At 32.6% G+C, this 283,811-nt stretch overlaps 33 protein-coding genes, 2 non-coding genes and 3 pseudogenes across 49 annotated transcripts; 10 read left to right on the forward strand and 28 right to left on the reverse strand.

The window, feature by feature from the left end:
• Positions 1-693: 693 nt before the first annotated feature.
• Positions 694-6,549, reverse strand: LOC25501615 (folate transporter 1, chloroplastic). Of its 2 annotated transcripts, XM_039829353.1 has the most exons (9): positions 6,238-6,549; positions 6,075-6,154; positions 4,975-5,051; positions 4,297-4,414; positions 3,543-3,640; positions 2,216-3,268; positions 1,424-1,444; positions 1,243-1,310; positions 694-1,005 (listed from the first exon to the last, which is right to left on the reverse strand). In XM_039829353.1, coding segments are annotated over exons 1-6 (498 nt in total). In that variant the 5' UTR covers positions 6,362-6,549; the 3' UTR covers positions 694-1,005; positions 1,243-1,310; positions 1,424-1,444; positions 2,216-3,267. The 2 variants fall into 2 exon arrangements, with proteins under 2 accessions (XP_039685287.1, XP_039685286.1); XM_039829352.1 differs by having other exon boundaries at positions 2,216-3,640.
• Positions 6,550-6,971: 422 nt separating this feature from the next.
• Positions 6,972-20,892, reverse strand: LOC11408170 (folate transporter 1, chloroplastic). The gene is made up of 11 exons (XM_039829351.1): positions 20,592-20,892; positions 20,419-20,498; positions 16,791-16,867; positions 15,700-15,763; positions 15,220-15,313; positions 14,988-15,061; positions 13,364-13,474; positions 12,433-12,504; positions 12,280-12,300; positions 7,635-7,702; positions 6,972-7,359 (listed from the first exon to the last, which is right to left on the reverse strand). Exons 1-11 carry the CDS (start codon positions 20,692-20,694, stop codon positions 7,227-7,229), a joined length of 897 nt encoding a protein of 298 aa, XP_039685285.1. The 5' UTR covers positions 20,695-20,892; the 3' UTR covers positions 6,972-7,226.
• Positions 20,893-25,996: 5,104 nt separating this feature from the next.
• On the reverse strand, positions 25,997-34,022 carry LOC11418997 (folate transporter 1, chloroplastic). Of its 2 annotated transcripts, none has more exons than XM_024772064.2 (11): positions 33,582-34,022; positions 33,411-33,487; positions 31,667-31,743; positions 31,230-31,323; positions 30,675-30,768; positions 29,896-29,969; positions 27,913-28,026; positions 26,925-26,996; positions 26,775-26,795; positions 26,607-26,674; positions 25,997-26,324 (listed from the first exon to the last, which is right to left on the reverse strand). In XM_024772064.2, the coding sequence occupies exons 1-11, from the start codon at positions 33,697-33,699 to the stop codon at positions 26,192-26,194; spliced, it is 942 nt and encodes a 313-aa protein (XP_024627832.1). In that variant the 5' UTR covers positions 33,700-34,022; the 3' UTR covers positions 25,997-26,191. The 2 variants fall into 2 exon arrangements, with proteins under 2 accessions (XP_024627832.1, XP_003629383.2); XM_003629335.4 differs by having other exon boundaries at positions 27,913-28,023; positions 33,582-34,020.
• A 4,966-nt stretch (positions 34,023-38,988) lies between these two features.
• On the forward strand, positions 38,989-42,949 carry LOC11408264 (protein transport protein Sec61 subunit alpha). Its single transcript, XM_003629336.4, has 7 exons — positions 38,989-39,148; positions 39,533-39,900; positions 40,365-40,592; positions 40,731-41,085; positions 41,168-41,295; positions 41,411-41,546; positions 42,395-42,949. Exons 2-7 carry the CDS (start codon positions 39,557-39,559, stop codon positions 42,632-42,634), a joined length of 1,431 nt encoding a protein of 476 aa, XP_003629384.1. The 5' UTR covers positions 38,989-39,148; positions 39,533-39,556; the 3' UTR covers positions 42,635-42,949.
• Positions 42,950-43,725: 776 nt separating this feature from the next.
• LOC11410295 (50S ribosomal protein L7/L12) lies at positions 43,726-46,449 on the reverse strand. 3 transcript variants are annotated; one of them, XR_003007569.1, is made up of 3 exons: positions 45,729-46,449; positions 44,636-44,705; positions 43,726-44,188 (listed from the first exon to the last, which is right to left on the reverse strand). XR_003007569.1 is itself a non-coding variant. In XM_024771940.2 (2 exons), exon 1 carries the CDS (start codon positions 46,318-46,320, stop codon positions 45,733-45,735), a length of 588 nt encoding a protein of 195 aa, XP_024627708.1. In that variant the 5' UTR covers positions 46,321-46,448; the 3' UTR covers positions 43,726-44,196; positions 45,729-45,732. The 3 variants fall into 3 exon arrangements, 2 of the variants coding, with proteins under 2 accessions (XP_024627708.1, XP_003629385.1); XM_024771940.2 differs by lacking the exon at positions 44,636-44,705 and having other exon boundaries at positions 43,726-44,196; positions 45,729-46,448; XM_003629337.4 differs by lacking the exon at positions 44,636-44,705 and having other exon boundaries at positions 45,729-46,445.
• A 6,577-nt stretch (positions 46,450-53,026) lies between these two features.
• On the reverse strand, positions 53,027-57,303 carry LOC11426556 (uncharacterized). Of its 3 annotated transcripts, none has more exons than XM_039829613.1 (8): positions 57,202-57,303; positions 55,329-55,479; positions 55,041-55,133; positions 54,856-54,944; positions 54,649-54,737; positions 54,282-54,534; positions 54,034-54,190; positions 53,027-53,651 (listed from the first exon to the last, which is right to left on the reverse strand). In XM_039829613.1, the coding sequence occupies exons 2-6, from the start codon at positions 55,353-55,355 to the stop codon at positions 54,419-54,421; spliced, it is 414 nt and encodes a 137-aa protein (XP_039685547.1). In that variant the 5' UTR covers positions 55,356-55,479; positions 57,202-57,303; the 3' UTR covers positions 53,027-53,651; positions 54,034-54,190; positions 54,282-54,418. The 3 variants fall into 3 exon arrangements, with proteins under 3 accessions (XP_039685547.1, XP_039685548.1, XP_039685546.1); XM_039829614.1 differs by having other exon boundaries at positions 54,898-54,944; positions 55,329-56,423; positions 57,202-57,296; XM_039829612.1 differs by having other exon boundaries at positions 55,329-56,423; positions 57,202-57,292.
• On the forward strand, positions 57,179-61,021 carry LOC112417414 (uncharacterized). The gene is made up of 4 exons (XM_024773079.2): positions 57,179-57,268; positions 58,634-58,907; positions 59,506-59,932; positions 60,175-61,021. Exons 1-4 carry the CDS (start codon positions 57,179-57,181, stop codon positions 61,019-61,021), a joined length of 1,638 nt encoding a protein of 545 aa, XP_024628847.2.
• Positions 61,022-62,955: 1,934 nt separating this feature from the next.
• LOC11422576 (peroxidase 72) lies at positions 62,956-64,828 on the reverse strand. Its single transcript, XM_003629341.4, has 4 exons — positions 64,527-64,828; positions 64,118-64,309; positions 63,712-63,877; positions 62,956-63,595 (listed from the first exon to the last, which is right to left on the reverse strand). The coding sequence occupies exons 1-4, from the start codon at positions 64,749-64,751 to the stop codon at positions 63,180-63,182; spliced, it is 999 nt and encodes a 332-aa protein (XP_003629389.1). The 5' UTR covers positions 64,752-64,828; the 3' UTR covers positions 62,956-63,179.
• Positions 64,829-69,006: 4,178 nt separating this feature from the next.
• On the reverse strand, positions 69,007-71,407 carry LOC11408171 (40S ribosomal protein S11). Its single transcript, NM_001408971.1, has 6 exons — positions 71,320-71,407; positions 71,193-71,233; positions 71,002-71,102; positions 69,663-69,807; positions 69,472-69,561; positions 69,007-69,342 (listed from the first exon to the last, which is right to left on the reverse strand). Exons 1-6 carry the CDS (start codon positions 71,329-71,331, stop codon positions 69,249-69,251), a joined length of 483 nt encoding a protein of 160 aa, NP_001395900.1. The 5' UTR covers positions 71,332-71,407; the 3' UTR covers positions 69,007-69,248.
• A 774-nt stretch (positions 71,408-72,181) lies between these two features.
• On the reverse strand, positions 72,182-80,087 carry LOC11411226 (uncharacterized). Of its 2 annotated transcripts, XM_003629343.3 has the most exons (17): positions 79,883-80,087; positions 79,680-79,771; positions 79,243-79,281; positions 78,923-78,979; positions 77,969-78,043; positions 77,409-77,474; positions 77,171-77,213; positions 76,867-76,912; positions 75,228-75,321; positions 74,739-74,791; positions 74,535-74,619; positions 74,199-74,301; positions 74,019-74,111; positions 73,747-73,813; positions 73,522-73,588; positions 73,357-73,410; positions 72,182-72,577 (listed from the first exon to the last, which is right to left on the reverse strand). In XM_003629343.3, exons 1-17 carry the CDS (start codon positions 79,917-79,919, stop codon positions 72,431-72,433), a joined length of 1,218 nt encoding a protein of 405 aa, XP_003629391.1. In that variant the 5' UTR covers positions 79,920-80,087; the 3' UTR covers positions 72,182-72,430. The 2 variants fall into 2 exon arrangements, with proteins under 2 accessions (XP_003629391.1, XP_039685178.1); XM_039829244.1 differs by lacking the exon at positions 73,357-73,410 and having other exon boundaries at positions 72,242-72,577.
• Positions 80,088-90,687: 10,600 nt separating this feature from the next.
• Positions 90,688-94,885, reverse strand: LOC11409698 (uncharacterized). The gene is made up of 5 exons (XM_003629345.4): positions 94,473-94,885; positions 94,306-94,387; positions 92,916-93,716; positions 91,634-91,891; positions 90,688-91,250 (listed from the first exon to the last, which is right to left on the reverse strand). The coding sequence occupies exons 1-5, from the start codon at positions 94,843-94,845 to the stop codon at positions 91,091-91,093; spliced, it is 1,674 nt and encodes a 557-aa protein (XP_003629393.1). The 5' UTR covers positions 94,846-94,885; the 3' UTR covers positions 90,688-91,090.
• Positions 94,886-94,950: 65 nt separating this feature from the next.
• Positions 94,951-95,022, reverse strand: TRNAH-GUG (transfer RNA histidin (anticodon GUG)). The gene has a single exon. It is a non-coding gene; the product is annotated as a tRNA-His (tRNA).
• Positions 95,023-96,472: 1,450 nt separating this feature from the next.
• LOC11413708 (phosphatidylinositol/phosphatidylcholine transfer protein SFH12) lies at positions 96,473-102,065 on the reverse strand. 2 transcript variants are annotated; one of them, XM_024772481.2, is made up of 15 exons: positions 101,978-102,065; positions 101,285-101,413; positions 100,985-101,198; positions 100,133-100,232; positions 99,761-100,027; positions 99,461-99,538; positions 99,232-99,333; positions 99,090-99,139; positions 98,880-98,979; positions 98,550-98,621; positions 98,383-98,445; positions 97,987-98,089; positions 97,461-97,855; positions 96,931-97,008; positions 96,473-96,821 (listed from the first exon to the last, which is right to left on the reverse strand). In XM_024772481.2, exons 2-15 carry the CDS (start codon positions 101,313-101,315, stop codon positions 96,807-96,809), a joined length of 1,668 nt encoding a protein of 555 aa, XP_024628249.1. In that variant the 5' UTR covers positions 101,316-101,413; positions 101,978-102,065; the 3' UTR covers positions 96,473-96,806. The 2 variants fall into 2 exon arrangements, with proteins under 2 accessions (XP_024628249.1, XP_003629395.1); XM_003629347.3 differs by having other exon boundaries at positions 101,937-101,993.
• Positions 102,066-103,924: 1,859 nt separating this feature from the next.
• LOC11405182 (thioredoxin domain-containing protein PLP3B) lies at positions 103,925-108,376 on the reverse strand. The gene is made up of 9 exons (XM_024773218.2): positions 108,208-108,376; positions 108,033-108,122; positions 107,637-107,711; positions 105,310-105,357; positions 105,059-105,201; positions 104,877-104,949; positions 104,672-104,733; positions 104,420-104,517; positions 103,925-104,336 (listed from the first exon to the last, which is right to left on the reverse strand). The coding sequence occupies exons 2-9, from the start codon at positions 108,114-108,116 to the stop codon at positions 104,224-104,226; spliced, it is 696 nt and encodes a 231-aa protein (XP_024628986.1). The 5' UTR covers positions 108,117-108,122; positions 108,208-108,376; the 3' UTR covers positions 103,925-104,223.
• Positions 108,377-109,320: 944 nt separating this feature from the next.
• On the reverse strand, positions 109,321-112,061 carry LOC11411327 (S-adenosyl-L-methionine:benzoic acid/salicylic acid carboxyl methyltransferase 3). Its single transcript, XM_003629349.4, has 4 exons — positions 111,903-112,061; positions 110,538-110,942; positions 110,191-110,445; positions 109,321-109,975 (listed from the first exon to the last, which is right to left on the reverse strand). Exons 1-4 carry the CDS (start codon positions 111,975-111,977, stop codon positions 109,622-109,624), a joined length of 1,089 nt encoding a protein of 362 aa, XP_003629397.2. The 5' UTR covers positions 111,978-112,061; the 3' UTR covers positions 109,321-109,621.
• A 3,182-nt stretch (positions 112,062-115,243) lies between these two features.
• Positions 115,244-119,985, forward strand: LOC11408172 (disease resistance protein RPV1). Of its 2 annotated transcripts, none has more exons than XM_024771973.2 (6): positions 115,244-115,815; positions 115,998-117,096; positions 117,213-117,506; positions 117,662-119,208; positions 119,308-119,416; positions 119,535-119,985. In XM_024771973.2, exons 1-4 carry the CDS (start codon positions 115,331-115,333, stop codon positions 118,433-118,435), a joined length of 2,652 nt encoding a protein of 883 aa, XP_024627741.1. In that variant the 5' UTR covers positions 115,244-115,330; the 3' UTR covers positions 118,436-119,208; positions 119,308-119,416; positions 119,535-119,985. The 2 variants fall into 2 exon arrangements, with proteins under 2 accessions (XP_024627741.1, XP_003629398.2); XM_003629350.4 differs by having other exon boundaries at positions 119,312-119,416.
• A 1,975-nt stretch (positions 119,986-121,960) lies between these two features.
• LOC11422577 (AAA-ATPase At3g50940) lies at positions 121,961-124,924 on the reverse strand. Its single transcript, XM_003629351.4, has 2 exons — positions 123,827-124,924; positions 121,961-122,542 (listed from the first exon to the last, which is right to left on the reverse strand). Exons 1-2 carry the CDS (start codon positions 124,847-124,849, stop codon positions 122,063-122,065), a joined length of 1,503 nt encoding a protein of 500 aa, XP_003629399.1. The 5' UTR covers positions 124,850-124,924; the 3' UTR covers positions 121,961-122,062.
• An 8,218-nt stretch (positions 124,925-133,142) lies between these two features.
• On the forward strand, positions 133,143-137,475 carry LOC11422578 (abscisic acid 8'-hydroxylase 1). 2 transcript variants are annotated; one of them, XM_003629353.4, is made up of 9 exons: positions 133,146-133,605; positions 134,773-135,097; positions 135,506-135,655; positions 135,858-136,109; positions 136,268-136,354; positions 136,481-136,559; positions 136,700-136,806; positions 136,917-137,035; positions 137,119-137,475. In XM_003629353.4, the coding sequence occupies exons 1-9, from the start codon at positions 133,361-133,363 to the stop codon at positions 137,231-137,233; spliced, it is 1,479 nt and encodes a 492-aa protein (XP_003629401.2). In that variant the 5' UTR covers positions 133,146-133,360; the 3' UTR covers positions 137,234-137,475. The 2 variants fall into 2 exon arrangements, 1 of the variants encoding a protein (XP_003629401.2); XR_003007637.2 differs by lacking the exon at positions 136,700-136,806 and having other exon boundaries at positions 133,143-133,605; positions 137,119-137,210.
• A 275-nt stretch (positions 137,476-137,750) lies between these two features.
• On the reverse strand, positions 137,751-143,718 carry LOC11417942 (toMV susceptible protein tm-1(GCR26)). Its single transcript, XM_003629355.4, has 8 exons — positions 142,892-143,718; positions 141,815-142,021; positions 141,318-141,533; positions 140,974-141,190; positions 140,388-140,635; positions 139,390-139,568; positions 139,045-139,298; positions 137,751-138,131 (listed from the first exon to the last, which is right to left on the reverse strand). The coding sequence occupies exons 1-8, from the start codon at positions 143,678-143,680 to the stop codon at positions 137,980-137,982; spliced, it is 2,262 nt and encodes a 753-aa protein (XP_003629403.1). The 5' UTR covers positions 143,681-143,718; the 3' UTR covers positions 137,751-137,979.
• An 8,558-nt stretch (positions 143,719-152,276) lies between these two features.
• On the forward strand, positions 152,277-153,116 carry LOC112417415 (protein HAIKU1-like). Its single transcript, XM_024773080.1, has 2 exons — positions 152,277-152,432; positions 152,526-153,116. Exons 1-2 carry the CDS (start codon positions 152,277-152,279, stop codon positions 153,114-153,116), a joined length of 747 nt encoding a protein of 248 aa, XP_024628848.1.
• Positions 153,117-165,609: 12,493 nt separating this feature from the next.
• LOC11408174 (general transcription factor IIE subunit 1) lies at positions 165,610-175,506 on the reverse strand. Its single transcript, XM_024773547.2, has 10 exons — positions 175,203-175,506; positions 174,927-175,049; positions 173,973-174,093; positions 172,887-173,012; positions 172,597-172,706; positions 172,308-172,491; positions 170,319-170,504; positions 168,895-169,131; positions 168,563-168,755; positions 165,610-166,208 (listed from the first exon to the last, which is right to left on the reverse strand). The coding sequence occupies exons 1-10, from the start codon at positions 175,220-175,222 to the stop codon at positions 166,120-166,122; spliced, it is 1,389 nt and encodes a 462-aa protein (XP_024629315.1). The 5' UTR covers positions 175,223-175,506; the 3' UTR covers positions 165,610-166,119.
• A 3,191-nt stretch (positions 175,507-178,697) lies between these two features.
• On the forward strand, positions 178,698-181,964 carry LOC11408175 (SPX domain-containing protein 4). Its single transcript, NM_001408970.1, has 3 exons — positions 178,698-179,072; positions 180,541-180,706; positions 181,292-181,964. The coding sequence occupies exons 1-3, from the start codon at positions 178,794-178,796 to the stop codon at positions 181,768-181,770; spliced, it is 924 nt and encodes a 307-aa protein (NP_001395899.1). The 5' UTR covers positions 178,698-178,793; the 3' UTR covers positions 181,771-181,964.
• A 1,435-nt stretch (positions 181,965-183,399) lies between these two features.
• Positions 183,400-184,762, reverse strand: LOC112417416 (uncharacterized; annotated as a pseudogene).
• A 1,694-nt stretch (positions 184,763-186,456) lies between these two features.
• On the reverse strand, positions 186,457-188,077 carry LOC11413762 (S-adenosyl-L-methionine:benzoic acid/salicylic acid carboxyl methyltransferase 3-like; annotated as a pseudogene).
• Positions 188,078-191,033: 2,956 nt separating this feature from the next.
• On the reverse strand, positions 191,034-193,133 carry LOC11406635 (S-adenosyl-L-methionine:benzoic acid/salicylic acid carboxyl methyltransferase 3). Its single transcript, XM_003629365.3, has 4 exons — positions 192,949-193,133; positions 192,463-192,867; positions 191,759-192,013; positions 191,034-191,641 (listed from the first exon to the last, which is right to left on the reverse strand). Exons 1-4 carry the CDS (start codon positions 193,021-193,023, stop codon positions 191,264-191,266), a joined length of 1,113 nt encoding a protein of 370 aa, XP_003629413.1. The 5' UTR covers positions 193,024-193,133; the 3' UTR covers positions 191,034-191,263.
• Positions 193,134-197,563: 4,430 nt separating this feature from the next.
• On the reverse strand, positions 197,564-201,105 carry LOC112417209 (uncharacterized). The gene is made up of 4 exons (XM_039829345.1): positions 200,709-201,105; positions 197,934-198,284; positions 197,799-197,839; positions 197,564-197,764 (listed from the first exon to the last, which is right to left on the reverse strand). The coding sequence occupies exons 2-4, from the start codon at positions 198,282-198,284 to the stop codon at positions 197,743-197,745; spliced, it is 414 nt and encodes a 137-aa protein (XP_039685279.1). The 5' UTR covers positions 200,709-201,105; the 3' UTR covers positions 197,564-197,742.
• Positions 198,382-200,354, reverse strand: LOC112417208 (protein ANTAGONIST OF LIKE HETEROCHROMATIN PROTEIN 1-like). The gene is made up of 2 exons (XM_024772463.2): positions 199,026-200,354; positions 198,382-198,944 (listed from the first exon to the last, which is right to left on the reverse strand). The coding sequence occupies exons 1-2, from the start codon at positions 199,807-199,809 to the stop codon at positions 198,493-198,495; spliced, it is 1,236 nt and encodes a 411-aa protein (XP_024628231.1). The 5' UTR covers positions 199,810-200,354; the 3' UTR covers positions 198,382-198,492.
• A 14,141-nt stretch (positions 201,106-215,246) lies between the features above and the next one.
• On the reverse strand, positions 215,247-216,372 carry LOC25501618 (uncharacterized). The gene has a single exon (XM_013590930.3). The coding sequence runs from the start codon at positions 216,172-216,174 to the stop codon at positions 215,452-215,454; it is 723 nt and encodes a 240-aa protein (XP_013446384.1). The 5' UTR covers positions 216,175-216,372; the 3' UTR covers positions 215,247-215,451.
• Positions 216,373-224,297: 7,925 nt separating this feature from the next.
• LOC112417418 (CENP-B homolog protein 2-like) lies at positions 224,298-225,305 on the reverse strand (annotated as a pseudogene).
• A 2,217-nt stretch (positions 225,306-227,522) lies between these two features.
• LOC25501620 (receptor-like protein 13) lies at positions 227,523-231,688 on the reverse strand. Its single transcript, XM_013590932.3, has 2 exons — positions 231,236-231,688; positions 227,523-229,855 (listed from the first exon to the last, which is right to left on the reverse strand). The coding sequence occupies exons 1-2, from the start codon at positions 231,618-231,620 to the stop codon at positions 227,580-227,582; spliced, it is 2,661 nt and encodes an 886-aa protein (XP_013446386.2). The 5' UTR covers positions 231,621-231,688; the 3' UTR covers positions 227,523-227,579.
• A 2,526-nt stretch (positions 231,689-234,214) lies between these two features.
• LOC25501622 (lipid phosphate phosphatase epsilon 1, chloroplastic) lies at positions 234,215-240,886 on the forward strand. 2 transcript variants are annotated; one of them, XM_024771839.2, is made up of 6 exons: positions 234,216-234,385; positions 235,445-235,702; positions 236,457-236,807; positions 238,583-238,805; positions 239,447-239,520; positions 240,516-240,886. In XM_024771839.2, exons 3-6 carry the CDS (start codon positions 236,478-236,480, stop codon positions 240,738-240,740), a joined length of 852 nt encoding a protein of 283 aa, XP_024627607.1. In that variant the 5' UTR covers positions 234,216-234,385; positions 235,445-235,702; positions 236,457-236,477; the 3' UTR covers positions 240,741-240,886. The 2 variants fall into 2 exon arrangements, with proteins under 2 accessions (XP_013446388.1, XP_024627607.1); XM_013590934.3 differs by lacking the exon at positions 235,445-235,702 and having other exon boundaries at positions 234,215-234,385.
• Positions 240,887-244,350: 3,464 nt separating this feature from the next.
• Positions 244,351-246,552, forward strand: LOC25501623 (lipid phosphate phosphatase epsilon 1, chloroplastic). 2 transcript variants are annotated; one of them, XM_024773879.2, is made up of 4 exons: positions 244,356-244,827; positions 245,124-245,346; positions 245,425-245,492; positions 246,224-246,552. In XM_024773879.2, exons 1-4 carry the CDS (start codon positions 244,483-244,485, stop codon positions 246,458-246,460), a joined length of 873 nt encoding a protein of 290 aa, XP_024629647.1. In that variant the 5' UTR covers positions 244,356-244,482; the 3' UTR covers positions 246,461-246,552. The 2 variants fall into 2 exon arrangements, with proteins under 2 accessions (XP_024629646.1, XP_024629647.1); XM_024773878.2 differs by having other exon boundaries at positions 244,351-244,827; positions 245,124-245,492.
• Positions 246,501-251,152, reverse strand: LOC25501624 (GTPase ERA-like, chloroplastic). Its single transcript, XM_024773877.2, has 10 exons — positions 250,742-251,152; positions 249,692-249,837; positions 248,973-249,113; positions 248,791-248,904; positions 248,575-248,700; positions 247,585-247,683; positions 247,344-247,445; positions 247,080-247,160; positions 246,831-246,960; positions 246,501-246,739 (listed from the first exon to the last, which is right to left on the reverse strand). Exons 1-9 carry the CDS (start codon positions 251,094-251,096, stop codon positions 246,874-246,876), a joined length of 1,251 nt encoding a protein of 416 aa, XP_024629645.1. The 5' UTR covers positions 251,097-251,152; the 3' UTR covers positions 246,501-246,739; positions 246,831-246,873.
• Positions 251,153-253,245: 2,093 nt separating this feature from the next.
• LOC25501626 (uncharacterized) lies at positions 253,246-257,267 on the reverse strand. 2 transcript variants are annotated; one of them, XM_024773509.2, is made up of 4 exons: positions 257,113-257,267; positions 255,836-256,567; positions 255,032-255,472; positions 253,246-253,969 (listed from the first exon to the last, which is right to left on the reverse strand). In XM_024773509.2, the coding sequence occupies exons 2-4, from the start codon at positions 256,563-256,565 to the stop codon at positions 253,791-253,793; spliced, it is 1,350 nt and encodes a 449-aa protein (XP_024629277.1). In that variant the 5' UTR covers positions 256,566-256,567; positions 257,113-257,267; the 3' UTR covers positions 253,246-253,790. The 2 variants fall into 2 exon arrangements, with proteins under 2 accessions (XP_024629277.1, XP_013446392.1); XM_013590938.3 differs by having other exon boundaries at positions 257,012-257,265.
• A 6,326-nt stretch (positions 257,268-263,593) lies between these two features.
• LOC25501628 (uncharacterized) lies at positions 263,594-264,279 on the reverse strand. Its single transcript, XM_013590940.3, has one exon. The coding sequence runs from the start codon at positions 264,140-264,142 to the stop codon at positions 263,771-263,773; it is 372 nt and encodes a 123-aa protein (XP_013446394.1). The 5' UTR covers positions 264,143-264,279; the 3' UTR covers positions 263,594-263,770.
• Positions 264,280-266,156: 1,877 nt separating this feature from the next.
• LOC25501629 (auxilin-like protein 1) lies at positions 266,157-272,832 on the reverse strand. 2 transcript variants are annotated; one of them, XM_039828559.1, is made up of 9 exons: positions 272,240-272,832; positions 269,581-271,859; positions 268,445-269,541; positions 268,297-268,369; positions 268,099-268,190; positions 267,946-268,011; positions 267,768-267,857; positions 267,303-267,479; positions 266,157-266,591 (listed from the first exon to the last, which is right to left on the reverse strand). In XM_039828559.1, the coding sequence occupies exons 1-9, from the start codon at positions 272,608-272,610 to the stop codon at positions 266,556-266,558; spliced, it is 4,281 nt and encodes a 1,426-aa protein (XP_039684493.1). In that variant the 5' UTR covers positions 272,611-272,832; the 3' UTR covers positions 266,157-266,555. The 2 variants fall into 2 exon arrangements, with proteins under 2 accessions (XP_039684493.1, XP_024629586.1); XM_024773818.2 differs by having other exon boundaries at positions 268,445-271,859; positions 272,240-272,830.
• A 6,257-nt stretch (positions 272,833-279,089) lies between these two features.
• Positions 279,090-279,161, forward strand: TRNAE-UUC (transfer RNA glutamic acid (anticodon UUC)). The gene has a single exon. It is a non-coding gene; the product is annotated as a tRNA-Glu (tRNA).
• A 1,404-nt stretch (positions 279,162-280,565) lies between these two features.
• On the forward strand, positions 280,566-281,098 carry LOC25501631 (histone H1-like). The gene is given in 3 exon segments (XM_013590943.3): positions 280,566-280,776; positions 280,878-280,946; positions 280,948-281,098. Coding segments are annotated over 3 exon segments (399 nt in total). The 5' UTR covers positions 280,566-280,575; the 3' UTR covers positions 281,077-281,098.
• The last annotated feature ends 2,713 nt before the right edge of the window (positions 281,099-283,811 follow it).

The following is a 283,811-nucleotide window of genomic DNA, read 5'->3' on the forward strand; positions in this document are numbered from 1 at the left end:
ATATCTAAATATTTATGATTTTTTAAAACGGTCAAGGTTTGATGATAGAGTGTAATTCATCTGCTGGCAAATGTTGAACATTGTCATGCTTTTGCCATTTTTCGCAACCTCTAGCAAATTTCAGAGTCTTTAGCCATTGTAGGCCAGAATACGTTTTATCTTTTCAAAACCTAGTTCATTTGAACAACAGCTTGATGTGCACCACAAACCCCTTCATGGATTTCAGTGAAAGCTACATAAGCGTCTTCTTCAGCTAAGCATCTTGCTAAATTTCAATCAAACAGTTGTTTGTACAATTTGTCATCAATTACGGTGTTATACAAAGCTATGTGCTTCAAATTTTTACTATGATTTGAAGTAGGTTTTTTTTAGATATTTGACAATTTCTAGCCCCTAATCCCCTTGTTCCCAACCTTGAAGTGGTTATACTAGATGGCCACCATAATATACATCAAAAGAAAGCTCAACAAGTTTCAGAGGAAATCCTTTCCTTTTTCCCTAAATTATCTTTGGATTAAGGAATCTTCAGCAGTTGACACTTTCAGTTTATAAGTTTTGTCAAGATTTACTTCATTTTTTCATTTATATTATGAATTTAACTTTCAGTTTATAAGTATTATCAATTTCACCTATATAATATAACGTAAATTCAGGTCCTATAAGACAAATGTGAGGAAAATATCAGATTTCAAAAATGTACAGAAATTTCGTTGATCAAATTTTAGAGTATCCAATCTAGGACATGAAAAGGATGGAACATGTGGCAAGAATGCTGTCATGTTCAAAAATTGCGTCCACATGGTTGGATCACATATTTTATAACACCAAAAACGAGAGAAAGAAAGAAACATCATAAAGTAAAAGGAAAATACCCAGTCATTCCTACTAGCTAGCTTAAGTAATTTTAGAACATTTTCATAAACAACAAATGATATTGAAGAAATAGGGATATGTTTCAAGAGGCTTGGAGTGATTCCCTTGTAAAAACCTGGGAGACCTTCAAATCTGCAAGACCAGAATATAACCAACAATGCAAAAAGATTGGTTCAGTTTGAAATTATCAAGAGCGTATCAATATGGATTATGGATACGCACAAAAGTAACAATAGTCTTTATAATGCCAAGATCTAAGAAATGCAATTATCAAACGCACTTGTATCGTTCTCAACCCAGTTTCACCATTCCTTGTTAGTAAATAAAGAGATAGATGCTAAATAGATCTTAACGAGTTTTAATATGTACCGTGCAGTTTCTTTCACAACATGCCAACTGTTCTTATATCTTGGTATTCCATCGCTGTCAGGTCGTTGCTGCAGAGAAAAAGAAGTTTCAGTCCAACTTTGAGATTCAGAAATATACACAACTGAAAGATAAGCACTATGTAGTATCCTTATCCTTGTATGTTGTAACCACACTCTGGTACCTGCAAACGAGTCCGTATAACCTGAAAAAAGAGGGACGGAGAAACAACATGCCACATGAGAAAGCAAGTTCTTCTATGATTGATGTTAAAGGACTCACTAGAATCCAAATTTTTCTCCTTCAAAAGACAAGGGGGGAGAGTTGTACATGAAATGGATGGATTGGTAGTGTTGCAGCAACGGTTGTTATTGCTCCAACATTCAAATGAAAATATTTGTAAGCATAATATAGCAGGATGATAAAGTACAATATAAGACTCAAAATATGTCTTAAAAAACCATGAGTTTGTCACATAAGATTTAAAAGATATGCATTTGTCTTAAAAAACCATAATTCAACATAGCCGTATAAATAACTTAACAAAGTCTTAAAATCCGAAGGAATGATTGGTATAATAATATAATGCATTAATTTGAACTTATGAAAAAAAATTGCAAAATGGTTTGATGCACGGGCGAAAGAGCCAATATGTTCCGCCCAAGTATTATATTTCTCAACAACAAAGCCTTTCCAACAAAACCTTTAAACCTAAATCCTTCTTAATAGTTTAGCTTATAGTTTTTATTGGCCTTCCTTTGCTCTATATTCCTTAATGGTAATTATATAACTCTTCCATACACATGATCAAACCACATAAGTAATAATATCATAACCCCACAATTTGGATTTCATTGAACTAAGTGCCATACAAGTTACCAAAAAGGTCAATCACCAAACAATCATTTATGAGATGTAAATAGTCCAGGACAAGTGAAATTTCAGAGTTAAATAGATCCAAGGTCCAATAACGTACCAAGATTTTATCAGGGTTTTGATGTTTTATTGTACTTCCTTTGGTCTTGGAATTGACAACAGTTCTACGGAGCTTCTCGTATACTGTGATGTGAGCAGCAAAGACCTGCAAAACATTACAAAGTCAAGCAAGCTCTCTATGGACAACAAGTAGACAATAAACTTCATTATTTAATCGATTCTTAATATAGCCCGTGGTTTTAAATTGCATTCTGCATCCACAATTGTGTCCCGCAATATTGCTGATGTGGTAGCCACCGCAACTGATAGGACCCAATTCGAGTAGGGATCACACTCCTAGAATTTAGAGATAAAGAAGAGAATTGACTGAATTTCATTGATGATTGTAATAGAGAAAATACAAGATGCTTCGTAACAAACTAGTGAGTCACCAATCTTCTAGAACCAATGAGTCATTACTAAATGGCAACATAGTCATTCAACTTTTTAAGTGTAGTATGATCCTTTTGAGCCTCCCTAATTCATTGGACTCAATCTCCAATCTCACTTCATTGCAGCCCATATCCTTGCTCGTATCGGCAACTGCATCGCACCACAATTTCAGTGTAATCTTCAGTCACATGTACGGCCACATTGTAACCGCGACAGAAAATTTTGGCCATGTTCGTTCAAATATTCTCACCACAAATCAAAATTTCAGAACCCCAAATTCCAATATGCATTCTAAATAATGAAAAAACATACATTTAAAAGTATATCAATGTGTATTTCAAGCACTTTCCAATCTGTATGACTCTGCTATGGTTGATAAATAGTGTAATAGCATGGTGGTGTCACTTTATATAGTTTGTGAAAATTTAAAATTATTTCACGCCGCAACAACTAGTGTTACTGTGGGTTCATTGTTGTTGAAGATTGGAAAAGAAAGACCCATCTATGCACAATTCCACATATTATATATAATCTTCCGTTATAATTTTCAGTGTTAAGATTGACAGGAAAAATAACAAGAGCCAGCAACATACCAGACCAGGAACAATCCCTCTGTAAAGTGCACTAAATCCTTCTTCCCTCTTTATGGTCCTAAATGCATCTGATATTTTATTTTACAGATAAAAATATGTCATGGCTGGTTAGCAATTGGTATATTGATAAATATAACCACAGTAAGCAAAATATATTGGGACTATCATGTTTTAGCTTTACAGTAGTTGAAACTTGAAAGAGATGGGACGAATGCGTACGCTAATACATTACCAAGTAGTGACTAATGACTGAATATAGACACTTAAACACAGAACATGATGAAAGTTAACCCAAAAGTGAACAGTTCAGAATATATAGTTAATTTAAGATGGAGAGCAGACCATATATCCCAGAGTATGGCCGTGCCTGATGAAGCGGTGTCTGAAGCTGCAATCTTGTCTTCACTACCGTAAAAGGATTCATGCATGCGCAACGAAACCTGACAAGTGACAATAGGTGAAGAAAACCAAAATGACTATAAGTTCAATTTCGACACCATTAAAACTTTGAAAGCTAAGCAATATCCCAAACATATGCACATAGATAAGAAAGTAGTAAAGTATGTTAGTTCCATCCTCAAATAATACTCAAGCAACAATTTTCATAAAAAATTCGGTTAGTACAGTTTTACCAAAAGCATTTCATTGTATCGCTTCTCACCACTCCTTGGGCCCAACAGAAACAAAAGTTAAAAAATGCAAAACCTAGGTGTTGAATATTAGTCCATAATAATAGGAGTTAGTTTCAATCTAGTTAGTTGGTTAAGTTTGTTGCTTAACTAACAAGTAATCCCTAAATATAAGTTGTAACCATTCCTTTCATTCACTAATGAGATCAGTTACAACACATATAATTTCTCTCTAATATTCATCTGCATTTTCTCATCTTTAATCATTCTTCCACAGATTACTTAGAACGCAAGTAATACATAGTTGCGCTAACACTAGGGAGATTATGAAACTTCACTCCAAGTTGCAACAAAAAGTAAATACAAAACTCAAGCAGGATTGAACAACATATAATCTATCCCAAATATCTTACTATGAATTATAAATGTTGATATCCTTTCGTAATATTGTATTTTAGAACACTCACCAAAGCTGCTGATTGAAGAGTTGCGGCAAGACTTGGCCTAAACGGCTCCTCTCTGCTCTTGGCATCACTTTGTTTAGCTTCTTTGCTCCTAGCATATCCTTGTTTATATTTGCTATAACTAGAATTGTAAAAAGGATATCAACATTTAGGAGGGGAGGACTTTGGGTAAAAGAAGGAGGAAAGGGAAATAGAAGGAAGGGTAGTCCCTCATCTTGAAATTTGAATGGGGTAGTTTATTTTTCCTATCTCTAATATGGGGAACTCAAAAAATGTATTGAAAGAGGATTTTAGAAGACTTTGATAAATTCTTCAAATCTTTTCCACGTTGTTATAATCTCTCAAAATTAAAAATATATTATTGGTAGTCATTCTTTTCTCATTATCTTCGAATTTTCGAAGATCACTTTTTCATTCTCTCTTCTCCCAAAGTCCTCTCCTCCAAACTCCCAAACAGACCACTACTAAGTTGGTGGATCTACTAATAGGTCACTCTCGATTATAATGGTGACAACTGACAATGATTGAATAGAAAGAACAGATTCAGAAAAGAGGATATTCATCTCTCAAATTCTTTCTCTATAATGTAAAGATAAAGAGTCTGCCATACTAATATAATATCATTCTCTCCAAGTGAGCATCAAATGTAAAAAATGTAAGGTTAAAATTTTAACTACTTACCAACTGAGATATGCACTCAATGCAATAAATGGCCCAATAGTCTTAGTAAGAAAGCCTGCATATAGCCCTTTCAATCCCTGCAGAGATAAATCACATCATGTAAGTAGCATAATACTTATATTTTATATTAGATATAATATAACAAATTATACGTATATATTATGATATGGTATTAGATATAAGGTTTTATGTGTGTAATTTCTATGGTAATTCTTCCCCGTGCATTGCCCAGGTGTTAAAACAAGTAGTATGACATACACAAAGTATCTAAACAAAAGTTTCTTACCTATATTAATTCACAAAAGATGTCAAGTTACTAACACCAAACCCGTCAATTATAAATGGAAACAAAGAACATGAAGTTTATGATCCTAGCTACAGGCATTTTAATAACTAAAGATCTTTATAAGTGTGAAGGCATTATGTATTTTTTCTTTGGCAAATGCTGCAAGTGTCAAAGCATAGTACTACCTCCGTCCCTAATTATAGGACCCTTTTGAAAAAATAACGGGAATTAAGATAGTGGATATTTGTATTAAATATGTTTGTAATTACTATTGTTTTTACAATTTTATCCTTTAAGAGAGAGTTGGCTTATGTTTTCAACATGTTATTTATTGTTGATTGAAGAAAAAGATGTATAATAAATAGGGGCATGTATGTAAAGAAATAATTAATGTAATTGGAAATAGCAAAGGGGTCTTATAAAAAGGGACAATTTTTTTTTTCAAAAGGGTCTTATAATTAGCGACGGAGGTAGTAGTAAGTTTACCAATAAAAAAAAAAAATGTTTAGCAGTCAAAACTATTCCATTCGTTTCAAAATAATTGTTGTTTTACAACTTTCAAATGAGTATATCTCATTATGCGGTTATGACATTTGTTAATAGCCAATAGGTAATAGAACCGGTTTTGTAAAATTGTTATATTTATTCATTCGTTCATTATTTTTCTTGATATATGACGATTACTTTGGAACGTTAAATTGTAAGGAAAAAATTCACTCAGCTATTCATATTAAATGTTCATGAATTGAATGAAGCACATATATGAATAATAATTTATGATCGTTGAAGTGCAGAAAAAGAAAAGAACACAAACCTCGGTGCGAGCAATGGTGAAAATGGCGTGAACAGTACCGTTGTATTTAGGAAACTGAGAGAAGAGTCGACGGTCATTAACTACAAAAAAAAAAAAAAAAAAAAAAAAATGAATAAATGGTAGACAAAATAATCTGAATGACTTATATGAGAGAGCGAACAACCTTCAAATCTAGTTTGGACAATGTCAAGCGGATACTTGATGGCTAATGTAGTGAGTCCGGCGGCACCTACAGCGACGGTGCTCTCCCATCGCAATCGATTGCGCTTGGGCGGTACGGTTAACATGTGAGAAGATTTGAGAAGAGAAAAATGGAGAATGAGAGATGGTGAAGCTGGAAGCAAGCATGGTTTTTATACTTTGTTTCACAACAACTAACAAGTAGTAATTGCACGTGGTACCTCTCTCTCTCTCTCAACCTTGAGAGATTTAGATGCTTGATCACACACACATCTCTAACTGTCTAACAAATTCTAATCCGCATCATCTCTTTGTTTTATTTCTGTTTATACCGTTTTGGAAGGGTCCAAGTATATATTTTATTTACTATTTTTATTTTATGACAAAAATTATGTGTATTTATGTGTTTTTTTGTACTGTTCTTAAATAGTGTAATGGTAAGAAGTGAGAATTTTCGGGTATGAACCTTGTTTAATGTATCAATTGAGTTGCATTTATAAATTGTATGATTCTCCTTAAAAAAAAGTTGTATGGTTCTTAATTTTAACTATTCATAATTTACTCAAATCTATAAATTTCTCAAAATTTGTATATCTACAAAAAGGGTGTTTTAAATTAAGAAATGCAGCTAAATTTTATCCTTATTTTTATTTTTATTTCTCGTTTACCACAAAACTTGTCTTTACTAGCAAATTCTCTTAGCACTGCACCTTAATCTTCTGTAAAAGGAAATAGCATATTTCTCCTATAAAGGTTAACATGATGTACGATCTTTTGCCCATATAAGGTATATGAGGTGAAGCTCTACATTACAAAAGGTCAAACAGTACAGAAATTTCGTTGATCAAATTATAAGTATCCAACTATGACATGAAAGATATTGAACATGAACTTGTGGCAAGAATGCTTCTGATCTCCAAAAACTGTATCCACATTATTGAGTGGTTATGCAATGCTATAAATATAAAATATTCAGTCCTTCCCTCTAGCCGATTTAAGTAACTTTAGAACTTTTCCATAAACGATATATGCTATTGAAGAAATTGGAACATTTTTCAAGAGATTTGGGGTGATTCCCTTGTAAAAACCTCGGACACCTTCAAACCTGCAAGAAAACAACATAATCAACAATGCAAAAATATATTGGTTCATAATGAAATTTAAAGCATACCAATATGAATTATGGATACACACAAAAGTAACAATAATCTTTATAATTGATCGACAGTGTTATACGAGGAGTCAACCTATTTTGTTGCCAATGTCTAAGAAATGCAATTATCAATAACATATATATCATTTTAAACCCAGTTTCACCTTTCCTTGTTTGTAAATAAAGAGATAGATGCAAAATAGATCTTAACGAGTTTTAATATGTACCGTGCAGTTTCTTTTACAACATGCCAACTGTTCTTATATCTTGGTATTCCATCGCTGTCAGGTCGTTGCTGCAGAGAAAAAGAAGTTTCAGTCAAGCTTTGAGATTCAGAAAGTTACACAATTAAAATTTAAAAGGTAAGAACTAAGTATTAATGTATTATTGTTAAATATCATGCTTAGGACTGCTGATGTGTGTGTTGTCTGTTTTTATTTTAGTAACTGCTGTACAGTTTTTTTATTAATTAATTGTGTTGTATTGTGGTAGTTATTGGAAGTTTTAGTATTGTTAAACTATGTAAAAGAGGTGTGTATGTTCAGTTTGAATTATTAGACCAATTATATGAATGAAAGCAGTTATTTCTCCTTTTTCTTGTTCATTCTCTGCAACTGTTTTCTTGTTCAATTAACAACAATTGGTATCAGAGCCCTATTCTAAGGGATCTGTGTGAGTTTAACGTCATGGAAACCGAAGCAAGTCTCTCCGGCATCGCTCCGACGGTGTTCGACGGAAGCAACTACCAACTTTGGGCAGTGCGTATGGAGGCATATTTGGAAGCTTTGGATTTGTGGGAAGATTATGAAATTCCTGTACTTCCAAACAATCCCACCATGGCACAAATAAAAATGCAAAAGGAAAAAAAGACAAAGAAGGCAAAGGCAAAGGCCTGCTTGTTTGCTGCTGTCTCAACCACTATTTTCACAAGAATCATGTCCTTGAAATCAGCAAAGGAGATATGGGATTATCTCAAGAAAGAATATGAAGGTGATGAAAGAATTAAAGGCATGCAAGTTCTGAACCTGATTCGGGAATTCGAACTTCAAAGAATGAAGGATTCTGAGACGATTCAAGATTACTCTGACAAACTTCTCAATATTGCAAACAGTGTGAGACTTTTGGGATCAAAATTCTCTGACTCAAGAATTGTTGAAAAAATTCTTGTAACTGTACCCGAAAGATATGAAGCAACCATCACTACTTTGGAGAATACCAAAGATTTCTCAAAAATTTCTTTTGCAGAATTGCTTAATGCATTGAAGGCACAAGAACAGAGGAGATTGATGAGAGAGGAAACAACACTTGAAGGAGCATTAGCAGCCAAGCAGCAGAATGTGGGTTCAACATCAGCCAATGCAACAGAAAAGAATGTAATTCGAAGAAAATCTTATCCTCCATGTCAACACTATGGAAAGAAAGGTCATCCACCCTTAAGATGTTGGAGAAGACCTGATGCTAAGTGTACCAAGTGTAATCAAATGGGGCATGAAGCTGCTATTTGTAAAAATAGGAATCAACAACATAATGATGAGGCAAAGGTTGTTGATCAAGAGGAAGAGGAGGATCACTTATTCGTTGCAACATGTTTCTCTAGCATCGAATCAAGTGAGAATTGGCTGATTGATAGTGGTTGTACCAACCACATGACACATAATAAGGATTTATTCAGGGAACTAAGCAATGCAAACTCAACAAAAGTTCGGGTTGGAAATGGCAATTACATTGCTGTGAAAGGAAAAGGAACAATAGCAATCTCAACCTATTCAGGTACAAAGTTAATTTCTGATGTGTTGTACGTCCCTGAAATTGATCAGAATTTGTTAAGTGTTGGGCAATTACTTGAAAGAGGTTATAAAGTGTTGTTCGAAAATGAAAGCTGCTTGATTAAAGATAGTGATGGCAAAGACATTTTCAAAGTAAAAATGAGAGGAAAAAGTTTTGCTCTAAATCCATTGGAGGAGGAGCAAATTGCTTTTCAAATGAAAGAAAATGTTAGAGACTTATGGCACAAAAGGCTCGGGCATTATCATCATCAAGGTTTGCTGCAATTGAAATCCAAGGAGATGGCAAATGACATTCCAGAACTTGATGGCCATATTTCAAATTGCAAGGCTTGTCAGTTTGGAAAGCAAAGCAGGAAGCCATTTCCAAAGACAACTTGGAGAGCAACAATGAAGTTGCAATTAATTCATACTGACATTGCAGGCCCACAAAGAACATCTTCTTTGAATGGTAGTCTTTATTATGCTATATTCATTGATGATTTTACCCGTATGTGTTGGATTTTCTTTCTGAAGCACAAGTCAGAGGTAGCACAAGTATTTTGGAAATTCAAAGCAAGAGTGGAGAATGAAAGTGGTTGTAAAATTCAAGCTCTCAGATCAGACAATGGCAAAGAGTATACTTCTGAAGCATTTGATCGATTCTGTGATGACGCTGGCATTCATCATCAATTGACTGTTCCATACACTCCACAACAAAATGGAGTTAGTGAAAGAAGAAACAGACTTATATTGGAGATGACCCGATGTATGCTGCATGAGAAGAACTTGCCAAAGCAATTTTGGGCGGAATCGGCAAACACTGCTGTTTATTTGCAAAATAGGCTTCCTACAAGAGCAGTAAAGGATAAGACGCCATTTGAGGCTTGGTATGGTTATAAACCCTCCCTGAATTTCCTTAAAATATTTGGATGTTTGTGCTTTACTCATGTTCCACAAATCAAGAGAGATAAACTAGACAGAAGAGCTCTTCCAGGCATTTTTATTGGCTACAGCTCCGTTGCAAAAGCTTATAAAATTTTCCAGCCACAAAATGGTAAAATTATTGTAAGTAGAGATGTGCATTTTATGGAAGATGAAGAGTGGAACTGGGATGACACAAAGGAGATGGAGGTAATTTCCAAAACTCCAAAACTCCAGGTTCCTACCTTAGAAAAAATTGATGAGAACATTGAAGATTGGGAAAATGAAATGGTAGATGATGTTCCTGTCAGGGGCACAAGATTACTTTCTGATGTTTATCAAAGATGCAACATTGCTGTTTGTGAGCCTGCTGGTTTTGAAGAAGCAAAACTTGATAAAAATTGGATGGTTGCAATGAAGGAGGAGTTGCACATGATTGAGAAAAATAATACATGGCAGCTTGTTGACAGACCTCAAGATAGGAAAATCATTGGCGTCAAGTGGGTTTTCAAAACCAAGCTCAATGCCGATGGCTCTATCAACAAGTTCAAGGCAAGGCTAGTTGTTAAAGGTTATGCTCAGATTTTTGGAGTGGACTACTCTAATACATTTGCGCCAGTGGCCAGGCTAGACACCATAAGGATGCTACTTGCTGTTGCAGCCCAAAAGGGTTGGAAAGTATACCAGTTGGATGTTAAATCAGCTTTTTTAAATGGTTTCTTGCAAGAAGAAATTTATGTTGAACAGCCTGAAGGCTTTATGAAGAAAGGGGAAGAAGACAAGGTTTATCTTCTTAAGAAGGCTCTTTATGGATTGAAGCAGGCACCAAGAGCTTGGTACAGCAGAATTGATAATCATATGTTGACTCTGGGCTTTGTGAAAAGCTTGTCTGAGTCTACCCTTTACATCAAACACAATGAGGTTGATATTCTTGTTGTTTCTCTCTATGTTGATGATATTTTGGTGACAGGAAATAATGCTGCATTGATTGATGAATTTAAATTGGAAATGATGAAGGAATTTGAGATGACAGATCTTGGATTAATGACTTACTTTCTTGGAATGGAAATCAAGCAAAGCAAGGATAAAATTTTCATTTGTCAAATGAAATACGCAAAAGAAATTTTGAAAAAGTTTAAACTTGAAGAATGCAGAGAAATGAGCACTCCAATGAATTCAAAGGAGAAACTTTGCAAAGAAGATGGAACTGAAAAGATTGATCAAGCATATTTTAGAAGTCTGATCGGTTGTTTGATGTATCTGACAGCCATGCGGCCTGATATTTTGAATGCGGTAAGCATTTTGTCTCGGTTTATGCATTGTGCAAGTGAATGTCATCTCAAGGCAGCAAAGAGGGTGCTTAGATATGTGAAAGGAACATGTGACTTTGGCATTAAATTTATCAAAAGCAATGAATTCAAGCTGATTGGTTTTTCAGACAGCGATTGGGGAGGTTCTGCTGATGATATGAAAAGCACTTCTGGCTATTGTTTCACACTTGGTTCTAGTGTTTTCTCTTGGAGTTCGAAAAAACAAGAAACAGTGGCTCAATCAACTGCTGAAGCGGAGTTTATTGCTGCAACGGCTGCTGTTAATCAAGCTATGTGGCTGAGAAAGATATTGAGTGACCTTCATCTTGACCACAAAGAAGCCACTAAGATCTTTGTTGATAATCAAGCTGCAATAGCTATTTCTCATAATCCAGTTTTTCACGGAAAAACCAAGCATTTCAACATCAAATTGTTTTTCTTGAGGGAAGTGCAGAAGGATGGTGTTATTACTCTTGTTTATTGCAAAACAGAAGAGCAAAAAGCTGATATCTTAACAAAGCCCTTATCAACTATCAAGTTTGAAGATATGAGATCAAAGCTTGGTGTTTGCAGCTCCTAAAGCAAGGAGGAGTGTTAAATATCATGCTTAGGACTGCTGATGTGTGTGTTGTCTGTTTTTATTTTAGTAACTGCTGTACAGTTTTTATTAATTAATTGTGTTGTATTGTGGTAGTTATTGGAAGTTTTAGTATTGTTAAACTATGTAAAAGAGGTGTGTTATGTTCAGTTTGAATTATTAGACCAATTATATGAATGAAAGCAGTTATTTCTCCTTTTTCTTGTTCATTTTCTGCAACTGTTTTCTTGTTCAATTAACAACAATTATCCTTATCATTTTAACCACACTCTGGTACCTGCAAACGAGTCCGTATAACCTGAAAAAGAAGGATGGAAAAAAAACAGCATGCCACATGAGAAAGCAACTTCTTCTATGATTGATATATTATGTTCAGGGACACTAGAATCCAAATTTTCTCTGTCAAAATACAAGGGGGAGAGAGTTGTACATGAATTGGATGGAGTGAGAGTAATGCAGCAACTTTTGATGTTGCTCCAAGAACAGCATAATCAACAGATTTCTGAGGAAAGAAATAAAATATCAAAACATTACATATGTAAATTATGGAAAGTACCTTGAGAGCTTGAATATAACATGCAAAAGAAAACATTTGTAAGCATAAAATAGCAGGATGCTAAGAATACAATACAAGACTCAGAATGTCTTAAAAAGTCATGAGTTTATCACACATTTCAAATATATGCTTTTGTTTCATTTAAAATGACCCAGAATTCACCATAGCCGTATTAACAACTTAACAAAGCCTTAAAATCTGAAGGAATGATTGGTTTAATATTTCAATGCATTAATCTGAACTTATTAAAAAAATTGCAAAATGGTTTGACGCAAGGGTAGAAGAGCCAATATGTGCCGCACAAGTATTATATTTCACAACAACAAAGCCTTTCCCACAAGGTGAACCTAACTACATAGTTCTAGTGACAAGAATATCCTATCATAAATCATGTCTAATGACAAACTATTTATATCTAAGACCTTCTAACAGTTTGGCATAACCCCACAATTTGGAGTTCATTGACAATTGACCTTTGTATAATGAAACTTTACGCATGAAAATAGTGATTAAGCTAACTGACGCAACTAATATAAGCTTAGATATATCAGGACCAAGACAGATTATGATCTAGTAATTCCAGCCCAGGTATCCATTAGCCACATAAAAGCAGCAACCATAAGGATCATGATTATGGATGTGTCATTTTGCTCTACCAATATGGAGTAATGATGTATAGGAACAAGAACTCAATGTCATTCAAGTAACCAAAAAGGCCAATCACCAAACTATCATTTATGAAATGTAAATAGTCCAGTACGAGTGAAATTTCAGAAGTAAATAGATCCAAGGTCCAATAACATACCAAGATTTGATCAGGTTTTTGATGTTGTATTTTACTTCCTTTGGTCTTCAAATTGACAACAGTTTTACGAAGCTGCTCGTATACTATGAATTGAATAGCAGCTTGAGAGATCTGTTAAACCCCACAGATTCAAGCAAGCACTCAATGAACAACAAGTAGACATTTAAAATCATAATTTTGATAATATTTACTATTTAGTATAGCCAGTAGCCATCAAGATTTAAAAACAAATAATGGTGTCATTAGATATAAAATAATCTATAAAAAGCTTGACAAATAACAAACTAAAACACTTAAACAAAATTATCAGAAGGTAATGTTTTATATAATTAAATTTTCATCCATGAATTCCATGTTATCAAATACAAATAAATATGAAATCCACCCAATGAATGGCATTAGATGACAAGAAGATTGTTCATTTACTCGAAAATTGCACACCATCCCATTCTGAAAGTGCTTTATAGATTGTTAATTACACACGCTAAGGCAAAATGTTCCTAGATTATAAATATTTTGGACAGTGGTCCTTAAAATGTAATTTTCCATGAACTTTTCATGATAAATATATATCATGTTAATATCCTATATCTTGGACACTATCAGTGTCTATGTTTCATTGTGTTTGTGTTTGTATTCGTATTTGTATGTGTTTGTATTTGGGTTCCTAACAATTGGTCCGACCTGCCGGATCTTCAAGGAATGTCAGTGTTCTTAGAGTTGATCATTGTAAACATTTGTGAAAAGAGTAGCGACTCTATTGTGAAGGGGAAATCCTTGGAGGAGAGATTTTTCTCCTATTCCTTTCTATTTTCTTAATCAAATTGTTCTTTCTTTGGAATCAAATTCTTGGGTTCCTATTTAATATCAACTTATTTGAAAGGATCTTAGATTCCTTAGATAGCTGATTCTATTTTGGTATGATCCTAATATTATGGGATTGAATTTATTTCCCCTCTTGTATGTATAGACTTGTAATGCTCTTACGAACACAACGAGAAATATTCAGATTTAAGTGACATGAAGCAACAGACAAAACGAATCCACATTCATTTATTCATCGTTTGTCATTATTTGTCGCAATAATTCTACACACATTGCACTCCAGTAGCTAGACTTCTCATGTTACGATAAAATACAATCATTTTTATTGTAAGAGTCAGAGCAACACAGATCACCAACCACTCTAGTATCAAAGGCTCAAATACCATCTCATGGACCATAAATGATTTTATACCTCTAACTAAGATGTTGATGATAATGATAGAGGTAATGAGCTAGGTCACGTGAATTTTAAATTTTTGACGAACTTGTTACCAAATAGGTCGAGAGATATTTTGTAGAGCTTTTAATCTATTTCTAACATGCAATATGAATGATTGCTGAAGACATTTGACCAATTCATACTATGACATGTGTTTTAGTCATATGACAATAAAATGACAAATAAATTCTGTAACGTTTAGCAGAAATTGAATGAAGGATCCACTGTGTTGTACTGTATTATGTTCATTGAAGAAGGAAGACCTTTAACCATGCACAATTCCACATATTACATGTAATCTTCCATTAATATTTAAGGCGGTAAGATCGACAGGAAAAATACAAAGAGCAAGCAACATACCAGAAAAAAACCAGGAACAATTCCTCTGTAAAATGCACTGAATCCTTCTTCCCTCTTTATGGTTCTAAATGCATCTGATATTCGATTATACAGATAAAATAACATCATGGCAGGTTCGCAATTGGTATAAATGATGAATATAACCACAGCATGATTTGGGTGAGAGGGATAAACGTCCCCGCCAAGTGTAAAGAGTTCAAAATATATAGCTAATGTAAGATGGAGTTCAGACCATATAGCCCAGAATATGGCCGTGCATGATGAAGAGGCGTCTGAAGCTGCAACCTTGTCTTCACTACAAAAGCAGGATTTGCGCACAAGCAAACCTGACAACAGGTGAAGGAAACCAAAATGATTGTAAATTCAGTTCTGCCACATTCATGAATGTGCCACAGTATGATTGGTTGGTTTTGGATCCCTTATGCACACAGATAAGATAGTAGTGATGTATGTTAGTTCCATCCTTACACGATATTCAAGCAACAATTTTCATCAGGGAATTCATCTATACATACCAAAAGCATTTAATCGTATCACTTCTCGCCACTCCTTCGGTTCGAACCAACCGAGATTATGAAAGTTTACTCCATGTTGCAACAACAATAAATACAAAACGCTAGAAAGACTGAAAAACATGTAATTTATTCAAACATCTTACTATGAATTATAAATGTTGATATCCATTCATAAAATTGTATTTTTGAACACTCACCGTCATCAAAGCTCCTGACTTCTCCACTTTGCTCCTAGCATGTCTGTCTTTAACTATTCCATAGCTACAATAGTAAAAAAATAAAAAACAAATGGGGTGATGAGTTTGGTCTTCTAGGAAAGCAATAAGATGGACCAGCAACAATTCAAAAATTATCAAGGGAGCATGTTTCCTCCAACTCATGAAAGCTTTTGCTACACCATAAACGTACTATAACCCCCCATGTAACTAACTAACTGAAGTTAGTTAGATATCTTGGGGTGTGTTTGAGGGTTTATGAGGGGAGCTTCGGAAAAAGGAAAGAAGGAAAAAGAAATAGGAATGGAAGAGTTTATTTTTCTTCATAATACAAAATCTCCCTAATATAGCTCAAAAAAAGTATCGGAGGAGGATTTTGGAGGACTTTGAAAATTGTTCAAATCTTTTCTATGTTGTTATAATACTTTCAAAATTAAAAGTATATTAATCATGAGCATTCTTTTCTCATTCTCTTCAAAACCACTCTCTCAAATAAGGTTGAAGATTTCTCTTCAATTCTCCCTCCTCCTCTTCTCTCAAAGTCCTCCCCTCCAAACTCCCAAACAGACCCTTAGTCAATAGGTGAATCTATAAATAGGCCACTCTCAACTGCAATGGAACAATGATAGAAAAGAAAGAATAAATTCGGAAAAGAGAATAGTCATCTCTCTCAAATTATCTCTCTAGGATAGTTTACAATTTCTAATACGGCATCAGAAGTATTAGTAATGTGGTGAAGTTAACACTATGGGGAGGGAGGGGGGACAATCCTTCCACATGAAAAACAAGCAATGCCCCAAAAAAGTAGTCCTTAGCTACTAATGAATAGTGAGTGTCATGTGTGTGTGTGAGAGAGAGTGTGTGTGTGTTTGTGTGTGAGAGAGAGAGAGAGAGAGAGTGAGAGAATCACACCCACTGAAACAAGTTAAAATTTAACCAGACGGGACGCATACTATACTACATGCACAAACATCAGAATGCAAAGATAAAGAGTCTGCCATCCTAATATAATATCATTCTCTCTAAGTGAGTATCAGATGTAAAAATGAAAGGTTTAAATTTTAACTGCTTACTAAAAGACTAATAAACTCCATGAAATAGTTGCGCCAAGAAGCCCAGCAGGAAAGCCTGCATATAGCCCTTTCAATCCCTGCAAGACAAGTCGCAATATGTAAGTAGCACATTCTTAGTATGACATACACATAGTACCTAAACCAGAAATTTTTCTCCTATACGTCAATTTACTAACACCACGTCCGTCAATTATACGTGGAAACAAAGGACGTAGAAGCCTGTGATCCTAGCTACAGAGATAGTAACAACTAATGCACGAGATGACCCTCACAGAAGTAAGAGCAAGCGCGTGGTGAGAAATGAAGTCTAAAGGCTTGAGTTAACATTCATTAACCAACAGGGACTAGTAACCCTCACAAATAAGGGCATGACTAACAGCCTAGACACTCCAAAACAGCTAGCAAATATTATATTGGATCCTTCTAACCTACACAATTCAATCATGCTTGAATTTCAGTATCAATAGTACTGGGATAGCACAATTGTTTGATAAAAATACTGTAGTATTATATAATGACTAATGCTGACTTAAGAAACAATGATGTCTTTAGTAGTATAATTTAGAATTTGTATTTTTATGTTAGCATTATATTAAGTTTGCACGTTGTATCTTAGCCCATCATGTCTTGTAGAATCTACAATTGGTCATCACATGTCAATGACCTCTTGTTATTCTATACATGTCCTACACATGCTTCCTAGCTTGATACAATTTGTCACCAAAACTCAGTTCGCATTCATATCACTAAATTTCTGGGATGCTATTCAGTTTTCCTTCAATACTCACCAATACTACAAGTCTACAAACCATAGTGCTGACTTTCTCTTCAATCATCACAAATACCAGAAACCATAGTTCTAACTTTGTGTATGTTCTATTAAGTGCAAATTTTTGAATATTTGTTTGTCTCATACTATTTCAGATTCAATTTTCTTTTTGGTTATCATGTTATCAGTACAAAGTTTTCACTCTCGTTTTAATGTTGACTAATCTTCTTCGAGGAACCTATGGGCACACAATGTGGGTTCTCCTTTCCCAACTCGATCTCAAGTCCCCTACCACTTGGACTAATCCATGGTTAATACTTCAGATTTAAGTATAAGCAAAAATAAAAACATGTCTAAATTTGTTGGACTTAAATATAAGGAAAAAAAAAAAGTCTAAAGTTGTTGAACTCAGATATAAGCAAGTGCAGTTAATCTATTCTCATTTAATATTATTATTCAAAAAATATCCTTAAATTAATGGTGGGAGGAGATGAGCATCAGTTAGGAGTAGGTTAGTGAATGAATTTATACTTTTTTACATAGATCCAAAAAAAATTAAATGCACTTAACCAACATCTTTAATGAGTGTGAAAGTACAATTTTTTTTCTTCTTAAAATTGAATCAAGATAAAGTACTATATTATTTGTCACCACGTGAAAGTTTTAATTTAACTACTTTTTTTTTTTTTTTTTGAGCAATTAATTTAACTACTTGAAAGAGGGGGACTTGGGTATTTCAACCGATTTGAATCAGAGGTCCACGGTTCAAGTCTTGACAAGGAGAAAAAGCTAACATAACAATTAACATATTAACATTTGTCATTCAAAAGAAGAAGAAAAAAACTACTTGATTGAGTCTTAATATTTAGTGAAATTGATTTACACATTCCTATTATTATTATAAGAAAAAATAAAAAACACATTTTCGATTTATTGAATGACCGATTAATGCATTGATTATTTAATAAATAAATCTAAAAAATGATTTTTTTACTTATAATAATGATCTGAAGTGTATGTTTTAATTGCAATTAACTGGATTTTATAATCACCGCAAAAGTGAGGTTTTTTCTTGTAAAAAGTCTGCATAGCCTTAAGCTACAATTGATATGAGAGGAGGGAGTACCATTATGGCATTGGTCCTAAGAAATTGGTATACCAGCGGAGCTATTGTAGTCACTACGACCAAATCTATTTTTTTTAGGAAAGAAAATCATTGTTTTTCATTAGCTATCAATTATCTAATACATGATTGTACATCATTATAAATGTGTGTGAGTTAGAGTGAGATGGGGCAGGATTGGATCTTCTCCCAGTGGAATCCTAGCCATTAAATGATAAATACATGTGAGGAATTAAATGTCAAAATGAAGAGAGATAATGTATTTAATGGTTTAGATTTAAACAGTAGAAAACTGGAGAAAGTTTTCACAGGAGGGAATATGCTCCCGGATGGGGCTACCCTAGCTAATTCACGAGCGACCCCATTAACTTGTTTTCAATTGAACTCGACATAAGAGTTCATAAAATTACAAGCAATCAATTGTTTACAAGCCTGAATAATACAACCTAGTTCACTATTATCGTCTAGGTTTGAATGAAAGCGATCTACAATAAACTTGTAATCCAAAGCAAAATCGACATGATCATAATAAAAGAGTAGCTGCAATGTCGTGTAAAGAGTAAAGACCAACAGCCTATCCCACATAAACATATCAAAGAGGAGAGAAACAATCCGACTAAGACCAAATATGTTGTGTTTAGACACACAATGAGATACTTCTTTTAATAATAAAAATAATAATTTGATTGCACAGTTTAGATAAATGTGTCTCTTTATGTGTAGACACTCTAGATCTCGTGTGACCATACAAGACTATTGCATACCGGCAAGTGTCCAATGCAATACTTAGTAGGTTTGTCTTGACATTAGCTAAAAATAAAAATAATAAATTTTTGCTTGTAATAGTAGTCTTGTCTCTTATAATTTGGTTTAGAGGAAGGGTGCCATTTAATTTAGGAAATGAGAGTTCTTTCCCACCATGGGAAAGTTGATCATGTCCATTAGATTAAATGGGGAACATATTCCTATCATACTCTCTCAACCACTAGATTATTTTTTTATACTATCTTTCACACTCTCTCTTTCATGTCCCCACACACCCATACCACCACTAAATCACAAATTCAACAACCACTTTGACCACCACTGCACCACCACACACCACCTTGGTTGCTGCCGGAAAGAACTCTCCTTTTCCAAATTAAATGGCACCATCATTTTAATCAAAACTCAAGGGTACCTGCAAATTTTCCTATAAAGAATCTAAATTAACCTAACGATGCAATATTATCCAATTAATTCGTTTCTCTCCAGGTAAAATGATTGTATTATATAATTTTGAATTATATTATTTTTCTTCTATTTTTTTTTTATAAAAAAATTAATGGGTTCCTGGAAGCATAAAAAAGAAAAGAAAAGAAAAAATGTTAAAAAAATAAGGTTTAAATGTATTTTTGATCTTTCTATTTAAAAAGAAAATGATGTTTTGGTCTTCCTATTTTAAAAATCGTACGCTAACAAGTTTTCCGGCAGCAACCATGGTGGTGTGTGGTGGTGCAGTGGTGGTCAAAGTGGTTGTTGAATTTGTGATTTAGTGGTGGTGGTATGGGTGTGTGGGGACATGAAAGAGAGAGTGCGAAAGATAGTATAAAAAAATAATCTAGTGGTTGAGAGAGTATGATAAGAATATGTTCCTTATTTAATATAATGGACATGATTAACTTTCTCATGGAAAAGAACTCTCATTTCCCAAATTAAATGGTACCTAGAGGAAGCTAGCTAAGAAAAATACAAACCTCTTTACGAGCAATGGTGAAAATAGCGTGAGTAGTGTTGTTGTATCTGGGATATTGAGAGAAGAGTCTACCATCGTGAACTGCAATGCAAGATGATCAAATAATGGTTGAATAGTAAAATGGGTTATATTATATGAAATGAGAAAGATCTCGTGAAAGTAGAGAAAAGGAACCTTGAAGCCTAGTTTGGACAACATCAAGGGGATACTGGAAAGTGATGAAGGCGAATCCGGTGGTTAAGCTGGCGACGGGGTACTCCCATTGCAACTCATTCATGACTATGTCTAATGTCTATGAGGGGAGAGAGTGATTCAGTTGAGTTTCAAAGTTGACAAGAGAAACAAAAATGGAGAACGCGAATCTCTACTTTTTTCATAATCACGTCACGTCGCTATCACTTACCACTTTCATGTAAGAATCAATAACTATACTTCTCTCTTGTCACGTGGGACCTTTCTCTCTCAACCTTAACGAGAGAAGCTTGGAAATTTCGATGCTTTTGGTCTTGTTGGTCACGCATACTCACTCTCTAAAGTGTGTGTTTCGTTTGCTTATGCAATGATCAAAACTGGTTTTGATGAATTTATTTTTTTTTATTTTTTTTTTTTAAATTGTGTTAATCTTTTTGATTTTTACATGCAAGTGATTTTGATAATATACCGTTCGACTGTGAGAGAAAAATAGTCTTATCAAAATGTAAAGATTTTAGATTTTGTATCTAAGTTATTTGTTGGTTACATTTTGATCTCATAAGTTATTAACCTTAACTTATAATCTATTAATCAAATAAATTCTTTCCGTTAAATTGGTGAAAATATGTTAATCTTCATCGTTAAAATCCAGAATTTCAACAAAATTCACCACCTTCATCAACTCTTCATCAGTTCCATCACAAAATTAAAAAACTCCATCGCCTCCCTTCAACACCAAACTCAAAAAAACCAAAAAATAAAATCCCAGCAAACCCAATAATTCAATTAAAACTTCAATGTTCAATTTTCCCCAAATACAAAACCATATTCATCAAGCTTCTAATCAACTTCCTGTGGGTTACCTTTCCCTATGACATCAGTGGTTTATCTAGCAAATATTTAGATTCCCCTTTAGGTAAGATCATTTTAATCTTAGTCAAGATCATTTCAATGATGCACAATCATTTAACTCTTTGATTTTATTATTTCCGTCCCGCTGGTCTTTCTTATCTTTGGAAATTAACAAGTGTATTTGTGATTTTTTTTTCGGTTTAAATGTGTCATTGGTCCCTCCACTTTTTTTTTGTTTGGTATTGGTCTCTGCACTTTGTAAAAATATTGATATTGGTCCCTCTGTTAACTTTATGTTAAAAAAAAAACATAAAACCAACGGAGTGCCACGTGGCCCAATCATTTCACGCCACGTGGCACCAATATCAATATTTTTACAAAGTGCAGGGACCAATACCAATATTTTTACAAAGTACAGGGACCAATACCAATAGTTTTGTGTTTTTTTTTTAACAGAAAGTTAATAGAGGGACCAATACCAATATTTTTACAAAGTGCATGGATCAATTCCAAACAAAAAAAAGTGTTGGAACCAATACCAAAATCTGATGAAAGTGCAAGGACTAAAGACATATTTAAACTTTTTTTTCAGATTATATATAATGTTTTACCATGCCATCGCCACCATTCTTTTTGTTACTGCTTCTCACACTGAGATCGTTAACACAATTAACAAGTGTTACTAAATGAATACTTTGCAAAACAGTGTTCATTTGAAAGCTATGTGCTCAAAACTAGCAATGCAAACACCTTTGTAACCGTTCATAGAAGATTAACAGATTTTCACCAATTTAAGAGATAAGATTTATTTGGCTAACGGATTATAAGTTAAGGGACAAAAATGTAATGTTAATAACTTATGAGATTAAAATGTAACCAACAAATAACTTAAGGGACCAAATCATTAATTAAGCTTAGATTTTATTAAAAACGAGTTGAAAGTAAATTGATTTAGGTTTGAATAATCTAACCGTGAAAGTGATATTTATTAATAAGGATTAATTATTGAAATTGATCTTGTAATATATATGAAATTTGAAAAAAGACCATGTAAAATAAAAAACACATATCATGACCTTATCATTCGAGATTCTTATTATTTATCACCCTGTAAAATACGTGAAGTCCAAAAAAGCAACATAGAGATTGATTTTTTTTTTTTTCATGATTTTTTAGAGGCATGTTAAGAACATAAAAAAAAGGCTTTACAAAAAAAAAAAAAAAATCGACCAACAACAAATTAATTATGAATTTTTAAAGCGACAAAAACACAAAAAACAAAACAACGGAAATCTCGACCTATAAATCGAATTTTGAGTTTATTGTTTGCAGAAACATTTATAAAAATACATAAAAAGGATCTCCAAAGTTTCATAGCATTTCGAAGACGTTTCAATTTATTTTTATTTTTCAACCAAAACATGTAAAATTGAAATTTTGTTCCTAGTAAGCATATACTCATGTGTCAAATTTTGTAGGCATGGTTAGAACATAATAAGAACCTTCAAAATGAAATTTTATAATTTTTAAATGAGAGACGAATTAATTATAAATTTTTTAAGAAATTTATAATTATGGGGAATAAAAATTCATAATTAATTTGTCCCTAGTCAAAAAAATCTATTTTTTTGTGTAAAGTCATATTTTAACGTCCAACATGCCTGGAAAAAAAAAAATCAACATCTAGGTCACTACTTTGAACTACACGTATGTTATAAGGTCAAAAATAAGAATAATATCAAATTACAAGGCTAAAATATATGTTTTTTATTTTACAGGATCATTTTTCAAACAATGTGTATATTAGAGGGTCAATTTGTACAATTAACCCTATTAATAATTTTCATCAAAATTGCTTTTTAGATGTGTAATTACTAATTACCAAAATATACTTTTTAATATATTTTAAAATTAGATTTACATTACAAAAACAACCAAACTATAACTCTAAAAGGGGAATTAGAGGAAATAGATAACATGACAATGTATTATGTGTGGGGTAATCCTTATCTTACAAACTGATTTTGTGGGATTGTGTTAGGCTTAACAAAGATATTTGTGTCGGACAATTACATTCAAAAGCTAGGAGGTAATTCCATTCAGCAGCACCTCATTTACAAACTAGATCTAGAACATGTTCACGAGTGTGTTGCTAATATTGTTACATTGTTTACTCCCTCATAATGAAAAGATTGATAAACTCGATGAGGTAAATTCAGTTGATAGCTCAAACTATTAATTTCAATTATTGCTCCCGAAGAACAAAAGGAAAATGTGAGAGATTGATGTAGCTCATGTCAGAAACTGTTGAACTTATTTAGTCGATATTGACTACTCATTTTTTATTTTTAACTTTGTTCTTGTTTTGACAAATTATTTTTAACTTGGTTGTCATGATTGTTTTGTTTCATCTTTAAAAGATTATTACATGCATTGATGTATTTTCGCATGGCTATCATAAAATTGTGTATTGCGTATATGGAATAACTTGATCAAGCAATGGAAAGGATACGAAGTTACAGTGTATTTTGTGGCAATGTGTAAAAAATACAATTGAACCAGAGTTTATAAAGTTCATATAGGCTCTGTTTGGTTAACCCCAAAAAGTAGCTTTTAGCTTTTAGCTTATAGCTTATAAGCTCGTTTGACAAAAAAAGCTCTGTTTGGTAACACTTTTTCACCATGAGCTTATAGCTTATTTCACGAGCTTATAAGCTATTTTTCAGAAGTTATTCCAAGTAGCGTTTGAGCTTATAGCTTATAGCTTCTCACTTTTTCTTCCAATTTTACCCTTATTATTTCATTTAAATTGTATTTTTATCCATTATAATTTTTATAATAAGTTACGTAATAAAGACTACTATCCCTTTATTTCAATTTTTGTAAATATATCAGCTGACCTTTTTTTTTTTTTTTGAAAAAATATATACCTTCATTTTTTTTACGAAACAAAATACTATTGTTCTATTAGTGTTACTTTTTTTATTTTTTTTGAGGTAAGTGTTATTTTCTTTATTCTCTGTTATTAGTATTACTCTATTAGTGCTACCTTTTTTTTTGTTTTTGAGGTAAATGTTATTTTTTTTATAAAGTGGAAACACTTAAATGATAATAAATATAAGATAAAATTTTAGTGAATAAAATTTAATTTAATTTATAATACATAGGATATATTAAATTAATAAATTTAAAGTATTTTTTTTAAAGAAAAATTAGTTTACAAAATTACAAATACTTAAATTAATGATATAATTTTTATTATGAATTAAGAATACCCTTTATGTCATTTTACATTTATCAGCTAGTTGAACCGCTGTTTTTACCAAACACTTCAGTTAGCTTATCAGCTAAAAGCTATCAGCTAGCTTATCAGCTATCCGCTATTTTTACCAAACAGAGCCATAGGCCATTTAAATACCGTCATTTGGGTATATAAAACCCCTTCCTTTCTTCACGTAGACAACACGCTCTACCACATTTTTGTACGTACGTCATGGATGTTGTCGTATATCTCCAAAAGACTATCGTCTGTGTTAATGCATTATGTTTCCCTCCTTGGTCTTTCCATCTTTCATTCTATTGGATTAAGAGTTATCTCTCAGCTTATTTCTTTCATGCAAGGTTGTGTCTCAACTTGTACAACCAGATCCATGTAAAGAAATAAAAACATGGAGAAGATGTGGATTAAATCGATTGGAGTGTGTTAAAGGAATATGTTCGAGAGAGTCACCCAACATTCATCTGTTTGGCCCTGTAAAATGTTTTGAGTGCTAAAATTCTAATCGTGTCAAATATTGTGGTTTATTAAAAATAAAATAAAAACTAAAATACATGACATTAGTTTTGTTCTATTTGTTACTATTAGGATGTGTTTGATCCGCTAAAAAATAAGGATATAACATCACAACTACAATTATATTGTGTTTTATTATAAAACTGGAGGACAAACGATATGACAAAAACAAAAATTTATGTGACTCACTAAACCACAACATAACATGTTGCCCCAAATACAAGTTGTATAAAATATTAAAATAGTTTTTTGTCCACCAAACAAGACGCTGGTTTTTCAACGGAAGTATTATCTTGGTTTTCTTAACTGGTATTACAAAATAATGTAAGTCGAGACCAGTAAAGGAGTGTTGAGTAGTAGGTAGGAGGTCCGGATTTGATCTCTAGAAACTAACATAACTACTAATTTGCCAATATTTAAAAAAGGCATGCTACTCTGGGGTAAACAATAACTTGTATAACAGTTTCTTCCCAGTCAATTGCATATAAACTATCAAGATTTACTTCATTTTTTTCATTTATATTGTGAATTTAATATTTCCAGAAACAGATCCTGGATGAAAATTGTCCTCTTATTCCATTTATGTTCTCACATAAAATAAATACCGTTACTATGTATTCAAGTTAACGATTCAAAGGAAATGAAATATTTCTCCCATAAGGTTAAACTTAAAATGACGTACAATCTTTTGCCCATGTACGGTAACTTCAGGTACTAAAACATATGTGAGGGCAAGATCAGATTACAAAAAGGTAAAGAAATTTCGTTGATAAAATTACAAGTATTCGCATTATTGGATCACATAGTATGTAGCAACCCATCGTTAAAAAGTGATGGGAAAAATTATTGATTATTCAATGCTATAAATATCAAATCAGAGGAGACTAACACCAAAAAAGAGAAAGAAAAAATAAATCATGAATTAATAGGAAAATGATCAGTCATTCCTTCTAGCCAGTTTAAGTAATTTTAGAACATTTTCATAAACAATAAATGTTATTGACGAAGCAGGAACGTTTTTCAGGAGGTTTGGTGTGATTCCCTTGTAAAAACCTCGGACACCTTCAAATCTGCAAGAACAGAACATAATCAATTATACACAAAAGATTGGCTCAATTTGAAACTATGAAGAGTGTATCAAATATGGAATATGGATATACAAAAATAACATTAGTCTTTATAATTCATTGGTAGTAGCATTACACGAGAGTCAACCTATTGTGTTGCCAAGGTCTAAGAAATGCAGTTATCAATAACATTTATCATAATATCATACTTAACCCAATTTACCTCTCCTTGTTTGTCAATGAAAAGATACAAAATAAATCTAAATGGGTTTTAATAATATGTACCGTGCAGTTTCTTTCACAACATGCCAACTGTCCATATATCTATGTATCCCATCACCACCAGGTCGTTGCTGCAGAGAGAAAGAAGTTTCAGTTCAGCTCTGAGAAAGATAAACGATTAAAAGATAAGCATTAGGTATTATCCCTATCCTTCCAACCACACTCTGGTACCTGCAAACGAGACCGTATAACCTGAAAGAGAGGAAAAAAGGCAGTATGCCGTATGAGAAAGCAACTTCTTTTAGGATTGATGTATTATGTTCAAGGACAGTAGAGTCCAAATCTTTCTCCTTCAAAAGACAAGGGGGCAGAGATTCGTACCTGAAATGGATAGGTTAGGAGTATTGCAGCAACTTTTGATGTTGCTCCAAGAACAGCATAATCAACAGAATTCTGGGGAAACGAATAAAATATCAAAACATTGCAACTGCAAATCTTGGAAAAGACCTTGAATAATTGCATTTGCATATAATATTCAAATGAAATAATAAGCATTAAATAGCCCTATGGCAGGATGCGAAGAGTAAGACTCAAAAAGCCATGAGCTTGTCACAAATGAAATATAAGATATGCATAAAGCTACATTTCTTTCATTTAAAATGTCCCAGAATTCAAAGTAGCCATTTTAACAACATAATAAAGCCATAAAACCTGAAGGAATGGTTGTTGTAATATTTCAATGCATTAATTTGAACTTATTAAGAAATTTCGCAAAATAGTATGGTGGACCGATAAAAGAGCCAATATGTTTCATCACAAGTGTTGTATTTCACAGCAAATTCTTTCCCACAAGGTGAACCCAACTGCATAGTTCCAGTGACAAGAATATCCTATCATAAATCATGTATAATGACAAACTATTTAAATCTAAATCTTTCTTAACAGTTCAGCTTATAGTTTTTATTCGTTTTACTCTATACCTGACAACTGGACTACCCTCCATTTGATCCACATTCCTCATCAAGAATTCTATAACTCTTTCACAAACATGCTTTAATGAACATTCAAGCACCAAAATAGTTATTATTTATTAAGCTAACTAATGCAGCTAATATCTGCTTAAATATATCACGACCAAGACAGCTTATGATCTAGTCAAAGTTCTAGGTATCCACTATCACATTTATACGAGCAACAACCACGGAGGATCATATTCTGGAAATGTGTCACTTTGCTCTACCAATCTGGAGCAATGATGTATGGGAACAAGACTCGGCTATACAGGTAACCAAAAAGGCCAATCACCAAACAATCATTTAAGATATGTAAATTGTCCAGTACATGTGGGTTATCAGGTCCATTAACTTACCAAGAGTTGATCAGGGTTTTGATGTTGTTTGTCACTTCCCTTGCTCTTCAAATCAACAATAGTTTTACGAAGCTCTTCGTATGCTGTGAATTGAATAGCACCATGAGAGACCTGCTGAAGCGCACAAAAATCAAAATAAAGGAAGACCTCTAAAAACAACAGGAAGACAGTAACATACATGATTTTGTCAATACTTAATACAGTCAGTAGCCATCAAGATTTAAAAACTAATAATGGTGTCAGAAGATATAATAACATACACTATAGAAAGCTTGACAATTGACAAATAACAAAACTAAAACACTACTGCGAAAAATCATCATAAGGTATAGATTTTTATTAATTAAATTTTCATCCACAAATTCCATGTTATCAAATATAAATATATGTGAAATCCACCCAATGAATCACATTGAATGACAGGCAGATAATTCACTTACTAGTAAATTTAACACCATCCATTTCTGAATGGGCTTTATAGAATTTCTCTTTGTATATTGTTAATTACACTGCTAAGACTAAATGTTCCTAAATTATAAATGTTTTGGACAGTGATTCTTGAAATGTAATTTTCCACAAACTATCCATGTGATGATAATTGTGTGTGTGTGTGTGTGTGTGTGTGTTTATCATGCCGGTGTCCTGTATTTTGGACATTAGTAGTGTTTGTACTCATGCTTCATAGCTTTTGACGGCTTCAAAGTTCAACCTTCATCATACAAACGTGCATACTCTTAAAGAACACCATATCTCAAGATGACATGAAGCAAAAAGCGAAAAATAATTCGCATTCATTCATCAGTTTTCATTATCTGTCTAAATAATTATCAACACATTACCATGCAAAAAGCAAGAGAAAATTGAATAGAGAAAAGGGTAATGAATACACTTGAGTGGGTAGAAGTTATACTTCCCATCCTATGATACAATACAATCGTTTTTATTAGAAGAGTGAGAGCAGCAGGGATCATCAACCACTTGAATATCAGAGGCTCTAATTCCATGTCACGGACCAACTCTCCTAAAATCTTCAATCGTTAGGTGGGTAGTGGTGGGGAGGTTCATGAATGGTTTTGTATCACTAACAAGATATTTGATAACGATAGAGGTCGCGAGCTTGTTCACATGACTTTTAATTTTTTTGAAAAACTTGTTACCAAATATATCGAGAGATATTGTGTAGAGTGTGTAATCTATTTATAACATGGAATATGAGTGACTGCTGGATACGATATGACCAAGTCATACAATGACATGTGTTGGTGATCACGAGACAATCACATGAAAATAAATTATCCCTCATTTAACAGAAACTGAATGAAGGATCCACTGTGATGTTTCTGGTGTCTATGAATGAAGGATCCACTGTGATGTTTCTTATGTCTCATTTAAATGAAGATTGGAAAAGAAAGACCTTTATCTTTATCTATGCACAATTCCGCATATTATATTTAATCTTTCATTAAAGGAATAACAAAAGCAAGCAACATACCAGAAAGGAAAAAAAAAACCAGGAACAATCCCTCTGTAAAGTGCACTAAATCTTTCTTCCCACATAATGGACCTAAATGCATGACTGTTTAATTTTAAAAAATGAAATTTTGTGAATGGTTAGCAAATTGTATAATGATGAGTGTGTGTACTATAATATAATAATAGTAACCAGCTCAGCACAACAGACAAATTATGCTAACAGGTGTTAGTGACCGTATGAAAATACAAGATAAACTGATTCCAATTGTAAGTTGACGGTAATTCATTGGAAGAATCTATTTTGAGGTTTCTGATAGTTTATGGGCTGAATTGAAGAGTTACGGTAGCTAGTTGCAACTGGCTCAACGTTAGTTGTCCATTGATCTTTTCACTTTTTTTTCCTTTTAAGACCGTTTACTTTTTATTTAAGCTCAACTCCACATGTTAAAATGTTTAATAATTTTAGTGCCAAGATTGAGAGGAAAGATAACAAAAGCCAGCACAACATACCAGAAATAGACCAGGAACAATCCCTCTGTAAAGTGCACTAAATCCTTCTTCCCTCATTATGGTCCTAAATGCATCTGATATTTTATTTTACAGATAAAAAAATGTCATGGCTGGTTAGCAAATCGTATGATAGCGAATATAACCACAATAAGCAAAATATATTGTGACTATCATGGTTTAGCTTTTCTGTGGTTGAAACTTGAAAGGGATGGGATGAATGAGTATGCTTAATACCAGGTAGTAATTAGTGACTAAATATAGATGCTTTAATACATAGTATTGATACAAATATAAAGAATAATGCTAGCAACACACTTTTTAACACACATTTTTCAATACTTTTTCTTTTATTGGTTAAAGTTCATGGGGGTTCCACCAAATTTATGTGTGTCGACATGATTTTGTAGAACCCACATGAATTTTAACCAATAAAAGAGTGTGTTGGAAAGTATATGTGTTCAAGTGTTTTGCTAGCACTCCTCAAATATAAATTCTCCCACGATCTATTTTGGATAAGGGTAAATGTCCCACAAGATACTCTGACTCCAATTGAACCAGTCAGTGAAAATGAGCTATCTTTCAACATACAAATAGTAATTTCTAGCTCAGTTTGGGTAAGGTGATTGAGATTAAGAAAGTCTGCGAGTAAAAGATAACTATTAAGCTATTAAATTATAGCTAACTTCTAGAGCCAGAGTACAAAAGACATGAACATCATGAAAATTAACCCAAAAGTGAACAGTTCATAATATAAAGATAGTGTAAGATGGAGAGCACACCATATAGCCCAGAGTATGGCCGTGTCTGATGAATAGGAGTCTGAAGCTGTAATCTTGTCTTCACTAGCCAAACAGGATTTGTGAACAAGGAAACCTGACAATAGGTGAAGGAAATTAAAATGATTGCAGGTTCATATCTTGACACCATTCAGGAATGTACCACAGTATGTTCGGTTGGTTTTGCATTCCTACACATCCAACTATTAAAGCTAAGCAATATCTTAAATAGATGTGCATAGATAAGAAAGTAGTACAGTTAAGCATGTTAGTTCCATCCACGCATACTATTTAAGCAAGAACATTCATTGGGAAATACATCTAATACAGTTTTGTGAAAACCACTTCATTGTATCATTTCTTGTCACTCTTGAGCCCAACAGATATAAAAAAAAAAAATGCAAAACATAAGGAGATGCTGAGACTTTACTCAAAGCTTCAACAACAAATAACAACAAAATGCTAGCATGATTGAACAACATATTATCTATCCAAATATCTTATTATGAATTATAAGTGTGGATGCCCATTCATAATATTATATTTTTGAACACTCACCAAAGCTCCTGCTTCCGCAGCTGAGGCAAGATGAAGACCTGGGCTCAACTTCTCCTCTCTGCTCCTAGCATATCTTTGTTTAGCTCTCTCATAGCTACAGTTGTAAAAAAAAATGGGATGATGACTTTGAGTGTCTTTGACCTTCTAGGAAATTAACCAATGAAGTGAAAAAAGAGAAGGAGGGACAATCCTTTGACATAATAATAATAAAAAATTGTGATTTTCCCCAAAAAGTTGTGTCAAGTTAAACTACCAGGTTCTATAAAAGGTCACATTGTACAAACAGAGAAGATCTATACTACATTCACAAACATCAGATGCAAAAATAAAGAGTCTGGTATCCTAATATAATATCATTCTCTCAAACCGAGAGAAAAAATGAGAGATTAGAATTTTACTCAATACAATTATCTTTGAGGATTAAAATTGCTACTTACAAAAAGAAATATAAACCCCATGATAAAGTTGACCCAAGAACCCCAGGAAGAAAGCCTGCATATAGCCCTCTTAATCCCTGCAAGACAAATCACGGTACATAAGTAGAACATTCTTCTATGACATACACAAAGTACCTAGAGCAGAAGTTTCTCTCCGATAGAAATGGTTAGTATTTAAATTAAACACACAGAAAAGGCTTCTTAATTATTGGTATAACTTCAGCAATCCTTACAATAGAGGAATAAAATTACACTGAACTGTAAATTACAAAGGAAATGATGAAAATGATAAGAGTCCCCTGGGAATTCAAGAGCCTAGTCTCTCCCTACCAACCAGTCTCCAAAGAAGCAGCCTATAATAAATTAAATAAACAAATTACTACTATTATATAACTTATCCCCCAAGCCAAATTGTATCTCTAGGCTTCTTTCTAACACAGGTCCTTAAGATATGAGTCATATTACTAACAGTCCCCTATTGTAATTTGCAAGAGATATCAAGTTATTAACACGAAACCCGTCAATTATAAAGTGAAAACAGAGGACATCAAAGCTTATGATCCTAGCAACAGACATAACAACTATTGACACACGAGGTGACCCTCACAAAATAAGAACAAGCATGAGGTTAAAAATGAAATCTAAAGACTTGAGTTAACATTCATTAGCCAACAAGGACAAATGAGCGTCACAATAAAGGGCACTACTAACAGCCTAGACACAACACCGGTGATTTCTGAAACACACTGTGTTAGGCACATATCATATTGGATACTTCTAGCCGTTGTAGATTAATTCAGATTTAGTGTTAATAATGGTGTTGGTTTAGTTAATTTTAGTGCTAATATAAGTAGGATTTCCCATTAGTTGATAAAAGATACTCCCTCCGGTCACATTTATACGCAACTTTTGCTTTTTTAGATTCATTAAATAACTGATGTATCTGGAATATAATATAGTCCAGATACATCGTTTATTTAATGAATCTCAAAAAGCAAAAGTTGCTTATAAATGTGACCAGAGGGAGTAGTATTTTAAAATGACTAATGCTGACTCGTGAAACAACGAAGTATTCATTATAACTTAGAATTTGTGGTTATTATGTTACATGTCAACGTGGTGCCTGTATGCATGTCCTACCCATCTTTCCTAGCTTGATACAATTTGTCTCCAAAACTCAGTTTCCATTGGGATCACTATGAGCAACAAGGATGTTATTGAGTTTCTCTTTAATCTTCACTAGTCACTACTACCGGAAACCATTAGGATTAGCTTTTCTCAAAATCTATTTTTTTCAAAAACAAGGAGGTAACACATGAACAAGTTAAAAATCTTTTTTTAATAAAAAAAGTGATTTTTAGAGGTAGTAAACAAAAATAGCATCAAATTTTTTTTTAAAATCTCTAGATTTTTGTAACAAGTCTATTTTTTGTAAACTGAAACAAATGCACCCTTAATCAAATATATACCATTTATAACATTGATCCTGAAAAATGAGCTATGCTAGCAAGCGTCAATTGATACCTAGCAGGTTTAGCATCAAAGGCAATTCTATTTTCTAAAAATTGGAACATTTTTATATCCGTAGACGAAATTGACCTCACAAAACTCACACACACAAAGTTCCCAGTTTGAATATCAGCATTGTCGGAAGAAAAAAAAAATTGTAATATATTGTGATAGTCAAAAACTATGAACCGAAACAAGTGATTTGGTGATTGTTGAAGTGCAGAAAAGCACAAACCTCGATACGAGTAATGGTGAAAATGGCATGAGCAGTGTTCTTATAACTGGGAAGATGAGAGGCTCGACCATCGTTAACTGCGAATCAAGCAATGCTTCAAAAAAAATTGAATAGAAGGTAGGGGAAATATGGAAGAAAAAAATTGATCGATATGAGAAAGAGTGAGAGAACCTTGAAACCTAGTTCGGACAACGTCGAGGGGATGCATGACGGCGACGGTGGCGAATCCAGCGGCGGCGCCGGCAGTGGCGTTCTCCCATTGCCACTGCTTGGAAGGTTCCGTTGACATATGTGAAGATTTGAATTGGTAGAGAACGACGTCGTTCAGTTCAATGGAGAACGCGACTCTCAACTCAGATTAAAGAAGGTAAAGCTTGTCTTTTTTGGGATCACTTCTCTCTGAACTCTCGTGCTGCCTCCTTCACAACAAAAACGTGGTACAAACAGAAATACTACTCTTTGCAAAAAGAGAAATTCTCATACATTAATGTGGTATATATATATTTGGGTTAACAGAAATACATCTCTAGTTTATCTAATGGTCAATATTTACTTTCCTATGATGGGAAAGAATTCCTTCTACCCACCCTAAATGTCATCATTGTTCCAAACCTTTCCACTCATTTTCTCCATATTTAGATACTTCTTTAGGGTTGGGAATAGGTCATGCCGGCCTACAGGGGCCTATGGCCTGGCCTGTTTAAGCCTGACATGTTTATTAAAAAGGCTAGGCTTAGGCTTTTTAAAAAGCCTATTTAAGTAAATAGGCCAGACTTAGGCTATAAAAAAAGTCTGTGAATCCTAATAGGCCGGCCTATTTATGCATGTTAGGCTTCATAGTAGACTTTTTAAATAGGCTTTAAAGCTTTATAGTGAAATATGTTTTTAAGGCCTTATAGTGATAGACAAATCTTACACTGGAATAGGCTTTGAAGCCTATTAAGCCTATTTAAAAGTAGATAAAATGGAATGTTTAGTGACTTTAATAGTAAGTAGGCCTGTAAATAGGCTTTCAGGCCAGGCCAGACCAAAATAATAGGCATATGAAAGGCCATAGGCCAGGCTCAAGCCTGCAAATTTTTTCGTAGGCCAGGCTCAGGCCTATCAAAGCCTGGCCTGGTCTGACCTATTCCCAACCCTATACTTCTTATCTCTTTGCAATTCCTTTTGAATCATCAACTAAATTATTTTTGTAATTAGAGATCATCATTATTTCTTCCTCATTTTATGGTTTCGATGGTCACTCAACTTTATAGATAAAGTTTTTCTCTACCTCTATAATTTATATTCTATTCATAAGTTTGCTCTTCATTTCACTTCTTTCTTCATTTTGTTTTGAATGATCTAGGATAATCAATTATGTTCGATCAAAAGAGGGTAGGAATCAATATTGGTGGAAATAAGCAATGATGCTTGTTGAAACTGAATCCTAGTATAGAAATTGATCAATATTGGTAGGATAATGACATATGTTGGATCAAAACATGGTAGGAAATAGGAATCAACATTGGCGGAAATATTATTTTTTTTATTTTATTTTTTCAAAACATGTTGGTGGGAATCAACATTGATGAAAATAATCAATTTTTTATTTATAATCAAAATAGGCTTGTTAGTCGGACTCCTTTTGTTAATCTATGGATATGTAATATTGTTGTGTGTTTGCTTAAAATGTTGTGTTGGTGAGGAACTTGTTATGTCAAAGATCTATAAATTGACCTTTCCTTGAAAAAAAAAGGCTAAATTAATCTAATGGTCCCTCAACTAATTACGAGTTTTCATTTTGATCCTATAAGTCTTAAAATCGTCATTTTGGTCCCTCAACTTTTGCTCCGTTGTTCAAAAAGGTCCTTCGCTGTTAACTTTAACTTTAAATGTCTAAAGTGGAACACAAAAATGTTGGTCCACCATAAACCTTATTAATTCTTTTAATTTTAACCGTTTGATTTTTTTATAAAAAAGTGACGGTTGGATCATGAAGTACATTATAGCTTATGGTATACCATCAGTAGCTTATTTTTTTGCCAATTTCTTCATAAAAAATATTAAAAAAACCCAAAAAGAAAAAAAAAAAAAACATAAATTTTATCATTTTTCTTTCCTTTTGTTTCCATTTTCCCATTTTCAAAGAAAAAAAAAAGAAACGACGCCTAATCATTTTTCCATTTCTTCATCTTCTTCCCCAACATCTTCATACAATCTTCAAGAACATTCATAAAAAAATAAAAAATAAAAACCCAGAAAATCTAAAATCTAAAATCATTCACATCTTTTTAATTCTTCCACCATTATCACTTCAGATCCAACAACATTGGCACCATTCTCATTCACATCTTTTTAATTCATAGCAACACATTGGCACTAACAGACCCAACAAGCAATAAAACTAGCATCACTATGTTTCCCAAATACTGCATACAAATTAGAAAGCAAAACATAAACTCCACTGTGAATGTGATTATCTAAATGCAACACTTTTTCAGCAGCAAGTTCAGCTAATTGATTTCTCCATGATTACAACATGCACTCAGAATCGAATCGAATAATCTTTTCGCCAATTTCAAATTCCCACATTTAGCGTAAAACTAGTCCTCAAACGAACAGTCAACGTTACTAGCTTTATTCGATTCAAACATCGATGGATCCAAACACCAATATCCAAAGCACCTAGATGAGCACACAAGCAGAAACAAATAACCGACTTTCCAGATTAGTTGAAGAGATGAGACCAAGAAGAAGAGAAGAGAAGTAAATAATTGTGAATCACTTTTCCGGTGCAGTGGTCGCGAACTCCAGTGCGGTGGTCATAAACTAAGCCACTTAGGTCGCAAAATAAATTTACGAGTTTTGTTAAGGATTTCAAGAGGAAGAAGATGATGAATTTAGTTTTTCCGATTGTAGCTCGCAGTGGCCGGAAAACAAGAGAGAAGGTGATGATAGGGGTTTTTGAAATTTCACAGATCTAGAAAATGAATGGGTGATTTTTGAAGAGGAAGAAGAGAGGAATTTAATGGTGGTTTTGGTTTGGTCATACGACCTCGGATGGCAGTTCTAAGACCTCTGGAAGGGGGTAGCATGGTGGCAACAATGGTGGAGAGAAGAAAACTTCTCTCTGGTTTTGTTTTACACGAGAAAGAGAGAGAGGAAGAACTTTGGTGTGGTGTTGTGTTTGTTTTTGAAGAAAATAATAAGCTACTGATGGTATACCATAAGCTATAATGTACTTCATGATCCAACCGTCTCTTTTTTTATAAAAAAAATCGAACGGTTAAATTTAAAAGAATTAATAAGGTTTATGGTGGACCACCATTTTTGTGTTCCACTTTAGACATTTAAAGTTAAAGTTAACAGCGAATGACCTTTTTGAACAACGGAGCAAAAGTTGAGGGACCAAAATGACGATTTTAAGACTTATAGGATCAAAATGAAAACTCGTAATTAGTTGAGGGACCATTTGATTAATTTAGCCATTATATGACTTTTGAATTATATGATTTGAATAAACAATCCAAAATTCAACGAGTCGAACATACTATTCGTGAAATTTAAACGAGACGAATTCAAACTTATAAAAGAGTTCATTTCAAACTCGAGTTGAGTTTCGAATTAAATCAATCCTTATCGAGTCGAGTCGAGCTCAAATACATTTGATCCGACTCAACTTATTTTCAACCCTAATTATTTGTTAATACTTGGTTATCTTATTTTTGTTTCCTTCTCTTTTGTTCTCTCACGTAAAAAAACTCACAAATTAGTTAATGATAAATATTTAAACTATATTAGTAAAAAAATTATTTATTAAAAAAACCTAACTAATTAAAATTCATAATACTTTTATTCGAAAGAGTTCATAATTACTTTTGTTGCTTGACTGTTTCATAATTACATGTAATATATGCTAATATGCATTTTTTCTTCTTTGACTGGATATGTTATGTTATATATGAGGTGTAAGTTAATAAAAAAATATTTCAACTAGTATGATATTTCGACTTCATATATTCGCACTTTTTATTGTTTTAATCTAAGAAAATGTTAACAGGTGTTCTTAAGGTATTAGTTAATAACTTTAAATGGTAGTAACTTTTTATAAAATTTATGTAATAAAATACAATATTATCAATATTATATATGAAGAGGATATAGATTTTGGATTAGATTTTTTATAATTTCAATTATACCCTTAAATACATTTTTCTATATTAATCTCATATTTTGGTGGTATTAAAAAAAATAAGGATTCTTGATAAAAAAATTATATTATATTTGTCAATTTTTTTTGAGGTAATTATATTTGTTAAATTATTGTTGTTATAGAAAAAGATAAACATGATTTTTTTTGGATTTTTTACAATTTGAAAGTCACAAATATTTGTACTTATAATTTTAATCAAAATTTCATATAAACATTGTTCATAATTTACGCACTTTATTACAATAAAAAAAAGCGGAAAGACGGACACAACCATCTTTTGCTAGTGCCCATAAAATACAAAGATTAGTTTTTAGAAATTGTTGTTTACATCTTATCCTTCTTTTATTGAACATTGGTTGATTAATGATAATAGTTAACTTTGTTTTGGTCCAAAAAAAAGAAATTGTTGTTTGCAATTATTTTGGTTTTAATTAAAATTATAGTGTAAATAATATATATTTTGCACTTTCATATTGTAACAAACTATATTTATCTTGTCCTCGTGAGTTTAGCTTAGTTGGTATGGACAATGCATAAAATATGCAAGGTTCAAGGTTCGAACCCCGGTCACCACAAAAAAAAATATATTTATCTTTTTTTAATATATTTTTTTTAAACAAATCGTTTTTAATATTGTAATAAATTATTCATTCATTGTGACTTCTTAGGTAGCTTGTGGCACCTTGTTTTTCAGGGATATGTATTACCTTTACGCCTCCTGAATTTGTTCGATAACATCTTCATCATTTTGGACATTTTGCGGGATTACAACAGTCTACTCATTATTTTCTCCAAGTGATCTGGCACGCCGGCTGCTGGGTTGACTGGAAGGAAAGAAACAACAAATTTTTTCCCCACAATGCTTACGATTTGGCGCATTTATTGGACAACGTTAAGTATTTGTCTTTTGCTTGGTCGAAAACTAAAATGCCTACTTTCGCCTTCAATTATATCGACCGGTGGCGGCACCCTTTACTATGCATGAGTGTTTTGTAGTAGTTTTTTTTTTTTTTGTCTGTAGTGTTTTTTGTTTGTTTTTGGTACCAGACATTAACTTTGTAACTTAATTTGTGCGAGATGAATTACTTTTGTTGATTTAATTTCATTATGATTCAAAAAAATATTGTAACAAATTATACATATATTTTTCAATGATATAAAAAATAAAACAAATATAATATAAATTCTTATATTTTCAAATGACATGAACAAAATAGTAATATATATTCTTATAGTTGAATTTGTTTAAGAGTTTAATTAATTAAAAAGATCCGAGTAAAACTACGTATTGTCTTTGTATATGGTGGTAAGTATAGAAGATATTTTTTTGGTATAGTATAGAAGATACATTTTGGTCGCAATAAAAAATATTTCCTTTTTAATTTTTGTTTTGATATTTAATTTTAATATAATTTCCTATTCAGTTTTGTTTTTGCTTCTATAACAGTTGACTACAAATTAAAAGGAAAAGGAGGGACTATTTCTTATATCTCTCCACTCACCGGGATCTTCGTCGTCTTCCCGTTCTGCTAATTTCTCTCAGGTTTTCATTTTCTCTATTTTTATTTAGTTTTATTAATCTCTCTGCATGTCCAAATTAGGGTTTCAATTTTTTTTTTTTTGCTCTTGAATGTTTGAAACCAGATCTACCTCTGTTGCATGCGATTATATTGTCTAGCTCCATTATTTTGTCTGAATAATCTGATGAATAAATCCATATTAGATTTGTTTGATTACGCTGTGTTAATTTAATTCAGTGCATGTAGCTATTAAGGCTAAATCAGTGTCTTGAAAATTTTTCAGTTCATCTGAGGAACTTTACATCGGAAATTGATATTTTTGAGTTCAATAAAATAAGATTTCCATGAAAAATCTGAAACAGCTGGGTCTTAAATGTATGAATTTTGAATTTTGATGTGTGATGCAGGTTGAATTGACATAGTTTGATAAGATGGGTGGTGGGTTTAGGGTGCTTCACTTAGTAAGACCGTTTCTCTCGTTCCTTCCTGAAGTTCAGACTGCTGACAGGAAAGTGCCATTTAGAGAGAAGGTCATATATACTGTGATCTCTCTTTTCATTTTCTTGGTCTGCAGTCAGCTTCCTCTATATGGGATACACTCGACAACAGGTGCAGATCCGTTCTATTGGATGCGTGTTATCCTTGCTTCAAACCGTGGAACTGTCATGGAGCTTGGAATCACTCCTATTGTCACTTCTGGGCTCGTCATGCAGCTTTTGGCTGGATCAAAGATTATTGAAGTGGACAACAATGTGCGAGAGGATCGGGCCCTTTTGTAAGTGTCTTTCTTTGTACAACTTTTACTCTTTAATCAACATCTTATATTTCCTAACCCACGTCAGTAATTTTAGCTGGTTTTACATTTGTGTTATCAGAGTATATCCTACTCTAGGATCTATCACACGTGTGTATGGTTTATTGCTGTTATATCTAGTTTACCTGTTACAGCGATCACATGATTGCTGAGCATGCTCAATTGAATCTATTCAACAGAATCAGTTATGTGTTTACATTATGTTAAATCAGAAATCGATGTGATTAAATCATACCTAGTTTCTCACACTTCTGCTAGCAGTGGTTGTCTATTTGACATGCATTCCTTCATTTAAAGGGGGTATAATATATGATTTATTTGGTACATGTCATGTTGTATCTGTTGTCTTTATGAGGTTTACACTATTTAGGGTGGCAGGTCGTGTTATAAACTGTATATTGATTTAAATACCTTTTCTATGGCAGAAACGGAGCACAGAAGCTACTTGGTATTTTGATAGCTGTCGGAGAGGCAGTTGCCTATGTTCTTTCAGGGATGTATGGTAGTGTGGGCCAACTTGGAGTTGGAAATGCTATCCTCATCATTGTCCAGCTCTTTTTTGCGGGTATTATTGTGATTTGTTTAGATGAGCTTCTTCAAAAAGGATATGGTCTAGGTTCGGGAATTTCCCTATTCATAGCGACTAATATCTGGTAGGTGTTTAGTCTCTGCTAATAAAATATATCCAGCTTTAGTCTTTGAAATTTTTGCTGTCTTGTAGCAATTATTAACCACCAGGGCATATTACCTTTTATCTAAATCTTGGAAGAATTTCTCTTGTTATTTTACAGTGAAAACATTATATGGAAGGCATTTAGTCCCACCACCATTAACAGTGGACGTGGAGCTGAGTTTGAAGGTGCTGTTATAGCTCTGTTCCATTTGTTGATAACTAGAACAGACAAGGTTCGTGCTCTTCGTGAGGCATTTTACCGGCAGAATCTTCCCAATGTGACAAATCTCCTTGCTACTGTCTTGATCTTCCTAATTGTGATATACTTCCAAGGTTTCCGTGTGGTTTTGCCTGTAAGGTCAAAGAATGCTCGTGGACAGCAGGGTTCGTATCCAATCAAACTGTTCTATACCTCCAACATGCCCATTATTCTACAGTCTGCTCTTGTTTCCAATCTCTACTTTATCTCCCAGGTAATAATAGTTTTATGATAGGTTGGCCTTAGCATTTTTGGTTTTTATGTTGTAACAATCTAATCTTAGTGTAATTGTTCAGCTTCTCCACCGTAAGTACAGTGGAAACTTCATCGTAAATCTGTTGGGGAAATGGAAGGAATCTGAATATGGAGGTGGTCACTCAATTCCCGTTGGTGGTATTGCATACTATATCACTGCACCTTCCAGGTAAGAGACATGTTCCAAATTATACTTATGATAATCCACATGCCTTTTATTGTATACTAATTTAGTATAAAGCTTCCACCATTTATATAATTCTTTTGCTGCAAATATTTTGCAGTTTAGCTGATATGGCAGCCAATCCTTTCCATGCTTTGTTCTATCTTGTGTTTATGCTATCTGCATGTGCCTTGTTCTCTAAAACTTGGATTGAGGTCTCTGGTTCATCTGCTAGGGATGTTGCAAAGCAATTGAAGGTATACTAAGTACTAACTAGCAATTATTTTTTCAACTTGCCTTTATTTTTTCCCAAATCTATAATGTATTTGCAATATAATGTCTAATGAGCCTGTTATCTCCAATATTTGTGCTTTTAATTATTAGAGAAGGTTCACCTGGTGATAAGCAGGGTCATTTATGATGCTTTTAGCCATTGGAATTTCCCTGTTGACGTGATATAATACTTACATATGTAGCAAAATATTAGCTAGACTTGGGTTTTAAGCATTCCTTAGAAACCAACAATACTTTGGGTTAAGAAACTTTCAAACCAGTATAAGTTTATAATTTAACTTTAAAGGCCAGTATACTTGTAGCCGGGCCAGTGCTGGGCCATTTACTGGCCCGCTGGAGGTGCATGTCTAGTTACAGTCTGTCATTGTTGCTGGAGTTAAACATGTTCCTGCAAGTTATCTCATATATGCTTTGTCAGGAGTATTCCAGAACAGGAACCATATGAGTTGGTTAGTTTAGAACAGGCACTAGTTAACGACTTTAGCTTTTACTGATTTGAGTTCTGTTCCAAATTTTTCTTGGGATCGTTAAAGTAAGAAACCAATATGTCTGTTTATTTATCCATAGTGTATGCAACAATGTCTTCTTCCTCTATGCCACTTTTCTGTGTTGTTTTATGAAGTTTTTGATGTTGGTTCAGAGTTAGGTCAATAGTTTGTGTAACTTCGATTTTGATACCGAGTTTGTTGCTGGGAACTCTGTTTTATTAATATGGAAATTTCATCTTTGTATTAAAAAGTTCATCTGAGTGTGTAATATCTGCTATACTGGGTCTTTAAATTTGAACTGATACATGTTCTTGAATTTGCAGGAACAACAAATGGTGATGCCTGGACACCGTGAATCGAACTTGCAGAAAGAGCTAAACCGATACATCCCCACTGCTGCAGCATTCGGAGGCATTTGTATTGGTGCTCTGACAGTGTTGGCAGATTTTATGGGAGCAATAGGTTCAGGGACGGGGATTTTGCTTGCAGTAACGATCATCTATCAGTACTTTGAAACATTTGAGAAGGAAAGAGCCAGTGAGCTTGGCTTCTTTGGTTTCTAAGTTCCGCCAAGCAATCACTTTTGTTTTGGCACTTACCCTTGTACTGTACTTTAGATCGTTGAAGACAAAGAGTAGTTTTTTCTTTTGCATATTTTATCAACTGAGGAATTAAACATATCATAGTATTTTTTTTGTTTGGATTTTCTCAAATCGTTCGTGTGGTTTTCCTTGAACACATGAAGTCTGATCCGATAGGTTAAACGTGAGACAGGTTAGTTATGGAAGGAGCCCAAGTGTGTGGTATAATTATCCATGAGTGCTGCCATGGTGGTAGTTTTCACATGACCTTTGAAAGAGCTTTGTTATCTTTTATAATGCCAGAGCAAAAAAACAGGGTTCTGATGCAGATGAAACTCGACTCACCCAGCAATGCTTAAATCCATAAATTGCCTTTTGACTTGCTACTAAAAAAGTTCGTATTTGATTGTTTTATTTTTAAAACTATGTATAAAATAATTTTGAAAAAGTATAGTTTTATTGAAAGAAAAAAATATTATTGGATCATACTCACGGTAGCTTTTAGGCTATTTGATCTACCATAGATTGGTCTACTTGTGCAACTTCATTTTTGTTTAAGAAAGTTTTTTACAAATAAAAAATTTTGAAATATTTTCCTAGGACTCTCCCATGGATTGAAGATTTTTGACTTCTATAAACAATTTTTGAAATATTCCACACACAACGACATCGTTCCTTTAAAATAAACAATTCACGTGATAGAGCAGACAGGGTAATATTTACCAGTGATAGACAAATTAATGGTTGCATGCTTCAAAGGCGGGGGATTATGGGATGTGGTGATCGTCGATGATAAGGTTCTATTCGTGGGAGTTGACGGGATGGAAACCACAAAGATGGGGACATTAACGTTTTCGAGGAGAAAATATTAAGGTGTATTTTAATGAAATGGTTTAACGGGATGGAAGATGAAGGGGATTGGCAACACAAGACAATGTGGCTGATATTACGAGACGTGCGTATACTTTATATTATCACAATTGCTGCTGTGGCTATTAGTTTTATTTTTCTTTTTTTTTCATACAACGCCAGTGCTTCATTAGCTTGATCAACAATCATGAAAAGGATGGGAATAAACGGAAATGAGGTACAACATGAACAGTGAAAAAGTCTGGTAATATCAGTTTTACAAAATTGAACACAACCAAAAGAAGTTAAAGAAGGGACTGTAATCAGGTTGTAGGTTGCAACTCCTATTCCAGTTGCTCATTCATTACACATGATTGTGTGGTTATTGTAGTTCAGTCGACATCCAATGGGTCTAAAACTCCACCATCATAAATCAATTCTACAACATTGGTTAAAAAACTATCAATAAATTTTAGTGCAAAAAGGGCCTGATACACGGGAAAAATAAAAATGAAAAGGGGGGAGACGGAGTATAATGAGCTGAACAAAGTTTTCAAATACAACAAAATATAACAGCTCTGCACTATGAAAAGACCTTCAGTGACAATGGAAACTTGGGTGAGAGGCACTGGCTGCTACAAAAACGAAACCTCTTCGCCATGTTTTGTTTTTCATCCCGGCTTTTTCCTAGGCAACTCCAAATATTAAAATGCCAGTTAGAAATTGAAATTGCCAAAAATATTTAGCATATGCACATAAACACAGAGAACATGAGATGATTATAAACATATATGATAGCTTTATTCCCTATTATCAGGATTCAAGACATGCATATAAACATAGAGAACATGCAAGGTTAAAAAATAGAGAAGATGAGATGCTTATGTTCCCACATGGCAGACAAATGTTAGTTTGTTTGTAATTGTAAGTTGTAATGCACATAGCAAATTTGAAATTTTACTTTATGCTGTCACAGTTTTCGGTACATAACTATTGCTAGGCAACAATGACTACCAATCATCCAAAACTTAACTCCTTTTGTTTAAAGTAAACGTCACACTATTATGCAGGATCAAGTTAACATTGTAAAAATACAAATACAAAAAAGATAGACATTAGTTAGGATTAGCTCACCCCACTGAACCTAAGAGCTTCAATTTTTGGTTGTTGTTAGAACAATGCTGCATTCTTTTCATTTCTTCCCCTACAAGTAGTCATTGTATAACTAACTACGTCAAAGAGCCACAAACCTTAGTCAAGGAAAAAAGAGTGCAGCTCTTTATGTTGCTTTCAAATTATTTAATTTATATTCAGATGCAAGAGTATCCTAAACTTCAGACAATGTGTGTATCTAACTACAGAACTAGAGTATGATCCACCTTCCCATCCTATGTCTATTCAATTAAACACAACCTCTCCACCTGAGGCTAACAAATGCAGATGACAAATACATACAAGGATATCTCACCTTACATAAGCAACAAGTTCACTCCCTAATGTTGATTTCATTTTCGGCATCTTACATCAAACAGTATCATTAGATAAGCCTCAAGCGATGGTTTTAGTACCTAAAATTCATCTTTAATTTTACAAGCTACCTAGATGCTTGCTAATTCCTTGTTATATATATTGAAACCCCCTTTCCTATAAATCATATCATATATTGAAGCACGGTAACAAGAATTCAGTGACACTAGCTCTTCTATATCAGTTCAGCAAAGAGTTCGGAATATCTTATTTACAGTTTACCATAGCTTATCACATGACATAAATACTTACATTAGTGTTTGGATACCCATGTAATAATAACTTATAACATGCCCAAAACTCTCCAAAATAGCTTATCGAATACACCTTTAATTAAACTGTTTATCAAAGACACATCTTGAACAAATTTCTCAATATACCACAAACAACAATTTGAAGGGCAATTATATAACATGAACACTTCAGAAGTTCAGATTGAATGCTTCTCTAGTATTCAACACGTACCAATGTCTAGCACAAACATACATCATTACATTCAATCACAATCATTTTCTTAAATCATATATGTGCCTACATGTCAGTATGTCAATGCCATGTTTGATTTCCGATGTCAGTGTCATTCAATCAAAACATACTATAACTCCATTCTACACAAAACATAGATTATATATCACACACACACACACACAAGTATATACAAAATTAATCTCTGATTATCCACATAAACACAAATTAATACCTCATTATTCCATAGAAGCTTTTGCACCAACCTCCTTCAACTTAGCAATAATCCCCTCGGCCTCTTCCTTCGTCACACCTTTCTTCAAAAGCGTAGGCGATTTCTCCACCAAATCCTTAGCTTCCTTCAACCCCAAACTAGTAAAACTCCTAACTTCTTTAATAACCTTAATCTTCGACGCAGCATCAAAACCATCAAGCTTCACATCAAACGCCGTTTTCTCCTCAACTTTCTTCACCTCACCTCCCTTTTCACTACCACCACCCCCTTTCCCTCCACCCACACCCCTCGGCATTCCCCTTATTCCCATTCCAGGAACCATCAACATCATAATCGGAAGCTCGTTGATTCCCTTTTTCTCTCGCATCACTTCAACGAGATCCATTGCTTCGATAAGCGTTAATCCTGCGAGTTCCTCGACGATTGCTGATACATTTTCGTGATTCGGTGAATCGGTGTTGTAATTGCGTAAATGGGATTTTGGATTTGGGGGGATGATGTAGGGTTTTGGAATTTGGGGAGAAAGGAAATTAGGGTTTTGAATTAGGGTTTTGCGGAGATGTGAGAATTGTAGGAAACGTGAAAACTTCATTGTTGACGGTGGTGGACAGATGTTAATAGTGGGTTGTTCTGTTTTTCATGGTTTTGAGTGATTTCAAATTCGTGATTGATTTTCGTGCATAAACCCTATATACGAACGAAGACGATGGTGATGTGTTTTTACCTTCTTAGCCCTTCCGGTATTGCTTAAACTTAGCAAATACACAAAGAAGTGCTAAAGTGTCCACTTCCGTTATCACTTTAGTTCTGACGTTTAAATAATCATGTTAAGTGATGATGTGACATACTCTATGTTTTACGATATCATGACATATGTTATGTTATAGAGATTAAAGCGAAAGTAGAAAATGGTCACTTTAATCCTTAAACCAATAATCAATACCCTCAAATTGAATCTCAAATCCCTAAATGCCATCTAATTCTCTCTTTTGTTCAAAATTAATCTTCTATTAAACACTAACTTACTGTTAGATCCATGATTGTGCATACTTAATATCAATTAAATCTCTGTAAACACGTACTCTAGGTCTCTGACGCGTTGTTAGTTTAACATAATGTTACCTACCGACAACAATAAAACATTATCGCAAGAAGCATGAAGGAAGTATTGCAACATCTGACAAAATGATTCCATAATTGAATACCAAAATGTTTCCATAATATAACTCTTAAGTCATTACATAAAGGTCAAACATAAAGTAATTAAATTATTGCACCACATTTGGACACATCACATTTTGGCAAGTGTTATAATAGTTAACTATCAGGGACCTTAGTGAGAGTACGTGTTTATTGTCAGAGACCTAACTGATAGTAAATATTCACAGTCCAAGATCTTACAATAAGTTGGTATTTAATGGAAGAATGATTTTGAACAAAAGAGAGAATTAGATGAAATTGAAGGATTTAGCGATTTGAGATTTAGGGATTTAGGAATTTGAGATTCAATACGGGGATATTCATTTTTGGTCAAGGGACTAAAATGATCATTTTCTACTATCACTTTAGTCCATGTGACACATCATATGGCATGTCATCCTAAAACCTGTGTCACATCATCACTTAACATAAGAATAAACCCTCATTTGGGTCCTTGAAAGTGTCCCTCGCTATCAGACCAGTCCCTCGATCAACATAAATTATTAAAAACTCCCTCAATGTTAGTTCCATCAGTCAATTTAATCCAAAACGTTAACTTGGTGTTAAATCTGATGATGTGTCCATAATTTTTGCCACATCAAATGCTTGCTGGAATGTCCACATAGACGGGGACCAAAATGAACGCTAGAACTCTATATCTTCTGGAAAAAGATGAACAAAGTTCAATCTTCATCTTCTTCCTCTTCCCTCTCTAAAACCTCCATCAAGCATCAACACACCTAACAAAACAACAACAACAAAATCCCAAATTTCACTTTCAAACACTCAAAATCCAAAAACTAAAGCATATAATAATCAAAATTCAAAATTTCTAAATGAAAAGAACTCTACAAAATCAAGAAGCTTAGAGGAGAACAACAACAACAAATTTTTAAATCAATTTTAAATAACCCAAATTTTTTTCTTGGTCTATTAGAAATTGGAGTGAATGAATGCTTTTGAAAATTTATGTGTAATAAAAATTTTGGGGTGAGAATCTACGAAGAAATTGGGATTGATACAAATTATTGATAGATAAAGTTTTATGGATTTAGATGATCATGGTATGGGTGATGAAGGAAGATGAACTGGGAAGGGAAAAGCAAGAAAGAATAGACCAAATTAATCCATAGACCAAATTAATCCCCAAATCATGTTCCTAATCGTCAGTATACTCCAATATTTTTTGTTGTCCATGGTGTTCCTGTACATCTCCCAACCTCCAACAATATTCAAACTCAATTCAATTTTGGTATTAACTTTGAAAATGAGAGAGGAGAATTTGGGATTGAAAATTGGGTTTTAGGGTTTGGAATTGAGGTTGCAGATTGTTTGTTTGATGAGGAGAGAAGAAGAAGAGTGAGAATAAAGGAGGGACTCAAATGCTTGTTGCAATGTCTGTTATCCCATGCAATTACGTCCCTGCCTACGTGGAAGGCGAACAATGTGGTTGAAGTGGCAAGGATAACGGACACATCAGCACCGTTAACATCAAGTTAACGTTTTGGATGCATTTGACTAACATAACGTACATTGGGGGAGTTTTTGATTCATTAAATTGATCGAGGGACTGGTCTGATAGCGAGGGACACTTTCAGGGACCTAAACGAGGGTTTACTCCTTAACATAATTATTTAATATCAATGACTAAAGTGATAACGAAAGTGCAAAATTTGGGACTTCTTTGTCAAGGACTAAAGTGACTATTTGCTCCTTAAATTTTTATTATTTTATTCTGTTTTTATTTTTGAGAAATACACGTTTAATTTGATTTTCACCACAATTATAAGGTGAATTCTAGCGCGATGGTTCAATTAAGCCCCTCACCGGTGAACAAAGACAAAAATACCATTAAATCTAATTAATGATATAGATTTATTAAAAGAAAAAATGAGACCATCAACACATGTTCACACACAACCATGCTCTTATGTCTTCCTCATCTGCATCCCGTCAATTGCAATTGCGTAAATGTTCGCTGAAAATTAAAGAATTGTAACTAATAGGTGTTTGCAAAAATTCTACTCTTCTAAAAGATGTACACGCTTTAATTAATTCTCTTTTCTTATATACGTTTGTTGAGACCAAAAAGAAAGCAAATGGATTTTGTAATGTTCATATGAATAATTTTAAATTTCAATTTATTTGTTTGTGTGTTGAACCTAACATTATTCTTAGTAGCGTCCGTTTTTTATCATCAAATATTAAAGTTTCAAATTTCAGGAGTTTCTCTTCTGACACTATAATTATCAACCTTGACTTTAATTTTTCATTTTGTAACGCTGTGAAAATGTTGACGAAAGAAATGGTGATCTTGTCACTTTCTTGTCTCTGCTTTTTCATTTTTGATGGATGCGGATGTTTTCTGCAAGCATCTTCTTGAATTAGGAGTTGAATAAGATGAGAAATATAATAGGGACAAGATTGTATGTGAAAATGTTTAGATGTTCTCAATTTTTTTCAATAAATCTTGACCATTGAATCAATCTTAATTGAGTCCCCACCTTAGAATTTACCCAATTATAAACTACATTTATAAAAATATTTATCGCTTTCTTTCAAAAAATTTAAAATATTTATTACTTATGTGTTTATATATTTTTACATAAGTTTTTATCATATGAATTCGATCCAACTTATTAAATTAGTCATTTAAGTTTTTTTCGTGCCACTTAAGTCCTTTAAGTTATTTAACCGTAACAATTTAGGAGATTTCAAATCTTAAAATATAAGTTATTCGAGACCTAAAAGTTTCAATTCAATAACGTAAAAGATGTAAGTGTTATGAAAAAATACTTTAAGGACTAGCTTGTTACAATTAATAAACTTAAATGACCTAAATAGTACATAAAACCTAAAGGATCAATTTCTTATAATAAAATAACTTAAAAGACCTCCGATATAATTTAGCTTAAAATTTACAAATTCACCTGAGGTAGGTTTTGTTTAGTTTGCACTATCAAATACATGGGTATAACGTGCACTAGTTGAATGTTAGCCATAAATATAACTAGTGTATACCCGTGTACAACACGTGGAAAATATTATTTGAATGAATTTAAGTATAAAATATTTTATTCTTCATATCTTAAAATAAATTTCAATAATCATCACACAAAATGTGCTAATAATTAGAATTTAGAACAATTTAAAATGAAAAAAAAAAATTAGAAGACAATTACAGATTTGATGACTAAAAATGAAAAGGCAAAAGCAAAATTTTATGGTAAGGGAAGGATACCCACCACCAAGTGAAAATGATTTTCTTTTACAACAAAAATACCGATTGAAATTCAAGGATATACAGTACATTCCAAGAATAAAACTTCCTTACACGGATAACCAACCACAACTCAACAACACAACAATGAATATGCTACCTTTGTTTATCGGATCTTGCTATATTGTGTAACTTTTAGTGCATTATGGCCAATGGTGCCAGCATGGCTAGGAGTGGTGGGAGTCGATTCTCATTCAACCTCAGATCATTTTTTGCAATTTATTAATTATGCAGGTTGTTCAAGAGGGCGTCGGTCTTTCTTCCACTTAATTTGGTTGCTTTGTGTTTGGGTGTTGTGGAATGAAAGGAATGATAGGATTTTTAGAAATAGACAAAGTACTTTGCCACAAATGCTAGATAATGTGAAATCAACTTCTTTGTGGTGGTTAAAGCTAGCAATGTTGTATTTAGTTTTGATACTCATCAGTGGTGGTCGAGCCCGCTTTTATGTCTGGGTATTGACTGATTTGGTTGTAATCTTGTTTGGACCTTGACATTTTTGTGATTGTTTGGCACATCTTGTGCGGTAACAATTACGGTGTCCGAGTTAATATATCTCATTTTTGATTGTAAAAAAAAAAACTTAACATTGAAATATGTGTTAAAAATTGTTTATCGAGTTTCTTCCTTATTTTGCCTTGTAAGTTACTGTAACGAGAAAGTAAAACATTAAAAAGGAATAGGTCAAGAACCAAAAATAAATACATTTTAACTCTTTATGTATAAAATGTAATTCTACACTCCACAATGATCGAACATTAAGCACTAAATTCTCCTGGATTACAAAACAATGTCTAAACTTGTATATAAATTCCACTAATACTCAAGTTTAACAAAACTACTTTCAATTTGGAAGCTTTGAAAGAAAGACTGTCCAAATTAAAACACAAAAAAGATGTTCAAAACATCGAGTAAAAAGGGCTCTCTCCTAACATCTCTGCACAAACATCATGTCTTTGATGTCCAATATAAAGTTAAACAAATGAATAAAAAATGAAGTTGACAAATATTGTTCTTCTGTCTGACACAGCATTGTATTTGCGCATCACAGTAAGCTGATGATGATTAAAAGAAATCCAGCGTTATAAATGTCTCATCAAAAAATCAAAAAAAGATGCAGAGAAAAATCAGAGGGAAAGTGGAAGCCGGCTGTATGAATCCGCTTTTGTAGGATAAAAAAAAACCGGCATTTCAGTGTTTAGTTCACTCATCACCTCAATTTTGTATCCATTTTAAAGTAGGCCTGTTTGCTATCATTTCTGGGAGACTGCCTACGATTGGCCAAGGTTTTGCCACATAATTGAGAATAGAATTCAAGAACGGAAGAATGGGAAAAAGACAGATAAGGAAGATTTGCTTGATATTCTCATATCTCTCAAAGACGCAGACAACAATATAATGCCCTATTGACTGAGCAGGAAATTAAGTCTGTTATTTTGGTATGTATATATCATTGCATAAGAGTGATGAGAATAAGAAGAAAATCATTTTTACAGAAGCCAATGAGGCACAAAGAATGACCATTTTATTATTTATCAAAGCACAAACAACGGACTAATTGCATAGGAATAGGAAGAATGGACTTTGGAAAAATAACAGCTGTTAAATGAAAATATGATTGGGTTGCATAATGAAAAATAAATATAAACATAAATAATTCTATTTGTTGATAATATTTTTAATTTAATTATTTATTAGATGATTATAAGAGGATTGTTGATCTTTAATCAGCGACGGAGCTAGCGAATTTTATACAGCGTGGTCAAATATAAGAAGATTTTTTTTTAAATAAATATATAACTATTTTTTAATTTTTTTTTTTTTAGTTTTCTCTTTGCAATTTTTATTGTTAACAACTCCATTTGTAATTGCTTAAGATACTGAAAATGTCAAAATAAGATAAAATAAATCTATTAAACAAATGGTAATTTTATGCACATTTTATTTCTCTAAACTTTGCGCAAATAAATTTATTGAAGTAGCTAAACATATTTTATTGGGGTAGCTAAACATAAAATACATTTATTAATTTATTGGAGTAGTTAAACATATTTTATTCGGGTAGCTAAACACAAAAGTAATTTTTTTTATTGGGTCATGCTAACAACAAATAACCTATTGTCTCCCTCGTATATAGGAATAGGAAACAAGAAGACAATAAAAATGTTATTTTTACTCAAAACGATAAATATATGTGAAAACAATAGTTTTTAAGGATAAAACTAGTTACAAACCCGTGCTTCGCACGGGTTGAATTACGTATTTTCTAAAATGATTGTTCTAAAGGAAAAATGAGCAAATCAAGAGAGATAGTTGCATTTTTCTAAGAGATTGTTGTTGATTATACAACAACAACAACAACAACCAAGTCTTATCCCACTAAATGGGGTCGGCTACATAAATCAAATGACGTCATAGTGTTCTATCATACACTATGATAGAACATTAGAAATTTGCACCTTTATAAAAATAAATTTATGAAAGCAACATGTTAAATCAGTGGCTCCTATTAGCAGAAACCTCGAAAACTACTGCATGATAAATTACATCAGCAAATTCATTCTTCCAAGATCATTACATAAGCAAATTCATTCATCCAAATGCACTATAAAATTAGAGTTTATTCAAATATATTAAGAGTAAAGCTCAAAAGCTACTGCATGATACATTTTTCAAACTTTTTTGGGAAAAGTTTTATAAAAAAGAAATGCGTGTAGTTGACTATAATACATTTGATTATGCAAAACGTTATATCTGCACACTTGGAATTTTGAAAGGTTGAAATGAAGTAACAAAATTAATTAATAGTAGAAAGGAATAATCCACATTCTTCTAAGTGACCAAATGAAGGAAACAATTTACACCCAAATCATGGATTAACATAAAAAGATTCAGAAGAACGTTCCTTAATGAAAGACGAAACAAAACACAAGATGATTACCAACAAACACAGATAAGAGCCTCAGGTCCTTGTCTTGAAAGGAATGGCTCGGATGACAATCCGGTAGCATCCATGAATTTGAAAAAATTCATTTACCTAGAAGAGTTTGTTAAAGGCTATTATTCTCAAGGTAATTGTAGACTAATATCCTGCTATTTCTTTCAACACAACAACCATACAACTTAACCAAATTTTCATGCTCTACTTCAGAGATCACATTAATCTCTGTCAAGAACTCTTTCACCCCTTGTCTTGACAAACATGTACAGATGGCTAAGTTTTACATCATTGGCATTTCCAACTACTTAATTTTAGTGTTTCATGACAGATAAACATGTCTTGTCTATGAAGCACCAACACGGACATCAAACATGACATTGACAATGAAACATAGACATTGGTAATAATTTGAAAAAATCGTAGTCATTCTGACAAAAACTGGTCCTTTCTTTTGCATGACTATCCCTTGAACATAGTAGGTAAGACCTGATGATATTATACCCTGTGCACAATAGTTTACATCCATTAAAACACTCAATAAATTCATCAACAGACAAAAAATAGGGTTTCGGGAAAAAATATCGACTGCAATTTGGCCGGGACTTCAAGTTTTTTTAATGTCTGTTGCCACCAAAACACCATTCAGGACGAACAAAACATGACATCTCTCTCAAAATTCGTTACTAAATCTTGTGATAAAAAAAATAGCAAGGAATTTCATTGTTTCCGTCACTAATTTTGTTGGCTGGTTTATTATTTTGGCAGTGATTATTGAAGTGGCCTTCGGTCGCATTTGACTATGATTCTTCATATTATAAAGAATTGTGATGCAAACGCGGCCGCCGGCCGCAAGTTAAAACTTTGATAACAGGGGAGAGACTTACAACATAGGCTGCAGCTAATAAGTTCATGTCCCAACCAATGCACCAAGCATTTGGGTTATGCTCCATAACAAAAGTCACATCAATTGATTGAAGTGTGCCCAAGGAACACACTATGGCTGTGAGTGAGAGTTGAGCTGAGTATTTCCTCAATGTGAACCTTCATTAATCACACACAAAAATCAATATTCAAATAATGTATAATTTCAATTTTATTCTCCACTTTCTTAATTTTATAAACAGTTACATACCTGAAGGATGAAGAAGAAGCCCGAGCAAAAGTAGCAATTATGAGAAAAATGGAACCTTTAACCCAATCCTTTTCACCAGAACCAGTAGTGTTTTCAGGTACATTTAGATTAGACTGTAAAAAAACTGATTTATAATTTTAAATTTGTTTGGTTATTATAGTGCAATGACCCTCCTTTCTGTATAAATCTTGCAACTGAAAATGCCATGTCTTCAGCAGGTCGGTGAGGAACTGGACCTCCAAACTCCGTAAACCTGCAAACATAAAAGAGGAAAAAAAGTAATGTATAGTCTGGCTTATATTATATCTAGCTTGCAATTATCTTCTTCTTATGGAAACCTAAGAAATAAGAAGCAAGGCATCAATACCAGCCAGTCCAAGCTTCTGTCCACATCTTTGGTTTGTAATCCTTATTTGGATAGAAATAATCACAATAGAAGCCATTGCAGGTATTAATCTGTAAAATTATTTACGTCGGAATTAGAAGCTGAAATCCTTGGAGGCATAAAAGACTATATCAAGAATAAGAATGTATTTTTAAAAAATGATACAATCAGGAGCATCATCTTGCTTACACATGATCCACGGAACTCCGGTACCGAGTCCTATAGCCATACCTGCTTACACCAATTTCATACTCCGTAGGTCCACATTCATTTTCAATCTACACAAAATTAAAAGTTCTAGTCAATAAATAAAACATAAGATAATTTAAAGCTAAGATAGATTAAGTAGAAAGCTAGCAACATGTTTAGTCTACCTGAGACATAATTATTGGACCACCCTGAGACTCAAATAGCCTTTCTGCTTTCATCATATCAACAATCTTCTCAATAAATTTTTGCATTTGAAACTTCATTATGGCAATATAAAAACAAAAACTAATTAGAAGGTACTAATCAATGAAAAGGGAAATAATGAGAACCTTTAACAATTCTTAAGGTATAATATGACCTTAAATGGACCATTAAATGGACCATTGTCAGTTCCAAAACTGATATAATAAAAAAAACTATCCACTCAACAAATCCGAGATAATTTTCCTAACCTTGGCATCTCCAATGATGAACTCCATATGTTGGTTACCATTACTGGCAGTGACAATCCATGAGTCAAGAACTCTAAACCCAATTTTCCAAACATCTACTTCCTTTTTAAGTCTTTGAAGCAATCAAAATCCCTAGACATTATTGACAGCCCTGTATAAAAACATACCAATTGATCATAAAATAGCTTTGTAATACCTCACTAAGATCTGTATTGAATAATTGTTAACTATTCTTGTTACCAAAAAAGGTTTAATTTACTCTAGTTCATTACAACAAATTTCTAAGCTCCAATGACATATAGGAAAAAGTACATTCCTTTAAGAATGTGAGAGGCTAATAAGCTTTGTTACAACTGATACTAATTCAGGAGACTCTTGAAGATATTTCGTATCTGTTGAGGATTCCATAGAGGAAACCTTATGGAACAATGAAGGGAAATGTTAAAAAAAATTGAATCTAATCATAATTTTTTCTTCTCGTGTATTTATAGTAGTTTAATATCTAAAATCCCATGGTAATGTATTTTAGATGCATTATAAGAACTAATGAAATGAAATATAGAAGATGTAAATCATAGGATTCATGTGCAATATATGAAAAAAAACAACCCTCAAGATCCATGTTACAGAGATGCAAACTTTATGATGGGTCTAATCCACAAGACAAAATAGGAATGAGAATGAAAGCATTAGAAAGAGAATTGGAATAACACTTATTGTATAGTAGATGAAAAATCACTGATTATTAGGTGTTATTTCCTTGCTAAGATTTTACAAACTTGTGAGAGTATGAGTAACTCCAAAATAAGTTAAATGCAGATGCCTCAGTTGCTATCTTTTCAACATTTATCCTCACTAATCTGATCAATGTAGCAAATTATCTATAATCTTTCAACAACATCATAAGAAAATAAGGCAACTAAATCTCAAACTATCAAATATCATTGTCAAATATCAAGATTCTCGGATACATCAAGTGAGAGATCAAACTTATTTTGTGCTACCAACTGTAACCATCCAGAACACCAAGCTAAATGTCTTAAACCAAATTATATCAAAATCCTCTCAGAGTTAAACATGAAAATAAGACTTAATCTGCAAATCCCCAAGAAAATTGATGAGACCAGACAGACTATATTCTAATTAGATGTTAATAGGTAAATTATTCACCAAATATGAACACTTCTATCATATCAACCAAAACAGTTTTAAAAAGCTCATAAAAAAATAGTCTCTTATTTGTTATTTTCAAATAAGTAAAACCAATCTATGATATAGATATTCAATGACACAATGAAAATTATTACTTTCATTTTCACATATTGAAAATCCAAACACATAGCATCAGCAATTTTTTTTTTTGCAATCCCTTCACCACCAAACAAAATTTCCAAAACATGCATACCAGAAAACTATAAATCATGATACTCAAACTGAACAAACCACACCATAATCAAACTAAATATATAATTTCCAATAAAGCAGACACCAAATAAAAAAAACCAACATACATGCATAAAAAAAACCACCAAACATACCCAGAAACATGTCACAACACATGCAAAACACAAACAAAATCATCCAACATCTTACAAACACAAACAACCTCAAAAAAACACATACTCACAACAAAGCTTTCCAACAACAAACAAAATCTAAAAAATCTGAAACACAATCGGCCAAAATGAAACACACATCTCTCAATCAACCAAAACAAACACAAACAACAATCAGAATATCTGAATCGATTAAGCCATTACAACAAAACAAATCAATAAAACAAAGAGGAACAGATCGCAAAAACAAAGAGGGGAAGAACAAATAACCCAAAAGCAATACAAAAAAGGGACATGCAAACAAAAATCAACACAACCTTGAACACCAGCAATCAAGCTAACCAAACCAGACAGAATGCTGAAAACGGCGAACTGAATGGAACCGTACGAACACACGATTAGGAAATCGTGGGAAATAACCTCAATTCATCCCATATATATAGAGAGAAAGGCAGCAATTACTAATTTACCAAAATACCCCTATAAGGGCAAAATGGTAAAAAAAATGGACAAGAATTGTCCTATATAGTTTAGTAGATGGCATTTAATCAATAAATGCTCATTAAAAACTGTACATTTTTGTTGTGATAAAATACAACACAAAAACACTTGGTTTGTTGGGGAAGAGAAGCTATTGGCTTGTTTTGTCTTTGAAAGTTTCATGAAGCTTTTTAGAAAGAACCGTAGACACAGGAATGAAACCGAATATGAGATCGAGAGAAAGAAAGAGTTGGGACAGTAGCAACCTGCACGTGATGAGTCAATGTTGAAAATTAGCTTTACCATGGTGGGAAACAACTTCTCATTCCCATATTAAACGCCACCATAGCTGTGTGTTAGGGAGGGGTAGCTTTGGCTACCCGAACATTATTATTATTTTATATAGAAAAGGCTAATTAGTGTCCTTGATGTTAGGGACACTAGTTAAGGAGACTAATATAGTAAAATAAAAATTGAAATTGTATAGTCAAACTCTTAAAAGTGTAAAACATACTCATTTCGATGCAAATTTTTTAATTTTTAATTTTTTAACTATTGTCCCAGAGGAGTAGTTAGCATGACCCAAAATTCTTTACATATTCGAAGAATTTTTTACTATATTATTCTCCTTAGCTAGTACCTCAGAGACACTAATTAGTATTACCTCCGGTCCTATTTACAAGAAAAAGTTAACTTTTTAGATTCATTCAATAATTGATTGATGTACCTAGCCTAAAAATAGACCAAATACATCAATTATTCAATGAATAAAAAAAGTAAATTGTTTTTTATATATAGGACCGGAGGCAGTATTTTTCATAAAAAAAACCAATTGTTTGGGTAGCCAAAGCTATCCCTTCCTAAGACATAGCTACGCCCCTGTCTTTAATATAAGAGGGTTGTTGAAACTTTTATTGTTCCCAAATATAAGAAAAATGTACGGTTGCTAACGTGCATTTATTGATTAAATATTACTTTTACCCTTATTTGATAATTTTTGAAAATTTATTGTTCTCATATATTTATTGTTTTGAGTAAAAATAATACTATATTTATTGCCTTCTTATTTTATTTCCTATACATGAGGTAGACAATAGGTTATTTGGATCATGAGGAGGAACGATTTTAATTTACTAGTCAAAATGATTTTTGGTTCACTTGCTTTGGAACTCTATTAAAAAAACTAGAGTAATAACGAGACTAGAGTAATAACGAGTGTTCTATGGTATTGTTGTTTTTTGTTATTTTTGTTTTGTTTTTATTTTGCAGGATCTCACACTTGCGGCTGTTGACAATCCGTCAAGTGCGGTCGAGTGGGGACTGGCAGAAATGATCAATCAACCTGAGCTGATTCGAAAAGCCATAGAAGAATTAGATAATGTCGTTGGTACAAGAAGGTTGGTCCAAGAAAGTGATATTCCAAAGCTCGATTATGTCAAGGCATGTGCTAGGGAAGCATTTCGACGCCATCCGATCAATGATTTCAACCTACCACATATGTCAATGGAAAATACAGTTGTTGATAACTACTATATCCCCAAAGGTAGTTATGTGATACTTAGAAGACAAGGACTTGGTACGAATCCGAGAATCTGGACAGAACCACTTAAATTTAAACCTGACAGACATCTTAATAAGACTAATGGTTCTAACTTGGATTTGGAATATCCAACTTTAAATGTGATAACGTTTAGCACATGAAGACGTGGGTGTCCCGAACTCCTCCTTAGAATTTCGATGACTTTAATGTTATTTGCGAGGATGCTTCATGCCTTCATCTGGAGTGTGCCACCAGGTCATTCTAGCATCGACCTTTTTGAATCACATGGTGGTACCACCAAAGCCAAGCCACTTGTGGCATTGGCAGAGTCAAGGTTAACATCAGAGGTTTATCATTTAAACTAATTAAGCAAGCCTCAAAATATTGTGATATATATTCTCCAACATCGTTCAATGTGTTGAGCAATTGACGGATAGAAAAAAGATGGTTTTTAGGGATATCTTCAAGCTCCTCTTGCACTTGTTTGATTCCTAGTTTACAAGACAATATGACACTATTTTGATAAAAACTAGTTTCATTTACACCATTTCAGTAATTTTAATTTTTTAATTTACAAAAATAATTGTCGTAATTGATTTAGGAAGGGAAAAAGCATTGGAGATAAGTGACCATATTGGTAAGCAGGTTTGGAAGTTGGTTTCTTCTCCAGAGTCTCTAATCACTCGTTTACTCAAAGTTAAATATTTTTCTCGTAGTGACTATTTTGGAGCTAGCATTGGCCATAATCCTAGTTATGTTTGGCGTAGTATTTGGAGTGCTAAAGATGTGATTCGGCGTGGTTTTCAGTGGAGTATAGGTACAGGCGAACACATACCAGTTTGGGATCATCCTTGGATCAGTAATGTTGCACGAATTTTACCTTCAACTCATCATCAATTGGAGTGGCCTTCCATCACTGTTTCTGACTTGTTGATTACACCCGAGAAACAGTGGAATGTGGAGCTCATTAATACTTTCTTTGACTCTAGTATTGCCAGAAATATTTTTACACTCCGTTGCTTCCTTCGGTAACTCATGATATGCCTGTTTGGAAATTTGAAAGGGATGGTAATTATTCAGTTAAAAGTGCTTATAAAGATATTCTGAATCATGATATGACAATTGTTCAACACCGAGTACCGAGTAACTGGAACTATATCTGGAGATTAAAATTGCCCCCGAAAGTTAAGAATTTCCTTTGGCGAGCTTGCCGTAATTGCTTGCCCACGAGAATTCGTTTGCAATCTAAAGGAGTTCAGTGTATTGACAGGTGTGCAGTGTGTGATGATTTCGGAGAGGATAGTAACCATTTGTTCTTTATGTGTAGTAAAAGTATGCTTTATTGGCAACGTATTGGCTTATGGAGCCCTTTGATGGCTGTCTTTGATATTAATGTCAGTTTTCCAACCAATGTATTTGCTATCCTACAACACCTGGATCAGCAGCAAAAGCAAATTTTCAGTGTGACCCTTTGGAGTATTTGGAAGCATCGAAACAATAAGGTATGGAACAACATCACTGATACAGCTCAAGATATTTGTGCTCGTGCAGGTTCTCTTCTTACTAGCTGGAGGAATGCTCAGAATATTCGGCATCCTAGCCCTCAAAATCCTTCCACCCCGAATGATTTGAAGTGGGTTAAACCAAGTCCCGGCAGGTTTACTTGTAATGTTGATGCGTCCTTTTCTCAAGCTCGGAATCGGGTTGGTATTGGTGTTTGTATTCGCGATGAAGAAGGTCGTTTTGTTTTAGCCAAGACTGAATGGATGACTCCGCTCCTTGATGTCGAGTTGGGTGAGGCTTTGGGTTTGTTATCAGCAATGCACTGGGTTCGTGATCTGCAACTAGGTATTGTGGACTTTGAGCTTGACTCCAAAAGTGTGGTAGACAGTCTTTATGGTAGTACTAGTGGCGTCTCTAATTTTAGTGCAGTTATTAATGAATGTAGACGTCTGTTAGCTTCTGATTTAGTAACCTCTGATGTTAGGTTCATTCGGAGACAAGCCAACGAAGTTGCTCATAGCTTTGCTAGAGTGGCTTTGCTAGAATGGCTTTGCGTCATGCTAGTTTCCATATTCATATTAGGATTCCATCTTGTATCTCTACTATTATTTTGAATGAAATGCAATAAGTTTATTCTTGTCAAAAAAAAAAAAGTGACCATATTTCATGGGCATATATAAGAGATAAAATTTAAAAGAGAAATGATATCAAGTTATATGATTAAATTATTTTTCTTTTAAATTTTATCATTTATATATATATATATATATATATATATATATATATATATATATATATATATATGTACAAATAAAATTTATTTTGAGTTGTGTCTATGCAAAAATTGGTCGTTATATGTTAAGGGTATGTCTCGTTTGCACTTTGTAGTCCGAAACTTACAATTAGATTCAAATGTATATTTGCAATTTTTCTAGAGCAAGCCAAAAATGTTTATTGAAGTGTGTTTAAAAATATGTTCCTAATATTTTTCTATATAGGAATGGTCTTAACTAGTATAAAAGAGTGAACAAATCCTTACCCAATTCTTTGTATAGTATTCCACTCTAACCGCGAGAGATATTACAAACCGGTTTAGTTACTAAGAATTTTTAAACTAAAGCAACTGAAAAATTCAAATTAGCAGTACATCTTTTGCACATTTCTATCACTTCAAAGGACAAATAAATAACACTATGAAGCCCATGTACTCTAAACATGCAATCCTATCCATATCGGATACATACCCGATATCATATACTCGCAGATATGTATTCACAATATATTTGAATATATATGTTTTTAATTTTAAAATAATTATTTTATCAAATATTTATAAGATGATCCACATATACTTATAAGATATATATGTATCTTAGAATAGATAAATGGTAAACAGTGAAACAATGTTGTGAGAATTCAATAAAGATGTTTACGAACCAATTTAAAACGTGAATTTAGTAGAATTGTCTCTCGCTAAACCAAACTCAAAAGTTATGTTTTTCTTTTAGTGAGAGGATAGAGGGCAAACTCAATCTGTCAACTTGTTTTGAATTTTTTTTAGTGTTTTTTTGTTTTTTTATTTTTTATATCAGAACATATGAAAGAAAATAGAATATGATTTATAAAAAAATTATAAACTTTTTATTTCACAAGTATTATTTTTTGTAAATTGTGATCTTTATAGTTATATATTAATGAAGAGTAATCCTTGCATACTTTTTTAGAGTATTTTACATGAATTTAAGTTTTATCATAAAAAATTTGTTAAAGTATCTTAGTCGCATTGTATCGTAAATTTTTTTTTTTTTTGCGTATCCGCGCATGCGTATTTTAATGTACTCGTACTACGTATTTGGACTTCATTTGAACCTATATTTTTATAATTTACTCATGATCAATAAATGATTTTGATATATAATAGTTCGTAGATTTTTTATAAAAAAAAAAAAAAGAAGTTGTTGTGTTTATCATTCTAAAAATCCTCTACTATGATAAAAAAAAAAAAAAGGGTATGTTAACGAATTAATATATAGCTTTTTATTTTATTTTAAATAATAATCTTAAAACTTTTAACAATTAAATGCAATATTTTAAAAGAGGATATTTCTTTTCGATTTCTTTAACAAGTTTGCAATATTGAAGCATCACAACCCTGCAACATGATCAACTTCTTATAATTATGCATTTGAAAAAGCTTAATTACTTATTATATGAATAGTTGACAAACAAAAAGACCCGAACATCGGACACAACTGACATATAGACACTCGTTAATACAAAAAATAGACATGATTGAATGTATTTGACACCGACATATTCAATTTGAAGTGTTGAAGCTATATACATATAATGCATTTTTAATCACCGCAACATCAAAGTTTTTGGTATTTATCGACATCAACCCGATAAGGTCCGCCTTTGTACCAGGTCCATATTAGGCACCTCAATAAACATGTTGAAAACAAGTAGTTTTCAACATCTTGTTACGGTAAAAGAAAAGAAAAAAAGACATGGAATTCTGAACAGAATCCTGAATTCCCTCAAGATGTGGATTAAGGAAGAACAATCACTTCTTTATAAAAGATATGGAATTAAGTACAATAATTTCATGAGACACACAAGAATACTATCCAAAGCCAAAATGCCCAAAGTGGACACACTAGCAATGGATTCAAGATAATCAACTCACCAAGGGAAAAAAGTAAACATAAAAATATAATTCATATGCAATTTTCATGTATGATTTGTATAAAGCAATGATATATTGCTTGATCACCAAGTATTAATCACCCTGCAATTTGTTCTAATGTTTCCTCTTGAACCTGTCAAAGGAGATATATTTCCCATCTTGATCATAGACTTAGCAAATTGCTCAAAGAAAAGATCATTTCTCTCAGCATACAATTTCACCAACTCAGCTGATTCTTGATTCTTTGTCAACAGAATTTCATCAGAGCTCAATAGTCCCTTGTAAGCCAATAGGTTCTTGAAGTAATTGTTATCAAATTTTGTCGGTGTGACATAGTCTAGGAAGAACAGATTTTGGTCACCACCAGATCTTGGACATTGAGTGCGCAATTCAGCAGCATAGTATTGATCAAGAGTGAAATCTTGCTTGCCATTTCCAGTTTGGTTGTAGAGTCTTTGCCTAAAGCTTGTGCACCTTGACTTTCCTATAGTGTGACTCCCTACCAATTGCATAAGATTTGTTTCAGCATGTTGTTATGTATAGTGTGATATAAACATATGAACTATATTCAAAATAAAATAATTTAAATTTATGTCACAAGTTCAAGGAGTGAACCAGAAAGAGCAACAAGATCAACAATGTCAAGTCCTTGAAGTTTGAATTTAGTTAGGATTGTCTGGAATGTGTTGTTTGGGGCTGGAATGTTGTTGTTGGAACCACTTAAACTTGCACCTAGTGAGTCTCTTCTGCCTAGAGGCACTTCCCAGTTTGGTCCACCAGCCTACACATAAAAGGGAATAGTAATGTAAGAATGTAACTATATAAGTCTTCAACTAAATTAAAATGTTTATAGCATAAACGCTTATCATACAAGTACTTATGTATAAGCTGCATCTATAACAAAAGATAAAATAGCGCTTATGAAAATATACGAAACACAATTTATGGACATGTCATATTTTGTTTCTATAGTGAAATTTTTTTACTAGAAAAAGCAATAGCAAATTAAATAAATACTTACAAGAACAGTTGAATCTCTAGCAGCTATAGCCAAAATGTCAGCACAAGAAACTGTATGAGGACATTCTTTCTCTAGTGCATATTTAATTTCATCAATGACCTCGAATCCTCTAGCTGAATTACGGTTCGGATTTGAACCCTTCTCACTAATAATGCTTCCACTGTTATCTAACAATATTGAAGCATCACAACCCTGCAACATGATCAACTTCTTAGTATAAAAAATAGACATGATTGAATGTAATCATATATGTTGGTATCTGACACCGACACATGTTGGATGCGTCTTCAATTTGAAGTGTCGAGGCTACATACATATAATGCATTTTTAATCACCGCAACATCAAAGTTTTTGGCACGGCCACGACTTAATATCACATGGTCATGACAATAATGATAATATCACATACCTTGACAAAACAGTCATGGAAATGAAGTCTCAAAAGTGAAGCAGCTATACGGGGTTCCTTTGCAACAGCATTGGCAAGGATGGACTTAACAATATTCTGAGCTTGTGGACATGAATAGTCATAAAATTGTGGATAAAGGTAAGACCCCATTTTCTTATGACAGAGGCAAAAAGGAGCAAATGCTAGTAAAGAAAGAAGCATGAGAAAGCTCAAAGAATTTGCCATTGTTCTTTTTTCAATATCACTCAGAGAAAGATATGAGAGTAGTTGAAGAAGAGAAGTTCTCAAAATTGATTGTATGAGTGATGTGTTGGAAAATGGTATTTATAGAGAAGAGCTCGGGTCCCTAAAAAAAAAAAAAAAAAAGAGAAGAGCTTGGGAGAAAATTATTGCATGACAAAAAAAGAATGAAAAAAGATGGAGTTGGTAACTATCTAATTTAAAAATCCATGTTAAAGTGGAAGAGAAGAATGGAGTTAGTAGTATTTTTATTAAAAAAAATCACCTAGTCTGAATGGTTCAGTATAATCAAAATTTATTATATGATATTATGAATGAAATCAAAATGGTATACATTCATGTTCTATGGTTGAAAATAATAGGTTGGTAACATTTTGAGTTTATTAATTAATTTATTTAGTTTATATATAAATGTTAGTGGTTAGTTTGTCGAGAAGATGGAGAAATTATATGGACTTCCTTCTTAACAAGTTTTCAACGTTTCAATCCATATTGTTGGATTACACTTTCATAGACACGTCTCTAAGTTATTGTCTCTAAGTTATTCATTTATGCAGGCATGGATGCACCTTATGTGCATTGGGGTCAATTGACCCCACTTTTTATATTTTATTTCAACCAGCAGTAAGATGATTTTATATCTTGATCCTATTTTAAATTGTACGTTGATCTCGTATAACAAAACTAATACTCTTTTCAATCACATTTATAAGCAAAAAACTATCTTTTAGATTTATTGAATGCCTAATGTAATTGGTATATATTCAATGAACCTTAAAAAAAAATTCTTATAAATATGACCGGAGGGAGTACACTAGAGGAAAAACAAAGTCATATTATAAACTAATTTTATATGATATTTGTTAAAGAAGTTTTTCTATCATGTGCAATTGCACATGTTAAGATGTTCAAAATAGTAAGTTTATTCTGAAACTTGCGCATTTTACATTAAATATATGACTTTTTAAATAGAACAGTAGTATTACTTTCATATTTTATATCGTAATTTTACGTATATGCATTGACCCCGTTTATTGAAATTTCTGGATCCGTCTCTATAAATATGGTGTATATAATCTTAATAATACTAACATTCATCATTGAAAATAAATTAAACAACTAGATGTCCTGGGTTTGATTTCTAGAGTCGCTAATTTAAGAGGTAGTCTAGGATGGTAAAAAAACCCAAATATTTTGTTATCGACTCAATAATTATTCATGTAGTAGATTCAAATGACCTAAATCGTGAGGATACTTTGAAACGTCTACCAACAGTAAAAAATTCTGAATACCGGTTAGAAAGAAGAAAAAAAAAACATCGTAATAATAAATTACAGTAACATGTAAGATTGTAAGGTGTTTGAAGCTTAAGTCCAAGCCAAGTAATTTTAACTGTAGCTTAAAGCAAACATGCATTGGTGACTCATTCAGCAGGTTGGGATATCCTGGTCTTTGTTATTTCTTAATGCTTTTGTATTTGATTTATAACTAAAGATTGAGATTAAAAGAGACACACTTCATGCAAAGTTAGCAAAAACCACATATTTCAACGAGAGTCTACAATAAAATTTGCATATAATCTACCAACAGAGATTCAAACTCAAGTCACACAATTAAGGCGAGCATAAGGTCCAATCGTTTTGTGCCAAATTGTGGTTGCCTTTTTTTTTTCCTTTCACGAGTCAAAATAAGATCAAACGGTACATTTTCTACATACACATTCTTTTATTACACCCCAAGTATTGATCAATTAGCACATACAACCTTAAGACTCAAGGCTAATTGCTTGTTGATTAATTAGGTGGGTCTTGCATCTAAAGTGCTTCTAGATAATTATATGACAATATCAAATGACAACTCAGTCAATCTCCAGGTTAATTATGCTCTCTGTCTTGTTGGAGGGGTTGCTCACAAAAGTTAGTGTGGACTCACCTGCTCAGTTGACTTCTAATAATAATAATTTACTAAAATGGATTCTAAAATGTAACAAGTAACAATGGTACATAAGCCAGATAAAGTTTATTTTATTCCTTTGGTTTATGTTGTATTGTATCTGTCGAAAGCAATTAGAGAATTGCTGTTCCCACTTTTACTTTAGCTGTGCCACACGAGTAAATTACTCAAATACCCCTCGGTAGTTAACTGTCGAAGTTTTAGAAATACGGCTGCAGTTAACTGCCGAGGAAAACTTCGGCAGTAAACTACCGAGGAAAACTGAAACTTCGGCAGTTAACTGCCGAGGAAACCTCAAACTTGTTTTTTTTTTTTTTTTTTTTTTGACAAAATCCATAAATTGTCATTAATAACAAACCTTTTTTTTTTTTTGACAAAAACCATAAATTGTCTTTAATAATATTTATTGATTTTGAATGTTTCAATCATTATTTTGGTACGTTTTAAACAATTGCAGTATTATACTTATGTGTATATATCTTAATAAGAATAACATTTAAATCAGTGTAAAAATTAAGCATTTGAATATTGTTTTGCACATTACTTAAATACAAATAACAATAAAAAAAATCGTTAAAATAATTGTGCACAACGATTTTTTTTAAGGTATAATATGTTGTTATATTTTCTACATTAAAATAATTGTGTATAAAGATTTTTTTTTTATTTAAGTAATTTGCAAAACAATATTCAAATACTTAATTTTTACACTTATTGAAATGTTTTTTGATGACTTAAATGTTAAGCCTAAAACAAAGAAAAAGGAAATAAAAGAAGAAAATTTCGTGAAAGTTCTTTGGAAATAAAATAGGCAAAAAAAAAAAAGATCAAATGAGTAATACAATTAAAATAATTGTGAATATTTCCGTAAAAAGGAAATAAAAGAAGAAAATTCCGTGAAAGTTCTTTGGAAATAAAATATTCACTATTGTTGAAGATCAAAGCAGTTATAACAAAAAAAAAGATTTAAAGGAGTAATACAATTAAAATAAATAAGGAAGGCAAATCAATAAAATTAAAAACGAATTATTAAGAAAAATCAATCAAAAATGATAAAGACCGCGGAATATTCTCAAAGAATAAAAAAAAAAAAAAAAAACAGATTTGAGGTTTCCTCGGCAGTTAACTGCCGAAGTTTTCAGTTTTCCTCGGCAGTTAACTGCAGCCGGTTTCATAATTCGGCAGTTAACTACCGAGGGACATTTGAGTAATTTACTCGTGTGGCATAGCCAAACCAAATGTGGGAATAGCAATTCTCAAGCAATTATTCCATATTTTCCCTTTGCTTGATATGCACTTGTTTATTAAAAAGACATAATCACTTTTTGACTTCAAAGCCTTTCAACTTAAATGAGAATGTGTCTGATTTTCTATATGTTTTAATGTGTTAGAGTATGTGAACAGTTCAACAAAATAGTAAAGGAAATTGAATATTAGAAAATTTTGTGATGCAATATGGTGAAGGATTAGGTATATTCAGTGACCTACTTACTTGTTTCAAGGATAATAGTAGACTCTTCAACAAAAGTTGTCTTGTTTTGGTTCAGCATTTTATATTTCTGGTAGTCTTTGACTGTTGTAAATAATAATGCCTTGATTGAATTAAAAGCCGCAAAAGAATGCTTAAACTGTGTCCAAGTTAACTTCACTTTTGTATCACCCGCATTGACAATCACATCTTAATAGTCCGATATTAATTGGATTCGCAAAACAAATCAAAGGACAGTTTTTTTTTTTTTTTTGAAACAAAGGACAGTTAAAATATTAATCTTTCGATTAAAAAATGGACAGTTCAAATTCACAACATGATTTGCTACACTCTGCAACCTCAAGGTTCTCTAATTCTGTAAAATGTAAAGCTTCCATCAAACTCTCTTTTATATAGTAAACATGTCTTATTCTCTAATTACCCACTAATTAATTAACTTAGCCAACATGTAAGTAACAGGGATGAAGTAAAACAAACAGAAAGTGAGATTTTACAGCCGCAGAATAGAGAAGGCGGGCAAATCAACATTGCACAACAAAAGTGTATAACGTAGCAAAAACAAATTGGTGAAATTCTGCATGACTTTTATCTTTTCTTTTTCTGCCATTGTAGTTTTGAGAATTGAATAAATCACTCAAAAAAAAAAAAAAAAAAAAGAAACCGACGAGCAGATATATTTGTAGGCTTCCATCGATTCAACTTTCAAGTTTGTAAACTGATGTCCTATTTCTATATTAGATAACATCTGCTTGTCTCAAAATACTACACATTTTCATAATGAAGAATTGAGATGTTGTATTATACCCTCTATAAATCAGAAAATTCCTTTCAGAAGCCAAAATTCAAAATAATTGAAACTAGTATTTAGTAACCATCATAACATTGTGTCCAAAGAAAAAACATAATAACGAAGATCTTATCCAATCACAGTACATAACTTCAAAAGCAAACCAAAATTGATCAGAATTTCACCATACAGAAATCAGAATTACTTTCAACATAGATGATAAGATCTCTATACTACGAAAGTCATTCAAATCTCACATTCCAGTAAAAGCCTTCTTTCCTGCACCACTAGATGACCCAGCTGGGATCACTTTCAACACGTTGAACCTCACTGTCTTGGAGAGTGGCCTAAAGAAGTTGCACAAATAAAGGTAATTTAGAAAGACATAGTTACCAACATCGATATAATAATAATATAATGAAATAACAGTATCTTCTACAGAAAAAAAAAGAAAGAATTCTCCTGTAAAGTCTCACCTGCATTGTCCGATAATAACATGGTCTCCTTCCTTGACACGGAAGCAAGGTGATACATGAGCTGGAATGTTTGAATGCCTCTTCTCATACCTAAACAGAGGAGTAAGGAAAAAAAAAAAAAGGAATTATAAATTATGTTTCTAAGTGTGCAAATAAAAAATGGGGACCATAGTATGAAAGGAAATCAATACCTCTGATACTTCTTAATAAAGTGAAGATAATTCCTCCTGACAATAATAGTCCTATTCATTTTAGCACTATGGCAAGTTCCGGCTAAGATACGACCTCGGATAGAAACATTGCCGGTGAATGGACACTTCTTGTCAATGTAGGTACCTGTATTTAAAAAAAAAACACCATTTCTGTATTAGAAGTAGAAATAAAATAACTGTAACCATACCCAGCTATTGACAATGCTCTACTTCTAGCTAATAAAAATTTCACTTTCAAAGTAACGGGACTTGAGAACATTATACTGTTTGCAATTTACAAGTATTTCCTTCCCAACAACACTTGCATGGCACAATATAGGAGCATTTACATTTGTACATTGTATAGATCAATTCTTTCAAATGAATATCAGAACATAACCATAACCAATAACTACATGCCTCAAAATATTGATATTGATTAGAAAAGTTTATCTAGGAACACAATAGGCAATTCCATTTATTTATCATAACAGCCACTAGAATAAGTATTGGGAATCTCTAAACACAACATAGCCACTATTATTTACAAACACAATAGGCACTTCAATTTATCATATAAATATCCAGTATCCAAACTAAGTAGAATAAGTATTGTGAATCTCAGACAAACACATACAAGCGGAATCTCAGACAAACAAACACCAACACAAAGCTAGCCATTAAGCTAGTATCAAAACATAAATAAATATAGAAGAGGAGCTATGAACACTCTCTAACACTCACTCTCTTATTGGGTGAAACCCATGTAGGTCTCGCATTTTGGAAAGGATCCCACATAAAGTGGTGCATCAACTATGCAAAAAAATAATATTCTTCACCCAAATAAAAGAGGAGTGTCAAGAGAGTGTTTCAAGCATTTTCCAATATATAATTGTAATGAAGCATCAACTATACACAAAATAATATTCTTCTCCAATGTTTCCATCCTTCTCTACTTGTGCTTTGCATAGTGCCATTAAACTTTTGCTTCTTCATTTTTTTTATATATCTGCAAAAAGTGCATCTGTCACCACATTCCAACGACTACATTGTTAGTTAAAAAGCCGTTTCACTCTCCCGAATGTGAGGCTCTATCACTTTTAGTCCATGGTTAAATCAAAATTACAAGCGCATCCCCAAGTGTCACTTTTGTTACTAAGTTTTATGAACTAAATTGACCAATAAAAAATACATTCGAGGACTAAAGACACATTCGAGAATCAAAATGCTGCTTACCCCTACATTCTTAGGTATACCTTTAGAAATTCATTTGCAAAACATCCTAAAATTAAACATTGTTACTATTATGATTGAGATGAGAAAAGCCATATAACAGTACCTTCAGTGGCTTCTCTGGGAGTCTTGAATCCAAGACCAACTGATTTCCAGAAGCGGTTTCCACCTTTTCCAGGCCTCTTCCCCTTACCAGATTTCTTCGAACTGTAACAACATTGAACAAAATATGCATCAACAATCATTCATCAAAATCACAATAAAATAAAAAACAGAAATTGGGAGCATTGAATATACCATAGAAACACTTTGGGTTGCTTGAGAAAAGCCTTCTCAGTCTGTAACAAAGAAATTGAAAAAGAAAATCAATGGAAGATCCAAAAAAAACAGAGATACAACGAAGGAGTGTGAAGAAGTGACTTACTTGTTCAGCCATGGTGGTGGTGAAGTTGCAGAGGAGAGTGTAGCCGCACGCACTCAAGACCTACCTTCTCTCGCTTGCTCAAATAATGGAGAACGAAACCCTGTGAGCCTGCTTCTTATTTCATACCCGATTCGATGGGCTTACGTACCTGGGCTTTTAGGTTTAGCCCAAAACTAAATAAAACAAAAATGATTTTTTTTTTTATGTAATAATCAGAAGAAGAATTAGAGGTATTTTAAAATGATGATGTAGTACTCTTCAAATTTGGTTAGGTATGTACCCTCTCCTTTCAAGTTTTGTTTGAATGAGTATATTGAGAGGTGAAATGCATTCATTAGACCACAAGAAAACTCAAAAAAAAAAAAATTAAAAAAAAATAATTACGTCCCTTTAAGGAGGATTGGTGAAGCTCAAATCTGAAACTTTTAAATCCAATTGTTAAGAGATACTACGTTCACAAAGACAACGGTAAATAAACCAAACAATTGAGAAACATTGAGCCCTTTTCTATGACACATTTTATGGTAGATTTTATTTTTTGAAAGAGAGAAAGACATTTTATGGTAGATAGTAGTGCATAAACCCCCTTTTCTATATTTTTAGATAAAAAGAATTAATCAATATTTGTTTTAATTGAAGCAACTAAAGTACCTCATACCTTCAATATTTGTTTTTACGTAGGTATTATTTGTGACCTATTATTAATCATTGAGTCATTATTTTTCTTTTGAGGGGAGTGATTATTTTTTTTATTACCCCATAAGTAGTATGGCACTTTGTATTTCATTTTAAAACAAAATTCACAAATGAAATATGATTAGCAGTGATGGAGTTAGCCGAAATTCTACGAGGTAGCCAAATATAAAGAAAAATAAAGTATATTTTTATGAATCTATTCATTAAATGCAATTCAGCTGCTAGATTCACACTGTAACTAACTATCTCTTCTTAACTTTTTACCTGTGAATTTTGTTTACAAAGAAATACATCAGACTGAGGTTTCAAAATCACATTGTATGAGTCAATCCAGATAACATTTGGCAGAACAAATTCCCACAACATTGGATACAATGATGGTACAAAGCAAAAACAAATGAGTGGCTTGACGCGTTCAAATGGCACCGTATTTTCTCTCGGCTGGTCTCCATGAAGCTTGAGATTGTGAAGGACCGGGAGGGCGCTCCCAAGAGGCAGAGGTAGAGGTTTCACCGGTGTACGGGTCTTCTGGCCGTGAGTAACCTTGACCGGGGCCACTAACCTATTTTCATGATACATACAACATATGTTAGTTTAGTAAGCAAAATGAGGTAACTGCCAGTCCTACAAAAGTTTCAAATTGCAACTTTTGAAAGGAAAAAAAAAAAAACTACAATTTTTTGGAACTAACCCATGATGCATCTGAAGTTATATCAGTACAGTTCAAGCTATGTACATAAAATGCCATAGGTAAATATATGCGGCACTGCATATTTGTTTAATGCAAACAATTTCACTTCTATTTTTATTCTCATAAACAAACAATTTCACTTCTAATTAGAATTAGAACCTAACTCAGATATTAATGAAGAGAATGGGGAGAGTATTTTTCACATTAACATTTTGTCCCATATGAAGAAAAACTGAATTTGTATTAACACATGCCCAAATAGACCAATAAATATTTATGATGATAATGTAAATCTAAAAATAAAACATTCAAATATCAAAATCAATTTTCTCTCACAACTTGCTTTTCTTATTTCTCTAGACTAGTTTTGTCTCACCCAATTTCTCTCTACCATTTTGGATTAAGTGTAAAAACTACAATTGTGACACATTTTCTCATACTTCACATGTGCGTACGATTTCTCAAATATCGCAATAAGTTTAGCACTGTTATGTCCAGTGTATAGTTTGACCAAAGCTCCGACCAAATAAGACTAATTTCTTGATAATTAACATTGACAACATTCGTCAAAAAGTTTAAAAATTAACCCAATATTGAGTAATTTCTATGTCATCAGTTCCAATAAATATTAATAGGAGCTCTAAACTCACCGTCTCTAAGCAGGCAGATAGGTATGTCATGCCAGGCAATGCATCAATTCCACGCTGCAAAAGGATAACAGATACTTAAAATGTGTTTTCAAGATATAATAAAACTGATACTTAGTAACCATCTTATTATGATTTTAACATGGATGTGAAAGAGACAACCCTCACCTGGCGCTCCACCTTCGTCTTGTAAATAAACCCTCCGCAACAAAAAAGTGTCGATGAGACAAAGAATCTGCCCAATAACAATGACGTAAAATTAACTATTTATGACAAGATAATGAGAAGTCGCAATTTTATGAACACAAAGTATTGAGCCTGCAGTTCTAGATTTTAGTTCTTTTACTAAGCATAACTAAAACACAAACAAAATATAAGAGAAAGTTTCTCTACATGCAAGAGACTACTCCAAATATTGCCCATCCTCTCGTGGCACCACCTCCTTGACCTTGTTTATAGTCTGCAACAATGAATAAACAGAGCGACTCATTCATTCAACTAAAATATAAAGAAGATTTTTAATATAAAAATAATAATAATAATAATAATAATATCATTGACATAACTTCAAAAGCCCTATAATTGCTTTGTCTTCCGATTAATTTCTTGCAGAGAAAGGACGAGGAATGAGTTTACAGTTTTCAGATTAAGATAGTAGCACTCACCGCATATTTTTGTAAGCACAAACTGAATTGGCTCGTATCCTTCAACTGGGATTGTGATGTTAACTACATACGGGGCGTCACGGGCTACCTCACCTGGAAAAGAGTTGAAAAAATGAAAGTTCTACAAAGACAACTCAGAAATGCATGACATTAACGCTTCTTAAATAAGTGGTACCCTACATCTCCAATCAACAATCAACATTGCGGGTGACAAAGTTGTCGGAGGCATCCCACTAGCAGCGGATCCGGACAATTTAACTCCCAAGCCTTTGTTTGGATGAACCTAATTAACAGCAATCAACAATGATCACGTTCCAACTACCTAGAATTTGAGAAATGCCAATAACAGTAACCCCGAGGGTTTGTTTGGGAGGGGTTTTAGGACGGAAGGGGAAGAGTTATGACATTGTTTAGGATGATTTTCAAACAATGGGAAGGGTTTCAGGAATTTTCTTAAGCACTTCCTTCCCTTTCCTTCCCAATCAAAGCTTGAGACTAAACCAATTATAAAAGTACCTTCAAAATAGGTTTTTGAACCAAGGATGAGAGTGAAGCAACTGCACTAGTAAACAGGACTACTTGAGTTTGTGCTGTCTGAAAGCTGTAAAAGCAAACACAAGCACGCATTAACTATATTTGAAGCACACATACATACTACAACAAATAAAATAAAAATGTCGGCGATTAATAACATGCTGCTTTGACAGCAGCAACCCTGACCTAAAATCACGATGAGGTTTATCAAAACCGAATTGTGTCATGCCATTGTAAACCTGCAATTTCATAAAAAAAAATAAACAAATAAATAAATTAGTATGATAATACTATTGAAAAAGAACTCAATTTTCGTCCTTGAAAGAAATAAAAAATAACTTGGTCCACAAAAGAATATATACATCAAATTGGATCATGAACATCAAAATAGTCAAGAAGTTCTTGCAAAAAATATAGTCTAGAAGTTTATTTCCTGGGGCTAAATTGAAAATATCCAATAACCAAAGAAGTATCATTTTACGACCAATTAGACCGACGTCGATATGTCAGGAGCAGGTCCCCAATTAAGAAAGCTTACATCAGACGACTCTAAGGAATAAAGTAGGCCGCCCCCTCTTAGTTAGGCATTTTCAGTTAAGAGCATGCCTCGGATTATCTATACTCTAATCAAGCAAAAAAATAAATGAAAAAAGTGAGAATGCTAGAGCTGCTCACAAGTTCCCATGATCGCGGATGAAAACCAACAGTGGAGCCTGTGAAGATTTTTGGGCCCGGTTCATCACATGAAATGGCAAGTTCAATTAAGACCCTGAAAGACAGCAAGATTGACATGACTTTACATATTCAAAGGTCACACACTCCCACTTCAACTGCTAACATGGTAAATCAAGAACAACAAAAAGCACCAGACATGTCTGAAGGTAGCAGGAGAATAAACATACAAGCGCCAGGAAACCACCATGATATCGACTATAATCTCTTCCGAAACAATTTATATGTTCTTTCCCTTGTTCATATTAAAAACTGAAGGAGTGTCTATTACACACTTGTAATCTGGTATTTAATATTATATACAGTAACACCACATATAGAGTAGTTAAAAAACATGGTTATCTATGCTAGTTCATAACAATGGGCTACAGTCAATTAGATTACAGCTGTGTGGTCACTAAATATGCACATCAACATCTGACTAGTTTTAAAGCTGCCCCTCAAAATGAAATACATTTGTCATAAGCACCAAGATTGCAACAAATAAAATTAACCCAAGGCCCTATAGACTTGATAAATATATCGGCTGAAATGGTTGTAGGATTTGACAAAACTAGTTGAAATTTTGATTGAAAGCTTTTCTTGGACAAAACGGCCATCAATATCAATAGGTTTGATCCTTTCATGAAACCTTGGAATAGAGCATGCAATATATAATGCAACTTGGTTCTACAACTATTTGTTTAACTGCATAGCAAGATGTTTCATCAATATGAGTAGTTTAAGACAGTAGCAGAAAAATATTAAAACTATACCATTGTTCTTTTTATATTTCGCAATAAAAACATGTTTAAATATTAATAGTGTTTGGGACCCTAATTCCCAATGGTTCATATTAGTGGTGTCTTTTTCTTCACATCGACAATCAATCCGGCGGTGACTTTCCCACATATGGATCATATTAGTGGTGCATTTTCTTCACATTGACGATCAATCCGGTGGTGACTCGGTGACTAATTCCCCACATTTGATTATTAATGGTGCCTTCTCTTCCCATTGATGATCACTTGATGGTGACTTGTGTTTTCTTGTAACAAGCTTGGTGCACATGTCATGCATGTTCCAGCTTGAGGAGAGGTGTTAAAATTAAGAATCTATAGATATTCCTTTAATTGTACAACTTCCTAGATTGATTGTTCCTACTCCTAGAGTATACAACTTCCTAGGCTAGTGCTTACTAATTAAGCATTCAATGTATTTATTATAAAACCATTATAAATACAAGGTGTGTGATCTCATCGTAGCCACACATAATTTACACATAGTTTTACAGGTCCTATATGTCTCTCTGTGTGTACTATTTTGCTTTAAGTCACTTGGATTTTAGTCAAACAAAGGAGTAATATCTTAATAACTGAACTGTATGAATCAGTACTTCATAAGGGAGGGTGGGAGCCTTCAAATTGAGAGCAGAGTAAAGTATTATTTCCCCCAAATTTTAAACTTGAAGCAGAGAGCAATCTTGGGTTTGACTCACAAATTAACATCCCAAAATGTTAAAGTAATAACGACCAAATGAGTTTATACATTTGCATTTTACAATTAAAAAAGACAGCTGAGAGCAGAGTAAAGTATAAAAGACCTGCAGTTCGACTCATATGCGACATGACATATGCATCCAGGATGACCTGCAAGTCGAAAAAATTCAAAAGCATGTGATATGCTACTTTGAAACAGTATTAATGTAGCAAAAGCCATTTCAATGTGGCCTTAAGACAACTAATGAGAAACGCCATAGATAAATTTTGCTTTACAAACATCATTCAGTGATTTACTATAGGCCCCACAGAAGTTTTTCCCTCTATTTTCAGCATCTTTTTTATTCAATACATTCCAATAAACTGTGCTTATAAACAACGGAATGTCTCAAAGATAGATAGTCATACCTTTACATTGTCCATTAGGACAACTCCCACATATGATATTTACCTGAAAGACATGAATGTAACATGAAAAAGGTACATCACTATCACTCATGATTATATAGAAAACTGCACTTCTTGCAGATAAACCTAGTAATGCCTCTTCATCAGATTTACCCTATTCCCATTCCTCCCATCCATCTGTCTTCGGGACTCTCGAAAACTATTAATAAAATAATGGAAGTTTCAGAGTAGCACCAACCTGGGCTGTACGTCCCATTTTGTCATAGCTTTGTTCACAACCCATTAGATCACCATTATAAAACTCCTACACATTGAGAAAATGGCATGGAAAATAGGAGAAAAGGTGTTAAGAGAGATAACGAGAATCGAAAGAAATATGTATAAACTATAATCAAGTTTGAAACAGTGTTTCTTTTTTTAGTTCAAGTGTCATGAGACTCTACATGAACTTACGTAATACCTGTTACTCTCTCCAGAGGCCAATGCAGTCTCACATTGACAAAGGAGATTGCAACATCTTTGAAGTACAGAACTTTTTTTTCTTAAAATTAATATACTGCTTAGGTGACTATTAAAATGAGTAAGCTGCTTTCACAGTTTCTGTGTTCAGTCTCTGGTTACAAATTTCAAATACTAACATTTTTTTGTTTGACACTGTTAGGTTTTCTAACTAGCAACATCTTCGATAAGAAGTTTTAATAAAATGAACAAAACAAATTTCCTTCTGAAATTTTTTACACCTAAGCAGTATCCTTACTCATCATTTTTACTTCTAAAAATATGGAATAGAGAACTTACTTGTACAAAATCAGATTTGCCAGAACCAGCAACAAAGTAGTTGAACTTATCAAATCGACCAAAATCAACATATCCCTATATAGGTTTGGGCATCAGCTGATGAAGTGAAGAATGTATTACATCAAATGAATATGGACACACCTTCATAGAAAAACTACAAAAAAGTTGACATATATGTATGTCCACAATTTCTGCAACTTAACCTAATATAAGTTTCTGCCACATACACTTGACATATATGTATGTCCACAATTTCTGCAACTTAACCTAATATAAGTTTCTGCCACATACACTTGACATATATGTATGTCCACAATTTCTGCAACTTAACCTAATATAAGTTTCTAAAAGTTGCTATATATTCAAGTAGTTGCAAAACAACTCAGTACTTTGGGGCATTAACTTTGTAGCGAACATTGAAAGACAAATAACAAAACAACTCAGGAGAGTACTTCGGGGCATTAACCTTGTAGCGAACATTGAAAGACAAAAAAATAACCAATAATCTTCTTAAAATCTTCTTTTTAAATAGGGGGTAGAAGCGAGGCACAAGAAACAGAAATAAATAAGCTCAAAAGTATCCTTATCTCTTTGCAAATCTACTAAAAAATCTCCCTCAAATAACCAAAAGCAGAAACCTAAATAGAAGTAACAAAAATTAAGCTATTCAGTAGTACATATTTGCAACTTGTGAGTTGTCCATTTAGCATATGAATGAATTGTTCAACAAATATATGTAGCAATCATTTCAATATTTACACTGTTGCTCCCCAGGGCAAGTGATGTGCCTACGAGCTTGAAGTGGAATATACTCATAGGGTCAAAAAATGCAAAACCGAGAAAGTTCTTCATCAGATTACACAAAGACTACTCAAATTACAAGCCTAAAAGGATGATGAATGGAACCATAGCATGTTATAAATAAATGCTTAGAAGAATGGTAACATATATTACCGTTTGCGATCTACTCTCCACATCTTTGCAAAATCGTATTACCAAATCAGAACCTTGCTGCATCAATACAAAGTGAACAACTTAGCAGTATTCCTAGCAACTCAGACCAAAATTGAACACATAAACAAAATCATTCATATATTACAACTACAAACGAAGATATAAATAAATTAGCGCTAGTGAGCATAGCTCAGTTGGTAGGGACATTGCAATGCCATATGCAGGAGCGGGGCTCAAACCCGGGATTCCCGACTTGATCAAAAATAAATAAATAAGTTAAAAAACATAACGATAATGAATAATGTGAATGAGGGCATTACCTTCTCATCATACTCAAAAGGGTAACCACTCCAGCCACTCTATTTAATTGGTCAAGTAAAAACAAGCTCGAGAAAAGAAATAAAAAAGAATAACTAACAAAAGCAATATACTAACCATATCAATGATATCATCAACTAGTTACCAGTGTTGCCAATTGCAAATCGCGGAAAATGGTAATTTGTTTCTGCTATGCAACAGTGCTATAGCGCCAATATAGTCATGATTTCACAATATTTGTACTAAATAATGTACCACGGAGCAATAGCAATTTGATCAAATTTCGCGCTTCGTTTAACAACACTACTAGTTACCATTAAAAAAACATCCATAATATACTAAAATTAGAATCCAATAATGACCCATTTGCAATTAGTAACGTTAAAATGCAATGCCTAATAAAAGTTGAAAACTTGAAGCATGTGGAAATGAAGGATACGAAATCAACAATTCGACTTGAATTATTGAAAGCGTAACAATTTGAACTCGGCATCGAAATTGAAGTAACCCATGATGTCTGCAAGAGAAAACCTGAAGAAAAATCGAAAATTAAATAAAAAAATCGAAAATTAAATAAAATTTTAGATCAAGCTTTTTGGTAACTAAAACGAAAGAGAAGAACATGACAAAACGACAACATACCTAGGAGTAAAACAGTTAACGTTGTGGAGTGACACATTTTGTAGGGAGAGAGGTTAGATTCAGAAAACGATTACAGTGAAATTCATTGCATTGCAGAGGGACGAACAAAACGGCACTTCCAGCTTCGTTGTAGTATTGTCGTTTATTATGGTTAGTCGTCGTTTTAGCTTTTCAGGGATATGTTTGGCTTAGTAAAACCCCATTTTTTTTTCCTACTTCATTTTTTCTCTTAAGTAAAATATTTAGCGTGATCTAATAAGCATGTCATGTCATAAATAAGTAAGTTATTCGTTAATCAAGATTTAAAAAAGTGAAATTAGGACTCAAAAATTCAGTTTTTGAAATTTGGGGACTGAAATTTCTTTTTTTTTTTTTTTAGAGCAAAAAATTATTTAATTTTTTTTTTCTCTATCAAGTTAGTAATTTGTTGTGCTAAGTTGGTTTTTTTATGCTTGCATATGTTTGGATTAATGTTTATTATTTATAAGAAACATTTGACTTTTTTGATTCATTGCGTAAACGATGTATTTTGTCTATATTTTATACCACGTACATTAATTACTCAATGAATTTTAAAAGTTAACTTTTTCTTATAAATAAGACCGGATTTTATGTTAAATGATATAGTATAGGTATCTTCGACAAGTTTGGGAATCAATTTAGAATAAGAAAATCCCATTTTCCCAAATTTTGGCTATCTCGCTTTGCGAGCTAGTTAATTTGAAATCAAATATTTAGTTTTAAATTTCATAAAGTGAGAAAACCTTCTCTCATTGAGACGTGTACTCGCAAAATCACATTTGGAGGCTCCCATAACATCTCACTACGCGTGTGTTTGGTTATGCGGTGGCAAAAATTGAGTTTGAGAAAATTGATTTTGATAGAATTGATTTCGGTCAAAAGTGAGTTGTGTAACACCTCGTTTTCCCAATATGAAAATTTCTTAAACATTTAACATAATCTAATAATAGTTAAATAACAATTTAACTAAATAACTTAAACGTTGCAGCGGAAAATTGTTTCATAAACCATAAATCGTTTTTGGCACGTAGGCCCCATTAAAATATTTCAACAATTAATCAACATTATCCAAATAACATAAATATTTCACGTAAAAGAATGAAACATGCATATCAAACACCCTATTCCGTTACGTATCAGAGCGACCTAGACGACACAGTGAGGCAAGGCCACTCACAAACAGCAACTGCACACTAAGCACGATCACCTGCAAGTTACTCATACGAAGAGCAACATTTTCAAGCATAATGGGTGAGATTTCATAATACAATAACATCAATCATTATAATTCAAAAATCATAACTAACATCATAATTAGCCTTAATCAACTTTGCATCTTTGATAAACATTTATCACATAATCACAACTTCAATCTTCATCAATAACATAAACACCTTTGAACCTTGACAATGCGACAATGCAACTTAGACACTTATATGCATGTGGTACCAATCGTCATCATAAGTATTAATATACTTTAATCGTGCGGAGGACAAAGCTCCTAAAACGTGTGGAGGACAAAGCTCCTATCATGGTGAGGACAAAGCTCAATGAATGCTAACGCATGGATTCTAACAACAAAACACCTTAATCGACTTATCACTTATACTTCCAATAATTTGGAGTTCATCATCAACTTATTCATAATCATGCAACTTAGTTAAATAACAATTGCAGCACAATCAAATCACATCAAGTTAAATAACAAATCATTCTCAATAGTTTCTTGATCATTCAACAACAATTCAAGTAAGTATAATTCAATCCATAATTCACTTCATAATCATTTAACAATTCATAAAGCTTCACAGTTCATGATCATTATCTTTAATAGGTCACACTAAGTACCTAAAGCTCCTTTCTAACCAATCCAAACAACTCAGGTCTCACAATGCACTAAAACTCTCAATTCTGGAAGTGCTCGCAAGGCGAGAGCATCTGCTCGCCATGGCGAGTACAAGCCAACTTTCCAACTAAGGTTGTTCCAGGTTCAATCTCATTCCCATTCGTTCCCTAATCATTAGTAGGTACCTAAAGGTACTCAAAGGCATCTAAGGTTCAACTCAAAAGTCAAAAACTCGAAAATCAACATGCTCTCTAGTCATACTCGCTATGGCTAGTAAGGTTGTTCGCCGTGGCAAGCTGTACCAAAAAGACTCGCGAGGCGAAGGGGAAAGGCTCGTGTGGCGAGCGATGAATTTTGGCTCGGACACGATGCACTTTCTACACGAAAATCATCATCTAACAAGGTTCTAAGCCTAATTTCAATCCCAGAATTCATCCTAAACATATTCTAAGGTTATAGGACGGTCTCTACATCAATCTAACACAGTTTTACCGTTTGATCATCAATTTTTAGGGTTTTGACCTAATTCCAAAACTTTTCTAAATCAATCATAACTTTGTCAATTAATCCTCAGAATTACAACAACTAACATTACTGAATTATTAGTCTCACCCTTACCTTGTATGAAGAAAATCGCAGCCCTTCTCTTGGTTCTCTCTTCTCTTAGCTTTTTCTCCCTTTTCTCCAAAAACAGTCGTACGTACTAACTTTTCTAAAACTAGGTCTATCTCTTATATACATCTTCCTAATATCTTATCTTATCTCACTTTCTCCCCTAAAACTATCTAAAATCTCAAAACAGCCCTCAACTAAATATTTTTATTTTCTTATCAAATCTTATTTTATTTAACAATAAAATAAGTCCCATAGTCTCATCAAATCATCAAAACACATCAAATCATCCAAATCAACCTAAATCATCTTAATTCAACAAAACTCACACATATATTATAAAAATATAATATAATCGCTTAAACTCGATTAAATAAATAATTAAACGAAAGTGGGCGTTACAACTCTCCCCCACTTAAAAGATTTTCGTCCTCGAAAATTTACCTCAAGCAAATAACTCTGGATAAGACTCCAGCATCTTACTCTCAAGCTCCCACGTTAAGCTTTCACCAGTCGCTCCAGCCCAAACGAATCTAACAAGGGATATCTACTTGCCTCTCAACGTCTTTACTTTACGATCATCAATCCTCACCGGTAAAGTCTCTACCGTAAGGTTGTCTCTGACTTGCACATCATCACTTTGGATCACATGAGATAGATCCGGAACATACTTCCGAAGTTGCGACACATGGAACACGTCGTGCAAATTCGAAAGACGTGGTGGTAATCCCACTCGATACGCCACCGTTCCAACTCTTTCCGATATCTGATACGGACCAATAAATCTCGGGGTCAACTTCTTTGACTTCAAGGCACGTCCAACACCAGTCACAGGAGTGACTCTCAAAAACACGTGGTCTCCTTCCTGAAACTCAAGATCCTTCCTGCGCTTATCATGATAACTCTTCTGTCGACTCTGCGACGCTTTCATTTTCTCTTGAATCATCTTAACCTTCTCAGTAGTCTACTGAACAATCTCTGGTCCTAAGACCACTCTTTCACCTGACCGAAACCAACACAACGGAGTTCTGCATCTCCGACCATACAAAGCCTCAAAAGGTGCCATTCCAATACTAGAATGATAACTATTATTGTATGTGAACTCGATCAACGGAAGATGACTATCCCAAGTTCCTCCTTGCTCAAGAACACAAACTCTCAACAAATCCTATAACGATTGAATTGTCCTCTCCGACTGACCATCTGTCTGTGGATGATAAGCCGAACTCAATCTCAACTTCGAACCCAAAGCCTCTTGCAAACTTTTCCAAAACCTAGAAGTAAATCTTGGATCTCTATCTGATACAATGCTCGAAGGAACACCATGTAACCTCACAATCTCCTTGATATAAATCTCTGCCAACTGGGCAACAGGAAAACTAATATTAATCGGTAGAAAATGAGCCGACTTCGTCAATCTATCAACGATTACCCAAATTGCATCGTTCCCTCTCGGAGTATTCGGCAAACTCGTCACAAAATCCATGGATATACTATCTCATTTCCATTCTGGCACATCTAAAGATACCATCATACCAGCAGGTTTCTGATGCTCAATCTTTGACTTCTGACAAACTAAGCAGGAATACACAAACTTTGCCACATCTCGTTTCAAACCAGACCACCAGAAAATCTTATTTATATCGTGATACATCTTCGTAGCTCCCGGATGGATACTCAAGCTACTTCTATGACTCTCTTCAAGAATCATTTCCTTCATCTCTGCATCGTCGGGAATACAAATCCGACCTCGGAATCTCAACACACCGTGATCATCGACTTTAAAGTCACCGTCTTCAGTCTGATTACTAGCAACCAACAAATCTACATACTTGACATCAACTTTTTGTGCCTCTTTAATACTTTTTAGAAATTCACTATCAATCTTCAGCATTCCCAGTTTCACTTTCTGAGGTGACCATTCACAAACCAAACTCAAATCTCTGAATTGTTCAAGTAACTCGAACTCTATAACCATCAAAGCGGACATATGCAATGTCTTCCTGCTCAAGGCATCTGCAACAACATTAGCTTTACCTGGATGATGATTCAAACCAAAGTCGTAATCCTTCAACAATTCTAGCCATCTACGCTGCCTCATATTCAATTCCTTCTGATCAAATAAATACTTCAAACTCTTGTGATCGCTAAACACCTCAAACCTTGAACCATACAAGTAATGTCTCCATATCTTCAATACAAAGACCACAGCCGCCAACTCTAAATCATGCGCCGGGTAATTTTTCTCATGAATTCTCAACTGTCTTGAGGCATAAGCTACCACTTTACCATCTTGCATAAGTACACCGCCTAGACCCAACTTGGACGCATCACAATACACCACAAAAAGCTCATCGGACTTCGGCAAAATCAAAACTGGAGCAGTCGTCAAACGTTTCTTCAATTCACTGAAATTGTTCTCACAATGAACATCCCACACAAAAGTTTTACCTTTACAAGTCAACTGCGTTAACGGAAGTGCTAACTTGGAAAATCCTTCGATAAATCTTCTGTAGTAACCAGCCAAATCCAAGAAGCTTCTAATTTCTGTAACTGACTTAGGAGTCTCCCATTGCGATACCGCTTCAACTTTAGACGGATCCACTGCAATACCATTACCAGAAATAACATGGCCAAAAAAACTTACTTCTTTCAACCAGAATTCACACTTTGACAATTTAGCATAAAGTTTCTTCTCTTTCAACACTTGCAAGACAATCTTCAGATGCTCAGCATGTTCTTCTTCAGTCTTGGAGTAAATCAAAATATCATCGATAAACACAACAACGAACCGATCCAAAAAGGCATGGAAGATGCGATTCATATACTCCATAAACACTCCAGGTGCATTGGTCACACCGAAAGGCATAACTTTATATTCATAGTGACCATAACGCATTCTGAAAGCTGTCTTCTGCATATCTTCATCTTTCACCTTAATCTGGTGATACCCTGATCTCAAATCAATCTTGCTGAAAACTTTTGCACCCTCTAACTGATCCATCAAATCATCAATTCTCGGTAGTGGATACCTATTCTTGATAGTTACTTTGTTCAACTGACGATAGTCAATACACAACCTCATGCTACTATCTTTCTTCTTTACTAGCAAAACTGGCGCTCCCCAAGGTGAAACACTTGGTCTAACAAATTTCTTTTCAAGCAAATCATCTAACTGTTTCTTCAACTCAGCTAACTCGGAAGCAGACATACGATAAGGTGCCATCGACACCGGCTTCGTTCCAGGAACAAGATCAATAGAAAATTCGACTTCCCTTTCTGGAGGCACATCAGGAATTTCATTTGGAAAAACTTCAGGAAAGTCGCATACCACTTGAAGATTATCAATCACAGCTTGATTCTCAATAGATAAAGAAGCCATCAACGAAAACATCAAAATACCATCGCGTTCCATTTGCTTCAGCTGTTTAGTAGATAAGAACTCTGCACCACCTTCCTCTTCAGCGGAAGAGAAATACACTGACTTGCTAAAACAATTGATATGAACATGGTTGTACTCTAACCAATTCATACCCAGAATCACATCCATACCGCTCAAAGGTAGACAAACTAAATCCATTTCAAAATCACAACCAAACATAGACAAAGGACATCGCAAACATACGAGAGAAGTAGTCACCGAACCCTTAGCTGGAGTTTCGACAACCATCTCTCCATTCATATCAGACAAATCAAGACCCAAAGCAGAAACACAATCGAAAGCAATAAAACAATGCGTAGCACCAGTATCAATAATAGCAACTAAAGGAGTATTATTAATATAGCAAGTACCTCTGATCAAACGATCCTCAGTCTCTGTCTGAGTACCAGCCAGAGCAAAAACTCGACCCGTAGTAGGCGTCCTCTTCGGCTGCTTGCACTGGGAACCTATATGACCCTCTTCATTACAATTGAAGCACAGAATATCATTTCTCTTGCAATCAGCTACAATATGACCCTTCTTGCCACACCGGACACATTTCTTGATCTCTTCAAGACAAACATTACTCTTGTGGCCTTTCCCACCACAGTTGAAACAAACAATTTCCGAAGGAGCATCCTTCTTCTTAGGTCGCCTATCATCGACCATTCTCTGCTTGCCCTTATCAGCAGGGGCACTATAAGGCTTAGGGCGACTCTGCTGGCCCTTAGTCTTCCTCTCATTAACAACCTTGTAATGAGCTCTGGTATCCTCTTCGTAGATCCTACAGCTGTTCACCAAATCAGGGAAAACTCGGAGTTGTTGATATCCGATCGCCCTCTTGATGTCAGGCCTCAAACCATTCTCGAACTTGATGCATTTCGAGAACTCAACATTCTCAGCAGTATAGTGTGGGTAGAACTTTGCCAACTCCACGAACTTGGCAGCATACTCTGTCACAGACATGTTTCCTTGCTTCAGCTCAAGAAATTCGATCTCCTTCTTCCCGCGAACATCTTCCGGAAAGTATCTTCTCATGAACTCTCTCCTGAACACAGCCCAAGTCACCACAGCTCCTTATTGCTCAAGAGTAGGTTGAAGACTAACCCACCAATCATCAGCTTCCTCAGCTAGCTGATGAGTACCAAATCGTACCTTCTGGACCTCAGTGCACTGCATCACACGGAATATCCTCTCAATCTCCTTAAGCCACGTCTGGCCTCCATTAGGGTCATATCTTCCTTTGAAAGTTGGAGGATGATTTCTCATGAAGGTCTCCAACATCCTAGTCTCAGCAGTCACACCAACATTTGCATTAGGTTGTTGTCCCACAGCTTGGGCAACAGCTTGTAGAGCAGCAGCTAACACAGCATCGTTTCTTCCCGCCATTTCTGATATTCTACAACAAGTAGCAACAACAACATAAGATAGTAATACAAATATTACTAAGACTCGACAAGACTGTTTTAATTGACCGGACGAACCGACCTGCTCTGATACCAATTGTAACACCCCGTTTTCCCAATATGAAAATTTCTTAAACATTTATCAGAGTAAACAACATAAACAAACGAGATATCACATTTAACATAATCCAATAATAGTTAAATAACAATTTAACTAAATAACTTAAACGTTGCAGCGGAAAATTGTTTCATAAACCATAAATCGTTTTTGGCACGTAGGCCCCATTAAAATATTTCAACAGTTAATCAACATTATCCAAATAACATAATAGTCACGTAAGAGAATGAAGCATGCATATCAAACACCCCATCCCGTTACGTATCAGAGCGACCTAGACGACACAGTGAGGCAAGGCCACTCACAAACAGCAACTGCACACTAAGCACGATCACCTGCAAGTTACTCATACGAAGAGCAACATTTTCAAGCAGAATGGGTGAGATTTCATAATACAATAACATCAATCATTATAATTCAAAAATCATAACTAACATCATAATCAGTCTTAATCAACTTTGCATCTTTGATAAACATTTATCACATAATCACAACTTCAATCTTCATCAATAACATAAACACCTTTGAACCTTGACAATGCGACAATGCAACTTAGACACTTATATGCATGTGGTACCAATCGTCATCATAAGTATTAATATACTTTAATCGTGCGGAGGACAAAGCTCCTAAAACGTGTGGAGGACAAAGCTCCTATCATGGTGAGGACAAAGCTCAATGAATGCTAACGCATGGATTCTAACAACAAAACACCTTAATCGACTTATCACTTATACTTCCAATAATTTGGAGTTCATCATCAACTTATTCATAATCATGCAACTTAGTTAAATAACAATTGCAGCACAATCAAATCACATCAAGTTAAATAACAAATCATTCTCAATAGTTTCTTGATCATTCAACAACAATTCAAGTAAGTATAATTCAATCCATAATTCACTTCATAATCATTTAACAATTCATAAAGCTTCACAGTTCATGATCATTATCTTTAATAGGTCACACTAAGTACCTAAAGCTCCTTTCTAACCAATCCAAACAACTCAGGTCTCACAATGCACTAAAACTCTCAATTCTGGAAGTGCTCGCGAGGCGAGAGCATCTGCTCGCCATGGCGAGTACAAGCCAACTTTCCAACTAAGGTTGTTCCAGGTTCAATCTCATTCCCATTCGTTCCCTAATCATTAGTAGGTACCTAAAGGTACTCAAAGGCATCTAAGGTTCAACTCAAAAGTCAAAAACTCGAAAATCAACATGCTCTCTGGTCATACTCGCTATGGCTAGTAAGGTTGTTCGCCGTGGCGAGCTGTACCAAAAAGACTCGCGAGGCGAAGGGGAAAGGCTCGCGTGGCGAGCGATGAAGCTCATCACTCGCGAGGCGAGATTCATGGCGAGCGATGAATTTTGGCTCGGACACGATGCACTTTCTACATGAAAATCATCATCTAACAAGGTTCTAAGCCTAATTTCAATCCCATAATTCATCCTAAACATATTCTAAGGTTATAGGACGGTCTCTACATCAATCTAACACAGTTTTACCGTTTGATCATCAATTTTTAGGGTTTTGACCTAATTCCAAAACTTTTCTAAATCAATCATAACTTTGTCAATTAATCCTCAGAATTACAACAACTAACATTACTGAATTATTAGTCTCACCCTTACCTTGTATGAAGAAAATCGCAGCCCTTCTCTTGGTTCTCTCTTCTCTTAGCTTTTTCTCCATTTTCTCCAAAAACAGTCGTACGTACTAACTTTTCTAAAACTAGGTCTATCTCTTATATACATCTTCCTAATATCTTATCTTATCTCACTTTCTCCCCCAAAACTATCTAAAATCTCAAAACAACCCTCAACTAAATATTTTTATTTTCTTATCAAATCTTATTTTATTTAACAATAAAATAAGTCCCATAATCTCATCAAATCATCAAAACACATCAAATCATCCAAATCAACCTAAATCATCTTAATTCAACAAAACTCACACATATATTATAAAAATATAATATAATCGCTTAAACTCGATTAAATAAATAATTAAACGAAAGTGGGCGTTACAAGTTGAGTGTAAATTAATTTACGTTTGGTTACATTGATGTGAAAGTGATTCCAAAAAGTCGTGTTGTTTGGATAGTTTGGATGAAAATTGCTTTTGCATATCTAATTACCAAAATGGGTTTTAGTTGTATTTAGAATATATATTTTATTTATATTATTGCATTATTGAATTTGATAAAACTGTATAAAACTTGGTAAAAAAAATTATTCAATAAAAATGTGCATGTTATATTATAAATATATAAAGAATTATAAATTAACATAAAGTATGTAAAAATTATAAATACGAAGTAGAACTGTATAGTATATAAAAGCATGGTTGTTTGTTTTTTCCTTAAAAAAAAAATAAGCATGTTTTCTTAATTATTTCAAATATTATTTTAATTATTGATGATTACAGCAAAGGTCAAATGCCTAGTACAATGTTCAATCAATGTGCCAATAACTATGATTTACGTTTTCTTTTTTACGGACAATGTTTCCAACAAAACCATAATAATCATATAAATATAATATAAGGGGTAATTGGGGAACTTTACAATCTTTGGTAACATTGAGTATGTAAAATCTATTTCACCAATTGAAAAAGCTACTATTTCTTACTTCTAGTGAACATGAGTCTGGAGCATAAGAATCAATTTTATTGTTAAAAGCCAAACAACATCGCAACATTACCAAATCAAGTTTGAGCTGCTTAACGTGAGTTTGCCCCTCTCCACCGCTCAACCAAACATTGACTACGAGTGAGTAGCTTGCAATGCGATGATGTTTAAATTTGTGCCAGTATTGAAGGCTCTAATCAGAATTCTGAGCATCATATTTCTAACCCTTACATGAGTTTAGCAAGAAAAACCTATCCTCCTAGGCATCTTTTCCTAAATCATTTTTTTTCCTAAATCAATGAAACTCTTAATATTTCCTTCCATTGCTTAGCAATTTTATCATCTACAAGCTTAAATAAGCATCTGTCAAAAAATAAAAAGCTTAAATAAGCAATTTCAATAGAAAAAAAAAAAATATATTTTTGTGAAATTTCCACCAATTGATTTATCCCTTCATCCTACATTTCGTTTTCATTAGGATGCTGTTCATATCTTAAAGTTTTTTACTGTGTTGATTTATTCTTATGATTTCATCCATTACAAGGAGGTGAATAAAATTTAGAAGATAATCTAAATAATATTATTTGTTGTCATATTTCATTTCATTACCATCTACAAAATCTATAACTACAATGTATATGAAAATACAAAAAGAAGAAATTCAAATTATTAGGTGCCAACACAATACAATAAGTCGTGGAATTTCCTAGCAGAAACTTATGGGCACATTGCTCAAATACATCCACATTGGAGACGGTTGAAATGACCTTTCAGAAATTGATTAAGAATACACTTCGGTTTAAGAGGAAACTAAGTACATGCATTTAGGATACCAATCTTAATATAATTTTTTAAAATCTTATTACAATGTAATGTTTTTAATCATACTAAGATCGACAACTACAAAAAAGTGTGATGTTATATAATGCTCGAAGAAGAAAAATTAAGACCAGTCGCTCTATCCAATCTTCAATATCATCAAATTGATTTTGGCTCCTATTCTGTCAAGTTCATTTTGGCTCCTATTCTGCCAAGTTAACCTATCTAACTTTTTTCTTTTAAAAAATACAGAAAATTAATAGGAGCCAAGTTAAGCTTGATTGGTTGGTCACTTTTGGTTTTGGTTACCAAATGAGTTGTTGAGTCGTATCTTACTAACGTTGCAACGATGACAAAATTAAACCATGAAGGGAAGCACATGAAGGTGGATATGAATCTTTTGCTGACATCAATGAATCCACCAGGTCTTGTATTTGATAAGTTAGCATGAAAATGTCTTCAGCTGAATTCTTAGCTGCCCATTCCTCTATCATCCTGCACGAATGATTTCAATTTTTATGGCAGAAAAGAATAAGATGTAAACCTATTGATTCATCGTGTATTAATCATCATGTCATAGTCCCTACCTACCCTTTCCTATTCAAAAAAGGAAACATAATTGTTTTTTTCCCGATTTTTTAAGGTTATCTTAAAATTCTCAAGGTAGGAGATAAACTCCATTCAAGTTTCAAGAGGGTAAAATAAACAAAATAAAGGAGTCAGACATTTGGTAAGTTTTTTGGTCTGTCATCAATGAGAATAGATTGTCCAAATTCTAAAGCTCAGACAAAAAACGAAAAGTAAAGAAACTTTACCTATTATATAGATTTTTTCAATTAATAGAGTATGTATAATAAATAGATAACTTGATAACTCACCTTAATTGAGATTCTGTTGCAGCTTTGGAGTCAGAAAAAAGGACCTTGATGACCGGTCGTAGCTGTAATTTAAGAGCTGGGTCTTTGTCCTCTGCTCTAGTGCAATCACCAGAACAAGACCAAGTATCTGGATTTAAAAGAATGATTTGCAGGACAGGATATTTGGTTGTCAGATCTCTAATAACAAACCGAAATGTTGACTCATCGTTTGCACACTCTGTCAATCGATTTGCAAACATTTTCTCCACTGTGTACTTGCTGATGACAAACATAATGCATTAAATTTATTCAGTGTATCTGTGAATCCGTATTTAGCAATCAAACATAAAATATTTTAAAAAAAAATCACTGTAAATGACTTAATCAGGATGTTGTCATGCCTGTACTGAGTACATGCTCAGGGTAAAGAACAAAGTGTGCCGCATATAAATTACTTAATCATCAGTATTTTCCTATATACATTTGATAATTAACCAACCACAAAATATAAAGAATGTTAGAACCATGTCTTCTAAGTCTAATTACTCTTCCGTATAAAACTGCCTAGAATTGGTTGGTAAAACCTTTGCACACACTAAAGTATAGAAGAACAGAAGATATTGTTACTGGGAGTAGAGACATAACTGTGGCCCATATTTATTTAAGCCATATTTATTTTGCTTCCCTAAAAGCATTCAGAGCGCGCACACAAAAAGAGACCTTAAGGATCTGTTTGGGAGATGGTTTTTGTAGGGGAGGGCTTTGGAGGGATAATATATATTTGATAAAAAGAACATTATAATATATGCTCATGTATGATGATGTTGTTCTTTTAATTTTTTTTAAAATATCAAATATATATCAAAATATAGTCATGGCCCTCCAAAGCCCTCCCCTCCAAAACCCTCTAAAAGTAAAAATCAACTCGCAACAAACCCAGCTATTATTTACCACAAAGTTGACAACTCACAGTCAGTGCCGCTTCTTTCCCATAAAGTTTTGTAAGAAACATAGAATTAATATTTATTTATTTTGCCCATATGTTACATTTCTACGACCCAATTATTATTTACCGTAATCCTTATTATTCCCAAATATAGCCAACAAGCTGACTCAAATTATCCACCGAGACATTAATTCACTTATTTGGGTCCTAGAAACATATACATATTTTACTGCATCCATGTCTTTACAGTCAGCTGCAATCGAGTCATAAGGGTATAAAACAAACCAAGTCGCCATTTCTCTTTGATAAAGAATTTAAAACAGGAAATAAAAGTGAATTTAGTCATTCTTTGCTGACCTGAAAATGTCTCCTGATTCTAAAACTGGCACACAGGTTGAAATGTAACATTTGAACAATCGTACTCCTCCATCTACAGGCGCACAACCCTCACAACATGGGTAGGCTCCAAGGACAGTAGTGCATTGCGGGCATGTAAATTCATGCCAATAAATATCCTTTGAAAGATTTGATGATCTAGCCATGAAAACATCTTCAAGAAAACCATTAAGGAAAGTCTTCTGATTCCCCACCATTTCCACAGTTTCAATCTTCCTAGCGTTTGTAGATAAATGATGTTCACCATCTTCCTCTACCAGAGTGCTTGTCGTATGAGCACAACAACTATGAATGTTGGTCACATCTTTATTGTCATTCAAATCTAGACGTATACGAGCGAAGTCACTGCAATCAAGTTCATTGTTAGCAACTTCATTGGAATTCACAGAAAGCTGTCCATTCACATGATGGGCAACCGTAGCATTTTCATCGAAAGCACCGTTCGCTTCACCAGCATCACTGCAGGTTGAAGTTCTTTCCTCATTCAGCCCAAAATTTCCAGTGTCTTCGCTAACAGCATCGGCTACATAACTACACTCATGCACCTGTCCACACCGTTCAGGAAATTCACTTTCCACAAGATCATCCTTGCAAAAAGTGACAGATGTAGAACTCAATAGGCACATTCCTTGTGCACACGTGTAAGAATTCACATACCTCGTCACCAGCTTCTCACTTATACCTCCAAATGAACAGCAACAAGTCCCAAACCAATTGTCAGCGATCTCCCTCCAATTTGCCGATGGCATTTCAACAAAATTCCTAAGAAATTGGCGTAAACCAAATAATAAAAATGAGAACTTTTATGATATACTGTATATGCTGTCACACTGTAGTGTTGGAAAACAAAAAACTCTGAACAATAAAAAAAAAAAAAAACTTTCAGTAACTAATTTAAAAAATAACCATTTCCCATACAAAATTGAAATTAATTCTAGCATCAAAAATTCTTTTTGATAGCTCTCTCAACTTCCACCGGAACATCTAAATAAGAAGATTTTTCTAAAGTGAAGCAACATAAATTTATTTCAATTACTAAAAGTTATCATGAGACATGCACTCCCTAATGTACACAAATTTTACATCGACATCTAATGAGAATTCAGTATTTTGCAGTCATTTTTAAAATACAGCTACAAGATTGTCTTAGATGTCGGTGTCTGTGTGAAAGTAATTTTTACTAAAGCACATCTCCATTAAACTCAAGTTATATTATTAATCTATAACCTATGTAGCTTCGACACTTCTGATCGAATGTGTCTGATACATGCAAGTATCCGCCATACACTTGTAATTACATTCAATAATGTCATTTTTTTCAAATAATATGCAAATATTGAGATAGCATTACCTGATAGGTTTTTTGGTCAAACCGTAGTGGCAACTTCTACAAACAAATTCAACTTCTCCAGCAGAAGATAATTTATCCACATCTAAACCAAACATAAAAGCAAAAATATAAAAAACAAATTATAAAAAAAATCAAAAGCAGGCATAAAAATTAAAATCAACAGTTACCATAATCCATTGAGAAAGGTTGAGGAAGCGGCGAGGTTTGATGAAGTGCGGAGAGAACAGGGTGGTCGACGGGAAGTAAGAGAAGCAATTTGACTTCGATGTGATCGGTGAATGATCGAACGGTGGGAGGGAAGTCGGCGTCGAGTAGTACATTGGGAATCGGAACCCTAAAGAAGAGGTCGGTGGTGGTGGTGGTGGAGGTGAGGTTGAGGAAAGTGGGTGGAGAATGAAGATGAACGGTAAGATTGTGAGAAGGGATTAGGGTTTTGGAGATTGGGAATGGGAAAAGGAGTAAACGGAGGTTTGGTGTGTGTGATTGTGCTTCCCATGTGTAACGCCATTTTTTGTTTTCTACTTCACCTTCACTCCCCATTCTTCTCGCACTCGATGTGATAAAAATGGAGTTGTGTTTTCAAATTAAAATAAGTGATTATTACCACGTTGAAGTTAAAAATGTGGTGGGAAAAAAAAAGATGTGTGTGGCTGCTGGGATTCGAGCCCAGGTCTCCACGGCCACAACGTGGAATTCTTACCACTAAACTACAGCCACATTGGTGTTCGCTTTGGTGTATTGTTAATTGTTAATTGTTACTGGGTACGACATAAGATTTGCCCTTTACATTTCTTTATGAAGATTAAAGTATACATCTTTCATCGTGTGAGCTTAACTCAGTTGATAAAGACATCAACAATATAATTCGAGGTTAAGATTTGAATCTCGGACACCTCACTTATTCATCTTGCCCATCAATCCATGATCCGACGGTCCCAAATTCACATCACGAATTTCAATAATTTTACATAATATTAGATCTTGACCGTTCACTTCAGATCGAATGGTGCAAAACAACTACTACATGCACACAGTAACTGCGTTATATCCAAATTCATGATCCCTTTGTTAATATGACAGAGGTTGAAAATCGAGTCTTGTTAACGAGTGCTCCCGGACACTCTTTAAACATTATAAATTTAGTATTATTTTTTAAAATTATTAAACTTTTCAATTTTCAATGCACTAATTAAGTTAAACTTTTCAATTTCCAATGCTCTTGGACACTTGTTAACATTTTGCTTGAAAATTTCATAGATCAAGTTGATGCGAAGAAAGGGCACTATCAAGGTTGTGGTTCATATATTTCTAGGTCTAAATTGAATCTAAAATAGACACTTTATAAGTGTGTTGAGATAGTAAAACACAAAAATTAAAAACTTTTTTCATAGGTTCCTCCAATCGAAACTCATTATATTCTGTGTTTCAAACACTAAATATGGGTACATCTCAAGGCTGTATTTGAACATTGATTCATCACGTTAACTATCCGTTTTTCAGGGAGGTTTAGTCCCATTATGCAAGAAAGTTTAGTTTTTGGTAGAGGCCTCATTTTTTTTTTTTTAAGAATGATTTTATGAGCTTTTTAAGTCCTTGTACATAATTTTTAAAACATTTTAAAGGAGTTCAAAAGTTACAAGTTTCATAGAAGATTAAAAGACTTAAAATTGACAAAACCATAAACCATTATACATGTGAGACTTGTAACTTTTAAAATGTTTCAAAAACACAACAGAGAAGAGCACTGGGCTTGTGTCTTGTGCCTCTTTCTTACGCATCATTATTCATAGTTGTGCTAAGAGATCAGCACCCTTTACATTTTGTTAGCAGTATATGCTTTAGCTAACCAGAAATTAAGTCAGAAAAACTTTTTGATCTGCAGATCTTCAGATGATGAGTCAAAATGGAAAGATTTTTTTGTTTTACCATTTTTACCAACTATATGTTGAAACATTTCAACTTATTTTCTTCCCTATAAGCAAATACAGTAGTAAAATAATTGTGGCATGAGACCTGAATTAGTTACACTCAATTTCCAGTAACGTTGCATTTTTGTTAAATAAGTTAAGGTCGAAACGAGACCTTTGAATCATGATTTAACCAGTTCAATCACATTTATTATGAATCAAACGATTAATAAATAAATTAATAAATAATGCATAAAATCTTAAAGAATAAACACATTAGAATAAATTTTAACAATCCATAAAATAAAAAAAATGCTATCTATCTACTTTGATGCTATAGAATATTCATTCGTGTACCGTATGTCCAAAATAGAACTGGCTTTTGCATACAATGTGCATCAAGCTTTTTATATACAAAGAGAGCAAGTCCTACCCTAGACTATAGTACTTCACGATGAAATTCAATTTCTGGTACATCTATTATTAATGAATGAGTTCGAATATTTCGAACATTATAATACATATGAGGGAGGGTATTTTGGGATGTCTTTGGAAAGGTGAAAGTATAATTTAATCCCCAATGTTATTCAGAGCTCATGCCCATTGAAACTGCATTATAAAAAAAACAAAATATATCAAACAAAAACAAATAAACAATATAATTAAGCTAAGTCAAAATTTATGGAGTAATTAATATGAGTATGCATAGTATACGTACCAACTTCTTCTTCTTTTTCTTTTTCTCATTAATGTAAGCCGAAAGCTCCTCTTGCTTGGCAAGTGAATCCTCCAAAGCCTATCAAAGGCCAAACATTATTATATATACTAACAAACAGATACTTCATATTTGAACATTATTTTCATGATATCGTAAAAAGATCTGTATAGTTTAGTGAATCATAGTTTTAAATTTGGATTTGGTGTATTTACTACGCCAAAAATTTAATATGACTATCTGATCTCAAATTAATGATTGAGATCGTTTAAAGTTGATTTTGTTATTGTGTAATTTGATTTGTCCGATGTCAAATTAATGGCCGATATAGTTTACCAAGTGTAAACAAGTGCTTTTAAAGAATTTTGAAGTCTTTGCAACTGTATCGCGACTAATATTGAGATCACATTAACCACATTTTTGCAATATCTAAGATTCAATATTAGAGCGACCGTAACATCAACTTAAACCAATGAGCAATAAGAGATAAAGGATCTTAAAAATCATATTAGAATTAATGGTTGGTTAATTACCTTCTTGGTTGCCATAAGTTCTTGCTCAAGAGCATCAGCGCGACTTATAGCAGCATTAAGCATTTCTTCCTTCTCAGGTGGCATGCAAGTGGTTGTGTTCATGTTGCCCATTTTATCTTCCAACTCAGCCATGCGCTTCATAACAGTCATAAACTCTTGAGCCGAAATGGTAGGGTTGGTCAATTGGTCATTAGAGTCTTCAGTTTTAAAGTCACCACCAGAGTAAACAGAATTTGAGTAGAAGTTGGCATCAGTGAGCCTCTTCGGCATGTTTCGTGTCATTCTCACCATGGTTATGAGTCCCATCACAAAGGCCATCATGCCGGTGAAAATCTGTGAGTTCACTTTTTCGTGAATCTTGCATGAATCAGGCACCGTCAAAGCTTCTACTTCAGCTGTCAAACGGATCGCAAAAACACATACAGTTCAGTTCACAAAACGAAGTAATGTTCAAAATATTAGATACGAGTATATTGTAAAATAGAGTTAACTAACAAAGAAAGACATGCATATTACATATATGTACCTTTTGGTACTGCAAATGACTTAGTTTTTTCCACCATCTGCCAAGCAGTTTTATCAGCCATAGGGACCAAATCCTCATAGTTGCATGCTTTTGAAGAAGGGGCCTGTTATGTTTATCCACAATTTTGTACTAGTAAGCTAAGAAATACATACAAGGGAAGGGTATATAAAAATGAAACATCCAAAATGCGTTGTCTTCTTTATGATTCAACGGCCACATTAAACAAAACTATCAAAAGAAATTCCACACAATATCATACTTGATGGTAACATATTATAGTTTTTATTGGAATAATATTTGACTCATTACAACAAGTACATGTATTTGTCTAAATTTAGACCAAATACATTTATTACTTTTTTCTTATGTTTTGTTACGGAGTATATACTAATATACCTTGGCATAGACAGTAGACAATTGTGCAGTGAAAACTGCCTCCATTTTGGAAGCCTGGCTTTCCTACACATACAGAAAATAAGAAATTGATTTTGAGAAGTGAAAAGTATTAAAAAAACAGATAAAAGGCCAAATGTTTGAACAGAGCTCAAAATAAGATGTCACACCTCAGGAGTTTTCTCTTCAACGATAGGAGCCTCAATTTTCCTTGAGGTTTTGTGTTCGCCATTCTGAACCATCTGCAAGTTCATATATAACACACGGGAAATGTTAACAAGTGCCCTTAGGGCACTTGATAAGAAGTTTAAAGTAGAAATTTTATCTTGGAATTCGTGTATTCAACACATTGAAACATTAAAAAACAACTTTATTTACATGAAAGTTATCAATTGTTTCTATTTTTGGATCTTTAACAAGTACCCTAAGGGCACTTGTTAACAAGACCCATAACACAATTATCAACCATCGCAAAATAAAAAGATGGTTTGCAAGCTCACCCTAATTATTTCTGGATCCTTCCATGGACCCTTATCAGAACGCATGCAGCCTCCTTGATCAGCGCAGGTACAAGTACCTCCTAAAAACTCTGGCAATTCACTGGCAAAGCAAAACAAATGAACATGAAAGTTGTGTGCAATAGGAAAATAATTGAAAATAGTTATGAAATGAAGGAAATCAAGTACTTTGATGTTATAAATTATATTCACCTTGCATCAATTATTTCAAGCAACTTGCTTTGGTACTTGTTGCCAAGAACCTGATGAATTATAAGTTCAATTAGATAAACAAAATTTCATTTCTTGAAATACAAGCAAAACTTATTAAGATATGATCTATGTATCTTCTCACATGGATTTTTGCGGTGGTCTTTGGGTCAAGGAAAGATTTAACAGTGTTCCACAACATTCTGAATCCAGAACCTGCATTGATGATGAACATGCGATTCAAGGTCTGCAGTGAATCAACCAATTTGATGATATTACAACTCAGTAGTAATCCACAATATTTATTTGCATAAAAAAAATTCAACAAAAAAAATTCTCGAAATCTGAATTAACGAATTAGATCAAATACATACTTCAGGATAATTGTCACCATCAATCTTCTGAAGGCGTGTGATAAGATCTCTGGCTTGTTTGTTGAAGTTCTTAAGCCCCTGTAAAATTAGAACAATATTTTAAGGAGTTTGTTCAAATTCCACTACATGAAATTGCTATAGCACCGCTATAGTAACTATTTGACAATACTTTGTACTAAATAGCATAACGCAGAACTGTAGCAATTTGTTCAAATCCTGCTATGCTATAGCGCTGCTATAGCCGCTATTTAACAACACTGCTGCTTGGCTTATAGAAATAATCAATTTCATATCGCGTACCACTCCTTGCACATCCAAAATGGTGGTGCTTTGATCTATGTGTTTCTTTGCAGCAATGGTACAGGCTGGAAACTTGAGATCAAATGTTCTCTCAAATTCCTTGACATGGTATTTGACATATCGATCCATTGTTGTGACTTGCAGCAACTTTGTGGCATCAACTTGTCCCAACCTCTCAATGTAGATTGGTCTTCCTTCTTTATCTACTCCATGATTTCCATGAGGATAATATTGCACCACTTCCTCAAGTTCCTCGAATTCAAAATCCTAGAATAAAAGGCGCAAAAATAAGTAAAGATATATGTAAAAAAAAATCTGGTGATTGAATCCCCTAAAGTCTTGTGGAAAACATTATTTGTGAAATATATATACCTCAACAACGGTATCAGTTCCAAACTCTTTCCTCCACTGAAGCATGTCTGACCACATTTGCTTTGATTTCTCAATTTCAAATTTCCTTGCCCTAAGGAATCTGTTCAGAAAAAAGCATAGACATATCCGAATATTCTTATAGATTTTCTTTTGAACAAGGAGGTTTACTTAGTTATCCTTATTACTCATGCACAAAATGCTTCCCTTTCTTAACATTCTCTGTATTATTGAGCAATATCTACATAGGTTTCTTTAAAATATGTGGCCTTACTCCTTATTAAGGAAGGTTGAAAGAACATATTTAGTCTCATTTCCTTACACAAATATCTATTTTAATTTGTTGTCACGAGAAAATGCCAGCGGTTAGTTTGTTAGGGGGAGGGAGAATCTGTTAACCGCGGTGATCGAACCCTTGGTTCTCCTCAATTCGCTTTCAGCGTCCCATTTCATACGGTTAGACTACATCTTTGAGGATTAAACCAAACATCTACATCAGTGTTTATGTATACTTAATAAAAATAACTCATGATATCACATGTTTTGAGCCTATTTCAATATCCTTTAAGTTAGCTTATAGATAAGCCCTTACATAATCTCCCTAGGACAACTTACTAACAAATGCTTAATTAATAAGCTGTTTAACCAAACACATCTTAAATAGCGTCTGACCTTATTTGATGAGACACTCAAACACATGCGGTACAAAAAATGTTAGGGAAAATATTTAGCTGGCATTTCTTACAGATGAATAATCTCTACCATTTTCAACTTATTAACAAATATTCAGTAGCACATTGGTATGATTAACAGTTAACCAGTTTCAAGAGAGCAAGAAAAAAAAAGTGAAATGACCTGAGCAGCATATGATAGTCATCATGCTTCTCAGGAAGCAATTCATCCAATATAAGAGCCTGACGGAATTCATCAACGGCTTTCAAATCATCAGCGTCGCGAATATCCTCGATTTCAACTGACATAACCTTACTACTGCTACGCCTACTCCTCCTTGTGAGGGAATCCCTCAGTATCTTTTTCAAAGATCCAACACGGTCAATCTTGTCAACAGCTGCAATATATTCAAACAATGAATACAATATAAAGATTTTGTAAGAGGCATGTTTTTTGAGAAAGAGATATGGATTGAGATGAAACCTTTGGGAGATTGAATATCAGACATAGACATTGTGTTTAGTCTTTTTAGTTGTCGCTTCTGCTTCGTATTCAGGAGAATTAACGTCTCATCCTACAACTGCAGAGAGAAACAATGCTCTCCCAAATGCCCTGCATGCAATGCAACCCCAACAATTCACATTCAGTCAAACACCATGCAACATCAATAATAACAACAATCAATCCATATTAAAACCATACAAACACATATGAGAATTATAAACAAGGTTTTAAATAAAGATTCGCCACCGCAATCTTTGTCTTGACATTAGACTTATCAGCCGCATTTGACTGCAATACTCTACAATATCAAATATCGCAACTCAATTGCGATATTTGACTGCAATTCTTCACAATATCAATGATCACAACATTGATTTAAAACCTTCGTTTCATAACAAGGTTTTAAATTACAATTGTGACTATAGGATCCATTTTAAAAGAATTGATATATTGATAACGTTAACATTGATTTAAGAATATTAAAGAACAAATACTTATCTAAGAGAATGATATATTAAAAAAAAAAATGATGTTTTGTAATATAAACAAACAATTGTGAAATTAAAATAAGAAATAGGGACATAACATAACATGAATCAAAAGGTGAAAATAAGATGAAACTGGGAATTACAATGTAAGTGCAAAAAGGAAGGAAGAAAGAAGAGATGGCACCTCTAGAAAAGAGAAGAGGACGGTGGAAAGAGAAAAAGAGACAAGTTATAAGAAGAGAATGCAATTCTGAAAATAGTGTCATTTGTTTTGAAGACAGTGAGGCTTCCACGACATCAATGACCAAGTCATAACATAGATGTTATGTTAATTCATTCATTCAGACATTTTTTGCTAATTCTAGAAGATTTAGTCACAATGACAGACATGCATGTTAGTTACGAAGTTTAAGGTTATTCCATTCATATTATGATGTCTTACCAGTTTCCACGCACCTTTCAAAATATTTGTTTCATATAAATTCTATTCTAGAAGTTTTAACTAAATGTCTAGACTTACACAACAAATTCTTTTCAGCTTAACTAGAGAATCTAGCTAGCAATGTTGAATGTTGAAGAGAGCTTTTGCATCCTATCAAGGTCCTAATAGTTTCTACCTAAGACTCAATTATAAACATTGTTCCAAAAATACTCATAAATTGATTTGAAATTATTTTGTGTGAAGGAGATTTTTTTTTAAGGGTAGGTTAATAAATGTATTTTCTTTTTAACATGATATCAAGAAAAAAATCATATTTCATTCTTAACAAACGTGAAATCGGATATTTTTCCTTATACAAAGAAATCACTTTATCCTTATTGTATTCTTTTTATAGAGAAACTTCTTTGTCCAAGTCTTAGAGAGATTTCTTGAAAAACTATAAAGAGAATGCAATCAGACCAAATAGATTTCTTTGGGTCATTTTTAATTAAAACTATAAAGAGCTTTCTTGAAAATATTGTCCTTATACAAAAGAAATATCTTTATCATTTTAATAGTCTTGATTTTGTAAAAAAGCTAAGTTTTAATTACTAAATTATTTATTTACTAGTTCAATGATCACCACATTACATTTAGGTTGGGACTATGAATTCATCTTAGAAATAAATAGGAGAGTTAATGAGGATAATTTTAGAACAAGGACATTTAATAATGTTAGATTTGATGACTTTTTCTGATACTTGAGACTACTGAATTACTATAGTTATTTTTTGTTTATAAATAAGATCAGAGAGAATAAGACTCTGTTCTATCGGATTATATTTATATTTGTTTATAAATAAGATTGAAGAGAATAGAAGACTTGGATAAAAAACAGTGCATAACTAATAACAACTTAATTATACATGAGATTAAAAAATATTTTATTCCTATTATTTTTACTTTTACATATATGGTTTAGTGACTACTACACGTGCACATGGGTTGGGGAATGATAAAAATTTGGGGTTGAACTCAAACAAAACCAACCAGTAGGCTGCAATGAGGACATTTATTTTTAGTCCTAATATATTTCCATTGAAAGTTTGATATAAATAATCATTTTCATAAAGCATATGCATTATCTTTAAAGACATTTAATAAGAGATGGAGAGTATAAGAACAATATTTCAATATCCTACAACAGTTGACACATTTGAATTGAAAAAAATTGTTTTAAAACGAATGTGACTTTTAATTTTCAATGTAATATAATTTTTTTCTAATTATTCTTACTCATATTTCTCTTAATTCAATATATCTCAGTTTGTAGTTATGATAATGGTAAATAGTAAATACTTCAATATTTTATATAATTAATTTGATTGTATTCTCTTTATAGTTTTCCCTTCATGTGCAAAATAATGAACAATTGTGGAATGAATTGAGTAAGTAAGAATCACTTTGTTTTGAATTTGCATTTTTATCTGCTGCATACTTATCCATATTTGTTTGTCATTGTAAATTGGCTAAAATATACGTACACTCAATTATAAGTTTTCAAAACTTACTGAGCTCATTGCATGAACTTACTCATGACTTCTCCAGTTTTTAACAGACTTGAAAGACTGAATTTTCCACATCTTACTAGATTTGATAAATTTAAAAAATTGAGTTGCAAAATTTACTTATAGTTGAATAGATCATCAATTTTTGAAAGGAAGAAAAAAAAAAGCCTCCTTCGTTACAAATGAAGCTCCAACATTTGACAACCTTTTGGGTGGGAGTTGGTGCATAAACAGGTTCATACAGAAGTGGTGTTACACTCTACCTAGGAAATGCAATACATTTTTATAGTAAACCTAGGAATGTAATACATTAAAAAGCCCTTATAAGTTATAAGCAAACAAGAAAATGTAACAGCGATTATACAAGCCAGAAATCCAAGAGGATATTGGACAAAACAAACTCCACTCTATTTCTTTCATGATGCCGCCGGATGATTCATTTTAATCAGAATCAGAATCAGAATCAGCAGCCGCCGAAGATCTAACGGATCTACGTTTACTTTCATCGTATTCTTGATCTTCTTCATCCACGTCTTTTTTCTCAGCAATAATACCTGTCAAATGACAGTTCAAAAAACTTTCCAGAAGCTAACAATCTAACAAATGAAAAGGAATTGAGGACACACAGAAACAGTACCTTTCTTTATCAGCAGAACCTCCAATGCTCTTGTGGAAAAATCATCTTTTGCTCCAAGATCTTGAAACCCTACCAATCTATCTACTGCAACTCCTTGTCTGAAAAGTTATCATTTTTATTTAGAAGGGGTGCAGTATGAAGATTAAATATTGTCCTTAGGATTCTAAAATGCACTCACCTGTTTTCTAGACTTAACAGAGAAAGCACTTAATCAACTGAAAAGTTCAAGAAGTAAAAGATTTTAGTCCTCACCTGAACAGTATGACACAAGGCAAAGTCTTGATTGCCAATTTTGCAACAAAGAACGGGGCATTCTGCATTTCATTTTCAATAGTCAACATTTTTACTGAATTACCAAGACAAGTATTTGCATTAAAATAATATGGAAATGATACAGTTGCATTGACTCAACTCGGAGAAAACACTAAATAATAATATATCTGTTGTTCATGCTGACCTCTGCATCAAGCCTGATGAACTTCGTATCAATATGCTTTGTTGAAAGGGACTTTAAGTGCTTATCCATTATCCTGAAAGCATTTGTTGATACAACAAAAAGGTGCACATGAAATTGTTACCTCAGATATCAAGAGATGGAGTCAGATGTTAGATTCAATGAACAATAGTAAAAAGGCATACTTGCATCGGTAGAATTCCTTATGATAGAAATGGCAGATCACTTTTTCACTTCCAGTGACTTCACCCAAGAAATCCCCTTCAGTTACCTCCCTAAATTCACCATGACCTTTCTTCTTCCACGCCTCCCGTTTCTCTGCTTCTTTCTATAAAAAATAATATAATCATGAATAACGAGGTATTCTATAAATAAAAGGGGTAAAAAAGAAAAGGTGAATATCATGATGCATCCTTGTATGTATGGAGGTCACTACCTTAAAAGCCGCAATCCTGTCCGCATGCAATTTTTCCAATTCGGGATCCTGAAATCACAATTGTACATAAACCTTAATCAGAATAATAGGCATCTATATTCATATTTATACCTATAATAATTCTATATGTGTCTATATCTATATCTATAATAAATACAATATATAAGGGATTCTTGGGTTAACGGTTACAAGTGTCAAGCTCCCTCTCACTAGCTTTCACAACACACTTCTACAACTGCCAAACCTTTTCCATAAAATAACACACACACAACAGGCTTTGGCGCTATCTGGGCCTTTACAAAAGGTGAGTAGCTGGCATTTTAAGAGCCGTAAGTTTTTTTTTTTTTTATCAAAAGAAGGCCCAGTTGAAAATAAAACAAAATAGATATCCATGTTGCTATGTATAAGCTCTTCTCCCCACGATTACCAGAACGGTGAAATAACATTTTTAAAACCACACACAATGGACAATAATTCAAAGCCACATACACCTCTGTCTACAAGCACACCGGCTATCCAGACTAGCCCCTTCTCCCAAATCTTTCTGCAATGGTGAATTCAAAACCTACATCTATGTAGAAATACACATTGACATATGGATCCTTCCAATTTTCAGCAATTTGCTGCATTTCTTCAGGCCTGTTTTGTCTACAGAAAGGCAATACACAGATCTCTTGCAGAAAGGCCAAGCTTGCTACGAAAGTCTCACACAGGACTATAGTCAAATAGACAATAATCCAATCCTTCACATTTATTTTTGTTTATTCTCACTTCATCTTTTTGGCACTTTGTTATATAAAACCATGCCCTTTTGTATGGAGTTGAAGCTCATAGATAATGAGGTTGTTCTCTAATATTTCAGTGCTCCATTATTGGGACGTTTCTGTTCATTAGATTATTATTGAGATTGAGAAGTGTTTGACAGGGACGTGGGATCCATGCTTCCATGAAAAAGACACTCATTCACAAGTTTTAAACACATTTACGTGAAGGGTGTGTTTGATACCTTTCAATTTTTGTCTGTTTCTGCTAATGGGTGTAGTTACAGGTTTACCCACCACATTTGCAAGTTAAACTTTCTGTTTGCAATTAAGGTGATTCTAATGGATTATGGTTCTGTGCTTGGATTTGTCTACAAATTTGTCCCTCTGTCAAACATTATGTGGTGATTTTGACACTGAATTTTAGTGAATTTCCTTGGTCTTTTATACCCTTTACTATGGTTGTTCCTTGATCTGATGTACAATTTTGGGAAAATGTTATGGGAGTCCTAACTAGTGTTGGAGCTGAGAGAATATGAAAGGGTAATAGGTCACAAAAAGAGACATATGTATCGACAGAAACTAGTGCAACTCATCGACTAGAGTGGCTGGTGATGAAATGAGTTTCTATCTCTCATTTAATTATTGCTATGCATCTATTAAACCATTCACAAATCTTCGTATTTTTATCTATATCAGATTTAACATTTTTTCTACCATTAATCAACTAGACATGGGACCTTATGAAAAAAATGAAGCATTCATCTCTTTCAGTGAGTGACCCATCTACCCTTACATGCTGACCCATCTAATATTTGTTTCTATCCATAAGTTAAGATAAGAATAAACAAATAAATAAGAATTTCCCAACAAGAAACAAGGAGGACCAGTGCAATTGAAGTTATCAAATCCATATTATTACTATATGCATCGCTAACTTGAACAAAATGCCACTGCTGCTAGCCTACTGCTCCCCGAAGGATGAACATAAGTTTGCAACCATGGAAGTGTACATGCTGCAAACTACAAATGTAGCAAAACAAAATAAAGCAAATGGGCTATTGACAGAATATGACACAATTAATGTGGAAATAAGTTTGCAACCATGACCTATATAAGTTATAGGTGGAAGCATTAGTTTGTGGCCTAATTGGAATTAAATTTTAAATTCAGCAGTTAATAGGTGGCAGCAAACAAATTCTAAGAAACGTGGTCTTCTGAAGAAGGACTTATGAAAAACCAAAAGTATTTGAATTTCCTTGCAAAGAAAACATATCAAACTTCATTCATACCAATCAGACCTTCTAGAATTTTCAGTCAACCAATAGACACTTGCATATATAAAGGTCCTAAGTACCTTCCTCTATCATAGTCTGTATTTAGACGTCTCTTGATTTCTTCGTGCACATATACATTACACGATAAATAAAAGACATCAGAAATGATTAAATCACAAAATTTTCACCTTTTTGTTAACAATCATATCTGTAGCTCATGAAAATACATAGGTCCAAAATACTAGCACACATACACATATGATGAGATTGAGAAGTTTACGAAACATACATCCATCAAATCATCAAGGTCAACCTCCTCGTTTATAGAACTCGATTGTGCTGCCTTCTCTTCACTAAGCAATTCCTACATAGATCATATAACAGGTGTTAATCATATCATAAACAGTACCAAAATTCATGAGTTAGTTAAACATACAGTGCTAATGACTTCCAATCAATGTTGTCAATCACGGATCACTATTGGTTTGTTCAAATTTCACTAGTGCTTTTCGTGGAACAATAGCATTGATGATAATAAATATAATATTTAGTAAATGAATATGATACAAAGTGAATAAAAAATCATGTAAAGACAATATTTTTGCTACATAAAATAATAAACAAGGAAAATTTGACCCAATTATGAAAAGGTATGAATTTGTGAAGCTCGGAATGAAAAATTTACTTTTTGATAATTACGAGCAGCTGCTGCAATTACGTTACCAAATGCTAGATTGGTGAGAGTGGACTTTACAGCGTCTGGATTCATCTTTATCTGCAGAAAATGAATCAAAATCAAAATCAAAATCAAAATCGGGGCTTTGAAATAATTAAGATGAAAAATTAGATTTTGTTGGCACCGTTTTATGAGATCTGGATGAAGAAGGTGAAAATGAAATTTGAATGCGAGTGCTAAGCTCAGGAGGCAAAAATTTGTTCAAAGATTGAAGCTTTATTGTTGTTGGTGATGGATGGAATTTGAAGTTGCAGAGATTTGTGAAGGAGGGAGGAATGGAATGGAAATGGGCTGGGCCGTTTAGAGCTCAATTTTCGTGTGTGTATATCTTAGATTGTTGCTATTTTCACCCCTCATATGCTCTTAATTGTGAAAAACAATGTTTTGAAGTTATCTTTTGAACCGAAGTCTTTAAAAACATTGAAAATGTGTTATTCGAAAGTTATATCATGGACGGTTTGCGCATTTGTCGGGAGAAAAAGAGCAAACATCTATATTAGAATGTAATTTTCGATGGTACAAATTGATCGGAACGTATTCTTTTTCACTCAAAATTCATTTTTCTAGAGTTGAGTAATCTGAGAGCGCGTAGAATAATTATCCTATCTCTACATGTTTTTAGAGGAATTAAAATTAAAAGTTGACATATTTATAGGGATTAAAAACATATTTAACCCTAAATTAAAATTTGTGTGAGGAATGAAACTATATAGCATAGCACTAGTGGATGGTACATTTGAAATGCAAAGTTCTAATTTTGAACTACCTTTAGAGTGTGTTTGGATGAATATAATGTTTTGAGGGAATTCAACTACTTTAAGGTGAATTCAACTCAAAACATTACATTCCCTCAAAAGATTCCCCCATCCAAGCACACTCTTAGAGAAATTTTGTGTTGGAAATCATCGCAGAAATGAAACTATAGAGCTATGTAAACCCTCTTGGATGGATTGCCAAAGCAGAAAAGTATCATATAAATATGTTTTACTTTGTTTCATATTTATTATATAATGTAGATCTTTTTCTTAGGCGTGAACTTTATCTTTGAATCACAACAAGATAAGGTGATTGATGTTGATGAATAAAAGTAGTTGCGGAGAATATTGATGGAGAAGAAGATGACTGATGTTGAATATAAGCAATAAAAGAGATTTGAAATCACAAAAATCCGTGTGTATCCATGTGACACAAAATGATATGTTTAAAATGAATATTTAATCTCAACTGGATTCAAACATTTAATCTGAAGATGATTTTTAAATTGTCATAAACCGTATACTAAGACAAAACGTCTTTAAGTTAGTTCAAAACCGACTTAAAAGGGATTTAAAAACTAACTTAAAATTCAATTTCTACACTAGGGATACATAATTTTATCTTACAATCAAGAGCATATATCACAACTAGTGAGTAGTGACATCTACGTTTTTATTCCTATATTTTTTTTCATCATAACATTTTCTAACTAAATACTAGCTAGGAAGATAATGCTAACTAGCCTTATAACTTTGAATATTTTGAACCAAAAATGTTCTTGCTCATGATCTTTTAGCCAATAATATGGTGATATTGATGAACTTAGTTCTCCCTTTAGAGTTTCGATCGGTTAAATATTTTTTATAGCGGTTAAAAATCTCTTTAACAACACCTTCACCAAAATGACTGACTAGCAAAGGTTCAGCCAAAGCTCTCATGCATTGTGCCACATTGTATCCATCATCTCCGAATGATTCAGATTCAAAATCATCACGAGCATTCCAATTCACTTCAGATATCTCGAGTTGATTCATGACAAATGATCCTTCAGTAATAACTTCCAATTTCACTTCAGATGGAGATGGATAATATATAGGAATGTTGAAAGTATTGAGTTTCTCTTCTTTTATGATTCCCTACAGTATACATTGCATAATTCATATTAATATCATCAAATTAACTCATTTTGGCATGTTCAAAAAAATATCATCAAATTAACATTTGAAATATTTACAAACGAGCAAAGATCAATACTAATGTTTGAAATGCTCCACATCAGGTTTAGGTTGACCTAATGTAGTAGGAATGGGTCGTGACCCATCAATAAAAGAAAATATGCATCATACTTTACCTCCAAGACCATGTCATTAAGAGCCATAGCCAAAAGTTCCCAAATGTAACAACACTCCTTGCTTGTTGGATTGTCGCTTTTTCTTCCTACAAATGTTATAATCATGCAACCCCCTTCAACTATTTCTTCGGCACGACACTTGAGAAAAAGAGAGAAATCTATTTGGAATTGCTTGTAGTAAGCCTTGACGACATTCAAGGGGCTTGTGCTGGATATATAAATGTTGCCCTTGTTGTTGTCTGCACCCTCAGGAACCTAATTAATCACCAATCAACAAAAAATATCTATATATACTCCTATGATTAAATACACATAATATGCGAAGAAACAAGGAAATGAGTTCAAACCTTAGATAACCAATGAAGGCTATAAGAGGAATGAACAAAATGCAAACTTTGAAGAGGAAAAATTCTACCATGAAAGGAACCAGGAACTCCTGAGAAGAAGCATGGACCCATTTCAGTCCCCATTTCATCAAGTAGTTTTTCTTTGAAAATGTCAAGGGACTTAAATATGGTGTTGAAGTCATTTCCCGGTAGATCGTTCAAATATATCATATATTCGGGAGATTTATGATTAAGTTTTCGACAAAGCTTTTCCACAACTTTGATAATATCTAAGATCACCAACAAAGTGTTTGATCCAGAAGAGCAACCTAAGTCTGCAATTGTCAAGCTTTTGGAGAGTGTGTTGTTGTACATGCTGGTTATGGCTTCATCTCTCAAAGGTTTTGTCAAATATATTACCTTTCGCTGTATACATGAAATCGGCACATAAAATTAGAAGAAAACAAGTACATTTTTCTAATTACAACTATGAGCTTCTTTGATCTCATATTAACTTAGTTTAGTTGAATTTGAATTCAGCTTTGAGCATGCAACAACGCTAAAACTTTTGGGGAGAGTTTTCCCACTTATTCAATTTTAAAATATGAATTTCTAACCACTAAATTAGTGGACAAAAAAAAAAATCTCACTTGAAAATATTTGTTTTTGTCAAATTATTATCACTTAAAAAAAAAGTGTCAATTATATATGTAAATGTTTCCAAAACAAAAATTAAAAAAATTGAGGTGTTACGTTTGAGTTATTGAATACTTATTAAAAATATTATTGTTAAAATATTATAAATAAGTGACGTATTCATAGAACTCACTTAAAAACTTAAAAATGAATTTCTCCATCAGCTTAGACATAAAAACTTTGTAAGTTGGAGAAGCAATTATATTCCACCGTTTGGTTGCATTTACAGAGTATATTTTCCATTGAATACGAGGTGTCATTTACCAATTTAGAAACAATTATGTTGTAAAATAATAATAAAATTGGGTATGGAACATATTGGGAGTCGGAAGATAAAAATTCAGATCTCACAACTCTCTCAACGTCATGCTTCCTTTCTCTTTCCAAGTAACATAAAAGAAAATTCTTATTAATCCATCAATAAAAGGTAGATAAAGTTATCTATGCTAAATCAAAATAATTTATTTGTCTTATATTATTTAACAACATAAACATAAACAATGTAAGACAAATTAATCATTTCAAGGTTAATGTCAACTCATCATGAATAATTCTACTATCTTTTATTGATGAATATGTAGTTGTCATGTCAAATTCTTATTTACCTCAACCAAGAAACGATGTGTCATCAATATATTAATATATGTGATCCAAACATTTCTCTTACAAAGTTATGTATGTATAAAATACCTGAACTAAGGAGTTGTTTGCATAGCTGGTTTCTCCAACGCCTCCATTCATGTGTAGTACCTTAGCTACTTCCATATATACCTGTTTCTTCTATCTTTCTTTCAGAATACTTTTGATGTAGAGCTCATACAGATCACACACACACACACACACACACACACATATATATATATATAGAAGCATCGCACGTACATGTGATGATCATGTGAAAGCTTACTAAAAAATATTAGCCGTTACTTATTTTAAAATATGTTCACACGCCTAAGAAAACTTTGCATTCAACATTTTCAACGTAAAACTTGCCATAAGTGATCCATCTGAAGTGGGTCTTTCGAGAAGGTTGATAGTTGGTATATAATATAATAAAGATCTAGATCTAAATCGATCCTAAAATAGATTTTTTAAATCAATCTAAAACAATTTAAAATTGTTTGATGTACACTTAAATGTTTGTAGTGTTAGTTACAAGTCTCACACCTTAATCAATAAAAATTGTAAGTTGAATATTTTATAAGTAAGAGAATCCATAAAGCTACTCCCTCCGTTCCAAATTGTATGATGTTTTGGACATTTCACACATATTAAGAAATGTAATTAATATTGTGTGGGAAAGAGATATTATGAGTTGTTTTACAAAATTATCCTTAATAAATGATATGAGAAAGATAAATGAAAGAATTGAAAAAAAGAAAGAGTAATAAATAGTTAAGGATATAATAGAAAAAATAACATTAATGTTTTATTGGTATTCTAAAGTGACATACAATTTAGAACAAATATTTTTTTTAAAGTAACATACAATTTGGGACGGAGAGAGTATTATCTTAATATTTTGAATTAAAGTGTGATGTCTAACTCTTTTATGTGATTACTCTAAATTCAATGTAGATTATCTTTGGGACTCCCATCATGACCCAACAATATGTGGTATAAAAGAGAGATAGAGAAATAAAAATGTTGAGTTAATGTTTGAAATTTATGGTATTCAAATACTCCGATGAATTAGTCAGATTAATTGAGGGTCTAAATGTCTAATAATACCGGCTGAAGTGTCATGGATTGAAAATCCCGTAGGTCTCAATTTTTTTATATTGAAAGTTGCAAACAAAATAATTAAATAGTGTCATGGATTGAAAATCGCATTGAAAAATTGTAACAAAATAATTAAATAGAAATGACCAATTTGTCCCCGCAAGTTTGACTCAGTTGGTAGGAGTATTGTATAATATATGTAGGGGTCGGAGTTCGAGCTTCGAACTTTCCACTTCTCCATATTTATAATGTGTGAGTTCCAACCACTAGATTACTTGATAAAAACAAATGACCAATTTAAAAGAGAGGCGGCCAAATCAATCTGTGAAGTATGTTATTGGTCGTTTTAAAAAGTGTAAAGCATATGTAGATTAACTAAAAAAAACATGAAAAATGCTAATCAGTGACCTAATAAAAAATGTTTAATCGGACTCTAAAATGAAACATGATGGAAGAGAAAACCAAAAGACGCTAGTTTATTGTTTTTCTTTGTAAAATAGCAAAAAGTAAACGGTTTGACTTGGGGAAATGTGAACCGCTGATTTTGTTGGTTTTTCGGTTTTAAAACATAGCAGTTCAAATCGAACCGGTCACATGTCGAGTTTCTGATTAAACCGGTTGAATTAGCCAGTCTTATCCGACATCAATTACCTTGGAAACATTTATGTGCACGATTCTAAATTGTTTACATTAACTTTTGAAATGCTATCTAATTTGATTTTCACAATTTTCTTGCAGCTTAATTTAGTCTCTAACAACAAAATTTTGGGATTCATCCGGTCTCTAACAAAATATCAAAATTAGTTCTTGTTATTTTGATAAGAGGACAAATTAGTCCCTCTCTCATCATAACAAAGACCACACTAAATTGTCTCCCTATGGAAATGTCAATGACTAATAATTTGATATTATTTTATGTTAATCACGAACCAAAAACAAATTATAAAAGACCAATTTGATTCTTGTGAATGAACTTTCAAACCAATCTAGAGAGAGGGACATATTGTCATTTCATTAGATAGCGATGATTATATGAAAATCCTGAAATATTTAATTTTTGTGATCGGATTTGAACTCATGACTACAACTCTTTTATCTCTTAATTTAAACTAGTAAAATGAATAAGTCATTTTATCTACTCACACAATCAAAGAAAATGAAGATAAGGAATATATTCTGAAATCTATTGAATAAAGAAAAGTTTGAAAAGAAATACTCCCTTTTATCTCAAAATATTTGTCTCTAGCATTTTTCCTATGTCTCAAAATAAATGCCACTTAAAAATATCAATGCAATATCTATTATTTTTTCTACTATTACACACTTATTCATTAAATTTCACACAACTTAATTACTCCACTAACAACAATTAATAAGATTTTGTCAAAAAAAAAAAACAATTAATAAGATTATTTTAGTAAATGATATTCATTAAAACTCGTGCACAAACTTTAAACGACTGTTATTTCCAGACAGAGAGAGTAATAAAGATCCACGTAGATCTTAATCGATCCCAAAATATAGAGCAAATTTATTATTTAAAGTTTGTCGGGAAGAGGAATGCTAGCAACTGGAATTACAAATTTATTACTTAATTGAGAATTTGTGCATAAAGAAAATTATATAGCAAACGTTTAAAAATAGTTTGAGGTTTACAAATCTAATTTGGTATGCACTCTAGATTGTGATGTCACTTGATGTGAATAAACATTGTGTACTCAAGAAAATGATGAACAACTTGAATTGCTCCTGAAGTACTATATCTTCATGGTATTTTAATTTTGTCAATTAGCAAACACATATATTGAAATTAATATGTTCTACGTTTTTTTTTTTCATTCATCAAAGTTTTCTCTTATAAATTTTTTAACGAGACGGTTCACACAAAAGATATTGTATTCATTTTACTTTACTAGAATTTTATCTCACCAAATTTTCCTCTATTAAATTTGTAATGAGTCATATTCTCGATGGACATCTAAAGAAAGTGTTGTGAATATTGTGAGTGGATCGACTTGTGTTAATTATTAGATCATGCCATTAACTAACACCACTTGCCCATCCCATTGTATTCCCATAAGGTTCACTTTATAATAGAAATGAAATCTCAAAAATAAATATTAGATTAGTCTTACTTTCTCTCCTTCATCTCTACTATTGTGTTTTATCGAGGAGTCTCATAACAGATAGGAGAAAATAGTCAAATTACTTTTTATATTTAAGAAACTATAGTGTTACGTTATTTCAAAAATTTAGGGAACTAAATTAACCACCTTATCTATTAGAGACTAAAATGCCAACAATCGTATATTATATCCAAAAACAAACAAAAAGTAAACGCCTAATCGTGGTTACTAAAGGAGAAAAAACCATTGAAGAAAAAAAAAAACAAAATAATGGCTCCTTCTTCTTTTTCCTCTCACGCTGTAGCTCTGAAAAAATATGATGTTTTCATCAGCTTTAGAGGCGAAGACACTCGCGCTGGATTCACAAGCCATCTTTACGAAACTTTCTTACAAAGCAAGTTTCATACATACATAGACTACAGGATCCAAAAAGGAGACCATGTTTGGGCAGAACTTACGAAAGCAATCAAACAATCCACTATCTTTTTGGTAGTGTTCTCGAAGAACTATGCGTCTTCAACATGGTGTTTGAACGAACTCGTTGAAATAATGGAGTGTAGTAACAAAGACAACGTTGCTGTTATTCCTGTGTTTTACCATATTGACCCCTCCCGCGTGCGGAAACAGACTGGAAGTTACGGCACTGCGTTGGCAAAACACAAGAAGCAAGGCTGTGATCATAAGATGATGCAAAATTGGAAGAATGCTCTTTTTCAAGCAGCCAATTTATCCGGTTTTCATTCTACCACATACAGGTATTTATGTAACAATGTGTTTTACCTTTTTAATCATTAGTGTTACGTTTGTTATAATTTTGGTGTGATAAAAAAAAAATAACTAATTGTTTGTATAAGCTATCTTTAAACTAATTGTTGGGTTTGTATAAACTCACCTGATATATGTATTAACCATTTAATAATTTTTTTACATATGTTAGGACTGAATCTGACTTGATTGAAGACATTACCAGAGTTGTATTGAGAAAATTGAATCACAAGTACACAAATGAGCTTACGTGTAATTTCATACTCGATGAAAACTATCGCACCATTCAGTCTTTAATAAAAAAAATTGATTCAATAGAAGTTCAAATCATTGGACTTTGGGGCATGGGGGGCATAGGTAAGACAACCCTTGCTGCTGCTTTGTTTCAAAGGGTCTCTTTCAAGTATGAAGGCAGTTGCTTCTTAGAAAATGTGACAGAAGTATCAAAAAGGCATGGAATCAATTTCATATGCAACAAACTTCTTTCTAAGTTACTAAGGGAAGATCTTGATATTGAATCTGCCAAAGTAATACCATCCATGATCATGAGAAGACTCAAACGCATGAAATCTTTCATTGTACTAGATGATGTTCATACTTTGGAACTTCTGCAAAACTTGATTGGAGTCGGGAATGGTTGGCTAGGAGATGGTAGCATAGTCATTGTAACGACAAGGGATAAGCATGTGCTGGTTAGTGGAGGAATTGACAAAATTCATCAAGTTAAAGAAATGAACTCTCGAAACTCCCTCCAGCTTTTCAGCTTCAATGCTTTTGACAAAGTCTTACCTAAGGAGGGATATGTGGAGCTCTCAGAAAGAGTGATTGATTACGCCAAAGGCAACCCTTTAGCTCTAAAAGTTTTGGGATCATTTCTTTGTAGCAAAAGTGAAATAGAATGGAACTGTGCATTAGCTAAACTGAAGGAAATTCCCAATGCAGAAATCGATAAGATAATGAGATGGAGTTATAATGAATTAGATGATAAAGAGAAAAACATATTTCTGGACATTGCATGCTTTTTCAAAGGACATGAAAGGGATAGGATGACAACAATATTAAATCAGTGCGGTTTCTTTGCAGATATAGGGATAAGAACTCTTTTAGACAAGGCTCTTATAAGAGTTGACTTTGAAAATTGCATACAAATGCATGACTTGATACAAGAAATGGGCAAACAAGTCGTTCGTGAAGAATCTCTTAAGAATCCAGAACAAAGCAGTAGATTGTGGGATCCTAAGGAAGTTTATGATGTATTGAAAAATAATAGAGTAAGAAAATAATACCCTGACTTTCCTTCCTATACACATGTTTTCTATACAGATTATGCGGCTTACTACAGCAATACTAAGTACTAACATTCATATTTTATTTTTTTATTTTTCAGGAAACAAAGATCGTGGAAGCTATATTTTTAGATGCCACAGAATCTAGACATATAAATTTAAGCCCCAAAACATTTGAAAAGATGCCAAACCTAAGGTTACTTGCTTTTCGAGATCACAAGGGAATTAAATCTGTAAGCCTTCCCAGTGGCCTTGACTCGTTGCCAAAAAATTTGAGATATTTTTTGTGGGATGGATATCCATCGAAGTCTCTGCCTCCAACCTTTTGTCCTGAAATGCTTGTGGAGTTTTCCCTACAAGACAGCCATGTGGAAAACCTTTGGAATGGAGAATTGGTATGCACCGTCCATGTATTTATTATTTTTTTTTTTCTGTTTTGATAAAAGTTTTTAAGTATTTTATCATCGAAAATGAAACCAAAAACTGAACGTGAAATCTTATGATTTAAGAAAACGTACTAATGTGTTTGAACAATTGTATATTGTTACAGAATTTGCCAAATTTGGAGATACTTGACCTAAGCAACTCGAAAAAGCTGATAGAGTGTCCAAATGTATCTGGTTCCCTGAATCTAAAATATGTAAGACTTAATGGTTGTTTAAGCTTGCCTGAAGTTGATTCGTCAATTTTCTTTCTCCAAAAGCTTGAAAGTTTAATCATAGATGGATGCATATCGCTTAAGAGCATTTCCAGTAACACTTGTTCACCAGCCCTCCGTGAATTGAATGCCATGAATTGCATCAATCTCCAAGAGTTCTCCGTCACATTTTCTTCAGTTGATAATTTGTTTTTGAGTTTGCCTGAGTTCGGTGCAAATAAATTTCCATCATCAATATTGCATACAAAAAATCTTGAATATTTTTTATCTCCTATCAGTGATAGTCTTGTGGATCTTCCTGAAAACTTTGCCAATTGTATCTGGCTTGCGAATTCACTGAAAGGTGAACGTGACTCTTCCATCATCTTACATAAAATACTTCCTAGTCCTGCTTTCCTGAGTGTAAAACACTTAATATTATTTGGTAATGATGTTCCTTTCTTGTCTGAAATCCCAGACAACATTTCCTTACTATCGTCATTAAAGTCTTTAAGACTATTTAATATAGCCATTAGAAGCTTGCCTGAAACCATTATGTATCTTCCCCAACTCGAAAGTCTTAGTGTTTTCAATTGTAAAATGCTGCTATTCCGGCTCTTCCAAAGTTCATTCCATTTTTCATTGTCAGGAATTGTGAATCTCTTGAGAAAGTGTTGCGTCCAATGAGTGAACCATTTAACAAACCCAGTCGTGGTTTTCTGCTTCTTAACTGCATAAAATTAGATCCAGTTTCATACCGAACAGTTTCGGAATATGCTATTTTTTGGATTAAATTTGGAGCAAGAATAAATTCAGAAAATGAAGACATGTCTTTATATTATGACAATGGTATTATTTGGTACTTCTTACCTGCTATGCCTGGCATAGAATATTGGTTTCATCACCCTTCTACACAAGTTTCTGTTACTCTTGAGCTTCCTCCTAATTTGTTGGGTTTTGCCTACTACTTGGTTCTTTCTCCAGGCCATATGGGATATGGTGTAGATTTTGGATGTGAGTGCTACTTGGACAATAGTTCAGGTGAAAGGATCTATATAACAAGTTTCACAAGATCCAACTTCTACCACAAGTCCTGTGATTTTATTAATGCTTCAATCCACATGATGTCACATCATGTGGTTTTGTGGTATGATCCACGAAGTTGCAAACAGATAATGGAAGCAGTTGAAGAAACAAAATTCATTAATGATGTGATCATCAATTACAATCCAAAGCTTACTTTTAGATTCTTTATTGAAGAAACCCAACGTAATGAAGAAATGATAGTAGAGTGTGGTTTTCACTGGATATATCCCTTTGAAGCCAGTGCAATTCAAAATAGAACTGAGGATATCAAATCCAATGATCAAGAATATACAGTTCCTCCAACAAACAAGTGAGAGCAGTGTGTCGTTGAAACTTTGTCCAGGTTATGAAGTAAATGAAACAGAAGACTTGAGGTAATGTTCCTAGCACTCGTTGCAGTAATGTAACTTGGAAACTAAATTTAGTTTACACACTCTTCCATTTTCTGCTACTGCAAATAACCCTGCCTACAGACAGGTATTCACTCGAACGACTTTTGCATATTGGATTTGATGGAGACCTGTGGCTTCCAGAAGAATCAAGGAAGTCCTAGACGTGTGGCTTCTTCTTGAAGCAAGATAAGTAAGGAGTTATGTTTGTTTCCAATTCTTGGATTTAGCTCATTTGATGTTCTAACTAAATTCGTTATTTCAATATAATGAGTTATACACAATTCATTGGAATTTTGCTTATGATGCAGGGGTCTCCAAGCATTGCAAGACGGAGTTAGCCAAGTTCTAATGTTTAAATAAGTTGAATAACGTACCAAAAGAAGATTTTGTATTACATCCATATTTTGAACAGTCATCAAAAGAGCACCTTAGATAATCTTCAATTTGTGGTTGAGTACCTGCTTGGTTATCAAAGCCTTATACATGCTAACATTACCAATCAATTACCAGGGTTATGATTGACTACTTTAGGAGAAATAGACTAATCTGTCATGATGGTTACATAAAGAGTTAGAGAAGGAAATTGCGTGGAATGGATATCAATCTTTCCCTGCCATATACTATTTTGTGGTTCAGTAAAAACTTGAAGGGTTTCAATTATAAAAAGAAAATGAAGTGAAAACAATGTACTAACTGTTTAACCATGTGAAAACAGAGAGAATTGATATAAATTTCATATTGTATTCATCTAACTATGTATATATGAAGGCTTAAGATGAATTATCTAACTATGAACTCATATATTATTAACCACTATCATAAAGTAAAATGTCCTAATAGATTCTAGATGGGCTCCTAAATCTGTAATGCTAACTTGTTTTGTCTGTTATACTTTGTTACATACTAAAAATTATTGGCTTAAATATAATTTTCGTCCCTGTAAAAAAAAAAGTTTGAAAAACATCTCTGTAAAAAAAATTTTGTTTGAAAAAGGTCCCTGACCCCACATTTTTGATGATATGGCATGGGTTTTGCCACGTGGCAGTCCACGTAATTAAAATTATTTTTAAAGTTTTGAAAATTATTTTTTAAAATTAAAAAAATATGAAAATAAATTCAAAAATCATTTAAAAAAATCGAAAAAAAACTGTTAAAATTAAATTTTCGACCATTAATTTTTTTAATTTGAAAAATATATTTTTTTCTTCATATTTTAAAAAAAATTAAAAAAATCATTTCATTTTTTTTCAGAAATTTCAGATTTTATAATTAAAAAAAAAATTGTGAAAATTATATGATAAAAATAATTTCAGAAAATTATTATTATTTTTTTTATATTTTAAAAACAATTTTTAGAATTGAAAATTTTAATATTATGTGGCATGTCACGTCAGCGCCACGTGGCATAAGTTGCACGGTCAGCAACTGCCACATGGCAAAAACCATGCCACTTCAACGTTTTAGTGAGGCCAGGGACCTTTTTCAAACAATTTTTTTTTTATAGGGATGTAATTCAAAGTTTTTTTTACAGGGACGAAATTCAAAACCGACCCAAACCCAAATTACAGGGACTAATATCATATTTAAGCCAAAATTATTTCATGCTGCAACAGCGGTAATGCGTGTTGCAGAAACTGTCACGATAATTTTGTCATTGATTCGAGTATGTATTCTCTTCAAGTTGACAAAAGATAAAACAAAAAGTGGATAAAAATCCTATGAAGATTCAAAGTGGAAGATCAAAGCTCAAAACAAAAGGCACAAAGGGATATCAAATCCCTCCAAATCTGAAAGTCAGGTTTCAGCTCTGAAGCCCGGATACGAGATAAGATACGAATATGATACAACACCGATACACCGATACGGAAAAATTTCAAAAATCAAGATACGATACGGTTGAGATACGTTAATAAAAAAAATTATATAATTAAATGTACAATATAATTATAATCATTCTTTTAATATGAAAATATATTAACAAACACAAGAAACCAGACTTGTAGCATGTTAACATAAATATAAATAATATTGACGATTAAGAGAGTGGTCATTAGTCAATTACATACGCAATATATACCAAAAAGAGCACCATCAGTGCTATACATCGATGCTACACTATATTCAAAAGGAACTTGTTAGTGCTATACAATATCGATCCAAAAAAGAAGCACTATATCCAAAAAAGAACACATGAGTACTAAGAGTTAACACTAACAAGTAAGTAACGTTTACATCTCCTCTCCTCCAAGTAACGTTTACATCTCCTCTCCTCCATTCCCATCTTCAAGATACAAAGTGGCCAAAGTGGACGGCGACCACTTTGGAAGAAAATGTTGAAACCCTAATTTCTTAGAAAGGGAAAGATGCAATTGTTTGTGTGGTGTGGTGTGGGTCGTACTGGCACCAAAGAAACAGAAATAAAATAATATAAAAAAACACAAGTATTTGTGCGTATCGGAAAGTATCAGATAATTATTTTTTTAAAAAATAAAATTTAATATTTGGATACTCTCCGGATACGTATCGGGCAGGTATCGGTGCAGGATACGCAGGGGATACGGTACGTCATCCATTTTGAAGTATCAGAGCTTCATAGGGTTTCAGTTGATACACTTTTCTTAAATTTATGAAAATAGCAATTTAGTCCTTTAAATTGATCAACATCAATCAATCTAGTCCATTTGTCACGATGCAGCAAAAGACTATTCATGTCGATATGTAAGTCTTATATTAGTTTTGATGCATGTTCACTAAAAAGATATTTTGATAGAGTGGCTAAATTGATGGAAGTTCTTTAGTTTAACGGACTAATTTACTATTTCGTAAATTTGAGAAACTAAATTGCTCGACCATTACAATTCTGAGGACCGAAATGCCGAACATTCTCTCCTTCAAAATCACTGTCATCTACCAGCTGATCCCTATGCTGCTCTTCTTGTTCTCTCTTTTTAGCCTCAAGTTCCCGAGTTACTCTCTTCTTTGTAAGAAAATCTGACAGACCTTTAAGAGTAGTTTCAGTTTCACTCCCCTTGAGAAGCTGCTCTGCCACTTCAGCAGGAGTTACCGGTGTTTGCTGAATTGTTTCCTCAATCTCTCCGAACAGGGTGTGTTCTTTAATTCCAAGGTAACGGAAAGCTAACTGTCTAAAACCAAAGGGAGTACAATAGGACATGTGGATATGAACATCCATGCGACCAGGGCGCAACAAAGCTGGATCAAGCTTTTCCTTGTGGTTTGTTGTGAACACTATAATCCTCTCATCTCCACAACTTGACCAAAGCCCGTCAATAAAATTCAGCAGCCCTGATAGTGTAACCTGTGGATCAATGGGATGGGGCTCAAATGATTATTAGCGTGAAAATAATGTACTCTAAATAGTGAAACAAATATTATAAATGAACATTACTGAGAAATTTATTTGTGTAACCACTCCACCCTTCATAATAATTAGTACAACTCCAAGAGTAGTTTTGAGTAGAGTTATTCTCCTCAACTTAACCGTTGATAATGTCATGTTTTATTAATGATCAAATACACAGAATTTCATATAATTTGAACAATTTGTAGCTATGTAATTTTAGAATTTTATAAAAATTAAACAAGTTTATCTACTTAACAATAACTTCTTTCTCTGTTAAGATATAAGGGATAATCATAACTCTGTTTCTTTGTTTGCTGCTATTCACATGAGTATGTGTGATCCTGTTTTAAGGTGCCTGTGTGTTTCTCTCAGTCAAGTTCCCTCTAAATTTTCAGTTTTTCACAAGATAACGACATAGTAGCAGTCTTGACTTCACTCACCAACATTCCTCTTTACCCTCCCATACCAATTGAGCTCTACTACAAGGACATGTTTAGCTATAATAAGAGTACACTTCACTTTAGAAATCTGTCTCTAATTCCCCTGGTCAAGTTTAAATGTGAACAAAATTATCATATCTGTTATTATGTGTCACTACTTTTCCTGGTCTTTTATTTCCCTCCCTATCCCATACCTTCATCTAATATGTATAATATACGAGCCAGCAGAAATAAACATGCTCAAGATTGTAAATTAATTACATTAACTTTTGAATAAATATTCAATGCAGTCTGTCACAATTTTCTTGCGGCTCAGTTCAGTCTCTGTTTGGTCATGAGGGGAGCTCTGGCGGACCGCTCACATCGAGGCTAGAACAATCACAAAAGCAAGAGAGACGCAACACTCTTACCCAAAACCTTAAGGCAATGGGTTTATCGGTCCTCTTACCTATGTTCAACCTTTACTCTTTTATCCGATGTGAGACAGATAACTCACACTTCCACGCAACAACTAGTCTCTAACAAAAATTTCTTGCGGTCCAATTCAATCTGGAACAAAATATCCAAATTAGTACCTGTCATTTCATAGGAGGACAGCTTAGTCCTTCACTCATCATAACAACTAGTACACTAATTTGTCTACCTGTGAAAATCTCAATGACTAATTTGGTATCATTGTCTGTCAACAATGAATTGGGCCGCAAACAAATTATGAAAGACAAAATCGGTTCTTTAGTTATGAATTGTTAACAAACTATCAAACATCAAAGAGATCAAGAGACATGATATAGCGGAAAACCTGTTTGTCGTTGCATCTACCAGATTTAGACTGTGAACTACGATCTTGAAACTCAACAGTACAATCAATATCCTCAACAACAACAATAGACCTATTCGGCATAGCAATCAACAACCTTCTCAACTCCGCATTACTACTCAATTCACCAAGTTCCAAATCATATATATCAAAATGCAAATAATTCGCCATAGCAGCAACCAAACTACTCTTCCCAGTTCCAGGTGGACCATACAACAAGTAACCTCTCTTCCAAGCTTTCCCAACTTGCCTATAATACTCCTTCCTCTTAACAAACCTCTCCAAATCCTCCATAACAAACTCCTTTAAATCACGATCAAGTGCAAGTGTATCAAACGTCGTTGGATGATCCAACGTAGTCCCCAGCCACGCGTCGTTAAGATTCCCATATAGATTCTGTATATCAATGGTGAATATCTTCAATGCTTTCACTTCTTGTTTCTTCGATCTTGCTTTTTCGAGAATAAAAGGAATGTAGCTTTTTAGAACCATCTCCTTGTATTTTCTGTTGAAAGTTAACTCCAATGAACGTACTTCTGACTTCATCGGAACGGTTAAATCACGGTTGTTGCGAAGATTTTCAACGCGGCGAGAAAAGAGAATCCACTTCAGTTTAACGCCGTTGAAATAATCAGTTACCAATTGATCACGCTCCATTGTAAGAGTAAAAGTTTGTTGATGATCGGATTTGCTTATACGGAAGCGTTTTGTTGAAGGTGAAACTATGGTGCCGAGATAAGTTTCTGCAGCGGAGTAGATTTGGTTATTGTCAAGGCCTTCGAATTCTTCTATCACCATTGTTACGTTGGTGGAGAAACGACAGTAAGCGGATTTGATTCCGGTGAAGACGATGTCACGGATGTCCATTGGGAGAAACTCGTTGGCGACAGAACGGATTAACATGGCGGTGCCGGCTATGGAGGCGGCGGTGGTGAGGATGGTTTTTGCGGTTGCTAGGTTTGTCTCCGATAAGGAGGAGGTAAAGGAAGAAAAAAACGACGACATTTTTATTTTATTAATTGATTTGGAATTTGGGGTTTAGGTGAGGTTTTAGGGTGATGTGAATTTTATGTCGGTTCGAGAAAGATCCGAATCACCAAAAAACCAATTGGACTTTACTGCGTTATCTAAAAAAAAAAAAGGACTCTACTAACTTGTCTAACAAGTCAATGTTTTTTTTTTTACTAAGTCAATATGCATCTTTGTCGAGCACGTCTCTCTCTACATGTAAAACACTTCATTTTGATGTTTTAATTTGTTATCATATGATTGGTATGCGGTTTTCACCACGGTTAACAATGACTAATTTATGTCATAAAACTGTGAGGCACACAAGAAGATTTATTTTTAAGTTTGGAATCCAACTCATTCCACATACTTAAGAGAATCAAGTTCCTTCCTCCCTCCGTCCCAAATTGTATGATGTTTTGGGTATTTCATACGTATTAAGAAATGTAATTAATATTGTGTGGAAAAGAGATATTATGAGTTATTTTAAAAATTGTCCTTAATAAATAGTATGGATAAGATAAATGAAAGAATTGAAAAAACATATTTTAATAAATAGTAAAGGATATAATGGAAAAGTAACATAAATGTTTTATTGGTATTGGAAAATGATATATAATTTGGGACAAATTTTTTTCTCTAAAGCGACATACAATTGGGACGGAGGGAGTATCACTTAACTAATTTATTGTTGGTATTTTGAACCCTGATCATGGTGTTCAGCCTAACAATTTTGGTATTTTGTCGGTTAAGCTATAACTTATGGACTTTTTTTTATTTTTTTTTATTAGAAGGAAGAATAAAGGACAACAAAAAGTACTTAAATACATTTTTGATCGTCCTTTTTTTTTTTTTGAAAGTTTGATGCTCTATTTTAAAAATAAACTTTTTGGTTTCTCAATTTTAGTTTTTCTTGAATTTTGGACCCTTACCTTATTTTGAAGTCAATTTTGCTCATGCGACTTTAACATCAATAAAAATAAAAAATTATCGTTGATAGAAATTAAATTAAAGAAATTAGTAATGACATGTATAATAAATGTGTCCACCCAACTGTTGTCACATCATTAGTGGCAAAGCCACATCAACAAAATTGACTTTAAAATTGGGTTGGGGACTAAAATTCAAAAAAATTATAATCAGGTGATCAAAAGGATGGTTTTTAAAACGGGGGACCAATCCCTAAAAATTATAGCAGGACTAAAACATTATTTTAAATTTAAATAGGGGACCAAAAATAGATTTAAGCAACAAAAAAAAAATACTAAGAATTCTTCTATCTAAAGACCTCTGAGGTACCAACGAGCAATATGATATTTAATTGAGGAGAAAGAGGAGGAGGAGGAAAATTCACATCTTCAAAAAGTAGCATCAAACTTAACCAACCAATCAGCATGTGTTACCTTCTCCCAAGGTATGAGTAAATATGACCATCTAATGAAGATAAGAGACCTTCCTTAAAAATAAAAAAAAATAAAAAGCTTCCAAATGAGTGAAAGGCAAGTTGCATAGAATTGAATCTTTTCCAAACTATGACTCAAATTCTATGATAATAGACATATAAACAAGATCCCAAACAAACTAAATGTCTTTTCAAATAACTAAAAGTTGAACAAATAAATTTAAAGCTTTGCCATGAGATCTAGAAAAGTTGTATTTCTATGTTATTGTCGGTGGAAAAAGTTTACACTATCAACCCATCAAAACCAATTATGTTTGTAACTTTAGAAGTGGCTAAGGTAAAAGTATTGATTTGAAGATGATGATTAACAAACAGTGAAATTGTAACTGCATGTGAGTTAAATCCACGTTTAAAATTATGTCATTTAAACTGTAATATGTAAGAGAAATCATTGTGTGAAAGCGCATATAACACATCATTTTTAGGGACAACGAATAACATAATGAAACTTCACAAAGTGTAAATAAATCTTATATTTACCCCCAAACAGTTAGTGATAGACGAGACTTCTAATACGGTTACAACGTTCATCTCATGATATATCAGATTTTCCGTGTTGGGATCTCACTGCACGGCGCGGTTATGGTGCATAAGGAATCCTTATGCACCCTGCATAAATCCAGAAATGGTTTATGTAAGTTGTACTTTAAAACTATTAGATGTATTTAATTGTTTCCAGCACCCTGCATAAGGATTTCCAGCACCCTGTATAAAATTATGTCAAAACTATTTTGCTGTGGAAATGATTTCTGTGAGTTGTACTCCAAAACCATTTCTGGATTTATGCAGGGTGCATACATAACCGCACCTCCAAATTTTGATACAAAACATTATGTTAAAAAATTCATTTCTTAGAAAAATGTGACTATTTTTTAAAAAAAAGATTTGCAATGTAATGACTCAACTCACGCTAAAAAATATTATTAATTTAATAGTTATTTTATTTATAAAGTAAAAGCACCTAAATTTCTATTTAAAATATTAGTTTAACACTATTTATTTAATGTGTCATTTAATATGTGACGCAGGAAATAAAATAGTTAAAAAATATCCATTTAGGTGAAAATAAACTAAAACCTCTTTAAATGAAAATCATGAAAAATAAAATTAATAAAATCCACCTCTGCATTTCTAATTTAAAATTAACAAAAAAATCTATGGAATGACTTATTTAATACATAGTCTTTTTTATCTCATACGTGGATGCATGTTGTCTAGCAGGGTGCGCATACATAGAGACATCTCAACATTGATTCTTATCTTGTGATTTTTACAGTTTGTTATGGCATGCGGTGCGGTTTTGACTTAGTGTGTCGGGACCATATCATTTCAGTATCTCAGACCACTTGTATCAGTTTACTCACTCCGCGGGTGGTTCTCGTGTACGGCGTTCTTTCATGCAGCTAGTTTGGTAACCTTGTGCCTGGACTATATGAAATGATCGTAACAATAGATTGTTTACTAATGTCGAAAATTCCATAGATAAGTTGTTAGATAAAGTAAAACACTATTCTTTATGGTGGCTGAAAGTTAGTAACACAAACTTTGTCTTTTGCTTTACTTCGTGGTGGTCAAACCCTTTGTTATGTTTGGGCATTAGCTAATTATTGTGTATTATTGTTTAGATGTTTCTTTAGGAGTTTCTCAGGTACACCTTGTGTTTCGGAGATTTCTTAATTTTGTTTATATATACCATTTTTGCCTATTAAAAAAAATTTACCGTCTTTTTATTAACTCATTTATGCCGCGTTCCTGGATCAAGCAATATCGTCAATTATGCATCTTCTCATCAATACCTTAAATATTGGTTTAAGAGGTCAAATTTTTTCATTCATGACAAATAAAACTAAACACAAGGAAAACGAACATGAAATAAATAGCATGAAAATCTTTTTGCAATTAAAGTGTTTAAAAATTATTAAATTACAAAAGTATACTGAATAAATTTAAATAAAATAATATGAAAGATGCATGTTGCTAAGTATTACATGATTCGTATATAACACTTGTCACAAATAAACCTCCCTAAAGAAAAACACTCATACCAATAGGAATTAAAAAGTAATGATATATGTAGAATTATTTATTGACAACTTTTGTGACAATCTTCTTTTTCGTTCTTCTTATTAATCAAAAATAAAAGAGAAAAAAGAAAAGAGAGAGCAATATCATAATGTAGATATGAAAGAGCAAATTGTCCAAAATTTATCATAAAATAATTGAACCAACATCATTTCTCGCAATTAAAATTTGCATTGAAGTCACTCTCCAACGAGCTGCAAATGTCATGACATGATGATGTTCGTTCAAACATATCCCACACAACCCACAAAAATCTATTTGAAAGTATTTTACATCCATCATGCTCATTTTAGGTCTTGGGACCCTAGTTTTTTGGGACTCAGCCTAAAAAATTTACACTAACTGAGATATTTGTTATAGATTAAATAAAAAATAACTTTATATTTTAAAAAAATGATTTTATAAGAACTTAATGAAAATTAGTAAACATTATTTCAAACTTGTTTGTTATGAATTAAAATAGCAATTTTGACGATAAATAAAATTTCATTAACAAAAGTCTGACAATAAATCAAAAGTCAAAACTACGAAAATATAAGGTGGGGTCTCTTCAATCCATATACAGTCGGGATTGAGTTAGATAATGAGCAGCTTGATTAGCCTCACGTCTAACATGCAAGAATCTTAAACTACAAAAAAGACATTAAAATTAATGTAATCTCCAATAATAGATCCAACATAGTTGGATATTCATGTTAGAGGTTTTAACATAATAAAAAAATTACATATTTTGAATAGTTTAGGGATTCTTTAAATTACATAAAATGACAAAAAAAATTATATAGAAAGCTATTTAAATTGATCGTTTTTACAAAATTTATAGCAAAAGGATAAAACACCATAAAAGTTATTTTTTTAAAAAAACTGAAACAAATTGGCCTTTAATCCTAAGTGATTTTGGTAGTAATATAACAACAACAAAAGCCCCTCTAGTAAATACAGGATCGGCGCTAAGATTTTTTTATGTCCCGAATAAATTAGTAAAGATGTGTCATTTTAATTATTAAAATGTTTTTTTTTTTTTGCATGTTTTATTGCAAGAGATTCATTTATAATTAAGATTCTTTAAAAATATATTTTTAATAAAATTAATTAAAAGTAATTAAAAAAATACATCTACATAATACTCACTACTGAATAAAAATAATAATTTTAGTGTCTTTAAAAAAATGGTGTCATAGACGACTGCTCCTTCCGTCCTTGTTCAAGACCTTCCCTATGTAAATAAATAAAACAAGGGTCTTGTTAACGAATGCTCCGGACATTTTTTAAACATTTTAAAATAAACAATTATTCTTTTAAAAAGTCAAATATTTTAATTTTTAATGCATTGATTACATATATTTCATAAATACTTACTACTTATGATCATTAAAGAGTGTTCCAAGGATACTCATTAATATTTCCCATAAAATAAAAATAACAACAAAAATATAAAAGCTTTTTCGTGGGAAAAAGTTGAGCTATAAATAAAGTGATAAATTCCACGCCCAGGGACTGAACCATACAGTGGCGGTCTGACGGAAGTGTAGGGGCCAACTTTGCATAGAAGAATATTTCATCACAAATGTTTATTAGAATTCCTTAAAAAAAAAATTGTTTATTAGAAAAACTCTTAAAACAATTATATAGAGAAAATATTTGAGTAGTAAGAGTGTTGTGAAAACTCTTTTTTCAAAGTTCATTAGGTAAAATTAATTTGAGGCTCACCATTTTATATGAAATTTTAAAGTGTGAATTTACATTAATTTCACTCAATAAAAAAATAGGTATTAAAAAAAGTGTTCTTAGCACTTTTCATCACTTGACTCATCAAATCAAATGTGTTTTTTTTTATTTGTTGGTATATGTGGTTCAAATCCCAGACTTTATATATATATTATACATTGTTCTTATCAACTAGACTAACTCATTAGAACAAATCAAATGTGTTATAAAATAGTCATGTATTATACACAAATGTGTTTTTCACAATTTAATTAATAAGGTCCATCATATCTATTTGATTCAATTGTGAGATTTATTGTTCAATAGTGTAAACTAGTTAAAATCCTCTATAGAAAAAAGTCATTCACAAATGTGAAGTGTACATGTGAATTGACTTAAAACTAAAGATAAAAAAATTTGAAAGACAGAACTTGATGAATTTTTTAGAGACACTAAAATCAAAATTTGAAATATTTATTGGAATAAAAAACTTAGCAATCATTTATATCTATACTATATTTTTGCTTGATTACCACCAGCTTATTTGTGATACTCTTGTCAAGTAGTATTATTGATTCTCATTATTTGTTTTGTTTATTATTTTAACATTCTTATTCTATGAATCCATTTGCGTTGAGTTGGTGATTTTAACTTACAACTTTAGAAGATGTTTCTCCTTAAAGTTTCATATTTTATTTGATTCTTTTTGGAGTCAATTTGGATAAACTAATTGAACTTCTTAAAAAAATTGTATTCTATACTGTCTTAATTTGTTTACCCAAAATTATTTTCAATTATTTTATAGTTTTGTTTAATTCTATGGTGTAAAAAAAAAAATATATAAGTATTCTGTTCAAAGCAAAAAAAAAAAATTGTATTGTGCACAACTTAGTTTTATCCATTGAATCAATAAATTTTATACATAAATCAAATAGATAAGATGAAATTTATTGGTTTAACAGTGAAAAATACACAATTGTATATTTCATTATCGTTTTTTTTTTTTGTCAGATAACCAATTGACTAGAAATTTATCTTCTACGTAAATAATCTATTCGAACCCCGATCTCTACATATATTATACAACGTCTCAAACAATTGAGTTAAACTCACATAGACCTTTCGAGACTATTTTTTATTTTTTTTTTAAGAACATTTCAAGATTATTCTAATATGGCACATTACACAAATCCTGTAATATTATCTATATACTCTATAGTATTGTTGTTTTATGAGTTTTTCTAACAAACCATTGTGAATAAATATTCTTCTATCACTTCTGTGTAAAGTTGGCCCCTACACTTCTCAAACTCTTGGGTCCGCCCCTTTAAGCATCCATGTAAGTGAAAGTGAAAGCCATGGAAACGTCGTTATCATCATCATTATCATTTTTGGATAAAAAGTGGATGTGACAAGTTGTACAACGTTTGTGGAACTGATCATAACACCTCCATCCTAGAAACTCGGAGTACACTACAAATAAACAAATAATTGAAGTGGGGGATAAAAGTAACCCCTCGATCCCTCATAAGAAAAAAACTATGAAAAAAAAGTTATTCAGTTAAATTTTTCTTGTAGATATTTGTTGAGATGTTTTAGAAAGTTACATAATATAGTGGGTTTTATTTGAGATCTAACTATATGATTATGTAGTTTTTTTAGGGGATTATGTAGTTTTTTTTATATGTAATTAGTAAATAGTCATGAAATTCTGATATTATTTTTTTTTTATAGAAAATAAATTATGGCATTTCATTTAAAATAATGTCATCAACAAAGGGTGTCATATAACAGGCAGTCCCTCACAAGGATTATGCATCTATGTCCAACAAAACTTACCTCCAAATTATTAAAACTGGGCATAAGAATTATGCATCTATATCCCTGAAGTTTAACTCAGTTGAGGGAAATATTATATTATGGAAGGAACGAGATTTGAACCTCAAACACCCTATTTTTTTTTTTTTTGAAGAAAACCTCAAACACCCTATTTATTTCTCTTAAAATGTGAATTTCTAACCACTATATCACTTGACAAAAAAAACAATACATCTATAAAGATCTTACTCCCCAATTAATAGTGTAAACAAGAATTTTATGAATAGATGATATTGTCTGATTAGGACCATCAAGCAATACCAATTGAATTATCCAAATTAAGCGTGCAAATTGTCACTTAAGGTTCATCACATCTAAGGGAAACACGTGGTTTTTGTATGTGGGAGCAGATCGCCTAATATTCTCATGCTTAATGGGGGATTTTGGAACATAGAAAATGCATAATTATGGGTTATGGACCCCTCGTCTATAATATCCAACCATTTTATGTTGATATTCTTGGAATTAAGTGAGACATTCTGGCATATATCAATTCAATTTATTCTCTCTTTAAGGGAAAGAAATCAAATCTCCTTTTTCTTTTAAAATCGCTATATACCATAATTTGAAGAAAAAAAATTGTGAAACTTGATTAAGTGAGTCACATCATAATGTAGTTGCATATGTTTAGATTTAGAATCTAAGCCGAAATGTACTCAGTCCACTATGACCGACCAATCGCGTGCCATCTAAATATCACTGAAAAATGTGTGGTTTAATCTCTTTTAGCACATGAGCTAATGTCACAACCTCATATAACTATAGAGAAATGATGTTTTGATGTGAAATATGATCTCCATTGATATTTATGTGTATTTTTTAAAAGCTTGTAAGTTATAAAAGATAAAAAGTAAGAAATGCATAAAAAAAAAAATATATATTATGTGATACACATTATTTGCATTTTCATGTTCAAATAACATAACTTCTAACGAAATAACAAGTGTAACTTGTATTATTTCATGCAGTGTAATGTTGCTTTCAAACACAAGAATAGTGGAAGGTCCCAAGTTTAGTCCACTATTTTTTTTAGTGTGAAAAATTATTGAATCCAAATATTTAGCCGCTTTTATGATCAATCTTGATGTGAAGTTCTTTTGAATAATAAAAAAAATCGTTTTCTCACTTGGCAATATATAGTGTCTTCTAGTAATACGAATCTTTCAGGTTTTATATTAGCAATATTAACAAAGATGCTCCTAGTTCTAATATTTTATAAAAACAAAGCATCTTGATTCTATAACATTGTCTTCGTACTCTTTTATATAGCATTATTATAAGTGCTTGTTATATATCTAGGTGAACCATAGCTCAAGAACTTGTTATATGGTTTTTCTTCATCGCCATTGTTAAGAGAAAGGGAAACAATTAAACAAGAGATGTGGAATCTATCAAGGGAAGAACTAGTATTTGTAGTACAAAACTATTATGACATAATCTTGGTCTTGTTTCTCTCTATAGGATTAACATATTTAGCTTCAAGAGCTTGGAAACGAGCTACAAACAATAGAGAAGATATCCCTGGCCGGCTTGGATTACCATTTATTGGGGAAACTTTTTCTTTGCTTTCAGCCACTAATAGTACAAGAGGATGCTATGATTTTGTCAGACTAAGACGGTTGTGGTAAGTGACTTCCATCTTAATATGTACAAATTCAAGAATCCTCTCAAGCATATTGTGACTGGTTATTGTTTTATCATCCAAGGCTAAACTTTGATCTTACCTAGCATAATAGTGTACTACATGTGCAAGTTAACTCTGAATTTTATTACTAATATATAATGAATTCAATTAGAAAATAATCATTGATAGGTGTGTTCTCGTCTGAAAACTCAAGTCTAGATCACACCTCTATTAAGGGTGAGTAACGTCATGATTTAAGAGATAACCTAGTATTTTGAGAATTGCGTGAATATCTCTATCCTTTTTCTCCTCTTATTACCATGTATATGAGTGACCACCTCCTCTAGGATCTGGGACCTCCTCCCTTCGTTGAGACCAACCCTCTTTGGGGTGTGTGGTTTGCATACGATATTTTCTCGCGATTAGCAATCATTAGGTAAGGTAGAACAGGCTGACACATATCATACAATATTCGAAAGGAGTCTAAAGTGTCTACCCTCACTGAGTGATTTCGTTAAGAAAATATTTGAAAGTGTGGAAGTTCCCTGCTCGGTCATTCAAGCCCCTAACTTATCATATTTGAGCCGCATGTATGTAAGTCAAGGCAATCCTCCTTGTATATGCTCACTTGATTCTTCCTCAGGAAGAACTTCTATTTATGGTTCGACTAGTCTTCTATATGTGATGGACTCGACTCGACTCGATCATTTGGACCAATTGTTTGGTAACAAAAGGGAGCAGACACTCTAATTGACGGAGTATCCCAACCATTTGGTACCGAACATAACCCATAAGTGTTATGCCCCAAAGGGCAAAGACACCTTAGTTGATCGAATGATCAAACCGTTTGGTATCGAGTATAGCGCCCGAGCTTTAAGCCCGTAAGGGTGAAGACACTTTAGTTAACTGAGTGGCCAAACCGTTTGGTGCCGAAGAGGGTGAATTTTTCTTTTCATTTAAATATGCAACTATACAATAACTTTTGATTTCCTTAAAAAAAAAAAAACTTTTTATTATTATCTGTAGAGTTTTAAACCTGAATAATCCTAAGTATCTTTTAGACCACTATTATATTTATTATATTATAAAGTTTAATAAGAATAGTAATAATAAATTGAAAACATGAGCCAATGGAACACGAGTGATTTGTTGATTTAATGTGAGTAGGCATGGAAGATGGTTCAAGACACGACTATTTGGCAAGGTTCACATATATATTCCTACTCCTGAAGGTGCAAGGACAATATTTGCTAATGACTTTGATCTATTCAACAAGGGTTATGTAAAATCAATGGCAGATGCCGTGGGTAAGAAAAGCTTATTATGTGTACCAGTTGAGAGCCACAAAAGAATAAGGCGTCTTCTATCTGAACCATTCTCCATGACCTCTCTCTATGCATTTATCACAAAATTTGATAAATTGTTGTGTGGAAGGCTGCAAAAGCTAGAAGAAAGTGGGAAAAGTTTCAAAACGTTGGACTTCTGCATGGAGGTAAAAACAGTTTTTTCCCAGCTTTGATTATGTTGCCTTCTTAGTCAAGTATGATAAGTGGTACATAAAAGGTATACTTAGATTATATTATGTTTTTCTTCTGAAAGCACTCAATTTAACAGCATTTAGATGGCAACTCAATTAATCTACAACTGTAGCAACATTTTAATGGTAACTCAATCTACAAACAACATATTGTGACAACTGTAGCAGCATTTATATTTTCATGTTTGCATTGCAACCCCAATTGCAGCTGCATGTATCATAATTAACTGCAATGTTTTTTGCAATATCCATGGATCATGACGGAACTGTGACTGTTATTTAAAACCTTAAAAATACCAATTTCAAGTTAAGTATAATCATAGTGGTGTGACCCCTAACTCCTGTGAAATGTTTGACATATAGATGACATTTGATGCAATGTGTGGTATGCTGATGAGCATCACAGAGGATTCATTACTGCGACAGATCGAAAAAGACTGCACTGCAGTCTCTAATGCCATGTTGTCCTTTCCGGTCATGATTCCAGGCACCAGATACTATAAAGGCATCACGGTTAGTGATATTTACATAAATGTGATTTATTAGTTCTTCAATGAGAAAGGCCTACTAGTACCAGACTTAAATTTAAGTGATTGACTCGGTTATACGCTTCCTATGAAGTACTGATTAATTTAAGGAAAAAATCAGACATAGTTTTTCTTCTTTTCTTCGCTGAACTTTCATAAGGTTGAACTAAAGAAGATACATGAAGCAGGCTCGTAACAGGCTCATGGAAACCTTCAGAGAGATCATTGCCAGACGTAGGAGGGGAGAAGAGTCTCCAGGGGACTTCCTGCAGTCCATGTTGCAGAGAGACTCATTTCCAGCCAGTGAAAAGCTTGATGACTCGGAGATTATGGATAATCTTCTGACATTGATAATTGCTGGACAGACTACTACAGCAGCAGCAATGATGTGGAGTGTAAAATTTCTAAATGACAACAGGGACGCACAGGATATACTCAGGGTGAGATGCTGCATAGTTGTAGACTTGTAGTTGTGATCTACAATTATTACTAGTCATATGTATCAACGTTATACTAAACAACATGATGTAATTTAGTAAAACTTTCCTTCTTTATGTTCACCCTTGCACGTTAGGATAATGTTTATCTTGACTTACAGGAAGAACAATTGTCTTTAACCAAAATGAAGCCAGAAGGAGCTTCACTTAATCATGAAGATATCAACAACATGCGTTATGGTTTGAAGGTTGGAATTTAGACTTAGACCCAAAGAAACATTACATAACCTATAAAATGATTACCTGTTGTCTCCAAATTGGAAGCAACTATTACATAATAACTTAAATGTCAAGAATCTGTGTTCTTTCTCCAGGTAGTTAAGGAAACGCTGAGAATGTCCAATGTCCTATTATGGTTTCCTCGTGTTGCACTTAAAGACTGTACAATTGAAGGTAAAATACTCAACTCTTTTTGAAGATAATAATATCAAGTTTTCATTAAATCTAGCTAGACTCAACCATTGGAGGGCTGTTATCATCGGTCTTTCTGGTGTTCATGATTATGCTATTAACTATACAAGTGGCAACAACAGGGTATGAAATAAAGAAAGGTTGGCACGTTAACATCGATGCAACTTGTATACATTATGACTCGGATCTTTTCATGGATCCATTGAAATTTAACCCACAAAGATTTGATGTAACTAGCTCTCACTCTCCCTCTCTTATTTTGCCTTGAGTTTTTTTTTTCTCACTGTTTTCTGTCATGTCCTTCTATCATGAAATTATTTTACGTATTCATACCTGCAGGAAATGCAAAAGCCATACAGTTTCCTACCTTTTGGATCAGGACCTAGGACTTGCCTTGGGATGAATATGGCAAAAGTGACAATGTTGGTCTTTTTACACAGACTAACTAGTGGTTACACGTGAGTTTTTTCTGCCATGCGAAAATATATATCCTTCTTTTTCTTGAACAAATGGATGGAAATTAAAATATACTGCTGCGTAGGTGGACCCTTGATGATTTAGATGCTTGCTTAGAAAAGAAGGCACACATACCTAGACTAAGGAGTGGCTGTCCAATTACATTGAAGTCCATAAGCAAGAGTATGCCAGAGACATAAACGGCCTAAGAATGATGCAGCAGACAACTGTGTATATGAATATCTGCAGGTCTGTGGGATTTGAGGCGAAGAGCATAACAGGAAATAAATCTGCTCAAGAATTATTATTAATGCATTAATCAAACTTCTCCACTACTTCCAAGAACTGATATTCCTAATCTATAAAGATTGTATACTATATATTAAATATACTTCATATATAATATTAATTGAGCACAACTTAAGTTGCAACTTGCAAGTTAATCTGGTGATGGAGGATCATGAGATCGTTACTAAGGTGATGATTGACGATGGACTGACCAGGCTAAAAAATCCCTGGAGTTTTCTTACTAAGCATTATTGCTTCTGAGCATTTTAGGTTGTCCTTATCCAGAGCAAGGGTCTAATAAATAAAATTGTTTCTTTCTTCCGTTTTTGCCAATTATATAAACACGGTATCTATCAAACATGATCAATCCACACTCCCTCTGAGGGATTAGGAACGCTTTGAAATTTAACAGACACTATCAACAGTAAAAAAAAAGTGTTGATAACTGGGTTAGGCATAGATGACAAACTAAAATTTGTTACATAACCGATCACTTGCACTTTAGTCTTTAAACTGCACCCTTACATTTTCTTCATTATTTCCAAAATTTGTATCATTTAATCCTAGATATCAAACAGTGACAACAAGCCATTATTAGCAACGTAGCGTACAAAACACTGACATGATTAAAGTACATACAATACATACATATAGAACCTCAATGAATAGAAATTGACTTGTATTGTTTGACTGTACTTGTGATTGCCTGTTCCACCGGTAGTCTTTCCATGCTTGAAGCCCCATAAAAACCATGGACTCCTTTGGTTCTCTTCAGTATAAATTCTGCCTCTTCTGGACCAGAAATTGGGCCTGCATATTCCAGTACATTATTCTCAACTGGGATTAAAAGTTGACAAACACAGACCATTACTTTAGACATTAAGAACAATGAGCAGTAAGGTTCAATAACTATCTCATGACTCGGCCTTTCAAGTGGCCAAATGTAATTATGAAAAATTCCCCAACAAACTAGAAATTAAGCACACGAAGAAAGAACAAACAATAACTTAACGAGGTTCATACGATTTGGCTCACATCACATCCTTGGCAAGAATATAATTTACCATTAACAATTAAAATTACCACACTCAATGGATCTCTCACCCAAAACACACTCAAGTAATAATTATCACTGAAAAATCATCCACGACAATTCCATAAAAATTCCCCACTAGGTTTAGCATTTTTCACTGACATCTTCCTGTGCACTATCCTCACACTCTGAACACACATTACGACTTCCTAGCCTAATATCTCCCATCACTTATTGGCTCAAAGCCTTCTCATTCCTTGTTACCGATACCCTTCTATTATCGCTCTATTTTAGAGCCAACATTTCGAATGATACATCATGTGTTCGTTCTCATTTCCTCACCTAAGGCCAACTTCAAGTCCTATAATTGAGCCTTCTTTTTCTTTTACCCCCCTTTTTCATCTTTCTCACTTTATAATGAGGGCACATCTACAATTTTAGGCAATAATTTAAGCCAAAAAAGCTCAATAGAAGTATTTCAGCATGGATGAAATTATGATGATTCAGTACACGCCCACAGCTCAAAATTAAGGCCTAGGATAATGGTTTTTTTAAGACCGTCAGTTATTGGATGCAAACATTCTAAACTATCGCTAAACCTACAATTTAACAACTGACAGGAGAACTCTAAATTTACCCATCAAAATGCATTAACATACAAATAAAAAGGTTTCCAGGATATGTGCATACCTCCATGGCACAACACAATAGCATTAGGATTGATCCTATGTGCTGCATCTGCAATAGCTTGTACAAGAACTACACTTTCCTCAAGTGAAACAGCTGTTTTTGCACCTATTGAGCCTGTTGTGGTTAGACCCATATGAGCTACAATAATATCGGCACCAACTTTAGCCATTTCAATAGCTTCATGTTGATTGAATGCATAAGGAGTTGTCAGGAGACCCATTTTATGGGCTTTTTGGATCATCTCCACTTCCAAGCTGTCAATTTAATATGAAAATGAATCATATTATAAGCGGTCTAACGGTCCAACTTATGCGCAGTATTGAGAAATCTTCCCATAACACCTACCTGTATCCCATTCCTGTTTCTTCAAGATTTTGCCTAAAATTACCATCATACAACCCAACAGTTGGAAAATTTTGTACCCCAGAGAACCCAGTAGACTCCACCTGTTTAAGGAAGTGATCCATTCGTCGGAAGGGATCAGTTGCACATACACCAGCAAGAACTGGTACCTTCTTTACCACCTGAAAACCAAAGATTGGTATGTTAGACAGAATGGGAGATAAGAGATTCAAACCTGCCTTGACAAGGGAATTTACTATCACAAAATTTCCAATTTATCACCCAAGATAACTATTGATGGTTGATAATTTATTATATCTAGCTGCGCCTGACCTCAGGAATTAAAATTGAACACTTCCTTAATTGTCATGAACCTACTCTCCCAAAAGCTTAGACTACTACATAAATAGCCTTTTACAGCAGATTTCTTACCATAACTTTCAGGTCAATTAATGAAAATTTTAGCACTAATAATGTTTGAAGTTCATAGGAGAACTAAATAAATCAAACAAAATCACCAATTCAGTTACTTATGTGGGTTCTTGTAATGGTTATTCTCAAGGATCCTACCATTAGAGTGAAAATTTGTTCTTAAATTCTATTTGCCATTGTATAACCCACTAAAAGTATGTTAGAAATCCGTTTAAATGGGTTTCAAAGAACTTACTATTGCCAGTAGTATATTGTTTGTGATTACCTAGACGTAGAGTGCTTTCTGCTTTACCAACCTTTATGCCCAACAGCCTACTGTCCCCCCTAACATCTTTCTTCAACACCCTCTCCCAGAGTGATTCCACAATTATAATTGAATTTGGCAACATTTAATTTTTTAGTTTATCCAACTTATCACCTTTATTTAACAAGAATCTTGAAAATGTTCAAAATTCAAATCAAGAAACATCTGAAAAATCAGCCACTCGAAGTGAACAGAATTTAGCAGTTGGACAATATTTTCCTCTAAGAACAAAAGTATAGAAAGAAAAAGAAAAAAAAAGGCATACCGGCAAAACTTCATTGGCCATGTCAAGCACAACAGCATTAGCATCAGCAAATGGCAACAACCCTGCTAATGAACCTCTCCCAGCCATCCGGAAGCGCCCTGAGTTGTACAAAACTATTAAATCAACTCCTCCAGCTTCTTCAAACTTGGCAGATATCCCGGTCCCAGCACCAGCTCCTATTATAGGAATTCCTTTATCTATTTGATCTTTAAATTGCTGCAATATTAGCTGTGTTTTCTCCAAAGTTTCTGCCAATAGAAATGAAAACAGTACTTACAAAGTAAGACATATAGCCAATTATTTATTCCAAATTCAACAGAAGTTTAACACAAAAAGATGCTATTGGAGTAAATGTTTTTTTAGGTCAACATCCCAGCACTAACTAAATTTCATGGAAAAATTAACACGGATAATGCGGAAAAAACAATTTTTCAATGCAAACGGTAGCCATTGTTGTAAAAGAATATGCATATTATTTGGAAGGCTGGACCACTAGAAAGTCTGAATTTATTCACATCTATAACTGTCATTAACAAATTACTTGTGAACAAGAAAAACATAATGCAAATCTAAATGAAATGAGAACCTGGTTTTGCATCTGGGAATTCGCTAGGTGCATAGACAATGGTCCCAAAGCTTGATTTTTCCGAAACAGAACCCTCATGAACATTTTGGACAGTTTCAGGAATGGCTGCTGGTGGATGAGTAGAATCTTTAACAGTTTTCGGATTAACCTCTAAAAATGCATCAACTAGTGCGTTCGCAAATTCAAGGTCATTAATATGATGGGGATACACCTTGACCTGCACAATACACAACTTTAGACCTTAAGAAGTTCTTCCTAGAACCAACCAAGTAAACTAAAATCTTAGAAAATTGAAACTTTACAGTTCACAGTTATGTTAAATAACACTTGATAAATTATAGTACCTGTCGAATATCATCAGTCTGAATAAGCCTTTGTAATTCATGAAGAAGTGTACCAGTTGCCTCTGGATCATAAAACGGTTTACCTGGAGCATCTAAAGCAGATATACCCTTTTCTGGAAGGCAAACACAAATCTTAGATGATGACCTGTTCAGTTTATTTGCTATAAAATCAGCAAATTTTCTGTTCTCATCCACTGTTGTTCGCATGAGTGAAACCTGGAAAGAATCAACTGATTTATTATATTAGCATGATGACAAAATCAGCCATTTCAGCACATTAAACATCTTTAATCCCAGTGAATTATAAAATGCATTTTGAGAAGTCCAATATAAGATCACTGATATATCTTGCTTTGGTCAAAGTCGTGGGATAGTGGGAATATGACCAATATCTTATATGCATAACGAAAGTGAAATAGTAATCATGGTGTGTATGAGTAGTTTCAAGCAAAAATGAAATGTAACCAAGTCATATAGAGTAGTCGTCACCTAGTCACCTGCTTATTGTGTTCATATATGTTTCTCTGCTGAAAACTCTGTGGTATGGTATCTTTTGCTCCAAAGTTCACCATGTCCAATGCTCCCACACTAAGGACCAGGGGGATTTTCTTCTCTATTATGACATCAAAGCGGGAACTGTCGCAAGCCATTACACCTCCAACTATGTAGTCTGCTATCTCTGTTGTTGTGATGTCCAAAACACCCTAAGAGAAAGATATGTGTATAAAAAATACAAATAGAGGAAGGAATACATAAAGAAGAATCTGAAGCGAAACAAACAGAATACAAGCGACTCCACCAAAATCATTACATTTCATCTTGTTGTGTACCATACAGTTCAATAAAAGTTTAGTTAAGTGTCTGCTTTTCCAAAACAGAATATGTAAACACACAAATCTAAAATAAACTGAATAAATGTTGGCAACCATGAGAGTAAAAAAGGAACTTGCAATCTCTATAATTTAATATCATAATAAGCAAGCCGTTCAAGCAAGCATATCCATGTATGTATAATATAATAGGTTTTGACCATGCAACTTAAATATGTAAAAAGTTTCTAAGAAGTGAGTTTCTAAATTCAGAAAAGACAATCAACTTCTTATGCTAATCTTCCAAACCAGATACAAACTTTGAATGCTTTAATTTTAAACAAAATAAAACAAAACAAGCTAACTAAAGAGTGAACCACCAAACTAATCCCTGACTTCGTAGAGTGCTCTCAAATAGGTCTCAAAGATTATAGATAATACAAAAAGGTCTCTTACTCTATTAAACTGTCAAGATGGTCCCTATATTTAACTACTTACTATAAATTAGTTCTTATATTTTAACAACTTACTATCAACTTGGTCTCTATGTTTAACCCCTCACTATCAATTTAGTTCCTAACATAATCTCAGAAGAACTAATATGCCTCAAATTTGACAGAGTCAATGACCTTTGTAAAATATTCATAATCCTAGAGACCTATTTGAGAGCGTCATACAAAGTCATGGAAAAATGGTGGTTTACTCAGTAACTAAAACTACATTGTTAAATGCATATAAAGTTAGCTATGCATTGATCTATAATACCTGTATAAACCCCTCTCTAATCAAATTCTCCATAGCCCTACCACCAACCCCAGTAGCATGAAAAACCAAACTCTCAAAACCCTCTTTATGCAACCTATCTCTAACAACATCAACACAAGGAGTAGTAACTCCAAACATAGTTATACCAACAGTAAACTTATCATCAACTAGCGACGAATCCCCTAAACTCCGAATCCTTCCAACGACCATCCCCGCGAAAGCAGCAGCAGCATTGTTAAAAACAACTCTGCTAACACTATTAACACCGGCAACATCAACAATCGCCGGAAACAACACCAAATCAGAAGTTCCAACGTAAGGTTCCGTTTGGCCACTAGCTACGGTTGATACAATGAGCTTGGGGATCCCCAGTGGAAGAGAAGTAAACGGAGATGATAACAGTGATGTACCTCCACTACCGCCGACACCGATAACACCGGCGATGTTTTGATTGGAATTGGATTTTTGTAAGAAATGGTGGAGTGCTTGGCTCATTACGGAAACGGCTTTGCCTCTGTCTTGTGGAAGAAGCGTGGCCGTGTCCACGGCGTCGTAGCATGAGAGAACTTCGTTTCTGGAGATGAATGTGAAATCTGGTGAAGGTTTTGGTTCGGTTGGAGCGGTGGAAACATCGACGAGGACGATGTCGAGTTTGGGGGAAGTGTGATCGGAGAAACGGTGGAGATTGGAGCGAAGTGAATCGGAGAGGAAACGGAGTTCGTTGAGCTTGGTGTCTAAGGTTCCGACGCAGAAAACACGAAGAGTGGTGGTGGTTGTCTGATTTGCCATATTGAAATCTTGTTGAATAGTGAAAGTGGGTGAGGAGTGATCAAAGCTTTATTACTTTGAGTTAAGTAATAATGAAGACTTATGTAAGAATGATTAAGGGTGTGTTTGTTTCAAGTTATAATTGTTGATTCCTGGGAATAAAATGATAGGAATGTATATGCCTATGTTTGTTACAAGTTTATTAAATTTTATTCCCGGGTATAAAATGTTCCTGGGAATAGAAAAAATTTCCCAAGGAAAAGGGTGGGAATAAAGTTCCCATGGAGATGGGAATAAATTCATAAATAGTTTACCTATTATAATCCCTATTTTTATGGTTCTTAGGAATATTATAAAGCTAACCAAACATATTTTTCATAAATTCCTTGGAATAAAATTCCCATCTTTATATTCCAAGGAATGTTATTCCTAGGAATAAATTTAGTAAACTTGAAACAAACACACCCTAAGACAAAAAAAAAAAATTGTTTCGAAAAATGAATGTTACTCTACATTTTCAATACAACTTTAATTTTTTTCTCCCAACTTTACCCTCAATAAATACTCTAACTTTTCTCTCACACAATTTTCAATACAACTTTAAGTTTGTCTTTTCCGTGTGCAGTTTAGTAGAAGTGATATGTCTAATGATTATTTTATTTCATTCCTTAATTTGTGTGCAATTGACTAAAATCACATTCATTTTGAAACAGAGGGGATACTCCACGATGAATAAAATTATCCTTTGTTAAGATCTTTTTATGTAAAAATTCTCCAACCAAATAACTACGTTTTTAGGGGCAACGTTTTATTCAAGACTAGTGTTAGGCTGCTGAGTTTGAGTAAGAATTTGATAAGCATTTTTGACTGACTAAACCATTAACAGAGTCATGTAACCATATCATATGTCCGCAACATTTTTCTGCATAAAAATGTTATCTAACAAAGAAACACATTGTTCCAATTAATCCTTCTCCCATAACAATAAAACACCTTCTCCAACGTCGTCGTACCCCCCGAGATCTAACGAAAGGAGTAATATTTGTGGGAGTCTTGAACAAAAAAAGAAAATAATTTAGTTATTTTCTAAAATTACCATCTCTATCAATGTTGTGTTTGGTGTTCGTATAAGTGGTTAATAATGGTGTTTGGTAAGAAATTAACCAACCTCGGTGTGATTATGGTAAACAACAGAGTTGGGGTTGGTAGTTGAGGTTTAAAGAAGTTTGAGGACCCAAGTTTAAATTTAGGTGACAGAGAAAAACACTTACCTAATAACTAATAATAAAAAAAAAGTCATCAGGGTTTCAAGTAAAGGAGATATGATATTACATATGTTATCTTATACCTCTGTTGTGCTAAAAAAAAAAGATTTTCTATAAAATCACTAATTTTGCTTTTGGAAGAGCGCCATCAAAATTGTCCTTGAAGATTTACACGAATATGGTGGTAAGTCGATATATGTCATCCACGTGCATTGAAACATAATAATGATATTCTTATCGTAATAAATTGAGAGTTATATGATTATTTTAAAAGACTGTTTTGATATCAAATGACTATTGTTAAAGATTGTTTTAAAAATATTTAGGAAGATGAAATAGGTGGAATATGTGTGTTCTAGACCGAGCAAACGCTCTCAGGGCCACTACGCACAACACACCCCCATCCTCGCGAGGCGGGTGCTCATAGCAAGACGGAGACTCATTCAAACCTAAATGGTAACATCTCCCCCATCCTCCTGTGAATCTCGCTTGACGGTTACGATTCCCACGAATCTGCAACCGTCGATGTCGTATGTGTGTCTTACAACGGCTTCTGCGCCTCCACACTATATAAAGTGGAATCTCAACAGTTCCCAATGTTAGATTTTCTCTACTCTCCTAACCCCCTTCTAAAAATCAGTACTAACTTGAGTAATAGAGTGTCTGCATGTACACAACCTCATCCTTTCAGTCAAAGCAACTGCTTACAACCACCACAAAGCACCACCTCAGCAGTTATATTCTGATCATGTACGATCAATAAGTATGAAAGAATAAATAGAATAAGGAAAAGAGAGGGAGAGATATAGTAACAAGAGAAATAAAGGAAAGAGGGTGCTAAGCTAAGGGCTATTTATGGTCTCTAAAAAGTCAACCAAAAATCAAAACACAAATAAATGTTCGATCGGTGCGACTAAGGATGTTCAAATAAGTTACCCATAGACTCGCGTATTTGGTGGCTGGTTTTAAAAATGTATCTTAATTGGATTTGGGTTTTAAGGTCGAAATTGACTAGTAAAAGGCTTAAGTTAAAAATTTGCTATGAAATTAAATAGCTTGAATTGAAAGTAAAATGGCTATATTGTAAAAGATAGGAAAGATAAATGGCTTAAAAGTTAAATTATTGAAATGACATGAAATTAAACTTGCGAGAAAGTGAATGAATGAAAGACATTACTTTGAATTGAAAATTGACTGAAAAGTTAAACTACTTCGAATAAGTTTACAAGAATGTTAGAGGAATCAAAAAGACTGTACAATGTTACTTAAAATTATGGAAAACTTTAGTTAGCTTCTAGTTAGGAGTATGCTTGATAATTTAAATATTTGTTCTTTTTGTGGGAACTCTTATTTATAGAGTAGGGGAACTAAGTAATTTTTACGATCGTGGCATCTAGCTTGTTGAACTATTCTCAATAAATCATGTGTTAAAAGTCGACACACACTTCGTTAAAATAGTCATGTTCTCCATTATTCGTACTTATATTAGGAGCATGTTGTGACCCGACATTCCACGTAGTTATGTTTTGTGAATCTTCTTCTTCTATGTCGATCCTGCATTTGTTTTTGAATCCTTGTGTTTCTTCAAAATGTTGACTCGTGATCCTCTTCTTCTATCAAGTTTATTTTTCTCTAGTAATAGATGTCCAACAAGTTTTAATTGTTTGGTAAATGAGCAAAAGTTGTGTTGGTTGACAGCTTGACACATTTTAAGGTTACATGTTGTATAAAAATTATCATGTTTTTCCTTGAATGTCTCGCACGTTACGAGCCAATAAAGAGTCACATCTTTTGAATTTTTGCGCGAAGCAGGGTGATGAGTACCTGCACTCTTTGGAAATCTCGGAACTAGTTGTTTCATCATTGCACTTTTTCAAGTACTATCTCAATCTCAATCTCAATATACATGTATTCTAAACTACACTTTGCTTATGTGTCACCTCACCAATTTTTCCCTTTCTAACTAATTTTCTAAGCATTCATCATGTGGCTCTCTCTTTTCCAAGCACTCAATTTTGTTAAAGCTAATCAGTTACAATTTGTTGGATTGATACATATTCCTACCAGCTCCACCGTTCTAATTATTATCTAAAGTTTTAACACTATAAATTTGGATTCATATTCTCTCACTATATCCTACTATTCATCTATCTATCTATCTATACTCTATTGTAATCTTTCTTTTTCTTTTCTATTTTCTAATGTAAGCTTTGGTTTTTCTTCAGCAAGCATTGTGATAACATGACACCGCTAAAAAAAACTTGATTTGTTTACTAAGCTTGAGTCATCCTTAAGCTATAATTGTGTTGTTGTGGCGTCTCTTTTCTTGATTCGTACACTCTTAGTTTCTATCTAATCCAATAAAGTTGTACAAAAAATTTCCAACCTTCCCTATTCAATTGCTTCATTTTTCAGCTTCCATACATTTGTGAGATAACAAATGTCAATGTTATCATGTAGCAACTGCTTCACATTTGTTGAAATAAAATCCGTTCATACCAAACATTAATATTTACAGTACTTATGTATCAAAAATGTATTTGCTTCCGTTTTTTTTTTTTGGGTAGCCGAAAATATGCATATCGCGTGCATCAATCACTTCCAAATATAAGTCTCATTTGTATTGCAACTTGATGCTGTAATTTTTTAAGTTTCTGTTTCTTTTAGGATTCAGCTACTATATATGATGAAGAAAAATTCCATTAATTTAAACTCTCTACCATTTCAAAGGAATGAGTAAGTTTGGTACAATTTTAAAACCCATATGTTGCTAATAGTGTTCATTCAAATTATTTATAGCATAATTTATTTATTTCTAATTCAAGTATTATGTTTGGTCTTCATATATTTATATACACTATGTAGAGGAATAAAATAAAAAAACGATCAATTGTCTCATAAAAACGATCTTGGCATATCTAAAAAAAACCTCCAACTTTCATTCTCTATCTCTATTGTATTAAAACCTTCCCACTCTTTCTGTCAAAACAAAAAAAAAAACCTTGCCACTTTCTATTGAAATAGTGATACAAATTAATTCTAAAATAAAAACAAAAACCGATACATTAATATACTTCAACTTTAGGAAGTTTGAAAACTTTTTTTCTGAACATTTTTTTAATGATTGAAACCGATGCAAATTAGAGAAGATATATTGATTATAGAAGTTCCCTTTGTATTCATGATTGAAACCTTACGTTTGCAAACAATGTTTTAACTACATGCCACTTTCTATGATTTAGAGCACCTTTTCAATTCACACATTTATTTAACCAGATGAAAAATGTATCAACTTGAGGTTTTTGAACAACTATGCGCATTGCTAGACTATGGGACAATTTCCATATCAATAAGAAAATGAACTGCTTAGTATAGATATGGTCTTGATTGATGAAGAGGTATCAATGCGTGTGTTATATTCATACAAAATCTAATACTGAATAAAATGGTCCATGCTCTCAATTTCGTAGTTTTATTCTTTTGTGTTTTTTTCTATGTAGCAGGGTTTAACAAATCATGTCTATTCTCAATAAGTACCCACTATCTTATCTTTTCAAATATAAATTTGTTCTATTTTAAATATCCATTTTTCTTACATGTTTCTGATCAAACAATGTTCATTTATGTTTGTGACTATGAAAAAATGATTCACTAATAAAACAAAATTTAAAAAATGGCTTAAAACTAATTTCATCATCCATATTGTCAATCCGAATATTTAAACGGTCAAGTAAAGGAAGATACTAACTTATTCCAATCGAGTAAAGTTTTGGACCAACTTAAAACTCTTAAAACATAAGGGTCCAATTTAAAACTTTTAAATGTAAAGGTCCAACTTAAAACCTGAAATAAACATAAGAGACCGCACATGCAATTAAGCCAAAAAATTATAATATTTAGAGTTTGAACTAGCTCATGATAAAAAAACTTATAATATTTTAGTTAGTATTTGTCCCTCCCTCTAATTTTTTAGGCAAAATCCGCCACTCGGGATGATTCCTTGAAATTTGGGGTTTTCTTTACTTTTTTGGTCAGACTATTTTTAATTTTTAAATTCCTTTTAATCTTTTTTTTATAGAGCAATTTCCTTTTCAACCAAAAAGAAGGTAAAATATAATTGCCTTTTAATTCTTTTACATGTCTTTCTCAAACAGAAAATATATTCTTTAAAAATAAAATAAAATTTACAAACATGCACCTTTTCTATATAACAAAAGATAAACATACAAAAATTATCAAATATAATGTATTTAAGGTTGTACGATAAAAATATCTATAAACCTCTATTTATTTTCTTAGGGTCATTAAACCTTCAACTTTTTTTTAAACAACCAGTTCTAATCTTAATTCTATCAAACGAAATGCTCATTATTTTTTCAATTATAAAAAAACATTTTAAACCAAAATTGAGTGTACTTAAATCAATATTACCATTTTATTATTTAACTGTATTTTAACAAATCCGTGCAACACACGGGTTGAATTCCTAGTTGTGTCATAAAAAGTCACTTCATTTGTATAATCCTTGGTCAAAAAGAATAATCTCCCTCCTTTACCGTAAGGCGTGTGTTCATATGGGAAAGGGGAATCGTTTTCCACCATGAGAAAGTTTTTTTAAACCACTAGATTAAAAGGGAACATTAATCTTACCATAGACTGTCTGCATTATATTTTTTTCTCATTGTCTTCAACCTCACCAATAGACCCACCACCACCACCTCCTCCAAGAGCCACCCCTAAACAAATGATTTCAGCCTAAATCTTATATGCCTGTCACTTAACAGCACCGCTGCACTTTTTCTTGCCCACATTTCTTGTTCTTCTTCCTTCAATTATGTGTTTGTTGTCTCATCTACAAAAAAAAAAAAAAAAAAAAAACACCAATTATCCCCTTCAGAGGCTGTTTTCGGCAACCTTAAATCTGCTGAAGGAAAACAAACATTGGATATGTGATCCATGTCGCAAGTTCTCTCTATTGCACCACTACTTCTTTCATTCTGGGCACTTCGCCGGAGAGCCACCGCCGGCGAGTTTCCGGTCATCTTCTCCAGCTTATGTTTTATTCAACTGATTTTTTTAGAAAGCTTGCAATTGGCCCTTTTCCACTCAATCCAAACCAAACAACTAAAAAAGAAAATAAAAACATTACATTTGTATTTTTACTTATTCATATAGATATGATTCCACAATTCATTTATCTTGTTTTTTAACTATAATTTTGTTTTTGTGTTATTCTAATTTTCTGATTTCTGCAGTAAATGTTGAAGGTCTTATCTTATCCTTGAAGATGATTTTATTGTCTGGGTCGTATGGCAGGAATGGAAGCAGAAAGAAGCAAGTGAATGACATTGAGAGGTTAATGACAATGAAAAAAATATATAGTGTAGACAACTTATAGTAAGATCATTATTTCCTTTCAATCCAATGATTCAAAAAAAATTTCCTACAGTGGGAAAGGATTAACCTTTCCCATGTAAAATGCCACCTTACCATAATTTAAATTTCCACTATGAGTTTTAGGATAGAAAGAATAAACTAGCAATCCAATTGGATAATTTCATTTCATGACGCCTAGAATAAATCTAGCAGTTCACACATCCACTGGTACATAGGCTTTGGAAGGTTAATTACAATATTTACCAAAAATTTTAATTGTCATTTAGTTTTTTTTTTTTTTTTTAAGAATATAGATAGGATATGCAAAATTTTGTAGCACTCTAACTATATCTCGTTTCATTTTGATTTTTCAACTAAAACATTCAAAATTACAATTTTGCTTCAAGTAAACATATACTCAAAGGTTAAATTTCGTTTCCTAATTTTGCTAGCATGTTTATAACATTATAAGAACCACCATCAATAAATTTTGAAGTTTTTAAATGAGAGACAAATCAATTATTAATTTTCACTCCCCGTAATTATGAATCTCTTGAACAATTCATAATTAAAAAAAATTCACTCATGTGAGTGTACGAGTATTTGAGTGCTTACTTTTAAGGGTCATGATAGCGCACTAGTTAAGAAGTTAAAAATAGGAAGTTTTCATTAAAAACAACAAATTTTTGACTTTTATAAAATGAAACATTCCACTTTTAATCATTTTTAATGCAAAATTTCTCCCTTAACTAGTATTCCGGAGGCACCTGTTAACATTCCCCTACTTTTAAAATGATATATGTTGAGGGACATTCTAGAAAACTTTGTAAGGAAAAAATGAGAAGTTTTCATCAAAAAAAGTAGTTGTTTAAAATATCACTATATTAAAAATTGTATATTTTATTGTTATTTTGTATTTCTCAATTCATGAATCATATTATTATAAGGAATAAAAAAAATGAAAAGTAATCACTACAAAGCTACTTTTTTAAAAAATTTCATTATATTTTTTTGGCACAAAATATGACTATACTAAACATTGTATATTTTATTCTTATTTTGTACTTCTCACTTCATGAACCATGTCCTAAAAATATTGTAAAATATTTAACAGTATTTAATAGAATTCATTAAATACTTTTCATTTATATAATAATTTTATTCATTTAACTATACTCGCTTTGGTCAAATAGTCAATCTCTAGAACTTAATAGAAGAAAAACTAAAGAAAATTAGTCAAACTCTTGGATTAAAAAATATAAGTTTTTAAAAAAGAAGATATAAAAGTATGTAATATATTTATCATAAATAATATTTGTTGACTGGTTTTTAATAATTTTTATTGATATATTAATCATGTTGTTCACTATTTATAAAAATGTTTTTTAACCTAATATTTTTAATAGGTAAACTATTTGTCAACATATTATCAAATAAAAAAAAATATTGTCAACCAATTTTTTAATTACAAGGAGTGTTCACGTTTTACACCCGAATACTTTGGTTAAATTGAATTTGTTGTTACCCAAGTTACCCTTCCAATCCATTTGACATTGTCATTGCTGACTAATCAGAAAAGTCCTACAAATTGTCATAGGGTTTGCTTCTTCTTCACTCACTCGTCTTACTTTTATCAGATTTTGTATTCTTCAATGTCTCAGCAATAGATCCTAGTGTCAAGTTTCAATTTTTTTTCTCAATTCCTCTTTTGGGTCACTATTTTCTTTTCTCTAAAACTACTTAAACACTTTTTTTTAAAGGTTCTTTGATTAGTGGGTTGAATTTTAAGTATTTTTTTTTTTTTTTTCATTATGTTTTTAGGTATTGTTATTGTAATTAAAATAAATCATAAATTTAGAATTTGGATTGGAGATTGAGTTTTTTATTGAGTTTATTTGTATAATTGGTAGTTTGGTTAGCGTGTTTTTAATTTGTAAAATGGAGATTTTGATTGTGTATCTTTTTGGGTTGTAAAAATGGAAAAGTCAAAAAAGCTGAATGAGAATTTAGGTGTAAACAAAATAGGGAAGACCATAAAAAATAACCCTTTTCAACAAACAAATGATTTTGGCAACAATATTATTACTAGTGGTGGATATCCTTATTCAATGCCAAAAGATAAATTCTACAACGTTCAAAAAAATGAATTCAAGTGTTTTATCCAACAGATTACAGGAAAGCAATCTAATGCATCAAATTCTCAAGCTTAAGTTACAAGGTTGCAGAAGAATCGGCCTCCACCATTGTCCATTGTGAGACCACCAGTTCCGGTTCAGGCTACATCGTATGTAGCTCCTCCACAACCTCCATACAATGCACCGCCTAGACATCCTTTGCAGCCTATTAATGATCCTCATCTTGTCGATTCACAAAACAATCTTGTTGAATCTCCAATTTCTGCTTTCATGAGAGATTTTCAAGATTATATGAAAAACTATGATAATAGTACTAGAAGCAACCAATTTCAATCATACCCTTCTCAATCACAAGTATTGAACAATAATAATGTTCAATCTCAACAACAACATTATCCTATGGGCAATAATAACCAACTTGTGAATTGTTTTCACACATCACAAGCAAATGGTAGTAACCAACTTGTCAATGGTTTTGCTCCATCACAAACATATCTGTCTAATCCTTCAGTGTCTCTGAATGCTACCAACCCAAATATTCCTATGAATGTTAGTAGCCAACTTGTGACTGGGTTCCCTTCTTCACAAACAACTGACCCTCTATCATCAACATCTGAGTTTCTATCGCCTTCACCAACAAATAATTTGAATTTGCTATCCCCTCCCTCAGTCACCTTATAGGCCTCCAATATCACCAAACATGTTTTCTTCGCCTTCATCACTCGAATGCCCTTTCTATCCACATCTACAAAATGTGATTTTAAGCCCTGATCCTCCGTCTCCACTTTTTGTTGGACTTTTTCCTCCTTTCACCAGTCCTAAGAGGCCAGATAATCAATAATCTTCTCATATTCTACTGAGGGTGCTCCATATTCCAACCAAATTTATCTTAGTTTAGAGTATAATAAGAGATTTTTTTTCATGTAGTACTCTTTTGTAACATATATATAATAATAATAAGGTGATTGCTTGTCAAAATGCCTTATTTTATTGTTATATTTCTTTACTGTGTATGAATATATTTTTAAGTACTCTTATTTGACAAGTGATTTTGCAATGAAAAATATTATATACTTTTTCATCAGTTAGATTCCTATTTCTTTTCTGACTATTTTTGAAAAAAAATTGTTTGCTAACTTGAATTGAGGCATAAAAGAAGAAAAGTTACAACTGTTGTACCAAATTTGAGTAAATGGATTGGTCTTAATTTTGTTTACGTATTCTTAGTAAAAGGAATGAACATATTTGAAATTATTTATGTTTTACTAATATATTAAGCAAAGGAATGTGTACGTATTCAAATGAGTTATGATATGTGTACCACCCCATGTGGCGTACACCACTTATACCCCTCCGATGTGGCACTACTTTTTGTCTCAAATCTCAATCTACAATAAGAAAAAAAAAAAAAAAAATCAATTTCTCTCTAAATCAACCTCTCTCTCTCCTCTTTTTTGACCAATACGCCATCCACCTCCGCCGTTTCCCCACCTTCTCTCTCTCTCTTTCTCTCTCTCACACACACATACACACCTCTACAATCTTCCTCCCTCTCCGACATTCGATCTCACCACTTCACCATTACTCCCTTGTTGTGTTCGTCGGTGAGAGCTCAAATGACGGTCACCAGTGATAGCTTAAACAACAATGGTTTTAGAGAAGAAAAGGGAACATGACAGTTGTGAAGGAGCAAGAACGAGAAGAAACTGACAACGATGGTCGTGGCGGTGGTTTTAGATCTGGCCATCATCAATGTAGATCTGGCCTCATAGTTGTTGGAAGAGATTGAGGTCAGTGAAGATGGCGAAGATGAGGGGGCGGTGGGGATGGGGATGAGAGAAACTTATGTAGGAAATAGTGATGAGAGAGTGAGAGAACAGAGTGACACCGAGATTGAAAGAGGCCGATGACGACGAGATTCTAGCGACGGTGAGAGTGGAGCTAAGCCGATGGAAGATCGTTTTTCAAGGAAGAGTGAGAGAACGAGTCAATGCCTCATTTTTTTTTAATGTTTTTGCCATGTTAATAGATGCATGTTTATTTTTAAGAGACTTGCTATACGGTACGATAGCTCTCTGGCACACGAATTTGCACGATACGTTCAACTACAAGTGGATTAATTTCTCTTTTAATGGTTGCTACATTCTAATATTTTATAATTCTAATATTTTATAATAAAACATAAACATAGTTATTATAAAACATCCAAATGAGACAAACGGGATATATATATCTATGCTTGTGAGCTGCAACACATGTTTCACCGTTTGACAATCAATGAAGATCAATATCTTATAAAGCTACAGTGATGTGGAGAAAAGTGTGTTTTCTCATAAACAAACATATGCTAGACTGTACAGATCATTTGGACAAAAATCATAATTGAAAGAGAACTCAAACAACAACATATAACTCATTCTTGCAATAGTGACGAATTTTTTGTCGTGCACCATAGCTTTTTCCTATTTTTAATGTTTCTGTCATGTAAGTAGTAGTGGATTGGGTGTAGCGCATATAAAAGGTGTTTATAGAAAATTATCCTATTCAACTTCATTTTACCAACCCAGGAATGTTACTCTTTTAACATGATTCCTTTTTATATATTGTTGACTGTTGCACTCTCGGAAGGTCTTAAATTAAATTAGACTAGATTTTGCAAATTGAATTTATCGACAAATTCATAGGTTATTTTAAAGAGTAAATAGTCAATTACCCCCTGAAATTGTAACTTTCGTCAAAAACCCCCCTGAATTTTGCAAAATGTCAAAAACCCCCCTGAAATTGTCAAGCGTCTGTCAATTACCCCCCTCCGTTAATTTCATCCATCCAACATGCTGATGTGGCCGTTAACTGCCACGTGGCACTGACACATGGTCAAAAAAGTCATGCCACGTCATAGGGGGGTAATTGACTAATTTTTTTTTTTTTTTGGAAAAAATCTGATTTTTTTTTTTTTTTAAATCTGATTTTTTTTTTTCTTTTCATAATTAACATTTGTGCCACCCACTATACATGCAAATACCCCCTGAAATTAAACATTTATGTGCAAATACCACCCTCAAATTTAAAATTTATGTAGCAAATATCCCCTCAAATTTATAACTTATATGCAAACATCCTCTTCAAATGTAAAACTTATATGCAAATTACACCTTGAATCATAAAACTTCAATGGTTAAGTAAAACTTATTCTTAATCTATAATTTACTATATCTCTAATAACAATAAAAAAGAAAAAAAATCACATCTTTAAAATAAAACAAAGGGGGAGAGGTTATTGGTGCATGAATGGATGGTTGTGTGTAGGCTCACGTAGAATTGTTTTTTGGCCAAGAGATTGGGAATATTTCTAGCTATGCTCCTTCAGGGGTTTCCACGGAACACACCACTAGTTCTCTATCTGTTAAGGCCTAATGGTGTTGCTCGAAATGATGACAAATTATTGCCATTACACTTTTGTTGTTGGAGAAAATTTAACTTCCCGCTGTAATTACACTTTGCCATAACTACCAAATTTACCTTCATATATTATATATATGTCTTGGTCAAATCCTTGTTAATTTTTTTTTCTGTAGGATCTGCAATTATTTGCTCTCAAAACACAACATTTTGATGCATATGCATCTCTGTTTCCATGTTATTTTAAAGATGTGATTTTTTTTTCTTTTTTATTGTTATTAGAGATATAGTAAATTATAGATTAAGAATAAGTTTTACTTAACCATTAAAGTTTTATGATTCAAGGTGTAATTTGCATATAAGTTTTACATTTGGAGAGGATGTTTGCATATAAGTTATAAATTTGAGGGGATATTTGCTACATAAATTTTAAATTTGAGGGTGGTATTTGCTCATAAATGTTTAATTTCAGGGGGGTATTTGCATGTTCAGTGGGTGACACAAATGTTAATTATGAAAAGAAAAAAAAATCACATTTAAAAAAAAAATCAGATTTTTTTCAAAAAAAAATAAATATAGTCAATTACCCCCTATGGCGTGGCATGACTTTTTTGACCATGTGTCAGTGCCACGTGGCAGTTAACGGCCACATCAGCATGTTGGATGGAGGAAATTAACGGAAGGGGGGTAATTGACAGACGCTTGACAATTTCAGGGGGGTTTTTGATATTTTGCAAAATTCAGGGAAATTTTTGACGAAAGTTACAATTTGAGGAGGGTAAATGACTATTTACTCTTATTTTAAATTTGAAACCAATGCCGATGAATGATAATGTAATGTCCTGACCTCCCCTCTCACTTTTACTTTTAATACCTTCTTTTTTTTATTTTTATTTTTTTAAAGAATTTACTTTTAGTACATCTCTCCTATAAATGTGTACTTGGAATTCACGTTATCATTTTCATATTGATTAAGTCAACGATGATTACACCATTTTCATTCAGAAAATATAAATACCTTTTCTAATTTCATTTTTCATGTCTTTGCAATTTTCGGGTGCTTTTTTGAGAAGTGTGCTTTTAAAATGTACCTAAAAAGAAGTCTAAAATAGACTTTTTAGTAAAGAGTAGTGATATTTTGACAACCATTTTAGTACAACCTTTGAGACAACTTTGTTGTTATCCCTTCTCATTGGTTAAAAACAATAGAAAGAGAAAAAGGAAGATAGAGAATAAAAACATAATGTGAGTATGAGAGAGAAAGTTGTACAAAAGTTATACCAAAATGGTTGTACAAATATCATTTCTCTTTAGTAAAATAGTGGATCTTGTAAACAAAAAGGGAAAGGGTGTAGTATTTTATTAAAAATGGTGTCCACCTTTGGAACCTTTGAAACCTTTTTTAGGTTATCAGAGGAAGCAAATTCATTGGTTATCGCATCTTTTCCTCTATTAGGAGTGGTACTAAATCTTAAGCTCAAAAAATTCTTGACAATTATTGCTAGCCACTTGGAGATGACAAAAAAAATTAAACTTATAGCTTCATGATTGGAGTGGAGTTCCTTTGGTTAATCTATTCAATATTCCTGAAAATAGTCAATCATCACAATTTGCAAACAATTGTTAAGGATTATTCAATCAATTTAAAATGGCACATATCATTTGAGCTGCAACAAGCATACCATATTCTCTTGAATCATATCCATTTAGTTAGCATTCCTATTTTTCATAGACAAGATATATATGCTTATTTGGAAGCACACAACTTCAAGAGATTTACCTCTAATTAAAGATGCTTACTCAATCTAATTTACAACATATATAGGTCAACATAAATCTTGGTCTAAGCTTGTTTGGAAAGCAACCCAATTCTAAATCATTTCTGATTTGGAGGCTTATTCATAATAAGATGTCTGCAAATGAAAATTTATTAAATAAAGGATGTTATCTTCCTTTCATGTGTATCTTGTGTAACAAGCAACCTGGATCATCTTAGCACTTGTATTCTTGCAGTGTCCTTTTTCCATCACTCTTTGGAATTGGTTACATTCTATTATCCACGGCAGCATCCATCTGAGTTCTATCCTAAGCATCTTGGAGATCTGCAATAGAGGATGAAGTCCCAAGTGTAGGCTGGTCATTATTGCTGCAATTATTAGCATCATCAATGTTGTTTGGTTTTGCACAAACAATTAGAGATTCAATGATAGAAACCCAAATTGGAGTTCTACTATATATAACAATGATCACTACAAACATCTCTTTAACTAGTAACCTTACTTGTTTGGCCACAAGTCCCTCATTGAATGACTTTAGGATCTTAAAAGCTCAAGGTAAAACATATTAATCTAAATATCTGAAGTTTCTCTTTAACTTGATACAAAATCTTAAATTGGTCATCTATTTTATTTGTCAAATTAGTCATTCATCTTTAAAAATGTTTACATCATTAATTAACTTTAACTTGAGTCCACTTTTGTCACAAACTTGTATATACTATATACTCCCTCTGTCCCTATATATAAGACCCTTTTACCAAAATCACGGGAATTAAGATAGTAGATATTTGTATTAAAGTTGTTTGTAATCACTATTGTTTTTACAATTTTATCCTTTAAGAAAGAAGGTTAGTTTATATTTTCAACATGTTATTTATTGTTGATTGAAGAAAAAGATGTATAATAAATAGGGGCATGTATGTAAAGAAATAATTAATGTAGTTGGAAATAACAAAGGGGTCTTATAAAAAGGGACAAATTTTTTTCTCAAAAGGGTCTTATAATTAGGGACGGAGGGAGTATGTATATATATCATTGAATACAAAGAAAATACATGGTTTTAAGCTCACATTTTCATTTTCAATTATACCCTTAAACAAACTTGCCTATAAGAATATTATATTTGTTATATTTGACGGTGCCGTTCAAAAAGATAAGAATTTATATTATGTTTGTTATATTGTTTGTGTTATTGAAAAATATAAGTATATTTTATTACAATATGAAAGTGAAAAATATTTATACCTATAATTTTAATAATAATCAAAATCAAAATTTCATTAAAATTAATTTTTATAATTTATAGATATTAGCACAGTAAAAGAGCGGATAGACGATGCCTTTCTAGACGCTAGTATAAAGAATGTTTCCAAACTTTTTTTTTTTGAAATAAGAATGTTTCCAAACTTAGAACCATTATTAATCTCTCGTTAATATAAATGGGATCATTTTTATATTTTTTAAAGTAACCAAATTGTTAGAAATTCACTTGAATAAGTGGAGAATTTGAGGTTCGAACTCTGACCCATACATACTACAATGTTTCTGCTAATTAAGCTATGATCAAAAGGAGAACGAAATCTTATTCAATTTCACTAATTATAAAGAGTGTAATATTTTGTGAAAATAATTTCAATCACTAATAGTTTATTTTGGAAACAAACTAAGTTAACAAAAAAAAAATATACACAAAATTTCGTTAACATTAATTAATTTCTTTAGTTGACAAATTAATACATGTGACATAATTACATATCATGCATACTCAAATTTGCAATTGATAATAGAGCTATGATCTTCTCCATCTCTCCGTGATTACATGTTCACAAATTTAACATGGATTTCCTTCCATTAAATACTCCCGACATATTAAGGTTTTTTTAGAGGAAGATGTAATAGTTATTACATGAATTTCCTCATTAATAAATTATACCATACCATGTCACATTTTAAATCTACGTAGGCAATTATAATGGTTAAATCAAACTCAATTACCATATAAACATAGTTGACAAAAAAAAAAACAGTCCAACATATTAAGGTTTCCCTTCTTACACCTGGAGTTTGAGAATTGAGAGACTGCCAGCTAAATTTAGTTTCAAATAATTGTAATCTTCAATCACATACAATGGTCCCAATGAATATTCATCCTTAATAATCTTGATGATAACTAACAACTTATTAGTGAGCAATTTCATCTTTTAATATTGGTACAATGAAGCAAGTATCAGAGGACTGCCTTTGGGTAAAATATAAAAGATGCTATCTAATTAAGACACCATATGCTGAAGAGTGAAACTCACTCACATTAATTATGAAATATAATAAAATTTTCCTTTTTTTCTTAGACAACATTTTTACGGAGAAAACATGATCTTCCAAATTTTAGATTCCCTTGGTTTCCATTTTTGTTGTTATTTTTTAAGGTTTTGATCTAGTCTCTCTTCTCATACAATTTTTCTTTTTTTAATAAAATTTTAAAGCTGATGATGTAAGATGAAAGCAGTTGTATGAGATGTCAACCTAGTTAAAATGTCTAATTTTTTCTTTATGCTTTCCGTGCTCTCTTGATTCATAAATAATAATAATAATAATAATAAAGGGAAATGTTAAAGTGGAGTCACCACTATATCTAAGTCAACTACATAGATGAGGCAAATAGTTCCACCCATGATAGAAGCACGAAACAATTAGAGATGGTATAAGGAAAAGGAAGAGTGAGAAGGGTCCCAATTGCTATACCAAAGCCACAATGTTAGTACTAATTGTTAACTACTCCACCAAACAGACCAAAAAGAGGCCACATTTCGCAATCGTTTCAAATACTCATCAGATTCCATAACATAACTCCTCCACCGAGCTTTAAAGTTGACACTGAATCGTGTCATGTATGTAGAAAATAAAAGGTTTAATTATATTTTTGGTTTTATGTCTTTTCAGAAGTTGTGATTTTAGTCCCTTAACTAATTAAAATATAAAACAGTCTCCTATGTATTGAATCTTTGGCAGTTTTGGCCTTGAATGCCAATTTTGATTTGGTCTTCGCTGATGTGGTACACACATCACTTGATTTTTTTAATTAAAAAAATAAAATAATATTTTTTTTAAATAAATAAATATTTTTTAAAATTTTTAAAATAAAAAAATCTTTTTTTAATTAAAAAATATACTTACAAAAAAATAAAAATGATTTTTTAATTACAAAAATAAAAAAAAATATTTTTTAAATAATTAAAAAAAAAATACACGTGTGCGTTGACTGAGTCAAAATTGACCTTGGAGGTCAAAATTGCCAAAAATTCAATATATAAGGGGCTATTTTATATTTTAATTAGTTAGAATGCCAAAATCGTAACTTTTGAAAAAATAGAAGGCAAAAGTGCAATTAAGTCAAAATAAAAATGAAGTGGTTAAACTTCATCAAACTAGTAAGTACCCACCCATGTTGAAATTAGAAAGGTACGAAATTGAAAATTTGAAAGTGATAAAACCTTGGCACGAAGGAGGAAAATAATTACCTTAATGTAATACTTCCTCCGTCTCACAATAATTGTTTCTTTACCATTTTTTCTTTTTCTTAAAATAATTGTCACTTTAAAATATCAATGCATCATTTATTATTATATTCTTATTTATTTAATTTCATCCAACTTAACTACTCCACTAACTACAATTAATAAGGATGTTTTAGTAAATGATACTCCCTCCGTCCTAATTTATAAGCAAAAAAACATTAATTCACACTTATTAAGAAAACTAACACTTAGTGATAATTTTTTGTGTTCTTCTTGGAATAAGTTTCATGGAAAGATGTAAAAATAATTCTCATTGGTTAAAAATTATGGAGAAAATAAAAAGAAGAACAAATTAAATGCAACTTGCATTTAATTTTACATTGGAAAAGATGATTTGTTTGAAAAAACATAATAATAACATAAAAGTTTATCTTTTTTGCTTATATTTTAAAACAAAGAAAATGATATTTTTTTGCTTATATTTTAAGACGGAGGGAGTACTAGTTTTACCATCAAAATCAACACAATTAATCATTTCCTTAATAATCGTGTATAAACTTTAAACGACTATTATTTAGAGATGCATGAAGTAGTAAAATGTTACTTTTTCTAACAAACTTTTAAGCCTAAATTGAAACAAACACTTCCTCTGTCCTAGTTTAACTGACCCATTTGTAAAAAAATATTGTCTCAAAAATCTTCACCCATTTCACTTTTCAATACAACATTAATTACCTTTTTTCAATTATAACTCTAATTAATACTACTTTTACAACTCTCAATTTAATATATTTTACTTTACATTTATGATAAAGAATAATGCACCAATACTTGAAAAAGGCACTCAATATATATATATTGTTTTTATACATTTTTTTAATCCGTGTGAAATGAAAAATTGGCTCAATTAAACTGGGACGGAGGGATTATTTACTAGTAGTATTAAGCAAAAGGAAAGAGACAATTACAGCAAAGACCTACGTTAGCATCTATGTGAAAAATACGTCATATGTGTGTTTCATTCATTCATATAAGTCAACCCTTTGTAGCAATATCCCTTATTATTATCACACGTACTTATTTTCTAAAGTTCCTTATTATCACAACTAATCCCAATATTAAATTGCATGTCCACTTCAGATATCTAATCAATTATTAATTAATTTCTTTCTTTCCCGTGATGTGCCGTGCCGTCACAACCACTGCAAATCAAACAAAATACATATTCTAACTTTTTTCAATCAATTTGTATAACATTTAATAATTGGTGCATATTGTTTAAACAAATTGAGTTGGCCATGTTTGCTTGTGTGTGTGATTAAAATTCTACCTACATTATTATAAGTTTATTTATTCACGTTAGACCGAAATTGAGGCACCAAAAACTGAATTCAGAACATTAATAGAATAATATTGAAGTATAGTTTATTTATGAACAATTATAATAAGATCAATAGTAATATTCACCATACATATATGAATAATAATTGTAACAAAAATGGACAGTTTATAAAGAGAGGAATCACATATATATAACAAAATTTTCACTACACAAGTTTATTACAGTATCATGGTGAAGAATAAATTAAAATAAAAAAGTATATGAACCTCATTAATGGTGCAATGGATTTGGACCAGTTGGAACAAGGCGTTTATCAACACCATACAGTGGATCGATCTCGGATTTCTTTGGCTCATTAGGGTGAGCCATCCTCGTGTGACTCCGGTAGTGGTGATCTTGATGCCGATGATGAAGACGACTATGGCGGTGCCGGTTGATAAATGGGGTGAAATCAAATCCAGTTGCTAACATTTTCCTACTTTGAGAAACCGGAAACTTGTTTCCGGTGATCATGGTTTTTCCACTAGTACTAGTACTAATATTTGATTTGAAACCAAAAAACATATGAAAGAGTATAAAAAATAGGAATAACCAAATAATAAAACTAAGTACATGTTGGAGTTTGATGGTCATGGCAATGAAAGTGAAGTAGAAAGAGATTGAAATGATTGCATGGAGGGAGAGAGAATTTTTTTGGAAGAAGAGTTTGATGAATATTGAGGTTTTAGAGGAAGGGAAAGTTTTGAAGGTTTGACAAGGTGCTAAGCATGCATATGATGAAATTATTTTGTTATGGTAGCTTGACATGAGGTAGTGCTTGCTTCCATGAGACTTTAGCTTATAAATTATATATATGTGTGTGTATAGTATATGACTATATGGTATAATAATAAATTTAGGGAGTTGAATTAATTTGGAAGGTCCAGTAGATGCGGAGAGGAGGCAAGATTGTCGAGCATTCTTCTTCCAATGAAGCTTCCTTTGCGTTCAAGGAACATAGGGTCATTTAAGAGCAAATTGTCAAACCTTGAAATATATATTGGTATTACCACTAGAACTAGAACAGGTCAAAAAGTTTGTGATTATATTTATAGGGGTACATAGTAACGGGTATAAATATATGAAATCAGAATAAAAATGACAATGAGTGAGTGAGTAATAATACTATCATTTATCCAACGAAATACTTAATTGGTATGTTATTCAATAGATAGATAAATAAATTGTATCATATGACAACATTCCAATTTTGTTTTGTACTTTAAAACACAAAACATCTAAGGAGCCCTTACTATAGATCCTTAAAGAAGCCCTCAAAAATAAATTATATTTATTAATTTAAAAAATTAGAGACTAAAAATGAATAGCACTGTACAACTACCAATATAGTTAGAAACTCTTGGATATGACTCACAATTTACTAATAAGTGGGAAGTTGACTCGAGATGGGTACAATTCAAGGGTAATCATGAAAATGAGATTGTAGTAAAGATATTATAAATATGTCTGTGTTTTTTTTTTTTTTTTTTTTTTGGTATATGTTTACTTTTGAATCAGAGTTGTTGTTCTACTTCTAACATAAACTTATAAGTGCATGTTTGGTTTTGTTTTGTAAAATTGATTCTCACTAAAAATGAATTGAAGATAAAATGATCTGTAGTTGAATATATTGATGTAAAAGTGAGTTGAATTATAAATTTGTGTTTAAAAATCAATTAATCTACTCGAAAACGATCAAATATATCAAAATCAATTCTACAACTCCATAATCAATTCTGACCTCTTTATAAGTAAAACCAAACATACACTTAATTATAGTAATCCATTTAAAATTTAACCTAAGCATTTATTATTCATAGAGTAATTTGGCCAAAAATTAAAATGGAAACATTGTATGTGAATCCATTTAAATATCTCCCCCTATGCCTTTTCCGGTTTTCTGGGTTAAAGTTATATTATAGTACTATTTAAATACATCCTCATCCTCCCCCTAAATGCCACCTTTGTTTGTATAGTAGTCGGCAGAAACTTAAAAAGAGAGAAAAAAGTTGTGAGATTACTTTGACTCCCATTTTTGTTTTTTATTTTGAAAATGACCGACCCTTGTGTTTAAACAAAGAATATAAACTTAAACTTCAATATATATTTTTTCTTCCCCCTTTTCTGATTATTAACATATTGACTATCATCTGATATTGACATAAGTTAGTGCAAGCAGAAATGAGCTGGCAATAAATACTCATCATTATTTTATATTTTTTGTTTGTAGATGAAATCACAAACGCCATTTAAAACTCATACACACAAGTGTATGGTTTTAGTTTGAACTCAATAACATTGTTCAATCTAGTTAGTAATATCGACATAGTTAGTTGAACTAATTTTTATGGACAATTTAATATTTTAATGGATTTATATGCAAACTATAGTGTGCCAATTCACACGTCTATATAGTCTGTATTTTTTATTTATATACGTTGGAACACGCTAAAGTTGCATCGTGGAGCTGAAAACATTGCTTCAATTAGACTCTTTCACATGTCCACTTTCAAATATATTGCTTATTTTGACTGATATAAACAAATAATTGATACATTGCTCATATCCCATGTATCCTTAATGAAGGGATTGTGCAGGTGGGTCTTACTATTTGATTGTTTTTTTCCGTGGTGATTGAGTAAGGGAAACATGCTGCCTCCATATGAAATATGATGATACAACAATATATTTTCCAACATCCCATTTTTCCCATTGGTTGACAGCAAAATATATGGATTTTGCATCTTGTTTCATTATTTATATAACAAAACAAAAAACAAAGCTGTAATATTCAAATGCTTGTGAACCATGTAGTCCAATAAATAGCGTAAAGAAAAAGGAAACGGATTATGTAGGATTATTTTTCATTTAGATTACACTATTTTTAAAATTTGATGTCTTGTAGATTATATACAATCATAGAACTTCAAATAATGAAAACCCCTTGAACAAATTATCAATTTAGACTTTTTGATTAAAGATGGGAGCCAGCAATGACCTAACTGCCCCATCTTTATACACTTCCATTCTATATCTTGGGGGAAGGGACAACTTGGATGAATTTACCAAAATGAATGGCCTTGTCGGGAATATGGAAGGAGTAGAATAATTCAGAGCTTACCATTTCTTCATTGGGAGGGGGCACCATTCACAAATCAAAGTATTCATTGGTAATGTAGTCATAAGTCATAACATGCAAAGTTACAAATTAGGGATATCTAGTCAACCAATATATGATGAAAAGTTCAAAACTGATGATTAACTTAAAAGTCAACTGTACATCTCCTCTCAAACCAGGACGCATCTATGCCAAATAGCATACTCACAAAAGATTAGTTATACGTTTTATTCTTATAATTATTTCAAAAATAATCAAAAAATTAATTCTACATTTTAATTCTACTTTTGTTAGTATTCCCAAGACTTGTGACCACGGTTTTGTGACCATGAAAACTTCCTCTCACAAAAACATGCACTCAGCTAACTCCGATCTTGTGTCGTACATAATTTGAAGTTGTGTTATATAATTATAATAACTTATAACACATGTCCTTGCAGATCAGAATTAGCCATTACATTCATAATGACTATACTGATTTTTTTTTCTTCCATCAACCTTCTTCCCAGTCGACATCATCTTCATTGTCTTCTGCTGGAGCATCGGCTTCAACATTCAAATCCACCTTGTAACCTCCATTTCCTTTAAAAGTTACACCAAGATCAGAAATGAGGGGACACAAATAACATTATCAACCAAAGGGTAAAATAATAGAGTATTGAGAATTGAACGCACTATTTTTCAACGTTAACACTTTTACACAGTCAATTCTGAAAAATAAAAGATGTTCAGATCAATAATAAACAAGCTCCTACTCAATGACCTCATTGTCAACATCTTAACGCACGATTCTCCTGGAACCAGATTCGTGAGGCTAGGGTAGCCAGAAGTTATTATATTAAATTCGTGAGGCTGGGTTTGCGAAGTCTATGAAAACCCCCCTCTGATTTTTGAAATTAAAACGATCCCTCTATACGACATTTTCTTAAAGCAAATGCCTCCTATGAAATTCTTTTGGTATTGGAGATTTTGAAATATTTCAAAAAAAGTGTTAAAAATAATTCATACTTTAGTTGAGGATTCCAAATAGGTAATGAAAATCAATTTCACACTAGAGAAAATCCTCACTCATACATTACTCACAGGGTCTGTAGATTCTCACCATCGAAAAGTTTTTACCAAGTGTGTGTACTTTATCCCATTTGTACCTTCTACCATTACATATGTCGCCCTTTCACTACAATCATAATGGCATCACCATCAGCTACCACTTTAGCTGCCATAACTTTCTTGCCATTCCTATTAAGCATCAACATGCTCTTTCATGCTATTGCATCACATCACTTATTCTCTGAATTTCTTAGATACTAAATTTATGTCTACCTTGTTTATTCCCACAACCATCAGCACCATTCATGCGATGGCCACCCAATGATACCACAATCATCATGATATCACCCACAGCTACCACGGTAGCTATCAAAACCACCTTCCCATCGCTATTAAGCGTCAAGGTAACTGTTGATCATAGTGCATCTTATCGCCTATTCTCCCATTTTCAGAGAAATAAGGTTTAAATCTACCTTGTTTATTCCACAGCCAACATCATTCATCCCATGGCCAATGATGCTACTGTTGTAACCCATGAAACATGGATATGGGTGCGATACGACTTGGATACAGGGATAAGAGAAATTTTTCAAATTTAATATATGGCACAACTTTGATATGTTGATAAAAAAAACTTATATAGATGTAGAATATTTGTAAATAAATAAACATTGCCCATTTATCATTAATTTATGTCCTTAAAAAAAATTATCATTAATTTATGGGTTAATAGTCTTTTACCCCCCTGTAATATAAGTCATTTCCGGTTTTCCCCCCTGTAAAATAGTTTTTTTGAATTTCATCCTTGTAATTTGAAGATTTTTTGGTTTTGGACCTTCATGGAAAATTTTACCCCCTGTAATTTGAGCAAATTTAGGTTTACCCCCTTGTAATTTGAGAAAATTTCGGTTTAACCCCCATGTTGATTTAAGCAAATTTCGGTTTACCCCTTGCCATATCTTCGATTTTGTACAGTCAAAATTCATGAAGGTCCAAAACCAAAAATCTTCAAATTACAAGGACGAAATCCAAAAAATATATTTTACAGGGGGTAAAACCGGAAATGACCTAAATTACAGGGGGGTAAAACACTATTAACCCTTAATTTATAACGTTGTTCTCGACGCATAAGTTGTAACAAGAAAAACGAAAAAAATAAACTTCGTACCTTCTTTGTTTATGGAAGATGATTTTTCTTTTGTTATGTAAAAAATAAATGTTTTAAAAATATATTTAATCTACAAGCTTTTTAAACATGTATAAACTAAATGTTTTAAAGACGTAACGATCCCACTGTTTAACATCTATATTGCACATGTACTTACGATTTACGAAGTATCTCAAACGTATTTGGCAATATGTTTTAAAAAAAAAATAATACTGGATACTTCTAGGATACATATCCCAAAATATCCTAGGACTATCCACAAAGTATAACATGCTCAACCCCAGTTGAACCTCTGCAACGTGGTCTTCTCTCCTTTAAAATTAGAGATTATTCTGCCTATTTAATAACACTTTTTACCTGTTAAGATGTTGAGTATTCCTATCATTCATTCTTGGTAATTGTCACTTCTGTAGCGTATAACACTCTTAAAATTACATGTGCAATAATAAAGCTCTAAAATGGATCTAGGGTGATGATCATGCATAGTAATAATATAATTTAAATTAAATTAAGGGAGAAAAATAAACCAAGCAATAATATAATCAAACCTGTAAGTAATCAGAGAGCTTAAAACTTGTCTTATACTTTTTTAAATGGGAGGTAAGTTAGGGAATTAAACATGTATGCAACAATTAGCAGTCATATATACAGGCATTCTAGACTTAGACTCTAAGGATCCAAATTTCAGTGTAATCATATTGTAAAGAATAAAATGTACCTCTAACAGGAGCCTCTTCCCACTCAGTACCATCATCATCTTCCCCGCGTTTTGATTTCATGCCAGCTTGGCGATTGGAAGTACTGCTAAAAGGATCATCTGCTGTGTTCATATCTTGGGGAATTTTTGCAGCTTCTTCCAATTCGTGTTGCTTCTTAAGTAAAGCAGCATAATAAGCTTTGATATACTCATCCTATAAAAATATAAAAGATAACATAAATCTTAGTGATCAAAAACTTTCTTGTGCCATCGGGAGGCAGGGACAAAGAAATGGAACAAAAAGAATCAAAACATAAAAAAATAAAAATAGCAGTATATCTAAATTTACGAGCCTGTATATTTTTCTCATCATGCCCGATTGTTGACTTTTTCTCGTCTGTGTATTGAGCTGCTGTGGAAGTTGAAGTCCCATCCGTTTTTGTTTCCTGCTTCACCTCTCCACGCTGTTCCTTTGTAAGATTCATACCTGATGTAATCATCCATGGAGGCAAAACCTTTAAAGATGTACTGTCAGTTTCAGATTTAACACCATCACCTTTGCCTTCAGTACCATTGAAGTCAACTACCACCTGTCCACATTTATTTATAGATTACTTAACATTTCAATATTTTCAAGGAAGATATGGTGGATGCTAAAATTATAAGCCATACATGGAACCAAGAAAGCATGTTCGTCATACACTAGACTCACAGACTGACATGTTAACCACCTTCGAGAGATATGTACTAGAAACCCAATAAACTACAAATGAGACTTACAGAACCGTAATAAATTCCATTACCAGATGATATTAATGGTGAAAAGTGAAAACAATAGAGCAGTAGGCTCCTAAAACAGTATACCAATGTACCCTAACTAATTATTTCTAAGAAGACATCAGTCCCACCAAGGCCAAAGCCTTACCACCATTACCCAATTCTTTTCCAACTCACATTGACCCTCGCCTCTCCAATATATTGAAATAATTCCTCCTCTCTCTCTCTCTCTCCACTCATCAAATGCCACCTGCCTCATTCTGCTATGCCTCCTCTCCCTTCTAACAGTTTCCCTCTATCCCAAGAGCTTATCAGACTGGAGTCTCGTGTTAAATTTTCACATGACAAGGTCACAACAAAAATTTGTGTCTCATCTTTTCTTCATAGGTATCGACGAATTTAGATAGATCCCCTTCTAATTAATGTCTGCTATAAGAGAGGGACATAATTTTTTTGCATGACAAGACTGTGGAAAGGAAAATTAGAATTACAACTTTCAGTACTAACTTAAAGGGCAAGAAAAGTTCGCATTTGTCAACAAATGTAAAGAAAAATTATATTGACCAAACTAAAACAAAAATTGAGTTTTTCAGCTTTATAGAAAAATAAAATTTAGAGAGAATGTACAACGAAGAGGATAATATATCATTCAAAACTAGGGGAGAGATCCAAGAAAATTGATGAGAAAAAGAACATAGTATGGTTGCTTGGTCAGACGGTCTATCTGTCTTACAAGTATAACACTTAGATTTTGTAAGTCAGTTAACCAGCAGCCACTTGGCATAGTTAGTTAAGATGTTAACTCAGCTAGCAACTATATGTACCAGAAACTTCAAAGGTTCAGTAAAGTATTTCAGTGGCAGAATATTTAAAGTAAATTCTATCTCTCTCACTGCATTTTACTTCCCTTTTTGACATTTTCTCTTTTTTCTTTCCAATTTTGATTCCTAATACTCTGCAAGCCAGAAACGGCAACTCATTTAAAACAGCATAATGTTACCTTGGTATCTCCACTGTATGGCAGTGGTGCTCCATTATATCCCATATTAGAATCACCAGCATTATCTCCATTAGCTGCACGCCCAGCTGCACTAGCTCGAGCTTCCCATGCTTGAAGACTGCCAAATTCTGGAACAGGCAAGTCTTTTACCCGACCAATTTGGTCTATTAAAGGCTTGAGTTGTACCTGAACTAGCACAAGAGGTACAACAGTCATAGCATGCAAATCAAATTGTGGGTCAGAAGCTACAAAAAGTAAAGGCCGTCAGTGTGTAAACTTTAGCAATTTATCATGAAAATAAGAGGAGATAAATGATACCTTCATTCATGTTTGTTTTAAACAGTGAGTACAGTCAGTAGGCTTGTAAACCAGCCCAAAGTTTACAGTTCTGCTGAGTACATGCCCCAACAAAATCTGATTAGATTACATATACTTCTTTTTAGTAAAAATGATTACTTGCGTGAACTAATACACTGGGTTAAAACCCATAATATTGTTGACCTCCAGTAAATTTTATGGATGTACTAGATTGACGGCTTAATTGCACATTTCCACGTTGGAGCTGGTTGAGAGCAAGATTGCCAAGTTTCAACTTTTCTGTATCGTCTTGGTTCACTGATCGCATATGTTTGGGGATAGTTGATGGTGGCGGAACGTAGACGAGTGTTTCAAATTTCAATTTCAGCTTTATGGGGTCTTGATAGAATGTGTTATTCTATAAAGTTTTTTTTTCTTTTCAATTGTGGGTCTAGGTATTTTTCACATTTTGGTCATGTTGTGGGAGAGTCAAAGATTTCTGATTTTTCTTTCTTTTGGTGGTGATGGGTTCATATCTCCATTGCCTCATTTGTAATTACTGCTCTAATATTTGGCACCACATGTGCTAATCATTAGATTTTTCTAATAAGACTTTTGACTTATAAAAAAAGATTTAGACCTATATTAAGATAGAGAAGAGAACTAGTATTATTAATTGAAAAGTAAAATATTACAGTAGTTCAACCCCTGCAATCCCAGAGCAAATGCTCCTTAAGAGTGCTAACAATGCCTCTCTGCCTTCCTAATTCTTATTTCTATTTTTCTGAATCATTCCTACAGTTGTGGCCAAATGGCCTTATTTATAATACTAGGACATACACTGCCCTGTAACTGCTTCTTATCAATACAAATTACTGCATAAACTGCCTAACTGCTCCTAATCAACACAGATACTGCATATTATACAAACTACTAACTGCTCCTAAATAACTGTATATTAAAATAACTGACTGCATCAGCAGTTACCCTATCAATACTACCCAATACCTAACAGACTCCTAATTTTGCTCTTAGAACATGAAATACTGTTTTACAGGGTTTGTTTGCTCTGAACTCTTTTACCTTAAACCTCTTGTGTGTAAAATAAAAATATTTTTTGTACTGATATGAAAAATGAAAGAAAAGAAAAGTGATTAGAGATACCCTGCAATCATCATCCTTTGGGGGGAACTGGTATGGTAGTCTAGTATACTAAAAGTATTCACTTCAACACTGCTTAACACTAATCAATGTATTGCATACATGCATGTATATATTTCTCCATGCATATTTGATACTCTAGTGAGACATCACTGTCTGTATAAACAATCTTTGGTTAGAATATCAAACTAATTGGATTTGGTGCTCGAGCAGTTGTCACCAAGAAAACAATTACCACTTGATGTCCTTAAAATATTCAACTGAAAACCAGGCACCTCTATCTGTGTGATAAATTCATATGGTTTCTGTGACGTCCCTAGGTCCCTCATAACTTGTTCAACTAAATACAATGCCTAACCCCAAAAACATAATAACAAACATCACTTGCTATAAACTACTTCGCTTAGGAATTTTCCCAGTTCCAACAAACAACTATGATAATGATCATCAACGATAACAAATATAAATAAAAATTATCCAACATATGAAGCCACAGATAGAAACAAATAGTTCAATAAATGATATAAGAACCTCCATCTTTTGAAGCATGTCCTTTAACTTTTCGCGCCGCCGTCTTCTTGCATTCTCATCTCCATCTTCACCTTCTTGAGCAGCTAACTTATCACTTTCAACCTCTAGTTTTCCATTACAATGTTCACAATGGAAGTCTTCATCTTCAAAAGATATTAACCGCAGTGCATCCAAAGCATTGTATATAAAATAATTAAAATTCCCAAGTATTATGAAACAGAAATACATCCATACAAATAAAATATCTACGACAAAATATGATACAGATAGTACAGTGAATTACTGAGACCTTTTTCCACAATTTGTACATATATATTCTTGAACGGTGTTTTTGTTCTCCAATTCATCTTTCAGCTTATGCTTCATGTGATGCAGTCTGTACCTAACCACATCATATATCTGCAAAAAAAATCACAAGTTTCCTATATATCAGGAAGCCCAAATTTTGATGTACCGATTCAAACAAATTGTCTGAAAATAGGGCAAAATAACATTGGTTTTCCCTTCTCTCTGCAATAAAACAACTAAATATCATTGGTAAAGCCACAGTTGAAGAATATAATTAGCGGAGAGATTGACCTGTGCATAATCTAGGCAACAGTAAGAGTGTGTGTGTAGCTTGACCTTTTCTTCTCCCATTTTTCCTTTCGTAGCATCAGCTGTAGCAGCTACAGCGGCACTATATATTTTTGCACCTTTTGCTGTCTGTGTTATATTTATTGTAACACCATTATAAATACAAGGGTGTGATCTCATTATAGACACACACAATTTACACAGAATTTGCAGAGTTCACATATTTTTACATGGTATCAGAACACTAGCCTAGGAAGTTGTATACTCTAGGAGTAATAACAATCAACCTAGGAAGTTATACAATTAAAGGAATGTCTAAAGATTCTTAATTTTAACAATCATACAATAGGAAACATGTGAATAAAATACATGTGTGACTAAATACATTCACCCACAACTCTCACACACATGAAAATCTAAAACAGTTGAATATCAAATTAATAAAAAATAAAAAAACACACATCAACAGATGGATAGTGTAAATTATAACCATTAAATATCTAGTAGAGTATAATTTATTTTTTTAAAATGACTTTCACATTACACAAGGAGGGAGTCTTCTAAAGTTATAATCTAGAAGAGCTTACATTCCCGTCAATTTTCAAGATATATAAGAAGTTGTCACTGTAATAGGGGGCAAAAAGACAGATGCTACTACATTTTGTAGAAGCACGAAAACTATCATGGTAAAAGATAAAATATATCATGTGCCAAACAAAACAAAAAAACAAAAGCAGTGTATATGGGACCAGAGGCTTTAAGTCCTTGATTTCAGATTTTCTAGTCACAAGGCAGGAAAAAAGAGCGTGACGGAATTGACAAACAACAATCAATAATAAGCATTCTATAGACTACTGTACATCTTTGTTAAGTGTAGGAATGGTTTAACATGAGTCACTGATAACTATTTGACTGACCGTTAACTTGTTAAACACATTCAAAAGATCATTGTTAAGCCGTACGTGGCTCACAATCACAAGCTATGGATCATACAACAGAGTATATTGATTTGTTTGGCTAATGCTTGAAGGCCAAGTGTAATTCACAAAATGAAAGCAATGTAATGAATGGACAGAAGTGGAGAGTTACCTCTTTCCTTTGATCTCGAGTGATAATCTTTTCTTCTGCAAAGGACTGCAGCCTTCGACGAAGTTCCTTTGTATTCAATTTGAGGTCCTTTGCCAAGTCTTCTTCTCTAACCCATTGTTTTCTGGAATACAAATTAACAGCAGACCAATACAATCAAAATCCAAAGTTCCTATATCAATAATAAAATAATCCAAAGTTCCAAACTGAATAAATAAACCTGCTATTTTTCAAATACACATTCATGTTTAACCTTATATTACTTTTGCATTATTTCTTTACTGCCCTGCCACTTACAAAATATTCCATGACTTGATTTTCGTTCTCTTTATGTGTAATGACTCTAATCTGCTATTTCATTCTATCTAATTCACTTAAAATTTAAAGTAATGTCTGACCTTTTTGTTTTCCTTACTTTGCAATTTTGAATAAATGCACTGCTTTCAACATAACTATCATCAATAACTAATAATCTACAATCGCAGGAAAATTATATCTATACTATATGTGATTACAATACATTCAATTATGTCATTGTCTTAAATTACTACCGGCTAAATTATATTATATCTATACTATGAATCAGTGACACAAATACCAGACACGACATTGACACCGGTAGTAATTTAAGAAAATGACATAATTGAATGTAATCACATGTGTCAGTGTGTCGGACATAGAAACCTGTCGAACATTGCACAAGCCTTCAATCAGAAGTGTTGATGCTAAGAGAGTATCTATGTTATTTAAGAAGAAAAAAATATCAATTGAACTTGTACAGATCATTTGTTCATTAAAAAAGTATGTACATTGTAGCACAACGTTTCTGATTGAAAGTGTGTCTTGTGTCTCGACATGTGTCAGCGCGTGACGTCTAAATTAATTGATTTTCATAAATTATCATCGTCGGTGTCTGCGCTTCATAGGTACATTGTAGTTAAAGTTGATAAATTGCACCTGGTGAGGGCATCAAGGATGACTACGTCAATTCCTCTGTTATCACTTCTTCCAGTTTTGGGCTGATCATCTCCTTTGCTGGTAGGATCATCATAGAAAGCTCTCGCAGCGAGTTTAACAAGCCTGTATATGCAAATTCAATCCATAAATTTACATATAACATATTTAAATTACAAAGTCAAAAACGCATTTTATTTCTTTTTCTCGTCATTTATTTTTTTGGATCAAATGCAAGCAAAATTGATGCACATTTGAAGTGGAGAGTGAAATTCGTACTTATTGTAGGGCTCAATCATTGATATAGGGTTTTAGTACAAATGTTACTGCGTAGATGAGATGAGAAAATGCGGCACCGCGATTGGAGAGATATGAGGAGCGAGATTGATTGAGAGTTGCTTGGGATTGAAAACAAATTGAAATGGAACACAAATCACAAATGGAGTGAGATCGATAGCTTGAGAACGAAAGAGCGAAAATAGGTTTCTGAAAGAGGAACAGGTTTGACTGTTCTATTATGGAATCTCTTTCGATGTTTCTCCAAAAATAATTAAGGGTTTTCGTTTCTTGCTGCGGAGTGATATTGAAAGAAGAAGAAAAAATTAGAGATTATATTTTTAAGATTTACTAAAAATTATAATTTATTGGCTTAATTGCATTATTGGACTCCTATCTTTTCAAAAGTTACGGTTATAGCCCCCTAATTAATTTAAATAAAAAACAGCCCCTTATGTTTTGATTCTTTGGCAATTTTGGATCCCCAGTCCATTAGTAAGGTGCCACGTGGCCCCCTAAATAATACACGTGGCACCTTATTAATGAACTGGGGGTCCAAAACTGTCAAAGAATCAAAACATAGGGGGTTGTTTTTTATTTAAATTAGTTAGGGGGGCCATAACCGCAATTTTTGGAAAGATAGGGGTCCAAAAGTACAATTAAGCCTAATTTATTTTATGTTTTTTTACCGTAATAAAAATTATTATTTTTTAAATAATTTAATTTATTTGGATACAACTAATATTTGTTTCAGAATTAAAGTTTAATTTTTTAACTCATATTTTCTCTAGTTTAAAAAAAATCTATTTTTTGAGAAAAACTCTTAATAGTTTCTCATTTGAAGTTGGTTTTACATATTTTTTTATAGATTTAGGTTTTTTTTTTTTAAAATTGTAACAAACAGATGCAATACTCTTAAAAATCATTATTTTTTTAAAAAGGTGGTGATTTTTTTCTTAAAAAAGAAAAATATATAACAAACATGCTCTAAAGCTTAAATAAGTAATTAAAGCTTAAAATATAGAGTCTGTTTGTTATAACTTTTAACCTTTCTAACTTAAGAATATTGCATTCGTTTGTTTCAACTTTTTAAAATAATCTGAATCTAAAAAAAATAATATAAAAACAGCTTCGAATGAAAAGTTGTTATGAATAGCTTCTCAAAAAATTGATTTTTTTTGTAGAGGAGAGAGAAAATATGGTACAAATGATTGAACTAATTTTCTTACAAAAAATTCCGTTTATATAGTTATATCAAAACAAACTAAATTATTTGTTTAAAAATATGATTTTTATCGCAGTCCATGCATATTTGGAAGAGGACTCCCCATTGTCAACAAATTCAGGAAGGTGTTTTACCCAACCATCTTGGTCGACACACTGACCTTCATTCTACCTAGGATGCCACACCACACCACACCACTTCTTCATGTGTCCACTATTTCGATGGGAGGCTTACAATTTTGGCTTATTTGATTCAATGGTCCTCTAATTAATTTTAAGTTTTCATTTTGGTCCCACAATTAATAAAACATACGCTTTGGTCCTTCAGATTTTCCTCCGTTTGCCAAATAAATCCCAACAGTTAACTTTAACTTTAAATGTATATGATGGACCAACCTTAAAAGTGGCCTATCATAGACCTTATTAATTTTATTAATTTTAACCGTTTGATCTATTTATCATAAAAGAGACCATTAGATCTTCACCTTCTTCCTTTTCATGATCATCATAAAAACAGTTGATTACCAAACTACCCTTGTCATATCTTCTTCTTTCTTGTTCATGGTCTTCGTTAAAAAAACCCAACAATATCTATTGGCAGCTTTGCGACACTCTTCTCTCTTTTGTTCCCTCCTTCTCCTTTGAAACAACAACATAGCAACCCAGATAAACAACCACAACAACATCATCATCAATTCAACAGCAACATCATCACCATCTACCCAAAATTTGTTCATCAATTCAATAACAACATCATCACAATCTACCCAGAATTTGGTCATCAATTCAACAACATCATCACCATCCACCAAAAATTCAGATTTAGAAAATAAGGGAAAATTAGGGTTCAATAAAAATTGGGGATTTTTAAAAATTAGGTTTCAATTCAACAACAACATCATCATCATCACCATCACCTGCTTCTTCTTCGTCTACAACAATGGGTTTTGGATAGAGGCCCATCATGTGTTTGATAGAATGTATGAAAGGGAATTGGAATTGAGGAAATTCAGGAAGGGTTTTGGATCCTAATTTTTTAGACTCAGAGGAATGAGGTTATAATCAGTATGTTTGATAGAATGTATGAAAGGGAATTGGAATTGAGGAAATTCAGGAAGGGTTTTGGATCCTAATTTTTTAGACTCAGAGGAATGAGGTTATAATCAGTATGAAATTGAAATAGAAATATGATTCATACTTTCGTGTTCACTTTTCAGTAATTGTTCTCGTATAAATACGATTGAAAGTGAAGTTTTTGATAGGGAATTGTTTGGCCGATTTTCCCTCTCTTCCTCCTGCCCTTCTCTCTTCTGAGTTTCTTCTTCTTCTTTTGTTGGGAGAGAGAGCAAAAAAAAAGGAAAGTGGTTTTCTTTATGCTACTGTTGTTGTTGTTGTTTGTACTGAGAAGGAGAAACAATTTGTTGGTTTTTAATTTAATTTTTCTGGGATTGTTTGAAGTTTTTTTATGAAGATATGAATATGATTGATGAAGATGAAATTTAGAAGATGAAGAAAAGGAAAAAAATTAGGTGTTGGTGGTATATCGTAAGATAAAATAGACTTGTCTAATCCAATGGTTCTCTTTTAAAAAAAAATCAAACGGTTTAAATTAAAATAATTAATAGGATCTATGGTGGACCAATCTTAAGATTGGTTCACCATAGACATCATTTGGGGTTAAACTTAACGGTCAGGACTAATTTGGCAAACAGAGGAAAACGTGAAGGACTTAAACGTACGTTTTATTAATTGTGAGACCAAAATGAAAACTTGAAATTATTTGAGGGACCAATGAATCAAATAAGCCTACAATTTTTAAAAAAATTCTTCTCTTAGAGGCAGATCGAGAATACTATAAAGCGGCATCGAAATCGCAACACCAGTAACATTGAAATTTCTAAACACAAATGTGGAGGTCACTAACTTTTACGGTTATGAATCCCAATAGTATGTTGAGAAGAGCTAACAATAACATCTCATTTTCTTTTCTTCTCCTCAACAACAAGAGCAACAATGTCTTTTTCATCTCTCTCTGATCTTTTAAAAAGGCGGACACCTTTTGTGAGCATCCGCTTGAACAATGTACCCAATATTCCAATAACACTGTTTAACATTATCCTTTATTTATTAATCAAACTCCAAATTACGATTTTTTTTTCTTCTTTTCCTTAAAACAAAATAAAAAAACTTCATAAACAAAATTGTAAAAAAAACAAAACTTTCCATAAACAAATAAAAAAACATTCCTATATTCTTTGGAATCTTTCCAAATTCGTAAAATCCAAATTCAATTCAATCCTTTCATTTTCAAATTTCAAGTTTCAACCCTAATCTGATAATCGCAAAATCATTTCAACCCAATAATCAGCAATGAAATTTGGGAAAGAGTTCAAAACTCATCTAGAAGAAACAATCCCTGAATGGAGAGACAAATTTCTATGCTACAAACCATTGAAGAAACTCCTCAAACATCACTTACCCATAACAACAACAACAACAACACCCATCAATCTTCATCTTCACTTTCTTCAACAACCCTTTTCTCCTAACATCTTGCAGGCTTGGTTTCTTCGGATTCTTAATCAAGAGCTTGAAAAGTTCAATGATTTCTACGTTGACAAAGAGGAAGAATTTGTTATCCGATTTCAGGTTTTTCTGAAAACCCTTTTCCGATTTTGTTTATATCTATTGAATTATGTAATTGGTTATTAGAAATTTAGAAACTTGTGTTTGTTTGCTCAATTGGGTATTTCAGAAAGCTCTTGCCTTCATCGAACCTATGACATAGTACTTTCAGAAAATGACATAATTGAACATAATCACATGTGTCGGGTACATGTCTGACACCAGACACTTCGATCAGAAGTTTTGGTGCTACAGGCATATGTGTTTTGGATCATCATATTGTGTTTTGAAACAGAAATTTATACAGTTAAAGGACTTAGGACACTATTAGAGTATTAGTATAAATTGGTTTTACCCTGTCATCACAATCAATTTCGAAATAAATCATAAGAGTGAGATGACTTGACAAAACAATGGATCCTCGTTGGATGTTAGTATGAAATTGGTTTACATTGATATTGTTTGTCATTTAAACTTAATTTGTTACTTTGAATCTTATCTTCAGTTATATGCCATTTTTAATATGAACAACAGATATACAACAGAAGGAAAATGGATTTCATTGAGTGGACAATCACACTGATGTGGAACCTTCTGATACTATCGTATCAGACAGTCCGCAGTATTTTTTCTATAAGCAGACAGTCCACAGTCTGACTTCAGGTAGTCGAACCATTTGAGTAGTTGGAAAATGAGCCGTCTGATTAAGATTAGACGTGAGACATATGAGATGTGTTACTGAATGGTTATCCCTACTGCAGGGAAACTAGGTCCTTGAATATATCAAAAGTTATCAATACGCTGGTAGTGATTACTGACCTATTCTTTTTAGTTTGATCAAAACGTGTCATTGCTAATAGCAATTCGAGTTAGCACTGCTGGGTTTTGATAAACATCTTGGCTTGATCAAGTTTAGGCATGTAGACACAAAGCAAAAACACACAAATTTTTTCTTTCTTTTCTCCTGTTTTTGACTAGATTAATTTAAACCTCAAATTGGTTGGGAGTTCTGCTTGGTAACACGCCTACAGATACTCTATATCTTTTTCATGCCTTCTTCAGCAATTATAGAGAATAATCTGGTTTGAGAATGAGCTTGGTTTCTTACAAACTGGTACAATAGCTTTTAATGGTTTAAATTGAAAGGTTCAATAAATATGTCATTCTTCTAACATGTTATAGATATCTAAAACTTATGCTATTCAATTAGTTGTAACTTCAATTATACTATATTCTTCAATGGTCTTCCTGCTACGTGTGTATATATAAACCTCTCTCGTTTAGTGAATTTTTCTCTCACTATTAACGCAAGATAAAGAATCTGCAATGACATAGCTCACCGATCACATAATTTGATATATGATTTTCCTACTTGTGAAAATCAATATAAAATATTTTTGATTAATGTCTGGAGAATATCTTTCAAGTATAATGTTGTTTGTTGAACACAGAGTTCTGTTCCCTTCCTGATATCTATCTGAAACTTGGACAGGAGCTGAAAGAGAGAATTGAGCGTCTTAAAGAAAAAAGCAGCCAGAGTGAAAAGTACACTTCTGATTGTGAATTTAGTGAAGAAATGATGGACATCAGGAAGGACTTGGTTACCATCCATGGAGAGATGGTGCTCCTAAAAAACTACAGTTCCTTAAACTTTGCAGGTACAACATCTAATTAATATGTATTGTTTTGATCCAAGTATGACATATGTAGTATCGACACTTCAGATTGAAGGTATAGTCAGTGTCTAACGTGTGTGCCTGTGTGGTGCTAGTGCCATGCCAAACACAGTTACATGTGGTTACATTCAATCACTTATATTCTGTTATGGAAAATGCTAATTTGCAAGAAAGTACGCACCGAATAAACACAAGAATAAATCCCACCCATTGATTTTATGCCCACTACCCCATGTATTCCGCCAAATACCTTCTGAATCACAATCAATTTGCTTAAGATTCTTCCACGTGTTAATTCTTGTCATTCTTGCACAATTCTTTCGTAATATATAGCAAAGCCCTTCTCTTAAACGTCACCTTGATCTGCATGTCAGTGTCGTGCACTGTCGGATACTTTAGAGTATGACTATGTGGAAGTTGCCACTTTAATGTAAAAGTGTCATTTTTGTTAGGTTTCTTGATATTTTGTCATACAGATTATATGATTCATATATATTTTATGTGTGATGAGTTTTCAGTCAGATAATTGTCGATTCTGATGACGTTAACATATTTTCCCTTCAACAGGACTAATTAAAATTCTGAAGAAGTATGATAAAAGAACCGGCGGGTTGTTGCAACTACCTTTTACACAAATTGTTCTTCGACAACCTTTTTTCACTACTGAACCTCTGACTAGGCTAGTTCATGAATGTGAGGAAAATCTTGAGCTACTCTTTCCCCTACAAGAAGAAGTAATTCAATCAACTCCTCATCCAGAACACGAGTCTAGACCATCGGTAGATAACACAACGAATACTGTACCGGAGACATCATCAACTCTTGGAGAGGAAACTGTGCATTTATATCGAAGCACTCTTGCTGCAATGAGAGCCATAAAGGGTCTTCAAAAAGCGAGCTCCACCTGCAATCCATTTTCATTTTCTTCTCTTTTTAGCAACCAAGACGAAGATGGTACTGGTGCTGTAACTGCTGAAAACTCTGCGGCAAATTCTCCAGATACCTTGCAAAATGAGGAAGACACCGGTAAAGAGGACAATGACTAACCCTTTTGCTTTTAGGGTTGAACTGTTTTCAGCCTTGTTTATTGAAACTAAATGAGATGTTATCTCTTTGTATGCGTAAAGAGTAAATTACACATAAATAATGAGATGTATTTTCTTTTAGCATCTAACTTTGAAAATAGTACTTGAACATTGTCTCTTTCCCTCTTCACTTGTACACAATCGATGTTTTGGAGAGCACATTTCTATCCTTGTTACAACTGATGTTTTAAATGTCAGTTTGGATTGATTCATTTGAACACATCTACTGACACAATAACTTGGGACTGTTTTGGAGATGTTATGAGAACTGTTACATAATATGCGTGTTTAAAAAAAAATGCTTATGTGAGATTGAACGAGAATATCATTTTCAAAACAAGAAATATTTCATGAATGGGATTGGTAATGGCCTCTAATTACAACTTACATGTAGCCTTTTTAAAAAAATTATTACATGTGGACTTTAAAAAAAAAAACGTTGAACTAATAAAAAAAAAGTTCATTTGTCATGTTCTTGATTGGAGAACGGGACTAACAAGCTATGATACTAAAACCTTGATTGAAGAACAGAAGTTACAGAACTCATACAACATACATGCCGGAATGTTGAATCTTCCTAACAACCACCTACAAGACATCACCTTAACCTCCTCCATTAAGTCATCCCACCTTGTATTCTCATTATTAAAAATGCACCCGTTTCTTGCCTTCCAAATTACCCAAATCACAAGCTCCCGAATCATACGCGATCCCTTCCGGATTTTTTTATTTAATTGTCTGGTTCGAAAATAAGTATATTATAATTTGAATAAACTATCCAATCCTAAATAGGTTCATCTAAAGAGAAGACACCATAGCGACCTAAACAAGTCAAAACATCGGCACAAGAGGTTGCTTTCGGATAATTATGATTAATGTAAATATGTCAAGAATCATCGTTAATCAAGTGAAGAATCTCATTCAAGAGAGGCCGAAGAAAACGGTTAGCATATCCATTCTTGATGGTGGTAGGAAACTTGAGAGTCATTTTCTGCATCCAACTTGTATTCTCTTAACAAAATTAAGGGTGAGATCATATCACTAATAGAAATTTCAATATTATGCAAAGAATCCTAAATTTTAATCCTTGTCTCTGTGTGTCATGCTCAATTCGTTCTTTAAGGTTTTTAAAACACACTCACCTTCTAATAGAAGAGAAAATTAAATTGATAGTTGAAGGAAATTGGCACTTCTCTTTGCCCTTTTTTATAAATACGAATGTCATTCTTTCACAACAAAAAGTTACAAAGACATGTTATGTCTTGAACAATACGTTACGACACTTGGAAGAAGAAGAAAAAAAGTAAAGAATGTCATGGTAATTTCTCAAATAACATATATTTAGTGTAATTAACACAGACCTCAAGAAAAACCAGTGTAATTGCCACTAATTACATCAAACAAAGGCTTCTAATTTTTAGGCTCAGTGTGCACTGGTTATATGTTTGTATGGAAAAATTTGTAACCATATCAAAAGAAATTGCTAAATTCTCAATCTGCCTCCTATATGCTCAAAGCCCCCAAAAATACACTACCGGAAGTGTACATCCTAAGCACATCAGGTTCAGAAGTGTGGGCATCTAGAGCACTGCTCCTAAGTTTTACTCATTTGAATTTGGTTTCATGTAATTCCTAAGGACATCTCTATAAAAATCAGCAATGTTCCATTGTGTTGGAGCTTTTTCCAACCCATTCTCATCAACTTCCTTTTGGCGAGTAACCTTCTTATAAAATCGTGCCAATTTGTATGAAGCCCGCTTTAATCGAACACTTTGAGCACCACCAAGCAGATACTTGATGAAGTCCCTAGCTAGCTTTGTAAATTCCACGCCATTGATGACATAAATATACTGCAAAAGAGGTAGGATGTTATCATATCAGACATGGCACACAACCTTGTTAATAATTTCAGTTCATAAGTAATCCTATATAACCAGGCATTGGAATATGAATGTGTCTTTTGTAATGCAATTTATATTCGAAGTTATCTTAAATTATCTATGCAAAAGTAGCCACAATAACAAACATCAGTTTGTTAGATACTTCACTTCTTTGTTTTTCCTTATTTTTTAACAAGAAAATAAAGAAGATGTAAGACTAATGAGTAAATTAAGTGAGCTTGGAAGCAATTAGGTACTGCTTCATAATACACAGTTCATGAAAAACCGAGAGTGTACCACAAATATAAAGCCAATTGTTGCGAAAACGATTTGAAGGGTCTCAACTGACATCCCACCAAAGCTTCCTTCCTCTGATCCACCAGAGCTGCCACGGCCACCGCCACTGCCACTACCCCGTCCACCTGGTGGCTTGGACCCACTTCCCCCACTGTATTCTCCCTTTTGAATTTTTTCTTGTAAACTTTTCATAGCTTCCTCGAGAGATTTCCTTTGGGAAAACTAATTATCAATGTTCATTAAAAGAAGAAAAATGTAAACCAAATATCGAACTACAAATATAGTTTAACAGCATCTACACTATTCCTGAACACAGCACAAATTTGGCTAAAAGCCAATAGTTAGCTATCAGGAAGCAATCTTAACATGTTTTCTCAAAGAGCCCGGTGCACAAAGTTCCCGCGTTCTCAGGGTCTCCCACCATTTGGTGCATTGCAATTGATAAAGGTAAAATGCATGCATAGTATAACTCAAATGTAAGTATATTACCTCACTATTGTCCATCATTCCTTTTCCACCAGCTAAACAAACATGGCAAGGTTTTCGAGATTTCAAAACAGGCACACATTGTGTTTGGTTCCTCGGATAAACCTTTAATGTCGGGGCAGTGACCGCACTCTGCCTAACACATTCTAAGCCAGATGATGGTTTTGCTCTTGGGATTATGAAGCTGCTAGAGAGAGGGTTGGCATTCATTGACAATCCAAGCGGCGTGGCTGATATTTTTTTGTGACATAAATTGCAGGATTGGTTGCAGCAACTTGGGTGATGTTCATCTTTAAGGTTTCGCTGCACATCAATCAAAGAAACTGAGCAGAGAAACCTATCATGAATTATAAAGTTTCATTCTTAATATATATACTTAATATATACGTGATTTGCATTCATTGTGAGGTTTTTTTTTCCTACATTAAGTTCAATAAGGAATTAACTTGAAAAGAATCTTAGAAAATGCATTTCCATTCCACAAACTCTTGTGTGTCTATTCAACCTTCCTTCTATATACTAAGGGCCATATTGAGTAACAATCTTGTCTGCCCAGTATCTTTCAATATTTTGCAAAGGCATGAGTACCCCCTTATATACTCACATTCCATTTTTATAATTAGAAAAACAAAATACGTACCACAAATTGATTAAAAAAAATCCTCGAAAATTGATTTAAAATATCTCGCAAATTAGCTAGTTGTTTGTTGTGCTCAACAATTTGCAAGGTGAACACATGAATTGAAATTCATTATAGAACAATTGTCATAATCTCCACACAAATATATTATATATTATATTGTACAAAAAAGAGCATAGATCACAACACACTTCGTAGCTAATTTACTGGCTAGGCAAATAATTCAAATTAACTATCAACAAGAAGATCTTTAAAACAAATATAAAATCAAACAAATATGTAATCATGGCTTTCTAGTTATGGTAATATTTATGACCTTAGTTTTCTCTTTGGGCAGCATGTGATCGGTTGCATTTTTGTTAAAGCGGTTAAAAACCTCCTCAGTGACACCTTCACCAAAATGACTAACCAACAACAAAGGTTCAGCCACAGCCCTTATGCATTGTGCCACATCGTATCCATTATCAAGTTCATTCAAATTTACTTCAATAAACTTTTTTAACCTTGTTTATTTAATCAATAAGTTAGGTCTAACTTGGACTTAATTAGGGGGCGTCTATTTAATATTCTATAAAAAAAATATTTTTGATATTTTAATTCTGCTTTTAAGTAAGCTATTTTAAAAATCTGTTTGTGAAAAAATGTTGAACATGATATGTTATTTGAATTAGCTTTTGAAGAAAAATATTTTTAATAGAAAGGAGAAATACAAGCCTCTTTTAATAGTTTTGGACAAACACAAAATAGTATACTTTTCAATAATGTCCAATTTTTTTCTCTAAATTACTAATATCTACAAAATAATTATAAGATGAAAAGTAATTTCTTTTAATCATAATCTTATATAAACGGGCGCAAATATAGACAGGTCATAACTCTTTTAGTGATCTGACATATTCTCCCATGAAATATAGAAAAATGTTGTTCTCACATCAAAGGATTATAGGAAATACCACGAAAAATACTAAAATAGCATCATCGGTAGTTAACTGCCGATAGATTTTAACCGACAGTAGTTAACTGTCAATAAAAATTGGCGTTAAATTTATCATTTCATGATTTTTCTTAGCATTGTTTGTAGTGTAAACAACAATTTTCTAAAATATGTCATAAATAAACAAAACCAAATATAAGCAAATCATTTTTTTTTTTTGAAGGAGATTGTAACTTTTTGGTGATCTGACCTATTCGCACTACAAATATATTATCATAGTTTACCTGCAAGACCATTTCATTAAGACCCATAGCCATAACTTCCCAAACGTAACAACACTCTTTGCTTGATGGATCTTCGCTTTTTCTTTCCAATAAAAGTAAGAACCAGGCTCCCACCTTCAACTAACTCTAGGGCACGACATTTTAGAAAAAATGAGAAATCTTTTCTATATTGTTCATAGTAAGCCTTAATGACACTTGAGGGGCTTGTGCTGGCCAAGTAAATATTGCCTTTGTTGTTGTCTACACCGTCCGGAACCTAATTGATCACATGTCAATAAAATAATTTCACCAATCTATACAAGTAGGTTAAATAAAAATAAAATTTGGTATTTAGGTGAAAAGCTAGTTAAAGATACATAGAATACAAAAAAGAATTGTAACAAACAAAAGATTAAGAAAAGAGAGTTCATGTAAACAAACCTTAGATAGAAACTTAAGGCTATAAGAGGAATGAACAAAATGCAAACTTTTATTAGGAAAAATCCTGCCATAGAAGGAACCGGGAACCCCAAAGAAGTAGCAAGGTACCATTTCGGTTTCCATTTCAGCCTGTAGATTTTCTTTGAACGTGTCGAGGGACCTAAATACATTGTTGAAGTCGTTCCCTGGTAGATCGTTCAAAAAGACCTTATATATATTCAGGAGATTTATGATTAAGCTCTCGACAAATCTTTTCCACAACCTTGATAGTATCTGAGATCGCCAACAAAGTGTTTGGTCCATAAGAGCAACCCAAATCTGCAATTGCCAAGCTTATGGGGAGTGTTTTATTGTACATGTTTGTTATGGCTTCTTCTCTCAAAAGTTTTGTCAAAGAAATCACCTTTCGCTATATATATATATATATATATATATATATATATATATATATATATATATATATATAAATTCATGCATGAAATTTAGGGTGAACTAGCTCATATACATTACACATTAGATGTAAATGTTTTGTCTAATATTAAATGTTTTACTTAAAATATTTTTTGGTCAGTTGGTCTCAAATTATTTATCAAAATATGAACATAGTATTAATTATATTTTTCTACAATAACCTTACATATAATTGCATCTCAACACCCTAATATTAACCGATCATTCCAGTTAACTCCTACTACAATAAGGATACTAGTTAAAAGATATTATTATACCTTAAGAATAAGGGTCATATGTTGCATCATTTTTTCCCCTAAAAAAGAAGTTACATCAATCACTTTTAAGAACGTTACTTATATTTTTTATTAGAAAAAATTGATAATTGAGAAAAACTTTCTAATAAATTATAATTGGTTAAATTAAAAAGCTATTATCAGTAGCTTCTCATAGCAAATGAATAATTTTGTGGTTTTCATTACGGTAAATGTTATGGAAAATAAAAAATGAATAATAGTCTCATTCTCATAGATGGAAATGTGAGATACATCAAATATTTATAGACAAATATAGCAAATTACACTTAACCTAATTAAATGCTAATATGAGAGTTCAGACTAAATGTAACTAAGTAGCTTGTATCTCAAGTAAGCTAGATATGGGTGTTGAATCCTTAACATCTTTCTCTTCTATCTCTAATAGTAAACATAAACAAACACAAAATAAACTATGTTACTTTCTTTGAAAACTACGAAAAATACACTAAATTAAATAGAGTACCAAATTAATTTTCTTAACACACCTGAAGTAAGGAGTTATCTGCATAACTTGCATCTCCAGCGCCTCCATTCATGTGTAGCACCTTTGCTAATTCCATTCTTTGTTTCTTTTATCTTTTTTTCTTTTTCTTTTTCCGGAATACATTTGCTTTTATGCTTATGCCTTTAAATATGTTCATATATTTTCATTGCAAAATTTGCCGCAAGTGATCCAATCTGGAGTGGGTCCTTCGAAAAATTTGGTATATAATTAGCAATTAAAGATCCGTTTAAATCTCAATCAATTCAAAAATATTTTTATTTTATTTTTTAAAATTTGGTCAATGGATTGAAAATTGCGCATGTCTCAATATTTTTTTTGCACCCAATTTTTTTTAGAAGAAAATTGCAAACAAAATAATTAAATAAGAATGGCCATTTAGTATGTGTGGCAATCCTATCTAAAATATTTTATTTTTTTAAGAAGAATCTTATCTAAAATATTGGAGGAGCGACAAATACTAACTCAAATATTATAATTGAAATTCACAAAAAACATTACCATAACAACGCTGACACAAAACTAAAGCTTCAAATATACTAGTTCTAAGATATTTCAATGGCAGAGTTTATTTCAAAAGTCGATGTGGAGCTATACAAATTCATCCTCGTCTCAAACTTTTCTTTTTAAAAAGTGCATTAATTTTCTTATGTTTGACCATTGTATCACAACTATAAAATGCACAATTCACACTTGTTTTTTTTAGATAAATCAAGAGTATGGACTTGCATCAAAGTGGTAGTTAGACATCCCAACTAGTTGGCATCCCTAAATACTCAAAATCAAATACAAGTATACTCATAATGATATATAACTAATGGAAAAAGAAATACAAAGAGTTGGGGGACTATGTCAAACCCAAGGCAAAAGAAATAAAGGACAAGAACATAAAAAGAGCCAAGGGAATAGAAAATTAGGCAATCCTAGACAATCCCGAGAAAGTACATCTCTTAAAAACAAATAAATTTTCTCATCTTTCAAATTTTGCCAAACCATAACATCCTCAATCAAAAAAGAAGGAATGTCAATGTTCGTATCCTTGAAATTTAGGGTTCCCAACACACTTAATGTTCCAAAAGAGAAACTTCAAGAGTAATGTTTGATATGCTCACCCTTATTATTGTTATAACAACATCGCTTGAGAGAAATACCATAATGGATGTGGCACAATATCACTTGAAAGAAGTGACCACAAGATATCGTATCACTTGAGAGAAATACACCCAAAATTGAGTTATGAGGCGTAGTACAATATCATTAGAGAGAACTACACGGTGTAGTTTCTTTTGAGAGAAATACACCCATATTGGATCATAGAATCTGTAATGCACTGTCAATTGAAGTATTATCATAAATTTAATAATTATGTCTTGGAGTCTAGGGAGTCACACATATCTACCACCTAATCCACAAGATTTTACTCACATTCAAACTCAAGGGAATGTTTTCTGAATTCAAACTATTATAGTTTCCTTCCTGTTGCCATAATTTTCATAAAGAACAGTTAAAAAATAGGCATACTTCAAAGGACAGAGTGACGAAGTACAATTCTACCTCCAAAACAGACATGAATTGAACTAAATGTTATTGTTACTATCCCTAAGAATGTGTCCTCAACATTACACCCAATTGTCTACTTTTATAACTTTCAATCTAACTAACTCAAGACAACCTTCATTGCCCATAAATTATCCAATCATGCTTCCCTTGATCCAACCTAGGGATATAGTCTCGCTCATCAACCTGCTTAGCCCCTCACTCACAAGCAAAAATTGAACAGTAGAAAGTGTGGATCTCCTTGCTCCAACTTCTTACAAATATCAACTTGATATGTAAAATACCATTTACAAGAACAAATAGGCTCCTAGAGGACGCACAATCATCAATCTAACCCCTCCACTCGCTATCAAATTTATCCTAAAGATTAAGCAACTTTTACCATATTTATTTGCTTTATCAGTGACATCGTTAATCACCACTACACACTCTCTGCCTTTTATGAAAATTGTTTAGATTATAAATACAATCGAATCCATAACTTTACATTAGTTGCAGTTTTGAACCACTGATTCATATCATCTACTCTGATGTGATCGTGATTGTTGCAGTAATTGCTATGGTTGTAAATCCAATATAAATTTACCCGTGCGTCCGCGGACACGCACGGGGTACACACTAGTAACTTTACATAACCTTGTAGTCAACACCTTATTACTTAAAAAAAAAACACCTTATATCAACTAGTTTATATAGGCAGCCCAAGAGAGGGAATGGGTGAAAATCTCCAAGTGATTAGGGAGGGTTTAAGACATTTGGAACTGGTGTGATGAAAACGGATGAAAAACACTTTGGGAGATATGAGTTTCTATAAAATTCTCCAAAACAAATTATTGAAATCAAGAATTCGTAGTTTATTCATAAATCCAATCCAATTTGTTTTGAAGATCATCCGTTAGATAAAGTATAGTTATCCTCATGGACTAGGGTTTGGAAACAAGAGTATAATTGACGAACTCGGTGCTCATCTTTTTGCCAACAAGTTAAAAAAAAATTAAATCGGTCATATACAAATTACTCAACCTGAATTAAGTTTTTGTGCGTATCATGTTGGTTTAACAAGCTCAACCCAATCCATGAGCAATTGAACACCCTAGTTAGTTTTACAATATTGCCTTTTTGTTACTCATTTACTATTTACATAGGTACACAACAAAATAAACAATGTTAAGTCTTTGGAAAATGTTACATAGACACCTTTTAATTGCATACACCCTTGTACACCCCATGTATTAGGAAGAGAGAAGAGAAGAAGAAAGAGAAAGTGTGTACTTGTGCGGGGTCCATATAGCCACATCTCAGATTTTTGTATGGGTGTATTGACTAAAGGTATTTATGTATCATAACTCTAAGTCATTTTATTCTTCATTCCTTAAAAAAAAAAGTCATTTTATTCTTCATAGCTCAGAACTAATATTTGGCGATATCCCCCTAAAAAAAATTGGCGATATGAAATATTACATGAAAATTTTATCACAGTACCCTCGTAAATAAATTTATTATACAACTTAGGACATATTACATATAATTGCTAGCATATATAGAACACATATAGTACTCCATGTGTTTTTTTTTGTTAAATCAAAACAGCTAACTGTTAACTAGACAAACAAAGATAACCAGCAACACACCACAACTTTCTAAATATATTCGAGAAAATGGGCGTTTGTAAACCCTAAATAATTTTTTATGGATTTCTAGTCAATACTACGGTGACATTGACAAATTTAGTTTTTTCCTTGGACATCCGATCAACTAAGATTTCTTGATAGCGATCAAAGAGCTCATCAATAATAGACTCTCCAAAGTGTCTAACTAGCAAAGGTTCAGAAACGGCTCTCATGCACTGCATGACATTGTATGCACCATCGCCAAGTGATTCAGACATTTGAGACTCACAAGCAAGAGCATTCCATTGATCAAGAGCATTCCAATTCACTTCAGAAACTCCCAATCGATCGATGGTAAATGATCCTTCTTTGAGAACTTCCAATTTCACTTCCGATGGAGATGGAGTGTATTGAGGGATGTTGAAAGTATCAAGCTCCTCTTCTTTTATGGTTCCCTAATCCACATAAAAAAGGAATTTCATATTAGTATCTTGGTGAATTCGATCTATCTAGTAGTGACGCATGATCAAATATCAACACTAACACATTATATTTAGGATGTCACAATTTACCTGCAAGACCATATCATTAAGAGCTATAGCCATAAGTTCCCAAATGTAGCAACACTCCTTGCTATACTTCTTGTCACTTTTTCTTCCTAAAAATGTTAGAATCATGCGACCACCTTCAACTACTTCCTTTGCACGACACTTGAGAAAAAGAGAAAAATCACTTTGAAATTGGTTGTAGTACGCAGTAAGTACATTTGAGGGGCTTGTACGAGCCATGTAAATGTTGCCCTTATTGTTGTTCACATTCTCCGGAACCTAAATAATCACCAATCAACAACAATCAACAATGTACTCCATCTTACATACATGCATACTGAATTAAACCAAACAATAACTTGTGCAGAGGACATGTTAAACAACTCACTATAGAAATATACGAAGTAACTCACTATAGAAATATATGTCTTAAACGTATGTGCCTTTAAGACACAAGCTAGCAAAATTCGTAAGTTAATGAAGTGAAAAGATTACTATAGGGTGACAAATTAACTAAGGGTCATGCTAACATATGTCATAGGGCACACATATTAAGGATTCTACAAATAGTAAGTATTTATTGAAAAGGTAATCATCAAAATTTTGTAAAATAAATTAATACATAATATCTATCTTTGATATCTTAACTTGTGCGCACTTGTTAACATTTTCTATTAACTAAAGACACAAATATAACAAAAAGAACAAGAAAGAAAAGTTAAACAAACCTTAGATAGCCACATAAGGCTGTAAGAGGAATGGACAAAATGCAAACTTTGATTAGGAAAAATCCTGCCATAGAAAGAACCAGGAACTCCAGATATATAACACTGATCCATTTCAGTTTCTGTTTCACCGTGCAGTCTCTTTTTGAAGTTATCAAGAGATCTAAAGATGTTATTGAAGTCGTTACCCGGCAAATCGTTCAAGAAGACCTTGTATTCGGGAGATTCATGATTCAACTCTCGACAAAGCTTTTCCACGACCTTGATAAATTCTGATACCACCAACAAAGTGTTTGGCCCAGAAGAGCAACCCAAGTCTGCAATTGCTAAGCTATTTGGGTATGCACTGCAGTAGAGACTAGTTATGGCTTCTTCTCTAATGGACTTTGTCAAAGAAAGCACTTGTTGCTGTATATAAAACCAATTACATCAATTACAAAACAATTTACATGCACGTACATGATATGTTAAATATGAATTCATGTATACCTGAACTAAGGAGTTGTTTGCATAGCTTGCTTCTCCAACACCTCCATTCATGTGCAATACTTGTGATACTTTCATTCTTGCTTTTGTTTCTTCTTTCAGTCTTTCTTAGTATATGCTCTATTGTTTTTTTGCTTCTCTACGTTTAATGAGAGCCCGTATATATAGATGTGCGAAAGCTACTAAAAAAAATATGTTTTTCATTTTTTTCATGTTATCAACTAACATAGTACTTTTTGTGCATATTATATTCGTTTTATTTAGAATATCTCAAAATATCACAAAATTAAGTTCGTGAATATCCAATTTGAGAGTGACAACTCATAGGGAAATATGTGGTAGAACTCATGTGGAATTTTATAGTATTTTTTATATTAAATAAAAGGATGTATTATTACTTTTATCGTAAGAATCTTCTTTTTTTTTTTTTAGGGATTTGTAAGAATCTTCTTAGAAGTGTTAGTTACGAGTGACGAAATAATGTATTCAAATTCATTTATTTAGTTTTCTATATATATTTTTTAAAAAACCAATATTTGAGATAGAAATTCACCCTTTAATTTGAGTTCAACTTTTGTAAAGTGCAATTTCTTTAGTAACTAAGCTAAACTTATTAAATTCATAGAGACTTGGTTTTTATATTTTATTTATATTAAATAAATTTAGTAAGGGAAAATTTAAATACACAAAAAACACAAGTATTAAAATATTTTTTAAATAAAGCAAAGCAAGATAAAAAATAAAAAAAAAGGATGCCATTTTTTTTTTTAAGAGGCTAAAATGGAACATATTATCAACACAAAATGTTATTCCTAATACAAGGATATGCCATTGAAATACTAATAAGTTTTTTTTTTTTTTAAGGAATTGAAATAATAAGTTTTCTTTGTTAATATGTATGTATGGATTAAAACTTAATATCATTGAACCTATGTTATTTTATGAATCTTCATGAGTTTGTTTTGTTATCCCTTCTCTTAATAAAAGTTTGATACTCGAATGTTTGAGAATAGGAGGGTGTATTGGATTAGGATTTTAAAGGATAATTTTTGTTTAAAAAAGTCTTGAGGATTTTAAAAGACTTTGCAGGATTTTGATGACTTTGATGATTTTAAAAGACTATTAAGGATTTCAATAGATTTAATTCATGAGATTTGAAAGGATTTGAAATGATTTTATGGATTGAAATCTATCTCTTGTTTTCATGAAAGACTTTTTCATGCTAAAATTTCAATAGATTTCCACAAAATCTGATTTATTAAACAATCCTTCGAAATTTAAATGATTTTGAATACCACTAGACTTTTTTTAAGTGATTAAGAGTCTTGATTGAATACCACAAGACTTTTTTTAAATGACAAAGAATCTTGATTGAATAACACAAGACTTTTTTTAAATTGAAAAGAGTCTTGATTGAATACCACAAAACTTTTTCATGATAAAAAAGTCTTTTAAAGTCTCTTAGAATCATGATCCAATACACCCCATAAGAAACATTGCTTCTTTAGTCTAGGAATAGTAGTATTAATTTAGGTGTTAGAGATTTAATTGATATTAACATATTAATTGGGAATTGCATTAAAGAATTAGAAAAATTTGGTAACAACAGGAGAATTAGAGAGGGAGTGAGACACGACGGTGAGACAATATAGAAAAAAGTGTTTGGTTAATTGTTTAATTCCTGGGAACTTTTTTTAAAATAATTCCAGGGAACGAGTAAAATAGGTTTGGTTTGCGATGTAGAATCCTGGGAATGAACATTATAATTACACAAATGCCCCTGTTTGTATAAACCATAAAAAATCATAAAAGTATGAATATGCTCTGTAAATAATCAGTAGAAAAAATCAGAAGCTTGAGAAAAGCTCAGACCGAAAAGCTGGAAATCTTGTTCCTATAATCAATTTCAAGTTTTGGTTATCTAAATATAGGTTAGCAATTGGAAATGAAAAGGATAAAAGAAATTAAGACAAGCATAAATTATTACAAGTAACAAAAACACACTTGTTTATAGTGATATTAACATGATCTCAAATATAGAGGCTAGAAACTTTTTTCTTCTTCTTCTTTGAATTGTGTACAGTGACATTCTAAAGAATAGAGGCCTGAAACTTTTTTTCTTCTTTTTTGTTGAATCATATAAAGAGTAAAATAGAGGCCAAATAAGCAACTTAAAATTCATGCTTAGTGTGACGACATTGACATCAGTTAGTCTTGTAAGTAAAATAGGGCTAAACTATAGATTAGCAACAACTCTACAAATATTCATATACTCAGGCCTGAATACAAATCCTCAGAGCAACCATAAAAAAATACACGATTCTTATTTTTATTTTTATTTTTTGAATCAAGATAATATATTAACACAAGCCCCACACAAGACGTGCTAAACGGGGAGGCAACGATACAACAGAAGAGGCCAAAACAGAAGCTGCAGCAACAGCACGCAGCTGCTGCAACAGCACGCAGCTGCTGCCATACAACATACTGACACACCTAAACCACCTAAAAAAACGCCTAAATGGACCTTAAAGCCAATCCCAGCCGAGGCACAGACAAACCATAGCAGAAAAAACCAACATTGGCCTGCAATAACTACCGGACCAGCAGGCAACAACACCAATTGGACACCAAAACCATAGCAGAAAAACCAGCCGCCGAGGCACAGACAAACCATAGCAGAAAAATCCAACAGTGGCCTGCCATAACTTCGGGACCAGCAGCCAACAACACCAATCGAACACCAAAACAGACCCAAACAGAGAAGGAGACACAGTTCTTATTGAAATATTTCTGATATTTAACAAGTATACGTACAAACCCAATAGGCTTATAATACAAAAATAGTACATAAAAGCAATCACACAACTAAGAAGGATACACACAAGCACAAGACACACGTAGCCCATACCAGAAATCATGTTATCCTCACTAAGCCTACCTTACATCTCATTTAAAAGGATCAAACTAACTTAGTTTTTACCCCCATTTTTTAAATATTATTATTACTATTTTTTCCATAAACTAAACGAATCAAAGACTTAAACCTCAAGATTTTTTTTCCTTCATAATAAGTATAAAATCCATCACTCTCCATCCAGTTCAATAAACATGGCAACGTAGCGTAAAATTTAATGTGAATCATTATAAAAGTGGCAATGCTTGTATTAACAAAAAGTAGACAAACTAGATCACAGTGTAGGAATAAGGTAGATTAACCTCTGACATTCATGAACTATAATGAATTCTTATTTGATTTAAATAATCATCTTATATTATATGTCTATGATTCCTCTGAAGAATATTGCTAACAAAACAATCAAAATAGAGTTTACAAGCAAGTCAAACTATTTAAACAGGTATAGCACTACAAGTCTGCTTCTAGCTTTTCTACTTCAGCTGAAAAGGCTAAAAATAGAGATGAACAACTTACCTCACCAATACTCTAACATAATTGTTTGTCATGTATTATGCTTTTGGATTTAGCTTTAGCCAAAAAACCTAATCATCGTTGCACTTAATGTTAAGAAAATATCAAATCAGCTCTTAAAAATTACAAATGGTTCAATGTTGAGAAAAAGCAATAAGCAACAACAAACATTAGAACATCATAAAACGCTTTCTGCAGCAAACAAACATTAGCAAAAACCACAATACAACAGTGCTAAAGAAAAACACATGGCAGCAACAAAAAAAAATGCAATTAAAGCAAAAGCAAAGCTGGTACATAACTGAAATGAAACCAGAAAGCCTTCACATACACAAATTTCCTATACTCAACTCAGAACCTGCACAAACCACTCTGATCCAATTTCCAACTCTGCTAAAGAGTGACAACAAAAATTATAAACCAGGTAATTCTTTGCATAAATTTTACACCAGCCACAACCTGTTGAAATAACACCAGCCACCACGGATGTTACACATAAACTTAGAATCAACTATGTCCCCATCTTCACTATTAAAGAAGATTGCAAAATCCACAAGAACAAACTAAAAAAAGACACTAAAACTAGTTATGCATAAACTGAAACCAATACGAGACCAACAAAATCACTTTTTCAAAAATAAATCAAAAGTTGCACTTGTAACATATCCAATAGAGTAAATAAATTTAAAGTATAATCGAAGTGATTATACAACTAATAAAGACCATAATAATGGATTCAACTAAATAATAAAAGGAATTAAAGACAGTGGCTACTGAGTTTTTTTTACGAAATTCAAAAAGCATTGAACATTCTAAATTCTACCTAGAGTCATTGTTACTCAAAACGATGTCCACAAACCGCTTCCTCAATCCAGGAGTATCCATTGTGAAAAAATAGTCGCAAAGGTTATTGTCTTTGGTGATAAGCATACCAGCCATTACCACTTCTGCATCAGACAGTCCTTCAATTTCTTTTAAAATAGAGACAATCTGGTTCCTCCTATCAGCTGTGTGTTTCTCGTGCACAAAACAAGAAGTGAAGACGTGTTTCATATTCTCAACACCATTAGCATAAATCTCACCCAATTTGTTCAATGAATTTGACATGCTATCAGAAGCATCATCGTTATACTTCACCCTTTTCCCCCCACGCTTTCTGGTCCTATAATTAGTAGAATCACATTGTGGCTGGTTTGTTGGATTTGAACCCGGAGCAGTAGTGTTAGCTGTGGGTGTTTCTGGCATCTGCGACTCAAAATTCTCATCATCATCATCATCATCATTCAAATTAATTCCTGATCCACCCTCTTGTGTTGATTGAACATTTTCCTTCTCCATCTCAATAGTCATATCAATGATATCTTCTGTTACAGTACCAGCTGCTTTATCTTTTCCAAATACAATATCCAAGCTATCATAGTGTGGAAATGGTTTGTTATACAAGCCAACTGCGGTAGAGTGAGACTGCATTAAAGAAAAAATTGTTTAGAAATATAAATTTAATGCAAGAAAAATTATCATGAATTTATCAATTGTGGAATAGTACATCTTATATTACCTTGCACCATTGACGATAAATCTCCTTCTCTACTTTAATCATCTTTTTAGCATCATCCCACCCAAAACCACTTGCCCCTGGACCCAACATATCTTTGATTGCAGAATATTGTCTTTTAAGCAATTTCACTCTTGATTCAATATGTGGTGTAGCTTTTAGTGTGCAACCTGGGAATTTGTTGTGAATATATTTCTCCAAAGCTTTAGTATACCCAGGTTTAAATGAGTTTGCATCAGCCTTCCAACCCTCGTCCACTAATTTCAACAAACCTTCCACCAATACTCCATCTTCTTCAGGAGTCCATTGTCTCTTTGTGGTTCTTACATTTTGATTTTCAGACGACCCGTCCATCTATTCAACAACTCAACAAGTGCGTGCATGTCAAAATATATAACAATAAACAATAAATAAAATCATATTTACAAGTACATATTTTACAAATAAAAACTCATAAAAAGAAACAGATTTGATTAATAAAACTTTTAAATCAAAGTCAACAGTACACTGAAAATAAAAATTACAATCAAATTGAAATGTCAAATAAAAAACATGAAAATTTTCAATGATTTCCACCTCTCCACCTATTAAATATATCTAATGAAAAACTATCTCTCCATTGACTCCATGTCGTACTTGGCTCCACCGTAGTTATCATGTCACCGGACATGACTTCATCAGAGAACTCATCATCTCCTAAATTCAATTCCAAAGGATCCAATGTCATTTCCTTGCGAATATGATTATGTAGAAGACAACAAGCTGCTATTATTCTTCCTTGAGTTTTTACAGGATAAAATGATTTCTCTCTCAATATAGCCCAACGTCCTTTCAAAAGTCCAAAACATCTTTCTATTACATTCCTAGCTGAAGAATGTTTCATATTGAAAAATTCTTTAGGGGTAGATGGTTGTAATCCATTCCTCCACTCACTAAGGTGATACCTTTGACCTCTATAAGGAGTAAGAAATCCTTCTCCATTCATGTATCCAGCATCACATAAATAATAATACCCTATCATAAATAAAACTGAAGTTAAAACCCATAAACTATGCAAGACGTATTTTATTTTTATATTAATTTATACTATTGTACCTTGAGGAACCTTTAAACCATTTGGTCGAGAAATAGCATCTCTAAGGACTCTAGAGTCAGCAGCTGATCCCTCCCAACCAGGTAAAACATAAATGAATTGTAAATCTGGTGAGCATACACCTAACACATTTGTAGCTATCTCACCCTTCCTTGTTCTATATCTACTTTTGTCAGCTTCCGGCACATTGACCTTGATGTAAGTGCCATCAAGAGCTCCTAAACAATTTTTAAAGTATTTCCATCGTTCGTCTGTGTTGCCCTCCAAAATTGGTTTAGGTTGTTTTAACAATTCTTTATGACACTTCAAAACTGCCAATAATACATTACTGAAATGCCTACTAATCGTTTCACCTGACCTAACAAATTGTCTTCTAATCAATCTATTCTTAACATGATGTGCCAATATATGTAAAAACATGGCCACCAACTCCTCCACACACATGTGTCGAGTAGGAAGCAATCCACCAATAATTTGCAACATGTCACATAGTTTATGGAAAGCAGCTCTATCCATCCTTGTATTTTCAATGCAAGCCAAATCACTTATGTAAATAATTCTACGAAAATGGACTTCTCTAATTAAACTTCTTTCATAAAAATCCCATGACCTTTTTCGCTTTTTTGAACGCTTACTTAACTCAAGGTAGCATAACACAATTGTCATCAACATAAAGTAATTCAACATCTCCATATATATCATAAACATTGCTATAATTTTTTTCTTCCTTTCACGTATTTCCATCAAATGTGTCATGATTAAAAACAAAAAATTGCTGCACATCATAATACTATATTAGAGACATAGGAATTACACCATATATAACATTCTAAACAGAGCACAAACATCCAAATACATAAGAAAAACAGAATCCTGAATTGAATCCCGTCCTGGTTCATTTTACTCGATCTCCCCTTTTTATGGTGTAAGTACATGATGTTTCATAGTCTTGAATTTATATTATTTTGGATATAATTCTCAATCTTGAATTGTACTTGCACTTGCATCAGATTAAACATTCTGTCTCCAACATCACAGGATCAAACAATCATGGGAGATATAGAAATAGAAACAAGTTCAACTTTCATTCAATCTCCAAAACACAGACCAAAATCTTCCATAATCATTGCTGAAGGCATCCCTCTAATTGACTTAGATTATGTACCACATCTTGCATATTCTCACTATCAAGTTGTTAAGCTTTAACAATACAACTAGGAGCTCAATTGTTGTATCCTATGGCTACACGGTTCCAGGTACACAATGTATTTAATGATTGAGATTATGAGCACTTTGATACTCCACATACATATATAATAACTATTTTCTTTTTTCACTAAAATAGTTAAATTCTGATATATAAAATCTACGGTTTAAAATTCTGATACATAATTTTCCCTTACTAGCAATTTATTTTGAGTATTAAATCTACAATTTAAAACAATTGAATATGTACATGACTAATTCATTAAGTAACAAAGTTGGGTTAAAATTCTCACAAAAAAAGAACAAAAAGCAAACAGATAAATGATGCAACATCAAAAACAATAAGCAAGCAGAGAAATGACAAATTCATTTAGCAACAAAGCAATAAGCAACATCAGAAGACAAAAAAACAGAGAAATGATATAAATCACCAAATCTATGTTGAGTAATGGAAGAATTAAAATGAAATTAGATGGTACCTTGAAGAGAAGAGTGAAATCCAAAACTCAAACAGCAAGCAGTTGATGAACACTACAAAGATAATGGGTTTCTTTTTTATAGAAGATCATGGGTGAAAAAATTAGCGGGAATAGCAGAGAAAAATTTAGCGGGAATGGCAAGGGCAAATATGGTATTTTATTCAAGATCATGGGTTTCCATTTCCTGGGAATAAAACTTTCCCAAGCCATCTCATGGGAATAAAAGGGATGGAAAAAAGGGTGAACGTGGGGAAGAAATGGGGGAAAACGTGGGTAGATGGCTTTCCTGGGAAAATTGCATTCCTAGACATATTTGTGTGGTTCCCACTTACCAAACAAAGGAATGTTTAATTCCAACCTTAGATTCCTTGGAATTATTTTTACTACCCTCAAACAAACACCCCCAATGTTTTTAATTTTTCTTTTTGTTGATATGGAATGGGATAATTATTTTAATTATTAAAATTTACAATTAGAGGGTGTAGAAGAGAGGGATGTACATCGTACACGTATGGTGGTACATGCATGCATCATAACTCTTCATGAATCACGTGTATATTGCTTGGTATTCATAGAGTTGAGACTAGTGATACTAATTCCGTGTAACATTTTCTTTTTCTTTTTCTTTTTCTTTTTCTTTTTGAAACAATCCGTGTAACATGTTGTGATGCTTAATTCTTAGGAACATATGTGGGTCTGAATCTGATGAAAACCAAATGTTGGTCATACCAAACATCATTTTGTCCACTGGATGATGACTCACTCAATGGTGTTTCTCATTCAAAAGGTACGAGGACTGCTAAATAGTACGAAACAGCACTCGTGTCTCATGCCTTGGCAAGATTAGCAGAAAGAGGTATTTCATTCTCTTTTATCAATTCAAAAAATTGTTAATTATGAAAAAAGACACAAGAAAGGAATAAAAGTGTTGATAAGTTATATATTTTTCATTTATTAGATGATGTCATGTCATAACACATTCATTGGATTGTATATATAAATTAGACTCTATTACTTATTAGAAAAAAATTAAAATTAAATTGTTATAATAAATTAATAAGATAAATATTTTTTTCTGGGGAGTTTCTACGGTACACACTTAAATTAAGGTGTACCGGTACTCCTATTTCATAAATTAATAAGTTAACGATCATTTTTATGTAAAAAAGAACTATTTGTCGACTTTTATATTTTAGAAAATATTATTTCATAAGAAAAAATATTATTTCATTGTTTATAAGAATCATACTAATTATTTACATTTTATTGAAAAAATAATAAATATTCACTATTATAAGTAATAAAAAATTAAAAAAAGTTGAATTCTGCTTCGCCAACATTTTTGAAAAATAAAATATTATTATTATAATTGTAAATGATAGAAAATATTTTTTCGCAAAAAAATATAACTCATTAAATTATTAATTTAAATATGGGTGCACAGGTACACTTAAATTTTTCAAGTGTACCATAGAAATTGTCTTTTTTCTAGGTCAAATAAAGATTGACGTGGAGCATGTTGAGACGCTAATGTGAAAAGTACATGTTGGGCTTACCAAACATCATTTTGTTGTATTTGTCCATCGTTTTTCTCCTTAAAAGCATATACAAGATTTTTCATAACAGACAATAACAAAAATTATGAATATCTCCCATTCATTTGTTTTTTTTTTTTTTAATCAAGTAGCCTAGTGGTTAGAGCTCACACAATTTAATTGTGGAAAAGTGGAGTGTCCGGGATTCGAACCCCAACCCTGCATATAATATGCAATATCCCTACCAACTGAGCTAAGCTCACGGGGATCCATTCATTTGTTTTTAAATACTGTTTTTAAATACTGTTTGAATATTTTTAAATATCTATTTGAAAGTTTGGATTCTATAAATATGTTAACTTTTTGTTTTAGTCCCTCTAAAAAATTTCTTCAATTTTTAATCCTCCAAAAGTTTTTTATCTTAATTTTCTTTGCAAAAACAACAATGAACATTCAATGATATGGTTGTGGAGTAATTTCTTTTGGCCTGAAAGTTTTATTTAAAATAACCTTTCAAAATTATAACATTCAATAATTTTTCTTGGTTTTGATACTTTTTTGCTTGTTGTATACAGGGATATCTAAATGATAAATTTTAAAGGGAGTAGATTATTATCTTTAACAAGAAATTATATAATTCATTAAAAATAAAATGAATTAATCAATGTGTTTCCAAAATAATAATATGGATGTATGATGAAATAGATCAACAAGGCTTTTAAAATGGGTTACACATTTAGCAACTCTAAAAAGTCATACTTTGCTATTTGATAAAACATTGGTGCTTTGTTAACTTGGTTAGATGGGGAACAAATCCAAAAAATGGTGATCCAAAGTTATCTCCCAATCACAAGAGAATGGGAATTATGTCCCAATGGAGTTATTGCTGGCATTTTGAGGTGCCTGTAAGAAATTGAAGGTGGTTAAAGAGTAATACCAAATTTAGTGCAGGTAGTCCAGTACAATATGATCTTAGGCCCGGGTTAAATAGAGCCTCCATACCTTCTAAACATACCTCCATCTTTTTATAAATACACACCATTGACTCATTTTTAAAGAAAATATCACGTATTGTAAACTTGTAGTTAATTGTGATCATTAAAAAAAAATTGTACATGAGTTTTTTATATTCACTTTATTGCATCATAGTTGCGTATAAAAAAACTAGCATTTCCCCAACATATAGAACACACATGCAAATGAGTTTGCGCACACTCACACACACATTCCAAATCCTAATTCTAATAATTGATTTTAATATTAATTAATGGTTGTGATCAATTAAACCGATATGAGGTGTCTCAACCGTACATACATTATCTTGATCTTGTACTTTCTGCAGAGGACTTTGAATGAACCAGGACAACTTGATTTTTTTTTCTTCAATCTTTTGTGTGATTTGGATTATATAAATGAAACTCGAAAAATTGTCTGAATTATAACATCCAAAAATGAAACTTGCGATTATATAATTAATGCTTGAAAAATATTTAGGTTTTAATATTGGATCCTTTCAAGTTTCAGAAAAGGCAATTTTCTTTTGTGGTCTCATTTGCGATGACTATCAACAAAAGCTAATGGTTGTCACTAAAACACGTTGGTGTATACCTCCCAACTCCTGTCTTCACACGGACAATTATATGTGGTTGTTTCTAGAGTTACATCCATAGAAGAGCTGAAGATACTAATAACTGATGAAAATGATAAAGATACGGATATGACGTCTAACGTAGTCTATGAAGAAGTATTTCGAAATGTTAGATATGAATTGATCTATTATATGTTGTTTTAAAAAACTCAACAAAATCTTAGTGTAACATGTAATATCGCGCTAACAAAATTTTCAAAGAACCTATAGTTTTTAACATTAAATTTAATTATCATTCAATTATATCTGAAATTGTTTAGCTTATAAGACCTGTGCGGCGCACGGGTCGGCGTTCTAGTTGTCTGAATTATAACATCTAAATGGAGGTATTGTTGTCAAATTGAAAAACGTGCCAGAAGTGTGTAGAGTGGGGAAAAAATTTCCCAAATAAAAATAGGAAAGCATGAAACCTTGGGCCGAAAGACTTTGTAGTTTGCAAAAGTAAAAAAGTTAAATAAAATGGATGACCAAAAAAAGAAAACCTTTTTTATTATGAATATTATAAGTGAATGTTCATTTAGAATCGAAACAATATTCATTCTATTGTTTGAAAAATGAACATAATAGATAGAATTATAACTTCCATAAAAAGAGAATTATAACTTGTTACTCCATTGTTTTTTTTAGGAGTTTTACTCCATCATTATAACTCTTACTTAACTATACTATATAGAATTAAAATATAAGGTTAAATATGTTTTTTTGACTCTATAAATATGTCAATTTATTGTTTTAGTGTCATTCTAAAAAATGTCTTTAACTTTTTGTCCTCCAAAAGTTTTTTATCTTTACTTTTGATCCCTCTTTTAAAGTAAACTCATATGTAGAATTCATATTTTTCAATAAAATTTTGTAAAAAAAATTATAATATTATAAGAATCTCTTCAAAAAACAACATTTTTTAACAAAAACATGAATTAAATATGAAGTTTTATATTTTTTATAGTTAAAAAGTCATATTTAATTTATGTTTTGTTAGAAAATTAATTTTTTTTTTTGGAGTGATTTTTACAATATTCTACACATTTTGCACAATTTCATTTTAAAAATACAAAAATTGACTTAAAAATATGGACCAAATGTAGTGATTGAAATTTTTATAGAGACTCAAGTTAATGATGAACAACTTGAATTGATTCTGAATGATGATATCTTAGTCCAAATGACACTAATTTGTTTTTCTAATTATATATATCATGATATTTTATTTTTGTCAATATTGTTAAACATGGATATTGGAATAAAGTCAAGCATACAATTTGTATTTTAGAGAAACAAAAATATCGCCCGATCATTTGAAAATATTAGCACTACATCAAAGAAGTGTAAAATGTTCTTTATTAAGGATTACAAATTTACACATACAAGAAACTTGTGGTTTTCTTAAGGGGGCTCTTGCAACATCTCAATATGAATATAATATCTCAAACACCGTTAATTTGGAGAAGAGTGTGAAGATAGACCGGATCTTTCTACAAAGTCATCGTCAAATAAATTTTTTGAGTAATTAGCTAGCACAAAAGATTATTTTACTTTATTCGTGGAGAGAGATAATGTATTACGAAATCTTTTTTTCCTTATCATTAGTTTTATCCCATTAGATTTTTCTGATAAGGTGTTTGTGGTAAAAAATTTAAATTTAACTTTTAATTCCTATAAACTATCTTATATTTTTGGTTCTCCAATATTTTCTGTCATCACTTTTAATATTTGATTTTAAGTCATATAATGTGTACCCTTCATATTTTTGAATGAATTTTAAGAAATTGTTTAGAATATTATAAAAATTTCTCCCAAAACAATTTAGAATATTTTAGCAAAACATGAATCAAATATGAATTTTTAAGCACAAAAACATAAAAATTCATATTTAATCATCCCTTGATAAAAGAATTCTAAACTTTTGAATGAGAAGAACACTACTAAAATAACATCAAAATTATCACGTGTTGACTTAAAGATATATAAATAAAAAATGGCGACAAAAGAGATTTGAAGGAACAAAAATTAAAGAAAAAAGTTAGAGAAACTAAAATTAAAATTTGATAATCAGACTAAAACTTATTTAACTCTAAAAAATGTAAACATGTTGCATATAAAGGATAAACTAAGAATCGTACCAAAACAAAGGACAAATTAAGAAAATATGAAAATAGTTATATTTAGGAATAGGGTTGATTAAGTAAATGATCCTTATAAATAGTCAGAATTTTGTTTTTAGTTCCTACAAAATAAAATCACACTTTTTAGTTCCTATAAATTTTTCATCAACATTTTTTATCCCTATAAAAAATTTCTATCAACATTTTTAGTCTTCTGTCAAAAAAATTTCATCAACATTTTTTGTCCCTAAAATGCATAAGAAAAATGTTACAAGGACTAAAAGTGTGATTTTATTTTGTAGGGACTACAAACAAAACTGTGAATATTTATAGAGAATAAAAACATAATTAACCCTTATGAATAAATATAGTATCACAAATAGGAGTATTGACAATGCAGTTTGGTTCTGTTCTGTTTTGATGTTAAATAAAAGTCAATAGAACCGTAAGATAAAAAAAAATGTTATTTGACTTGGTTTAGTTATTTGCAAGACAACACATAACTTAAATAATCTATCAACAATTTTATTTATTTTTTGGATTTATTAAGTTTTTAGTCCCTATAAATATTCACAGTTTTGTTTTTAGTCCCTACAAAATAAAATCACACTTTTTAGTCCTTATAAAATTTTCCATCAGAATTTTTAGTCCCTATAAAATTTTCCATCAGCACTTTTAGTCCTTGTAAAAAAAATTCATCAACAGTTTTGGTCCCTAAAATGCTTAAAGAAAATGTCACAGCGATTAAAAAGTGTGATTTTATTTTGTAGGAACTAAAAACAAAACTGTAAATATTTATAGGAACTAAAAACTTAATTAACCCTTATTTTTTTGAAGGAACAAATTTATTTATATTAGCCACAACAATTAACTACTTTGCTAGATAGCAATTAACTCCAAATACATTAAGGAGCATAAACAAAAGGTGCAACAATTAATAATTAACTCCAATTACAAAAAGAAGAAGAAAATAAAGGGATGAGTGAAATATAACCAAAATCATTAGTAAACAACTATCCTTTGGTGTATACCATTTGTAAAGTTACCCTCTATTTTTGAGGTTTTGATGAAATATTTTATGGATGTTTTTTTTGATAAAAATAAAATTATATTCATTCATTTGAATCGAGAGATTACATCATTCAACACCGCTAAAAACGTAAAGGATAAATCTACGAACAAACTCACAACATCCAAGTTAATAGTATATAACGACATAATGCCTACAAAAATATAAGATAAGATTAAAGTGACCGGAATATCCATGGCCTCCGGATCTGCAACGTTGACGCCCAAATCTTTGATTGAATAATCGATATTTCAATATGAATCAAATGAACACTGCACGAAGACTGGAAATCAAACAACGCCGCACAAGACGACGAACAACAAACCACCACAGTTAGATGATGAAATCATAAAGAAAAAACAAAAAAAATCTAGATCTATGTGAAAATCACTTATTTAGATTGAAATAGAGAGAAAAGATGAAGAGAAGTGATTTCAGGTCAATAATTTGACCCAAAACCACCCCCTCAATGGAGAAACTGTAAGAGAAAACCCAGAGAGAGAAAACTAGGGTCGACTTGTTGGAGAGGTAGAGGGGGATATCTTATGAAAAAAAATTGGAATTTTTTATGGATGTTGTTGGGGTTATTTTTTGTTTTTGAGAAAAATTGTTGGGGTTATTTATTTTCTAAGATCTGCATTGTATAATTTTTTCGATAATGCTTAATATTACGAACCGCCAGCCAACGAAACACACGAACAAATCTGGACCATACATTACATACATTAACGGAGATTATATATTTTGGATTATCTAAAGCACTACTCTAATTTTTTAGGTTAATTGAAAAATGAAGAAGAAGAAAAAAGGAGCGAGTGAAAATAAAACCAAAAATGGTTATTTTCGGTTGATTGAGTGTTGCATCAAGTCTGCGGTTGATTTTTGATTTGGGTTAATTATGTTTGCAGTATTTTATTAGGTTGATTCAATTTTTGGTTATTCATTAATCACAAACAAATGTTTTCATAACAGTTTAATTGTGCTTCTGATCGAGAACGCATTCCCTGTCTTAAACCCAACATTTTCGTATGCAACAGGCAAGACTAGCTTCTCCAACAATTATTGATGTATGACTTTAGGGGATAAGCAATTAAGTATATTGTCCATGCAAGGATAGCCTAGGACCCCTATTATTTCGTAGGTTCACATTATTGTTAAGTTATCTATCTATCTATCTTTAAAATGGACTTCTTGTATATCTGAAGTTGTTAGGCTTAGCTAAATCCTTACTTACGTTAATTAATCGAAGGAATATATGTTACACTTTCAAAAGTGAATTAAAATATGATGTGATGTGATAATTTTTTTTGTTGCATAAAATGTGATAATTATATTAATGAGTACAAATATTTGCGACCACAGTACGTGAAGGATATAGTGGCAAATTTTATCCAGGTGCAAGTATTGTTTAGCATCCTTGTGTAGACCTTTTTTCTAATGAGCAATGATATTTAAACAACTATTTAGTATAATCTATTTGACAACCTTCCTTTTCTCTCTTTTCATTGGTCAAAAACAATAGAGAGAGAAAAATGAAGAGAGAGTAAAAATATGATGTGAGTATGAGAGAAAAAATTGTCTAAAAATTATCACAAAGTGGTTGTACAAATATCATTTCTCTTTTCTAATCGTCATTTAGTATCCCAAGTCCTAACCTTTGCACCAATAGACTAAAGGCTAAAATATGGTTTTGGTCCCTGCAAATATGTCTCGTTTTGGTTTTAGTCCCTGCAAATTTTTTTTGTTGTTTTTGGTCCCTGCAAAATATTTTGTTTTTGGAAATAGTCCCTGCAGGGACTATTTCCAAAAACAAAATATTTTGCAGGGACCTTTTTCAAAATCAAAAGATTTTGCAGGGACTATTTCTCTAATAAATGGTTAAGTCATCATGTGACACGTGTGCAAATTATCACAAAAGTGGAGCCAGGGATCAAAACCAAAATGAGACATATTTGCAGGGACCAAAAACAACAAAATTTTTTTGCAGGGACTAAAACCAAAACGAGGCATATTTGCAGGGACCAAAACCATATTTTAGCCTAGACTAAAACATTCATGGAATTTTGAGAAAAATATTCATTAATTTTCATGATACCAATGAATTTTCACGGGCTAAAATGTTTTTATTCCTCCCTCTCTAATTATAAGATCATTTAAAAAAAATTGTCCTTAAATATAATACCATATGTAAATTTTAGGGTCAATTTTGACATAATAGAATCACCATTTTCATATTGTTTTTCTTTTTCTTTTATTTAAATAAATTATTTTCACATATTTTCAATGTTTTCATTTGTTTATGTGATTTCGCCGTCTTAACACAATTTTGTTTCTTTTGATTTCCGTCTTCGTGCTGTGTTTTTTATTTTCTGATTTAGTGCGGTGTTTATTTGATTCAGGTTGAAGACTTAACTTTGATCAAGTACAGATTCAATCAATTATTTCGAGATCGTCGACATAAGTATTTTAATTGAATATAATCATATTTATAGATATAGATATTTAGGAAAATGACCTTTTTTTTTTAAGAAAATAATATTTGAAAATGACTGTCGGCTTAGACCAAATTCAATTCAAATTTGAACCCGCAGGACCAACATCCCTTAATTCATTACATTACAACAATACTATTAGTATTTATCTTTCTTTGTTGTCAGATATTCTTGAATACAAAAGTCCCATGCTTCCTTTGTTCAAGGCCCCACCTTACAGCACGAGCCTAACAAACATTAGACAAATATATCAGAGGCATTGAATTGAGAAACCAAGCGTCCAAGCTTATTATTTTCATCAAGGCTGGTATAGACAGACTATAGCTAGTTTAATTTACTGAGTGTTTAGCTCTCTCTACAACAAATTGTAGTATATGATATGTCCAAATAATGTTTGCTGAATTATTGCTTGATAGTTTTGGTTTGAAAGAGCAAATCAAAGTGATGAATCAACCAAGAGAGAGAGAGAATATTAATGGGGTTATATACATATATATAGCTATACCCTAAATTCTCTAGTGCCTTTCCTTTATAAGAAACTTCAATTAACTTATTGAATTAATTAACTTAATCTCCAATTGTTAGTTCAGGGTATGCAATGATTAGTACTTGATACTACGTTTAGCCTTTATGTAATTAGGTCAACTGGCTGAAATTACATGCATGCTAACACAATATATAGTTAGTACTCCTATAAATTGAACTTTTGTAACCCACATATATATTGGTTCTTTTTGTACTGATTCCATGAAAATAGATACTCATTGGTCAATGGTCACCCTGTAAAAAAAAAAGATACTCATTGGTCACAAAAGATATGTATCATCAACCTTAGGGTTAGAGGATTCATGGAAATAATGATACCCTGGTCATAAATAATGATATATACATCATGGAGATCATGTGACAACAAAGTAAGCAAACAACCATATATATTAATTAAACCTATACATTATACATGTAACAAGTATGAACCATTTGTTACTTCTTTTTCCTCCTGTGCCCAATATTATCATGAGATGAGAGTACTTTACTTACTTAATCTATCGTATTTTTCCTGCTAGACTCGTGGTGCTGTGAACATGACAGTCTTTCCTTTTATGTTAAATATAATTGATTTATTGTCCTATTTTGTTTTGTTTTATTATGTATTTATATATTTAATTTTGTTTACCATTTTCATTGCTGTTTTTTACCAGAAGATACAGTAATTATATATATATTTCCCTTTCTCTTAAACTACAAAAACACATTGGGACTCAGAATGTGCTTTAATAATCGTGTTCCAAAGCTTTCCATAAATGGATGATCTGTGACACTGCTGGAAGATAAGCCAGTGTTTTCGTTTGTCATTTAGCTTTCTTTGTTCTTGGTGATTCAGGAAGAAGAGGTGTATATATCTGGCACTCTTGAGTTAATGATTTCTCTACCTATGATTGGTCACTGTGGGGGGGTCTAGGTATCAACTTCAAAATATTATATGCTTGCTGAATTGGGTATTGAGATATGTCCACAATGTGTTAACTCATTGATAAAAGTTTAACCGTACAACCTTATGTGACGGAGTTTAACTATTTATCCAGTGCTACATGGAACGAATGTAAAATCATTATTAATATAATTTTAATTAATAATTAAAAATTTATTCTCCAATTTTAAAAATTTTATTATGATATAAAAATTGTGATATTGTAGTCTTTGCAAATTATAGGGAAAAAGGTAAAGATGGGAATTTTTGTAGTATTGACACATAAATTTGGATTAGATAATGACAAAGGAAATAAAATACGAACACCCTTTTGTCTGAACCTTAAACATAATCATGACTTGGTTCTGTTTTTATGTGGTTTAATAAAAATAAGTGGGTTTGAGAATATAGAGCTTTGCAAGCAAGTGGGTCCTTAATATAGACATTTTAGAGCTACTTTGGTAGTAGTAGAAGAATGTGTGAAGAAAAAGTATAACACACCCAACTTTGTCCCTCAATTATTTCTATCATTAAATAAATACGTTCCAATTTTGCTTTCTTTAGAAGAAGGACTATAGAAGGTTTTCAACTTTATTGAATAATGAATGAATAATTGAGATTTCTTGCATAAAAAAATCTCCAACCAATGGATAAGAGGAGCTGCTAGATTTGTTTAATGTTGTATGCCTTTGTTTCTGCCTTCAATAAAGGAATAGTTTGTTGGTACCCACCACTAAAAGACCATTACAACAAATAAACCATGACTTTTTCTAATTTTCATTATACTCTCAAAGCCTCCTCAAGGTAAATTTAATTGAGGACCGTTAAATGTATATAGAATTGATTTTGATATGTTTAAATTATTGGTTTGGCATTTAAAACAATTTTAGCTATTTTTCAAAGAAACCAAAATTAAAATATAACAAAGAAATCTTAATATATAAAGACTTGCCAAGAAAAAAAAGTTAAACAATACAAAAATCAAGCCAAACAATCCACCAAAGTAAAATAAGAACAAAAGACAAATCATAGCCAACACCAAAGGTTAAAAGGAAACCAAAATTCCAAACGAAAAAAACGGTCACCAAACCACAAACACTTGAAGCACTAACCCCTAAACAACCCAATAGACAAAGACATCTATGATTAAACCCATAATTGAACCCTTCACCTTACATTTAGAAAATTACATTTCTCACTTATGAAATTACTCATTCTCTTATATTAGCGGCATGTAACTGACACTTTTAAGATCAGTTCAATTATTTTTTAAGTCGGTTCAACCGATCTTAAAAGTGTCAGCGACAGTTAAACTGCCGTTGAAAAATGTCGAGCGGCAGTTTACTACCTCCGAATATAAGGATATGAACAATTTTATAATTGTGAAGTTTAATTTTCTTACATTTAAACCAACCCCAAGATATAAGTTTGATTTTATCTAGACTAAGACGAACATCACACTCCGAAAGCTGAAATATGACATTATTTTTTATTTTTAAATAGACTGAATAATTGCTAGCCAAATACTCCCCCCGTCCCAAAATGTAAGCAAAAATGAATCAACAAAAATTGATGTATTTGAAACAAATAACAAATTTTTACTTATATTTTGGAACAGAGAAAATAACATTTAAATGATTTCCCAAAACTCTACCAGACATAAAACATGCAATCGATAAGCAATGAAATAAATTCATTCACACATTTATTGTAGCAAAGCTAAACAAACACTCCCTAAAAAACACTAAACAAACACTAAGAAAGAAATGCATTCACACATTTATTGTAGCAAAGCTAAACAAACACTCCCTAAAAAACACTAAACAAACACTAAGAAAGAAATGCTTCTCGTGAAATGTTTGTTTAACCTTTTTCATGAAAGTAATTAAAAGTGGCTTTAGAAGTTGAGAATTATGCATATCCCGTGAGAAAACAAACCCAACATTGAACTACTCCAATAGTGTTTGTTTGTGGAAGTAATCATAACTATCCCATTAAAAGGGAAAAAGGGTATGAGAAGAAAGTAAAAAAGAGCATTTTAGAAGGACGGAAAGTTTTGGCTGGATGTATAAACAAATTTATTTATCATCAAAGATTATAATGTCGACAGAAAGTATATCAAAGTGTCTTTTCTAAGTTAAATATCATAGCAAAGGACAATTTATCCTACACTTTTATAATGATCAACATATAATTTCATAATGATTGAGTTTAATTATCCACACGAGAGACCTTTTGTTTAAAATATCAAATAACAAAGAAATAAATATTGTGAATTGACAAGACAACTTTAAAAACAAGGCGTGTGGTGACAACTTAATAGAAACAAGATAGATCAATTTTGTAGTTAGCTATGATTTGGTAATACAATGCAACAATGCATAGCAATCCTGTATGAAATGATAGTTGAAGAATGGAATATTGCTATGGTCTATGACATTGGGTGTTTCAAATGAGTGATTTTTAGAATATCAAAAGTGCTAATTGCTTATGGATTTATATGAACAATATGCGAAATAAAAGTGTATATTTTGAATGATATTTGGAAGAGTATGCTTCTTCCAAGTTTATTGCATTTTTCTAAAAATTATTACAAAAAATATTCTAACTCATCTAAACTTATTTCGAGATAACCATGAATCAAAGGTACAATGTTTATTTTGTGTGGCTTCTCTCTCTCAATCTCGTATATGTTACAAGTGCACATGCTTATTTCTCTCTATTTTCTCTTCATTGGACATAGGTGAAGAATCAAGAATCAAGATCCTCTTCATTTTTTGTCCTCTTCATTTTTTTAATTATCTAAGTTTTTGAAATATAAATGCAATGATGTGAAATATGATAAGTCCAATTATTTAATATACATTTTAAAACTCGTTAAAGTTATAGCAATAGGATGAAAAATAAAGGAACAAATTAGAGAGTGAAAGCATTAATATGACCTCTTTCCTAGTTAGTATCTAGTGGTGTAAATATTAAGTAAAGAAATGCTATGAATACTCACTTTCTCCAACACTCACTTTTTTATTTGGTGAAGCTCGTGTGAGTTTCACTATTTTAAATGACATTTATTTATAAAGTGTAAGATCTACCTGAGTTTAATTTAATAAAGGTTTAAATGCACTTTTGGCCCCCTATGTTTGACATCGTAACAATTTTGGCCTCCTAACAAAAAAATGTAATTTTGACCCCCTAATTTTTCCATGTTTAGGAAAATATGCTCTTTTGGCCCCTTATCTTTACCAAAAAGTTACGATTTTGGCCCCTTTGTTAGGGGTCAAAATTTCTACGACGACAAACATAAAGGACCAAAAATGCATTTAAACCTTTAATAAAAGAGTAAGTGTTAGAAAAATGTTAATATGTATTCAGATGATTTAATATGTATTTCAATATTTTGTGTTTGTTTTTCTTTCTTTTATAACATCGTCAAAGTTAACTTCCTTCGCTGGTTAAAAAAACAATATGACTAAAAGTGAAACCAAACATATGCTCCACCTTCACAACTCTTTGAAGAAGAAAATGAATCTGTCCTAACTAAAAAAGTGAAGACAAAAAATTATGGTAATTTAAAACGTGCCCATAGTAAATAAATACCAGTAGTAGTTTATTGTCTAAGCAGAATCCAATACATTTTTAAATAACTATAATAACTTATTAAACCATTTATTTCAAGAGAATATGCAACTTCAAAATATGATCCTATCCAACCACGTAGTTGATACGCTTTCAACCATTCACATGAGTATATATATTTAGAATACAATTCCATTCCCTTACTTTTACTACAATCGAACAAGCAAACAAGTTCCACATACAGTTCTGTTTTTCCTCTTTAATATTCACAAACAATGGCTGTAGAATAAGATCACCATTCATTCCAATTCTTTTTTAAAGGATAATTCACATTAATCCCTTCTCATTTTATCAAGTAAACCACACTTTTTTTTAACCTCAGAATATATTCCCAAGTTTCAATTTTATTCTATTCTAAATATATTTTCTTTAAACAAACTGTATTGCAAATTCAAACTCGAACATAAGTTTGCCGAGTTTACAACTTTTACTGAGTTATGCTTACGAAACATAATTTGTTACTACACCATTAGACATACACACATAAGAGCAATGCTAAGGACAAATAATAATAATAATAAAAAGCTAACGAGAATTAATTTAATAGAGTTTCACTCATGGAGAGAGAAACTAACTATAGAATAAAAATGGGGAATTTAAATTTAATATAATATGATATGATATGATATGATTTGGAGAAAATATTAACACTGTACAGTGTACACTGCAGATGAATCAGAAGAAAATCAGATAGTACCATACCATAACTCTTCTAGATTAATTTTTTTTTTTTTTTCAAATGGATTTTGATTTTTGAGCGCTTTTTTTTTATTGCGATTTCAAAATCTAAAAGCTACACAGTACTACTATTGTGGACAACAATGGCGGAAGATTCTTCTCTCAGAAACTTCATTTGCTTCGCAATGAAAGCGTCAATGGTGCGTTGAAACTCCTCATTGCTAAGCTTATCTTGTGGATACAGATTTTCTTTCGAAGTTTCTAGAAGCTTCGCTGTTTCCGATCGCCGGAGCTGTTTCCTTTGCTTCATCTTCCCAGCTTCTCCCTTCCATTTCTCCGACTGAGTCCGGCGGTAGTTTACAAAATCGGAATATACTCCGATTTCACGATCTGGAATCACCGGAGCCGGAACTGTTTCAGAGATAACTTCTTTGTCTTGACACGTCACCTCCGCGGTAACTGGTGGAAGATCAACGGTAGCGGAGGGAGGATCTACGGTGGAGGACGGAGGCTGGATGTCGCGATCTGAAACGGCGATGCGGCAGTTCATTAACTCACGGTAGAGTTTACCGGCACCTGAATGATCTTCTGAGTTTTCGTCAGAGAAGCGGCCGGATTGAGCAAAGAGAGCGGCGATGATGGCGTTGGAGACGGCGAAGATGAAGAGAGGATTAGCGGCGAGTTTACGGAGATACTCGGCAGAGATGGAAACGGCGAGAGGGAGGCGCGTGAGAGTCCAGGAAAGAATGAGAAAGACGATGCAGAGTTCGAAAATGCGAATGGTTTTGGAAATGGCGGCGAAGTGAGTTCGAATCGCGTTTGGTTTAAGTAATTCCATTGAGAGAAAAGCAGTTTGGGTTTTTTTAGGGTTGAGAGTTAAGTTGTTAATTGGTTAAAGATGAAACTGAAATTGAAAGTGAAGTGAATGAGTGAGAATAAGTGAGAAGATGCAAACATAACATAACATATATGATGATAGTGTTGTGTTATGATGTGATGTATTGTTGCTGTGGGAGAGTCACCACTTTCTCTTATGAGAACCCTCTTTGGCCTTTTATAGACTTTCATACCACCTTTTCTCCTAACACCAATAATAACTCAACACATGTACACTTGTTTTTTCTTTTCTTTTTTCTTCATTTATAACTGATAACTCCAACTTCAAAATCTCAAGATGCCATAATTCCTTATTTATTTTAGGTTAAATTGTATTTTTGGTCTCTTAACTATTTAGATTTAGGTAATATTACTTTGGTTTTTTAATTAAAATTTGATTTATTTTGGTCCTTTAACTTCTATACGTTACACATTTTGCTCCTTTCCGTTAATTTTAATTCAAAAATGTTATGTTTTCTTCATTTTCTTATGAAATTTTTCTGGGATTCTTGTTGTTGAAGGTTAATGGAGATGTTATAAAGATAAAAAAGAGGAATAGAAGATAAAAGCAAAATTACAGTCTAGCATATCACAATAAGTTGCACCAAAAAGAACCTCAGAAGTATACAGTCTAGCATATCACAATAAAAGCAAAATTACAACAAATTAACTGATGTCTAGACAAACAAACGGGTCCGACCACCACATGAAAATTATGACGAATATTAACATAAGTTGTCTTCATCCACCAATAGAAAAATAATTTCACTTTATCTAGCAACTGATGGATAGGAAATTCAACGTTCTTGAAAATACGATGATTCCTTTCATTCCACAAAACTGAAATGCAGCAAAGCTAAACTAACTGCAAAAAAGATCGACTCGCTCGTAAACCGCCTGATAAATAAGCAAATTCAATAGCATGTTCCTATAAATAGTACGGATCAGCGGAACAAATACCAGGACAAGACCTAACAAGACCCCATGGAGAAGCAAAACAGGGACAAGACAAAAACAAATGTTTAGTAGTCTCCAGACCGCCGTACCCAGTCACACATAACTGATTGTCATGAGAAAGAATATCGCGCACCAACAAATTATCCTTTGTCGGTAACCTGTTCCGAAAGAGTCTCCAAGCCAAAATGAAAACTTTCAAGGAAACCTACTTAATTATGCCAAATGAAATCTGTAGTAGCATAAAAGATCGCAAGCTCCTGGTTGGTAAGCATATGCTACACACCCCTAACCGAATAATCATCAGTTGGATCAATCTGCCAAAGCCATATATATGTAGAATTATGCTGCAAAGAAATATCGTGAGTAAAATCACACACTCCTCTAACAAGTCCTCCTCCCAAGCCCATTATCGAAGCGCCATTGCCAGACCGCCCCACCATCCTCCCACCCTAGGCACACATCTCTGCCATCGTAATCGACTTATTCACAGCTTAAGTCAAAAAGTCGTCTATACTGCACAATCTCCATATATAATTTATATATTTTCTTTTACATCCTTCCAATATTATAATGGTCCTGTAGAGTTTGGTTGTGTATGAATCCTTTATATCCACTTATTCAATGATCTTGTAACAAGTGATCTTTCATATGCACAACCAAACATTTAAATTTAAGAGGTTTATTTAAAGGTGTGTTATTTGAACAATCATTTGTGAGATAATTTTTAAAACAATCATAAATTTACAAAGATATTGATACAGAAACTAAAACAATAAAGAGATGAAATAAAAACATAACGTAAATATAAGGAAAAAAAATTGTCACAAATGATTATACAAATATCATTTATGCACTATCCTGATGAATACATTATATTTGACATCAAAACATTAATGTAGGCAAGCAAACCCATCAATCATATCATGTATATAATGAGTCATGAATACAACTTAATTTAGTCGGTCGAGCGAAGCTTATGAATCACGACATTAATTTACCTCCTAGTAAAAAATGTCATTTGTACCAAAAAAAAATGTCATCAAAGATGAGTTTGGTCAACAAGCCGTCATAAGAATGAAGCATTGGTTATTGTATAACATATTCATGCTGAGTTGAATTGAGTGTAAGTGATCAACCTCTAGCTAAAAAATAAGGTTATCAAAACCCAAGTCCTTAGTCCAATTTACTCAAAATTTTGATGTACGAAAATCATTTACCTCCTTCTAAAGAGTGGTGGAGAATTGTAGTATATGAATTTATGTATCATAAAGATTACAGTGCTATCTTGGTTTTTAAAAATGCGGTAGTTTTGTCCATTCGAGGACATCCCATAAAATTGGAACGATACAGAGAAAAATGTGGTAGTTTTAAATATAAATTATAAAATTAACAGTAGGTGTAAGGTTCCAAAGGCCAAACTATCTAGACATGATCCTTGCCTATATCGCATAAGGAGCATGTAATTAGTCAAACTGAACAATGTTAATCCCAATTGAAATAAAAAGAGATGGATGTATAACAAACTTGTACTTGTTTAATTATGGCCAAAATGTATCTCTCATGGTTTAAGGATTGTTGTCATGTTTTTCTTTTACAATAAAAATGGGGTTAGGTTTGGGAAAATGGGTAATATGGGAATAAATCTGGCTGATGAATGCTGGTGGAATATATGATATGATAGATATTTCACGTGAAGTGATATATTATTGACGGTGCAAACTGCAAAGTATTACAGCTTGGTGCTTTATGTTCCTTTTTAAAGGAAAAACATTCAATTAACAATTTAATTTTGAAAGATATATTGATTCTTGTGAAAGCTAAAAATTATCGCTGAGTTTTTATAAAAATAGTTACTGACTAAATTAGTCTTCACAACATTATTCCATCTCTTCTAAAAAAAAGCATCATTTCATCTATCAATTAATATTTTGGGAAAATTACTATATATATGAGCATGTAGTCTTTCTTTTATCCAATTATATCTCTACCCATATATAAGGAGAAATCAGTCATGTGATAATTTATCCTCTTACATATCTATGTGTCGATCACACATTTGATATATGTTTGGTTCTATTTTTAAAGAAGCTAAAATTGATTCTAAAGATGTAAAATTGATTTGAATATGTTTGCTTGAAATTAAGATTTGTAGTTTTTTATTTTAAAATTAATTTTTACACACAAATTTATAGTTCAATTCACTTTTACATGAATGTATTCAAATACAAATTATTTTACCTTTGACTCACTTTTATCATAATAACACATTGCAGAATCAATTCATTTAAAACCAAACATACAATATAAAATGTTAATATGCAAAAGGTTGTAAATACATTTAATGTATCGGTATGTATGTTCGAATTTACAATACCTCTCTTCTCCTCAATAATATATGTAGATTGTGTTGTTTGCCTCTTTGGAACAAAACCAAAATCAATTTAATAAACCGTTAAAAACCTACATGAATTGCATGTTTGATATCACATTGACCCATAGTAATTTCTAAAAACTCTAATATAAAACATTTTTTTTGCGGCTATATACTACTACTATATAATTTATTTTAAAACATTGTATGTTCGGTCAATTGAGTGTACATAAATTCAACTCAACCCCCATTCCTCTTGTCATGTGGTAACCCTTTTTTCATGTGGTAACACTGCAATGCCCAACTAGGAAACATTCCATACTTCCAATGGTTTTGAGCTTTCATCTCTACCACTAAGCAACCCTCTTTCCCACTTGTCTATAATTAGGCGAATCTATGCTTCAAATCTGATTTCATTCACAATTTGTAATATAATAGAGAACATTTATTTTATGCCGATCAAAGGAATAAATTTTAATCTCAATTTTTTCAAGTAAAGTTCACAAGACAAAACATTAAATTATGGAATCACATTGATAATCCCTATGAAGTAGTTTATGGTACTACATTACATACACACGAGACTACAAATAATAGTACTAACTAGTGTCAAGTGCTAGAAAATATGTGGATTATTATAATTTGGAATTAGGGTCCAAAATTATAAAAGTGCAATGCAGAAATCCGTACATTATTGAACTTTGCTACATTGCAAGTTGCTTTTTTGTGGGTTTATACAATTTACATATCTATGACGTGGCGTTCAAGGGTACCTCAGCTGAAGGGGCCTCTTCTTCTTATTATTTTATATTTTTACACATTACCTTTATTTTTTATTATTACTGTGTCTGTATGTACTGCAATATGTCATTGCCTGACCATGTCTGTCACAATCTCTAAAAATGTTGGTTTCTTTGATCGTTGAGTTCCAATATTTTCATTTTTTTTTCTTGTGATTATATGTGATTTTCCCTCATCACTTTGCCAGTTGCCACTGCACAGTATCAGAACACCATAGACCACAATCTCTATGTATACTCCTTTGTTTCAAAATGTTATTTGAGCAAAAAAAAAAAAAAGTTTTAAAATGAATGTAATTTTAATTTTTTTCAACTTTATTCTTAATAAATACGCCAACTTTTCTTTCATATAATTTTCAATGCAATTTAAGTTTTTCTTTTTCTTATAAAGTAAAGGGCAGTTTAACAAAAGTGTTATATCTAATGATATTTCATTCAATTTCTTAATCTGTATATCAACAACTGAAACGACACTCATTTTATCATTTTAAAACGAAATGATTATTTGTCACAGTATAAAGTTGTTTTAATCATAATACAAGTTCAATTTTGATGAGCTAATCATAATACAATTAATTTATTAGTTATGCTAACAAATTCCTTAAAAGCATTGATTAAGGAATTTATATTATACTATGATTTATAGATTAATTGATTCTATTGAGAAACGAAATATGTCACCTGAGAAATTAGACACATAATTATCAAAAGTGGTGCTCTTTTTCAAGTCCTGGCGTGTGTCAAGTATCAAAAGTCGCTTCAGATTGATATGATGTTTCAAAATTCAAAGGTTTGAATGAATACATAGCAAAATAATTAATGCCCTGAATCAATTATGAAGTGAAGTTTGACCATAAACCACGGCACCCATAATCGTACACAAGTTACCTTAATATTATTATGTTTGAATAAAAATGAACTAATTCGCATAATTCATGAATTTCCTTCACCCAATATATTAAATTTTGCATGTTTGCAGTAGAACAAATTTAAAAGAGGCATGCACCCAGCATAGTAAGATGTTGACGCTGTGTAGGTAGGTACTGTGGCTAGTTTTATCCGAACATGTATGAATTTAGAATCAGTACTGTTTTGAATCACTGTTAATCAAGGACATACACCTAATTTACTGTGAGATCAGAGCTGAATAATGTGTCGCATGGCACCTTGCTGTCTTCATTTCTCATCTTGTCCTATTTAAATCGAGTTCCTTCCTTTGCTGTTCATATATTAGAGACTATATAAACAATAGTTTGCTAATTTAATTTCAACAGAAAATATAACTTTTTTAAGATATAGTATCATTAGGATCTGTCTTAACTCTTAATTCATTTTATGCTAGTATCAAAGAAATATGTAGTAGATCTCTTCCTCTTGATTATTACAATTTTGTTTCCTCTATTTTTATTATTAAGATGAATGAACTCTAATGATAATAGTAAAAGTTCACCATTGAACCATATATATTTTAGAGGTTCATATATGACAAACTTATTTGTTACTGCAATCGTGTGCACCTTGCACATGTTTGCCTTCAATAAATTTTGTCGATTAAAAAAATATATTTGACACACTTATTTTATACTATGTGACAATCAGTCTTATTTTATTTTTTTACATGATTTTATAGATAAATGTAAAGATTTGTCTAATATGGATTCAGTCCAATGATGGATCATCTTAATTTTATTAAAATTTAATAAAATACTATTTTTATCATCTAATTTTATTTGTTATTATAAAATTTATTTTTCAATAAAAAATGGTAAAGGATTCAGCTATGTACTTTTAATCTTATTTGTCATTCATTAATCACGATCTACCCTACCTAAGACTATTAAAACTAAGTCTTTAGATCTCCAAATTGGTTTTGATTATTTATTATTTTTGCCCTAGGTAACCAACATTTTTCTTGTAGTGTAACACAACCATCAAAGTTGGGTAAGATATTAAGATTATATAATCGTTAAAACTCTTTTTTAAAAGTTCACATTTTTGGAGTTCGAATTTGAGATAAGCGATCAAACTGAAGAAAAGAAAAATTGAGTCATTTCATCTAAATGATGTTAAGAATGTACCCCATCTGATTATGCACTTGGCATATGAACGAAAATTAAATGTATTCCTTTAATCATATGCCTTAATTCCAATTTTTGAAATATATTCATATTATTCAACCCACATTATCTATCTTTCTTAGGGATGAGAAAAAGAAAATCATACTCATGATAAAAAGTCGCAATTGGCAACTAGTGTTAGAGGTAAAATCAAATGAATGAGTATGTTTTCACCCGTTAAATAATATGGGGGGTAGGGAATGTGTGGTAAGCTATCTGTTCCAACCATAAATTCGTACATTTACTCGTGAAAAATAATATGATGTATTTTCATATTATGCAGTAATATTTATGAACAAATAGTTTTTTAATTATTATTTGGTTGATAATAACGATTTTTTTTTAACGGTCTCAAATCAACTCAAGATAAAAGTATTTAAAAATGTTATCATTGAATCCGATTTCATTATGGCGGTTCATCTTGCTTACATGAAACTGCTACTCTCCATCGTTATGCTCCTCTCATCTGCCATATTCACCAATCACCACCTTCAAGTGGGGAGTTGGAACGTTTTATTTCAACACCTTCAAATGTGTTGACTAACTTGCAATGTATGAAACATCATGCAATGACATCATAAAGATTTAGACTAACTGTCCTCTTCGGTTCAATCTCCTATTGTTATCTGATGTTGTAGGTGTTGCTAGTAAGTAGGGCTGAAAATGAGTCGAATCGAGTCGAATTTATCTGAGTTCGATTCGACTCAATAAGAATTAGTTCAGCTCGAAATTCAACTCGAATTCAATACGAACTTTTTTTTAAATTCAAGTTTGGTTCGTTTAAAGTTATCAAACAACTCGATTCAGCTCGTTAAGTTCAATTCGTTTGCTCGGGTAACATTTTTTTTTTTTTTTTTTTTGTGTTTTTGTCAAAAATGTATAGCTCAACCTTTTAATTTATTTTATAAAAAACAAATATTAAACTATTAAACTAATATAAAAATATGGAGCACGTTGGTCTTAAGACCATCAAGGAAAACTCATGAACTAACCGAGTCGAATTATAAAAAGCTCAAGTTCAGCTTATTAATCTAATGAACTTATTTTTCAGTTCAAGTTCAGTTCATTTGGTTCATGAACCAAATTCAATGAGTTAATTGTCGAATTGAGTTCCAAACTATTGTCGAGTTGGTTCGGTTCATTATTAACCATACTCGTAAGTGAGTCTAGTTTATTTCTTTTTCATTTGTTTTGTTTGTTTTTTGCCACCTCGTAAAAAAAACTAACTATTTAGTACGGAGAGAAATTTGTGAAAATCAAGAATATATATATCAATGGAAAAAGTTAAATACAGTAGAAACTCTTTAAATTAATACTCGATAAATTAATAAACTCTTTAAAATAATAAATTTGTCCGGTCCCGACTTGAGCCAGTGTAAAAAATTGAATAATTCGATAAAATAATAAGATAATAATTTTTTGGGAGATCCCTTTATAATTTTCGGTCCCAAGAAAATCATAAATTAATAATTCATAAAAACTGAAAAAAAAATATATTACACTTTGTTGAAATATGATTCAATAGTTGTTTGTTTTCCTTTAAAGTTCAAGTCTGTTTAGAGCTCATCTCTAACTTTTCTTATTGCATCCAATAGCTGAGGTGTTGTATTTTTGTATTGTATCATAAAGTTGTGAAGAGTGTTCGACGCCATAAGTGCTTCCTTTCGCGTAACAGGCTCCAAAGACACCGTATCATCTTCGTCGTCATCCTCTGCATTGTTCTCAATGATAGTACGCACAATATCTTCTAAACTCTGAACCTCCGAACATGCTTCATTTTCACCTGGGTAGTTCATTAGATTGTCGATATCCATCTTATTACGATAGCCACATTGATTGGTCATAGTCTGGAGGTCTTGAGTTTCTTCATCAAAATGGATTCATCCAAATTTCCTACAACGTCACTAGCTGAACGAATTTTACAGTGTCGGAAGCAATTCACTATTGTTTCTTTTCGAACATCTATCGTCCAAGCTGGGATTGCCAAATTGATAGCATCAAGGACATTTATCTTCCCTGGATCAGATTGTCCCACCTCATAACCTTCCAATATTTTGCGGTAAAACCTTCTACGGTAATGCATCTTGAAAGCTCTTATTATCCCAGCATCGCAAGGTTGAATCTTTGATGTCATGTTGGGTGGCAAGAAGAACAACTCAACGTTTCTTAGCCCTTCAATATTTCTTGGATGTGCTGGACAATTATCCACCACAAGTAGAACTCTTCTACCATGCATCATTTGGTCAAATGAACGAACATATTCATCAAAAAGCACACTAGTCATCCATGCTTTTTTGTTAGCTCGATACTGACAATCCAAGCTATTCATGTTGACATTCTTGAAGCAACGAGCTTTGCATATTTCCCAATAATCCATAGAGGGATTTTTTCAGAGCCATCTTCATTGCAACAAATAACTACCGTCAGCCTTTCTTTATCTTGTTTTCTTCCTTCAAGTTGTTTTGTTGCCAGTGAATGATCAGCTTGTAGCCTATAAAACAACCCAGTTTCATCCATATTGAAAACATCTTTCATAGGGAACTGATCAATTTTCTCTCGAATCGATACCAATTTCTGCTCCATGTCTTGTACATCAACAGACCCACTCTCGCCAAAACGACGAAATGACTTTATGCCATGTCGGTGCTTGAATTTCCCAAGCCATCATGTAGAGAAGTTAAAATCTGAATCATCATGAGGGTACAAGAGTTTCATTGTATCTCTTGCCTTCTGCAAAATTAATTCTCCTGTGATATTCACACGTTCTTGATGCTGTAGAAACCACTCATAAACAACCTTCTCCATGTCAGGATATTTTGCTGGTTTGTGTCTTTTGATCTCCGCTCTTCCCTTTTTCTATTTCAGCAGAGAGATAGTCATTTGACCGCTTAAGTGTGTTTGATATTGTTCCTTGACTAACTTTCAACTGAAATTTTCCCTCAAGCCATCTCTGCAAGTCTTTTTGTGTGCTTGCAGGATTATCTCTCTTGTACTCGCACAACTCCTTACGTATTTGATCTGACATAGTTGATTTTGCAACACCTTTTAGATGAGAAGCCATCTCGTGAGTGAGATATGGTTTGAATACTTTTAACACGTTCATGTAATTTATATATGCCAAACTTGCTTAAGAATACATTGAACATTCCACTTGTTTACATTTACTATACACTTCAAAATTCAAAAGTCATATTTCCAATGGATATGAATACAATATTTGTTAATTTACATTGAGTCCCAAGATTTGGTGCAACGTAATTCTAAGAGACATAGACTAATTTGCCTTTTTATTTGGTATGTACAGTATAATTACTTAAAAACTCTTTAAATTAATAATTATTAATTTATCGATAAATTAATAACTCTCTAAATTAATAAATTTCTCCGGTCCCGATATTATTAATTTATAGAGTTTCTACTGTATTTTCATTATAAACATAGATATTTAATGCGTAATAATACTACTCTCTTCATTCCTTATTATAATTTATTTTAGAGAAAAGTACAATTGTCTCATTTTATATGTCATTTTACAATTCACAGTATCATATTCACGTTAAATTGTATCAATAAGTGGAGAATTATCGTTTCAAACCCGCGCCTTTGTATATCAAAATGTAGTTGCAATATCATTACCATTCGAGATAGAGCATTTACTAACAATTAAAAAGGAAAATAAGGTGGAAAGGAAGGAGCTTGAATTAATTAATATTGATGATTGGTGGTTCTCGCATATCACAATAATCTTGAAAAGGGATTTTATGGAATAGACGTGACATTCTTACTTGGAAAGTGTCTATATGGGGGAAAAATAGAACATTTGTAAATGTTGGTATACGATACTTTGTGGTGTTAAAAAAATCTAAACACTAGTCACTACTCACTACAATGGAATTATCGTGCGGTCTAAATGAGCTTTGCAAAAGGATAACTTTGACTATTGTGTTTCAAATCAGTGATCTTATTTTAAAAGCTTCTTATTCTATTTGCTGCTTTTGTTCTGAAAATTATCGTGTTGTTCCAATATGGTAAGGATCATGGGCGTGATATTCTCTCATGTGTAATATCTTAGAAAAATAAATAAAACATGTTTATTGGTATCACACAGATCTGTTAGATTCCAAAAAAAAATACTACCTCTGTTATAAGATATTCAGTCATTAGTTTTCAATAAATTTTGTTAGGAAATATGTTGTTGACTTTGTTATGAACTAGTCAGTTCATGCTAGACTTACTTACTACACAAGTAGTTTCAATTTCTGTTTTTTTTTCTCGTTAAGTGACAGTTGATAATTGCATTAGCTACTCGATGTGGGATTTATAATTGCAATGTGTATAATAAGTAGTTTGAGGTTAATTCAATAAAGTATTATATATAGGGGTTTGCTACAGTAGACTTATTCATTTTTATGAAGGTCTATTTTAGCAACCAACACCTTTTCACGTGGACAAAGATGTCCATGAATTTATTTTTTGGACCAATTAAAACTAAAAGACAAAAAGATAATTAGCTATTCTTTTTTATAACACGTGAACAAGAAGGTACTATACAACTCACCCAAACCGCTAGAACACGCTTATGACTTGTTATATTAGACGCAAGATTTTATATATATATATATAATATAATTTAATATTCTAATATGTGTATATACTTATTAAAAATGATTTTTTTTAGGGGTGGGGTGGGCCGTGGCCCACCCTGGCCCATAGGTAGCTCCGCCTCTGTCAATAATCTCTTATGACACGAGATGAAATGTGTCAACTTTATAAACGTGTGAGACTATCATTTTGGAATCCTTACGTAGTCGAAGGATGAAAGTCATACTAATATCTTGCCAAAGTGCTTAAGAATTGGGAGTGGCTTATATGACATTGTGTCGCGAATCAGATCGTGACCGGGAAAGGACAATCGATGAAACAAACGTTAAAATAGAAAGTCTTAGAGATTTTATAAAGTCGCCGCCAAATTTAAATTGGGGATATTTGGAAAAGAATTGAATTGGATACCTAACTTATAAATGGCAAGATCTTACTTTCACTTCAATTATTTACTCAGATGGAATACTCATTATCTAGTTACTTAGTTATTACAAAGTTCTTCCAATCTTTAGCTATATCATTAATGGAAAACATTCTTGAAACACCTTGTGAAGCAATAAAATATACACAAATCAACATAATGGAACCATGCCCTACACCAATGAGAATTAACCCAAAGAATTACTGCTAACCCAATGATAACTGAAACATAAGATGCAGCACAACTCCAATAGAAGGACTCGATATCAATTGCAGTCTGATGTTGCGTTGTCGATGCTGGTGGAAATATGGAGGTATGATTGCAGATTATATTGATAACAGATCCACAAAGATCTGAATTACCTCTATAGTTGTTCTCATCAAAGTTTGCAAACTGCATTGTGGTTGGAATTGTACCAGAAAATTTGTTGTATGAGACATTGAATATGGCTAAAGAGTATAAATCCGTCAGGTTTTGAGGTATGGCACCACTCAAATTATTGTAAGAAAGGTCTAAACTCTCGATATTTATCAAATTGGAAAAGGTTCCTGGTATCGATCCTGATAATCGATTGCGCGAAAGATTCAAAGCAATAATTTCTCTTAGTTCTCCAATCTCTGGTGGAATGCTACCACTCAAATAATTACTTGATAAATCCAATCCAGTCATTAAGTTCAAGTTATTTCCCTTGTAAGAGAGATAATAACTCTTTGTTCTAAACTCAACTTCTATTGTTTCATAAGATATCATGTATGTATCAACACTAGGATGATTCAAGCTCAAAGAGGAGTTATAGAGAATGTGGAAGGTATTTCCCGGGACGAACCAAATTTCATCCATTCGAAAAATGAATGCTACTGCAGTATTTTCATAATACTGAATTTTATCCTTTGAGTCATCATCATACTCAACTGATGCTGATCCTATTGCAGTACTTTCATACTCCACCATTCGAAACGATATGTTATTAATGCATGAAGGTATTGTTTCACTAATCCAATTATGTGAGAGATCCATAATTTTGACATGTTCTAGTTCACACACATAGATAGGAATTGGACCTGTTAATTTATTTCCTGCCAGTAAAAGAACTCTTAACATTGAGAGCCTATTGATCCACTGTGGAATATTTCCAAAAAAATTGTTGTCCCTCAAGTCAAGTGATGTTAATTGTGTTAGTTGAGACAAAGCATGTGGTATATTACCTTGGAGAGAATTCTTTTGCAAGTATAAGAACTTCATGTATTTGAAGTTATTAAAGCAGTAAGGTAAAATACCTGATAAATTGTTTTCAGAAAGGTCCAAATAGTTAAGGGAAAATAGGTTGCAAAGCTCATTTGGGATATCACCTTGTAACTGATTCTTTGACAATGAAAGTACACTTAGTTTTGTGAAGCTTCCAATCCATCTTGGAATTCTGCCAGATATCATATTATTTGATATGTCCAAGGAATTTAAAGAAGACTTGTTCGACACTCCATCTTCAATTTCTCCGCTAAAGGAGTTATTGTTCAAATACAACCATCTTAATCTTGCTAATTTTGAAAGTAAAGGAACAGGTCCATGGAAACTATTGTGAGATAGCTTCAACAGTCTCAATGAGGTCAAATTAGAGATCAAATGGCTACTAAATTCTCCAGAGAAGTTGTTATTCGACAAGTCCAGAGTCTTTATTGTTTGCATTTCACCAATGGATGATGGAAGGATTCCCTCAAAACTATTTTTAGATAGGTTTACATAATTAAGAATTGGAAATATCTTACCTATATTCTCTTGTAGTTGACTACCAATCTTGTTATTTGAAATTTGTAGGTCCAATAAACCATGTTTGAAAGTTGGAAGCTCAAGAGTTCCTGTGAATGAGTTGTTCATCAAATACAAGGTCTCTAACTTTGTGTTATTTTCTATGAGCCAAGAGGGAAAATTCCCTGATAGCTTGTTATGAGAAAGGTCAAGTAGCTGTAGCTCATGCTGATTCAATAAAAAAGTAGGAAAAGTTCCATTTCTCCTTGAATTTAGAAAGCAATTTTTAAGTTGGAGAACTCTTAATTGAAATGTAGGGTGCCATGATGGATTTTCTTCAGTTTCCACATGCAATTTATTGTTTTTCATTCGTGACAGAAGGAAAACTTCAAGTTTAGAATGATTAGTCAAAGAACTGAATGAGAAAATTCCATCAAAGTTGGTATCAAAGAGAGATAGATATTCAAGAGACTTGAGACTAGTGATGAAAGATGGAATATTTCCAACAAAATTATTGGAGGATAAATCAAGTACTTGGAGGTTTGTCAAGTTGCTAAGGCAATGTGGAAAATCACCACTCATTCTATTTCTGCTGAGGTCAAGTTCCTGTAAATTCTTCATTTCACAGAGACCTGCCAATATTTTTTGTTTTCAGTGCTACTTAATGCTTAAAAAAATGCTATAAAGAAAAACAAACAAAAGAATCCCCTTTAGGAAACAAGAGTGAAAACAAAAACAACACCACAAAAAAAGAAAAAGTGAATCACTAATCTAGTTCTTGAAATTTTCTAGGGTGGGTTTTTGCTACTCCAGAGGAGCTGGTGAGTATGGTGGCTATTTTTCACGGTATGGGGACAGTGGTCAGTCTAAGTTAGGAATGGCCTTAGTTTGGCATATTGTTGTGCGGACAACTTAGAAATCTCAGAATGAGCTTATCTTTTCCGGAAAAACTACTACTTTTGAACAGCTAGTGGCTGGGGTGAAGTTTTCATCTTGAAAGTGATTACTTGGTAGAAACCCTCACACCACATGTACCTTCTACGAGCGGGAAGTGACCCTAGTTTAAGTTTGAGCCAAAAGAGTAGGGTGAGGGGGGCAAACCAAGGCCGAACTATCTTGATAGCAGGGTCTTGACTTTAATCGCCCCGTCCATCCAAAATCGTTCACTTTTTTCTTTTTGCAAGTTTTCAAGTGTTTTTTCGAGGTGGGGAGACTCAACGTGACCTATGGTGTTTAGGAGCTTAACCTTATGCCTCATTGGTAGGACTCGGAGATCTGCAGTTCTGTGTTGTTTGTTTTTATTTATCTTTCTTTCTTTTTTTTTTTTTTTTTTTTTTTAGTCTTTACGAGTATGGCTTGTACTCTTGTTTTTTGTATTTCCCCTTCTCGGATTTCTCGTGTGACTTTGTTATCGTCTTCGGTTATTATATATTATACCTTTGTAATTCAAATTTTTTTTTTGAAATTGTCGGTTGATGAAATTTAGTTTCTAAAATCAACAACCAAGTAATTAGACTCAAATGGTTAAAGAACTTTATTAAAAAATGAATCGTTCAAGTTCGATTCTTGGGTGGAACAATTTTTTACCAGACTTTACTTATATCTCCGTCAAACTTTAGATTGCAAGAGTCCATTTCCCTAAAAGTAGAAGGGTTAATGTCAAAAAGAGTTTCTAAAATCAAAATATTTCCAAAAATGATTATGAAAACCCTTGATCATATCAATCATTTTGAATCAATCCATTCGGTTCTTGAAATTGTCTTAATAGACTAATGTGACCGAAAATTTTCAATTTCATTAATTTTAAGGGGAAGAATTAAATTAATGATTTACATATACTCTATTTAGTTACGAATAAAAGCATATTAAATTTCTACACAGACAGAAACAAAAGTAGTTTAATTGACCACCAAATTGTTGGTGCCTAGTGTGTGTTTGTTGTAAACCTTAGGTTCCTGAGTTTGGATTCACACACGTAAAAAAAAAAATCTAATCGATAACAATAAAGTTACCTTCAATTTCAACCCAACCATCCAAATAGTTAGCTTTTAAGTCAAGATGAACTAACTGGTTGAAAGGAAGAAAGTATGAAAAATTGAGGAGCCAGTCATCAGTTGTATCGGTTGGAATTGTAACTCCACCAAGCAAGAGATCTATGACATGTCCTGTGGAATGGTTGCACTTGACACGCTCCCATAAACAACAATCAACATCACTCTTATCATCCCATGATGTAAGATTATTGTATGTACTACCACTATTTGAAATCAAGAAGGTTTTAAGATCTAGCAAACCCAACTTTTCTTTCTCTAAACACCCTTCTAATTCCTTAACAACAATCAAAGCAACAACAACAATCAACAAACACAAGTCATTTTTGACAAAAATTCTCTCCATTTAGATATATTTACTATATAAGTAAACTTTGCTCTAGATATCCTCTTCTGCTTCCTTTGGGACAAAGTGTCAAGTATGGATCATATATATAAAATACTAATTGGTAAGAGAAATTAGACTAAGGTACAATAATTCATACATTTTTTTACTCCATTATTACAGGCAAATTTGAAATTTCTATACAATTTCACCTAATCAAAATTGTATAATACTTTTTGAGAGTGAGTCATTAAAAAAAAAATACACGTCAATGTTTGGAAGTTTCATTTGGTTGGATTGTTGCGTCACTAGCGTGTTTCTTTACTTGGGAAGACATAGACTATATATTTTTTTGTTCAATACAAGGTAGAATAGGATAGTAGTAATTCAAGACAATGACAACTAAAGTATACAATTTCATTTGCAAGAAAATTTACCGCACACTTTTTTAGGTGTGACCATTTACAATAGAGCACCTTGTATTGGGTGTTTAAATGGGTTAATATCGTCCATTTTGTAGTAATAAATACAATTTCTTCAATCCAATACCTAAAAAAATGACTAAATAGTTTCGACAAATAGTTATATATTATTATATTTCAACAAAATTTATTTATATCATATGATTTATTAAGTAGGACTTATTAAAAGTGAAGAGAGACGGGATACTTTCATAGTTATTGTTTTCTATAAACACCTAAATGTTATACACCTTGTTGTAAATAATGAAATTTTACTATTATTATTAGTAATTTGTAATTGGTCTATTAATCATTAGTGAAACGTTAAGCTAGAATAGTAGTATATATAAACACATTAGTTGTTGTAGATTATTTCTCTCAAAAATATAATATTAAATTTTCACATGGCATCCTAGCTCCCGATATATGGGACTTTCCTTCCGCATAAACCCAAGCCGCCGTCTTTTTGCCTCTTTTGTTGCCTTCATTGCAGTTTCAACCACAAAACGACGTCAAAGCACAGTTCACCGTAGCCAGGAATGCTCATTGTGGCACTATTCAAAATCGGCGACATTGTTCATCTGCGTGGTATTGTTTATTGCAGGCACTCTTCACCCTTATGGGAAAAAAACAGATTATTTCCTCCGATTTGAATCTTGTTGTTTTGGAATTTTTTTTTTTTTTTTTTTTTGTCTATTAAGAGTTGCATGACTTCAGTCAATATGTCAAAAGAAAGATTGATTCAACCCTTCAACCAAGATGAACAAAAAAATGTGAGTTTTTTTCTTAAGGAAGATTGATTCTCCACTTCGATTTGGTAAGTCTCAATTTTATGTTGAATTTACGTCTCAAAAAAAGGGTACTACTCATGAGTCTTCATGTGTCAGTACCCCCACCACCAACAAAATGAGGTTGCTAAGAGAAAAAATGGGCACTTGTTTGATCAAACTCAAACTATATTATTTCAAAATAAGGTTCTCGAAAAAGCTTAGGAAGGCAGTTTTAGCTGCATCTTATCTCATAAATCATTTGCCTTCTAGTGTCTTAATTCCAAATGGGCACTTGTGTTAAAACATGATTTTACAAAAAAAAAATAGATTTTTCTGACTAGGACGAATTTATTATGAATTTTTATTTCCATATTATGAATTTCATAAACAATTCATAATTAATTCGTATCTCGTTTAAAAACTCCAAAATTTCATGGTTATGATGTTATAACCATGCCTATTAGAGACTGAAATTTGATCCATGAGTATATGTTTACTCGAACAAAATTGCAATTGCATGCGTTTTGGTTGAAAAATAAAAATAAACCGAAACGTCTTTGAAATGCTACGAAACTTTGCAAATCCTTTTTATGCATTTCTATAGATGTATCCGCAAACAATTAGCTAAAAATTCGATTTCTATGTTGGAGTTTTCGTTGTTTCGTTGTTTTATTTATTTTTTGGCGCTTTAAAAATTCATAATTAATTCGTCCTCAGTTGAAAATTATAATTTTTTGTGTAAAGTCATATTTTAACGTCCTAAGCATGTCTGGAAAAAAAAAACCTGAAAAAGTTCAACATCTAAGTAGCTTTTTTGGACTTCAAATATATTAAAGGATAAAAAAATATTAAGAATCTCAGATTACAGGGTTAGAATATGTGTTTTTTTTTTTGTACAAGGTCATTTTTCAAACTTCGCATATATTGCAGAGTCATTTGAACATAGTCTTGTTAACGAGTGCCCCCATTGTACTCTTTAAGCATGCTAAATAACACAAACTTTTATAAAAAAATTATTATTTAAGATCTTTAAATAGTGCCCCGAGCATGGTTAACAATTCCCATTTAATAATTAACCCTAAATTCTAAAGCAGTTTTAGGGTCCGTTTGGATTAGCTTATTTTAGAACTTATATTAAACAATTTATGCAAATAAATAAATTTTTATGTACTATTAATAAGTTTTTAAAGTAGTTTATGAAAAAAACATTTTATAAAAATACAATTTTCGTTAGTAAAAGTTTATAAATTAAAATAAAAATTTATTTATTTACATAAATTATTTTTCATAAGTTCAAACTTACTATCAAACACGGGAAAAAGCAAAATGATTTTGTTTTTTCTTTTATTTTTTTTAGCGGAACAAAGAAATAGCACATTATCCCCAAATCCCATGTTAAGATACGAAACGGGTTTAGGTATGAACTCAAGAAGCGTTGTTGTCTTGGTCCTCACTATTATCATCACATGTTAAACAACAAGTACTACATTGGATAACTACACTTTCCATTCTTTAATCAATTCTTCAATAAACTTCTTGGTGCTCTTTCGAACAGGTAACAATGTTTGGTGTGTGATGATTCTGGGAATTGGTGGATTTGAATTATGTGATTCTAATTGTCCCTTTTCAATTTTAGTTATAAGTAATTATGGTAGGTTAACATGATATCAACTTTAAATCTTCTAATTTGAGATATATTCAATGAGAGGAGATTCTGGTGTATCTGTGCCACTCAAACCAGCTAGCTGCATACATAACATGATAAGTTGACATATATGTTTTTTTTTTCTTTCTATAGGCAAATTTTAATTATTAGTAATTAGCAGTTATGTTGTTTTTACTAGTATTCGATCAGGTGGACTCTCTTCGGAACTTGGGGGTAATAACTAGCAAATTATATAAGAAATACATTTAAATATGTATTAAGATAGTTCCATTTGATGAAACTAAATCCCAATCTTGTTGAAGCAGCAAAAAAATCTGTGAAGCTAGCAAACAGAAACGCGAGTCCGAGTATGAGCTTATTGATAGCGCTGTATCTTGTACTTGCTTTTTTTTCTGTGCTTCATCAACATTGTTACCTCTGTCCTAATGTACTGATTGGGTTGGTTCGTTGTTCATTAGAGAATCCCAGATACAATCGGAATGTAAAATTTTGTTTTTTCGTATAAGTGGATTGTCATCTTTTCCAAACAATTATTACCCTCTATTCTATGCATTCTAACAAGGTTATATATCAAAGACATTTGAAAGAATCCCATATACATATTATTTTGATTCTTTTTATTTGAGTTGCGCATTATAGACTTGCGTAGATTAGGTGCAATTGATGGTACACATTTAACTTACGTGCATGGGTTCATGCTGAGAACTTGTTTTATTCTATTTAGCCTACAGATAACCACTGTGTTTTTTCAACCATTTTTTTAACAACTTTTGTGACAATTTTCTCTTTCATACTCTCATTATATTTTTACTTTATCTCTCTTTTGTTCTGTTCTGGTTTTGTGTCAATTCCTCATTTTCTTTGTAAATCAATGATTGTCCCATAAATTATCATTGAAATGGTTGTTCAAATAACACAACTCTTTTTTTAATTCTTTTAACTTTTTAGCGGAACAAACAAATTAGCACATTATCCCCATGATGTTTTATCTTGCGAGACACGAACCAGGTTTTGGTGTGGAAATGCCACCGTCATCAATTCAGGCGTTGTTGTCTTGGACTGCACTATCATCACATGTTAAACAAGTACTACATTGGATAACCAAAGACACGAAAACCACACTTTCCATTTTTTAATCAATTCTTGAATAAACTTGCTGCTTTCCAAATTTCGTATATCAATATCTATCCTAGCTCTTTCGAACAGGTAACATACCTCACATTCATTTTGATTTCTGTTGTTGCTGGAATTTCTTTGATTCCTTTGTAACCCCTTTTATGCTGTAATTTTTGGTGTGTGATGATTCTGGGAATTGGTGTATTTGAATTTTGTGATTGTAATTGCCCCTTTTGAATTTAAGTTATAAGTAATTATGGTAGTTTAACATGATATGAACTTTAAATCTTCTAATTATAGCTCCTCTTGGGAACTTAGGCGTAATAACTAGCAGGTTATATAAGAAATAGATTTAAATATGTATTAAGATAGTTCAATTTGATGAAACTAAATCCCAATTTCATTGAAGCAGCAAAGAAAATTTGTGAAGCTAGCAAGACGATAGGCGAGTCCGAGTATGATCTAGTTTTATTTGAAACTTTTGAGCTTGTTGATAGCTATCTTGTACTTGCTTTTTTTCCGTGCTTCATCAACATTGCCACCTCTGTCCTAATGTACTGATTAGGTTGCTTCGTTGTTCATTAGAGAATCCCAGATACAATCGGAATATAAAAGTTTGTTTATCGTATAAGTGGATTTTCATCGTTTCCAAAGCCATTTGATTCTTGTTTACTTATTCATATTATCTTATTTTGATTCTCTTCACTTGAGTTACGCATTATAGATTTGCATAGATTAGGTGCGATTGACAGTACACATTTAACTTAAGTGCATGGGTTTGTGCTGAGAACTTGTTTTATTCTATTTAGCCTACAGCTAACCACTGTCTTTTTTCATACATCAGGTTCTTTCAAATTCAAACTCTATGCTGCAATCCTTCCACATGACCGCAACAGCCACGCTTTGCTATAATCCATCTAACAATTTTTTGAGGACAAATCAGCCTAAACAAAGATACTTGAAAAACAGTTCATTTTCTCCTAGTTTATCTGCTTCAAGATCATTCACTTGTGGGTTTGTTCCTTTCAATCTCTGGGTGAAAAGTGCGATGGATGGATTTGTAAGAACAGCTAACAGAGATGGAAAGAGTGATGGACATATTGAAGTGCTTGAACAAGAAGCTTTTGTTGATAGGTCATCTGAGTCTGAGCCAAAGTTTTTGTTCCAGGAGGTGGAATCAACTCTTAATCGACTGGTTGGTAATCCACTTCCATCCTAAATTACCACTCCATGTTAGCTTGGCTTCTACTGACCTGTATTTGTTTTTCTGCTCATTTATTGTTTTCTATTGTGTGGAATGTGTAGGATAGAATTTTGTTATGTGATTTTATTGAGGAAATAGACTGAAAACTTTTTTCTCCATTCAGAATCCAGAGATTCAGATTCATCAATATTCGTTGATGATATAATTATTGCAAAATAAAGGAGACAAAAGGATTTAAAAACTTGGTTAGCAACAATCATCCGTATCCATTCTTAATAGCTCAAGGGCTTATTACTACCATAAAGTATCCAAACTGATTGAACAACCAGAGTGAATAACTAGGATAACAAACTGAGAAAGTTACTATTTCCCAAGCCTATCCTGTCAAAGTATAGTAGTTAATAGCGCATAGCGCAATGACCGCTATTTCATAAGAGCGCAGAATAGAGTTTTATATAAACAAAACAGAGGATTGTTTGTACAAACTACAAACAGAAACAGAGAGAGCAGAATGGAGTTTGGAATCAATAATAACAAAGAAAACTAGAACAAAAAAGTAACAGGACAACAGAGTTTGAGATTGTTAAACAAAAAAATAACAGGATAACAGAGCAAACACGACAAAGTAGAGGAAGATTTACAGCAGAGGTGAAGAAGTTTCACAGAACAGCAGAAAAGCAGAGAGAAGATGTGTTTTGTATTCTGCAGATAAACACCGTTTTGCGTAAGAATGAAAGAAGGAAGAGAGAAGCTGAACTTTTTAGGGTTTGATGAAATGTCAAAAATACCCTTGTTTTTTTTTAAAACCAAGGACAATTTTGTATTTTCTCTTAAAATGAAATAGCGGTTCTAAACCACAAAACCGCTACGAAGGTTGCGCCGCTATCTCACACCGCAACGCTATGGCTTGTTGCGTAGCGCTCCGGCACCGCACCGCGCGGCCGCTATGCGCCGCTATTGACTACTATGTGTCAAACAAATCTAAAACCAACTCTAGTGCTTTGGATTTTGGAAGTGGCCTTTTTTATAATCTTCATATTTAGCTGAATGTAAAGCTATAGAAAATGAGCATACTTTGATATAGTCATTGACTGCATGCTGAATATCACCACTCCTATTGAGTTCCGTGTTGTTACTGATATGTTGGAATCATGCACATGTATCCATATTTCTCTCAATTTTTTTAGCATCATTTGGACAATGTTCAGGGTGTGGTAGACCTGCCTCATTTTCCTTCTTGGAGCAATTTCAAATAATTAACAATGTTTCTGAGAATGAGATCATTGTCTTCATGATCGTTCTGTTTGCTTCCAAGTGCTGTCATTTAGTGAAGAAATATAGAAAACAAAATCATCCACAAGACAACTCTGCTTTGTCATAAGAAAAACCATTTGGATCTAAAAAACCGAGTTTAAGATTCTTAGGCGGCATTTGGGTTACATTATTTTGTCAAATATGTTTCTATAATAGTTACGAAAATATCACCGTTATTTTTTATAAGGAAATGATAAAATCATACATTTGTTATTTTTACCTTTTTCTTCACAACTTGAAATAAGAAACAATGTAAAGATAAGTCAATATTGTGTAGTTGTAAAGGAAAACATATGAATTAATAAAATGAAAAACCATAGCTTGCCCATATTAAAACTGAAATTGCAATGAAGTATTTGAATGCCAACCTTAGGGAGCTTCCATTGTATTATATTAAGTGAACATTAAGTTATGAGGGTGTTTTTATTAACTAATGTTGCTGTTGTTTACAGAGCAAGTGGATAGTAAGTGCCCTCTTTGCTGTTTTTGTTATTTGGAGGCATGATGCAGAAGCCTTATGGTTTGCGGGGGGGTCTGTTTTAAATGCAGTGCTTTCTGTTTTACTCAAACAACTACTGAATCAGAAAAGACCTTCAACCGTGAAATCGGACCCTGGGATGCCGTCTTCACATTCTCAATCCATCTTCTTTGCTGTCATGTTTAGTATCTTGTCAAGTAATTTCTCCCACCTTTTATTTCCATTCAAATGATCGATTACAAAGACAAATTGTCCCTGCTCTGTGATAAGCGCTTGTCTGTCCAAATGCATTATATTATGTATTCTTTAGAAAATGGATAAAGTAATTTTTAAATGAAGCGTATAGAAAAAGACTTTGCATTCTGTTCTTTCTATGTAGCATATATGCTCCTCATTCTGAAAGCTCAAAAGTTTACGAGAGCATAGATCTCTGTTTGAAGTTTGAACTTAGGGATAGTTTGAAAATGGAAGTTTAAAGTTTGAACTTGGTTGAGCAAACTTAGGGTGTGCTTGTTTTTTGAAAATAATTTATGTTTTCTTGTTTAACTGCAAAATTGTCCCCTTTTTCTGAAACCAAATAGATATTTGATTGTTAACTTCTGCATTTTCGTATGATTTCCATTATCTCTGTTTTGTTTCAATTGTTAAGAATAACCAAATAGGTACCAGAATATTCATCTAGAAGAATCAATTCAGGGAAAAAAATTATTTAGTTAGAACTATGTCTTCTCTCTACTTCATGGAAGTACAGATGTGTTGGATTTCATTCTTATTTTTTCCATAAATACAATAGAATTGCATGACTATATTTTTATAAGTTTCTTTGGTGATGATGCAGGTGTTGAATTGTTAAGTATCAATGCACTCACCATTACCAGCAGTTGCTTGGCTTTGGCATTTGGTTCTTATTTGGTAAGTATTTAGTATGTCCAATTTAGTTGACTGGTATATCCTTTATTCTCATTTCATTGTGTGATTCGTGACATTGGTTACCTTAACTTTCCATCATAGTCTTAGTTACTACCTTGTCCATTAGGTGCATCATGTTTACATAAATTTGATCTAATACAGGGAGAATATAGAGCTCCCTCTTCACAAGAACTTTGTTACAACAAAAAAGTTTGAAATGCTCTAAAATCTATCTAAACATGTAATGTGTTTTACATTGACACTAAGTGACTAGTATCAGAATCAAACATCTTGATTAAAAGTATATCAATAACGATAAACAAACAAAATTATTAAATGTCCCCAAGGTATAGCTCAAGTGGTTGAGTGGTGACATCCAAAGGACTTTGAAAAGGAGGTCTAGGGTTCAAATCGTAACTACGAACATAATATATTAACAACTAGCATTCGCTCAGTATGGATCGAGTGATAGGTGGCTTGGGACTCTTAAATATGTGGGCTGTCCATTTAGTGCACATAATTTATTGAAACTAGTTTTTTTTTTTTTATTATAGATATTTGAGTATAAGTACGATATTTAATACTATGTCATTTTTTATAAGACTGTTTACAGATTACAAGATGCATTATTTGTTTTTTCATAAAAATACCCCTAATTAAAATGGAGATAATTGAAAGCCCAACCATTTATCTCTATTAATAATTGAACGGTAATTATAGAAATAGAATGCACATTATTGAGAAATCAAATGTAATCTTTTTTTAATTCTCGTGCTTTGATCAATATGTCTTACATATAGGGACAAAGGTGGTAATTTATTTGTGACAAAATTCACCGTTGGATTGAAAGTTGATAACATATGGATCATCTTAAGTAAATTTGAAATCATTTCTTGAGCTTGTTACTTTTGTCATGGAATGAATTTCTCAATTTGAAGTTTACTATCACGATGTCCAATGTTAAGTGTTTTATTCTCATGTTTGTTCTTTGTTTTCAGTCATACCTGCGGGTGTCACAAAAACTTCATACAGTGAGCCAAGTGGTTGTTGGAGCTGTTGTAGGGTCAATGTTCTCTATCTTATGGTATTGGTTATGGAATGCATTTGTGTTAGATGCTTTTGTATCCTCTTTGTGGGTCAGAATCATTGTTGTTTTGGTGTCTGCAGTATTTTGCTTAGGTTTTCTTTTACATGTGGTTCGCCATTGGCTTAAAGACGAATGAAACTTGATCACAATGTGTTATATCGTCAACATTGTACCATGCTGTAAATGTAAGAACGTGGGGCATTTTATTGTTGATCATTGTAAAGTAGAATCTTGACAAAATATGTTTTCATCAATTTTTCATTACGAATGTTTAGATATCAACTGAGTCCTTAACTACTGTATGCGCGATGCCAACTCAACATATCACTTCTTTTCAGCAATGTTGTTTTATCTTGATGAGCCTCAATTGTCCTTAAGTCCTCTATTATTACATATTTGCATCTAACATTAAGCTGCATGATAATTCTACAACATATTTGCAAATTCATTTTACATATATCGTATAACATGTAATTTATTAATCTACAATGTAAGCAAATAGGAAGTATTAACATTAAAAGTACGCGAGTCATGTTTTTAGCATGAAAAATGCTAATTTTTACGAAACAAAACTGAAGAATGAACTATGTTTAGCGGTTAAACCCACTACCCTCTTGTATTGTGTGAATTGCCAACTTAAAATTTAGTTGACTTTTTATTAAAAAAACAACGTTCTTGTGTTCTGTTTATTATGCATTCGTATAAACACAAGCTCTCTAATGTCTACTACGTACAGAAATAATCATTCCTTGCATAAGTGTTGATTATATTATGCGATTATTTCCCATTCATTCTTTCTCCATGTTTTGTTCTACCATTAACTTACAATCTGTGAAGTTATAATATTTCAATTTTCTTGCTTTACATGCTCTCGAGATTGTTTATGCATCAAAAATCAACCGAAGGAAAGAGACATGATGTCTAATGGTTACTATGGTTACTTGGTTAGGGTTGTCCGTCTATGGTTTGTTTGTGATGTATCACGTGATAAACTTCTTTTTTTCTCGGACCATGGTGCTAATGAATCCACATGTAAACATTCAAATAATTTGCATTTTGATTACTTTTTCGTTTCATTACATTCTAATTACACTTTATTATTGTTTCCTCGAGAGTCAAAAATACATGCCACATTTCGTAGGACTTCAAACTACACACATATGACAAAAGTTTGAAAGAAGATTATTCGTATAATTTTAGATGGCGTCCATAATGATGATGATAGCTCTTTAGACACCCGATGATTACTCTCGGGCACTCACCATAGACACTTAAAACACTTTTAAATCGATTCACCCGATTTTAAAAGGGTTTCTAAACGGTAGTTAACTACCATTCGACTTTTCTTAGTGCATAAAGAGCAATTGTCTTCGATAATGGTATGTGTCTAAAAGTCCCATCCCAATTATCGTAAAGATTATCCAATAAGGAAACCCACTTTAAAAGTACCAAATTGATCCAATAATGAATTCCTCTAACAAATAACTCTGAGGTGCTCAACTCGACATTAAGGATGAAACAATGTGGATATCTACCCCGACATCATCCCAAGAAACCCACCCACCTTTTTCTCATAATTTTGGTAGCACCGACGTCTGTGAAGCCTCGATACTTCAAAATGGATGACGTACCGTATCCCCTGCGTATCCTGCACCGATACCTGCCCGATACTTCCCGATACGTATCTGGAGAGTATCCAAATATTAAATTTTATTTTTTTAAAAAATAATTATCCGATACTTTCCGATACGTCCCGATACGCACGGATACTTGTATTTTTTATATTATTTTGATTTCTGTTTTTTTTTTTTTTTTTTTTTGTAAAAAACAAGAGTAAAAGCATTATATTACTATAATATATATACATTTCCTTTATCTTTCTTTGGTTCCAGTACGACCCACACCACACAAACAATTGCATCTTTCCCTTTCTAAGAAATTAGGGTTTCAACTTTTTCTTCCAAAGTGGTTGCCGTCCACTTTGGCCACCGTCGAGAAATTAGGGTTTAAAGCTTCTTTTGCAACCTTGTTCTTCCTCATGTTGTGAGAGAAATTGGAGTACTTTTTCTTTTATCCATTCTTTGAAAATAAACAAAATGGATCCAAAAAGGATAGAAGATTTGGTTTATGTGCATACTAATCTTCAACTCTTGTCAAGGAAAGAAGATGGATATAAGAAAGGACAATCAAGAATGTGGGACATTAGTGGAGATATGCATGAACCGCTTGATGGTGTTGGAATTGAGTTAGCAGAGTTGTCTTTGGATGAACCGGATTTGGAAGCTGATTTGTATCTTGATGATGGGAAGGGAGGAGAGGAGATGTAAACGTTAGTTACTTGTTAGTGTTAACTCTTAGTACTGATGTGTTCTTTTTTGGATAGAGTGCTTCTTTTTTGGATCGATATAGTATAGCACTAACAAGTTCCTTTTGGATATAGTGTAGCATTGATGTATAACACTGATAGTGCTCTTTTTGTATATATTTCGTATGTAATTGACTAATGACCACTCTCTCAATCGTCAATATTATTTATATTTATGTTAATGTGCTACGAGTCTGGTTTCTTGTGTTTGTTAATATATTTGCATATTAAAAAAATGGTTATAATTATATTGTACATTTAATTATATAATTTTTTTTTATTAACGTATCTCAGTCGTATCGTATCTTGATTTTTGAAAATTTTCCGTATCGATGCAGTATCGTATCCGTATCGTATCTCGTATCTGGGCTTCATAGACCGACGTGCTTCACCAACATTGTGGAATGCATTCAAATAAGATAAGCGCTGCAACTTATCTCAATTTTCCTTAATAAATTTAGCTTATCTGATATGAATTTAGAATGAAGATAGCAACAACCATAAGCATATCACTTTGGAGTCACGCTATAAATAGCGGGTCTTTCCCCAGGTACCCCATTTGAAGGAGCGTACGAACAGAAGCAAGTAACATCAACACTTAGTGATAGAGTTCAAACTAGAACATTGACTTTCACTGTTAGGCCTTGGTAAAAAATGACCTAGGCCTAAAGACTCTAAACATGGCGAGAACTAGAAGCCAAGTTCCACCAGAACATTCACAAAACAACCCAAATCATCATAACCGTCAACAACGATGGAGAATTCAAACACCAAAATTCGCCGCTTAGATGGCGAGACAGAGGATACACGTGACTTGCTTTGACTATTCACTTTGATAAGAGGATACACAGATAGTTATTAGAAGATTTACACACTTAACAAACACATTATGAGATAAATTGTTCTCTTTCATGTATCTTTGTTATCATTGTAAGTAGTTAAAGATCATTGTTCTTCGTAAGTGAATGATCTTGCTTTGACTTTTCACTTCGAACTCAGTCAAAAGCTAGTTATGCCATGTTGGCACTTTTAAGTTAGATTATGAGCCATCATCAACATATATAAATGGTATCAATCACAGAATTTGCGGAGCAACGTTTCATAGAAAGCTCGCAAAGCTTCTTAAGCTTGAATGGGTTCTTGAACTCTTTCACAAAAACATCTTACAATTGATGCAAAAATAGTTTAACTTTATATATTTTATCTTTAATAGTAAAGAATAATTTATGCATATATTATTTTGGTGTTATTAATTTAGACATGACAAAAATGCTCAAAGTAGATCTATCTTGTCTTTATCTTGTGAGATACCATACAACTTAATTTATGAATATGCGACTTTCATCAAGGGTGTCTTGTATAGCAAATAATGACAGATAAACAATTGCATTGGACAGCAACACAAGTCAGAACAAAAGACACCATGACCACCTACAAACAATAGTTTCTATTTTTAATTAAAAATTTGAAATTTTTAAATTGTGTGCATTGTGAATTTGGTATATCAAGATCAATGAAAATACTAGTCTTTTTATACTTTTTCCACATGACAGCAATATCCACCTTTTGCTACAATCCATCCAACAAATATCTGGGGACAAATCTTCTACAACAAAGATACATGAAAAATACTTCATGTATTCATCGTTTATCTTCTTCAAGATCATTCACTTGTAGGTTTATTCCTTTCAAACTTTGGGTGGCAAATTCAATGGATGGATTCATAAGAACTCCATACAGAGATGAAAAGAGTGACAAACATGTCAAAGTGCTTAAACAAGAAGCTTTTGTTGATAGATCATCTGAGTTTCCGGCGAAGTTTTTGTTCCAAGAAGTGGAATCAACTCTTAATCAATTGGTTCGTAATCCATGCCATTCCCAAGTTACAACTACATGTTATCTTGGCTTCTACTGATCTAGATTGTTTTTTCTTAGTATCAAGAGTTCAGATCGAAGATGTGTCTGGTGTCTAACACGAATTAATGGTTGACACCGACACAAGTATTTCATTTTCTCAAATTATTACAAGTGTCGCCATGATAGTGTCTCGCGTATGTGTTAGTGCTTCATAGCCATTAAGTTAACATTATGGTGTGATTGTCTTTTTGTATCTTGAAAGTTTTATGGACTAATGAAGGATGCCGTTGTTTACAGAGCAAGTGGATAGTAACTATCCTCTTTGGTGTTTTCATTATTTGGAGGCATGATGCAGAAGCATTATGGTTTGCTGCAGGGTCGATTTTAAATGCAATGTTTTCCATTTCACTCAAACAGATATTGAATCAGAAAAGACCTTCAACCCTGAAATCTGACCCTGGAATGCCATCTTCACATGCTCAATCCATCTTCTTTACTGTCATTTTTATCATATTGTCAAGTAATTTCTCTCACCTATTATTTCCATTCAAATTAAGTAATCATGACCTAATTTTTTGTTTCTTTGATGATGCTGCAGGTGTTGAATTGTTAAGAATAAATGAACTCACCATTAGTGGTCTGGCTTTGGCATTTGGGTCTTATTTAGTAAGCATATAGTATTTCAATTTAGTGTACTAGTACATCCTTTATTCCCGTTTCATTTGTCATACCTCACTTTCTTATATTTTGTATGATCCATGACAGACAATAACCCAGATATTTTGGACTGACATGTTAGGTGCATCATGTTTAGATAACTTTGATCTTGTATGCTCCCTCTTCACAAGAATTTTGTTTCAACAAAAAAGTTGGCAATGCTTTAAAAAAATCTATTTAAACATGTATTGCGTCTTACATCGACACGGTGTAACTAGGTATCACACTTGAATGTCTAGATTACCAATATATCTGTACCAATAAACAACAGCATTATCAATTGAAACTGCTAGCTAAAGCCATTTTAAGGTAAAGTCTATAGTTGAAGTCTATATATAATTTCTACTGTAAATGGGTTCAAGTCCGAATTCTTCTTTTGATATGCTTAGTTAATTCAATCGTAAGTGTTTCTCTTTGACCTTGCATGAGGTGTACCTCCACTCTAAATAGATAACTATTGTATCTCTAGTAACACAAAGTAATCCGTGTTTGCAATGTAATGTTAAAATGCATGATTTCTGGTAGTTGAAGCTGTTTATAAAAAACCCTTGTTAGATTTATTTGTTATCTAGAGTATGCAGCTTGTTCCTTGTGCCATGACCTGAATCTCTTAATTTTAAGTTTACTGTCATGATATGAAATGTCAAATGTCTTATTCACATACATATCTATGTTTCCAGTCATACCTGCGGGTGTCACAGAAACTTCATACAGTGAGCCAGGTGGTTGTTGGAGCAGTTATTGGGTCCATTTGCTCTATCTTGTGGTATTGGCTATGGAATGCTTTTATGCTAGATGCTTGTGTATCCTCTCCGTGGGTCAGAATCATCGTTGTTTTGGGGACTGCAGGAATTTGGTTAAGTTTTTTTTTACATGTGATTCGCCAATGGCTTAAAGATAAATTAAATGAAACTTGATGAAAGTGTGATACAACATTAACACTGTATTCTACCATGCTGTAGAGCTAAAGCATTTTATTTTGATTCATTCAAAATAGAATTTTTACAAATGTCTAGCTATCAAATGAATCCATAACCACCACTATATGTGAAAAGATTTATAAACTTGTTCGAACATTTTGAATCATAATGTGATATCAACCCATACTCGAGACAGTTTGGTGTTCGAATACAATCTTCACCCTTGTTGTAGAGCATTAACAAGATTTGCTTAACAAAATTGATCATTGCACATACCTGCAAGGAAAGGAAGGGTGTGTTAGTGTCCACCAAAATCAGTTTCAGTCTGTGTTTTGATTATTCATAATATGATAGGATCTTAACTTACATAATATGATACAAGTCTGGCGAATTTCTCTCACCCGTGCTCATCATACAATACCTATTTGACCTCCATAACCAGAGTGCTTAAGAAATCCTTCGTCTTGTCGCCAATTTTCTTTAATCTTTACTTTAATCTGTTCAAAGTTCAAACACCAGTGTTGATGACGATTGTACCACAGTACCCCTTGAAGCTCGTGATTGATTTATGAAACAAAAAAAATATGGAGATCAAGGTTAAAGTGTAAATGGGCACCTCTAGAAAAACTTTCTTCTGTAGAAAATCTTCAACGTCAAGACGTGCAGCTGTTGCAAGCAGTTTTAAAGTTTTTCCTTCCTGAAGTAATTGAGCATACATGTAGGTTACTGCTAAATGATATCAAACTCGGTGTTAAATTAACCTTAAAACTAATGCTACAAAGCCAGAATCATAATAATATGTTGGCAGTTTTTTCACTAGCCCGCAGTCAATACCAAAAGTTCTCAAATAATCAACTGAATTTTGATATAAGTGACATACTTTTCCAATAATGATAATTTTCTGCGAGTTTCTCTCAACCAAAATCTCCACTTGTATAAAATCTTTAGCATTTGGTCGAGCCTTATAGCTTATAACATTCACCTGGAAGAATTGGAAACAAGAAAAAAAAAATTGTGAATGCATCTATGAAAAGAAAAATAGTTTTTTTTTTTTTTTGACAAAAAATAGTTATTCTTTGAATTTCAGTAAATTATAAATAATAAATGAACTTAATGACTACCTGACACACATAGGGGATTTCATTTCGATATTGCAAAAATATCTTCTCTCTAACAATTTCAGCTACAAAAAATCTTTCTGGATGTTCACTCACAATATCCTGTGAATTCAGGAACAACATTAAGGCAAGCAACTAAGCATATCATATAAATGAAACTAGTATGCAGAAGCGTAACTAAGATATTTTCAGGTGCTTGTAATATTAACAGTTGATGATAGCATGTTATAGTGAGAGCTGTAGTATGTTCAATGTTAGCATGTCTGTTGGTGAAGTGTCTGCACAGACTATTTGTACCATTAGAGCGTTAAAGAGCATGTCATTTCTAATGTACGCTGTCACTTGAAGGCTTTCTTTTTCCAGTTCTGACAGTACAGGAAATATTACATTCACAGATCACGATACAGGTGTGATTACACGCTGTTTGCAACATGCACTGAAATCCTTCTCCAGTGTCCACAATAACATTAATGCATCTCTATGTCATTAGGTGGTTGACAATATCACATATTTACATGCTCAAAGGTCGATAAAAGGAATATGAAGCATTTAATTTATACTTGATACACAAATTCAAAAAAAATACAATATGACTCCAAAGAAGTAAGATCTATATGCAAATTTGATCAATGAAGGTTGAATATCTTTATTTTCAAATCATATCTTTACACAATGAGAAAATTAACTGGTATTGTTAAAATCAAGTAATCAATAGTTTGTGTATTTGACACTGTTGTTCACATTCATATATCCGGCCTGGTATAATAAGCCCAGGGGTATTAGCCAGGTTTGACTAAAGTTCACTCTAAATTTAAACTGTAAACTCAAATGCAATTACTCTTTTCATATTCAGGAGTGTAATAGAAAAATAAATGGTTCTTTCAGTGTCTAATGGGCTCCTTCTTTTATCTCTAAATATAAGTGAAATGAGACTGTGACAATGCAACAATGGACATTTAAACAAGGGAAACAAAACTTTGACTTTAAACATGCCTTTGGAAAATAAGCTGGTCCGTTAGGAAGCTTTGATAGTATCCAGTTCTTGACATCTTCAACCCCATGGCCATACTTAGCACTAACTGGAATAACCTCATCAACATCAGTAAATTTTGTATACCACTGCAAACACACGAAAAATCATGTCTGTACCAGTTGAATAAGCTATACATGCTATTATAAACACTTAAATACTAATAAATGAATTCCAACCTCAAGTTTCTTTGCAACTTCACCAGGTTTGATAAGATCCTTCTTGTTCATTATCAATAGAGTGGGGGGTTTCTCTTTGTGTCCTCCTATGGCTTCTTCCAACACTTCATCAATCTAAAGAAAGAAAGAGATTCAGAAAAAAGGAGAAAGAAAGCAATAGTCTAGTAAACCAAAAACCATACTTTTTCAGGCGCTTTACATGCATCTACGAGAACCAACACACAATCAGCATTAACTGTAGCGCTGCGAACATTTTGCATCATCATTGAGTCTAACTTGTGCCTTTGTTCTTGTAGAACACCGGGAGTATCATAAAGTACCATCTGCAAAAGATTCATAGGTCACATAAATGATGATAAAACATAAACGCTGTTGTACATGCATAGCAATGACGGGTTTATTATTAATTCCTCATGAAAAAGAACTATTATAACAATCAAATAGACTCGGTTACCTAGAACCCAATGGTTGAACTAACGAATTCCAAGATGTTAGGAGAATTACTTATCGATTTTGAATTTCCACATTCCATTATATTACTGCACAGCATTTTCAATTGAAATATTGATATCAGACCATTAATCTCTAAATGGGCAAGTTAGAATAATAACTTAAAAAAACTGCATCGCATATATAATGTCTTTTTCGTGGTTTAGAAGTTATCATGTTGAGATGCTAATAAAACTCTTTGAAATTTGGAAAACAATGAACACAATGTCAGGAAGATCACGTCTATTTTGGAACAAAATCAATACATATTATGCGTATGATCATGCATTAGAAATTTGAACTCTGATATTACTCACGGAATGAAGGCACAAAATCAAGAGGAGAGGGGTTCAACATAATGCATTTGAAGATAAAATCAAACAGAAGAATAAGGCAGCACTTAATATTAAACCTGATAATCTGAGCCAGAACATATACAGAGAACTCGATGCCTTGTTGTTTGAGGCTTATCTGTAACTATTGACAACTTTTGGCCAACCATTTGGTTTGCCAATGTACTCTTCCCAACATTTGGTTTACCAAGTAAAGCCACGTATCCTGCATAACATTTTGACACACATAATAAGTGACGCAACAAAGGCAAAAACTCGCAACTTCCACAATCACGCATATAAAAATATAAAACCTTTTAATTCCAAATCCTACCCCCTTAAAAAACATGAACAAAGTAAAGCAACATCTAGCTATATTAGAACAGCAACACAGATGAAAAGTAAAAAATACGGAAAAACGCAAACAGAGAACAAATGATATTTGATCACGGAATTCGGCCAATTGTGCTTACATCTCTGAGTGTAGAGTGACATGTTTGGTTTCAATGAAAGCCTAGTGTATGTTTGGTGTCACGTTTGGGAGAGCCAAAATTGATTCTAGAGATATAGAATTGATTTTGACATGTTTCGTTGCCTGGCCTTAAGTAGAATTGATATTCCCTTCAAAGTTGATTATGCTTGAAGCTAAGATTCATAGCTTTTGATTCGAGAACTGACTTTTACACTTAAATTTATTGTTCAACTCACTTTTACACATGAATGTATCCAAACATAAATCAATTTACATCCAACTCACTTTTACATAATCAATTCACTCAAAATTAATTCTTGTCACCACAGAATCAAACATACACCAAGGTTTTATATCCATTATCCTACAACTTGTGTTCAAAATTTAAATACTACATGGTCCAATTTACAACATTACCCCTAAACAGTACCTACTTATCAATAAAGTACGAGCCATATCCAACAGTAAAATGCTTGCCAATAGATTCATATAAGTAACGAATATTTTGCCGACTTTATTAAAACACCAAAATGTACATCATAATTTTCCTTTTTATTTTCAGCATAATTCACCATAAACTATGATAGTTGATAACTAACTCCTTAAAAAAAATAAAAAATAGTAGTGTGAATGAATTTGAAAAACAGAAAAAACAAACCGCTTTTGTGGTTAGGATCACAATCATAACCGAGTTCTTCAGTTTCATAATCATCGAGCAAGCCCAAATTCCGGTCAGGCTTCATGCTGAGGGATAAGAATGAACTGTCATCATCTATTTCTTCATCATCTTCTTGTACTTTTTGTTGAAGAAGAAAAAGCTCTTGTTTGGTTGGGAATGCTTTGGAGGGAGAGTATTTGGTTCGGCAACAGAGATGTGACGTTGATTCCGTTCGGTTACGTAGGAAAGTGGTTGGGGTGGTGAATCCAACGGCGAAGAAAGAGTTTTGAATTTGAAATGTGGGAGGAAGAGTTGAAGTTAAAGTTGAAGGTGCACGAAGAAGCAGGTTCTCCATTGTTCCACTACTACACTTCTGTTGTTTATCTAAGATAATGTTTAAATGAATTAATGTTTTTTCGATTTTTTTTAAAAGTATATGGCTTAATAGCAGTTTTAGCCATCTAAATTTCTCAAATTTGCGATTTTGATCCTTTAAAAAAAATTATAAAACCGCCCCTTAAATTTTGCACCTGTTAAAGTTGACATGTGTTATTTTTTTGTCTTGGGGGCCAAAAATGCTACAGTTGCAAAACATATGAGGCGGTTTTGTAGTTTTTCTTAGGGAGTCAAAATCGCAACTTCGTGAAAGCTAGAGAATGAAAACTGCTATTAAGCAAATATATTTATCTATTTTCTAAGTCACTGCTTTTTTTTTACAAAGCTAAAGAAAAATGAGAAAATAAAGAATAAATAAGTGTGAAAAAAAACTTGCACACTGTTTGCAGGATTTGAAACCGGCGAAAACTAATACCATCACAACATTGTTTAAAATCTTGTGAAATAGATCCATGATTTTTTGTATTTTAATTTTTTCAAAAACAATCATGTAAATAAGTTGGACACCACATTTTAACCGAAAACCTTATGTATTAAGTTTATGGATTCTTTCACTTATAAAATGTTTTAACATCTATTTTTTCCTTCTCAAAAAAATAAAATAAATAAAACATTCTTTTTTTTATTCAATGTTGGATTGTTTGCTCACACTTATATACTAATAGCTAGGAAGCATGCACAACTATATTTCCTTCTCAAAGGATGTGAGCAATGTGAACTTACCAATCTTGATGAAGGATATCCTTTATGGCTTGAATCGAAGTAAAACATTTGTGAAACTTTAATGTTTAATCAAGGAGGATATCTACACAATGGAGAGAGTATGTGAAACAAGTAATGTGATGGCAATCCAACTCTTTAACCAACAGAAACCCTTAATGAATAGCATGTAACTCAGCATGAAGAATATAAAATGATCATTGATACACTTGCAAGTGTACGAGTATATCGTTGTAATGAAAAGTATCGAATCCACAGTAACTTGTGACTATTGGGTTGATTTTTCTTCCTAAGTGTTTAATTAGAACATGTTTTTGGTTTTGAAAGTTTATGTTTGTTTTCATTTTGAAAGTATACAAATAAATAAAGTGTCTTGGAATCATGGAGTACATCATTACAATGTACAATTTTTAGTTTCTAATATTTTTTAATGTCATAAAAAATCATTGTCTAAAAATGAGGTAACTCTTAAATATATCTTGTTCTATTGCAAGAACGAAAAGTGTATCTTATCAACATAATCCTTATTCTCATAGTTTCTATGTTGGCAAGACTCATTGCACCTTATTATCCCTACCATCCCCCAAAAAAATTAGATTATTTTCATGCTTCAAAAATATTTGTCTAACTTCATATTTCCATACACTTTATTGTCTTTCAATAAGAATGTTGCCTTTAATTTAAAAACAATGAAGTTAGATTCGGGTTTTGAGTTTTCATAGCAATAGAAAAGGATCGTGGAAAGTTCATCATAACATGATTCAGAGACAAGAGATAACTACTCATTTATATATGAGCTTGCTACAAATAACAACTTGATTGAAATTGAGAGAGAGAGGGGGGGGGGGGGGGAGAGAGAGAGAGAGAGAGAGAGAGAGAGAGTCAGGAGGTTTTTGGTGTTGTGTTGGTTTTTCTCTTTTGATAGCACTGGTTTATTCGGTTGAAATTTCTTCTACTTCATCAGGAGGTTTACTGACCTATTTGTCTGAACTTTGTATTGGTATTGGAATCTTATTGTATTATATATCAAACTATTTTGCAGATTAATGCTTGGAATTGCAATTTTTCCTTCCCTTGTTCTATTGCAAGTTTCAAATACAACACAAGAAGCAGAACTTCGTTTCAAGGATATAAAAATTGCAGTTAGATTAAATGAAAATTGCATTGATGAAATTGTTAAAGAAAAACTGAACAAATCGTATAAAAATGAAGAGTCTTTTCCGACTGAAGGGATAAAACATGATGCCTCAAAACTAAACCATGAAAATATTCCCAATTTCACATCCATAAACACGACATGTAGAAAGAACATAGTGCTTTCTTCAGCAACGGAATTTGTAAAACCGACCCAAAAATAACGTTATTTGCTACAGCAGCAAAACAAATACTTCATAAATAAAAATATTACAATCAGCCGCATTTTATTTCGTTGAAAAGAGCCGTAACCATGCTTGACAAACATGGCTATACTTCCAGAGTTAACAAATTACTTTATTGTCAGGGAACCGAGCCAAACCAGATTAGAAACCAGAATTCTACCAGGTTGTGCATTCATCATAGCTTGAACATATTTCATTTATTAAACAACATCAAGTATCAAATTTCTTCTCATGTATTAGAATGCTTGGAAGATCAAGCATAAAGAATCTATACCACGCTCTGTGAAATGTATCAGATGTAAATGCTTATTCAGCTCGCAAGAATCGGTAAGCAAAAAACTATATGGAATATATCTTATCAACGAGGACTGTACCATTTTACTAACCAAAGAATGCAAAGTAATCGTACTGAACGGCCCAATATTTATGCACATACTCAAAATGCCGCAAAATTGTAATTGATCAAGTATGAGATTTGTAAGCCACATAGTAGCATGTAAAACTTTTATTCTCCTCTCCTACCATAACTATGCAAAGTTAGTGTTGGTGGAATATTAGTTGGCTCCGTCATCGTGTTCGAAAACCTCATCATGGTCTGTAGATGTTGATCCTTTACTTGATGGGAGATATGACCATGCTATTGCTGTAGTACCAAGTACAATGGCAGTAGTAATAGAGCCCCAAATCCATTTCTGCCTCCTAGACCTTCTTTGTCTCTCTCGCCTTGCCGTCTCTAAATATAACAGAAATAAATGAGAAGTGGAGCAAAGCAGGCTAAAAATAAACTAGGACATATATTTAGGAAGCAAACAAGGTACCAACAGAAAACAGAATATCGCTTGCGTGAAAATGTCATAGGCAACAGCTAATTACATATCCTAGAGAATTTAAAATCTGTGGATTGACCCACTAAAATTTTGCTCAAATCATGATCTAGCCTAACATGATATATAGATAGGTAAATGGTAAATACTAGTAAGCAAATAAACACTGCTCCTACAAATGTGTTGTTACATGAACCTAAAACAAAGAACAGAAGAAAAAAAGATATGGAAGCCAAAATATTTAGAAAAATAAAATACATGTTAATGCTCTAAAGAAACTTCGGAATTAAAGCACTTGTAAAGAGTCAAAGTCCTTTCAAATGCATACCTTGCAATTATAGTACATTACTACATGCCATACTTCACAAGTATTATTACCAAGTTCAAATCCACAAAAAACTGAACAATAAATGATAAATGGTGGAAGATATATGGTTTGTCATTTGGTCTATGATTGCAATAAGACTGCATACAAGTATCAACTTATGAGCTCGTATGATCATAACTATTTAATATATCTTCATTTCATAATAAATAATGGATTTTAACTTCTTTTCTTCGAATAACCTCTTTGGTGGAGTTGAGGGGTATAGTTTATAGTGGATTTTAAGCCCAATTAACATAGTATCTCACATATTATTTACATAATCAAACATTGGCCCTACCCATGGACAGACAATGCTGATTCTCTAATAATGAAATTACCATACCGTCAATTACCATAATCCTGATACTCAGTGCCACCCGGTGTTTATAACTCTTGAAAAAGTATGCTTGTATCATTTTAAATGCATAATAATGGGAATTTTCGTTGGAAAAGTAAAATGATAAATAAACCCGTCCTAGCTAGGAGATACATAGATGTATTTATGACACATTGAAAACATGTGTGTGTGTGTGTGTGTGTCTATATATAATATATATCGAGTTAAAAATTGACGAAGATTAAATGCAATTCACATAAATCTCACCTACTGCCTCCTGGTTCCTCTGAGACATCTCCCTATTCATGGTCTCATAATAATGAAGGCGTTCCAATAGTCGAGAAATCTCAAAGTTCTTGGAGTCTAATTGGGTTTTCATCTCTGTCTCCGCCTCAGCCCTAGCAGTTCCTCTTCCAATGGCGTTTGATATGAACCTAGCAATGTAAACCTGCTGACATAGATCATCTACAGGATCAGAATCCAGCTGCCCACCTTCTGCAATAGCAGTAAGATCTGCAGGTAAAACAATTCCAACAGAAGATAACCCTTCTCTGATTCTCTCCCACTGGCTTTGCATGCTTTTCATTGATTCTTCAATTTGCTTTCGCTTCTCTATCTCCATCAATAGACTCAACCTTATTTCGCGCAATTCAGCATCAACATCACGTAGTCGTAGAGAACCTTGAGTGCCACCATCAGAAGAGAGTTCTAGAGGAAGTAAAAAAAGATCCAAGTAAGCTAATCTATTAGATGAAATACTCCCACAACATCCAGATATCCTTTTTTTTCCTTCCCTTCATCATAATTATATGAAATATGTACTGAAACTGATAAATCAATGACAAATTTAGGATATTCTGTTATAAATGCTGCAACAACAATCATAATTGATGCATCCAGAAAATATGAGAAAAATGACGAACAAATTAAAATAATAAAATGAAAAGCTAAATGGTATTAACATTGTGCCGAACTACAAACTCTATGGAAGAAACGCATCCATATGGTTTGTCCACATGCACATGCACAATTGCAAAGAACTAATACACAGTTAACCTGGTTAAAATTTACCTTCCCAAGCGTCAAAAAACTCTGCAGCAGTGCTATATTTCGCAGAGCGCTCTGTGCCTGTATTATCCTCTCCATCCGTGTAACTTGTGAAACTCATAGAACTCATAGTATCACGTGGATCATAAAAGTCCTCGCTCTCACCATCTCTCTCCAAATTCAACGCCACTAGCTTCTCCACATGCTTTCCATTAGGATCATTACTACTTTTATTTTCTCTGTTCTCATGCCCAACATCGCCACCATTGCTGGTACTTAATTTAGTATCTTGTACCCCATTATCTTGCTCCTCCTTAAGAGGCTCAGGGTTAACACAAGTAACTTGGAGATCACCAGCCGAACTAGAAACCACGGTATCAGAGCTCTTACCACTAACATTTCCTTCTTCACAAACCTCCTGCTTGGCCTGTACATTGGCCTCCGAGAAACTCTTGAGTAGCCGCGGGCCACGGCGTTTGTGATTAATGATGTAAGGAGAAGGCGGGAATGAAGAAGTTGAATCTTGAAGCGGAGAATCTGGAAGCGGCGTCACCTCAGGAGTGGCATAGAGTGACGGCTTTAATTGAGGTCGAGTAGGCGGTTTCTTTCTGGGAGTTGCAGTTGGTTCACTACTCCTCCTCTCGAGCCTCTTCGAATTAGGAACCGGCACCGAGGTTGAAGCAGATTTTTGACCCGCCCTAGAACCTCCCGGCTCTATTAACCTATCAAATGCTATAGCAGTAAAAGTCGGCATAACTGCATAACAACAAATCAAAATTACACATAGATGTTAAAAACAAATTGAAATAAATAAATTAGAATCATACACCAAAGCTAATTAAATACAATTTTTAACAAAAATCACACATATAACAATAACAGCAACAATTAGTCCATGATTGAATCTATTGAAATTGACAAAAATTAAGATTATATATCTAAACAAATACAAATTGAGGAAACAAAAATATTAGAGAAAATGCATAACCCTAACCGAATACACCTAACAGAAAGAAATCATCATAATTTTGTGATTGATTTCCAACAAAACAGAAATGAAAACGGAATGCAATTGAAAATGTAAAAGAATAAATAGAAAATAGAAGAAATCGAAATGAGTAATTTCTGAACCTAAGAAGAAGAAGAAGTCGTGCAATATTAATTGGGGAATAAGAAATGAAAAATAAGAAAATAAAAAACCTTGTGGTTGCGTGGGGAAGAAGAAGGAGTGGAAAATGACTACGAAAAAAGAAGAAGGTGCATAATATTTGTTTGTGAGCGAGAGAGAATGGTTCCCACACCTGTGGAATATAAATCTTCAACAAAACGCAACCACAGCAAACAACTATCTCTCTCTTTTATTCCCCACCCTAATTTTATTTTATTTCTTTTTGGGAGGGGAATTTGGTGGCAACTTCTCCGCTTTTCTTTTAGGTTTGTTTGAGGTTAGATAGAGAGATCTGTTTTGTTTTCTTCTACTCTATTCTTAGTTTTTTTTTTTTTTTTTATTTATTTAGTTGATTCTTCTAGTTCTTCATATGTGTGTGGCCCGTGGGGGTGCTCGTGGCATGTATGCATGCGTCATTGATACAACAAGGACATAATTGACTTTTTAATTTTTAATCCGTTTCAATTCAATTCATTTATCATTCATGTGCAACAATATGTATCATAAATTGACAAAATATAAACTAAATAGAAATTGGATAGTTAGTTGCCAGTCTAAGGCTTTGTTTACGAGTTCTAAAGGGAAGGAAGGGAAGGGAGAAAAGAGGGAAAACCTTTCCTTTGTTTGAGAGTTCAAAAACCACCAACGAAAGGTGATGAAGGACTTATGTTATAATTTTACTATTTTACCTTTTTTCTTTTAAAATCAATGCATTGTGTTATACTTTGTAATTTATCTTGTAATTTATTCAAAACAGCTTATCTCATGAAAAACAAATTATTACGATCTTTTTTTCAAAAAAAAAAAAACTTATTTATCCAAAACAGCTTATTACGACCTCTTTTTCAAAAACAGCTTATTTATGCAAAACAACTTATTATGACCTCTATTCAAAAAACAGCTTATTCAAAACAGCTTATTTATGCAAAACAACTTATTACGATCTCTTTTTCAAAAATAACTTATCAAAACAACTTATTTATGCAAAACAGCTTATTACGACCTCTTTTCAAAAAACAGCTTATTTATGCAAAAACACTTATAACGACCTCTATTAAAAAAACAGTTAATTCAAAACAGCTTATTTATGCAAAACAGTTTATTACGACCTCTTTTTCAAAAACAGCTTATTCAAACAGCTTATTTATGCAAAACAGCTTAATACGATCTCTTTTTCAAAAACAACTTATTCAAAACAGATTATTTATCTAAACCAGCTTATTACGACCTCTTTTCAAAAAATAGATTATTCAAAACAGCTTATTTAAACAAAACAACTTATTACGATCTATTTTTCAAAAATAACTTATTTATGCAAAACAGCTTATTTATCCAAAACAACTTCTAACGATCTCTTTTTCAAAAACAACTTATTTAGGTAAAACAGCTTGTTACGATCTCTTATTCAAAAACAACTTGTTACGATCTCTTTTTCGAAAACAACTTATTCAAAATAGCTTATTTATCCAAAACAGCTTATAACGACCTCTTTTAAAAAAAACAGCTTATTCAAAACAGCTTATTTATTCAAAACAACTTATTACGATCTCATTTTTGAAAACACCATATTTATACAAAACAACTTATTCCGACCTCTTTTCAAAAAACAACTTATTCAAAACAGCTTATTTATGCAAAACAACTTATTACGACCTCTTTTTCAAAAACAGCTTATTCAAAACAACTTATTTATCCAAAACAGCTTATTAGGATCTCTTTTTAAAAAATAACTTATTCAAAACAGCTCGTAATATGCTGTTTTGGATAAATAAGTTGTTTTGAATAAGTTATTTTGGAAAATAGATCATATTAAGCTGTTTTGCATGAATAAGTTGTTTATGAAAAAGAGGCCGTAATAAGCTGTTTTTCATAAAAAAAAGCTGTTTTGAATAAGCTGTTTTTTGAAAAGAGGTTGCAATAAGCTGTTTTGCATAAATAAGATGTTTTGAATAAGTTATTTTTTGAAAAGAGGTTGCAATAAGCTGTTTGGCATAAATAAGATGTTTTGAATAAGTTGTTTTTTTGAAAAAGAGGTCGTAATAAGCTGTTTTGCATAAATAAGCTGTTTTGAATAAGCTGTTTTTGAAAATGAGGTCATAATAAGCTGTTTTGGATAAATAAGTTGTTTTGAATAAGCTGTTTTTGAAAAAGAGGTCGTAATAAGCTGTTTTGCATAAATAAGCTGTTTTAAATAAGTTGTTTTTGAAAAAGAGATCGTATTAAGCTGTTTTTGCATAAATAAGCTGTTTTTAATAAACTAATTTTTTTAAAAGAGGTCGTAATAAGTTGTTTTGAATAAGTTGTTTTTGAAAAAGAGGTCGTAATAAGCTGATTTGGATAAATAAGCTGTTTTAAATAAGCTGTATTTGAAAATGAGGTCGTAATAAGGTGTTTTGTATAAATAAGTTGTTTTGAATAAGCGGTTTTTGAAAATGAGGTCATAGTAAGCTGTTTTGTATAAATAAGTTGTTTTGAATAAGCGGTTTTTGAAAATGATGTCGTAATAAGCTGTTTTCAATAAGCTGTTTTTGAAAAAGAGGTCGTAATAAGCTGTTTTGTATAAATAAGTTGTTTTGAATTAGCGGGTTTTGAAAATGGGGTCGTAATAAGTTGTTTTGTATAAATAAAAGTTGTTTTGAATAAGTTGTTTTTGAAAAAGATTGTAATAATTCAGTAATGTCTAAAATTGGAATTTTGAATTATTATGAGGGCAAAATTGTCAATTTGTATGTTTACCCCCCAATTTGGGGGAACTTTAAAATTGAACAAATGAAGCCCTTCAAAACCCCCAAAACCTTTCTCTTGTTTTTTTAAAACTCGCAAAGAAGGGTTTACCACTCCATAAGCCTTTCCTTCCCCTCCCCTCCCCTCCAAAACCCAACTCGCAAACAAAGCTTAAGGGACCAATGGATGAATGATGTAAGAATCCTTTAATGGAATATTAAAAGATAAGAATAAGTTGACGCGGGACTATAGTAGATCGGTGTGTAAGAGTTATACGGAAAGTTTTGTGAAAATAATTTGAGATTCGGTTATACGGAAGTCGTCGCTAGTACGAAGAAGAGGTTAAGAATGTGGTTGAGTGTTAATGGATCAATGTCTTCCTTCGATGGGTTTCACGTTCGAGTATACTAGCTAATTGAAGAAGTAAATTTATAGATGGAACCAAATTGTGGAAAGCAGGTTGTCCCATAAGAAACCGCAAGTGTAAATATAACTACGGACAAGAATGGATTAATTGGAATTAAGTCTCAAACCACCAAACATGTAACAGTTAGGGACATGTTTGAAAAGAGACGTGTGAAATTGAATTATTCACTTATTTATTTTAACAGGTGAATTTTTAATCAATATATTTATGACAAGAAAAATAGTAAGTAGTGTATATATATAATTATCATAGTGTTTGAATTGATTTATGGCAAATAAAGAAAAAAGGGAGTGTGAAGGTGCCTTAGAAAGGAGACAAAACAACAACCATAGGAGGAAGAGTCGTGAGGAGGTTGTCAGGGGCACATTTGCACGGGGTCTTCTTACTTTAACATAAAGTTTTCCTTTTATTTCTTGCTTTTCTTGTGATGACTATTTGATTTCATTAGCTGAATCAATCAAAGTTATGCATTTTGTCCAAGTAGCGTAGGTGAAATCCAAATGTGAATCTATATTTTATACCAACCAAAATGTTGTTGATATCACGGTTGTTAGAACTTAGAAGAAATAGCAATTGGCTGTACTGTACATATTAGGGGCCACAATGCCTTAGTAAATGAGAAATGATATCTGTACAACCATTTTTATACAACTTTCTCTCTTATACTCACATTATCTTCTTATTCTCTCTTCCTTTTTCTCTTTTTATTGTTTTTGACTAATGAAAAGAGAGCACAACAAGATTGTCTCAAAATTGTAGCAAAAAAGTTGTTTAAATATCATTACTCTAGTAAATTCAAGTAAAGTTTGCAAAGAAGAAACATGATAACTTTTGAGAAATAATATTTATAGTAACAGAGAAATAAATAATTCTTTAAAAAAAAATTAAATAATATTTGTACGGTTATTTAAAAAAAAATGTACAACTATTTTATTGCTGAGACAACTCTCTTTCTCTTATACATTGTGTTTTTACTCTTTATTGTTGTTGTATTTGTATCAATACATATATTATTATATTTTTTGTTGCACCATAAGTTGTCTTAAGAATTATTTTGTCTTAAAAATTATTGTTCAAATAGCATACTTCATTGTAGTAATAAATAGTCTTTTGATTATTTCAAAAAAAATAATGTTACGGTTGTGATATAGTTAGATATTAATTAGAGTTGGTTTGAAAGTTTAATATTTAGGTATTTAGAAGTTAGTTTGCTTAGTTCCTATAAGTCCTAGCTTAAGTGGCAAAAATGTCAAAATTATTAAGTCGTACGTCATGATCGGGGTTTGAACTCCGATACCTCCACTTTGTGTGTGTGGGTTTATGATGGCTTTGTCATCTCGTCTATCTAAAAAAAAAAGAATAAACAATATTCATTTATTCAAATTGATAGAGTACATCGATACAATTCAAATCCAAAGTCGCTAAAAACAAAAATGATGAATTTGCGAACAAACTCACAACAACCATATTAATAGCATAAAACGGCAAAGTACCTATGGCTACAAATATGACTATATTCAAGTCTCCAGAATACTCATGTCTCCAGATCTGCAAAGTTGACGACGCAAAAGTCATTGATCGGATCTGCACTTGCTCAAAGTTAATCTTTCAACCTGAATCAAATAAACACCGCATTAAGATGGGAAAATCAAAAACACATCGCACAAAGACGGAAAATCAAAACAAACAGAGTCACGACGAAATCACAAAAATAAACGAAAGAAAACTGAAAATATGTGGAAATCTCTTATTTAATTATGATATAAGGAAAAACAACTCGAAGGGGTGATTCTTTGGTAGACAAGAAGAAGAAAAGGATGACGGCTAGGTTTTTCTCCATTTTCTTTATAAATATAGTTTTGAAAATATAAACAAAAAAGTGTGACATTAAATGAGTTCAAATCTTCTTTTTTTTGGTCAAATATTTAGTGGTTAGAGCTCACACATTTTAAATGTGGAGAGGTTGGGTGTCAAGAGTTCAAACATCGGCCCTGCATAAAATATGCAATATCTCTAATAATTGAGTTAAGCTCATGGCGATTTAAAAAAAAAAAATCAAAATGAACTAATCTTTTTTATTTACACCAAAATATTTTTAAAAAATTTAGTAAAGGAGAAAATTAATGGAGAGTGAAAAATGAAAGTTTTTTTCAAAAATAAATTAATCAACCTAAATTGATACGATAATATTGAAAATAAAAATTATTAGTATTCTAGGAGAGAGTGGCGGTGAATATAAGATGATCATATGCACCTATTCTCTCACAATTTGAATTCATCTCAATATATTTTGATCACTGCACATGATTGATGTTTATAAATACAAATCAAAACATGAGAGAGTAGTGTTATGAACGCTCTCTCTAACACTCATTTTTTTATTGAATAAAATTTATGTGGTTCATACTTCATAAATAGATAACACATAAAGTGACGAGATCCACATGGATTTTACTCAATAAAAAAGTAAGTTTATTACAAAATAAACATATATTGATGTTCTCTCTTTGTGTGAAAGTTATTGCAAAATAGACTCCCTAAAAAAACATTACCTTGAAAGTTGTGGATGCGTTAATAGTTGTCGATTATTTTGAATCTTCTCAACATTTGTTTGTTGACTGTGAATTTTTTTGGTAATATTTGAATTGAATTTTTACTCCTCCAATTCTAAATACATGTCGCATTCAATTATTTCACGCATGTCACTATACAATTTTGATCGTTAATATTTTTAATTGTCTATAGTAAAACATTATAAAATTTAACCTTTTGAAAATATTTATCGAGATAAATTGAGCATCTTACATACTAACATTTATATTTATATACTAGTTAAAATATATAGTTAAGGTAAGTCATGTGAATAGTGAATATTTAAAAAAAAATACACGTTTTTTTGGAATAGAGGGAGTAATTGGTTGGTGTTAGCAGTGCAATGTCAAATATTATGCCGGAACATGCTTAATCTTTTAGTGGCTGATGTTTTTCTCACGAGGTGCATCATGAAGTGATGCATTTGGATGGCTGGTCTGTTAGCTATTTGAAAAGCTCGAAATATCTTTATCTTTCAAGATAAATAACTTGTCTTAAGTAACATTGTAGAAACTATTAACTTGTAATATTGGTGGTGGCTTAAAATTCATGTCAATGTATTCAAGTTTGAACTTCATCAATAGTTACACGTCATATTATGTGTTTCAGATCATTGGCTTGAGTGTCATATTATATTGCTTTTGAACTTTTTTATGTTTTGGATGACTTCTAATTGTATTGTTTATCCTTGGCACTCTTTGTACCTTGGGTAGTTTTTCTTTAATATAATTTATTTATTGGTCTTTTCATAACAAAAACTAATATTTCTCATTTTTTAAAAATGCATAATTAGAAGTTACTTTCATCTTGTATAGTTTATTCTATACTTAATTCCATCAAAGAGAGACTAAATTATTAGAAACTAATGAAATTGAGAGTATGTTTGCAATTGAATCAAATTGATGAATAATATTAATAACAAAGGTACCAATCTTCCACCTCTTTTTAGGGTGTACTAACTAGACATGAGAATCCAAGACCAATTTCTTACAATACCAACAATATTCAGTGTACAAAGATTAAATTAATTCAAAGCAATCAAGCTGTATCACTTGTAATAGATAACTGGTTTATTGGAATTCAAATCCCACATGCCTCCTTCCTTAAGATACTCAATATACCTTGCAAATTCAGGTCTAGCTGTTGTTTTCTTTTTCCTACGAAAATCCAAGAAGTTGAGAAGTGGATGACTCTTCTTGCTACTATTACTATTAGCCTTCTTTGTAGGGTTTCTTTTTAGGTTTATTTCCCCAAAAGTTGAACCTAGAGTCATTTTTCTTGAAGTATTGGTTGCTCTAGAAGGCATGCTTGTACTTCTCTTGAACTCCTCATGCAAGAGTGTTGTGGTTGCAGATTCTTTCCCTAATCTCTCATACCTCCCATTTCCAAGGCCTCTCCGAGTTGTCATGGATCTAAACATGGCTGAACCCTGAACTTTTTTTTGTGAAAGATGAGATTATGATAGAAATATTAAGTGTGTGAAGAGGTGAAGAGAAAATGGTTGGTGAAGATTGTTGAGGAGTTAAACTTGGAGAAGAATAGCATAATGGATGGCTTTATATATGCATCTACAAGGTCAAGTTCAAGTTTGGTTTGCTAGTAGTTTGGACCATAGTGGTCTTTCTATTCTCAATAATGCAACATGTTTGAATGTTTAGTATATTCCTTAGTTATGTTGACTTTATCAACCTTCCTCACAAATTCTTTCAATAATATTGCCACGAAGGTACCATAAAAAGTTGTATCTCGTTCTTTCTATTTATTTATTAAGATGAAAATGACATTTCTGTTTTTTTGTTGTATACCAATCTTGATTTTCTCAGTCAAATCAACAACATCTGCCATTGTTTGTATTGCCTTCAAATGAAATGACAAATTAAATGAAACATTCGAATAAATTTATGATAGTGGAGGACAAGATCAACTGGAACAATAATAAAATTAAAATATATAATGTTTTAATGACTTGGTCTTGATTACTTCTACCTGCAATTTGTGAATATTATAAACGACCAAGATATATATTTTTTTAACAACAATCGTTATTTTTTTTGTTTGACAGAAACTAAGACTTGTTCATGATGACGTTGTAGATTGAAATAGTCAAAATTAAATCCATCTAAATGAGTTTAAGCCTTTAAGGAAAGGTGGACTCATTTGTGAATGTGAACAAAAATGTCTGTATTAACCATCCAACTGACCAAAGATGTATAACGATTTTTTTAACTACTGCTATAGCTTTCCTTTTTTTATTGATAAAAAAGAGTAGCAACTATAGCTATTTATGCGACTGCAGACAATTTGTTTTTATAAAACTTTCCTGCCACTTATTTGGACCCATTTTTTACTATATTGTTGGGTTTTGTGTTGTACATATTTGACCACATTGGTAGATGGGTCATGGTAGATACAAAATACAATTATTATTATTATCTATTTCAAAAAAAAAAAAAGTTTCTTTTAGGAATATTTTAAAAAAGTTGTGTAAGCAAACTAGCAATGAACATTTTGGCGTACTTTAATCCATGTAGTTGACTTCCCTTCGTTAGTTAAGACTTTTTTTTTTGAGTTGGTTGTTGCTGTTGTTATGCACACAATTCCCATGTTCATTTAACTATCTCCCCAGTCCTCTTGTTGCCTTGGTTATTCCCGTTCTAAGCTTCACAAGTAAAACCTCCGATATCTTACACGTGATCTATTGAATAATCAAGCTGATAGCAACCAATTACCTTACCTTGACCGCATCCAGCAACAAAGATTGTAGCTAATAAGTAAGCAGTAAAGACTATATGAACTATGAAGGAAGGATAAATAATTTCTTTCAAAAGTCACTTAAAAAAAGGATCTTCATTCTTCAGCACTCACAGTTCTATTGCTGTGTTAGCCAGTAGGATTTTTCAATCAGAAGAATAAAATGACTGTACTTACAAATCTTTATTTAACACTTTTGTCAACTGACAATGCACCCACCAATTAAAGTATCTTGCCAGACCAAATCTGGAACATTTAAAGTTGTAACAAACCAGTAGGGGACATTTCCAAGTGCTTTTGTCTCTGATCAGCACCACAAGTTGACATACTCATGCACTTTATACTTCATGCCAATCCAATAAAGGTTTTCAACTAACCTCCTACACGTAACCATTGTCCACACTCCACTCAAAGGTGCAGTATGAAACTCTACCGAACGATAAGGAACCCAACTTGATTTTCTATGGATGACCCAAAATTCATTCTGAAATGAGTAACCTGGTATGGAGTTGTGTTTTTTTCCTCAAGATCGGCAATTATCTCCTGGAGATTAGGGATCGTTTTGAGCACTGTAAAACTATAAACAATTTTAAGCTACAAACTATCCACTAACTTGTAACTAGTAGTTCAAACTTATTTTTGCTAAATGACATATTGTGCAATAACAATTTGCCAATCGTTAGTTTATGATTATGAGTTATTAAACATAAACACTAGCAGATGTATGTAGCACCATTCACTCAGCAGTTAGTTAACGTCTCAGTTCAGCGAGGATAGTCAAAGGAATGGTCGACAGTTTTGTCTAACTAAACTATTCGGTAACATCCACAAAGATTACAATATTTCGCGCAGATTGAAATGCAAGTCGGGTCATATATGCTTTCTCTATCTATCTATTTACTTGAATTTCTAGCCTCGAATGGGATTAATATTTTCTTACATTAAATATTTAAGAAATATTATTAGAGAACGTGGGACTATGAAAATAATTACTGACGTATTCAACTGTGGGTTGCCGCATCCACAAGGAAGATAACTACTAGCTTGAAAAGGGAGACGATTCAGAAACATAACAGGGTGCATTATCTTTCTTCGGAGTTGAATTTGCTCCATGCATCCTGAAAAAAAGGACACGAAATAAGGACAAAATGAGAGGCAGGTGATAATGGCCAATAAATAAATCTCAGATGTTCAACAACACTGTTTTATCATCCGGAAAACCCGTTACAGAGTACTGAAGCAATTGGATTCATAGTCAAACTAGACAAGTAATGAGTATACACAAAAACAAGTGGTGTTTTTATCTACCAATAGTCTGAATACAAGGAATGAGTACGGACCAAAGTAGTATTATAATACTTAATCTGCCTGAAATTCATAAAAATATATTATTATAATTCATATTGCAATAATTACGATTTATAAGTTCTCTTAATATTTTTTATTTGAGTTGAATTTTTATATTTTTAGTCGATGCTCCTTGTTTTTTTACATTTCATAGTTAATTTAAAAGATATAGAATACACCAACTTGCCAATTATAAGAAGCAAGAAACAAATCCTAGATGAATGAATATTTATCATTCAAGCTTGGATAGGAGGTTTAGAAAAAGGAAGATTAGCATGTGTCTGTGCGCTCTTGCGTCTGCATAGTTTTATACGCTGATATAATGTGCATGTGCACCCGATAGATTTCAAGTTCTGCAAAAGCATTATGGTTTGCTTTGCTGCAGTTAAACTATGATATAAAATAGTACCACAACCAAATTGCGTATGTACATGGTTAAAATAGATCAAAAAAATAGGTGAAAGACGGCATGCCAAACAAACCTTTAAGAGATCAAAAACTTTTTCACATATGTATTTGTGTTGAATACTTGCTCCACGTTGCTGTAATTTGTCGGGATGGACGCAAAGAGTGGCCTTCCTGTAAGCTTTCTTTGCAGCAGCAGAAGTAATAACATCTGTGAGTGGGATTGGCTGCCACCCACTGTCAGGCCCAAGGATCTGACAAAGTAGAAAAATCAGAAAAGAAGCTATGTATAGAGTCTTCCCTAAACTAATATTCAGCATAAGAACTGATAAATGTCTCAAACAGGAAAAAATAAAAAGAGGGGACATGAGGGAGTCATGAATATCCGGAATCAGGGTCAAGCAACCAATTGATTAAGATTCATTTGTTGAAGACCAACTCATTGGACCTTTAAATACTGTGAGCATAAGAAGTTGGGGATAAGGGAAGAGAGGAGAAGCATATGCAAAGTTATTTCAAAATTTCAGCATAGGAACGCCTACATATTGCAAGGTTGAAAGTAATGCACGCAGGTTTCCTTCTTTTCCACTTGACCACCTCCTGACTTCAGTATCCAGAGTCTCCGCTAATTTCTGCCAAGAGCAAAAGAATCAACAATCAATGAAACATGGACAACAACACAAAAACTTTAAAGAACAAATGTATAGATAGAGATGTTACAGTTCTCTCAGCTTGCTCCTTTTGAGCTTGAAGGTCACGCATGTTCTTTTCTTCCAAAGCTTTTGCCTAATATTTCCATAAAACTCATGTTATGATCATTTTATTACAACTACAATTTACATGTCAAAAATATCACAAGTTTGGAGATCTTACTGCACGGTCAGCTGTTCGACGACACCTCTCCAGTCTAGCTCTACATCTCTGAGCTGATTCGCCTTCTTCTGATCTTCCGGAAAAAGAGGAAGCTGAAAGCAAAGACAATAGCTGGTTAGTACTGTATCAAGTGGAAACATTAAAACATCCATTGGCAGTTTATAATAAAGCACTGCAGAGGTGTTACAGATCACATACCACCATTAACTGAATACGGATATCTGGAACCGGTGGCAGAGCTGAAGTTACGAAACTGTGAATCCAGCATATCCTGCAACTCCATTCATTAGAAATTCAGTAGGCAATTACGCTATTTAATCACTTACAGAGTTAAGAGGATACTTACTGAGGATGAGCCCTGTCTTCCATCATTTCTGGAAGAAATACCAAATTTATCAGATACAGATCTCTCTAATCTTTCTCTGGACCCAAATGCAGCTCTCTCAACCTTTACTTTTTCCATTGCACGCTCTCGAGCCTCTGCAGTTGCTCTTTCTACAGCAGCTCGTTCTGCCTTCAATCTGGCTTCTGCAGTTGCCTTATCCGTGTACGATTTGTCTCTAGCCTCAGCACAAGCCTTTTCAAGTCTTTCCCTGGCCTCAGCCAGTGCTCTTTGTCGAGCTTCAGCTGTTGCTCTATCAAACGCAGCCCTTTCTGCTCGTTCGCGACCTTCAGCATATGCTCTATCACGAGCCTCAAAAGTTGCTCTATCAACAGCCGCCCTATCTTTTTCTCTTTCCCTTTCCCTCTCAGCCTCCAGCATTGCTCTGTCAACAGCCATTCTATCTTTCTGTCTTTCCCTTTCTCTCTCCAACTCTTCTATCTTTCTGAGACGTTCTTTTTCCAACTCTCTTTCTATTTTTTGCTTTTCATCATCCTTATCTACTGAGGCAGGAGTTTTGCTAACACACTTCTCTTTACTTTTTGTGGAATGTGCTGCACAAGACCTTTGGGAAGTGTTGTGAACATTTACTTCTTCTTGAACTGCAGTAGGTTCGCCCACTGTTGTGTTCTTTATGTAATCATCACATGTGTTTACTTGGCTTGACGACTTCAAGTTCCTGCTTCCTTCCTGGTTTAGTGCAACATTCACATGATGTTGAATCGTTCTACTCTCACCCAATTCATGACCAATTTTCCTCTCTTGACTTCTAGAATCAAATTCCATTTGAGGGACTGCCTTAGCTTTCTCAGAGCATGCCTGTTCACTGCTAAAACAAAGTTCATCAGTGTTTCTCACGCTACAATCCACATTTCCTGATGGTGTCCCAGAGCCCGCTTCTTTTCCTTGGGACATTTCAAACAATGTTACTTTCCCACTAGCTCTTAATTTTTCAACCCCTACTTCTTCCAATTTCCTTCCACCAGTCTTGCAGTCTGATCTAGCTTCTCCAATTTTATGATCAGCAACAGGTTCTAGAGATACCCCTGGTTTTCGAATATTTTCTTCATGAATGGTGGATGAATGAGCTGCCATGAGATTTTCCCCATGCAGTGCTTTCCATGTCCCGTTGGTTTCTTTAGCAAACTTCATGCTCGTACCTTCTCTATTCACTTCCATTTGCTCCAAAGTTATATCAAACCCCTCATCCTTTTCACTACTAATAGCAACTTTGGGTGTCTTCTCAGATTGACCGCAATGACCATTCTCATTTGATATACCTAAAGTTCCATCCCCATCAGATGTTTGGTTTGAAAAACTCTCAGTTTCTTGTTTCATCTGAGCCTCATTTCCACTACGTCTTTCTAGCTCTTCAAGTCTATTTCCTTTTCCGTACTCATCAGAAACCATTCTAAATTTTCCTTTACTTTGATCTTTTACACATGCCTCGTTTTCCCCCCCATCAAATGCCTCTTTAGTTTTTGGCTTGTTCAAACCTGGTTCAAAGTCTTCTTCTCTAAGCCTCTTTTCATTCTCTACTTGCCCATGAGCGTGTTTTGGGCCTTCACCACTTTTTTTGTTTCTATAAGAACCTTTATGGCTTTTCTCATTTTCTTCACTTTCACATGCCTCTTTGAGTCCACTTCTGTTTTGTATCTGTTGTTTGGAGATGATTTCATTTTCTCTTTTGCAAGTTAAATTTTCTTCTGGCTTATCCAGCTTAATAGCTTCATTTGATCTTCCTTTAACTTTCTCAAGCTCCTCAGAATCCTGGGCTCTTTCCTTACTCTCTGCTGCTTCAGGAGCAAAAGCCTCTCTTTGAATATTTTCACTTTCTTTCATTATTTGAGACTGCTTGTGCTTTTTCACACCCAGTTGTTGCTCTCCATTTTGTTTTAGTTTCTTCTCATTTTCTTCAAGCTTCAAGCTGAACAGAACTTCACTTTGTTCTTGCCCATCAACCTCTTTTGATATCTCACCTTCCACTTGATTGGCTTTAGTTGCTTTCTTTTCAGTTTTTCCACGTTGGTGGGTCATTCTAATCTTCTCACTCTTTTCAAGCTCAAAAACTTCAGTAAATTCATCATTCCTCGCAGGCTCTCTCGACCTGCATTCCACATTGGATGATTTAGATCTCCTAATGGTTTTGCCCTGTTCGTAATCCCCTCTTGCTGCTTTAGACTTCTTCTTGTATTCATCAGGCTGATAACTTTCTAGATGTGCTTTTACCTTTTTGCATTCTTCTTGGACATTAGATGCTTCTCCTTCTTTCCTCCAATGCTCAAATGTTCTGGCATCTTGCACCAAACTCTTGGTATGGTTTATGGGATGAATTACCTTCTGAGATTCTTCTGTTCCCACCAATTCAAAAAAATCAGTTGCTTCTTTCCATGTCCCAACTCCAATACTTTGATCTGATTCTTGAGATGACCTGGATTCCTTCATGTGCTTTTCCTCAAACATGTTTAAATGTCTTCCCTTTTCTAATGGTTCTGGAATTACTGGAGCAGCCTTCCTAGCTTTCTGTCTTTCATCTGTGGCAGAATTTTTCATTTTGCCAGATCTCCGATCACAAGTTGCTGGCACTCTCTCATCATTCAAACTATTAAATCTAGCTATATTCTCGCTCATCTTTGCTTCATTTGATTTTACGTCAAAACTTGACTTTATGTTGCTTTCAGAACCTCTCTTTTTTCTACCCTTCAAATCTTTTGCCCTCCTAGCTTTTGCTTCTTGTCGGTCTGTGGCTTCTTTCACATCATAAGCAGATGAATTAATATCAACCTCCACATCAAAGAAAGGTGGCGAACCATCACCCAAAGTGTCTTCAGAATCAATCCGCTCATTGTTTGAATGAGATTCACTAGTGTATCCCTTGGTTGGATCTAACAAAGGTGGTGGCCGACAAGGGGGAGGCACTTGAGACGGTATAGTTCTGAGGCTGACGTCAGACACAGTTATGAACATCTCACTGGACTGAGAATCATTTCTGTTGCATCCATCATCCAGATCAAGATCACAACAGTGAATCTGTTCACCAGAAGTAACATTACATGAACGCGATGTCATCTTCTCGTGATGATTTCTCTTTCCCCTGCCTGCATTAAATTCCATATCAAGGTCAATATCATCCACAACCTGCAAGGATGGATCAGACCTACAAAAGACCATGGTTTCATCAACTACACGGGTAACACCAGGAACAGCATGCAACTGAGTTGCGTGAGCTTTCCCCTTTGACGTATCTTCATTGCTTGTACCATTGACCTTATTATACGAAATGTTGAACTCGGTATTTCCATCAACAGACTGGAAAACACCTTGATTATATCCAAAATTGCCCAAGTCTCCTGAGAACGAATCGGTTTCTTCTGGACTCCTACAAATGATGGAAGAATACGACTAAATTATTGCACTTCGCAACATCATATTCCAATTTTAGTAAATTAAAATAAATTTTGAACAAAAATAATACTCAAAGCAAAGCAAATAAAAAAATTAAACAAATAATGTATGAAAAAACTTATAATATTTTAGAAAGCGTTGATTGGTCGCCATTAACCTAAACACCTCAACCTCGACATGAAACTAAATTCACAGATTATAATAGTAATAATAATCTAAAACTAGAGTAAAAAATACGCTTAAGAATTTTCAATTCGCTTTTAAAAAAAACCGTTACACAAAAGGATCATGCATTTCATCAAAAACTCATAAATAAAACGGTAACATTAAAACCTCGATCGCATATATACATACCAAACTTCATCATCTTCTTCATCAGAATCACCTTCACGAAACAAGTCTTCATGCGAGGACCAAAAATCGAGTCCACCGGAGCCACCAAAAACCTCAGCATAGTCAAAAGCGTTTCGCCGGAAGTCAAACAAAATCTCACCGGCGTCAACCGCCGGAAGATCCAACACCGGAATGGAAGAAGAGCGTCCGGCATGAAAGCTTGCGAAAATCTCGCCGTAGTCTTCAAACCGCGGTGAGATGGAGGAACCGGTGAACTTCGGAGGACCACCGTAAACGTCGTCGTATAGAGAACCGTTGGAGGTGAGTTTCTTGGGAAGCGCGAGAGAGACTTTGTTTGGTTGGTGGTGACGAGAATGCGTTACACTTTCCATTGAAGAAAATGTTGTTAGGTTAGGGTTAAAGTTTCTCTCTCTTGTTTTGTTTTGTTTCTCTCTCTAGGTTGCTATGGCTGTTTTGGGTGTGAGTGCAGACACTACTACTGTGAAAGCGTCAGAGGAGGAGGACGAAAGAAGAAAAAATGAGTGAAGAAATTGAAAATGGAAAAAAGGTGGTGGTGGTGAAGACGTGGAAATTACTTAATTGGGCTTATGTTTTTTGTTTTTTTGTTTTTCTCTAACGAATTTTTTATTTTCGAAAATAAACGTTATGCGATGTTGTACAGACAGCGATTTTTGTTCTTTTTTGAGATTATACTAGACCGAATTTGTGAAGTTAAAAATGGAAAAATAAAAAATAAAAAAATGATTGAGGTAAAAAGACAATCAAGAAGTATTTAAGTGTAAACATTAATAGAATAGAATTCATTAATGGAATGGAATCATTATAATTATTAAAAATGAAATTAGTTAAATAAAGAAATGAATGAAAGGTATAGCCGGTGACTACGCGGGAAAGAGAAAGAGTTGTTGAGGCCAGCGTCAACGAGACGGAGACATCCTTGGTATGAGTACTTTTTTAACGTTTGAGAATAATAATTAATTAATAGTATTAATTATTAATTATATAAAACGCATAAGCCATAAAGTGCTTCCAATGTCTTACATATACATAAATCACAAACTTGTCTGTATTTGAAGTTGAACTAGTGCTGGTTAAATATTATGGTGGGTCAGATTCACGGTGTACTAAAGATTTTGAAAATCAAGTTCAAATAAAATTGTGTTTCAAAGTTTAATTTTGGACTCAAGAACACTGTTAATACTTCTAACGGTGATTTTTGAACAAATACTTAAAAAAAAAAAAAAAAAAATGGAATGGCAGTCTGATTTAAAAGTGAATCAAGTTACTTTCTTTTGAAGTCATCCAACGGGATTTTAAAATATTCACCAATCGATTGCAATTATTGTAAGAGGATGTCCGTTCACTTTTCCTAATAAATAAAATTCTTTGCACATCTGGATCTGTTTAAAAAAAAAATTATTGAAAAAAATTATTCTGCATTATGTTATCTAACTAAGCTCCAAATTAAGTTCTAAAAATACAACAGATTAAATCTATTAAACATTTTTTTTCATTTATTATGATCTTATCTTACTTGAATGATTAATTTTTACAATTGCATGAAGAAAATAAATGATTCATAAAACAAATGAATGAGAAAAATAAGGATGTTCTTTTTGACGGGAAACAAAAAACAATGTCCTTGGTGGTGGGAGAATCTGGGGATCTTATGTTAGTGCTATGAGACAAAAGCGAGTTCGTAACACTTGTTTGAAAGGATCCAAATTAAAGCGCGACCCACTCATACGTAAGAGCGGAATTTCCTCCGTGTAGTTAGAGTTGATAATAAATTAGTGTGGGAGATAGTGTATAACTTCCTATGATTCTTTATTAAAAAAAAATCAATTATTTAATCAAATATTCTATCACGATTTTATTGTAGTACTAGTTTTTCACGAGTTTATACTTCAAATAAGTTTTTTTTTTTTAAGGGACTTCAAATAAAGTTTGATGCTCTAACGTATCAATTTTCTCACATTTTTTTCGTCAAATTTGTTGCAATTTTTAGAATATTATTTATATGTCAAAAGTTATATTATCGTACTGATCATATGTTACTATGTTGTCATTTCTTAAATAATTTATTTGAGCAATTATTTACTGAGTTATTGCAAATAACTATTATTAAAGCATATTTAAATTGCTTACTAAGTCAAGGTTGTTACCATTTCTTCACAACGTTGACTTTGAGCTATTATTATGTCTTTATTCTAGCATGACTAAGCAGGTACTTAAAACTTCTTTTCACGTGTGAAAACAAATAAGTTAAGCACTATTCTTCTCAAGTTTTTTGATTAGTAGCAACAAAAATTAAAACCGATACCTCACAACTTTGTTTTCTTCTCCTTCAATTTTCTAATTCCTGAATAAACATCTACCTGATAAATTTATAGTTCTTGTTGTTCTGTTACCTCCATCACTAGGAGAAGGACCTACTGTATCGTGGGGAGTTTGCGCATATTGAGACGGATAAATTTCTTCAAGGTGTTATTTGAAGTTGCGGTGGCTGCAGTGTTATTCGAAGTTGCGGTTGCTGTGTGTGTTGCGGTTGCTGGTTACACATCAGGTACAACAATTTTTTTTTTCCACATTTTAACTTTAATTATCCTAATTATAAAATTAAATATTAATTAAAATAAAGTTAAATAATCTATGAACAAAATTAAATATGATGTAGTCATACAAATTAAATATGTTATAATGTTATCAACATTGCTTGCTTCCATGTCCCCTACCCAACTTAAAGAATTTTCTTCCCTCTTCAACTCAATCACACTGTCTCTTCTTCTATTTTTCAACAAGTGTTCCCTTCAACAATTCATTTTTCAGTTCCAATTCCAATTTGTGGTAGTACCAGTGATTTGTGAAAAGAACGTATTAAGTGACAACGAATGGGATTCAAAGTCATGAAGTGGTGGAGTAGCAACGGACAACGACGCATAATGAAGAAATAGACCGCCGAGAACATCTCTGACAACTAGCACCGAAAACAATATATACCTAAAAAAAGATCCATGTTTTACACGCTTGAGGCTAAAACCTACTTTATTGTAATTCAAATTCAAAATGTCATGTCTCTTATTCTTATTTTTGTTATCACAATTAAATTTGAGGATATGAGCAATGAATGAGAAAGTGGGGAAAGGGTGGGGACTAGAAATTTAGAGAATGGATTAAATAAGGATTACGATTTTTCATTATTTTTATTCAAGTTTGATATATTATACAATATTCATATCAATTTATCAATTAAGTTCACGTGACAAAGATCTTTTAGCTTTATAAAAGATATTAAAATACATCTATGATAAATCTTGATTTTACCATACAATGAAATTCTACACAGCTGAAGACATTAATCTTTGCGATTGAGTTCATAAATTTATCGACCAAAAAAACATCTCATACTCTCATCCGGTGCAAATGCAATGTCCTTTCAAGTTTCAAGTCAACATTGTGCTGAAAGCAACCATTTCACCAAAGTGGAGCCCATTAATTCCCACCCACTTAGATATGGCTCTGCCTTTATGATGACATCTATTCGAGATAGTTATTCGGCTTCAAGTTTAAATACTGGAATAATGCGTCTCTATCACAGTCTTATTCTCAAGGTGATACTCCAAGATTGATTGAGTTCATGCACATATGCCAGTTGCATTACAATCTTAACGATCTTGTATTGCAAACATTGCCCAACCAACCACTAGCTCTACGTTTCAATTACCATCACATTTAAAGTTCCTTGTCTTATCTCATCCTACTTGAAATTATACAAAAGGTTCCTCATAATTAAAATTGGTTTTTTCCTTCTCATGCCCCTAGTGTTTCTATGAACTACAAAATCAATTAGGAGGAGCACACTTTCAGATCTCAAGTCAGTACCATCAAACCAATCTAACTCAATTAATGTTCAAAAGACTTGTCAATTAAACTTCATTTTCTGTGCTAGGTACCTGAGTTGAGTATACACTATCCATAAACCTTTTCAAAGGAATTGAATAATTCTAACATTATAATTCATAATCATATCAATCAATCTTTGTTGAAAGGAAAAGGCATACACCGAATCTTCAAATTATAAGGTTGGATTTCCAAGTTTATTTTAGGGAGAGTAGACCAAAATTTGTCTAAATGACAGGGGAGGGGGTAAACACCATTTAACCCTAAGTGGGCGTTTGTTTGAAGGTTGAAAATTTCACTCATGGGAAAAACCTTTCCTCGAAAACAATGATGGGCATCTTATTCTTGGGTATTCTTTAAAATTTGGATTTGGTAAATAATTGTCAGATTCATGGGAATTATTTGTGATAGTGGTTATATGAGCAGTTATTTCAATTTTATTACTATTTACATGGGAACCTTTTATTCCCATCCACTTCCTTGAAAATAAAAGTATGGATAAGTGGAAGTTATTATTTTGCTAGGAATTTTTTATTTTAAGGAGTCAAATTTTGAACTTTGTAACAAACATAAGAATCTATAATTACAACCTCCATATTATGAAAATAACTTTTTAAATCAAATTAGGGATTGTTCATCTTGAGCTGCTCTCGATCGAAATTGAAGAATTCAACCTTTCTCCATTCAATCTTTATCGTGATCTTTTTGTAATTTGTAATGAATGACTCATTCATAATTGACCAAAGAATTACTGTCTTGGTATCGAGAACCCTCAACAATCAAAATTATATCATAAATCAGTTGGTCAAGTACAACTTTTTCGCCAAAACAAATAGTAAACTAAATTGACAAAAGGCCATTCTCCAAAATGGAATAAAATTTAGTTATCCGACATTCCCTTTTTTCCCATAATAATAATTTTCTGTTATAGAACATTTGTGTATCTTCTTTTTGACACTTTGGTGAATGTTTGTCTCCATATATATAGCCCAAAATTGTTGGCAATAAAGGCAGCATTGTTTTAACTTCAAATTGGATGCTCTCTTTCAGTTTTTTCTTTCTCTATATTGCAAAAAATAAAATGCAGGAGGATAAAAAATGAAGAAGTAATAAAGAGAAAAATAAATGATTAGATTTAAATTATTTAGACTTAATAATTTTATAAATGATGGGTTGGTACAGAATATTGGAAATTTGAAATCAAGAGAAATCATGATAAGAGATACAAAATCCAATAAAGGTTAAGGCAAATACCAAATCCAAAGAAAGGTGTGGCTGATTGGGTCCATATGTCTTCTACTTTATATTGAATCACGTCTACCAGTAAGCTTGTATTCGTATACCCATCAGTCATCATTCTACCACTTAATAATAATACTACTCAATTCCTTCCTTCAAAAAAAATAAAAAATAATACCACTCAATTCCTCTAAATTCTTTCTTCAATGATGCAAATACTAATCAATATACCTCACTAGCTCATCCACCACATTTATTTGTATTTATATTATATATTATTTATAGCTAAATGCAAAATATAAAATATATCTTTTGAGAGGAGTAAAGTATAATACTACTATTTATTAATCAATGCTTCCACAATATGCCTTGTATGTTTCGCACGAGTGAATGTCCCAGAACGTGGTTGCCGCATGCCTATTGCGCCTTAATTTGAAAAACAAACATTCATTCTCTTGTGCGGACAATTATATTGCAATTGCATAATCCAATGACTCTAATGAAGTGTAACTACCTTACTATGTATAAATAAATATGAACTAACTAAATCTTACCCTTACCAATGTATGAACCCCAGTCGATAAGAAGTTAGTTCAAATCCTGCAATAACGTGAGTTTAATTTCAGTTGTCAGCGACAAAATTTTGTTGACGTATAATATCTAAATATTTATACAAAACGCTTTCTGAACTTTGAGGTCATAAAATGTTAGTCTTGGAATAATTTAGGGTTCGTTTGTTACATATTAAATTAAAAATAATTTTGACATAAAATAATTTAGATATTATTTTTATAGATTTTATTAAAAATTAAAATCTATTTTGTGTTTGTTTACCGTAGTAAAAAACACTTTTTTAAATAAATAATTTAGTTTGTTTGAATACAACTATATAAAATGGATTTTTCTCAACAAAATTATTTCAATATTTTGAATCATATTTTCTCTCTCCTAAAAAAAAAATCTATTTTTTGATAAGCTATTTTTAACAGCTTCTCATTTGAAGCTGTTTTTAGATTCTAAATTTCTTAAAAAACTAGAACAAATGAATGCAATACTCTTATAAGTGATTTTTTTTTATTTTAAAAAAACATTTTTTTCTTAACAAGACTATAACAAACGGACTCTTATAACTTACCAAACTCATTGTTTATTTGAGAATTATATATTCAATGTAATTTTGTTTAATGTGTAAAAAGAAAGTGAAATTTTGTACAATTTATCGAACTTTTTCAAAGGAAATGCATTATTATTATTATTATTATTTTTAGATAGAAAAAAGGAAAAGGAAATGCATCATTTCAATTGAATTGATTAGAAGTTTAAATTATTGGGATCATGCATTAGCCCCTTGATGCTTCCTAAGTAAGTTATTCTATTTCACTTTCTTTTCATTATAGTAAAGTACTAATCAAGCAGATTTTCTATTCCAGGGAGAGGAGGAGGAATTCTCTTTGGGGACATTTTAAGGAAAACATTATTAAGGGAGATGGATAATAATGACTTAACATGTGGCCTTGTTTTGTTCAATACCATGTCAACACGTAACAATAAAATGATTGAAATGTTATTCAGCCAAAAATAATTATGAATCATTAAATTTCTTTGTCAACCATGGTGCTCCAGGAGTGGGATACCACTTCCTTTCATTAATTAAAACAAAACGATTGAAATAGAAGTATAGATACTAAAATGTAAGCCACTTAACATCAATTCCATTGTCGTCCAGCGGTTAGGATATCTGGCTTTCACCCAGGAGACCCGGGTTCGATTCCCGGCAATGGAAATCATTTTTAATTTTGATTTTTTTGGTTTAATCCTTAATGTTTTAACTTTTAAGCGACTAAATACTGTTTTCTCTTTGGATCCGAAAGTTGGTTTCTTCATGGGATTGAGCTCATAGAAAATACTTCATTAAATTATTTGTCCAATTTTGTGTAAAAAAGTTATAATGCTACAAAAAGATATATTATTCTGCTTATAACACTTATTAGATGATGAATGCCAACATTTATTTTCTAACAATTTCTCTGGTGATTACTAAATTGAAGAGTGATCGTTAAAGATAATGTTGAAAATAGAGTGTTGATAATATTTATATTATTATTATTATATACTCTATCTGTCACTTGATATTTGACTCATTAATATATTACATACACTAGATAATCAAATATATATGTTTTGTTCATGATATGTTACAACCTATTGGTTTAACCATGAGAAAGTTTTATGTGAAATCCTGACTTCTAATTCATATCACTACATTCTCCTTTGTGTATGTTTATTTGAATATGTGTCGACGAAACCATCAATTAATGTCCCTATCAAATATTGTGTATGTTTATTGTAGAATTTTTTGTTATTCTTGTAGTTTTTTTTTGTTCTTATTTACTTGTCATTTTAAAATTGGGTTAAATACGTTTTTAGTCCTTACAAAATCAGGAGTTTTTAGTCCTATAAATTTTTAATAGTAATTTTAGTCCTCTAAAGTATTGTAGTTTGTAAGAATAGTCCATATTTTAAAAACTTTTTACAAAAAATAGATACTTTTGGTCCTCCAAAATAGTCCTTATAAAATGCAATTAGGGACTAAAAGTGAATAAAATTTTGGCTTATTTGATCTATTGGTCCCTTAAATAATTTCAAGTTTTCATTTTGGTCCCACAATTAATAAAACGTACGTTTAAGTCCCTCAGGTTTTCCTCCGTTTACCAAATAATAAATCGCGGCCGTTAAGTTTAACTCCAAATGTCTATGATGGATCAACCTTAAAAATGGTTCATCGTAGACCTTATTAATTTTGTTAATTTTAACCATTCGATCTATTTATCATAAAAGAGACCGTTAGATCTTCACAGAAAACAAATAATTACCAAAATGTCCTTGTCATATCTTCATCTTCTTGTTCATGATCTTCATAAAAAAAATCGAGCAACAACATAGCGACTTAAACAATAATAACATCAACAACATCATCATCAATTCAACAGCAACATCATCACCATAAACCCAGAAATTCAGAATCATCATCAATTCAACAACAACATCATCACCATCGATCAAAATAAACCATCTGCACATCTATATGTTTTTTTTTTCCTTTTCAATTTGTTCTTATTTCAACACTATCATTTAATTATTTAAAAGCAAGACAACAAAATTTAAGAAACAAAGCAAAATAATTCAATTTTGTTAACATGGCCACAGAAGAACCAATCGTTGCGGTGGAACCCGTTCCCGAACCAATCATCACTGTCGAACCTCCAGCATTGGAGAAAGATCAGTTCGAACCAAAGGTTGCTGAAGCAGAGAAGAAGACGAAGAAAGTAGCGAAGGAATCCAAACCTAAGAAAGCTTCCAAACCACGAAACCCTGCTTCTCATCCTACTTACGAAGAGGTTCGTTTCAATTCTCAATTCACTCCTTTCTAATTCTTAGTTTTGTTACGAATTATAGTTTCAATTGGATCTAATTTTTTATTGATTTGAACAATTTGCAGATGATTAAGGATGCAATTGTATCTCTGAAGGATAGGACGGGTTCAAGCCAATATGCGATTGCAAAATTCAATTGAAGAGAAACACAAACAGCTTCCATCAAATTTCAAGAAATTATTGTTTCAGAGTTTGAAGAATGTTGCTTCTGGAAAGCTCGTTAAGGTGAAAGGTTCATTCAAGTTTGTGGAAGGGATTACGTGATTGGCTTAGAAGAGTTTATGAGATCTAGTTTTTTGATAAAAAATAAAGTTGAGCTTTTAATATTTAATAATTTTCTGGGTTTTATATGGATGAAGATGAAGGTGTTAGAAGATAACAATGAAGATGAAGAAAAAGAAAAAAAGTTAAGTGGTGATGGTTCAACGTAAGATAAAATACACCTACGCAATCCAGCGGTCCTCCTTTTAAAGAAAAGATCAAACGGTTTAAATTAAAATAATTAATAGGATCTATGGTGGACCACTCTTAAGGTTGATCCACCATAGACATCATTTGAGTTAAACTTAACCGTGAGGATTTATTTGACAAACGGAGAAAAAATTGAGGGACTAAAAGGTACGTTTTATTAATTGTGGGACCAAAATGAAAACTTGAAATTATTTGAGGGACCATTGCATCAAATAAGCCTAAAAATTTTATAGGACTAAACTTAAAAGCTTATAATTTTATAGGGATTAAAAATATATTTAACCGTTCAATAAAATATTAATTATTGTTTTGTTAATGATATCATTGAGTATTTGTTGCAGAGACACAAAAGTAAATGAAACGAGAAAATAAATAATTCCAGAAAAAATGAAATTGTTAATTTTATTGGCATGCACAAACAACCTTAAAAAAAACTAAGAAGAAACGAAGGGGTAATTTTTTGGACACTAATTAAATGACAAAACAATTCTCACTTATTGATATGTTTGATTCTACTTCAAGTTAAAGATTGTAACTTATGACTTTAGAATTGAATTTGACACCTTTTTTTAAGATTTATTGTTCAACAAACTTTTACATGAACAAAACCAAACACAAATCATTTTAACTTCAACCCAATTTTAGTTTGAATCAATTCACTAATTTTTTTCCACCATGTAACCAAACATATACTTAGAGATGCGGAAGTACTTGTCAATACTGAAAAACAAAGATGAAAAGCAAAGATTAAGTTATTGTATTTAATTATTTTTTTACTCAAAATTGATGTAATTCATAAACAAAACACATGTTGGAAAAACTCATAATAAGATAAAAAGAATGTTAATGATTGCCTTGAAGACATTGTTAAAAGAACTAACTATTTCCAGTCTTTTGTCGTAATGCTAATTCATACATAATACTAATGTAGGTCTATATTCTTATTATCTAAAAAATATCATATTTTATTTTTATTCAACTTTTATATCCTATCATATATCTATTTTATCACATGCACAAAACAAAACGAAGCTTAAAAGAAATAAGTTTACATAAAATTATAACTTAATCATTACACTAAAGAAACATAATACCTTGTATATCCAAGTTTTGTCAAAAAAAAATGTCTACCCAAGCTCAAATAACGGCAATGGTGCCAAATACAGGTGATTGGCACACGCTATATAGCTAGCTTTAACAAACCAAATATGAGAAAGTTTTGGTTGGGCACGTACGCAACACTTCAGTTTTTGGTACATATATTGTAATTAGTTTGCAATAAGAATAACAAAAATTCACTTAATATATATTAGGGTTAAATATGTTTTTGGTCCCTATAAATATGTCAATTTTTCGTTTTAGTCCCTCTAAAATTTTCCTTTAACTTTTAGTCCCTATAAAGTTTTCAATCTTCACTTTTGGTCCCTCTTTTAAAGTAAACTCATATGTAGAATTCATATTATTTAATAAAATTTTCCAGAAAAATTCAAAATATTATAAGAATGACTCCAAAAAAAATTAAGAATTTTTTAACAAAACATGAATTTAATATGAATTTTTATATTATTTATGGTTAAAAATTCATATTTAATTTGTGTTTTGTTAAAAAAATCTAATTTTTTTTAGGAATTGTTTTTAGAATATTTGACACATTTCTGCACAATTTCATTTAAAAATAAAAAAATTAAATTAAAAATAGGGACCAAAAGTAGTGATTGAAAATTTTATAGGGACTAAAAGTTGAAGGAAAATTTTAGAGGGACTAAAACGAAAAGTTGATATATTTATAGGGACCAAAAACATATTTAACCCTATATATTACAACTTTTGTCATTATATTGTATTTAAACTTTTGCCATCTTCAAACAAAACCCTAACCACATCACCAACTCCTCTTCAAACCAAAAGACTGATCAATGAAAGAAACAAAGGCAGCGGAATATGAAAATCTACACACCAAATCATGTCGGATTTTGAAAATTGTGGTCTTAATAGAAATGTTAGAGATCGTGCGTGTAGGAATATTGCAAAAGCATTAGAAAAGGCTAATCCTCACGATTTCACAGTGCTCACGATTTAGTACAAATTCAAAACGAGACTCTATAACATTAAATAGGTCAACCACAATATCAATGATCCCTGTGTGACCACAGGCAGTAAGCATAGCCGAGAGTTTTACATGATCAAACTTTATATTTAGATGTTCCATATCTTGAAAAACATCAAAACATTCAACAACCATCCCTTATACAACCAAACATGTTATGAATGTATTCCAATTGAATAGGCTTTTAGAATCTATTGCTTTGAAGAATGCAATCCCCCATTCGTAGTTTCCTCCAGTACGTTGAATGGCCCGTTCCAATAACTCCTTTATGCGGACTGGTCACTCATCAACATGTTTGAAAGCATTCAAAAGTAGGCTCAACGTTTCTAGGCTTAATGATGACATCCAGCGGAACGCATTGACCTAAAAATAGCTACTGCATTCTTATGCAGACCACCATTATAATATCATTAAATCACCC

This window comes from Medicago truncatula, chromosome 8 (assembly GCF_003473485.1).
Source record: "Medicago truncatula cultivar Jemalong A17 chromosome 8, MtrunA17r5.0-ANR, whole genome shotgun sequence".
Taxonomy (NCBI): domain Eukaryota; kingdom Viridiplantae; phylum Streptophyta; class Magnoliopsida; order Fabales; family Fabaceae; genus Medicago; species Medicago truncatula.

Excerpts from the sequence above, each read along its gene's own strand:
- LOC25501615 (XM_039829352.1), bottom strand. The coding sequence starts at position 6,361 with ATGTTAACCGTACCGCCCAAGCGCAATCGATTGCGATGGGAGAGCACC. Across the intron at positions 5,052-6,074 it reads TCACCATTGCTCGCACCGAG|GGATTGAAAGGGCTATATGC; the intron begins GTTTGTGTTCTT and ends TTATCTCTGCAG. Across the intron at positions 4,415-4,974 it reads TTGAGTGCATATCTCAGTTG|TTATAGCAAATATAAACAAG; the intron begins GTAAGTAGTTAA and ends TTACAATTCTAG.
- LOC11408170 (XM_039829351.1), bottom strand. The coding sequence starts at position 20,694 with ATGAATGAGTTGCAATGGGAGTACCCCGTCGCCAGCTTAACCACCGGA. Across the intron at positions 15,764-16,790 it reads TGGAGTTTATTAGTCTTTTA|CTATGGAATAGTTAAAGACA; the intron begins GTAAGCAGTTAA and ends TTACTATTGTAG. Across the intron at positions 12,505-13,363 it reads AAAAACCTGATCAAATCTTG|AAATCTGTTGATTATGCTGT; the intron begins GTATGTTATTGG and ends TTCTTTCCTCAG.
- LOC11418997 (XM_024772064.2), bottom strand. The coding sequence starts at position 33,699 with ATGTCAACGGAACCTTCCAAGCAGTGGCAATGGGAGAACGCCACTGCC. Across the intron at positions 31,324-31,666 it reads TGGGGTTTATATTTCTTTTT|CTATGAGAGAGCTAAACAAA; the intron begins GTAAGTAGCAAT and ends TTACAACTGTAG. Across the intron at positions 26,997-27,912 it reads AAAACCCTGATCAACTCTTG|AATTCTGTTGATTATGCTGT; the intron begins GTAAGTTAATGG and ends TCGTTTCCCCAG.
- LOC11408264 (XM_003629336.4), top strand. The coding sequence starts at position 39,557 with ATGGGTGGTGGGTTTAGGGTGCTTCACTTAGTAAGACCGTTTCTCTCG. Across the intron at positions 41,086-41,167 it reads ATCTCTACTTTATCTCCCAG|CTTCTCCACCGTAAGTACAG; the intron begins GTAATAATAGTT and ends GTAATTGTTCAG. Across the intron at positions 41,547-42,394 it reads ATGTTGCAAAGCAATTGAAG|GAACAACAAATGGTGATGCC; the intron begins GTATACTAAGTA and ends TTGAATTTGCAG.
- LOC11410295 (XM_024771940.2), bottom strand. The coding sequence starts at position 46,320 with ATGAAGTTTTCACGTTTCCTACAATTCTCACATCTCCGCAAAACCCTA.
- LOC11426556 (XM_039829613.1), bottom strand. The coding sequence starts at position 55,355 with ATGGAGTTCATCATTGGAGATGCCAAG. Across the intron at positions 55,134-55,328 it reads TCATCATTGGAGATGCCAAG|TTTCAAATGCAAAAATTTAT; the intron begins GTTAGGAAAATT and ends GCCATAATGAAG. Across the intron at positions 54,535-54,648 it reads ACAGAAGCTTGGACTGGCTG|GTTTACGGAGTTTGGAGGTC; the intron begins GTATTGATGCCT and ends TTATGTTTGCAG.
- LOC112417414 (XM_024773079.2), top strand. The coding sequence starts at position 57,179 with ATGCAAACAAAAATCAACACAACCTTGAACACCAGCAATCAAGCTAAC. Across the intron at positions 57,269-58,633 it reads ACGGCGAACTGAATGGAACC|GATCTCACACTTGCGGCTGT; the intron begins GTACGAACACAC and ends TTTATTTTGCAG. Across the intron at positions 59,933-60,174 it reads ACACTCCGTTGCTTCCTTCG|GTGTGCAGTGTGTGATGATT; the intron begins GTAACTCATGAT and ends GTGTATTGACAG.
- LOC11422576 (XM_003629341.4), bottom strand. The coding sequence starts at position 64,751 with ATGGCAAATTCTTTGAGCTTTCTCATGCTTCTTTCTTTACTAGCATTT. Across the intron at positions 64,310-64,526 it reads TCCATGACTGTTTTGTCAAG|GGTTGTGATGCTTCAATATT; the intron begins GTATGTGATATT and ends ATCATGTTGCAG. Across the intron at positions 63,596-63,711 it reads TGATCTTGTTGCTCTTTCTG|GGAGTCACACTATAGGAAAG; the intron begins GTTCACTCCTTG and ends TGCAATTGGTAG.
- LOC11408171 (NM_001408971.1), bottom strand. Across the intron at positions 71,103-71,192 it reads CAACCCAAAGTGTTTCTATG|TTCGAAGAAATCTGGTAAGG; the intron begins GTATATTCAATG and ends ATGTTGTTACAG. Across the intron at positions 69,562-69,662 it reads TTTATTAAGAAGTATCAGAG|GTATGAGAAGAGGCATTCAA; the intron begins GTATTGATTTCC and ends TCCTCTGTTTAG.
- LOC11411226 (XM_003629343.3), bottom strand. The coding sequence starts at position 79,919 with ATGTGTCACTCCACAACGTTAACTGTTTTACTCCTAG. Across the intron at positions 77,475-77,968 it reads GCAAATCTGATTTTGTACAA|GAGTTTTATAATGGTGATCT; the intron begins GTAAGTTCTCTA and ends CTCAATGTGTAG. Across the intron at positions 75,322-76,866 it reads GCATATGAGTCGAACTGCAG|GGTCTTAATTGAACTTGCCA; the intron begins GTCTTTTATACT and ends GCTGTCTTTCAG.
- LOC11409698 (XM_003629345.4), bottom strand. The coding sequence starts at position 94,845 with ATGGGGAGTGAAGGTGAAGTAGAAAACAAAAAATGGCGTTACACATGG. Across the intron at positions 91,892-92,915 it reads GAATCAGGAGACATTTTCAG|CAAGTACACAGTGGAGAAAA; the intron begins GTCAGCAAAGAA and ends GTTTGTCATCAG. Across the intron at positions 91,251-91,633 it reads GCAACAGAATCTCAATTAAG|GATGATAGAGGAATGGGCAG; the intron begins GTGAGTTATCAA and ends TCATTCGTGCAG.
- LOC11413708 (XM_024772481.2), bottom strand. The coding sequence starts at position 101,315 with ATGTCTATGTCTGATATTCAATCTCCCAAAG. Across the intron at positions 101,199-101,284 it reads TGATATTCAATCTCCCAAAG|CTGTTGACAAGATTGACCGT; the intron begins GTTTCATCTCAA and ends AATATATTGCAG. Across the intron at positions 99,539-99,760 it reads TTTTGGATGTGCAAGGAGTG|GGGCTTAAGAACTTCAACAA; the intron begins GTACGCGATATG and ends CTAATTTTACAG.
- LOC11405182 (XM_024773218.2), bottom strand. The coding sequence starts at position 108,116 with ATGAATCCAGACGCTGTAAAGTCCACTCTCACCAATCTAGCATTTGGT. Across the intron at positions 105,358-107,636 it reads ACCTTGATGATTTGATGGAT|GATCCCGAATTGGAAAAATT; the intron begins GTATGTTTCGTA and ends TTGTGATTTCAG. Across the intron at positions 104,518-104,671 it reads CCTTGTGTCATACTGTTCAG|ACAAGGAGTTGCAGTAGATA; the intron begins GTGAGGACTAAA and ends ATAACTTTTCAG.
- LOC11411327 (XM_003629349.4), bottom strand. The coding sequence starts at position 111,977 with ATGGAAGTAGCTAAGGTACTACACATGAATGGAGGCGTTGGAGAAACC. Across the intron at positions 110,943-111,902 it reads CAAACAACTCCTTAGTTCAG|CGAAAGGTAATATATTTGAC; the intron begins GTATTTTATACA and ends TCATGTATACAG. Across the intron at positions 110,446-110,537 it reads GCCTTCATTGGTTATCTAAG|GTTCCTGAGGGTGCAGACAA; the intron begins GTTTGAACTCAT and ends GTGATTAATTAG.
- LOC11408172 (XM_024771973.2), top strand. The coding sequence starts at position 115,331 with ATGGCTCCTTCTTCTTTTTCCTCTCACGCTGTAGCTCTGAAAAAATAT. Across the intron at positions 117,097-117,212 it reads ATGTATTGAAAAATAATAGA|GAAACAAAGATCGTGGAAGC; the intron begins GTAAGAAAATAA and ends TTTATTTTTCAG. Across the intron at positions 117,507-117,661 it reads ACCTTTGGAATGGAGAATTG|AATTTGCCAAATTTGGAGAT; the intron begins GTATGCACCGTC and ends ATATTGTTACAG.
- LOC11422577 (XM_003629351.4), bottom strand. The coding sequence starts at position 124,849 with ATGTCGTCGTTTTTTTCTTCCTTTACCTCCTCCTTATCGGAGACAAAC. Across the intron at positions 122,543-123,826 it reads GTAGATGCAACGACAAACAG|GTTACACTATCAGGGCTGCT; the intron begins GTTTTCCGCTAT and ends ATTGATCCACAG.
- LOC11422578 (XM_003629353.4), top strand. The coding sequence starts at position 133,361 with ATGTGGAATCTATCAAGGGAAGAACTAGTATTTGTAGTACAAAACTAT. Across the intron at positions 136,110-136,267 it reads ACGCACAGGATATACTCAGG|GAAGAACAATTGTCTTTAAC; the intron begins GTGAGATGCTGC and ends CTTGACTTACAG. Across the intron at positions 136,560-136,699 it reads TAAAGACTGTACAATTGAAG|GGTATGAAATAAAGAAAGGT; the intron begins GTAAAATACTCA and ends TGGCAACAACAG.
- LOC11417942 (XM_003629355.4), bottom strand. The coding sequence starts at position 143,680 with ATGGCAAATCAGACAACCACCACCACTCTTCGTGTTTTCTGCGTCGGA. Across the intron at positions 140,636-140,973 it reads ATTCCCAGATGCAAAACCAG|AAACTTTGGAGAAAACACAG; the intron begins GTTCTCATTTCA and ends TTCTATTGGCAG. Across the intron at positions 139,569-140,387 it reads TGGCCAATGAAGTTTTGCCG|GTGGTAAAGAAGGTACCAGT; the intron begins GTATGCCTTTTT and ends TTTGGTTTTCAG.
- LOC112417415 (XM_024773080.1), top strand. The coding sequence starts at position 152,277 with ATGGAAAAGTCAAAAAAGCTGAATGAGAATTTAGGTGTAAACAAAATA. Across the intron at positions 152,433-152,525 it reads CAAAAGATAAATTCTACAAC|AAGAATCGGCCTCCACCATT; the intron begins GTTCAAAAAAAT and ends ACAAGGTTGCAG.
- LOC11408174 (XM_024773547.2), bottom strand. The coding sequence starts at position 175,222 with ATGATTGAGCCCTACAATAA. Across the intron at positions 172,707-172,886 it reads GTTGCCTAGATTATGCACAG|ATATATGATGTGGTTAGGTA; the intron begins GTCAATCTCTCC and ends TTTTTTTTGCAG. Across the intron at positions 169,132-170,318 it reads CATACAGTGGAGATACCAAG|GTGGTAGTTGACTTCAATGG; the intron begins GTAACATTATGC and ends AAATGTGGACAG.
- LOC11408175 (NM_001408970.1), top strand. The coding sequence starts at position 178,794 with ATGAAATTTGGGAAAGAGTTCAAAACTCATCTAGAAGAAACAATCCCT. Across the intron at positions 179,073-180,540 it reads AATTTGTTATCCGATTTCAG|GAGCTGAAAGAGAGAATTGA; the intron begins GTTTTTCTGAAA and ends AAACTTGGACAG. Across the intron at positions 180,707-181,291 it reads CAGTTCCTTAAACTTTGCAG|GACTAATTAAAATTCTGAAG; the intron begins GTACAACATCTA and ends TCCCTTCAACAG.
- LOC11406635 (XM_003629365.3), bottom strand. The coding sequence starts at position 193,023 with ATGAAAGTATCACAAGTATTGCACATGAATGGAGGTGTTGGAGAAGCA. Across the intron at positions 192,868-192,948 it reads CAAACAACTCCTTAGTTCAG|CAACAAGTGCTTTCTTTGAC; the intron begins GTATACATGAAT and ends TTTTATATACAG. Across the intron at positions 192,014-192,462 it reads GCCTTATGTGGCTATCTAAG|GTTCCGGAGAATGTGAACAA; the intron begins GTTTGTTTAACT and ends GTGATTATTTAG.
- LOC112417209 (XM_039829345.1), bottom strand. The coding sequence starts at position 198,284 with ATGGACGGGTCGTCTGAAAATCAAAATGTAAGAACCACAAAGAGACAA. Across the intron at positions 197,840-197,933 it reads TTTATCGTCAATGGTGCAAG|TCTCACTCTACCGCAGTTGG; the intron begins GTAATATAAGAT and ends TCTTTAATGCAG. Across the intron at positions 197,765-197,798 it reads TTGTATAACAAACCATTTCC|GATAAAGCAGCTGGTACTGT; the intron begins ACACTATGATAG and ends GTATTTGGAAAA.
- LOC112417208 (XM_024772463.2), bottom strand. The coding sequence starts at position 199,809 with ATGATGTGCAGCAATTTTTTGTTTTTAATCATGACACATTTGATGGAA. Across the intron at positions 198,945-199,025 it reads TGGTTTAAAGGTTCCTCAAG|GGTATTATTATTTATGTGAT; the intron begins GTACAATAGTAT and ends TATTTATGATAG.
- LOC25501618 (XM_013590930.3), bottom strand. The coding sequence starts at position 216,174 with ATGGAATTACTTAAACCAAACGCGATTCGAACTCACTTCGCCGCCATT.
- LOC25501620 (XM_013590932.3), bottom strand. The coding sequence starts at position 231,620 with ATGGAGAGAATTTTTGTCAAAAATGACTTGTGTTTGTTGATTGTTGTT. Across the intron at positions 229,856-231,235 it reads TGGTTGGGTTGAAATTGAAG|GTCTCTGTGAAATGAAGAAT; the intron begins GTAACTTTATTG and ends AAATATTGGCAG.
- LOC25501622 (XM_013590934.3), top strand. The coding sequence starts at position 236,478 with ATGCTGCAATCCTTCCACATGACCGCAACAGCCACGCTTTGCTATAAT. Across the intron at positions 238,806-239,446 it reads CATGTTTAGTATCTTGTCAA|GTGTTGAATTGTTAAGTATC; the intron begins GTAATTTCTCCC and ends GTGATGATGCAG. Across the intron at positions 239,521-240,515 it reads TGGCATTTGGTTCTTATTTG|TCATACCTGCGGGTGTCACA; the intron begins GTAAGTATTTAG and ends CTTTGTTTTCAG.
- LOC25501623 (XM_024773878.2), top strand. The coding sequence starts at position 244,483 with ATGAAAATACTAGTCTTTTTATACTTTTTCCACATGACAGCAATATCC. Across the intron at positions 244,828-245,123 it reads AATCAACTCTTAATCAATTG|AGCAAGTGGATAGTAACTAT; the intron begins GTTCGTAATCCA and ends CGTTGTTTACAG. Across the intron at positions 245,493-246,223 it reads TGGCATTTGGGTCTTATTTA|TCATACCTGCGGGTGTCACA; the intron begins GTAAGCATATAG and ends CTATGTTTCCAG.
- LOC25501624 (XM_024773877.2), bottom strand. The coding sequence starts at position 251,096 with ATGGAGAACCTGCTTCTTCGTGCACCTTCAACTTTAACTTCAACTCTT. Across the intron at positions 249,114-249,691 it reads GTTCTGGCTCAGATTATCAG|ATGGTACTTTATGATACTCC; the intron begins GTTTAATATTAA and ends AATCTTTTGCAG. Across the intron at positions 247,161-247,343 it reads AAATTATCATTATTGGAAAA|GAAGGAAAAACTTTAAAACT; the intron begins GTATGTCACTTA and ends CAATTACTTCAG.
- LOC25501626 (XM_024773509.2), bottom strand. The coding sequence starts at position 256,565 with ATGCCGACTTTTACTGCTATAGCATTTGATAGGTTAATAGAGCCGGGA. Across the intron at positions 255,473-255,835 it reads GTTTTTTGACGCTTGGGAAG|AACTCTCTTCTGATGGTGGC; the intron begins GTAAATTTTAAC and ends TACTTCCTCTAG. Across the intron at positions 253,970-255,031 it reads GAGGAACCAGGAGGCAGTAG|AGACGGCAAGGCGAGAGAGA; the intron begins GTGAGATTTATG and ends TGTTATATTTAG.
- LOC25501628 (XM_013590940.3), bottom strand. The coding sequence starts at position 264,142 with ATGTTTAGATCCATGACAACTCGGAGAGGCCTTGGAAATGGGAGGTAT.
- LOC25501629 (XM_024773818.2), bottom strand. The coding sequence starts at position 272,610 with ATGGAAAGTGTAACGCATTCTCGTCACCACCAACCAAACAAAGTCTCT. Across the intron at positions 271,860-272,239 it reads GAAGAAGATGATGAAGTTTG|GAGTCCAGAAGAAACCGATT; the intron begins GTATGTATATAT and ends CATCATTTGTAG. Across the intron at positions 266,592-267,302 it reads AAGTTTTTGATCTCTTAAAG|GATGCATGGAGCAAATTCAA; the intron begins GTTTGTTTGGCA and ends CCTTTTTTTCAG.